We start from the raw sequence: 283,814 nt of genomic DNA on the forward strand, positions 1-283,814 counted from the left end.
CTTTCACAGAGGTCAAATTATTTTCAGCTGCTTGTGGGATTTACATTAACCCTACACTGCTCCAGTTCCTGCTCTGCACCGGTGCCTGCTCTGAGTGAGTGGAGTGGCCTCGTAAAATGCCAGTGGTGCCCTGAAACAAAAAAAAACTCTGGCACATCATTTTCCAGCCCTCACCCACGAAAACCCTCCCAATCCCAAGTTTCCGTTTGTTGTGATTGAGAGCAGGTGGGCTCGCTCGGGCCTGATCGAGAGCAGGCACTGTTTGCTGCCTTTTCCCCCCCTGTCGCAAGTGTAGGACGGGCGATTAGTGCCAGTCTGAGTGTCAAAGTGTTCACACCGTCTCTCACCAGCTCAGGATTTCACTTACACTGCAGCCTAACAGCTGTGTTGCATTAAAACTACATGCACTTTTGTTGTGATCATCTGTTTGTGCATCACTGTCATACAAATGACAACAAGCAGGTGGAAAACAACAAGCCGTCCTCATCCCCCACAAAATAAAAACACACACACACACAGTGAATCAAGGAGATCACATAGATAAATAAAGATAGTAAACCAAACACATTGGCACTGTACAAACAAAGCAGAACAAAGAAAGAAAAAAGGAGAAGAAAATAAAACAACTTGCAGTCTTGCAGCTGGTGAAACTTGGCAGGACCCAAGCAGCTGTGGTTAAAGGCTGATTACACTGTAAAACTGCAGCACATGTCCCGCGGATGAATGAATGGATGCTTTTATGAACATGAATATATGGATGTATTGCTTTCATTTTCGGCGCGCACGGTCTGTATTATGAAGCGTTGTTCGAACGTTTTTGTATTGTTCTTCCCTGTTATGTAACCTCAGGAATAGTGCCATTTGAGTAAGTGTGTATTAAATATAGACAGTTAGTTTGTCGGTTGCAACATAGCTCCCGAATTAGTCAGATCCACAGTTCTAAAACTGTGGTACGTGTACCTCCAGTTAACCTCAGAAGTACTGTTCTACTGTATATACCAGTAGAACAGTACTTCTGAGTCTGTAGAAAAGTATTTATTTACGCCACTGTATTTTTAACGTTGGTGTTATCAGTATTTTCTCAGGTGGTACTTTGTATGAAAAGTCTGAGAACCACTGAGTGAGTGAGTCAGTTTTGAAACGTTTGAATAGTTGACCTATTGAGATTTTTTGTTGTGTTTATCAGTTTTTATGTGAACATTCTATTGCTTTTATTTTGTGCGTTACCTTTTTTATTCTCTTATTTCATAACTTTTGATAGCTATCTAGCTAGCAATATCTAGTTAGATAGCTAGCTAAATAACTAGCTTGCTAAATATCTAGCTAGATAACTAGCTTGCTAAATATCTAGCTAGATAACTAGCTAAATTGATAGCTATAGGACATATACTGTCCTGCCTTGAGGACGTATTGTCCTCTGTGAGAAGAGAAGTTTAAAGGGGGGCAGGGCAAAAAAAATATATATTTAAAAAAAAAAAAAAAAGTCCCAGCAGGCTGTGCTGTCTTTTAAAGACCCGAGGAGACTATAAAAGTGGTGTCATGCCCGCAGCTCACACTCAGAGACAGAGGTAGGCAGCGCAAACACACGCACACTCACTGCTGGTTCTGTGTCCAAACTTAGGCTCTGCTTCGTTATTAGACGCAAACGCGAAGCTTCATTTAAGGTTTTTATTTTTGTACTCAGAAGTGTTTAGAAGTCGCTGTCCGTCCACAGAAGACTGTGTTTTCCAGTGCACTGTAGGATGCGTGTCTTCTCCACTGCTGTTTGACACATTTCCCTCCGTGGGCTGGCTGCTCCGCTCACCACCACCACCACCACCGCCGGGAAGTCGGGCTCACTAAAACTTTTCTGGCTGTACTGTTGTTGTTGTTGTTGATGCCACGGGAATGGGACCGCGCCAACGGGAGAGCGTGTCCACGCTGTGCGGGAAAAGTCTGCTCTGGACCGCGCTGCTTCTCTGGCTCAGCGCGCTGGTGGACGGAACCTGGAAGACGGGACTTTACAAGAGCTACTCAGGCGGGACTCACAGCGCAGCCGCTCACTCCTCAGTCTACCAGAAAAGGTAAGAAACACACACGCACACTGTCACTATTAAAATGTCACTTTACTTACACATGTCAGTGTATGTTAACCCTCACTTTACTGTATATGTCCTATTATAGACACACAGAGTCATTTACTCTGATGCATACTGTACACAAAATATGACATACAAACAGGTGAAGTGATTAACTTGTCAAATTATGCTTATATATTTTACTGCAATGGTGCCACATTTGACCCCAGTTCATACAACATACTCATATTTGTCATAATTTAAAATACAAGCTACTTTTTTGTTTTCCTTTTCCTTCTTTTTTAACTTTAAATGTGCAGTTTTATAACCCAATCATTACACAATGTATTACACAATGTAATCTAATGCACACATAATCCCCTTTTATGTGCTTATACAGACTTTACAGTCTTTACTTTACACTGTTAAAAAAAGGCATGCCTCTGCAGAGTAACTCCCATCTCCATCCATCTACCTCGTCTATTGTCTTCCTGACAGTTGGTTTCCTTTTTCCTGTGCTGGCAGCACACATTGCTCTGTTGATTCCCATTGTTGTCACAATTCTCCCCACTTTTTCTCTGTGTGGATCCTGAGAACATCTCTGCTGAGTTATTTGCAGCCGCAGCATCTGCTCCTCCATCAGTTCCCCTCAATAGTACCACTGGAGAAGACATGCTGCGTCTTACATGTGTTCCAAGTGTTAGAGAGTGAATGAAGAAGCCCCACGATCAGCCAAACCATGATGGTTGCCTCAGACTGACATGTGTTGAGAAAATAAGTTGCGATCGCACGCGCTGTGTCGACGTCAGCTGACTTACAAGCAGCGTGTATGTTCTGCACCTGCATGAGAGAACTTTATTTACCAGCAGATGGTGGAAGTCAGTGTTTTGTCATTGGAAAACAGACAAGTGGAAGATGTATTTGACAGCAGAGCTTATAAACTGTAGCATTCATGTTGTAACCCACTCATCACACAGATGGATGAACTCATGATGGGTTAGCTACTTAAAATTTAAAAAATGGAAATGTTCCTGCTGTTGTTGCTCAAGTAGTCGTTGTTATTTGCTCGATTCGTCACGTATTCTGCTTGTTTGGAGCTAAACAATCACAGGACAGCGGTGCCAATTCAGTTTCGTGTTGACCCTTACGTCACAGAAGAACAAACAGCAAACGGCCAGATGGATCACGTCCGACTCCAGTCCAACTAAGCCTATACATGCAGGAGTAATTGGACTATGACTTGCATTATCCAGGTATATTAGTCTGACTAAGACTAGCTCGATTTAGTCTGACTAACTTGTTTGCATGACATTAAGAAAACTATAATCGTTGCCCAGCTTTAAAAAAAAAAAACCCTTAACTATCCTTTTAACCAGCTCCGCTATGTCAAAGACGACAGCCTAGGCTCAGTGGTGATCAGACATTTACCATGGTCCAAATGTTTATGCTGTCTGAGTGTGAATGTGTGTGGGCTGACTGTGGCCGGAGGCTGAAACCTCTTCACCTCTGATGAGGCCCTTTTTCTTGTGGGTGCATCCAGGAGGCTTTCAGCATCGCATCACTGGCTCGTTTCAAACCTCCCCACTCAGCTCTGCTGTCACTCACAGCCAGAGGTTTGTGGACATGTTTACTAAACACAAGCAGCTGGGACACTACTGAATCTGGGCTTGTTTTTCTGCAAAGGGAGATGAGTTTACTGTGGGTTTTTGGGACTGCTGTTTGTTTGTAAGTGGCACAGGAGGAGCAACAGAGTATAGACAGAGACTAAGCTGGTTCTGCTGTTGTGAGTGAGTGAATCAGCTACAGAGTCAGAGGGGTCAGTGAGTTTGAGGCGACATGAGAGGAGCTGGAAGTCGTGGTCCACCTGCTGTGTGCGTTGATCTGTGAAAGCAGTAGTTTATGGTGTGTGGTTGTGGGCTTTCTGACAACAGAAGCCTCTCTTATTGACTGACATTCAGTGACAGAGACTCCATTTTTCACTGTGGTCCGGGGCAGTCGAGGAGAAATAAATATTATTTTATTGAAGATCCAAAAATTATTCTCTTTGCACAGTCAGGTCGAGCTAAGGTAGGTTGAGGGTAGAGCGATGCAGATCTACGTACCTTAAATACACCATTTCATTGTACCACTTTCCTTGTCCAAGTATACTAGCATTACAGATGAATTGAAGTGCCTCCCTTTGAACTTGTTCGTTTCCCAGCTGACCTTTTACAGAGCTTTTTCAAAATGTTTAATTCTTCTACAGCTGACAGATCATAAATTTGGGCTCCTCATCAGTCCAGAAACACAGCAGTCTGGGTTTCACACTGTTTTTCTTGCTGTACAGAGTCCAATCAGTCAGGAAAACAACAAAGAAGATTCTACATGGACATTTATAAACGGCTGAAAGTTTCAAAGAGTGTGTGTTGACATGCATGTTAAAAGTCTGATTTTAGTCAGACTAAGACAGTAATTCGGTTTTCTTAATGTCATTTAAACACATTAGTCTGACTAAAATCAAGCTAGTCTTAGTCTTAAACTGCAATACTGTTGCCGGAAATCTTAAGGTGGCGGCGACAACGCAATGAAATCACATCTTCAATGGTCACCATGTATGTTGAAGCCTGCACCTTGGTATTTGGCACTGCCCTCTAGAGGAAGTATTGGGTAAAAATGTCCATAGTAATGTGAAAGACGCACAGTTGTATGTAGGGTAGTGACTGAGATAGCGCTTGGGACAGATTGAAGTAAAACTGATTAAAATGTAATAAAAATGTACCTTTAAACTCCGTTGACCTGCAAGAAAAGTGAAGATGTCGTCACATTGCAGATACAGATGTAATTTAACTCCCAGTTATCTGTGTGTGACAGCCCCACTTTGAGAAATTATTTTGAGAACATTTGGTTTTATTCTTTAATACCATGTGCAAGGGCTTAATGACTGAGTGAGACTTAACTTTTCATTGTGGTTCAGGCCGTCATAGGGAAATAAATATTAATATTAGCAGACTGGGAAATGGTTCTGTCCTCCATTACTGGCCTGTCTTCACAGAGCGATCACCCAAATCAAAGGGGATTAACTTCAATTTCTCAGATGAAGCGGCTGCTCTGTGGAGGAGCTGATAAAGTATTCATTCTTTACAGCTATATATAAGCTCAGTTAGGGTTACAAAAGTAGCTGCTTTTTTTTTTACTTTTTTGTCTCGCCCACTTCTTTATCCTCTCTTAGAGAAGTTGTCATGGTCTGACAGGCAGTCTGAGCCCCCCCCCCCGGTCACCCCCCCATTCCTCACCCATCTTAACCATATCCACATTTTCTTTAAGCATGGGAAAGAAGATGACAGGGACTCCAGTCGACTGAGCCCCGAGTGGCTTAAAGCAGAATGGCTTAAGATTCAATCATTCAGATAAGTTCAGTTCATGTAGCATATGGAAACTTGTTCAGGAATCTTCAGAAGCAGTCTTTATGGTACCTGGTGGCTGTTTTCACAGAACCATAAAACCATGTAGAAGAGCAATGATTCATTGTATATAATAAAACAAAAGCATTAATCAGTTAATTTGAGTCACCAGAAATGACTAAAATTAAGTTTCTTTATTTCATTGTAAAGAGAATCTTTGTTTAATGGACTAATGACCTCCTAAAAGACCGATATTCACTGTTTTCTGATATACCATTGACCAAACTATATATATATATATAAAAAGAACAATTCTACAGTCTAACATTTTAAAGGAAATAATAAATCTTGGTCGAGCATCTTAAACATGAATTTTTGAATATTGAATTTGAACCCATTTGACGATCTTTGGGATGATCTCACCTTGACTTATACAAAACTCTATGTGTAGTTTTCTTCTTAATACATTGATATAGATTGACTATATTTAAAAAAAGGACATAGTCTTCTGGTTTTGAAAAGTGAAGCCCAGGAAGATGGATGGAAGTAGCACTTTGCCACCAGGGGGCGACTCCAGTGGTTGCAAGAGGAACTCAGTTTGAATGGAAAATTAGCCTAAACTTCTCACTTCCTAGTTTCAGATCTTCAGTAGAACATGATGAGGATTACATAAGAACATTTCACTTTGCAACCAGACGACTTGAATGAATGAATGAATGAATGAATGAATGAATACAAACAATCGGTAGATAATATGAAAATGAATGTTGTACCTATTTTCCAGCCTTATTCCAGCACCCAGTCACATTCTGTCCATTACATGTCATTTAGCAGACGCTTTCATCCAAAGCGACTTACAAGGGAATTGAGTACAACCAGCCAGGGTGGAGTTGAACTTGTGACCATGATGTCTCTACACACAGGGGTAGCGGTCTTTCACCACTGAGCTACTCCACACCCACTCCACTGCAAGTCTCCTTCATTATCAGCAGAGCAGCTATTTACATACGTCACACTCCCCCTTTTACGCGCTCTGAGTGACACACTCGTCGCTCACAGGTGTCCAGGCCTGAAAGCTCAAAACAGACAAAGACAAAGTGAGAGTTTCACTTGTTCCTCTCAGGCTGCCGTGAAGAGTCACTTTGCTCTGACCTTCAGGGACCTCACCGTGGCGCTTTCATCATCATATTCACAGCTCTCTGGATATCCTCTCATTTATTCATTATTCAAATGCAAAATGAACACAATGCCGTTCTTTAAGGCTGCTCCAGGAACATCCTATCTCTCTCTCTGTACGTTCTCGCTTTGTCTTTTGTTGTTGCGCCACATTTATCTTACGCCTCCTTTTTTTCCCCTGCGGGACCAAGACGACTTCATAATTGTCTCCCTCTCCAACCTCGCTGTTCCTCTGAGAAACTCCCTGATGTGACCTTTTGCGATAGAGTGACCTTTGTTTCCTCTGTCTGCCACATCTCTTTTGTCTTTTGTTCTGCCCGAGTGTTTTTTCCAGCCGACAAAAATCCAGATCCATATTCATTCTGCATTTCAAACATGTCGTTGACTGTTCAGCTCTCCTCCTCCTCCCACTGTACGACGTGAATGGATGGAATGGTGGAAGGAAAGGGAGTTTTTTTTTCTTTCCTCCTCCCGACACAGTCTGTCGCTGAACGTGCACCTACTCAGTATGATGACTGATGCAGACTGCGCGGTGTACAGGGCGAAATGAGGGCACACACAAAGTTCACAAGCGCTCTGTCAGCGTTTGCCTTCATTTCCTATTCAGCGCAATTCTGTTTCCCTCCTCTGTTTTACTGTCTTGGCGTCTACAGTCTGTAGTGTTGAGGAACAGATGGGCCAAAGCTGTGAGTTTCCTTTTTTCCCCCCACGTCCCTTTTTAAAATCGTGGATTTCTTTCTTAACTGTTGGCCGTGGCTGTGTGCGACTGCGAGAGATGGTTGATGATTTATTTAGTTTGGGTCCGGCATTCAACGTGTGCCATGTGTGCTTAGAGACCTGATACTCACCGAGGGCTTGCTTGGTGCTTTTGCCAGTGAAACAGCACGGTGCCGGTGGGTTTCACACTTCATCACACAAAGGCGCCTCCAGTAAGACGAAGGTGTTGACTAGGAAGCATTTTACAGAGAAAGACCCAACGTGCAACGTGCACCTGTGTTGCAGAGTAAAAACTTGACAAAACCCAACAGCCCATTGTGTGGTGGTTCCATTAACTGTTTTCCACTCACAAAGCAAATCCTGTTTTGAAGGCCTCGAGAGTTTGCGATTTGACTGGCGCCTTGGCGATAATTTTGTGCAATATGAAATTCACAGATGTCGCCGACAACCAGGCAGCTATTGGACGACGCAAACTGTAAATCACGGTGCGCTGTCCACTCACATGTGCCACGCTTTACAGGCTATTTTCCTCAAAATGGGGAAATAAATTACAAAATTGACATCACGTGCTATTGAACAAGACCTGAAACTAGCAACTGAAACCATTAACGTCTCAGGAAAATGTTGACTGACATTATAAATCAAGTGGGAAGTCGGCTCATTTTCCCATGAACCTCCATTCAAACAAGAGTTCTTTTTACAACCAGCGGACTCACCCCCAGGTGCCTAACTGCTAAAATGTGTGATTGGTGTTTCCCAAACCTAGAAACGATGACGTTCTCAAATGACTTGCTTTGGTTTAATGCTTTCTTCGTTGTATGGAGCTGAAAAATCAGAAATCTTGTTTTATTGATAATCAAAATAGTTGCTGATTAAGCAACAATGTCAGTATGTTATTGTAGGGCTCTTTAAATAAGATGCAGACTTTTAATCATCAGCCCTTCACATCTCAGAGGAGATAATGGTGTGACTTATACCCAGGTGACATAATTATCTTCACACATCAAAGGAATGTGTATATCCCTTCCCATTGCAGTGGAAAAAAGTGTTGCAAGGATTTCACTGATGTTTCTCAGGTCATTGTATCCTCTGGAGACTAATTATTTGCAGCCGAAGAAGCCGCTTGGACGAGACGAGAGTTAAAACATTTTAAAGAAAACTTTGTAAGGTTTTTCGTGAGCTGCACGGCGAAGGTGATGCCCGTATCGGTTGTCGAGCCATTTGGGAAATTGTAAACTCTGTTTATACCAACTGCTTTTGTTATTTTATTCACTGAAGCCGCAGTGGTTGGCATTTCCTCTGTGGTAATTACATAAGTGCAAAGCAAAGAGAGCGAGGGGAAGACCATAAAACTCAATCCCACCACTTCCCACCCTGTACCCCCCAGTGACGATCTTAGCTGTTCCCAGGTGAAACCTCCACCTCCTCAGCCTGGGAAAGTCAGATGTTTATCTGTTGGTTCTGGAGGATAAGTGGTGGGGAGGAGTCATTGGTTAGTCTTCCCCTCCTCCTCAGCTCTACCTGACCACAGCTGCTTCAATGTTTGAAATGTTTCACCAATGATTAGAGTCGTTCTTCTTTCTTAGTCATTCTTCTTTGTCTTATTTCTTGCACACTTCCTTTTATTCCATTTTCCCTTCCATCCAGTCAGGGTTTCACAGACCTTTTCATGACATTTCATGAATCTGTTCTGTTGGATCAATCAATCAGAGTTTTTCTGATTCAAGTTCCGAGAATGGATTGATGTTTCCAAAAACCTCAAAATGATGACGTTCTCTAATGTCTTGGGTAGTCCATAAATAACATATTTTCAGTTTCCTGTCACAGAGGAGCAAATAAGCCATATTTTACTTTTTGAATATGTTAAAACACACACAAACCAATAAGCAATTGTCATATTAGTTGGTCATAACCGATTTATTGTTCCAACACTAATGACAGCTACATCCTGTCCTCGTCCTCGTCTGTGCGCTGCTTTTCCCCACACATGACATTGACTGGTTTAAAAATAGTCTTCCTCTCGGAAAAAACAGCAGCATTTTTTTTATTCATTCATTTTCCCTCTAAGTTCAATTGTTTCCTACTCTTCTCTCCCCGATGTGCTATTTAGCTAATTTTCACTTCATGGTCAGAACCGTCCCAAAAATCTGTGAACCGAGCCACAGATCAGTCTCAGTTTCACCTTGCTGTCAGTTCTGTAACAGAAATCCTTGCTCTTGCCTTTCACTATTGTTGTTTCTTATTAGTAGTACTTAGTGAAATTAAATCAACAACTGCAAAAGAGAAAATCTGCCTCCACACACACGCCCAGTGTACCTGAACTGACATGTGATGCGCTGCACGTCTTCAGGTGTCTTTTATGGACGCAGATTACTTCTGACAATGGACAAAGACTGTTTTTGTTTAAAAATTTAAGTATAGTATGGGATGTAGCTGCAGACCACCTCTTTAGGTCAGAGCACATCTTGGTTCTTTGGTCAGAAAACGTGGCCTTGGATTTGACTCCAATCTGCTGTGATAGTTTTCCTTTTCATTTCTAACTTCTTATGGCAGGGAAACCTTTGTTAGAATCTCTGCAGTAAGTAGTGCGCAGTCATTCCTCAGAGGCTCAAGTCTGTGTGTGTGTGTGTGTGTGTGTGTGTGTGTGTGTGTGTGTGTGTGCGGCGACCACAACATATGGAGGTTGTTAACGTGAGGTGGTTCGCTGCTGCCTCGCATCCTCCGCCTTTGGCGGTTTCCCTTTACTGTAAACTGTCTCTCACACACACAAACATATGGTCTCGCATATTGACAAACAGACTTTGGTGGGAGCACCGTCCCTCTCTTACAAACACATTGGCAGCAGAACACACGGAGCAGCGCTGCGCTTCAGGCCACACAGGCCTCCTTTGAGGTTTCACATTAGGGCCTCATGTCGATACGTCTATTGATTGTGTAAACACCGGCTAAAGTAATCGCTCTTCTTGTTTCTCTCTCAGCTATCGCCATATCCATACTTTTCACTGTTATCAAAATAAAAGTCGGAGTGTTTTTTAAATATTAAAGCCCTTCAGGTTTTCACGATTTGATAAGTGTGTGTGTGTGTGTGTGTGTGTGTGTGGGGGGTGGGGATTAAATGAAAGCAGCCTCTTACGCTAAATGTTTTCCTCTAAACACATATGCGCTCCTGATAGAGGGATGTGAGGATTAAACAAACCGGTAAGCTTTCAGTCTCCTCTAATGAAACACTGTTGGCCTAATAGTTGCACAGATGTGTTTCACTGAGGAGAAAAATACTTTTTAATTTTGCTTCAAGGAGGTCGCACAGAGAGAGAGACATGCCTGCCTGATCATATCCACACAATCACGTCCTGAACTCTGATCTTTACATTAACAAGCCGGTGTCTTAACAGCCTCAAGTGAATCCTAGTAATGTCTTGCACATTACAGAGTCAGTGGACTTGTGACCCCAACATTAACCTGTGCTGAAAAACTCTAATCTCCCCGTGAGACCGTGTTTTCCTCCTCCTCACCCTCTCCGGGGAGACTTTGCCTCCTCTGAGAGACAAATGCAAACGGATGTGTATTGACAGAGGAGAGGCTGCAGTGTAAATACAGCCCACAATGCACCGTTGCAAATCTGGTGCCTGATTAAAAAAAACTGTGTAAACACCATAAAGAAGTTTCAAAACAAAAGGGCTGGGAAAGAGAGGGAAAGAATCAAAACCCAAGAGGGACACATCGGTGCATTGAATTCGACTGCACGGCTAATTTGATTTTACGAGTGTGCTATAGTGTGAGTGCACTTGTGTGAAGGTGTTTTTACAACATACACGGTTCACCTCATTTTATTTACTTTTGAAAATGGGATTTGTCTACATTGTCTAAGAATAACACGTGGACGCAGCCCTGCTGCTGTTTTATTATTTTATTCTTTGACTCTGCATTTCTGAGTTTCCCTCTTCTTCTTTTTTTTTTCCCCCCTTTCTTCAGAAACTGGTGTCCTCATACGGTCACAAAGACGGTGACGTGCCAGGTGCAGAATGGGACAGTTCTCCAGAGAGTCTACCAGACGTGTCGCTGGCCACAGGGATGCACGGGAGGGAGGTGAGCAAGCCAAGGAACATAAGCACACTCATGCTGCTGCTGCTGCTGCTGCAGCTCCTGTAACTCTGAGATATGAACACTGGAACCGGCAGAAGCCACATTAAAGGGGCATATTGAGTTTTCATGTGTAAGCAGATTAAAGGAACATGTTAAATTGATGATGCTACCAGCTGCAAACTCTGTTTATGTTTTGGTTTTGGTGTTTTGGTTTTGTTGTGCCACCCACCGTCACCCACCCACTCATGTAGCTCGCAGCATTTCAGTGTCAGAGCCGAGTTTGTCAAAGAAAGCCAGCTGCAGTGTTTTTGGGGTTGTAAATGCTGAACGTTACCAGACTTAAAAAGCCTCATCACAGCTCTCAAAAACGTCTCCACAAGAGGAGAAGACATAAACAAAGGTCTCTTCTGGACAGCTAGGCAAGCTAGCTAATGTCTCTCATACACGTTGACAGTGTATATTTAATGTATATAATGTTTTTACAGCCTCTTATTGTCACAGGATAATGGTCTTCTCTCATCGTGAGACTTTAAATGTCCACCTTTTGTTGACAAACATGATTTAACGAAATAGGTTCAGTCAGTGCATGTTAAAAGTCTGATTTTAGTCGGACTAAGACAGTAGTTCAGTTTTCTGAGCGTCATGTAAACATCGAGCTATTCTTAGTTGGACTAACATGCCTAGACAATTCGAGGACCTGGAAGTAGAAGAAGACGACATGTAATTTGCAGTTCTGTTGCTGGAAAAGGACAAACATTTACATGATGCCGTCGGCAAGAGTGAAAACTGTGGAGAAGACCCACTTTTGGACTGACGAAGAGACGACCCTCATGCTTGGGCAACTGAAGGAACTAAATATTCCGTCTCACCATTAACTGTTTGTCTGTCTCTGACATAAAAGGTCAACAGGAAACTGATTCAATAGCAGAGAGATTACAGAGAGATACAGCGGAAGTGGAGTCAGACTATATGGTCACTAAATCAAATTGTGTATCGTTTTCTCTGTGTTTTAAATGCCAAAGTTTACTGTTGCACATATTTTACATACTGTATATTCCCCTTTAAAAACACCACACAAGAAATATTCTGTGGAAGTAATTTTTTCGAACTTTTATAGTTATAATTTCATTGCAGAAACCCAAATTGATTTTCCTTGTCCTGTGGCTAACATGGTTTTCTCTGTGCTGCCTGCAGTTCGTGCCATGTTTTCATGTCATTTTGTTATTGTAGTGTATTTACAGTTACAATGAGTCAGAAAAACAAATGACCTCATCTTCTACTTCTACTGTGGGTTTGTGACCTCTTCTTTCTCTCTTTTTTTGTTGTTGCAGCTATAAGACGGTTGTTAGACCCTCCTACAAAGTGGTGTACCGCACGGTGACCTCGCTGGAGTGGAAATGCTGTCCAGGTTTCAGTGGTGCTGCCTGTGAGGAAGGTAAGTCGAGAGAGACATGGACAAATACAGCCATCTGTGACCAAGAAACCTTCTGATCACTCTCTTATATCTCTATTGTACCTCCGAGTGTGGCTACTCTCAGCTCTGTTTTGCCTTCGTAAAGCCTTAAACACACACATGTACAAGTCATACCCATAAACAGGAGTGATTTCCATTAGGGCTTACATAATAAGGCTGCTTTCTTCAGAACAAAGTTTAGAAACAAGATCCTTCAGCGTTTTTCGGGGTGACTCATAACACTACCTCCACTTTAGTAATCACTTTTATTGTGTTCACTCTCAGAGTCAATGTTAGGATTGATTCTTTTGTGTGGTTTTTGGAGTTTTATGGTCCAGTAGTTGGAACCGAGTTCTCCTCCTGTTTTTAGTGCCATGCTAGCTCTGCTGTTTCCATTTTTCATCTACAGTAGCTGCCCGCCACACACACATGCACGCACACACTCCACCAGTGTATAATGACTTCCCCTGGCACTGGCCCCTGTGTCTCAGCAGTCTGGGGAGAAGGGCGGAGCGTCTCTGTTTATGCTGGGACCCAGGACTTGACTGGGTGTAACATAAATCAATGGGCTTTGTGACACAAAGGACAATAAATATTTACAGTGGTTAAAGTGGTCACTTTTTTTTATGGTGCTGAGAGCAGTGGCTGTTTTTCCTCTCTTTTTTTATGTTCTCCCTCCCAGGTGAATTAAGAACCCTCTCACAAACCCCAGCAGAGAGAAAAAATCTAGTTATCGTGTCAGTCTGATTAAAACCAGACTTATAAAATATATGAACTGACTGAAATTTTACTGGATTATATATCTCAATGTAGGACTAATTACTGCATGCATGTGTATGTTCATTGCCCACAGGATGGTGCGCTAACACACTTCAGGCTTGTACACCGGGACAAGGACAGTAGTCAAATTTAACAGTCCAGCTGCAACTGTAGCTCGACTTTAATTATCCGTGGAAAAGTGCTGTGGTCTGCAGACCTGGAGAAACCTCACCATGTTTACACACAGAACTCATCACGACTGCATGAATATGATGCTTGTTTTAGACCTTTTGCCACGCTCAAAGTCAAGGAACACGCTCGCAGTCAGACCAACCAGACTTTAATTTACCAAAAAAACTACACACAGTTGAACCGGGGAGGAAATTATCCAATTAAGTTGTTGCTGGAGGAGACTCCCCTCTGGCTGTCATGGCGGCAGGGGGGCTGTCGAGTCGACAGGGATGCTAGGATTAGCTGCCTCTCTAAGCGCCGTTCCGGGTGGCTCAGATCACAGACGGCACTGAGTGGAAGTGACAGCTCCTATTCACATGGGCCTTTACTCTGCGGCACCATGGATGCTGTCCAGAGCCACCGGGGCTTTGTTCTGCCTCTGCCGCGTGAACAGAACCTCTTGCCAGCACAGAACCTGATATCCCGCTGCTGTCTGCCTCACTCATCACTTTAACAAGAAATAAAAGCTTGCCACATAATGCTACACTAGTCGGGATTGTACTGTTCTAGTGTTGCAAAGTGAAGCTAAAGCTGCATTCGCAGTTCAGTGGGTTGCACGTTTCAAATCCACAGGCTCACTACCTGTGTGCGTGGCTCCATTTGCAAATCTCCACACATTTGCTGTGGATTTTCAGGCTACTGTATGCACTTGTTTGACCTTTAATGAGGTCAAAGAAGTCTTAAAAAGTAAAGGAGGCCATCATCTGAGCACACTTTTAAGAAAACTGGACTTTCTTGGTTTGTCATTCTTCTATTTCCAGCCTTTTAACTTAGGATTTATTAAATACTTGCTGGTTTATCTTTTAAAAATGGCAGTAAAGATACATTTACTTTTTGCTTGTTTTTACCATAACAGGGCCAGAAAAAGTCCTGTGAGTAAGTGCTTTTGCCCATTTTTCCAGAATAACTGGTATAACTAATTGTAGTATTAACAATTTAACAAAAGGTTTTATTTAAAAAAAAGCACTGTAGTTGTACATGAACACCAGATATTGCGTGTTGAAATTTGAACAGCATAAAACATATTTAAAGTCACAGTTGTTTGAGTTTTTGTCTCAATGTCCTAAAACTATGTACACCCGTTTCTCTAAATCTCTGTGTTGTCTGCGATACGCTCGGTGTTAAAGGGTTAAAAATGTGGTCCCCATACAAAAGTTTTGGAAAAGTTTTTTCTCTGAGCAAATTGCCCTCAGACTGGCTCTGGTCATATACCTTCACTCCCGCCGTCCCTCTCCCTCTGCTCGTCTGTGTTTCACAGACTGTGGAAAATGTGTATGATCTGTTCATTAACTTATGCTGCTCGGATTTTACTTCCTCTGTTCTCTCACCAGATTACCTCAAAAACCCCTGGTCATGTCTGACTCCCAAGGCCAGTCTGTTTTACAGCAGGTCTCAATAACATCTATATCAGCACGACTCTGGGGCTCAGGCTGCGTGAAGGTGTGTGTGAGAGGAGAGGAAGTGAGTTATAATCTGTGAGCAGAGTTCCTGAAATGGTTGTGTTTTTTTCAAAACGGAGATGAGAGAGTTGTTTTCTCTCATGGTCCTTCCATTCTCACCCACACTGCCTCCCAGAAAATGGGTCAACATCCATAAATCAAGTCCAGTGAAGCTGTAGTGTGTACATTTTTGTTTTAAATGTTATTATTCGGCCTTTGTTCTGTCTTCTTTGAACAGAAACAGTAACGATGTATTCTGTGAAAACTGACCAAGTGAATACAGTAGCAGTGCAGAGGTTTTTTTTGCAGTAGAATCACACTTTTGTGTGGCTCTTCTTTGTATTTTCAGCCATAATCCAGTTTGCAGTCATCTTGCTTTACTAGAGCTTGCTTTATGTTGCTATTGCCTTCATCTATCTTGACACAAACTGAATCACTTCCTGTGTGCACTATTGCCAGGCGACGCTACACGTAAACACCACTATATTGAGAAAGTGTGTGGAGTTGATTAATCAGCGTTGAGCGAACTCATTTGACAACGGTTTGAATGTAACAGACATTTGTTTATGTTTAAAAGTCGCAGACTACAGTTTTTGAGATAATGTGTCCCAGTTTAGTTCTTGGATGATGCGTTTCTGAGGCCAAATCGGCAGAGAGCAGCTGTAAATGAGACAACATTATGGGGAGAGATCACGTTATTCTGTCATCCAGTCAGCCACACAAGCCTGTGAGGAGTTCTGGCCTCTCATCTTCCAACTGACGACTTCAAAAGCAAAACATTACATCACACCCAGGCTGATAAACAAACTCAGTCCATCGCAGTCCAAGCGAGTAAGATAACACTGCATCAGTCAGGGAGCCTTCACATTCGCTCTCATTCTGGCTGGAATTCCAGGCCAATGGTGTAATTACCATGTCCTAATTGTTTTCTATGAGGTTTGGGAGATATTGTCTTACTCCTGGACCTGGAATACAGTGGTCTTTATCTCTGATTGAGCTTAAGAAAAAATAGGCTAAGTATTTGCAGATGTAGACACTTTCATTGCCTGCCAAAAACAGGGATTTAATGTATGCTTGGTTAGCATTGGCATTCCAAGTCATAAATGCTTGTTTTCAGAGGGGATATCCCAACTTGTACACAAATATCGAAAATTATACCTCATTTTGAGGTAATTGTGGGACTTGAGGATATCAAATGTAATGGATAGGAGAATGATTATTGAATTAGAAGTGACTCTCAAGGACTTTCTTCTGTCTCCTGCATCAGCATCTAAATGCATTCATTCGTTCATAGTCTCCTGCTTAATCCTCCACATGAAGGTTGCGGGAAGATGGAGCCATTTGGTGATAGTCGCAGGACCAACTCACTGTAAGACAGTGTGACCCCATCTAAATACAGTACAGAAATAAAATTCATTAGCATTTTCCCTCCACTTTGCTAATTCGACAGCATCCTAAATGTGGGAGGATGACACTAAGATACAGTTGACCCTGATTTGCTTTGATTTGTTGAATCAAAGGCCCTGATTTGAGGAGAGAACTTAAAAGAACCATGGCTGCAGCTTATCAGGAGAGGGGTGGGGAAGAGGGGTCGCTGTGCAGCACAACACATGGAGAAACGTAGACTTGAATTAGCATGGCTGTCAAAACTCTGCTGCGGGGGTCCCCATCAAGGCGTATTTCACAGCCAAGCGGAGGCTGCGGTTTTTTGGGCTGCAATTACGATATGGCTGCAAGGCAGAGGCGCGCGCTGTCTGTAATAAGCCGCAGAAATGTAATCTGTGTTTTCACAGCTCAGCGCAGCTTATCACAGGCCTACACGCTAAACCCCACGCTTTAAACATCAGTCAGCTGCAGCTTGCCATTAGCAAGGGAAGAGTGGGAGTGTGCATGGACGTCGGCGCGCGTGTCAGTCAGACTGCCAGAATGAATCCGTAGGTGGGACAGAGAGGTGTTGAGGATTTGTACAGTGGGGGACGCAGCTGTTCACTGTGATTAGCTGCTCTATAGCGGCCGCAGGCGTGTGTGAGTGGAGGGACCCCAGCCTGAGGTGGAAGAGGACGCAGCAGAACAAAGGGAGATCACCTCAACTCCCTCTCGTTTGAGACCACACAGAGCAGAAGTGTACGAGGCCATCCACTGGAAACCTTTACAGCTGCAGTGCAAGACTTTGGTTGTCGTTTTGCCGTTATGACTCTGCCTCTGGTTGAGTTTCGTGAACTTTGTGTAAGCTGTGTCCTTCATTTGAAAACATGCTCTGTCAAGCAGTTTTATTAGATTTGACTGAGGGAGCATTTGTATGTATGGATGGGTGCAAGAAGTATCTATCACGTCAAACTGCTGAATGACTGGTATTTTTCGAGCACTAGAACTCTGTAGAACTGAGTGACAGTTGCTCAGTGGTCATGGTTGCCTTCAACTTAAAGGTTGTGGGTTCGATATCCCTCTCCGCTAGTCTACATGCCGATGTGTCCTTGGGCAAGACACTTAACCCCATGCTTCTCCTGACGGCTGTGGTCATCAAGACTTGAAAAGTGTGATATAAATACAAACCTTTTCCTTTGAAACTTCTGTGTTTTTCGATCCTGTCTCACTTTACTAGAGCAATGTTGCTGCTGCTTTCATCTGCCTTGACATAAAATGAATCACTTCCATGTCACCAGGCAACAGAAGATCCAAACTATACTGAGAAATACATAGTGATAGACTAAATGCACATATTTCAGAATAGTTTGAATGAGATGGACGTTTATTTATGTTTACGTTACGTACTACGTTACTAAATTCAGCCCGCCAATATGCCAGTTTCCCTTCCATTCTGAAAGAGCAGATTAGGTGCAGCTGCTCTCGCCCCCACAGTCTGGGTATTTATGCATTGACATGAAGCGAGCTACAGTGACACAGAGATTACATACATGCAGGGGAGGTGGGCTGCAGCCAGTGTGTGCAGAAAAAAGGCCGCTGCAGCTGATATTCATGGACAAACGCTGAGCCCAAATTGGAAGCAGCTGAAGTTCAGCAGAACTGGGTTTAGCGCCCCTGATGGGATTAGACATCGGAGCATCCAGGCCTTTAAGATTATGCTGCTCCTCTCAGGGGAACTGTCATAATAGACATTAATTAACAAACGACACCAGCACAGAAAATACAGACGAGCCCAACTACATTTGGAAGAAAGTTTTTTTTTTCTTCTTCTTCTTATGCGACTGTGTGCTGGAATGTGCTTCACGGTTTTGAAGAATCCACAAATTGGACTTCATAGAGGCCTTTAGGCATTTCAAATGGAACGTATAGTCATAATTATGATAATATTATTATGGCATTATTTTTCAAATGTTCCATGCAAACCACATGCACAGCGTGCACCCGCACACTGTGCAGGCTGTGTTCGAATAAAACATGATGGAGTATTATAATTATAACTCTCAACGCCTTCATGTTTTATATTCATCTATATTTAGAGGCCAAAGGCAAAAGACAGTCACGGCATTTGTGGAATATCGTTTCCTGCAGATCCAGTTGACTTGGATTTACATGATTATGAATTTAGTTGTATTATAAGAACAACCTGATCTGTGTGATATAACATCCATACGTGAAGAACCACACGCTTCACGCTCCATTTCTTGACCTGCATCTCTGCACTATTTAGTCAGCGCCTGAATCTGAAATAAATAACTCCAAGAGGTACTGATGCATAGTTCTTTCATACATGCTTAGCCTTGAGTTTGACTTAAGTTTTATGTCTCTGGCTCCAGGACTGGAAATGCCTCTTCTGCTTCCTGATTTATTTATTATTTCTCAAAAGCTCCCGCGGGAGTGCATTGAAAACTATTTTTCCTGCAGTCAGAAAGAAAATCAAGTGTGCCGAGTCAGCAGTGCAAAACAACTTTTAGGGGATGAAAATAGACACACACACCCACGCCGTGGCAGCCGGAGTATTCTTCCGTCCCCAATAAAGCAGAGGTATTTCCCTTCACCCAGGGGTGGACTAAGTGGACGAGTGTGCTTTGAGTGCGTGACCCACAACCAGGCAGGCGTTTTACAGCCTGACAGGCGGCGCAATCAGGAGCGGAGAGAAGACAGACGCTGGTAACAGTGCTTTTATCATGTACAGAGATAAAGAGGATCCTTTAAAGTCCTGACCTCTTTTAACTCCTCCTTGCTGGACGAGGTGCGGGCTCTATCTCAGCAGCTGATGTCATTAAAGCTGCGTTAACCCTCCTGCTCGCTGTCCTTCAACATAGTGTATCACCACCCCTTTGCTCGCAGGTATAGACAGGCATGAAAAAGCTGTGTAAGACACAGTGCTACTGTCTTTAGGGTTAGCTCTGAGAAGGTAATGACGCATATTTTGGTGTTGTGACGTTGGTGCGGAGACAATCGTAGCATTGATGGTTCATTACCTGGTTCCATCCTGCTGTGATGACTTCACTGGACCCAGTTTCTATCTGACACCCACAGGGAAGTTTGTTTATCTCTTTCACTCATATAGTTACCCATACACTTTTAGTTGACTTTAATGTTTAAGCTTTATGAAGCGGAATAGTTTTTGTTTCATATCAGGATAAATAAGTATCCATCCAGTTTAACTCCCATTGACAATTTTAATGTTGGTGATAGTGAAAAGAAGAATTTCATATCATTTTAACAAATATTTTTACTAAATATGATTGTAAGAAACATATTCAGACTAGCATGGTGGCACTGCCCAAAAGAGAAACATCTCTACTCTCTACTTCAACAGAAAAAAAATCCCTAGTAATCTATAGATTACTGTCGGCTATGTAAGATTAAATGAGATTAGATTAGACTCAATTGATCGCACACTAGGGAAATCCACTTGTTTCAAGAACTGGTTAGAGGTAGACAAGACCTTGGTTCGCAACCCAGTTGGTTTTCTCCGGTTTTCTCCCACAGTCCAAAAACATGCAGATTTGGGGATTAAGCAAAACTGGACGCTCTAAATTGACAGTAGGTGTGAGTGTGAGAGTGAATGGTTGTTTGTCTCTCTGTGTCCCTGTGATGGACGGGTCATCTGTCCATGGTGTACCCCACCTTTCACCCTATATCAGCTGGGATTGGCACCAGCGTCCCTCACAACCCTCATGTGGAGGATACAGTAGTAGAAGATGAGTGAGTGAGTGAGGTTTGGCAGGCAATAAAACAAGTTGAACAAATAAATGTACGTTAAATATGCACCAGGCTCCGTCTTGCCCCCGTTTATGTCCACATAATGAACCACATTTACAACATAATTTGACAATGAAAGCATTTGCTTTTACTGTACGTTAGATATACTTCTCTTACACTGTATCAGTCTTTGGTTCGTGTACACTCCCAGTCGTCTTGATGATTTAGCTGCTCATTTGTCTGTGTTATTAGTTCATAAACATGTGAAACGCCACATAAGAGAAGCTCAAGTGTTGTGGCGTCGTGGGTTGGGAAACCCTCCTCCACTCCCATGTACACGAAACCACAGGCAGACCACCACATCACAGAGATGTTGCTGTGGTGTGTTGTGGTGACATCATTTATGGCCTCGCATATCACAGACCCCCCCTCCTAAACATCCCCCCCGTCTGGTTCAGTTTCCCAGTCATTAAACGTTGCATCTTCTGGACGAGGTGTAGAATTTAAACGTAATCTCTCCTGTCCTGACTTTTGAGCTCCACTTTGAGCAGGATTTTGCATATATTTCCATTTGCTCATGTGGTTGATACCATGCTCAGTGGGGATGAGGGGAGTGGTGCTGGTGGTTGTGATTAGTTCTGGACTGAACGCTGAGAGTGGAGGGGTTTGGATGAACTGTGTCAGGAGTAGGTCTAATTGGAGACATGCATAGTTTGCTCTGAGAGCTCAGACCTGACAGAGGAGCAGCCATTCCCCTTAAGGAGCCCATCTCCATGACCAAAGAGAAATTACCTCACTCTCACTGGATGGAAGAAGAAAGAGTCGAGGATAATGGAACTTGCCTCTGGAGATTAAATGATATGTAAAGCTGAAGCCATACACAGCTGGCACAGTGGGACTTTGCAGTGAGCTGTATTTGTCCTGTAGGCACAGATGAGATGAGTACTGTAAAATAACCTGAGACTTTAAAAACCTTTTGTTTGTATGGAGCTTGTTTTTGAGGTAGGACAGTATTACCCTAGTGTAGTGCACTGTACTGTATGCCAACGGTTTGTGCCAAAGTTCATGCTACATTCATCATTTAGCCCCATGAATAATCTTCAATGAGCTCTAACCACAGTCTACTGTACAGGCTACTGAATACTGGATTATAACATGTAAAATGAGCACATTATAGTTTCACCAGCAATCAAAAGTTGTGCACAAATGGTCACCAATAATTATATACCGTAATTTCAGCAACATGTAATACATATTTGACAAAGTTGTTGGACAATTTAAGTCATTCAGACGATATATGACATTATGTTTTCATGCACAGTTAAACTGTGGTTTTAAATTGGACAACTGTCCCTGTCCCAGTCTATAAACACAAGCAGGGAATCGATTTACAGAATGATGCGTGTCAGACTCCACTACACTAGGTGGCGATATATCCCCTTCCAGCTTTATTATTAGGCGGTTAGCAGTTTTGCTGCAAGATAATTTTTAGCAAGTCAATTGTAATTCTAAGCAACATTTCATGGCTTTCTAACATCCATAACTTCAAAGCAGGAGATTAGGGTTAGCATCCATCTTGCCCTTCTGTTTTGAGCTTCTATTTTTGTAAAGCATATTGAGGGGCCAAGAAGGTTGCAAGTTCGAGTCCCCAACCAGGTCAAGGGCTGTGGTAGCCATTGCTCATTGTGAATTGGACAGTCTAAATTGACCCCAGTGTGTTGCGTCGGGAAGTTCAACCGTTCAATCGTAAAGCTCTCCGCCTAATCATGTGTGCGTGTCATCTGCTGTGGCGCCCCCTAGACGGGGAGGAGCTAAAGGCAAAATAAAAAATTGTATAGCATATTGAATTACTTGCATTCCCACATGTCACTATTACTCTTAAAGGTGATCTTTAGTGCTGCAGTTATTCACAGAGAGGCTGTGTCGTGAACACAAGAGTTTACATTGCACTAATTGTGCAGTATGCATCGTTAAGCACAGATGTCGTATCTTTCATGCTCTCTATCATCTCCAAACACACAGACTATTTCAACGTGGCACCACACTTATCATCTTCTCGTTCATCTGGAGACACGCGTCGTATTGACGATCACCGCTGGGGCACAGACTTTAGAGCGTGTACAGGAAGTGCAGCATGCTCCACTGGTCCAGTCTGGTCGTGGCAGCGCTGGTGAGGCAGTGTCGGGGGTTCAGAGCCAGAGAGGCCCAGCGAGGTGAGCTCATTAACAACAGGACGTACCCCTGAACCTCTAAACCCAGGCCTGCATTCCGTCCACTGCAGTGCCCCCTGGGACTCATCGGGGGTGGGGGTGTCGGTGGGGCTGGTAGGGGGGGGGGAGCTGTAACAGCCATGGTGTTGTGGTTGGACACTCGCCACAGCCAGAGCTGAGCTGTGTGTGATGACTCTCCCTCCACTTCACCCCACCCCCCCCCCGCCTAAACCGGGAGACCATAAATACAATCCAGAGAGCGAGTGTCTGTGTGTTCCTGTTTCCTCAGGTGTTTATGGCTCTCTCACTCATTCATGCTGAGCTCACAGTCAGCAAACAAACATGCCACTAAAAACACCTGCTTTCACCAGACACGAGCACATGTGACACGTTTATGTGCCCAGACAGACAATAACGCAGAAGTTCTCTCACCGAGAACGACCTGGGGTCAGACGGCAGAAAAACTGAGAGCTGCACTCGCTCTGTCGCTGTAATTAATAAACTTGATACAGGACACTCACACTCACTGTCTCTCTCTCTCTATTTCCGCACACATTCCTCCTGCATATCAGTTGCATGTGTAACTTATGACAGACGGGCTGACAGGGCAGTAAATCTCTCCTACTGTGCCATAGTTAAAGCTCTATCTGCTCCGCCTCCTGCTACCGACTCTGGGTTGAGGGACAGAGGGTGATGTCATGGACCTTTTTATTTCTGTTGGCTGTCGTCCATGTCGTCTTCCTAAAGGGCTCTGTCCTGCCTTATGGAGTTCACATGTGGCCCCATGTCTGGTCAGCTTTGTGGAGACATGACGGCCGACAACCACAACCCAAGTTTTTTTTCCTTTTTCTCCCTTTTTTTCCTTTTTTTTTTTGCCGTAGTCTACTTTGTAGACACACTCTCTGTGACGCCATGTAGTGTATCCTGAGAGATTTGTGTGCATAATTCAATTTCTTCTTCTTCATTTCTGTTTGCAAGAACAAAAAATGATGGTTTTAATTGAGTCTGGCTGTGCGTTGTCATTGTATTTGTGTGTGTGTGTGTGCATGAGTTACAGTTAAAGAGAGGTAAAAAAGTCAGGAGAAGTTCAGTGAATATCACTCATGCTGATGCAGTATAGAGGGAGTTATGGAAAGGATTCTAGGCTGCCATATTTGGAGAAAATTGAAAATGAAATAAAACAAAACAAAATCAATCTCCTACCTATATGAAAACACATAAGATACACCATACATTTATGGCAGTGTGTAACCTTTGAACATAACTTAATACAATTATGTAAATACTGATGTGCTGAAGAAGCCTCAGACGATCTGTTCAGAGTATCTGGTACTGAGAATTTGTCTCTCAGAGTCTTTTTAACCCTCTCATGTAAGATAATGAGGCTTTATATTGATTTTATGGCTGTAGTATTGTCAAAAATTGTTAAATGAGTTAGTTTTTCTGCCCTCTTTCTGCTCCTTTTTCCAAGATAACTTTTACTTTTTCGATATCTGGCAGTTATTCAACCGTTTAGGAATTACTATCCTGAGAAGCTGACGTCACAAACGTGTGACGCGCTGGTGATTGGACGGTCCTTCCTGGGGGCTTTCTGGTGTCCATCCATCCATCTTCTACCACTTTCTCCTCCACATGAGGGTCGCGCAGGTGGTGCTGTGCCAATCTTAGCTGACATAGGGTTGACCGTGTAAATTAACCTACTCGAGCAAACAGAAGCAGAGATACTAAATCTGCGAGCAGATGGATCCTGGACCCAGAGGCAAAGTGGTGACAGTTTGTGCTGAAAGTCCACACTCGGCTCTCGCCTCCTTTCATTACCTCAGGCCTCGCTCACAGGGAGGGATGTGTGGTTCTGTCAGAGATGAGTGTGTAAAACGAGAGTGGCTGCACTGGTCAAAGTGTGGCACGGCTCCAGTGGCACACGTTTCTCTTCGAGTGTTGCCCGTATAGGAAAGATAACATGAGCGAGTTTGAAAAGTTTTGTTGTCACAGGCTGACAATTGAGAAGAAATGAGATGATACTGTTGTTTTAGGGAAGACCGTGGAAATATATCATGAGGGAGGGAGAAGTGTTCTGGAAAGTAATGTTCATGTTACTGCTAAAAGGACAAAGAACACACTGAAGTAATAACGGTGATGAGCATTGTTCATACTTTCTCCGTGAACCCTAACCACAGTCTTCTTTTGAAGTCGTTTATCTTTTCGTAACGTAACGGAATGCTGGAAATAAAATGAGATTTGAGGCTCCTGTGTCTTTGTATGTTGACGCTCTCACGGTCCATGCACCGCTACCCCCTGGGTGTGGGTGGGTAGCCAGAGGGACGCCAAAAGGGTGAAAGGTCAGCGAATTGAGGGGTGCAGGGTTTGTGTATTTCAGCAGAATAATGGCACGTATTGTTCCTGAAGTGGCAGCACTGTATCACAACTATCATAGGAAATCTCTTGACATAGTCGTTTGGCGTCAGGCTTGAATTTCAGAGACACCTCAGCGCCGCATGTTGTGAGCTGGTCATGCTAAGGCAGTACAATGTGTCCCTTTTAGCGCCTGAGTATCAGTAAATCAAAAGAGGATAATTGAGTGCAAATTGTGTTACGCTGTTTTTTTTTCCTTCTTTCATTTGTGGTGTAGCTGGCTTTTGTTCGCTGGTTTTCTCTCTGTCTACACTGTTGGGCTGAAAACTGGCCAACATGGGCGTCCTGCCAGAGATGTGGAGACTCTAGAGGTCATTATGAATGGAGTCTAAGCCTTGGACTACTACTTTCACTGTATCTGTCTCTGTGTAATTGTGATGTGTGAGGCCTCACACACTCTGTGATATACGCAGAGGGACAGGAAAGGGCACACTGGGAGATGAATTACAAACACTGCTCAGGATCAATCATTCATCAGAGCAGCCCTTCTCGCCAAGCTGGAATTCCTTTTCTCCTGGCTGCACCTGACCGTGCAGAAACCTTAGCCCGAGCTACCGCCACTTCACTTTCTTGGTCCAAAAGTGCAGCTGAGTTTGCTGGAACTTTTCAGGAGGTTTCCAGTCAAAAGAGGTTTGTTACGCGTCCACTCGCTTACCTGGAAGAGCCTGACGGATCCATCAGAGAGTCTGGATTTTTCTCTTTTTCTTAAGGTAGAACTATGCAGGATTTGCACCCTAATTTAACAGCTTAGGAGTCATTGTGGCGGGTAAATGACTTGTTGCAGGGAGATTGGATTCTGTCTCCATTCCCACTACTGTTCTCAGAGTCAGGAGGTCTCGGGTCACATGGGAAACACATACTATAAGCGATAGCGTCATTTTAGACACCCATCATGGTAGAGCCAGTCAAAAAGAAGCAGAGAAAATTGTTTACGGAGGAAGCCAGGAAGAGGAAACAGCTGTCTGACCAAGCAAGGGTCAGCACACTAGTTTTTACAACAGTGAGGATAAAGAGGTAGACAATGGATGGATGGATGTTTAGGTGGTGTCGTAAAATCATTATTTACTCCGAAACTCTAGGGGGAGCTCCGTAGAGAAAAAAGGCAAGAAAGCGACCACACTTCAGTGGCAAGACCAACTGTACCAGAGAAAGAGTGAGACATGAGAAATGAGGGGTTGATTTGTTAACAAGTGTACACACATACGCACAGAAAGTCAATCAGTCAGTCAATATCTGCTTTTTTTCTCCCATAAGGAAACTTGTCCTGGACTCATGCTGTGCCTATGAATTTCCTCATAATCCAATAAAAGCAATAAAAAACAATTGCAAACACACACACGCTGTCAGTCACAATAAAATGCACATAAAAATTGTCTTTTCACAGCAATTGTTAAAAACCCCATAAAAAACCGTTGCACAATCTCTACTGCCTCACTGGCAGCATTGTTTGAAAGTCTGACAGTTGTAGGCACAAAGGGCAATTTTAAAACAGTCAAGTCTGCCTTTGAAGATGAAAACAGCTCAATGTGCGTATGTCAGATTTACACAATCATCACCCACAAAGTTAAAACTATTTATAGGTTTTTCTATAAAAGCAGATACTTGTATTTCTGTCTACACAGTTTCAAAAGGATAGTTCAGTTTCTGACTTCACAGAGCAAATGCAGTAGATGGTGTGTGCCACCGTTTCCTTCAACCAGCCTATAAAGACGTGTTCAGTACAGATAGATACGCAATTGTTTTTAGCAGTTCCATAAGGAATAGTATCAAAATGACCCCCAACCATTCCTTTCTTTGGTAAGGGTCCATTGGGGTACCAGAGTCAAATGTTACAATACAGTAAGGTAAGGGCAACCCCTACGTTAGCTGATTGGGTGACGTCACTCCCTTGCGATTGGTGACGAGGCAAACGGCCGCAGTCTTATCTTATACAAAGTTTGACATCTTGTTGAGACGGCCACAAACCGAGCAGGAAAAAAAGAGCTGCTGGATGTCCTCCTTTGTTGTCTTTTGCACTGGTAAAATGTCATGCTACATGGCCAGCAGAAGCTTGATGATTTTCTGTCACCCAATCTCTTGTGGCAAGGGAAGTGTACCAAAGAAAAGAACAGTTGGGGCCGGTTATTTTGGTACTTTTCCTAAAGGAAACCCCAAAAAATACGTACCATACTGTACCAAACTGAACCATTCCACTTGGCCTCTGTCCTAGGCCAGTTCATAGAAAGAATGGTGTGCTCGTCAAAGTTAACTTTGCATTTAAGATACAAAAAGTAATGGAACCTACAAAACAAGTTTAAAATCATCATCATTATTGATGATCCAGAGTGAAGTTTTGGATTTTCTGAGGTGACAGTTGTTCTGAGCCGTGTTTTTAATGGTGTTGAGTGTGTCAGTACCTCCATACAAAGAAACTTCAACTATCCCTTAAGTGTTTGGGCTGATTGATGTACTGTATCTGATCATATTACGTGCATGCATTATCCATCCAACAATCAAGCCAGCGTTTATCAAAGAGCTGCTTTGCTTTTGAATAGAATTTCTAATGAAATGAAAGAAGTGTCCGTGTTCACAGGGAATGAGATAATCTGGTACAGTTGGCTGTGTAGAGGGCGTGGGAAAGAAGACTTATCATTGTCCAAGGAACGCTCTGCCGTTTCATCAGAGGACCAGGTTTACGCCATGGATGGAATACTTTTTTTTTCCCTCCCTGTCATAATATGAAGTGTTCATCTGAGATGTTTTATTTGATCCTGACTGTGCAAAAAATCCGCCACGATTGGATTATTATCAGTGCGAGACCTCCCGAGGTTTTAAACGCTCATAAACTTCACAGAGGTTCAGCACTAAAAATATACTGACTTTGATTTTTCCCACTTGTGCGTTGTCTCATCATGTCACCACTCGGCTGATGTCATGTGTAATTGTGACACTTTTATAAACCTTTAAACTGAAACGCGTCCTTTTGTAGTGGTCTTGTATAGTTTTTTACACAGATGGGTGTATAATGAAATTTTAAAGGATAATTGTGATTTTTTTTTTGTTTTTACAGCTCGGATAAGTAGTTTCTCATTCCAAGGATGAAACAAAAATAGTCTCCTAATTTAGCTCAATTGCACATGAGAGGGATGAGTAAAAATGTGTAGAAACAACTGACACGAGCGGAAAAATATTATGGGAAAAACAATGAAATGTGCGGGAAGGACATTAAAAAAACAACCCCATAAGGGCTTGTGTGGCCCTGTAATGGAAGACATACTGTAGTAGTAAATTAAAACCACAAAAATACGTTAGAAGGCTGAAGAAAACATAAACTAAAGGGATATAAGTGTCTTCTTGTACTATTAATAGTGTTATGACATGATAAGTGAACCAAAAAGTAAATGATGACTTCTTAAATCACTTGTGGAATTTCTAATATTTGTTAAGGCAGTAGTTTTAACAAGTCCCACCTGAGAAAATATTATTATATAGCGCTCTTGAAGTAAACGATAAAATACAGTGGTGTAAATGTTGTTTTTTTGTTATTTGTTTCATTTTCTAAGCACTCTGGTCATAATTCCACTTGCGTACCACTAGAGGTACACACACCACCGTTTGAGAACCATGGTGTTAAGGTCAAAGTTTCCAACAAAGAGGTTTCTCTGAATCTGATGCAAAGTATTTGAAGAAAAGGTCGTTCTATAAAGCGAGGTGAAGTTTAGTAAAGAATTGTGAATATGTTGAAAAATAAAACAACATCATTTTAAAAAAAATTACACAGCAGTAATACTAAACGTCACAGCTTTTTTTTTGACAAATTAAAACACTGCTGCGGTTGCTTAATTCGCTCGTCGTGTTTCATGTGTTCATGGAAAAACCTAATCTCTCAGAAGTGACTTTTATGAATCAATTAAAAGAGAATAAACAGAGAGTGGGTTAAGAGGATTATGAGCTCATCAGAGGTGCCATTGGTGGTTTTGGTTGACGGCGGCATGTTAAAGTCCTTAATAAGCTGCCGCGCTCTGTACTTTTAACCTCTGTTTTCTACAGAGGAGGAGGAGGCGATGGGAGAGCAAGCATTTGTTTTGCTCATAAACTCTCTTTTCTCTGCTGCGTCTTTGAGCGCCGCATTTATAATATACTGTACTTCAGACAGTTTTGGGCCCCGGAGTCCGACAGTGGGACACATCCATCCGTTTTTTACTACGGCATTAAATGTCTGGAGGGATCAGGTCAGTCTCAGCCAAGACCTCCAGGCCTGTTCCAACGCACAAGCAACACTGCCAGATATCAGCAGTGAAGACGGGAGGACAGAGAGGGAGGATCCACACACACACAAGCAGGGGGAATGTGTTTAGTCAAGAAAGGCCAGATGTTTTATCTCAGTGTGTATGTGTCGGCGCGTTCCGCTCACTCTGATGGAGGAGTGTTAATATGTGGAGCTCGGCGTGTTGCCACGACTGTTGTGACAAGGAATACTTTGATAAATTACACCACACTAACTGTGTCTGTGGGTGTGTGTGTGTGTGTGTGGGGGGGGGGGTTAGACCTGAAAAGCCATAAAAGACAACTTCCTGTATCCGTCGCTCTTTGATAGTCTCTCAGTTGTGAGGCATTATGATCGGACACATGATTAGAAAACCTATCCTTCACCTTCTCTGACTCTGACACATAATGGTCTCTCCATGTGACACCATTATGTGGTCATTATACAGGCGCAAGGATTACATCATTACAAAGGTAGCAAAACTATGTCAATGTCAACATCATTGACCTGAAACTAAAGACAGTTTCATAGGAGTTATAATGGAAAGCTGTCTTTTTCACTAAACATTACATTAGAGTAATTAATAATGGTGAGACCTGTGTGGTCTTTGTGCTTTGGAAACAACCTGGTGTGATGTAAGATTATCTCCTTATTGCCATTGTTATTATTACCACAGCAGATAATATTGCCTCATAAATAAGACGGTATAACAAAGTGACTACCATGTTGTTACTCTACTCTAATGGAAAGTGTTACCACTAATATAATACAACACAGACAAGACAGGTTACGGTCAAAGGCAGCACATAAATTAATTCGGCTTTTTTAAAAGGATTTTGAATTGAATTTTCTAACGTCCGCCAATGAGGTTGTGTGTTTTTGGCCATGTTTTTCTTGTCTTTCCGTTTGCCTGTAACTCAAAAAGTAAAGGACACATTTGGATGACTTTTTCGGGAGATGTAGGTCATGGCCCGGGGAAGTTGATTCAATTATTAGATTTTGGTGATGACATGGATCCGCATGCAGGATTTATCCTTAATGTGTATTCACACTGAAGGAGACTGAGCAGCCTTGGCAGAGGTTTGCACTTCCTGATCCCTTTTCTCTAGTTTTAGTTTCATGTTTCTGCCAATTGTTCCATTTTCTGCAGTGCATTATGTTTGAAAGCAGCCATTAGCGTCCAGTGTCAGTCACTGTTATGATTCAAAAATCAGATCATCTTGAGACACAGATGAGTGAAACGCTGATCTGGACTTAGAAAGACATGAGAGCTTCTCTGGTGTTTTTCCAAGAAGTGAGTGTAACTGAAGACAGTGTTGTTGATTTCTACACTGCTAACGACTGCAACCAAACATTCTTATATTATGTGCACCAACGCATTCAAAATCTGTCCCCACTTAAGAATCATGGCAGAATTATAAGCTACAGTGAGAGGCTTAAAATGTAAAAAAAAAAAAAATTCTGCTGGGTTTGTAGCTGTCTCGACAAGACGTCAAGCTTTGTACAGGAATTGACTTTCGCCGTTGAAGAAACACCGTCCGGAGGGTACTGCCGCTTTTTTGTCACCCCCAATCAGCTGACTGTTGTGGGTCTCGCTCCACCCCATGGGAAGGGTACCGAAAAATGGAACAGTTGGGGGCGTTTTTTTTGGTATTCTTCCTAATAGACCTACCGAACTACTGAATAGCCACCAGGGATAAACTCCACCTTTTGGAAAAGGAATTGGAAAATGAGCCAACTTTTTACTTAATGGTCTCAGTTGCTACTTTCAGCTCTTCAGAACATCAACGTCAACTGTGTGAATTGTGGAAAAAATACATGATACAGCACATATGAGTGAATTCCAATGTTAATGACAGCTGTATTGTCCAATAGGAGCCTGGTTCCGAGTGTGAAAACTCAACATGGAGCTGGTCAATGTGCAAATCTCGATGCTTAAGAACAAGAGTTCAGATCCTTATGGGTGACATCACGACTGGTTGCACTCGGTACAATCAATAGTATCTGAATTTATCAATGAATTCTGTCAACTTTTAAGATACTGTCAACAACTAAATGTCATTTTAGTCTTTCTTAAGACTTTTTCTCTCAACATATGATCTGCTACGTGACCTTGAAATGTTCCTACAAAACCCAGAACCACTACAAACCTTCTATCTATTTGCTTATTTTCTTTTATTACTACTCTACTCTTATCTAATCTTCTAATCTACTGCTTGGTAAATCTGTGCTAAAGGCAAAACCATTTCTTTCCTGTGTTTCGTTTTATAGACGCAATTAGTCGCTTAATCAACCATGAAAAGTGATTATTTACAGCCTTGGCTTTTTAAAGGTATAGCTCCAGAAAACACTGATGTGACTAAAGTGTCTGCTGTAATGAAGTGCCTACTGTAGAGTTCTTGAACTTATTATTTCTTTTCTTTTTTTCCCCCGATCAGCAGTTTCTTACAGTGAGGGAGTGCAGAGGGAGTGCAGGAAACGCAGTTGTAGAAAAACTTTGTGAATGCCAGCAGGGAGGAGTTTGAAGGGGAGTCTGTGTTCCTTTGTAATGCGGCTCTGAGATTAGGGCTACATCCACCACGTCACCCCCTACTGGAGCCCCGTAGGGTCGGCCGACCCCTGTCGACCTCAAACTGTGATCACACAGTCCGTTTTATTGGCTGACAGGAGCAGCATGATTGATGGCCCGGCATTGTTAGCTTCTCGTTTTGGGCCTGTTGTTTCTCCGTGCTGTAAATGCTGTGACGGCTCCTCTGCATTTTGATCCGTTTCCACACTCCTCTGATCCTGTAATCTGCTTCCACTCCCCCTGCATGACAGCCTCTCCTCTGTGTGTGCTCGCTTTCATCCTCGTGTGAGTGTGTTCACACAGTCGACTCTTGTCTGTGGGCATGTTGTGTTGAAGTACCTTTCAGAGATAAGACCCACATTCTGCTGGGACGGCAGCGGAGCAGAGGACGAGGGAGTGAAGACACTGGGAATAGAGGCGTTGCTTCTTCCTCCTTTTCTTCCCTCGCTTATCTTTACTCCGACAGTTTTCATCATCTCCCCTCTATCATCCCCTCGATCTATCTTCAGCAGAGGCAGTAAATTGCAGTGTGCCTACAAACCGTGAGAGAGTTTTCTTGGTCTTTAGCTACAGAGAGACAGCGAAGTGTCACATTAACACTGGAGCACTTCATCACCTAAGCATCATCGCCGGCTTTGGCAGACGCGGGGAGAGAAGGAGCTGGAACGCAAAATAACTCGGCACCAGCGAGAGCTTTTCAGGGCTGAATCATCCAGCAGCCTCCACTTGTGCGTTTATAGCCAAAAAGTGAGCAAATTTGCACATCTGCTGTACAACACCAGAGCTCTCATTCTTCAGCTCATCCATGCTTGAAAAGTACATTCAAATAATGTTTACGATATCAAAGTCTACAGTGGCTGTAGAATTCTTCTATGGAGCTGAAACGCTTTTTAGGATGCATATTATTTTTGTGTGGATGTAGACTAAGCAGAAGAAAAACAGCCTCTATCTCTCGTGCTTCAGTTCCTGCTCATCTTTACGTCATCATCCCTTTGTGGATCACACATAATTATCTCCAATGGTGCAAAATACAAACAATCTGTGCCCCCCCCGTGATTTCCATCTGTTGTATGAAGCAGACATGAGACAGACCCACATGTTGGAAGTAACACTGCCCAGACCTCAGGTGTTGTCACTGGCTGTGGGTGTGGGGGCAGAGATAGAAAATGTCCACACCTGTGCAGAGGATTCACGAGATGCACAAAGGGCCTTGATGGAAAATAACCTTAGTTTCATCTGTACTCGCAGAACAAAGAGTAGGAATACAACATCAAGATAACACACGACAGCTTAAGCAGCGTACCCACACAGTCGATTTTGTTGTTGTTTGCCTGTCGTGATTATGTTTATCAGCAGGGTGCTGAAATCCTCTGAAGGTCATTTTGTTTACTTCCCAGCAAGTTTCCAAAACAATGCTCCACGTATGCGTTTGTCCTCTGGATTGAGATGGTAACGATTGCTTTGGCTTCACATAGATTAGCCTTTGAAATTCCTCCACGCTATTTTTAGTATCACCTACTGCCCGCTCCTTGTGTGTCTGTGTGTGTGTGTGCTTATTTCTCATAATTATTGGAGCATATCTGAGGATATTCTCAGTTTATTCTTTGTGATCTCACCACGTTAACCCTGCTCTTTGCCATCTCTGTGTATTTGTCTCGTTGTGAGCTCGTTTGCTAATCCTTACTCTTTACACACGTGACAATGAAGTCTTCCTCTACTACCTCTGGATTAAAGGAAACCTCCTGTTTTTCCCTTCCAGGGTAAAGGTCAGACAGTGTGTGTGTGTATGTGTCTGTAGAGGTGTCCTGAGGTCACAGCGGATCAGTCATCATGTTTGTTTTGACTGTCTTCTGTTTTGATGGATGTAGGTTGAGCTGGTGTAAAGCCCCGCTGTGCTTTTTGCGAGGGAAAAATGAAGTCCAGATTGCTGCACAGTTGCTCACATGCATGTTTCATTTAAGTCTTCCTCATGAAAGGCGTCTTATACTGTGTAAACTGTGGGCTTTGACGGAGGGGGAAAACCGTCTTCGTTTTGTAATTTGCATTTTGTGTTTTTGTAACCTCAGTGAGCTGTGGTGCGGGGTTTATGTGCATTAATGCTGGAGTTAATGCCTTTCCTCCTGCAGGCCAGCCATCAATCAGCACTGAGTCAGTCAGCGCTGGGCTGGATTAGTGCAGCTCTGACCCCGGCCAGGTGTGTGTGACCTGCATCAGTGTCTCACATCTTGCCTGAGGTGTTGTGTTCCTCCTGATACCTCCCTGCGACTTCACCTGAGTATGGGCTCACTGTTCCACATGCTGTCACCCTGAACCCCAAAAAAAAAAAAAGTCCAATCAGCTTTGATCCCACCCTGCGGCCCCTGGATGTAAGTGAGGTCTTATCCCCACAAAGCCTTAGAAAGACACAGAGGAATGCCTGGCACACAGCACACCATTCACCCGGGGATTAGACTGAAAGGAGCTCAGCTTCACACAGTCATTTACTCCACTCACTCTGTGGGAGTATATATACATGTGGCTTTGTGGTGTGTGTATGTGTGTGTGTGGGTCTCTACATGTATAAGTAGAAGACCTCAAATGAACAATTGAGACCATTGACTCCTCGGGAAAATGTTGACTGACATTGTAAATTAAGTGAGAAGAGCTTAATTTCCCCATAGACCTCCATGCAAAATTGACTTATTTTTGCTACAATGGGAGTCGCCCTCTGGTGGCTATTTAATATATGTTAAATTCCTGATTGACTTCACTGAGGAAACCGTAAGACTATAGTCTGTGATCTGGTTTTGAATGAAGTTCACCAACATCTAATCATATATCTCTTTGGCATCACCTACATACACTACCATTCAAATGTTTGGGGTCACCTATACAATGTTTTTGTTTTCCATTAAAAGTCACACTTTTATGAGAATGTGAGAGATGGTTGCTGGAAATGGGCCTCTATACACCTATGTACATATTCCATTACAAACTAGACGTTTGCAGCTAGAATAGTCGTTTACCACATTAACAATGTATAGGGTGTATTTCTGATTCATTTAATGTTATATTCATTAAAATAAACAGACATTTCTATGTGACCCCAAACTTTTGAACAGCAGTGTACCGGATTTCCCATTGAAAGCTCTAAGTGAATTATAGCACAACCCTGTAACGAATGACGACAAATATTTACAAAACAGGGACGAGGACATCGCCGAAACTTGGTTTCGTTCATGTTATGTCTTAGATTTATCCCCAGTAATTCCCCCCCCTGTAATGAAATAACGGTCTGTTAATTGGTCCATCTGGAACCTGAAGCAGTTTACTAAACATATGTAACCCCGAAATCAACAGCAGATCACCATCTGGTTTGATCACATTTTTAAAGAAAGAAAGTGAAAAACACAGTTTTTGCTGTCTTTCGTTAAAGCCTCATTTGTGTGTGAAGAAATAGTGAGTGAGAAAGTGCCGTCTGTCAGCGCACTGATGCAGCAGTATCAGGTTGGATTTGTTATTCATGTCACAGATGAACAGTAGTGTGGTCAAGTCTCTGTCACCGTACGTGTTTTAACAGGTGCACGGTTACACGGAGACGTGAAGTGATGTACAGAGTGATGATTAGGTTTTTGCATTCGGAGACAGGGAGGCAGCAGTGTCTGCAGCAGACTCATCAATCTTTACACCGTACCTGGACTCTGGAGGGAGTGATGTTAATTCTGGCACTCTGCCCCTGCTTTGAGAGTTTAGCCATACGTGACTGCCCGTATGTGACAGAGCTTCAGTCGGTTGAGCTGTCACAGAACTGTTGTTTTTTTTAAAGTTAACGCGCAGATTTGTCAAACCTTTCATGCCACTGCACAGAGCCCGACCAAGACATTAGCCAACTTTGGGCACCATGACCACCAGGGGGCCCCCTAAGGCATTTCATCATCCTATATTTTATTTCATTTTATTGTTTGTGAATGACGATAACCGTGAGTCTTGTTGTCAGACAAAAAGTCCTGAACATATTCTGTTCTTAAACCAGTTTATTATCAAGTATTCTCATAGTATATTATAATGAGGTGCTATTTTGGTGTTGTTTATAGTTTATTTTTTGTAGCTCTTTAATTGTTGCACCTTTGCAATATTTTTTTTGTATCAAAACCAGTCAAGTCATTGTCATGGTCTACTATTATTTTATTTAGTTACTTTTTTCAGTAGGCTGACACTGTATTCGCCTCTCAATATTGTGCCGTTTCACAGTCATGAAGTTCATGAAGTTCATATAAGATGCATCCCTGATGTCCTGTTGCTTGGTTACTGCTCATTTTCATAGCCATATGCAGTGTAAAGGACCTTTAATACACATATATAAAGTAAAAAAAATCCCAGCCAATATTACATAACCTGACCCAAAACATTATAAATTCCCTCGTTCTGTGATCGGCTGTTTTGACTGTGCATTATATAGCTGTGATATAGAGGGGAAAAGTCACTGAGGGCATCATGTGCTCTAAAATTGAGAAAACATTCGCAAAAGAGTGAAATAATGAAGTCAAGAATGACACAGGCTACAATTCAGAAACACATCTGGCATCTCAGATTCAGCAGCTGATACGACAAAAGCGCACTCACGTCACCACACGTGCCACACGCCAACAAACTCATCACTGAGCCTAAACAGGGATTGACAGAGCGAAAAATAAAAATCCTCTGTCTTTACAAACATTATCTATAATTATAACAAAAAAAAAAGAGGAAAATACTGGAAGGAAGAGCTATTTTCCATAAATCACTGTGCAGCAGTAATGCCAAGTGTGTGTATTATGTGTGTGTGACACGATGGTGTAACCATGGTGTTGCTACAACCGTGACGGCTCTATCAGCGAAGGATCTATTGGAAGAGATATGTCTGATTACTTTAATTTCTGTTGCTCTCTGTGTCGTGAGAATGTTCTTGTAAGTGCTCCATCTTCAGTAACACACTTTGACGATCAACAAGTGAATCAAAAACTGCCTCGTTTTATTCTGACGTCCTGTGGCAAGAAGTGTGTATTGTCTGTTTGTACAATCCTGTACCAGAAAAATGGAGATGAAACGCAACTATGGGTCGTATATATGCAGGAATTACGACCCACAGGTACGTGAAGTATGCAGACACAAAAAACTTTTAAATAAAGTAGTCAATCCAAAAAAAACAACAGCAAGGCTGGGTAAATGACAAGGTCAAAGGAAGTGGGGGGAAATAAAAAGTAGCTTTGAAAATCAAAGGAGGCAGGCTGGCCGGAGCAGGCAGGGACAAGAAGGGGCAGGTGAACCAGGAAAAAATGAAAAGCCAAATAAGTTACCATAGCTGGGCTCAAAAGCTGAGAAGACAAAAACACGTAGGTAAAGACAAAACAATCTGGTGAATACTGGTGAGCTGGTCCAGGCCTTTAAACAGGAAGAAGTGAGTGAGTCAGGGTGATCTGCAGCAGGTGAGCTGGAGGGAAACCAGGTAAAAGGGGTTTCTTCGGTCAGCCTGCAGGGACAAAAGACACGACAGACAGCCGTATAACAGGAGGGGAAAGGAGAGGAGGAAACAGGAGGAGAGACATATACTATGCAGATCCTAACAGTAGCTTTTCATTGGCAACTAGCTTAGTGGTTAAAGCAGTGTACTTTGGTGTGACTGACATGGGTTCGCCTCCCATGTTAGATTTTACCTTCTGATACCACATCATATTTTTTAAGTCATTGTCTGTAACTTACAGCCTGGCCCTGTCTTTTCTTTAGCACTAACCCTAACCTCACTAGCACTTGTACCTAGTTGAGCGGCAGATGGGGGAGTTTTCATCAACTCATGAGCACAAAGAGCTATGTGGAAAAAAGCCCTTATTGGCATTAAAATGCGTTTTCTGTGATTGCATTTGGATAGCACCTGACCACTTGTAAATACAGGTATAAATTCATCCAAGGCACATTGAGGACAGATTTTCAAATGATCTGCCAAACCACTTTGATGCATTGTGATCAGAAGTGTCTCTAGTGCGTCTCTACCTTGTCTCCGCTCCACCTACAACAACTACGTGAGTGGAAATATTGGTGGCCCCGAGCACAGCTAACATGAAAGCGGTCTCCTCTGCTTTTGTCGGGTTTTCCGCTTGTTGAAGTGAGACAAGTTCTTAATTTGGTGAGAGATTGATATGTGGCCGTGTTCAGTAACATCTGCGTCTGCTGTAATGGAACGTATAGAGAGCCAGGTCTGCAACAAAGGGCATCTTCAAACACGCGGCTGTGTGTCGGACACACAGACGCAGACTCTGTGCTTTTATCAGCCAGGCGTCCGTGTCTGCTTTGCTTTCAAGCATGAACATATCTGCTGTCGGAGAGAACCTATGCTGACTGAAGTGCAGTTACGCTTCTCTGTGTCTGCAGTGACATATTGCAAGAGCCGATGAACCCTAAACTCCTCCATATGGTTAATAAAAACTGTGTCATCTGACCACATTTGAAGGTTGGCTTTTTGTGATCAAGAGTGTTACGATGGAATATTGTTCAGATAGTTGTTCATACTTACACACAGATTCACCGAAGCCTTGAATTTGGTATTGTTTTGGAAGGATGCATGCTCTTCATAGGCAACAGATGAACCATTAGTGACACACTGAACTTATTGAACTTGATACGTGCTGCTGTTCCTTAGCCATTGTTAGCATTCATGTCTCAGAAGAGAAGTTTTTCCACTATGATTGGCGACTTGTCTTCATCAAGTGCTCCTCTGTCCTGCGGGGGTTCCTCAAGGTTCCATCCTTGGCCCTATTCTCTTTTTTTTATTGCCACCTGGTTCAACCATATCCAGACATGACTTGTCGTTTTATTGTTATGCTGATGATGTTCAGATTTATCTATCTTTGCAGCCTGACCAAAGCGCTTCACAGTCCTAAAGTCTTACTTGACTGCATATCTGACATCAAGCAGTGGCTGAGCCAACATTTTCTTAATTTAAGTGAAACGAAGACGGAGTATATTGTTTTTGGTTGATACTGGGGTGCCCTATTTTTTCTCAGGTGACTTAATGTATCGTGTGCTAAAAGGATATTATGAAATGGTCGATTTTTGCCTGCCACATTTTTATTTTTGCTGTTTTAAAGAATCTTTGTAAACAGAGTCAGCCCAAATAGTGCGTGGAGAGAAAAACATTTTAACATATTAAAGACATCTAGATGTCCTAAGGTACATTTAGATATCTAAATAGCGTTGAGCTTAAGTGTTTGGTTTTATTGTGGAGTTGCACATTTAGTGCACGTTTGCACATCTGTTCTCACTTTTTAAGACCAAAGTCATTAAACTGCTTTACTTGTTTACTTGAGCGCTTCACTTTGACTACAAAAGTGCAGATTAATACGCGGCTGGTTTTATAGCCAAGCAGAAAGGAGAACTTGGCTGTAAAGTCAAGTGCTGGGGTATTCCTGAGCAATGTACCCAAATCCCCCATTGCTCATTAATTGAATAATTGACCCCAGCCACGGGGAGGCATCCAGTGTTCTCCTTGTGCCGTTCCCAAGCCCAAATAAATGGGAGGGTTTGCGTCAGGAAGGGTAAAAATGTCTGCCAAATCATACGTGTGGACCATCCTGTGTGGCGAACCCTAGAGAGGGAGCAGCCAAAAGACAAGAAACACTTGGCCATTTTTGTGATTTCACTTCCCTCTATTTAAAAACAAACATCTGTGAGTAAATACCAACTATAATTAATGCATTTTATAGCGTTATATTGGCTACTCTGAGGTGGTGGGAGGGCGGCCCCCCAAAACAGATTCAGCTCAGGGTACCGTAAAGGCTCGGGCCGGCACTGATTGTTAGATGAAAAAAAACAAAAACTGATGAAATCTTACTTTTCCTCTCAAGCTGCTTCCAAACAAATTTCTCTTCTTTCAACAACAGTTTAAAAAGTGAATTAATGCTTCGTTCGTGGAGTCGTGACCTTGAAATTTTACTCAACAGTTTATGTTTCACAGACTGTTTATGTTGGCAGTCACGCGTATTTACAATGACAGGGGGAATATCTGATGAGAAGACGTTACAAATAAAAAATTCTTCTTACAGAAAAACTCCTCTGACTGAGCTAGTTCTCTTTAATAGAATGTGGCAAAAAACAACACTGTGCTTCTGCTATTTCAGCATGTGACATGGAACATTTTCTTCTCCCAGACGACCCTCTGAGCACGGCCGAATACCTCCACAGTAAAGTGATCCAATTAGGCTTTTGAAGGCAAAATGGAGATTAGGGTGCTATATGAGACGCCCCAAAGGATAGTGACAAATCAAAAGATTTGTTATGGTAGAGGAAATGGACAGCGCTCTCCAAGAGAAACTGAATCATAAGGAAAATTGAAACAATAGTGAAGAAAAATTTGGCCTACTTCTGACCACACATGTCTGCTGTTCTCGGTTCATTTATAGCCCTGCAGAGTGAGGCAGGTTTATGGTTTGCTATTGAAGCAAAACATTGTCCTAAGGGGAACTGGAATCTCTGCAGTTTGGCAGCCGCGTCCTGGCCCTGGACGGTCGAGTGCAGTCACTATCACACAGTCACTGTGTTGGATTTGGACCGCAGCGTTTTTTTGTTTGGTTGTTATGGATCCTGCTTCACGGTTGTCAGAGGGGACATCGATTGCTTTTTATTGTTTACATGGGTGGTTAAGGAAAAGTCCTTTCTTGAGATCTTCTTAACAAGACATAGTGTTTGACTCTGATGTGTACTTACGCACAAAATCACACCACTTGTAAGGGGAATTACATGTGGCCGACGTGGCTGCAGGCCGGAGCGTCTGGACAAAATAAAGTGTGATTGACTTGACGTGGCCTTCACACGCTGAGGGCATAGGATTGACTTACCCAGCGTGGAGGTCGGGCAGGAAATTTGGCTGAAGACTTGTGGATTGGCCTGCGCTGTGCTTGGCTAGAGTTTTGGGCAGAGAGCTGCAGCACTTGACAACCTCTGTATTGTAATGAACAGGGTCATAGTAAAGGTTCTGTTGACCAGGAATTCAGAAGCATGTTTTCATAGAGTCCAGCAGCGTGTAAAAACTCTACATCGACGTACGCTGCTCCTATTACAGTTGGCGGTTTCAACGTCTATGTATTGATTGGTTTCTGACACAGTGTTTGGATAATGTTTGATCCTCCCTGTTCTTTTTGTTACGTCTCATCTTTCACTTTATTAAATTGTGAGTCTTGTTTAGTCTGGACGCCACTGGTTGCAAAAATAACTTGTCCGATAGTCGTCCGACTTCCTTGGTCAAGTCAATCAGGAATTGAAAATATAATGAATAACCACTAGGGGGCAACTCCGCTGGTTGAAAAATGATGTCTCTTAAAATGAAAGTCTGGAAAGTCTCAACTTTGGTAAATGATGTACCCATTTAGTGCATTTAGTGAAAATCAAAGGGATTTTTAAAAGGATTTTAGGTTATTTTGGGTGACATCACTGTTTAAAACATGATGGAACGTGAGATGCCATCAATATATTTCATTATAACGAACATTTAAACTGAGTATGACAACTTAAAGATAAAAAGGTATGTAGTACTAAAGAAAAAGAGTCTTCCCTTTACAGTAGGGTTATATCAACCATTGTCAGTCATCTTCTAGAAAAGTAAGATCAGGGGTTTTTTTTACAGTTACAACACCATATGCTAGCAGACGCTGTTGTGCTACATTAAGTTTCCTAAGATCGTCAGATATTCCCAAAACTATTAAAATAGGTTCCAATATCATGGAGAAAAAAATTTAACATTTTATACCAGTAATTTTGTACTGGGAAAATTCGAATAATGTAATCTGTGTAGTTTTTAAAAAATTATATTAAGCAGTATCGAGCATTAATAGAACGTTGATGGATGTGCTCCAAGCTCTCCTCCCAAACACTAGGGAGTATTAAGGTACCAAGCTCTTTTTCCCCCATTCCACCTTAATTCTGTCCATTTTGGGAACGCAGGTGCTTCGTGGAGTCGTAACTACGCCTTTGCAGTCAAAACAAAATCATCAGTTTACACTCTTGACTCCTGACCTATTTTTTTTACTTCCTATATTTTGTTTGCTTGTTCTACAGCTGTATTTAGCTCTTGCTACTGGTTTTCACCATAGCAACGCTGCCCTGCTCTTAAAATCTCCTCAGTAGTTTGACGTCACAGAAATGTACCTAAATAAGATCTGAACTGTAATAAAGCAGAATTATCCTTAAAGGAAAACCAGCTGCACATGCTATTCGTGGTGTTTGCCCGTTTTTAGTCCCCAGTGCTTATAGAGTGCAAACTGTTAAACAGCTCAGTACATGATGTTTAAATCGTGTGTAGTCGGCGGCAATAACTTTGCTGTTAATATGTTGTCATACATGTGCGTGTGTGTGTGTGTACATGGGAATCTAATTCTGGTGCTGGTTGTTTTTTAGTGCTTTTGTTTGTCAGCCACTTGTGGCAGCGCGGTGGCTGAGGGTAGAGGGGTTCAATTCCTGCGGTGTGTGTGTGCGCGCCGCGGAGTGTTTTATAAGCAGAGGTCAAAGACAAGATGGGGACCCTCCCTGCCACACTAAAGCAGCACAGGAGGAGCGTGTGGTTTCATTCAGTAAGTCTGCTCTGTTTTTGCTCGTTGCCTTGGCGACCGCAGCGAAGACAGCGATTGAGAGGGACGGGACAAAGGTTGTACATCACAGGATAGGATGCCAGCCCAAGTTCATTGGAAGGGAGAGTGTCGCCAAGGAAAAGTTTACAAAGCAGCGTTTATTTGGGTCAGCCGGGGTCACTAGGGAGGAGCGCGGCCTCATCCGCCCTTATTGTGTCTCTCTTAATAAAAGTAAAGGGTGGGAGCTGCATCGTCAGCTTCTGCCACACACTTTTATTGGACATCTGCTGCTTTCAACTGGAGGGAATATTTAAAGAGAGAGAGAGACTGCTGGGGTTGGATTTTGTAGCACAGCCCGTCTTGACCACATACAATCTCGAATCAGCACGCTGCAATTCAACAGATGTGCCCACCACTAATTTTAGCCACTTTACACAGACCGCAGCATTGTTTGCCGCTGTCATGGCACGGAGAAAATCGTTTCCATTTTTCGGTGTAGTGAGCAGCATTTGGCGTACGACTGAAACACGCAAGAGTCGTTCCGTTAGCATAAAATGAACTCAGTAATCTTATTTTTCATTTGCTAAAGTTGATCTAAACATCATATTGTCGGTGGTTTGCTGCCTCTCCATTGCTGTGGTGGACATACATTACATTTACAGCTCTCAGTGTGAGGCGTGTTCCGGTTGATTTAATGCGTCACAGACCCAAAGAACCTCAGCTGGTGGCTAGTTGGTCTCCGTTGGTCTGTCCAAAAATACACTACTTTACAGTGTTTTTCTGCCGTTTGTCTTCTTCATCCGTGTAATAACTTCCAGGTCAAGGCTCGGGGGCGCGTGTGGTTGAATGCCGAGGCCAGTTTGCGTCCAGTTTTAATTACTACCTGCACTAGAAATTTGACTCCCAATCTCAGTATCTGGGTGGGTTAGTCCAACTTTCAATTTAGTGCAACATGTCGGGCTGAACATCCATCCATTTGCTGCCACTTTATCCTCCACATGAGGTCAGCTGAGACATAGGGCGAAAGGTGGGGTACACTCTGGACAGTTCACACCTATGGTCAATCTAGAGTGTCCAATTTACCTAATCCCCAAATCTGCATGTTTTTGGACTGTGGGAGAAAACTGGAGAATCTGGAGAAAACCCACCACATAGGAGGAGAACATGCAAACTTCATGCAGAAAGGCCCTTAATCTACTTTTTGCTGCAAAGGCAAGAGTTCTAACCACTACTCCAACCGGCTTACTGCAATTTTCAAGTCGTCAAATTACCATTTTAGATTAAATATTGTCCCGACAGACTGACGAAAACATCTTGGTTTGTCACGGAACTGCGCAAATATCGTTTTAAAAATGTGATTCAGATGAAAATGAGAATAATTATGTAAAAAGTACCATTCCCTCTCATATCGTGAATCATATCGAAATTGCAATTTCTGACAATATAATGTACAAAAAATTGTTCAGCCCTGATGTTTTTAAAGTCTGGTCTTAGTCAGAAGAACACAATTATCCATTTTTTTTCAAATGTTTGGTTCATGTTCTGAGTTTGTTGTCCACTTAAATGGCCACCAGTCATTTAATTTAAAGACAGACCACTTGACGCTCGTACAAACTCTAATTAAGTGCTTAACAAACAGCGTGGGCTCTGCTCAGTAATTAGAGGTGAAGGTGCTGAGTGAGTGTGAAGCAAAGGTCAATTTTCTTGTCATGTGCTCTGTACGAGTGCAGGTATTCTCAGGCAGTCCGGACCAGTTGTGGCTCTTTCTCTTATGAAGAAATCTTTTGTAGAGATGATAAGCAGGAGGCCTTACGGGCAAGAGGTTACGTGGAAGTTGAGCGCTGCATCCTGTGCAGAGACGTCTCCTCCACGGCTGTCTGTACCCAGTGGGTCCTGTCACAGAATGGGAGTACATACATATCTGCAGGCCAGACAAACACCCCCTGTCAGCAGACCACACTCACCCCCACCAGTGAGAGCGTTCAGCTCGGTGCTGCTCTGTAATTACACACCACCTCCTGCTGGGGAAAGGGGCAGGAGGGGGCAGCCAGACCCTGCCACTGACATCAGCATCACTACAGGCATGTGCTGTAAAAACAGAGAGTGGAAGAGATAGGGAAGCAGCGAGTGAGAGGGGAAGGTGGCGGTAAAGACGGCCCCGTCTGGGACAGGGAGGCGGGCGGGAGACCCTCCTCCTTCCTGTGAGAGATTAGAGGCCGTGTGCGTGAGCGCATCTGGAGGAGCTGAAAGGACTGATGTGAGAGTCGGCCAAGGTGAGGAAGATGAGTGACGCAACTCACACTGAACTGGCCTCTGTAGCATTTATCTGTGTGTGTGTGTGCACTGACACCATGTCTACTCATATTTAATAAGCAGTTATTAACTGCAGGAAACGGCATCTGATCTTACTGTGAGTTTCAGACAGCTCCAAGATTTATGTCCTTCCTCAAGTCAGAGTTTTTAGTATTTTTCTCCAAGTAGTTGTGTGCATGCAAAACATACAGAGTTGGGGATTAGGTAAATTGGCCATAAGTGTGAGTGTGAGTGCGAATGGTTGTTTGTCTCTGTGTCCCTGTGATGGACTGACGACCTATCCAGGGTGTACCCCGCCTTTCACCCTATGTCAACTGAGAATGGCACCAGCGACCTCCTCATGTGGAGGATAAAGCGGTAGAAGATGGGTGGATGGGTGGATGTTGAATTTCTAAAATAGCCAGATAAACCTCCCCTCACCTCCTTTGCTGCATTCTCACATGAGCTCGCCTTGACGATGGCTGGAGAATCTCCATAGCAGGTTGTGTGGACAGTTGCATTCACACATACAGGTGCAGCCCCTGTGAACAATCTCCAGATAATCCCCACAGATTAGTGCATGTCTGAAAGCATTTTACAACTACAGTGTCTCACTCCCAATGGCATAACAATAATTATCACAGAAAAAGCAGTATAACATATTAGTATTGCTTCAGTTTTGACTCAGGAACCAAAAAAAGTATTTGAAGAAATGACATTTTACATCATTTTGAAGCTGATATCTGAGAAATAGAATGCCTGAGTCCATAAGTACATAAATAATCTCTGTAGGTGCAGTAACAGATGGAGGTCTGGTTAGAGTGACGTGGAGAGTCTGTGCGACGCTACCTCAGCGTAAGTGTCTGTGCTGCTGACTGATGAGGTGAGATGTGTGTACATGAAGTGAGAACCTTTCTGACCTTCCGTGCTCTCACCTCAGAGTCCTGGCGGCCCAGAAGTGTGGGTTTCATTTGTCGCGGCTCGTTCCAACACCTCAGCGAGACTTATAAAGCAGCGCAGATGCAGACTGGCTGCACTTGTTTTTCCCACTTAAACCTGGTCTGAAGGTGAGGATTCAGTCTCTCTCTCTGGTTTCCTCTGGGATCAATTATCAGACTGATTGTTACAGCATGGCTGCACTTCCCTCTCACCTGTAATTACAGCTGAACCTGTCCAGTGGTGTGGGCCGTGCCACACTCGGGCTGAGAGGTGGGGAGGCGGAGTGGCTGCTCCGAACGGAAGGAAATGATGAAGTGTGTCCCACGCTTTGAGTCAGACACCTTGTAAAAGAAACCTGTGACCCTGGGAAAGAACAATAAACAACGGGATGCAGATGCATGTTTGCACTGGGCAAGAAATTAACAAGAAATTGCACATTACAGTAAAATTCTTTAGTTTTAGCTGACCTAATTGGAGCAGCTCCTCAAAATGAGACGTGTGTTTACATGCGTGTTAAAAGTCCAGTTTTAGTCGGACTAAGACGATAGTCTGGTTTTCTTAGAGTCACGTCAACACGTTAGTCCGAGTAATATCATATTCTTAGTTGGACTAACATACCGAGATATCTCGATTCAAAGTCTGATTACTCCAACATGTAAACGCTTAAATGGACTTAATCAGAGGAAGGTCTTTTTCTATTCCAACATGACATAACCCTAATCCAAGGACTATAAAGACATGGTTTAACTTTGAGTTTGGTGTGGAAGAACCCCATTGAGCACCTTTGGGATGAACTGGAACAGAGATTGTGAGCCAGGCCTTCTCATCAGGGAACATCTGACCTCATAAATGCTCTACAGAATGAACGGACACAAACTCCCATCGATAGAAACACTTTAAAATATTGAGGAAAGTCGTCCAAGAAGATGTGTGGAAGCTGTTATAGCAGCAAAAGGGGGGACCAACTCCATATTAAATTACTGTATATGTATTTGAATACGTCATTACAGTCCCTGTTGGTGTCATGGTCCATATAGTGCATGTGTGTTTAACACACAGTGATTAGCTGTGCACACATTTTCATTCTCTTGCTGACAATATAAAATAACAAAAACCCAAGCACCTGCGATAAACTGCTGAGCAGGGACATTTGTTGAAAAGAAACTGCTCCTTTTGCTCCCGACTACGACTTTCACTCGCTTCACTTTGTGCTATTTTGTCTCCAAGGTGATTTATTTACCAAACAGCACTTCTTTTGAATCCAAGAGTTTGAAAACTGAGTGGTCGGTGAATTACTGCTGACATCTGTACTTTATATCGATGCAGCGGTTCTGCACAATAACCTGGTTTAATAAACTTTAATTTATTACACACGGAAAGAGAGACAGGAGAGAGGAGAACAGATTGAAACAATCTCAGATTCACGTCATCTCAATTTGTCTCCGTTGGATTCGAAAGTAGACAAAAGGAGTGATTCGCTCAGCAAACATGTGCTCCGAGTTGCCACCTTGTTCGGCTTGGCTTGGTTTACTTTGAGGGGTACAGTGTGTTCTACAAATGGAAATGGTGTGCACGTGCTGAACTAAACGCAGCAGCAGCAGCAGCAGTCTTCAGTCAGTTTGAAGCAGCGCAGAGACAAACGCCTCCTCTTGTTGGCTGTCAGCACCTGGTCACTAACGATGCTGCAGCGCTGAGCTCAGCTAATTGACCAGACAGAGATGGATCACGACCTTGCGCTCTGCTGTGTCTGCTCGCCGCCGTGTGCGTGTGTGTGTGTGCGCCAGTGTGTGTTTGTGTTCACAGCTGTTGCCAGGACTCGTACTGTATTTCTCCCACATAGCTTTAAACTCTGAGATAACACAGTTAGGTCTGCGTTATGCTTTCCGTATCCCACGTCTGCTAAAGGCCACTGTGCATTTCTGCATTTGCATTCACGCCTATTCATACTAGAAAGAGGGTTGACATCAGTCTGGCTGTCCGCACATGTGTACTCCATCTCATATTCCATTCCGCTAGGGGTGATTTCTCCCTAGGTGTGCGCCCCTTTTCGTATGTCCTTGTATTCTTTGAGCAATGAATAACACGTGCCGACGCCGGCAGACTTCCTCACATAACCTCAGTCAAGCATTCTTGCTTGTCTCTTTTAACCAAAAAAAGAACATGCCACCAACTGGACTCATGTGGACTCAATGTCTACATCTCTGTGGAAATGGGGGATGATGGAATTTATGCCATGGGGAACCAAGTGGACCTCTGTTGACACATGGATGCAGAATATTACCAGCTTTATACTCTAGAAAACCATGAACCTTAGTGGATTGTGTGGTAGAATGTACATATAAGAGAAGAACAGAGGTCTGACTGGTTACACTCCTGGTGGGTCCTTAAGACCAACGTTTCTGCAGAAGCAGAGTACAAATAATCCTGACTAGGTGATGAGCTTCGAGGATCAGGCCATCAACTGCAGCTGAGGGTCTAATATGTGCTTAAGAGTTGTGGTTGGCAGAGGCCATGCTGTTTGTTTTTACTGGAGAGAATGACCTTTGTTCAAATATACAATTTGTGTGTGCGCTTGTGTTTTTAACCTCTTAAAGCCCTTTTTTTGGCATAAACACTGACCCTTGTCAGGGCCAGTAGTCCTCATGTAGTGCTGTCAGACACACACAGTTCTGGTTCTGGCTCTGGCTCCGTCCTGGAGTCTCAGAACCTTGGTGATTTCTGGCTAAACTTGCCTGCGTTCACACCAGTTTAAGAAGAACAAAAGGGGGAGTGGTTACTCTGCGTTACTCAGGTGGAATTAAACACAACACTGGCAATAATCAATATACTTTCTGCTGATGATGTCACCCTTACCCTAACCCTAACCCTGGTTCGTGAGGCAGAACCAACTATTTTTTGGTTCCAGCTGAGAAACAACGCAGTGGTCGGTTCAGATTTGGTTCAGGAAACAGAACTGGCACTGCACTGAGACCAAACCATGTCCTGATGAGGCATAATTGTGGTTAGGTTAAGGTTAGGGCTAGGCATTAACTTGTTATGGTTAAGGTTAGAGATAATGCTTTGTTTAAGCTGTCCAAATCAATGGAAATCAATGCAGAGTCCTTGTGTGTGACACGTCTTTGGCTCTCACTCTTGTCGTACCAGCAAAGACCAACAATAATAGATTTAGAATAAAGCTGCCATTATTGTAACGAGTACCAGATTCATGATGTTCTTTTGGAATCCACACTGAAAATGAGTCTCTGTTGAGTGTTTTCTGTTACATTTTCAAGGGTTTCCCTCTCCTGGACACGTCCCACTTTGGCGTGATTGTGTTTCACTCTGATTCTGATTGATTTGTCTGAATTGACAGCCACGGTCAGAGATATTCTGATCTCAGTTAGTGTGCTGGTCCGTCCATCTGTGGCATTGTTGTGATCCCAAGAAAGTCTTGAGGGGAATTCTGTAAATTTTGGCAGGAAAAGGTTTCACTTGATAAACTGGTGTGATTTCAGTGGTCGTGCATCAAAGGTCAAGGTTGCTGTGACCACAAACACGAATGCCTTGTCAACGTTTTATCCGAAGAACATCTTGAGAGAATATTTCAGCAAATTTGGCACAAGCATTGACGAAGAGTCGAGGATTAACTGTTTACATTTGCACGGCCAAAGGTCAAGGTCATGGTAGCCGCACAAATCTTGTTTTTGGCCTCTTCGACGTTAAATTCCTTCTCAGTCAACATGAGCATTTTTTCACGAGCCTGGAGAAAAAAATAGTGTGTAAACCCGAAAAGGCATTGGTCAGCAGAGGCATACAACCGCTGCACGGTAATTCTAGTGTTTCAGAGATATGGGATGTGCTGTTTTTCATTTTACAGGCCCGGTGGTCAGTTCCTCGTGTCCGTCAAGTAACACGAGGCAAAGGAAGTAAAGACGGTCCTGTCTGGGCTACGTGTGTGTGTGACTTTTGCCACCGCCTTATAGAGACTTAATGCTGTAAAAACTCAGAGAAATCCAATCCGGAGAGATGGAACGAGAGACAGAGCTGATGTCAGGACTGCCCTGACCCACTGAACTCTCTGCAGAGGTATTTCTCTAATAAAGAACTCTGACTCAGTCACTGATTAGGGCCCAGTGCAACACAGGGGGGCAAAGGGTCAAATACATTCACACATTTCTTTGACACGCCCCCCCCTTCAAACCCCCCACAATTCCCCATTGGGGCAATTAGCCCACTGAGAACAAAGAGTGGATACAGTGAACCGTGTCCATCAGGGAGCGTTCATTAACTGCGATGATGCTTTTGTTGGCCAAAAGAGCAGCAGATCACACTTCATCACAGCCGTCCTCGCTCTTCAAGTCTTACCAAACACATCGTTGATGCACACACACACACACACACACATGCACACTACAGGCAGTGTCATCAACAGACGCTGTCACATGAGAACGCAGAGTAAGACAAGCCCTGCAGGATTTGACATAATGTTGTTGCAAGACGGGGAGCGTGTAAGAGTTGTGCGTGGGAGACCGTTGTCCCTGTGCCAAAGCTGGCTTTTAATGCTTTGTACAATAGCTGGTGTGTGGGTGAGGAGATCTTGGCTCTCATTTTCTAAAAAGGGAGAAAAGGTGCTGTTAGGTGGGGAGTAACGAGGGCTCCATTTCCTCTCCAGATCCACCTTTTTTAATTGAATGCAGCCATCTAATGCAATCCAAAACCACACTGAAAATGTCCCTGGCATGTTTGTGTACATGTACACACATGCACATTTCTCTCCTCTGTCTTCACAGTCTCTCCCTGTGTGGACAGATGTGCAGTACAGACAGGTGAAGAGCAGTTCACAGTGTGTGTGTGGTTGACATTGTTATCAAAAGGTGGAAGAGTTCTACTCAACCTCAAGTGCATGCCATAACATTTCACTCTCGGGTCTTACATGGTTTAAATCCATCTACACGTGTAATCCTCCTGAGAAATACCCAGAACCCAAAACAGTGAAATCATGAGTGCAGAGGTTGAGGAGGGGAAATTATTGGAGCGCTCTCAATTTCATCTAAACTATGTCGACTGCCGGTCAAAAGTTTGGGGTCACTTAGAAATGTCCTTATTGGGTTAGGGTTAGGGTTAGCCCTAGTAGGTAGTGGTTTGCCCTAACCCTAACCTTTGACTATATTTTCTATTCATTTTGCAACTCTTTTGATGAATAAAAGTGTGACTTTTAATGGAAGACACAAAATAATTGTATTGATGACCCCTTTTGAACTTTTCCTGCTCTTCCCGCTCAAGAACATTTAGTCTTTTATCCTGACAATAAGCTCTGCTCTGTAGTGAACGGAGACGGATTATGGCATGTGATGTTCCAATAATCGCGGCTGTTGAAGAAGATTACCGTTCTCCTGCTCCACCTCAGTGCAGTGCAGGTGTTATTTCGTGGCTTCGTTGAGTCGAGCACTTGGCGCTGACCGCAGCCGCTCGCCGCTGAATGGAAAGATGTGCGTCCCGGTGGCTAATGAGGTGCTGAACCCAGACTCTTGTTTGCATCAGGAGCACCTGGGTCAACCAGAGCCAGACCAGGCCAGACAATGGAATCAGTCTAGCATTTCCCTACTAAGGTCTCTGCCCATTCAGGATATCCACAGTCCAGGGACACAAACTCCCACACTTCATAAAGTGAAGGCAAGACAGAATGTGAGCCGAGTCTGCCCATTCTCTCCGCACAAGGAAGCTATTGTTTGTCTCGACACGCCCTCTCTCCCAGGCCTTCCCATACTACCCTCTGTGAAGAAACAAGGTTCAAGGAAAGCATCTTGGAAAAGATGCAACATGTGCAACATTTATACGAGAGAGCACAATGTGCAGCTGATTTCACTCTTCACTACTTTAACTTTATGCAATCTTTTTTCCTGGTGTAATACTAAGAAGCTGTCCTGGAAAAAAACGGCGACCCACTGTCAGAAACTGTGCGGGGGCGATCTCTTGTGAAACACGTTGTATTACACTGGGGTGATGACATGATAGTAAATTTTAGGGTTCAGATCAGCCGAGGATTGTCGACACACACTTTTTCTCTCTCTGTTGTCTTTACAAACTCCTTGCCGACGTCCACTCACTCGCTGTAACCATTGCGTAATTCCTCTGATATTTTGAATGATTAATGCATTTGCATCACTGTAATATTTCCTTTTATCGTTTGTCAGCTAATGTCAGAACGAGCAATGATTCTCATGATCATATAATCATCAGAAAATTATTTCCAGAACCTGCAGGAGGTCATCAGCCTGCATGGCTCAATCTACACATTTCATGTTGAACCTTAGGGGGCTTTATATAAGATATGCAGCTAGAGTTTAAAAAGGATACTGCCGTCCAAATTAAAAAATGTTGCTAGACCTGGCCAACAGATAAATAAACAACTCCTAGGCTGATTTAAACGAGACATATTAGGCAAAATCAACTTTTTAATAATTTAAAACTTATATTTGGGACTCTGGAGGCCTTATGAGTAGGCAAAGTGTGAAAAAGATGACTCACTCATGTTTTTGTGGTCCGGTCGCAGAAGTCTGCAAAGTGTTCTATTCTTGGCTCCACAGTGCAGCACAGAGTTCTACACAAACTTCCAGCCTCAGAGGATTTACGTGTCCAGTGGATACATTTTATATATGACGGCAATGTGCCGCCTCGAGTCGGTAAATGATGGCTTTTCCAAATGCTAACTGCTGTTAGCTGCCGGAGCCTCAGTGACGCTGACGTAGTTTCCTGTGTCTCATTTGCATTTAAAGAGACAGGCACTCAAAAGCGAGCGTTCTGAACAGGGCTGTTTTGGCAGGGTGATTGAACTGCTGTGGTGCTTCAGTGTTATGGTATTTTGACCAAAGCATGTCACAGACATGTTCATTAGGACACCAGGGAACTAGGTTAACTTGGAGAAATAGGGTATAATATGTCTATTTTAAATATGAGATTCTTTCCATTTCATCCCCATCATGCAGTGTGTATGAACCGATACCGAACCTTCCAGTTCCAACTTCAAGAGAATGATTTCCCGTTGTTCTGTGCTCTTGTTTCAGACCCGGGGAACCAGCTTGTAGCTCAGGAAGCTGTAAGGAAACCATCGACACTACGACGGCCGCCCGCACGCACAGCAGAAGCAAACTCTAGTAAGAAGTGTGACACGTCTTTGACTCTTTTGCAGCACAGTGGCAGGAACACACTGAGGTCATTATTTTCCTGTCTTTTCCAGACTGTCTCAACTGCAGCCGCGTCACGGCTCTGAGTGACAGACTAAATTCACTGGAGGCAAAGGTAAGAGAGAGAGGAAAGAATATAACATGACACGTCTGCTTTCAACAGGGAATGTGCTTGTAATTGTCCAGTCGTGTGTTTTATGTCTGTTTAGGTCCAATTACTCACCGCCCCGGCCTCCACATCGCATCGCCACACTCAGGTTAAAGGAGGAACTGCACCAGAGGCCTCATTACGGACCGGGGCTGTTCCAGCGCAGGGAGCTCCTGGTGAGCAGGGACCTGCAGGTGTGTATACTATGTGCCAAATACTATGTGCCACCCCTGTTGTAAAGCAGGGGTCTCAGACTGAAATTTGGTCAGTAGGTCAGTCAAGTGAAAAAAAAGTCAAATATTTGGAGTAAAAATATCATATTTATAGTGATATTTCACGGAATTTCAAAATAAAAGTGTTTTTTTTATGTGGAAGGATAAATAATTCACAAAATAAATGTAATTATGATCCAAAATGAATCTATTAATAAAAAAAACATTCATTATAATTTCATATTTCCGCATGAAATTGATTGGGGTGCCGCATGTGGTCCGCGGGCCGTAAGTTTGAGACCTGTGTTGTCAGGATTTTGTGTTTTGATAACTGAGGGAGAAAGAAGTTGCAAGCCACTGTGACAGCACCCCCGATCTTTAGAATCGTTATCATCACAGTCTTTGATTTCTGTCTTTGAAATCTGTGTGATTTTGAATCCAGAACCCAACTGGTTGGTGATTTTGGTTCCCACTTTGTTTTGTTGAAAAATAATTATGCAGTTTATCAGTAAATGTTTTTATCTGGTTGGCAAATATATTTTATGTGTTATTTGGATGTTCCCCTTATGTTTTGATCAACATTGGTCCAAAATGGCCATCACTCTGTGTTGACAAAGACCCAAAACTAGATCCATTCCTTCTGCAGGAAAAATGTTCACTCATGTCATAAATCAAGAGATCATTTGGCTCATTTTCTCACGGAACAGACTTATTTTTGCCGCCACAGTCGTCGCCCCCTGATGGCCTTCAGGAGAATACAGGTTTCAGGCACGTTCACGTTGGCTTGAGTCTCCAGACTGCGAGACCACATCCATTTTTATATACAGTCTGTGGTTAGACGTCCGTCCTCGCAGCAGCAGCAGCAGCTCTTTTTCTGCCCTCAACCTGCTCACCTCTGCTCGGATCATTTTTCCCTCCTCTACACACACACTCACACACACAATCATTTCCTTCACTAAGGTCTCTCTCTCTCTCTCGTTTGTCTGCGCTGCTCACTTTCAGCACTCACTCTGCGGCCGTGTGGAAAGCGAACACTTCAGAGCATGAGAGTCCTCTCCTTCCCTGGCGTCCGGCCCAGCGCTGGTTGCAGCTAAAAACCCCTGCTGCAATTTCAGTTTTAAATCAAGATATAACCAATATGTGTAGGGTTTTTGGTGGGACAATCTGTCATGTTACAATTACTCTGGAAAATTAGAGTGTGCCGTGTGTGAAGAACCCTGTGCTATCTGTAGCAACGTCTGAAACCCCAGCCTCACAAAGTAATTTACTGTACAGTGAGCAGTAAAACGAGACTCCAGGCACAAAGAGAGTCACACGGCAGTCTTGTTAGAAGAAAGTGGCGTGGACACCCTACTGTTAAATTCATGTGGGCGCGATATTTATATATAATCTGACAGTCATAAAACACACAATGACATTAAAAAATAGCAAACTTTATACTTCAGAAACGCGGAGCAAAGGGGGTTTACGGCGCTCTTTTCTGTCTGCGGCCGTCTATTTTTGAAACGACCACCGAATGAAACCAAAACCCTAACATCTTCAGTTCAGCGGATCATTAATCGTGACTGACCTCGGCAGAAGACGTCTGACAAAATCTCCCACATCTGAAGAAGAAGAAAGAAATAGACAATTTAAAATGTCCCAAAATGTATTAAACACATTCATTCTACCCTCACACATCATTTCACTCGGGCTCACTTCAGGTGAGGTGGCACACAGTTCACATTCAAAAGATAAATCGTATCATAATTGAAATAAATATTATATATATATAAAATATATAATCATTAATTACCTACCAGCTTTATTCAGAATGTAAATGAGAGTTTTGATTATATTTTGAGCCTGATTTATGACCAAAGGAAGAAATAATTAGATTTTAGTGATCGATAATCTTGTAAATTTGAAGATTGTCATGACAGTGTGTGGGTAAACGGAGTGGACTTTGCGTAGATTTGTCCTTTCTTTATAACAGGGCTGTCAAACATATGGTCCACAGGTCAGTACCGGCCCACTAGAGGATCCAATCTGGCCCGCAGCAGAATGAATTTGTGAAAATTTCGCAGTATGATTACCATGTTTTTCAGTTCCAGATAGCTGTGACTAAATGTTTTGTGCCTTTTGTAGATCCACTGTGATCTGTAGGTTGTCATACACATGTGTAAAATGGTAAACTGCAGCGTAATATTGTTGAAATTGCACTTGTTTTTCGCAAGAAATGTCAAGATAAGATAAGATGTGCCTAGGGATCAAGCAGCACAAGAGTTAGAAGCAAATTGCAATCCAAGATAAAGAAGAATGCAAATTTAAAGTAAAAACAAATTAGTATATAGAATGAAAATAAAGAAAGCAACACTATACATACTGTACAGTGTGCAAACACAGTATAAGTGTGATGGTTCATGCTTTTTTAAATAAAGTACTTGTAATAATACTTCAGTGTGGTTTAATGGTTTAGTGTATTCATCATCTCCGTGGCATTTCTTTTAAATTTAAGTCACTTTTTTGTCCCTGAAATGCAGCTCGTCTGTCACACGATCCGCTCGCCTAGTTTTAATATTCCCAGGCTCACATGACATCATTTGAGGCATTAAGTAAATCTCACACGGCTCACTCTGTGGCCATTTAAGGCTTAGTTGGTGTTTTTTTCTTTTTTTTAAACATATGTAGTGTGACTTCTCAGGTACTGGAAGCAGAATGTGATGCATACAATTGGGGGGAAAATTGGAGTTCCCCCCCTTTAGCTGAGAGAGGCCATTTAACCTGTCTTCATTTCCAGGAATCCTTGTGGGCTGAGTCACATTACTTTTGTTATTTGGAACAGAGATTTAAATCACCCTTAATAAAGTTATAAACAGATGATAGTTAGTTTGGTTTTTGCTCTTTTAACCTGGACACAACTCAGAAAGTTGCACCTCATCCCTCAGTGGATTTTTGAGTTGAGCTCAGATTTTGTTCCCAGAGCTGCATCTCTCTCTCTCTCTCTCTCTCTCTCTCTCTCTCTCTCTCTCTCTCTCTCTCTCTCTCTCTCTCTCTCTCTCTCTCTCTCTCTCTCTCTCTCTCTCTCCATTAAGCCGTCTCTGTGTTTTCATTGCAGGTCCTCAGGGTGAAAAGGGGAGAGATGGGCTTCCTGGCAGAGATGGTAAATTGTAATTATAGTTGCCTTTTCAGTCAGTGTAAAACCATTTAAGATGTAAACCAGTTAAGTCTCCGTGATTACTCATGACTGTTTCCTCCTCTTAGGGAAGCCAGGCTCTCGGGGCCTGCCAGGTCCCAGTGGGCCTCGGGGGGAGGGCGGGACCAGGGGCCCGTCTGGATCCCTTGGACTGAAGGGATCGTCCGGACCAGCAGGTAAGAGACTGAAACGCACACAGATGAGTTTTCTGAATTTAAACAGTTTTTCAAACAGCACATCGGAAAGATTTATACACTACCGTTCAAAAGTTTGGGGTCACTTAGAAATGTCCTTATTTTTGAAGGAAAAGCAAATTTTTTCAATGAATATAACTAATAACTAATAACTAATATAAATTAATCACTCTATACATAATGTGGTACACGACTATTCTAGCTGCAAACGTCTGGTTTTTAATGGAATATGTACATAGGTGTATAGAGGCCCATTTCCAGCAACCATCTCTCCAGTGTTCTAATGGCACATTGTGTTTGCTAATGCTATTGAATAGAAAACCCTTGAAAACCCTTGTGCAACGATGTTAGCACAGCTGAAAACAGTCTAATCTTGTCAATGTCTTGACTATATCTCCCATTCATTTTGCAACTCTTTTGATGAATAAAAGTGTGACTTTTAATGGAAAACACAAAAAAATTGTGTAGGTGACCCCAAACGTTTGAGCAGTAGTGTATGTGCGTCACTGCAACGAGGTGGAGTTCTCGTGTATCCACTTTACGTCTCTACATTAAGACATTTTAAACGCGATACTGCTGACCAAGGGCTTGTGGAAAGCACTATCTCTCGCACAAAAGGCTGACCGCTGATGTCCTTCTCCTCGTGGGTTTTTGTCTGTTTCTCTAAACACGTTCACAGTCCGCCCACAGACGACCCTCCTGCGGTCAGATGTCGAGGCTGGTGACTTACTGGAATCTGGGCACAGTTTTGTTTGTTTGTTGGTTTTGAAAATCATATGTTTCTAAAAGCTGCTTCTTTTATTCCTGCGGGCAGCTGCAACATTTGTTTTCAGACGTATAAACACCCTCAACCAACATGTGCGCTACTGGCCGTGGTCACCGAGTCAAGGCTCACTGTGTGTATTCAGGGTTTTATATGGCAGCTTCAGAAATAATTTTCATGTTGTTTTTAAGGTTTGAAAGGCTCTTGCTTGAAACTAGAACTGAATAGTTTGGAGAAATGAAAATAGGTTGTTTTGTCCTTCGTCTGTTATCAAATTCCAACTTTGTTTGCATTTATTGTGATGTATAAATATGTAAAAATCTTGAAACATTCAAGTACTTGAATTTGACCACAAAGAAGGCGTATAAACCTTGCATGTACAATTAATAAATGAACCTGTTGAGAAAAGAGTTTAATCCACAGGAAGCAGTGATTTTTTAAGGATAATAAAGATTAGATTACATTACATCAGTGGGGGGGGGGTTCACTTGTTATAGCAGTGAAAAAAAGAATATTCAGGGTAATAGAATAAGTAAATAATTTAAAATATAAAACATAAAGAGTTGTCACATCTGCTCTGGCTGTTATTCTTCTACTGTGGGTCGTGGAGGAAAGTAGTGCCTCTTCTGTTAGACCCCCACCCTGCTGCTGCTGCTGCTGAGGCTGCTGAGGCTGCTGGGTAAAGACGCACCATGTGACTTCAATCTGAAATGAACATGAGCTATATATACACAAATCCCAGGTCCTTATGATTTCCATATGCCTGTAGTGTTATTGTTTTTTCTATCTCCATTACTTCATAAGTACATCATAAGCCAGTGCTATGTCTTGCATCCAAAGCTATGTTTTCCTTTTTAGGCTTTAAAAAAAAAAAAAAAAAAAAAAAAAAGATAAAGGCAGGATTGGACTCGGTCCAGTGTCGGACAAAATATAGACAAGTATGTTTTTGATAGTGGAGGTCATGGGAAAGATTGTGTTGTTATAAGTGACATTTGTACAATCTGATGGATCCTGATAAGTTACAGGAGAGTTTTATTACACGCTGTGATTCACTTTTTTGACGGGCTGACGCTCTAGGGAACCATTACTCTGCGGGGAAAAAAGCACAAACTGTTTTCCCAAATATGTCACGCGTATTCTACAGGGCCATTTGAGGCACTTTGCTGCAGATTCAAAGCTCCCGGAGCCTCTCCTCCTCCTCATCCTCATACGAAAGCAGCCAAAACACAGCTGGGTCGCGATGCGGTGTTTATCGAGGGCTAAGTGAAAGCGGCCCGCGGCGGTGTCGAATGAGAACTGTAATAACACGAGCTCGCAGAGCGACGATAAGCAGACATGTCATTGTCGGTTGCATCCGTGCGTAAACAGAGAGGTGGCGACGAGTGTGCGTCTGTCTGGGGGGGGGACAGCGGTGAGGTCAGGTAGATCTCCAGCGATGCTTTTTTCCGTCTCTTCTGTCTGGAGGACATTTTCAGTTAGCGAGACTTATGGGCTGTTCCCGGTTCACACACATGCACAAAAGCTAGCGGCAAGCATGTTGAGGGAATTTAATTTACCATGAACCGGTGCCAGTAACACTTTGCAGAGTGTAATGGTGTTTATATGAGTTTTCCTGTGTCCCTGAGCAAGTTCTCAGCACTGGGCCATTAAAGACCCTCCTCCTGTTAATTACAAGAAAAAATAAAAAAGTTGGCCAGTTTTTCTGTCCAGCTGCTGCTTTTTTTCCCCTCCACATGTGCACACACTATACCAGAAACTAATAGAATGAATCAATCAACACTTTTATCTAATCTATTCTTTCCCTGGTCTTTGTCACAGTTTATCTTCCTCACATCAACCGCGGTCGTTTATCACGACCACTCTGTCGACTCTGGCCTTTTTCTTCTCTCTCCTCCGGAAGAAACTGAGACCAGATTTTTGTTTTTCTATGTAGTGTTGCTGAAATGCAGTATGATCACCACAGTGATGTTTCTTTCATCTCTACTGTCAGGTCCTCACGGTCCACCGGGATTCCCCGGAGAGAGAGGTCTACCGGGCCCACCTGGGCCTCCAGGGCCTCCAGCACCAGCCAGTGCCCGCGTCCCAGGAGCAGACCAAAGTAAGAAAAGTATTTATCACAATGATCATATTAGAGCTGCTACTAATGATTTTCTTGATTAATTGATGAATGGTTTGGTCCATAAAATGTCAGAAAATGTTAAAAAATACATTGCTGGACCTGGATGTTCTCGAATGTCTTGTTTTGTCCACAAACCAATATGATTCACTTTTAATGATTTCTTTGTTATGTGGAGCAAAGAAACAAATTTAAGAGTAAATAATACGTTTTAATCATGAAAAAAGCTTCAAATCGATTATCAAAATAGTTGACGATTAATTTAGTAATCGATTAATAATCGTTTAATCGTTTCAGCTCTAGATCATATCCTATAATGTCACATAACATAACACCTCCCTCAGTGTGTACGGGGAACTATCGTGGCCTTCGCATACCAGAAAGGATTTAAACCCTTTCAAATCTCTCTCTCCAGTCTTTCACTCTCACACTTTCTCTCCCGTTCTTCTCTTTGTCACTTTATGCATCAGGTTAAAGGCGTGGAGCTGTTTTCTGTTTGCGTCTTTCATTCATAACACACACAAAAAAAAGTGCATCAGTTCAGGCTGCTGAGGAAACGTGTTGGCACAAGATGCCTCTGCAAAGCAAAGCTGTTGTGCCTAAAGTACAAATAAAAGGCTTATTCTGAGGAAAACACAACTTTGACAGCAATTATACACTTCCAACAACAAACTTATAGGTAGTCATTTTCACCATAAACCCTCCTAAGTGTTAACACTGGACACAAGTGACTGGCCTTAAGCATAGTTGAGAAGCAGAATACAGAGTTTCAGCAAATGTGTTGTTTTCAGATGGACATAAACAGTCTGTTTCTGCTTTATATTTCATTTTCTAGCATCACTTTTCTCCAGTGTTGAAAGCTGCTCGGCTGCAGCTTGTGAACACTTTGTTTTTACAGACCTGGACCTTTTCTAAAGGTCAGAAATGTAGATGGAGGATACACACCCATGTCCGACAACCACCTCACCACCGCCCCAGAGTTTTCCCAACTGGGCTAAATCAGGCAGTGGGACACCATGTCCAAATAAAATCAGCTTGCCGTGAGGCCAGCGCGAGTACATGTACACAAATTCAATCAAAACCTGCGGGGTTTCTGAGGCCGCGAGACGAAGGTTTTACAGACGTCCTCGTCTTCACACGGCCGATGTTCACGTCATGCCGAACATGGTCTCTCACGCTGTGTGCGAGCGCTTACAAGATTTAGGACTAATGCTAAGGGCGAAGAAATAAAGGGAATGAGAAACAGACAGTGTGACGGTAATCCTTTAAGTGCTACTTGTTCCGTCTGTCAGCCGAGCAGAACAGAATCAAAGAGTGTTAAATGGAGGCACAGACAGATTTGAGATTGACACAGACTCGCACATGCTGGGATGAGAACCTGTCCACCACTGATGTCACTCAACAACTTCCAGATGTAGGTCGTTCAGACAGCTGAGGGGGTGTGAGAGACAGATGGGGGTCTGCACCGGGCTCCTTCAAGGTCAACATATCTGTGGGTTTTATTTGTGGCTGCAGTGGTCAAACAGAGTATGAAGCGCATGCAAAGGTTTGAGAGCGCCGGGTTCCTGAGCTGCGTTTAGCGAGATGATTGTGAGCCATTTCTATAACATCAAAGTAACACTGGGGGAGTGTAAGTGGTCTGTGCTGAGCTTCCTTTAGAAAACACAGGCTTATTTGGCTTTTACATCTGCACCAGCAGCAGGATGGAATTCTCCTGCTGCAGAACAGAAGAGAGGCTCCTTAAACCAGCTCCAGAACACGAAGCAGTGAAGACGACCGCTCAGTTGAGAGCATGTGTGATCCCGGTGTTTCAGAGTTTTCATGTGACTTTGAGTCACAGATCCAGTGCGTGCTTTGCAGGGACTGAAGAGAGCAATAGAGAGAGTGTAGACTATAGAGCAGCTCTGGTTCTGATCTGTTAGCAGTGTGCTGCTCTCTGGCAGCAGGAGGATGTTTCTGACTCAGCCTCATCTGCAACTCAATGGGTCTCGTGCTGCGTTTGATTCTGTGTGTCCTGTCGGCACAAAATGACCCAATAAATGCACACATTTAACACCCTCTTCTTCTTCTGCTTTATTCATTGCAATCACTAATTTGTGCACTGTGTGTCTGGACAGTGTTCATACCCAGTGGTTTTATGCAATATTCATTATTTATTTAGCTATTGTGAAACTAGTGCGTTAACTCCCCTCCTGAGGTCATTAGACAATAATATATGTTAGAAAACACTGCCCTCTAGTGGTATTGTTAGTCAAAACTCCTGATTTTTTTTTAGCTTTTTTAGGTGAAAAACAGAAACATATGCTCCAGTATAAACATTTAGAAGGCTAATCAAAAAATCTCCATAACAGTGAAAAGGAAAAGCTCCAATTGAATGGACTTAAAATGCAGTAAAGTGCTTTAAAATGAATGCATTAATAATGGTTTGAATGGAAGCTCTAAGTTTGTTCCTTTTCATTGTCATCAATTTCATTCAAATCATAACATCCCTTTTAAATGAAGCAATCATAAATCCAATCAACATCCCTGTATTTAAGCTAATTAAAACCATGTGGAACCACTGAAAGTCAAAGTACAGTCAATAACAGATAGACAAATAATACACAAGCAGTACAATAATCACTGCCTAAACAGTCCTCAAGATAAAATATAAAAAAAACACACATTTATCAGCTTAGTTCCCGTTTGCAAATGCTGTTGTAAAGCAGGGGGGAGGAGCCTCTTCACGATCCCATCAATAAAAGCACACTTTCTTTTTTGAACTGCAGCTCGTGGAAAAGATCCCTTCTTCACCAACACTTTCCATGACTCACAGCGACTGCCTGTTCCAGGACCTCAGGGACCCCCCGGGCCTGTTGGTGAGTGTTTATCAGTCTGTTTACTGTGGTTAATTGTACACAGGATGTTTGTGTTAACGTGTTACACTTTTTTCCCCTGTGAACGCACACATTTTTATTATCAGAAATGTGTTTATATATCTAGAGATATATATATATAGATCTTTTTAGACGCATCCATTCAACTTTCACAATGTTATGTAGTCTTTAATTTAAGTCTGTTTTTTTCAATGTTGATTGGTTGCAAGTCCAGTTTTTATGATTTTCTCTCAAGGGTGCCAAACACAACGCATCACTTTAAGCGCCGTTTTCAGAACATTGAAGGTTCCATTTCAACGTTAAAGTCCTTTCACGCGAGTTTTCTGCCTCCTGCTTACTCGAGCCAAGCTCCACTCACCCTGAATTCTCTGGCGTTCTTCCTACTTTAGTCTCACCCAGATTATATCCTGCTAGACCTAAATCTCATTATAGGTCGACCAATATGGATTTTTCCATGGTTGATAAATTATCCTGTCTTTTCAGCTGACATAGGGAAAAAGGCGGGGTCACACCCTGGACCATCACAGGGTCACATAGACACAAACAACCAATTTACCTTCTCCCCATAATGCATGTTTTTGGACTGTGGGAGGAAGCTGGAGAACCCGGAGGAAAACCCACACACACACACACGGCGAGAACATGCAAACTCCATGCAGTAAAGTCGCGAACCCGGGTCTTCTTTCTGCAAAGGCATATATAAAAATAGCGCAATAATGTATGAACTAAATATTAAACACATGAAACAGGCAAGTTCTTGATTAAACTATGGGTATTTCTGTCTATTATGCAGGTCCTCCAGGTCCAAAAGGCCCAGTAGGTCCAACTGGCTCTGCAGGACAGAATGTAAGTCCACTCACAGCAGCAGCAGCAGCACAGTCATATACTGAGTGAATGTCGCTCTCTCTCTCAGAGCCTTTTTTGTCTTTTGTCATTTTAAATTTCCAAATCTGAATCAATATAGGGAAAACCTGGAGTTCCTGGAACACTCGGCCCTGTGGGACCAAAAGGGGAGCGTGGAGAGAGAGTGAGTGAACTCACAGCTACTTCCTCTTTAGTCGACATTTTTACTTTAATTTAACTGTAAACTTTTTTTTTTTGCTGCTTCAGGGTCCTCTAGGTTACCCAGGAGAGCGAGGCTTCAGAGGCGAGTCGGTAAGCCACCTCCACCCTGCTTACCTTGAAGATTATGGCCTGAGTGAATGGACGTATAGGGCCAAACATCAACACATGTCATAGCTGGTTATATTCCTGTAAACTATACTATCCAGCTGCACCATGAACCAACCCACACTGAAAACACTGCACAACCGCTTTGCTACAGTACGTTTATTAATGTTTTCATTCTATCTCTTCACAGGGAACACCAGGTCCTAAGGGAGAGGCAGGAGAGAAGGGCTTGCCGGTAAGAAAGTAGTTTTACAGTTTGATGTTGTTGACACTCGGCCTCAGGAGGGAAAAAAATGAAAGATTAAGATTCCTTTGTTGAGCTATAAATGTTTTCTTAGTGTCGTTCTAATCCTTACCTTTCTTTTATCTCCTTCTCATTTACAAGAGCAATCTAAATGTAAGACATTTTTATTCATGTGTATTCACTTTGCAGTAGCGACACTTACTTTCACTCTAACCACGATACACGCTGTGTATATAGCGCAGGTTGTGGTTCCTCTTTAAATCCATTCTTTCCCACCTGTCGATAGTGTCTGTTGTTGCATTGTTGTTTTGGTTTGAGTTAGACTGTGATTGTGATTGTGTCTGTGGATCTGTGTGTAAACCCTGTGGTGTGTTAATGTGTTTTTGTTCTCGTTGGTCCTCGGGGTGTGCTCTGGACTGCTGTCCCCTGTCACGACACTGTCCTCTTGACCCCCTAAAGCTGTCTGACTCCCTCTGCAAGCTGCTGTTCCCATGGCTACCTTTCACAGTCACATTTTCAGCATCTGACTTTGGCATATACACAACATATACAACGCTACCAAATTGAATATCGTAAAATCTCCTATAAACGCCTCTGATATCCAAACCAATTCGATTGAACAGACAGAATATGTGAGCTGTATATGCCAAATCCCTCCATGTGTGTCAGCGGTGGGTCCTGTTGGGCTCAGAGCTGTTGTGCTCTGATGTGAGTGGAGTGGATACAGCTATACTCATTTATCCCACAATGCAACCTTGCATGTTTGTTTGTTTATCTTTTAATCACTTCTCAATCCCTGCACCGCATAGACTGAAAATTAACTTACAGCATGGTAAAAGAAACAAGGCAAAGTCAGACGCCACTCAATTCTCAGTGCGAGTGTTTGGCAATAAACATGAAAATATATAAAGCTTATTGCTTCACAGTTTGTAGTTTGCTTCTCTTCCGTCTTCACAGTTGTCGATCTGGCTCTGTGAACGCTCTCACTGTCGGATCATTGGCAATAAACCCCCAATATCACGTTCATTGTCCTTAGAGCACACAAATGTGATGAGTGAATGTCGACACTTTGCCTTTTTTCTTTAAACATTAACTTTGCCCTTGGTTTGTCTTTGTACTCAGTCTTTCATATTGAAATCACTCACTTAGCATCAAATGCTTTTCCTCTGCATGCTTTCATGTCATGGTGAAGCTTTCACTTGTTCCCCTTCTTTGTGTTTTATATTTTTGAATGTGTGACATGTGACTCTAATGCCTTTTACTGTAACAGTAGACAAAATCAGATTCCAAAGAGACCCTTTACTACTCATTCTGTCAGATAAAGATACAGTATGTGGCTGTTATGACAATATTAAAAAGGTCCAGTGTGTAACATTTAGTGCGTTATTGACAGAAAATGAATGTACTATACTATAAATATGTTTGTATGTGTATAAAAGCTTTAAAATACAAAAAAAAAGCTTCAGGTTTTGTAGCCGTTTGTATGTATTTCATAGAGATGCACAATGTTATCGGCACAACTTCGATATTGGCAGATATTCATTCAGATATCGGCAAACACACCAAGATCTGACAATATGACTAATGACTTCAACATTAGGCTGCGACATCATCCATTATTTATTTTTGGTTAATAAAGAAAATGTGTATCTGCGTCTGCTACAATTTTACTACAGAATAACTAAATAAATAACCTCTGCAGTTGGGCACAGGGAAAAATGTGTATACATACATATATACATATACATATATATATATATATATGGTATTGTTTGGCATTCCCGATATGTCGGCATATCTAATATCAGCAAAAAGTCCAATATTATGCATCCCTAGTAAGTAGTAACCAAGGGCCTTGATTTGCAAAGGCGCTATCTTGTGCCGCCATGTTTCTACAGCAGCCCAAACTGAAACAAAAGCAGAAGCTTACTAACCATACAAAGTAAGAACAACATCATTTTTGGTATGTCAGGGCTACCATAGTTCCCTGACGCTCTTGGCAAACAGTCGTAGTCGTCCGTTTGCTGCATTCTGCAGCCTCACCATTAGGTGTCTCTAATTCCTACACACTGGACCATGAAAGAGTGAATGCGGCGTTGCTGAAACAAAATACTCACCTGGCTTAACTGCTGAACGCAGACGGCATGAACCAGTGCAGTGACAGCGTCGTCCACCTGTGTCTGCGATGTGCATGCTGACGCTGCCCAGCATGGCCAGAGAATGAGGGAACGTAGAAAGAAATATCTGACAATGATGATGATGATGATGATGTTTGAAGTGCTGTGTGTGGACTGTTTTTAACCCTCTAACTGCTGACGTGAATTGAAAATGAAATTAAAAATGCCTTGCATCTTGGCGAGCAGTCGTTTGGCTTGCGCTCCTTTCCTTGACGGCTGTATCTATCTTCACAGGGCGACGGAATACATCAGATCAGAGAGGCGCTGAAGATTTTAGCCGAGAGAGTTTTAATCCTCGAGACTATGATCGGTATTCATGGTGAGTAGGAGGCCTGAGGCAGGGTCAGCTTTAGGCAGGGGTCTCAAAAGTGAGGGGGGTGGGGTTGGGCGGACGCTCAAAACTTCCACCGTACCTCACTGAAAAAGGACAGGGAGTGGGAACAGAGTCACGAGCAGCCCCCAGGAATCAGGCTGCTGTTTGCACCCCCTCACACAGTAAACACCCCCCCCCAACCCCACCCCTGTCACTGCTCTCTGATAGGACATTAGCTTGCAGATGTTCCAAGACTTACAGGCAGACCTTGAGCTTCTGGCTCGCAGGGTGACACTGCTGGAGGCAATCATCTGGCCAGGTAACGCTGACACATCCTCACCCACTGATCTGCCGGCCTCCCCCCTCCCCAACTGACTTTTCTTTACTGAGCGTTTAGAAGCGTTGTAGTCACTGAAAAAGTAGATCTGTTTTAGAAATGTATTCATGTGTATGGACTGTTATGGTTGTGGTGATCCCTCCGTTCGATAGTCGTGCTGATTTAGTTTCTGTAAAAGTTCTATTTTTTTTTTTTTTTTACAGTCACTTACACTACCTTTCAAAAGTTTGGGGTCACCTATACAATGTTCCAAGTTTTAAAATTAAAAGTCACACTTTTATGTATCAAAATAGTTGCAAAATTATTCGAAAATATAGTCAAGACATTGACAAGACTAGAAATGATAAATGTTATTCCAACGTGGCTTTCGTCAAAGAACCAGCAAAACGGTTTTCATCTGTTCTGACATAATTACACAAGGGTTTTCAATGTTTTTCTAATCATCCAATAGTCTTCTAACGCGATTAGCAAACACAATGTACCATTAGAACACTGGAAATGGGCCTCTATACACCTATGTACATATTCCATTAAAAACCCGACGTTAGCTAGAATAGCTTGCAGCTAGAATAGTCATTAACCACATTAACAATGTATAGAGTGTATTTCTGATTCATGTAATGTTATATTCATTAAAAAAAAAAAAAGTGCTTTTCCTTCAAAAATAAGGACATTTCTAAGTGACCCCAAACTTTTGAACGGCAGTGTGGTTATTTCCGTATATGTTTCGCTTATTTCCAAGCACCAAAATGAGCTGACAGAATTATAAGTCAGTCAGATGTAAGCACGCCCACTTATTTAGCTGAGATTTTTTTACGTCTCAAATGCCCAACTCGTTAAATTTTGTCCCCTTTGCACGGCAGCCATTTTTGACATCAGGTCACAGCAGGAACGTCACGGGTGAAAAGAATCGAATGAGCGACGGCTGGGTTCCATTTAAAACCCGTTGAACGGAGCCGTGATCGGTAACACCTGGGCCTTTTCCTGCTGCACATAAATCAAAATGGCTGCTGAACAAAAGGCCAATTAGAGTTTTTTTTCTTAAACCAACATTTGAGAGGCTTTAATTTGAAGATCCAGAGTTTGATCATGTTGTGTAGGTTTCGCATGTGCCTGTGGATGTAGAAAGTTTTTTTGGCTGGACAAAGAACTCGTTCCTTGAATATTCTGATTAAGTTGATTATCAATTTCAACATGAAGACATCTACTTGTTGCATAGTGCATGGCCACATGAATCAGGTCTATAGTGCTGGATAGGGAGGCCCCGTTCCAACTACTGTCTTTCTCCACAGAGCCTGATCTAGGGTCTGGGGATGGACCGTTTGGAACAGCCTCCCCTAGTTTCTACAGAGATAAACGAGCAGGTGCGCTTCCATACCGACTCACTTCTCCTCTGTCCTCCGACACCAAGGTTCGAGGGAAGTAGGATCACAGGCTGGGTTGACTCCCCCTTCTATAGGTGGTCTCATCGACACTCGACACATTTAGACCGTATCTGATACCTTCTTTGGGCTTTACCATCACATTTAGGATGGGGGGGTGCACCTCAGGGAAAACTTCACTGATACTTCACTATGCTCCTCCTCCATCGGGAACCTGAGAACTAGTTTGACCCCCACCTGTTTGCCATAACACCTATCAATACACAATCCACCCAGCCGCACCTTCTGGGCTCTCATTTTCTTTGGCCGCGGAGCCAAAAACCTCAGATCGTGTTATGTGTGTGTGTGAAATAAAAAGAGGAAATCTGAATCTTCTGCTTGTTCTCTTGCCTCCTCGAGTGCGAGGTGTTCTGGAAAAAAAAAAAAAAAAAAAAAGAGGGTCACGGAGGTTTCAGAGTGTTTCAGAGAAGGAGAGAGAAATCACACGTGAGAAAACAGACTGGATTTGTTTGTCTTTCACTGTGTTCGACTGTAATCTGACCAGATTCCATTATTTAAGTACTATATTGAGCATGTACAGTTTGCAGGACACAATTACAAACCTCTTCTAGTATTATATTATAGTCTCATTTTTGTTATTCTTCTATCATATTGTTAAACTCTGTGTTATGTAGTGCACTAAAATATGAAGTCGTCTCTACTTTTGAGTTTTGTTGCTAACAGTGATTTGTTGTTTTCTGGTGTGTGTCACACGGATTAAGTGACTTTATATAATAGTACATATATATGTATATATATATATATACATATATATATATGTATCATGTGTGCAGAAAAACTCAAATATCTGCATTTGATTTTGGTGCTGCATATCAATGCAAACAATCATTAATAATAATAAAAAAAATCTTGACAGTCCATTTCAATATATTTCCACACACACACAAGGAAATAGCAATGGAACTTGAACATGTTTTACCGTCACTCTGTTGGTTAAATCAGACTGCTTATACTGTTCTGAAGACTTAATAATTGTTTTGTTTTTTTCATCTTATATCAAACTTATTGTGAAACTATTTAAAAAAAACAAAACGAAATATCAATTGTAGTTTATTTTGTATGCTGTTGTGTAACCATTATTTGTTTTTGTGTTACTGTGTTAAGATAATCCTGTCCAGATGATCGGTGTAATAAAATAATGTTCAATCTCTTCTTTTTTTTTAAAAAAACATGTCACGTCTTCATTTGTGTCACAACATTCAGCACCAAACACCGTGCAAAAATAAACTGCGTCCACTTCTCTCAGGACATTTTTATGTGCAGATACAGAATCTGTCCCAAATCCACTTTTTGATCAAAGTAACAAAGAAAGCCCACAGGGAAAAAATAAACAACAATCAAGCTCGGCAAAACCCAAGCATTGTTCAATGACACTTTAGAGAATAGTGTCCTTCAGGTCCTCCTGAGCGGTAGCTGACTCTTTCCCTTTGAAACCACCACGGCCTGTTCCCCAACGCTGTCGTCGATAAGCAAAGAGATGGCGCCATCTAGCTGTTTGGTGGCGGCCAACGCCACCACGGCTTTCTCTGTGGGGAAACCCATCTTCTCCAGCTGCTGGAGTCTGAGGATAAAACAAATGGGCTTTCAAACAATCTGAATTCACAAATAAACGTGTATATCTAATCTAAAAATAAGACTGTACAAACCGCAGTGAAGACACTGATGATTTGGGAACCTCGACTTTGGCGTCGGGGTCGTCCGGAGCGTCCTGTAACGAGGCAAGTATCCCTGCTTTGAGCATCTGCTCCTCCAGCATCTCCGCCTCAGACAGTGCAGCAGACTCCTCTAATATCCAGGCGGGCGACGGCTCGTTCCACGGCGGGCGATTCGTAACAGAGAAGGCGGCTGCCTGATCCACAGGCGCCACCTGAGGAGGTGCTCGAGATCTGAGACGGCAAAACAAAAGGAGGAGGAAATGATCAAAATGTGCTGTAGGTGTTCAGGGACTGTGAATGAGACAAGTCACACGCACTCACCTCTGTGAGGTAGTGAAGGTAGGCAATCTGAATCGTGCTGACGTGGGAACATAAACCCAGTCTGGGATTAAAGTGAAGACACTGGCCTCCTCCAGCTCCTGTAGGGTTACAATGAAGGGCTGGCGATCTGGAGAGTAAATATTAAGTCAAATATCCTTTTATAGACTTGAGAGAGAGTCATTACTCTGACATTTATCGTTAGAAATGTCAGGATGTTATACAATAACATACATATTTAGATTATAAATAAAGAGCAGACAAAGCAGAAATAACCAGACAGTTGTCAATCAAACAGTCCATTCACAAACCAGAGTTCCCACACCTTCGTTGACATAAAATTTAAGGACTTTCCAGGACTAATTCCCTTAAATCCAAGGACCGAATGTGCTGACTCGGCTTAAGATGGGAGGGCAACTTGTAAGAGCCGCTTCGCCCCTGATGGCGTCCACTTTTATTGATTGTCCTTGGGATCTTGGTTCAAGTCAGTCTTTGTAATTTTCTTTCATGAGCCAAAGATGTTGGAATTTGCATTTCCCAGACATTGTGTAATCTGAGCTCTCTTCCTTAACTTTACTTGCGCATTGTTCTGAATGGATTCTCACATCAACAGTGGAGAGAGACAGTGGACAGTGTCCCCACCTCGCTAGTAATCACGACTTGACACGTCTGCATAGGCCTAGTCTATGTACATCGAGCAATGCAGGTCATGAAACGATACTTCTTTCTTCCAAAAAATTCAAACACTTTCGATTCTCAAAAACCTCAAGGCCCTTGAATTTCAATGACCTGTGTGAACCCTGACAGACGCATGCTTCTCAGGGATTAAATCAACCCAAAAATAAGTGACTTTTAAAGCAAAGGATACAGTTGTGGCCGATGCATATTGCACAGAAGTGAAGCAGGGCAGGTGTTCCTGGCAGCAGCAGCAGACAGGTCAGCAGAATCACCCAGGGAAGAATCCAGACGGGCACACACCTCAGCAGCTTCCTCTGCGTCACCTGTCGACACTGCGCCGCAAACAGAGTCAGCTGGACGGCAGAGTGACCGCAGATCCGACTGGCCTCGCCGCTGCCGACGAACAGGACCAGCGCGTAGAGCAGGGGTAAAACGGCCATCGTCAGGACGGAGAGGCCGAGGAAGGCCACGGTTCCCCAGCGACGCTCCTGACACGGTCCGAGCAGCAGCAACAGAGCGACGCTGACCAGCAGAGAGGGCAGATCATCGTGACTGAGGGCAAACAGGAAGATATCTGAGGAGAGGGAGGAGAACGTGTGCTGTTTGATTTCATTTCACAGACATTAGGGGTTACTTTCCAGTTGCTTACAAGCATTGATCAATACTAAACCCACTTTTTACAAACTTTTCATACTGTTAGCACTACTACCATGGTCCAACAACCCTTCAGCTGCAACTAATGATTATTTTCTTTATTAATCGAGTATTTGTTTGGTCCATAAAATGTCAGAAAATGTTGATTGGCGTTTCCCAAACCTCGAAACGATGATGTCTTGTTTTGTCCACAAACCAAAATGTCAAATGCAGCAATGAACCACTGGTGGTGCACGTACCATAGTTTGAGAACCGTGGGGTCTATGCAATGGAGCCAATATTCCACAAGAGTTTATTTTGCTATTGCACAAGAACGTGCAAGAAATGAGTAGATTTTTGGACCAGTATTATTATTTGTACTTAAATTAATAGCACTTCTACTTCAGTAAGGATATGTTTGCACTGATTCCACCTCTGTGTACAGTCTCTTACCTGTGAGTCTGGGGAATTCTCCTCCAGGACCTACACTCAGACTCGCCTGAAAGCCTCCACAGTAGACCAGCAGCACCACTGTGATCCACCAACACGTCCCCAAACAGAATCCAGCTCGATCTGATCCAAAGCGATGCCACACTGGCCACATGTGACACAGCATTATTATTAATACTACTATTAAGTAGCTGAGATCAGCTGCAGTGTCGCCGCTCACTGGTCAAAACATCTGCTTTGACAGATGATAGTTAAACACATTAGAAAATATAAATCTCTGATCACTTCAAAAAATAGAGGTCCTCTCTGATTCCTTCTGTCCACCACATCTTCTCTGACAACGACGCTCGACTCCTAGTTTGACTTTGACTGATCTTAAATTATTAAATCCTTAAAAAACACGAGAAATGCATGTTTAACTACTGTAAATACCATGGTGTGTTTACGTCAGACGCTCACTTCCGCACGTTTGACCGGTTCGGTTCTTCTTCGTGTTCATTCACTCTCTGCTAGCAACACAGCGCATATGCGCTATACCGCCACCAACAGGACACGCTGGAGAACACATAACAGGAATACAGCAAAGGTCATTATTTTCAAAACTGAAAACTAGGAGTACTTGTTTGGTCCATAAAATGTTACATAAAACATTTTCATCTGTGTTAATGATTCAGATTTAATGATTTCTTTGTTACATGGAGCAAAGAAACCAGAACATAGTCACATTTAAGAAGCTAAAAAAATAATCAGAAAGCTTGTTTTAATGTCCACAATGAACATTTTATTTTGTTATTCTACTTTTTATAGTCTTATTGTTGTTATTTGTCTATATTGTACTTTAATGTATTTGGAAACGCATGTTTATTTGTTATTATCTTTACTGTCTTTGCTGCTGTGACAATGTACATTCCTCCACTGTGGGACTAATAAAGGATCTTATTTTACCTTGTATTAATTATTGAAAAAAACCATATTTTTATTGATTTATCGATGATCAAAATGTATAATTATTAATTTAGTAATCGATTAACCATTGCAGCCCTAGCTGGAAACAGAGTAATACTATTATTATTATTATTATAAAGCTCAGTAAAAGTAGATAGATTGAATGTAAATGTGTTTTTTGTATGATATGGTTATACTGTGACACTAACTATAACTGATGCAGCTCTGTGTAAGCTGTGTTATAGTCAGGTGGATTTAATTTAATGTTTGCATACAATAGTATGTTATAGTAAAAATGCTGCCCTCCACTGTCCAAAGTTCCAAATCACATTTTTGAAATCCATAATCACAGTTCGAAAATTCCCTTCATGATCACTCCCTTGAAGTCGTGTTCTATTATCAGATAAAAGGAATAAAGGTAAATTATCAGGGTTAAAAGGTTTAAAAAGAGAGTCAGTAAAGCAACAGCCCGGATGCCAGCTGTCCTAAAATACCAAAACAAACTAAAACAAATACAGCCCAGACGAAAAACAAAAATAATAATTTTATAATAATCCACGTAAATTGCTAAATTTGACAACAACATTATTTATCTTACAAAATGGAAGGGATCCTCCTGGCATTATCTAAGCAGGTCAAAACCACGAGCGCTCGCGAGTCTCGCGATACTTTGAGCACGCAGCCAAAAGAACAAGCCTCCCGCAGCAACAGTCTCTGTCCAGTCCTCCTGCGAACGAACGGTGAAATGGCGTCGGCTCAGGGTGAGTGGAAAAGCGAAAAGCGTTTTTATGCTTTGTTTTAACCAATTGTGCGATGTATTGTAGGATTAATGTGATTATTTTGTTTTTTGTTCGATATTTTGTGTGCTTAAACCGTCTTCTCGGTCTATATTAAATTAAACGTCGCCAAGCGTTGCTAGCCCTAGATACAAGGCCTACTCGTATTGGATCTTCCCGAAGGAGGCATTTTCTACCCGTTCATTGCTTATATATATATTAAGGTCGAAAGTCAGATACGCTTTTTTTAAATGTGTTTACTAACTGTATGTTCTGGTAGCTTACTCGTGGTTTTGAAGCGTATTTGCCAAACCTCTGGCTAGGCGGTGGCGATGAATGGCGACCGACTGCTCCCGCGCGAAGAATGCTTTGTTTTATGCTATTGCTAACCAACGTGTTCCTCCCCGTTTAAACAGATTACAGCAACTACAGCCAGACCAGCGCCCAGCAAGGGTAAGAATTCACGACTCGCATAACACACTCATTGAATAATGTGTATTTAATAATGTTGTTACGTTGTGCCGTTTCAAAAAACGTACCAACTTTTCGGATACTAACGCACTCGAACGCATTCCCAACGTTTTTGGTTCGTGACTGCTTGTTAATGCTTCAGTTTTAAGCCAACGTTTAGCCAAGTTTTAAAAAAAGAAAGAAAAAAAATACATTCATTCACGCATCTGTGAAAAATGTCTGATTTCCTTTTAATGAGTTGAGCTTTTGGAGTGAAATCAGTGGGCTTACAGTCGGTGTTTCTCAAACTTAGACTTGCGCCACAATGCATTTTAATAGTGTACACAGTTTTCTTAAATGTAACCACCATCCTGGCATTACCCAAGACAAACCAGACTGTTCCAAGAGATATGTTTGATCAACAAATAACCACATACACTTTATGCATATTGTCGTAAAAACACAAATGTTACAGGTACAAATGTGTGGGTCCCTCTCCTGATTACCTTCTATAAATCACAATAGTAACTCAACACTTTTGTAGAGACATTTTAATGGCTGAAAAACTAAAGTTTTGCTTTGTGGTCCTTTCTCTAGGTATGCGTCTTATGCTGCCCAGCCCTCACAAAGTTATGGACAGTCTGCACAGGTGAGTTTCAACACATCTAAGAATGTTTAGAGACTTAATCAATGGGCACTGCATTAGATGTTTATTGTACTTTGTGGCTTAAATATATTCTTTCTTTTCAGCAGAGCTATGGCCAGCAGAGTTATGGATCATATGGTCAACCTGCTGCTGCTGCAGCTGATGGCACGTACACCCAGACCACCCCAGCAGCTGGAACCTACCCTCAGCAGCAGCAACAGTATGGATCCTCATACGGCCAACCAGCCTCAGGTCAGTTACTAAAGTGAATACAATTGGACACAGTAAACAATGACAACATTGTTGTTATTTGCCTCAAGATTTATGATGGGGAGAAGATGAGGATCTTTTGCCAATTATGTGCATATTCTACCCCACAGCTGGTTATCCTGCTGCCCAGTCTACCACCCAAGGCTACTCACAGTCAGCCCAGGGCTATGGAGCCAGTGGCTATGAGAGTACTCCAGCTGCTGCTGCTCCAGCTGCTTCCCAGTCTTACGGCTCTCAGCCAGGTTATACGGCCCAGTCTGCTTATCCTGGTTATGGCCAACAGGCGGCTCCCACAACACCGCAGAGGTATTTACTCACCACTTGGTTAACAAAGTTCTAGCACAATTGCATATGTGTATTATAAACTCTCCTTTGCTCCACCAGTTACAATGCTAATGGACAACCAGCCACCTACAGCCAGAGTAGCTATTCCCAGCCTGCAGGATATGGACAACAGCAGCCTGGTTACCAAGCCCAGCAGGCAGGATACAGCCAACAGCAGGGCTACAGTCAGCAGACCCAGCAGCAGTCACAGGCTCCCCCAGCATACCCTCCCCAGGCTGCTGGATCCTACGGACAGTCTCCAGCCAGCTCTTATGGCCAACAAGGTGGACCACCCAGTTACAATCAGTCCAGCCATTACAGTACGTTTGTTGCTGCTGGACTGTTGTGTTTCGATTATTTTATTTGTGTTGTTCAAGATATCTTTCAGCAAGCATGCTTATTTTAATGCTTGGGATCTTATATATTATAGGTAATTACAGACAAGATGGCCAGAGTGGAGGCTCTGGTTACTCTGGCCCTGAGTCTTCAAGGTACCCAGGGGCAGGGGACGGCAGGGGCCCCGGCAGAGATGGCTTTGACCGTGGTGGAATGATGCATCGTGGGCGCGGAGGCATGGGTCGTGGCATGGGGTAAGTGTTGTTCTTTTGCCCTTAACCTCACATGTTTTGTTTTTAACTCTACAGGCACTGTGGCCAGTTGGGGCAGGGCTGAGACACTTTTCTATTAAATCAGTCGTAATGAGCCAAAGTAATGTTATCAATAAATACATCTTTTATGTTTAAAATATAATTGACATCATAATTTGTCAGCAGTCGCTGCTGGGAAATTATGCATGTCTTATCACATAGTCTATGATACCTGGAACACTTATGACAGCCAAAGTACATGCCAGCTTTGGCAGAAATGGTTGCTCTTAACCCTGCCTCATGTGGCCAAAGGTAAGATGAATGTCTGTCCCTGTTTCATAAAAGATGTCAGGGACCTGTGCTTAAAGATATAGGTTGAAAGGCGTACTTAGAATATGAATTCATTAGCTTTAGTTTAGTTGAAGTTACAAGAGATATGATTGATCAGGAAATGCAAAAGAATTGTACTTTTAGATGACATGGTTTTACGTAATTACAATGGGTTGCCCAAGGAAGGTTCAAACACTCAACAATACCTCTTAGGTTTCTCATAATGGTGCATCAATCCACACTTTCAGTTAGTGAAAGAAAAATGCTTTCAGGTGTTGCTAAAAAATCTTAAAGATTTTTTGTTTCCGTTTGAGGTGCTGAAGTCCTTTTATGGTTTTAGTTTCTTATGCGAAACGTGACAAGTTGGATGCATAGAATTTATATTTATAACGGGCACTGGCCTCATTCAGCACATCCTGACGCATGTTGTATAGCTATGCTTTCTCATCTGCGATATTTGGGTCAATGCATTTCTTCAAAGTTTTTTTGTAATTGCAAAAACACCTTTTGTGTTTTCAGTTTGTGGCTGGTTCTTGAGGCATTTTGCTAGTAATGAGTATTATGTGACAGGTCTGAGTGTATATATTGCCAACAAGGAATATTGGCAGCATTAAAAATGGCAGAATGAGATGGCCCGATAGTAGTGCAAGACATTGCATTACATGATCTAAAGAGGGCCAAAAAGTGGAAGTCGTGTCCCTTTTTTGTGTGTCACTTCATCATTGGTGTCGGAGAATGATCTCAAATCTCCATATTTTACCTTTTGAGCTAAAATAAGAATCTTTTTTAAAGGTTTTTTTTTCATTGTGTCTCAAATCCAACAAACCCCAAATATGCTTTAACTTCGCATAAGTTAAAAACGTATCGGCAGTTTTGAGGCAAACTGCACTTAAACATCCACCTCTGAAAAATATACTGGCAATGTTGTGTGGCATCACAACCCCTTTACAAATTCATGAGGGAAAGAGTTCTAGTAATGTTTAACAACATGGGGGAAAATACATTATTAATTGTTCATCTGATTGTCTTGGTTCAGTCACCTTCACTCCATATTCATGTTGTGATCCAGTTATCTTGTGGCTACAAAACTGACAGTGGTTTACACACATTTATACAACTTAAATGAATATGTATTCCACACCGTAGTGAAATACGGAACAAAACCGAGTTTGTCATGAAACATTTACTCTGGTATCCTTATTAAGATGCCAATCAAAACACAACCTGATGCAGATTTGGCATCCAAACTGTTTGAGTGTCTCCATTACTCTCCAGTAGTAGGGAAATTTAAAGCTTTCTGGTCTAACACCAAATAAGCTTGGTCAATATTCAACTTCCCAACATGAAGTTTGCCAAAGGAAAGGCCAAGGGTATTAAGGTGATCGGAATTTGAATTGTGCATTTGTGTGGTTTTTAAGTTTCTTACACATTTCCTTGTTTAGTAGCAATCTCTTATTTGGTTTTTCAAATGCCCATGGAATCTTTGATCACATACACCTCAATGATATAGGTTCTTATTTTTCACTTCACTCTGTCGTGTTTGATTTATATTTTAAGCCTTGAGATTTTGGTCGGAAGACATGAGAAGAACCAGTTCTTATTTTGGGGTGTCTTTCAAATTCTTCAAGTTTCTTTTGGTCTTGTTGAGCGGTGTGTAAACTCGTTAAAATAAGCCCTAGCTTGTTTCTTGTGGCGTTTGGTACAGTGAATAATACACACGAAAATGTAGTGTTTAGGCGTTGCAGTGGATTTTACACAACACAGGACTACCACAGCAACTCTCCAGTATTTCCAAAGTAGCTTTTAAGAATGTTTGAAAACAAACATAGGATTATACCCAAATATATTGGTAGATTCAGTTGCAGCTGCGTCGTACTTAAATTAAAATTATTTTAGTGTAATTTTAGAGTTGCACAGGATTTTTCCAGTGGGGAGGGGTGTATTATGTCTTTTTGAAATGTTTTAAACTTGTTTTGTGATTTGGAATTCAATGTTTGATCACATTCTTTGAGCACTTTTTAACATGCTTTGTCACATTTATACCGTACAGGTAACAGTGAGAGCCATTTAAAAGCATCTATTCTCTAAAAAGTATCTGTTCTCAGAACAGAGCCGCCAGCTTAAGCAGCAAGAGGGAGCTAAAACAAAGATTCGGGGTCTGCCTTTTTTCAAGAACAGAGGATGGTGGTTTTTAATAAGCATGATGGGTATATTAATTAACCAACTCTTTGTATTTAATTTTTTTTTTTTGGTAAATACTGTTCTTGTTGGTGTGTTTTATTTGTAACTTTTTAGAAATTATCTTTTTTTTTTATATGGTGAATGTTGTCACCTGACTGTGCAGTTTCAGATGCATTGTTTTATATTTTCATGTAACATTTGTTAAAACTATTGTTAAGGTATAGGTTTGTCTGGGTCCAGCTACATTTGCCTTCACTGCATTTAAAATTCTTAACATTTTTCATGTACAAATGTTTGGGTGTTACCTTTTTTCAAAGGCAGTGAAAATATGTTAGACATGAATGTTTTTGCACATGTTATCCACTTATAATTAAATGTCAGAGCTTGTACTCAGCTAACAAATAGCTAATACACTTATCCCCTCAATTAGACTTTGTATAATATTTTGGGGGAGTTTTTTTTTTAGCTGCTGTTCAACTAGTTAGAATGTTTTGATTACTCCCTCAATCAAGCCACTTTGCTCGTGCCATGGAAGTGGCTGTAAAAGGGAAACGCCTTCATATCTGCATTTATTCCCCCATAGCGGCGCTGGAGACAGAGGTGGCTTCAGTAAGCCTGGTGGTAAGTTAACGAGTATTACACTGGCTAGTCCTTTTAAAAGCCTTACACTTTTTGAGCAAATATGCTTCGAGATTTGGTGTGTCTTACATTGTGGTATTTAAAATTTATGCATATATCTGAAAAACATTGGGTAATTTTTTTTTCAGTGCCTGAGACCATTTTCTCTGGGTTACTCGGTATAATTCAGTCAGTGCTTATGGTTTGACAGAGTTTTTGAACGGTTAATGACAAATTTTCACTCAAGTGTCCATTACTGTTTTAGCAAATCTCAAGATTTAATTCCAGGTTTTCTTTTTTGGAGTTTTTTCCCCTTACTGGTCTTAAGAGACTTTTCAAATGACACACAATTATTTGCCAAAGGGTCTGAGGTGTTCTTTTTCCAATTTCAATATATCACTTGTGGGAATTTTGGTGTACCATAAGGTGCCATGTTCAACTTCCCAATCTGTCTGACTGCATCTATAAGGGAGTGTCTGGATTATATCTATTATTGAAGTGTTGTTCACCCAACTTTTGTTGCACACACTGACTTTCCACATCTTGTCCTTTCCCTCTTGACTGATGGACCACAGGACCGAACAGCGATGAGCGTGAAATGGGTGAGTGGTCTCCAACTTGACCTGATGCTCCTTTTTAAAAATGACACCAGGAAAGGCTGCCTGTTTATACATTATTTTTCTTGACTGCATTTGTTGTAGGACGCCCTGAAGAGCAGGATGACTCTGAGAACAGCACAATCTACATCACGGGGTTGACTGAGAAGGCCACTGAGGATGAAATGGCAGAGTTCTTTAAACATGTTGGTCCAATCAGGGTAAGATGAGTTCACTATTTATTAATGCTTATGCAAAGAAAGACGGTGATGAGGCTAAATAAAACATTTTCTTTTATTTGAAGACAAATCGTAGACTTGGCAAGCTGGCCATTAACATATACAGAGACCTGGAATCAGGAAAACCCAAAGGAGATGCCACTCTGTCCTATGAGGAGCCAATCTGTGCCAAAGCAGCCGTGGAGCACTTTGATGGTGCGTATTATTGACACTAGACCTACAGACTGTCGCATACATGATTGATGACATCAGTATAAAGGAAACAGTCGAGTATCAAATGGATGTTAATGTTTTTATATTTTTAATTGCAGGAAAGGAGTTCCAAGGCCGTAGGCTTAAGGTAGCCATGGCGCGCAGAAAGCCCATGATGGGTGGAATGAGAGGTGGCATGCCCATGCGCGATGGCATGATGGGTCGTGGAGGTATGTATAAACTGTTTGTGTGTGTTTAGGATTAATCAGAGGAGATTATGTAAAATATGTGCAGCTGCGACCAGGCCTGTTTAAAATGGGCACTGCAATATCAAATCAAAACATTTGAGAATGTTATTGCCAAAGAAACACAGCTGCATTTATACTCGCCATTCATGCACATGCAAATGTCCCATGGTCTGTTTTTGATTTTATAGATCTTCAAATATGACAGTTTGCCGACCTTGGCTCGAATCTTGTTGAGCTTTCCTGACTAGGAGAAAATTAACCACATTAGCACCTGTCTTTAGCTTTCTACATTTTAATGCATCTTCACTGCAAACCCTCCTTTTCTTGGAGATGCATTGAAAATCTTCAGCAGCATGCTGCCTTGCTTAATTTATTGCTTCAGTGAACAAAACTGCTTCCCCCCCATCTCATCAGGTATGATGGGCCGTGGAGGAGACCGCGGTGGGTTTGGACCACGAGGTGGACCACGTGGTATGGGCAGAGGTGGACCCACAGGAGGCAACATGCAGCAGAGAGCTGGGGACTGGGAGTGTCCAAACCCGTATGTCTTGCTTTAATAGCAAATGGTGTCTCTTTCTGTGCAAAGATAAGGTTTTAATTGAAATGGTACTTATTCTCAGGGGCTGTGGAAACCAGAACTTTGCCTGGAGGATGGAGTGTAACCAGTGCAAGGCTCCCAAACCAGACGGGATGGGCGGTGGCCCTCCATTCCCCCCTGGAGGTGACAGAGGCAGAGGTGGGATGGGAATGCGCGGAGGCAGAGGAATGGATCGTGGGGGTCCAGCCGGAGGCCCTGGCGGCCCAGGTGGCCCGGGAGGTTTCCGTGGGGGCTGGGGAGGCGACCGTGGTGGATTCAGAGGACGCGGGGGAATGGATAGGGGTGGATTTCGTGGAGCTGGCCGTGGCGGACCACCCATGGACCGAATGGGTGGCAGAGGTGGAAGAGGAATGGGCCCACCAGGAGGAAAGATGGAAATGAGGTAGCATTTGTTATTCCACGATGGCTTGCAAGAATGATTACATACAAAAAAAAAAAGCAGGCAGGTGTCACCAGAACTTTTAACTGCAAATACACAGATCTGCCATTTACTACTTTTCTTGTACTTGTTTAGGGACCATCGCCAGGAGCGCAGAGAACGACCCTACTGAAAAACACCAACATGACAGTTCCTCTTGTGGAATTTGATTTTTAAGACAGATTTTTAATTTATGATTCCATATTTCGAGGTTTATTGGACTGTTGTCAAATATCCTGTGCAGTTTCAAAATTGTCTTTCCATTTATATTTTTAAGTTTAGTTCACCCATGTTTTTGTTGCATCTTGTATTGTGCTTGTTTTTAGTTTTTTTTTTTTTGCTTCTTTTTCATGTTTTTTTTTAAAGAAATACAGTCTAGGTTTTGACATTGTATTGTAAAGTGCATTTATTTTTCATTTATATACACAGTTGCAGCCTCCCCTTTTCCCCTAACGTACAATTGTATGATTGCAAATTTGGGAAATAAAATTTTACCAGTTTGACGTCTTTGTGTGCTGTATATCGCGAAGGCCAGAATAGAAGCTTGATGCAGACCGGTTAGATCGTGGTAAAACAAAACAAAAATAACCAATAAAGTCCAAATTGTCAGTTGCATATCTGAAGTTTCTGTATTTCAGACATAAAAGAGCATATCTACAGATCAAAGTATTGCTGCAGTCAAGTTCCCTACCAGTAGGTGGTGTGGTTTTCACTGAACTAGGCACTGCAGCACTGAGATGAGTTGGATAAGGACTTTTTTTAATCTTTAGTTTCACGGCTGCTCCTGTTCTCATCAGGATGTGGCGAGTAACAATGAAGTATGCCTTAAAATCCTTTCACAATTTCACATGTTGGATTTAACTTTAATGCAAAGTGTGACATTTAAGCCATACTCTATTTTAACAATAGAAAGACGGTGTTCCCTGTAAATCTGGTGTGAACGCTGAACTTTTCTTAAAATCTTGCAAATACCTTCACAAGTTTTCTTTCGTCGCTGTTTAATTTAAGATGTGTGATATTTCCTTAAAAGGCAAGCAAGTATATGAATTAATTACAGATGTTTATTATTGTGATTTCAACATCTAGGTCACATATGGCTGCTGAGACCGTCCCACGGCTATTTGAGCCTTTTGTGTTGGGTTACGTTTAGTGAAGCCTCTGTTATTCTCAGTATATGCTAAATCCTGCGATGTTGGCTGTTTCAGTCGAACCTTTGAGCTGTAAAAATATACATTTTTAGAACAGGCTTGTGTGTTTTTACATGCGTGTGTGTGTGGGAGGGGGACTAACATAATTTCGCAGCCAATATTATTTCGCAGGCTGTGTCCATTTAATCTGAAAACTGTTTTTCACCGAGCAACGTTTTTAGACATCCCTGAAAAGAAATCCAGAATAATCCTAACTCACGTATTCCCTGATACATTATTCTAACATATGCAGTATATAATGTGTGTTTCAGTCACAGCTGTGTTGAAGTGCTCCTCAGTTGCTCATGTGGATAAATGGAGTCCTAAATTCTCTCACTCTCCTTACGGACAGAAAAGCTGATTCATCCCGGCCCAGAAAATGATCTCATCTCACATACACCCACCTTCCCCTCCTCCCCTCTCTTCCATTCTCTCCCTCTCTCTTTTTTAAACAGACACATGCCTCTTTTTTTTTTTTAAATGAAAACAAGACCTCCCTCTCTCTGCAGTGTGGGCTCTGCTTAAATTCAAACAATCACACATCAGCAGAGAACATGAGCCGGCCAATGTTATTCAAACACAGGGGGAATGAGAGGGTGGCAAACCTTTTTTTTTTTTAAAGGTGCAGTCGAGAGGTTTTTGAAAGGAGAAACTGAAGGTGCATCATGTACAATCATTCTTCCTGGCAATTTTCACAATAAAGGTAAACAAATACATAAACTTTTTAAAATGTTGGCAGTATCATAAATCTGTTGTACTTCTTGGTAATGCATAGTTTTTAATCTTGAAATACAAGGGAGTATTATTCTTACGCCAAATTAATCACATTTTTGAGGGCCTGAACATATCCCAAAAACTCACAGATTTTTGCCACCACATCAATCCTGGTGAAAATGTGCGTATTTAAAAGGTTTGGTGAAAAAGCGCGGAAAAATTGGAAGTGGGCGGGGCTGAAATCGGACGCAAAAAGTGCTAGTAGGCGATCTGCTGGCGGGTTTAAACGTACGTTAATGAAACTTGGTACACGTGTTCATTAGGTTGGGCCGTAAATAAAAGTCAATGACGAGTGTCCTGTGAATCCTACAGGAAGGCCGCCATTTTGGATTGCGCGCAAAAACTGAGGCGTTTTTGGTGAATTTGCACCAATGCTACAAAAATCTATCTTTAACGATGTACCTTTCCTCACTGTGGGACTAATAAAGGTCTATCTTATCTTAGAATGGCCTTTGACACAGCCTTGGTTTTAGGGGTGAGTAATTTTGTAAAAGAACATTCCCACAGAAGAAAACTTCTGTGGGAATGTGAAGAATTGTCTAAAAACCCTTAAGGTGTGACGCCTTTCCTTTAAGTTTTGCCATAAAAAACCCTGAAAATCAGCTTCGTTGCATCAATATTTGACCCAGGTTCGATCAAACATGAGGCAGCAAACCTTCTATCAGGAACAGTCTGTGTTCACCGTGGTCATCTGGCATTCTCAGTCTGGTCTTTGATGCTTTAAGATAAGAAACAAAGCAGGAATGCGTTAATAACACGTGTGATGATTCAGCTGTCCTCTTTATCATTCGCACAATTTCCACACACATTTCCTATCATGCATACGTTAACACTATTCTCTTCAATAGATTTTTTGTCTTTTGTGCTCTCTTTAAAGACTGGATATTGATGTCCACACGTTGTTTAACTCACTATCTGTGGACTTATAGTCGCTCTCTTGATTTGTCCAGTTTTAGACAAAGCTCTTCATCACATGTTTGAATCGTCGATCATTGATTGTGCTGAGGCTGCACGTGTTGGGAAATTCCTGTCTCATGACGACGATGATGATGGTGAGATCCAGACTTTTTAAGGACTCCATCACCTCGGGCTGTTTTTGTATAAAGAGGCCACAGTGAGCCACGGTGTCCGCTTATGTGTCCGCACCCTCAATGAAAGAATCATAAAATATATTAATGATTGTTTCCTCACAGGGGGAAAGAAAGTGTGAATACACAACGCATTCAGTCCAACACGGTCATAAACTCCTAATTAAGCCAATGAATATTAAAACACTGGTGTTTGCTGCAGGAACGACCAATGTTAATTACACATTTTTATGTGTTTCTACTTAATGGTTTATTTCCAGTTGTACTTTTTGGCATTTACGGATTAAAGCAGTTGTTACTTTTCACATAAATCCTAAAATCAGCTTCATGGTCTAAAAGGAAATAAAGGAAATAGCTTCTTTTGTAAAGGTTCCTTAGCTTTTACAATTAAAACGTCATTTATGTGAGCTGATTTATGATATCATTTACCAAACCTGGGAGAGACACCAGTGTGGTTTCAGGTGACGTCTGTGAAAGGCCAACATGGCCGCTGCTAAATCGCGAATCTCAAGGCTTCAGTTCAGATTCTCCAGGGTGACGTCTGTCCGTCATCAACCACTTGTTGTCACTTGATTTCAAACAATCCCATAATTGGATTTACCTTAACAAACTGTTTTTGATATGAATAAATGTGTAGTTAGAAGTTGTGACTTGGGACGGAATATGAGGCAGTGGGCCCCTGGGCACAGACTGGGAAAGCCCCCCCCCCCCACATCTGGCTAATAATAATAATAATGTGACTTAGGGGCCCTATCTCATAATTTAACCTATGTTATTTGACTAAAGGCTCCGTCAAGACATCAGGGCTGGATAACTTAGCCTAGGGGCCCTATAAAGACATAATAGCCGGTGTTATTTGGCTGAGGGGCCCCTTTCAGGTAAAGAGTGAATAACATAACATTTTGATATTGGTATAATAGAGCAGAGAGCTTCAGGGGCCCCTGGGTGTGTAATCCATCCTTAGTTGTGACACTGCAATGTCACCCCCCCCCCCCCCCCCCAATATGTCTGTGCACGCCTCTGGGAGACTGTGGTGTTCAGTTTAGTTTTTCCAGGCTTAAACCCAGCTGGTGAACATGGGGTTAAGTTCTCCTCCTTCCTCTGTGTCCATCCCTCTCCCTCTGTGTAATGGGATGATCCACAGAGTCTGTGCTGCTCTTAAGCTGCAGCAGCTCAAACATATTCAGCGCAAGAGGCGGCGCAACATGGGCTGAGCCTATTTGCTCAGGGAAGATGATCTGGAGCTGCTGCTGCAACAGTGTGCTCGTGATTTTTCACCGATGAGGAGCTGATCCTCCGCCTCACACACACACACACACACACACACACACACACACACAGACAGACACACGGACATGGTGACACGTGGTTCTCCGTGGGTGTGGGTGAGAGGAGCTGCCGGCCAGCGGCTGGATTGAGCTTTTCCGTCGCATGGGTGTGTTTCCACCCCACACTTGATTCTCACTCCGGGAGCCGCGGGACAATGCGCACTGTGACGGAAACTGGTTCCGCAGAGACGCCCGTGAAACGCATCCACGCGCCAGCAGCAGCAGGAGCAGGAGCCCGCATCCAGAAATGCGCGTGACAACACAAAGCTTTCCACGGAGCTGCGATCAGAAACCGCACATGCGACAGCGGCATGGGTGCGTCAACGAGGTCGTTTCGCTGCATTTGGCACGCGGCTGCGCAATGAGACGATCCGGATTCATCAAGTAAGACTTTTTATTGATAGATAATCTGACAAACATGGCTGATCAGAGCAACATCCAGTCCGCCGCCTCCAAGAGCATCCGGCCCTTCAAATCCAGTGAGGAGTACCTGTACGCCATGAAGGAGGACCTGGCGGAATGGCTGAACACACTCTACGACCTCGACATGAGCGCGGACACCTTCATGGACGCGCTGGAGAGCGGCTGCGCGCTCTGTCGACACGCCAACAACGTCAACCGCGCCGCGCAGGACTTCCAGCTGGAGTATCCGGAGGCTGCGCGCTCCATGAAGGTGCCATCCAAAGACGTTGGCTTTCAGTCGCGCAACGCCGTGCCGGGCTCGTTCCTGGCGCGCGATAACGTGTCGAACTTCATCAGCTGGTGCAGACAGGAGCTGTGGATCAAGGACGTGCTCATGTTCGAGACCAACGACCTGGTGGAGAAATGCAACGAGAAGAATTTCGTCCTGTGTCTCCTGGAGGTGGCGCGGCGCGGCGCCAAGTTCGGCATGTTGGCGCCCATGCTGATCCAGCTGGAGGAGGAGATCGAGGAGGAGATCCGGGACCAGGAGAGTCTGAGGAGCGAGGCGTCGGACAAGTCCGAGCAGAGCGTGTCCTCCTCACCCAGCAGGTGTTTCAGCCGCAAGGAGAGCAGTCAGAGTGTGGAGGATGAAGACGAACCCGAGCCAGAGCCTTTCGTCTGGCAGCAGAAGAGGGTTCTGTGTGACATGCGGAATTTGGATGAGTTGGTGAGTTTACCAGAGAGAAAAAAAAGATCTGCAGACCACTGCGTGTCTGCAGCTCCAGCTGACGCAATAAAAACACTCACTATTTTCCCATAACCTCATCATCATGATTCACATCCTACAGCAGAGTCATTGTATCACAGCTTCTCAGCCCCTTGATAAGAAATCATCTGTAGGTCTTTGTGTTTTTGGTGCATAGAGAAAAAAACAACCACTCCCTCAGTAAAACTGTGTCAAAAGTAAGGCACTGTGTGTGTGGAATGTTCATGTAGGTGCTATAAGGAGAGGCAGCAGATACCCTGTGGTGTGGGCGTGAGTGGGTGTGTGTGTGCACATGCATGAACTTTGCATAACTGTGCTGTAAAATGTCCACTTACCTTGTCCCAGGGTCAGTGAGTCAAGAGTCTGAAAAGTCAAAGGTCCTCGTCTGCGTGAGAGCTCGTCAGAAAACCTTCAAACATCCACAGTCATTTCTCAGCTCGCTGCCTCGTACATGTCCCCTCTCGTCATTTCTCCCCCCCCCCCACTGAAAAGGTTGACCTTTGACCTTTCTGACCTGTCTGACATTAGCTCAATGCAGAGATCTTGTTAGTCAAGTCATGTCTGTCAGACTGACCTGCAGGACACGTGCTCAGGGGCAGAAGTTAGTATTTTTTGTTGGTGTTTGTGAGAAGAAGAAGAAGAAGAAGATGTCAGAGAGCAGGGTCAACAGCTTCTGCTGTGACCTCTGCAGACACAGATAAGAACATATATGGAGAAGACCAGGGCTGCAACTAACAATTATTTCCATAATCAATCAGAAAATGTAGTGAGTGTGTCTCCAACCTGGAAATGATAATGTTCTCAAATATCTTACATTGTCCCTGAACCAAATTGCTATATGGAGGAAAAAAACCAGACAATATTGACATTTAAGAAGCTGAAAAATAATAAATACTTCTTTTAAGTATAAAAAAACCCCACTAAAACCATCTAATCAAGCACTTGTTTGGTCCACAAAATGTCATAAAATGTTGATCAGTGTTATATGGAGCAAAAAAAAACCTTAAAAACTTGTTTTATGAATCATAAAAACCATTTAAACTGGTTAATTTAGTAATTGTTTGGTCCATAAAAAGTTGATCAAAGTTATATGGAGCAAAAGAACAGAAAATATTCACATTTAAGAAGCTGAAAAACCTTTAAAAATGTTTTTTAATTATAATCCCCGCCAATTCAAATCGATTAAGTAATTGTTTGGTCTGTAAAATGGAAATGTTTTGTTTTGATTCAGTTTTAATAATTTATTTATTATATGGAGCAAAAAAAAAAACATTAAAGAAGTTAGAAAATAATTTGAACCTACTAATCAATTATAATATTAGTTGACTATTCATAATCAATGAATCGTTGCAGCCCTAATCCAGACTGTGCACTGGATTATACCATTTGACTACTTCTCAGGGGATAAAGTTTGAAAGCCACAGACATACAATATATATATATATATATGTCTTCTCTTGACTCTAACTCATCCCTCAGCAAACACACACACATGATCACACAGTGTACACAGTCATGTGACGGTCAGTTGCAGCTTCTCACTGATTCAGAACCTGACGTTTGTCTGTCAGAAAAGAAACAGACTTTTCTTTCATGTTCACATCAGCACAACACCAGGACTCTTAGGAAGAAACCACAGTGAAAACAAGCCACACTATTAAAATAGAACAGTATTATCAAGGGTGTATTACACTCAGTACATTTCCACGCACAGATGCAGCTATTTCATTGAATGACTGTTCTTCTCCCAGTATACAAACACTGTAATACTTAATATACTGAATACTGTATGTAGTTTAAAATGACACTTTTAGTCAGACTAACACAATCATTTGGCTTTTTCACATCTTTTTAGCTCTGTTTCCATGTTGTGCCTGAGATTGTTTGAGGCAAACTTCTGCAGATATTATGGACTGTTAAAAATTCCCCGTCTACATAGATTTGTCTGAACCAGTTTGCCATCGTGTCTTGCACTCTCTTTGCACACGTTTTGGTTATTGTGTGCACATGCAGGAGATGAACGCCGCGGGAATTGCATTTATTATTCATCAACCTGTTCATGATCTGCATGCACAGTCACACCCAGTAACATTAGAGCTGATTAAGTGGAATCAATTCACTCACGCAGAGACGTTCACAGCCGTCTCACATGGATGTTCTTCACTGGCCTTATAGGAAATGTACGGTTAAAAACTATAAAACACAGTCATTTTCGCTTTTTTTAATAGCTGTTTATGCTAATATACCCGTTTTAGATGTGAAGTCTTTTTCTGTCATGTCCTTGGCAGTTCAGCCAGACAGATCATTTGTCATATTTACAGTATGTTGTTCGTTTTAGGGCAGCCAAAGAGAGCTTGGATGGTGACCGAAGGGTTGCTGGTTCAAGCCCCCTACAGGTCAAGGGCTGAGACAGATACCCCAATGCTCATTGTTCATTGGACATTAGTCTAAATTGACCCCAGTGTACTCCTTTGGTTGGGCCCAAGCCTGGATAAATGGTAGGTTAACCTAACCCTAACCAGATACCCCAATGCTCATTGTAAGGGTTAACCTAAGCCTAACCAGATACACCAGTGCTCATTTTTGGGTTAACCTAAGCCTAACCAGATACACCAATGCTCATTTTTAGGGTTAACCTCACCCTAACCAGATACCCCAATGCTCATTGTTAGGGTTAACCAAACCCTAACCAGACACCCCAATGCTCATTGTTAGGGTTAAACTTAGCCTAACCAGATACACCAATGCTCATTTTTAGGGTTAACCTCACCCTAACCAGATACCCCAATGCTCATTGTTAGGGTTAACCAAACCCTAACCAGACACCCCAATGCTCATTGTTAGGGTTAAACTAAGCCTAACCAGATACACCAATGCTCATTGTTAGGGTTAACCAAACCCTAACCAGATACACCAATGCTCATTTTAGGGTTAACCTAACCCTAACTAGATACCCCAATGCTGCTCATTGTTAGGGTTAACCAAACCCTAACCAGACACCCCAATGCTCATTGTTAGGGTTAACCCAACCTTAACCAGATACCCCAATGCTAATTTTTAGGGTTAACCTCACCCTAACCAGATACCCCAATGCTCATTGTTAGGGTTAACCAAACCCTAACCAGATACACCAATGCTCATTTTTGGGTTAACCTAACCCTAACCAGATACCCCAATGCTCATTGTTAGGGTTATCCTAACCCTAACCCCACCAGATATGTAGCCTCTGAGGCTGACACCAGTCTATAGAGAGTCGTTAAGTTGGACATCGCAGGTCGTTCGTCCCTCCCAGTTTCAGGTTGTTGGTTTCACCTGAGACGAGGTGTGAACATGTGTCGTTGTGGTCACCTGAGTCTGCTGTTGTGTGGGTGTTGCATTTTGCTTGTTGATAGGCTGATAGTTGTTGTCTTGGCCTTGAATATAAACCTAGAATGGTCCTCGGAATCAAGCGTCTTCTAGTTCTGGTATATCCATCCATCTTCTGCCACTTGCTGAAGCCAAATCCCAGCTGACGTAGGGCAGAAGGCGGGGTTGTCTGTCACTCAGATGCAGTACACTCATGCACCTTTCCCCCCCTGAGGCAGCACCATGGTTATTGTTGAGTGCTGACAGCCTCATTCTGCATCATGTCTGTCTTTGGACAACTCCACACAAAAAGACCAGTGGTCAAACGGATTCAGTGATCACTCAGAGTACGACTTCCTCTCAGAAATATCTGGCTTTTGTCTCACAGCTTTGTTTGTTTGTTACTGGGGAAACTGCACTACGCTGAGGTCAATTGCACAATAATGAATAATATTATTATTATTCCTTAGCTTACGTAAAAACTGTTATTGACTCATTCATCCTGTCATGATGTGTCACGTCAACTACCTGCTCTTTACAATAGGTTGTTAATCTTTAACTTGATCTCGTGCTGTCGTCGCTCAGGTTCATCACACGCCCTCATGAAACATACTCACTGTGTACATACAGTATGTTCTTACTCATCTGCACCGTGGGCCGGCTTTCCACCCTAAAGTTAAGGAAGTGGCTGGCGTCTCATTTCCTCGGTCGTAGTTTGACTCAGTGACGCTTTTGTATCTCAAAGTTCCTTTTTCCCTTTTCCTGGAGTCTTGTTTTCTTAGGACAAACAGCTGACGGTTCACATCACTCTATGCTCATGTAAACATAGAAATGATCCATTTGTCCATTGGATTTTCTTTTAGTGAGGGATTATGATATGCTGTAATATGCTGCTCTCAGGTGAAGGACGATGATTATTTATCTACATAAATAAGCTTTTTCTGTGTTTCTTAGGTCTCACACTTTGGCCTTGAGCAAACTGACACACACACACACACATTCTTGTACTTGCTGCATACTGAGGACCAGCATTTCTACTTTATAAATCAACACAATTACTTGTCGACCAAAATTTGAAAAAAAATTTGACCAAAAATTTGACCCAAAATTGAAATAAAAAAATGAAAAAAATTTGACCCAAAATTTGGAAAAAATTAGACCCAAAATTTAAAAAAAAAATTTGACCCACATTTTAAAAAAAAAATTTGACCCACATTTAAAAAAAAAAATTTGACCCAAAATTTTTGGTCCAAAATTTGACAAAAACGTCAGTCTATACTATGTCGTCCAAAATGTGAAAAAAAAAAATAACCCAAAATTTGAAAAAAAAAATGTGGTCCAAAATTTGAAAAAAAAAATTGGTCCAAAATTTGAAAAAAAAAATTTGGTCCAAAATTTGATAAAAAAAAATTTGGTCCAAAATTTGAAAAAAAAAAATTGGTCCAAAATTTGAAAAAAAAAAATTATTCCAAAATTAAAAAAAAATTTTTTCGTCCAAAATTAAAAAAATGTACAAATTGAGTATAGCATGTTATAGCAACCTAAGGAAGTGATTTCAATGAAAACAAAGTGAGGACCAGCCAAAATGTCCTCACTCCATAAAAATGACCTCACTTTGTTGGTTTAAAACCCTCACTGGTCCTCAGTATGCTGCAAGTACAAGAACACACACACACACACACACACACACACACACACACACACACACACACACACACACACACACACACACCATTCCATTTTGATTACCTAATGTCACTTGTTATTTACACAAAATAAATAAATACAAAAACTTATTCCATATTACAATACAAAAAAAATCTGAATCTCTAAGGGTTTTTATAACAGTTTTGTGGACATTTTTGTCCTCAATGACTCAAGTATTAAGGTACATTTTTCCAATAGATCTATTAAAACAAATGATCATTTTAATCCAACATTTGTCATGAGAGAGACTTAATTACAAAGAAATTGTGCTAACCCTAACCCAAAAATTATCAGCTAAAGAGAGAAAAATTCACAAATGTCCATAATGACACCTTAGGGTTCAGGACACTGCGTTGACTTCCATAAACAAAGCCTTATCCATAACCTTAACCTAACCACAATTCAAACTGCCCTAAGCTAAACCAGCTCCTCAGAAATAAGGCTCAGCTTCATTAGTAACATGTGCACTACCTCAATGCACAGGAATCCACATAGAGCACAATAATCCGCCCATAGAGCTGCTGATGACAATGATAAGAGCTCCACAGCCTCTGATGACTTCCTTCAATCGCTATCTTTCCTTCTTCCTGCTCACTCGTATAAACCGGTTCACGTCTCTTGTCACCGCAGGCTTCCACATTCAGCCCTCGTTGTTTAGTTCATGTATGTGCAGACCCCTCTTTTCTCCCCATCCCCCCCCCCCCCCCCCCATCTCCGTTATGTCTCCACTGGAGATGATAAAAGCCAAGAGCACAACAATATGTCTTGTTTGTGGCATTCGAAGTGAGAGGAAATGAATAGACCGCCGCTGCTGCTGCCGTGGAGGTAATTAGAGGCTGACGTCTCGATCTCTGCGTGGAAAACACCGGCACAGCAGAGAGTGGAAAGGGTGACAAATGTGTCTCTTTTGTCCGAAACTCATCTCTCGCTAACTTATGGTCCACTTCATGCATTCAGTAAAATAGAAAAGGGGGGGAACAGAGGACGGTATCGTGTGCCTAGAGTGACTTTACTGTACACTCTGATAAACATGACTGCAGTGGATGTTGCTCTGGGAGAGAGAGAGAGAGAGAGAGAGGGGGGGGGTAGGGAAAAGTAGGTCATTATGGTTTGCACTGGGTCACACTTCCACGCTTTGCTGAGAGAGCGTGGCATTCTTCAGCGTTTTCTCTCTCTCTCTCTCTCTCCAGTGTCACATGCACTCCTACTTTTATTATTTTTACAGGTTATTTTTCCATCCTTTCATCGTTCCCCTTTGGTCCTCGCGGAAAAAACAGCTGACTCCGCGCTTTTGCATTCCCGTCCGTTTAATGCCTTTATCGTTGTGTTTTTTGTTGCCGCTAGCACGTTTTTGCTCGGCTGTCGTTTTTTTTTATTTGCGCAGACATCTGTGTGTTTGTGTCGGTCTGAGGGTTTTATTGCAGAGTCAGAACGACAGTGAGTCCTCAACCCTAACCTCGCCTGTCTGTAGGAGAGCGTTCAGTGTTGTTGTTGCCTTAAATGCCATAAACGAGGAAGACACTGGCCCCTGATATTTAACTCCTTGCACCTGATTGAATAAGTTGCTCTTTAAAAGCAGATGATGGATGGAATGATTCACCTTTCAGCGCTTGATGTGCATTCCACTCTGTGCATCCTCCCGGCCCCCTGATTGACCATTTGTCATGTGGCCAGGAGACTGCTATTGATTCTTTTTTTTCTTCTTAAAGCGGCTGATTGCGGCTGCCAACGTATGATTACATTTTCCACCCTGATCGATCATAGAACATGAATTATAGAACGCGCAGACGGCATCAAAATCATCATTGAAATACGTGTATTGCTTCCACGTGGAGGGTCACGGGTGCCAATCCCTGCTGACACAGGGACGAAAGGCGGGGTTTCACCATGCACTCTTATAAAATAAAAGTGCTAAGTAGAACCATATAAGGTCTTTTGACTTGTCCTCATAGGAGAACCCTTTTTGGCTCCAGGTTGAACCGACCCTTAGTGTTACCAAGAACCCCTTTAAAACCGTTTATTCAGGAAATGGATTTTAAAGGGTTCTCTGGTTCTTACGGGAACCATTAGTGTTACCAAGAACCCTTGAAAAACCCTTTCTTTGGGAAAGGGGTTTTTCAGAAGCAAATGGTTCCAGGTAGAACCTCAGCCCTTGTAGAAGAACACGTTTAGAACCCTTGTTTCTAAGAGTGTGGACAGGGTCGCATAGAGACGAATAACCATCCACTCTCATGGTGAATTCAGAGTGTCCAATTTGCCTACTCCCCAAAATTTGCGTGAGGGGAGGAACTTTGGGAGGAAACCCATGCAGACACACGGGGAGAACATGCAAACTCCATGAAGAAAGGTCCCAAACCTGGGTCTTCTTTATGCAAAGGCACATGGTTCCTCTAAAATGTCCAAAAATGCCTAAAATAAGTGGTAAACGGTAATAAAGTGTCTCTAGAACGCGATCAACCACAGTATATGTCGAGTTCGCTCAGAATCAGCTGTTCATCACAGATCATCTGACGCACCGTTTCATTCATGGTTCATTAAAACCAGCAGAAGCTCAGCTTCAAGCAGCGACTGCCACTGGTACTAACGCTTGTAAAGACACACTAAACCTTGTTTATACAACAACAAAAAAGGACAACTCCCTTTTTATATGTCAATATAAATAGTCTGTACGCCTTCAAGTGCTGCCTCCTAAGAAGTACTCAGAAGTCTTTGTCTTTCACAGTAACTGACACGTACACCACTCTGATCCAACTGTTTTTTTCTATCTCATATCTCCCTCACAGTTCACCCCCTCAGGCCACAGGTCTTAAAATAATAATTCAGTTATTCAGAATGTTTTTCTTTCACCCCTCAGGTTGTTTAGACAGATCATTTTTTGCTGGAGAGGAGCTTGTGTTTCATGTTTGTGCAGCAGCGACACGAGTCTCTTGACAGGAAGCTGTTTTCAGTGTGAGTTCACGAGCTGTAGGAATGCTTTACTTACCCTCAACCTCCAAAACTCTTTACTCTGCCAAACAACAGGCGCCCCCTGTGGCCTACTTTCCTCGTTCCAATGTGTGTGTGTGTGTGTGTGTGTATCTGACGGTGAGGTTGGGAAGTTGCCAATCATGATAGAAGATCTTCTGTCACGTAACCAAAGCCTGGTGATTTAACTTCTCTATAATCCTTTATTCTTCTCTGTACGAGTAAATGATCTTCTGTCATTTTCACTGAAACAGGAAACATTCCTGTGTAAATTCCTCTGTGTGTGTGTGTGTGTGACATGTTGTAATGATTTGATGAGTTTTTATTGTCGGGTTTTTGTTGTTGCAACAACTCTTTGCACAGGAATCATAAAGACCAACACGCCCATGTTTGATTAAAGCACGAGAGCGAACTGTTAAAATGACTCACTGTCTGAAAAAACCTGTATCACAAAAACCAGGAAACTAAAACCTGAACTGCATCACATTTTACGCAGCGATACCACGAATACATTAATCTGCAACACACGTGAGTGCAGAAAACGGGCGAATCAAAGCTAAACACTCTTTGGGCAAGTTCCAATTCATATCTTAACCCTCAAGCTCAACCCTTAATCTTAACTGGCCCTCAAAACCAAGTATGGGACACCCCTTAAATGCAGATACGTCTTCAGACTGTAGGGGGCAGAATAAGGCGAAAGCTGCGTCCAGTCTGTCAACTCCAAAAAAGAAGAAGAAGAAGAAGAACGCATTTACGTCACGATTATTTATTACGATCCGTTTTGTCAGTCAAGTTATTAGGTTGTCAGTTAGTTATAAGATGATTCTCATACTAATACCACAACCACGGACATATTCAGCTGACAGTTACCACACACCACAGGGTTATTGAAAAGTAAACGACGCCGGCCGGCTATTGACAAAAGATCGTAAAATAAAAATAAATGTTACGTAACAATGACGTCAGTAATCCATAATATGGGCCTAAACTAAGATAATACAATGGTTTTCATAATTTTTTATATCTCTATATAAAGAAAATGCTTAATTTGTAGCGTACTCGTTTCGCTGCTTTCGGCGCCATCTTTGTTATGTGAAAACACGCAATGCATTCTGGGTAGCCCCTGCTCCCAAGGGGTGGTCTCGGAAAATCTCAATATTGAGGGCGATGCAGCCCAAACTTAATTTTTCTGAGAATCGGGACAGCACTTGCACTAGCGGGAGCACGCATTTTTGAGATTGAGGGTTCAGATTGAGGGTTAAGCAAGGAATTGGAATTCACCCTTTATCTCTGCCACTCCCATTTCCTCCCTTCATCCCCAGGGGTTTTCGATCTCGGCCCTCCGTCTCTTTTCCGCCGATGTCCTTTAAAGATGTGTTTGTAGGTCAGGAAGCAGAAAGAATGACACCCGAGCACATGATGCGGATCCGAGCGGGAGCGTAGTTGAAGCTCTCTTCTTTGTTGCTCTTGCACAAGCATCCCTGCATTCCTGTCTTCACGGACACAGCCAGCAGATTCCCAACTCTGTGTCTTTTTCCCCTCTCACAAACATCTGCAAACGTCTCTCATGTGACCTGCATGCATCCATAATTCATCCTTCAATTTTTTCTCCCACCCTTCTCACCGTTCTAGCTCCACTTCCGCATGTTTCCTGCGTGACCTTGTCTCTCTCTCCCCTGCAGTGTGTGTGTGTGTGTGTGTGTGTGTGTTTTGGTCGACACAGTGAAGACATGGGAAGTGCACACAAGGTTTTTTCGCCGAGTAAATACGTCCAAATGCCACGGCCCTGCTATTGATTGAGCTGTTATTAAAGCGGCTCCGGGTGTGACTTTGAATCCGGATCCGTGTTTCACACGGAGCCGAGAGCTGCACCTTCCCTCCGGAGAGGAAAAACCTCTATGACCTCAGCTTGAACGGCTCCCAGGCGAGAGAAAGGCTTCAGTATGGAGAGAAAAAAAAGAAGGCAAACTGTACAGTTAAAAAGGGAAGGCTATGTGTGTGTGTGTGTGTGTGTCTGTTGCCATAGCAATCTTTCCATTAACTCACAGGCTGGGGTTTTTCCAAAACAGGGCTAGTCCACCTACTGACAGAGGGACAGAGAGAAACAGGGCAAGCAGATGTAGAAATGTAAGCAAAACACAAGAAAGAAAAAAAAATACAGACAAATTTAGATCTGGTCAGCTCGTGCACTGAGGCTAAAAATAAATGCAGCAAAAGCAGACGAGAGAGAGAGAGAGAGAGAGAAAAGACGGATGTAGGTGAGGGGGTGAACAGGTGAGACGCAGGTGAGGTTTTCCTCCCTCTTTCATTTTGCACGGCTGCTGCTATTTAGAGAAAATAACAAGGTGCCACCTTAATCTTCCCTATCCACTTTAATGAAGGTGTTGTGGGTCAAACGCACACACACACACACACACACACACACACACACACACACACACACACACACACACATTCTTGTACTTGCTGCATACTGAGGACTGGGTTGCTGACAAAGTGAGGACCAGCATTTCCACTTTATAAATCAACACAATTACAAATATCTACTTCATGAATGACATCTACAAAGAACTACTGGTTGCAGTACCATTTTTTCTTTTTCATTTTTGGTCCAAAATTTTACAAAAACGTCATACTATACTATGTCCAAAATTTGAAAAAAAATTGGACGCAAAATTTTTCGTCCAAAATTTCAAAAAGAAATTTGACAAAAAAATGTTGACCCAAAATTTGACAAAAACGTCATACTATACTATGTCATCCAGAATTTGAAAAAAAAAAATTGACCCAAAATTTTTGGTCCAACATTTGTCAAAAACGTCATACTATAATATGTTGTCCAAAATTTGAAAACAAATTTGAAAAAAAAAATGTGGTCCAAAATTTGAAAAAAAAAATTTGGTCCAAAATTTGAAAAAAAAAATGTACCCAAAATTTTTGGTCCAAAATTTGACAAAAACGTCATACTATACTATGTCATCCAGAATTTGAAAAAAAAAAATTGACCTAAAATTTTTGGTCCAAAATTTGACAAAAACGTCATACTATAATATGTTGTCCAATATTTGAAAACAAATTTGAAAAAAAAATGTGGTCCAAAATTTGAAAAAAAAAAATTGGTCCAAAATTTGAAAAAAAAAATTGGTCCAAAATTTAAAAAAAAAATTGACCCAAAATTTTTGGTCCAAAATTTGACAAAAACGTCATACTATAATATGTCGTCCAACATTTGAAAACCAATTTGAAAAAAAAATTTGGTCCAAAATTTGACAAAACAGTCACACTATACTGTCATCCAAAATTAGATTTTTTTTTTTCTTGACAAATTGAGTATAGCATGTTATAGCAACCTAAGGAACTGATTTCAATGAAAACAAAGTGAGGACCGGCCAAAATGTCCTCACTCCGAAAAAATGACCTCATTTTGTTGGTTAAAAACCCTCACTGGTCCTCAGTATGCCACAAATACAAGAACACACACACACACACACACACACACACAGATACAGATATATCCGTTATTATGATTATACATGTCAGGATACTACAGTTTTCAAACTTGATAGCCAGGGAAATACCATTTTTAACACCACAGGGGAGCAAAGGAATTAAACGAAGAAGAGGTGACTTGTCTTGTTGCTGGTCAACGTTTCTGTTTTAATCTGCAAAATTAGCATCTAATCTAAGTTAATTTATTCATTCTGCAACATTTATCCTTTGAGGGACAGGGAGGTATTGGAGTCAATCCCATCTGATCATGGAGTGAGAGGCAGCAGAAAACCCCTGGGGGACAAGTTGATAGATTACTTTCTAGTTAGGCAATTTATCATCCTGGAAAAGTTTCTTCCTCATTGGCTGAGAAACAAAAAAATTAATGAGAAGCCCTGCTTTAGACGGCCAAGGTGATGGAGCAATGTTCTGAATAAGATCAGATGAGATAAGATAAGTCTTTATTGTCTTCAGAGCGGAGAAATCCATCTTGGACAAGCATGGGTTTGGTAGCATGGTGCACATGATGAATATGAAATAGAAGTCGTCTTCTGCTTTAAAGAGTAAAGTCCACGATAATGACGGAAGTAGTAGTTACTCATTGTTAAAGGCCACAGAGGCTACTGGGAGCTAACAGCAGTTAGCATTTGGAAAAGTAATCATTTGCAGGCTCTAGCACACGTACATTGCCGTCATATATAACATTTATCCACTGGACTTGTTGACTGCAGGACTGCAGACCTGGAGGCTTCAGAATAGAACAGAATAAGACTAAGGTCTGTGGAACGAGCCTGACAAGCTCCTCAAGGACAGCGTTTTGTTGCCGTAACATCAGTTTCTCTGTTCTTCCCTCTTCTCCTCTGTCGCTCCGCCGCTCGACTTTTCGTTTCGTCGACAAGTACGTGCACGCTCTTGTCTCGCAGAGAGAGTTCCGACACAAACAAATCAGAAGTGGTCCAGAGAACCCGGACTCAGAGAGAACCCGGGGAGCCTGGGCAGCACAGGCTGGGCCTCGCTCCACCCTGCAGTCGTCTTGACTCCACTTGACTAAGAAGCACCGCCCTGACCACAGCAAGGGCTCTCGCACCGGCTCTCGATTCAAAAACGCAGCTGGCTGCCTGCTGACATCATAACCACCGCCACCAGTCTGGTTTATGAGCTCTCTCTCTCCTTCTCTCTCTCTCTCTGTCCTTTGTGATGTCACAGGCACAAACACTGTCGTGTAACAGCCAGAGTATTCATTAGCACGTCCGCGCGGCTATTTTTGTGCTTTTGTGGCAGTTTTGCGGTGACTTGAATGACCGAAATGTTCTGGAGAGATGGGAACGAGGCCGGGAGTTTAATGTGGTCACAGAGAGGGAGAGAGAGAGAGTGGGGCGGGGCTTGTTCTGTAGGTGCATGGAATAGTATGAGCGTTTGACAGGAAGATGACGCACACACACACACACACACACACACACACACTGAAACACCCTCATAAAGCTGGCAGCCGTGACGCCTCATTTCTCACACAATAACAACAAGAGTCACTGTTGAGTTGACACACAACCAGCAGCTCTTTGGTCGCTGTCACACATGTACATGTACATGTATGTGTGTGTGTGTGTGTGTTTAAAACATGGCTCCAGGAACAGGGATGGGATGGATGATACTGCACTGTGCCAAAGTCCCAGGGCTTTGTTGTTGTGTTTTTGTTTTGTTTTTATGTCAAATTCTGTGACCATTGGCATTTGGATTTAATAAACCTGGCTTCATAGACATATTTTTTTCACAGCAAATACATGTTTTTTTTTACTGTTAAAGGGGAAATAAGTAGTTTATAGTGCCATCTAGAGGAGAGGCTGAAATTTACAACAAAGACCTGCTGCTCTGCTCACCCCCTCCCTTCCCTGAGCGCTACGGTATCCGCAGCTGGTCAAATTTCGTCCTCGTCGTCTTTCTCCGTGTCAGCAGATGAGGTTCGTGAGGTGAGGGAGAGGGCGAGCTACCGCGGCCGAAGCGGAGAGAGAGGAGGCGGGACTTCCGCTACAAGTAAAGAGACGCTGGTTTTGTTCTCTCACGTTTGTCCTTACAGGCTCCGGTAGAAACATGGCGTCTCGCTGCTAACAGTGGCTATGCAACCGCGGTCCGCGATCATGTTATTTTACATGACTTTTTGAAACACTACGAAAATGAAACAAAAACTATTATACAGCGACTAGACAATGCAGGAGCACATAATATGTATAAAAAAGTGGATTTTGGGTTATATAAACCCATAAATACTACACATTGTACCTTTAAAGGCGCCATTTTTAAGAATGTGGCCAAAAACGGTTACTACACTCAAATTCAAAAATACCGAGATCTTTTAGGTTTCGTTTTCTGACGTAACTGGCAACCCGTGGTTGCTCGGTAGCTGAGACTCTACCGACTGCAATGACTGGTAGACGGCGGTAGGTGGCGCCACATGCCAAAACACGATTTCAAAACATAAACATGATTTGCAGTCTGCAAAATATTTTTTTTAATGTGAATATTTTGTCTGTACTGTTGTTGTTGGTGAGTTCAGTTTGTTATATGAACATTATTCCTGAGTCTCTGTCACATATTAGGAGGATTTTATGGCCAGTTGCTTTAGATTTATTACATAATGCACCTTTAACATTAATTATCCACTTCCACTCACTCAGGGTTGTGTTATTGTTCAAGTGGAAGTGTAGCTCACACTAAATACTTGACATTTAGACCTATTTTAAAACTGCATACATGTTTCTGGCATTTAATATTGAGAAGTCATTACACGTATAATTATAGTCATTATAGTATTCTATAGCAAATCTAATTGTGGCCTCAGGTTATTGCACAGTACTGTGTATGTGTGTGTGTATATGCTTGTATTTGTCACCTCTTTAGGATCTTTTCTGGCATAAACACTGACCTTGTCAGGACCAGTAGTCGACACACGGAGACCAAAACTTTAGGCATTAACTGGTTATGGTTAATGCTTTGTTTTGTGTATATGTGTGTGTCGTGTTTGTGAGCTCTGACTGAACTAAAATTGTCTTGTTTTCTTTTCTTCAGGTGCGTGAGATTCTGGGCCACTGCTCCTGTCCAGCTCAGTTTCCTATGGTCAAAGTGTCAGAGGGCAAATACAAAGTGGGCGACTCCAGTGCACTCATCTTCATCAGGGTGAGTTGTCATCACCAGAATGTTGTTAACTATCAGTGTGTGTTTTGTGTGTTGGTTATTTTCAGATAAAGGTATAGGGTTGTGTTATTCTCGACAGAGAAAATGTAGAATTAAAGATGTTTTGCGTCACTGACTGATTTTAAAATGTTAAACCTATGTCTTGGTTGAACATTATGAAACCTCACAGATCCACGTTAATATAAGGTGAAATCTACATGGAAGAAAAAGGCAAAAAAACACTGTACTTACTGTAGGGCCATCAAATTAAATGCCTTAACACAAGTTACTGATAAAGAATAACATCATTCATCTGCACGATCCTCAGAATAATAATAATAACTCTATTATTATAATAACAATACTCCATTTTTAATTCAAGCAAGCATAATTATCCACTCCAACATTAATAAGAGCACTAAAAATATCCCTTTAAGGCATATTTAGAACAGATAAATACATTTACAATTTTTTTTTTCACTCAAAATGATAACATATTGTACAGGAAACCTTAGGCAGAATTGTTTTTTTTTTTAAAGAAAAAGAATACAAAAGCAGAAATTAGCAATAAGAACAAAGTGTGTAGCTTCCTGTTTGCCCTGTGATGGTTGACCCTCAAAGTCATGTTGTCAGTCCGCTAATGTGTCTTTCACCCACAGACTTTGATGCAGTGTAATTACCGTGTTGCCCTAAATCACTGTATGTAATTAAAGGGATTATCATATAACCAGAAAAAAAAAGCCCAAAACGACCTAAAATTGGCTTGTTTGGCACCAAAGCGTGAAAGACACAGAGGCCTGCATTGATTCTACGGAACCATATGGTGCAGACATATGGCATCATCATAGGTTATGTACAGTAATAGCAACAGGTACATGTCTCTTGATTCTTGTTAACTGTACACTGTGCATAACAACACTGTGATTTCTCTCGCTCTCCTCTGAGTGTTTACACTCTGTCGTCATCTGGCCCACTCCCACAACGCTTCTACTTTTTCCACTGAGACCCAAATAGAGCGTTAGGTCATTTCCTGTGTTGGGTCCTTATCTTGGCTCTAACCTGTTTCTGCTGGACTGTGTGTCTCTACGTATATGAGAGCTGCTATTGTACCCACGTCAGGCCTCAGAGGACTGGGCAGGGAAGGCTGGTGCTGATACCAGGGATCGATTTGGTCTCAATTACCTAAAACGTAGCGCAAACCACAGTAATGGACTCTTTGGGGAAGCTTTCTGAGTCGGCTGCACTGACAGGATTGCGACGCCGAACTGTGTGTATTGTCGATATTTCATCAATTTGACTAGCGCCACTTCATCCAGACCGGGACACGTGATACATGGTCGCCTACCGTCATTGTCTAACACTTTATCTTCCACATGAGGGTAGCAGGGTGGGGGGTGGGGGGGCTGCAGACAATCCCTGCTGACATAGGGTGAAGGGCGGGGTACAGCCTGGACGAGTCGCCAGTCCATCGCAGGGTAACAGAGACGAAAATCACAGGAGACCACACGATACGATATGTTGAGTTACGATATGATAAGATACGATACGTTAAGTTACGATACGATAAGATATGATAACTTAAGTTACGATACGTTAAGTTACGATACGATAAGTTACGATATGATAAGATACGTTAAGTTACGATACGTTAAGTTACGATACGTTAAGTTACGATACGTTAAGTTACGATACGTTAAGTTACAATACGTTAAGTTACGATACCATAAGATACAATATGTTAGGTTACGATACAATAAGATATGATAACTTAAGTTACGATACGCTAAGTTACGATACATCAAGTTACGATACATTAAATTACGATATGATACATTAAGTTATGATACATTGCGATACATACGATACGTCAGAAAACGAAACCTAAAATACCTCTGTATTTTTTTTGAATTTGAATGTAGTAACCGTTTTTGGCCACATTCTTACATATGGCGCCTTTAATTATTAAAACAAGCAAACACTCGTCATAAAAAATGTTGGTGATTCATTTAGTAATGATCAATAATAGATCAGAGTGGTATTAAATTGAAATATGATACTAGATTTATATTTTTTTATTATAGTCACTAACACACAGTGCACTACTATGGGTGGAAATCATCTATTTCCAAAGGTCTATAATAATTGTGTAGTTTGTAGCCACTCTCTGTAAAAGATTAAATATGAATTATAAAATAGGCCAACATTAAAAAAAAAAACATGTGCATGTTTATGAGCTTTTGACTTTGTCAGATGAGCTCTCTTCATCCCCGTCTGCGATGACAGCGACTGCGTCCATGTGCCCGAGCGGCTGCGAGTGCACTCTGCACATTCTCCCTTTCACTGGTGAGGGCAGGAAGCAGACAGGCCGCTCCTTTGAAAACCAACAAACCCCTCTATTCAGCTGCCAGAGGATCGAACAACGATCTCAAGGAGCTGAATGAGGGGATGAAGTGGAGAAAAAGCAAATGGTCGAAACGTGTCCTATATACGAACAGAGGGGAGTTAATAAGACGTCTTTGTCCCCCCGGGGGACAGTTTATTTCACTCTCCCTGAAGGGAACGGATGCCTTTGCTCGTGGGCCACAACGGCAGCGTGAAATGAACCGTGAGCGTAATTTTTCAACCGGGGAAAAAAATTTCAAGGAGAAATTTGTTCAACACACCCCCGCGATGATGACAAGACGTGCCTCTGTTCGCTGTTGCCATAGAAACAGGAGTGGGTCTCTCTCTCTCTTTCTCTCTTTCCTCTGGTGTAATATACTACTATAATACTGTGTACTCGTAAATCTGGCAGCTTAGCCACAGATTCGAAGGGGGAAACGCGGTCCCAAAACAGCAGAGTCCACAGTGACACTGCAGTGTGATACAGATAATACAGAAGTGTCATTTTGTTCAATTTTCTAATCCTAAAAAAAAGAGACACAAGGATAAATTGAGTGGAATCTTTACAACGATTTGATTGTAAAACATGACCAGCAGATGAATCATCTGCTCCGAATGTGTCATTCTTTGTCACTTTTATGCATTTTCTTTTATGGAAAACCTTTTATCTCTCTCCTTTATTTGCTGTTTTTTTTTTTAGTTTTCACTGAAATATAGACACAGTCTGAACACTATGATTATTAAGATGTGGATCTGAGCTCCGACTGTGAGATTATTAAGCTGTAAACTCACTCTGAGCTCACACTGACACATGAGTTGACTCGGCTCTGATTTGGAATTTATTTATCTACACGATCGATAGTCGTGTATAAGTGAATGTTAGACTGCTCTGCAACACGAAATAAATACAATTTAGGCCCATGAAACATCGTTTAATATGAGGTTTTTGTCAGCTTTGTCAACACTGTTGCGTGTGTTTTTGTTGCATCAGTGTGTCTCATCACATCACAGGAAATCGAAAGTGTCTGCCGGGTAATGAGCTAATTGCCTGGAGATTGTGCGCTGTGCAATAACGTTTTATGGCCCTTCTATGATTCTCTTTATAGTCGATATCACACTGTTGCAATAATGATGTTTGTCTATTTGGATTCCCAGAGCCCTTCCCCCCCCCCATTATGACAGCAGCTTCTGCTCCTCACTCGTTCGTTGTCGAGCGTCTCATCCTCCACGTGAGGGTGGAAGACGGGGCCGAACACACAAAGACGAACAAACATTCACTCTCACATTTAAATGTCTGATTAACCTTTTGCATGTTCATCTCAAACAAAGAGAGAAAAATGCACAAACAAAGTCCCTCAGATTCAAACTGGTGACCTTTTTTGCTGTAAGGCAACAGTGCTAGCCACTACTCCGCCGTGTGGCCAGCTACTGCTCCTCTATAATCACAAACAACAAGAAATTAATCAGAGAAATGAGAAGCCTTGTATGTGGTATAATGCAGTCATTTCCAAACACTGGGTCTGGACCCACAGATGGGTCACAGGTGATATTTTTAGGGTCCCCAAACAAATCTGCAGAATTGTCCCAACCTTTTTGGTTGAATTTTTTTTTTTTTTGCCATGGTTTATTTTTATGTGATTTAAAAAAAATGTTTTTATTCATTTGTGATCTTATATTTTGGATATCTTTTGTGCAAATTTGAACTTATTCTGTCGAGTGTCCTTGAGTGACCTGAAAGGCGCTTTTAAATTAAATGTATTATTGTTATTATTATAATAAATGCCCTATATGTGTATATGTTTTCAATAACATGTATAGGTTGAGTTGTAAATAATTTACCAAACATCTTTTAGAAATGTACTTACTTAAAATTCAATGAGGTGCTACAGACATTAGTCGCTACATGATACATGACGATATTTTGCAATTTAGGTCAAGGTTGTTTTCCATCTTTAAAAGTAGTTCTCTGTATAGAAAATGTTGGAAAACACTTTTAAGCTCTTCCTTGGACCATAACCTACTTCTCCGGAAAATTTGATCTAAATCCATTGTTTATTTCTTGAGTTATTTTGCCCACAACAGACAAAGAGGTGAAAACACAAACTCGTGTGATGTGAGTCCGTGGTGACAGCAGATCAGTCTTGCTGTAACTCTCCAGGTTGTGACCATTTTGTCGGCTGACCTTTCTCAAATTCAAATGATGTGATTGTGGTTCGCTCCATTTGCCGCGATCCATAGAATATGATCTAAAAGTCCCTGTTTTTTTTCCCCCAGAGCTAAACCTGTCTCTGACACAAAGCTGTAGCAGCAGTGGAGAGTAAGCAGTTTATACTCTCAGGTCTGGTAAGAGATAAGCAGATCAGCTGTTTGCGATGATTTGATGTAGTCAAGGAGCGAGGTCACTGAAAAAGGACTGGTAATGGATTGCAGGGATTGTATCAGAGAGGAGAGAAAAGAAGAAGAAGAAGAAGAAGAAGAAGAAGAAGAAGAAGAAGGGGTCAGACGCTGGAGCACATGTCATGTCTGGGACTGAAAACCAGAGGCTTTGCCACGTGTGATTTGATGAAACAAATAAAACTCCAGTGCCTTTCATCAACATGTGGCTGACAGACACTGTTACATCACGCGGAGGCGAGGGGGACGCATCCGCAGTGCGAAGTGAGTGTGCTGCTTCAGTGAAGGCAGCTTTTGCCTCGCGGGATGTGTGTGTGTGTGTGTGTGGTCTCAAAGAGCAGAGGAGAGTATGAAGTGACATATCCAGCAACACCAACACTCCCCTCTGGTACGGCTACCCCGGCCTTCCTCCTCCTCCTCCTCCTCCTCCTCCTCCTCCTCTCTTCTCTTCTTGGCTCCTCTCATAACTTGACACTCGGCCGAGGAGCTTGGAGGACAGCAGGAGTGAGTTGTTGCCATGCTAATTCGCCCTGAAAAACACAGGGTAGCCAGCTGAGAGGCAGGGAGAGAGCGGGCCTTCACAGCTCTCTGGCTCTTATTATGCTACGGCGACTCTTGTTTGTGAGTTGGCATGGTAATGGACAGGGCCTCATAATGGCAGCAGCTGGGGGTGATGTGGGAGAAAGAGGACGATGGGGGGGGGGGGGGGGAGGGAACGGCAAAAGGGTACAGGCAGGGGTGCATCTATTACGTAACACTCATGGTGGCGGAGCATCAACAAGCCCCCCCCCCCCACCCCAGTGGAAGAATTTACATATCATTAACTTGTGTGCTCATGTGTTTTATTGCTTTTTGTCAACTGAAGCCTCAATTTCTCCCTTTTTTTTTTTCCGCCTCAGGTCCTCCGCACTCATGTGATGGTGCGCGTCGGAGGGGGCTGGGACACGTTAGAGCACTATTTGGACAAGCATGACCCGTGTCGCTGTGCCGCTTTCGGTGATGTTCACTCGCTGTTACCCTACGTGTTTAAGCCCTTACAAAAACCACTTAAGTGTTGTGTCTCTAATGATAAGGGATTCACGCCCCTCGTGTGCCTCTGTTGAGACTATAGGATCAGATACTTGATGGGGACTTCAAATTCAAAAACCAATACCTTTTTTTGATACCGAGTTTATGAAATCAGTTCATACCGTTCAAAAGTTTGCGGTCACCTATAAAAATTTTCCAAGTTTTTCCATTAAAGTCACACTTTTATTCATCAAAAGAGTTGCAAAATGAATAGAAAATATAGTGAAGACATTGACACGATTAGAAATAATGATTTTTATTCAAAATAATAACATTTTCTTTCGTCAAAGAAGCAGCAAAACTGTTTTCAGCTGTGCTAACATCATTGCACAAGGGTTTTCAAGGGTTTTCTAATCATCCAATAGCCTTCTAACATGATTAGCAAACACAATGTACCATTAGAACACTGGAAACGGGCCTCTATACACCTATGTACATATTCCATTAAAAACCAGACGTTTGCAGCTATAATAGTCGTTTACCACATTAACAATGTATAGAGTGTTTTTCTGATTATTTTAATGTTATATTCATTGAAAAAAAAAAGTGCTTTTCATTTCTGAGCCCAAACATTTGAGCGGTAGTGTACAATCACAGACACAAACTGATTGTCTCCATATAGCCTTGAAACACACCTGCAACAACATGCACCGTAACTTTTCTTCCCAAGGTTCCAGGTCCTAATCTATGCCTGTTATCAGCAGGTTCCCACACTCTGTTATAGCCCCCCCAGGTGTTGTTGAGGGGGCCCAAACAGTGGCTCCTTTCTCTGCACTGACAGCTTTGATGCTCGTCTTGCAAGAAGAATATCTTACGTCTTTATTGCTACATTCACCGTAGTCTCATTAAGATTAAGCCACAACAACAACATGTCAGCATAATTTATACAGTTCTAAAAAAAAAACATCTGCGTTGTTGCTATTATGTATAATATGCGGCGGTCTTGTTTGTTTTTGTCATGTCACCCAGCAACAATCGGTCTTGAATCCCCCACCGGCTTACATTTTTTTATGCCTGATAAATGTTGCTGCGAGTCACTCTGACTCTGATCCCGCATCAACACACCTGTGCACGTCTCAACACGTGCAACAGCAACCACTCATATAGTTTACCATGAGGCTGAGGAGCAGCACAGTGACACACAGCTCGTAGCTATGCAGGGGCGAGACCTTGTCCTTTTATATCCATGTCAGGACAGACAGCTGACACTAGACTAAAGCATCATCAGTGACTCAGGCCACACGTAAAACACACACACAATCTTTTTTAGACATATTTTTATTCAAACTCTTGTGTTCAATGATGAGCATATTCTCACTTATCTTATATCTGGATTGTAGCTCCCAAACAAGTCAAGGAGCTACACTGGCCTTCATTTACATGTTATTCTGCTTTGTTTGTGCAGTAAGCTTCCACTAAAGCATCAAGGGTTGCTGTTATACACTTATACAAACTTACTTATAAGCGCTATGTTTAATTTCTGCAAATAAACCCTAAAAGTTGAAGGTAAAAGTCCACTTCTACAGCTCCAGAAAGCAGCAAAAGTACTGTATCCTCTGCTGTAGATGAGGTTAAATAAGGCTGTGTACAGTTTGTCTGGACCTCACACACACAGACTTTAATCAAATGTAATTGTACAGGCTGTCTGACCATGTTGGGATAGTAGTGTGTGTGTGTCTGAACAGCTTGTCATTAATCTGTCTGCCACAGCCCACCGCTACCACCAGGCCAAAGCCAGCGGCCAAGGTCAGGGCACCCAGAGTAAGTCGTCCAGCGCCCACTCCTCTCGCTCCACCAGCCCGGGTCCGCACTGGCGCAACGACGGCATCGCACCTTACAAGCCCACGGACAGACGCAGCACGGAGCCTCCCTCGGCTCCAGGTGCCTCCTCGTCCTCCTCGTCCTCCTCGACGCGACCGGGACGATCACAGAACACTTTTGCCCATACGGAGCTCGACTCCGGAGGACCTCGTAATCTACTTCCTCGGCCGCCGCGGGACCGCTCAGAACCCAGACACTTTACTCCCCTCAGGTAAGTGTGTGTGTGTGTTGTCTCTGCAAGTGTGTGTGCATACATGTGGTGTTCAGTGATGAGAGATTAATCTCTCACAAGCTGCCTGATAGGGCCGACTTGCTCTCTCCTGCCCATAGACAGGTATGCACACACACACACACACACACACACACACACACACACACACACACACACACAAATACACACAGATGCCAGGAAGCCTCAGATTAAACCAGAGCAGATTTGACTAATCTCTTATGACATTGTCCTGTCAAATCCATCTCCCACAGACACAAACGCCCCACAGCACCCCCCAGTGGCTACAAGGACACCAGGCATGTCTCCACACTCTTAATTTAATTAATTAGACAATAAGATCTGAACTGGGATCCTCACAGAGCAGCCTTTCTCCACCTCGCTTTGGTCTCCGATGAGATTGTGAAGTGGTGATCGAGTAGTAGAAGTGGATGAGATCAGATCAGCTTAAAGCTATTCATGCTCTCACTGAAGCTAACACATGCTTCAGTTGGTCAAATATACCCTCCCTCTCAAAAATGCGATTCAAGCTCCCATTGTTTAACACAATTTACTTTGGCTCTGGGCCAATGTGTGGCTCATGTCTTAATAAAGCGACGGCCCGAGACTCGACGTCAGACGAGCAGCTAATTAGAATTAACCCCGTGTGGCTGCTGCGGCGTCGCCTTACGAGCGCGCCAGACGAGATGAAGACTAATCTCACAACCATGCGTTAGACAACTGTTCACGGCTAACTGGGGGAAGTGGGTCAACAGGTGGACGCCACGCAGACAGATTGCCTTTCCTGAATATGTACAAATGCAGTTTCTAAGGATAACTTCAGAAGTCGGGCTTAATAAACTCAGACTTAGTAAAGACGCGGTGTGGAATCTAAATGAAAATCCTCACAGATTGAAAACACAGGAGTACAGCATGCTGTCATTCCTAATCTTTAAATACATGGATTGCAATAAAAACTAAATCATTTTATTAGAAAACTATCTAATAATTAATGATTTTTTTTTTTTAGCTAAAAATAGAACTATATCTTAAAACACACCTTATATTTATCCAGAACAAATTTCATTGTCCTCATCTCATTGTGTTATTATTGGTATTGGGAGACCCCTAGTGGCAGAAATCACACATTGTGCTTTTAAGTTACTATGACATTATATGACAAGACTTTGTGTCTTTTCCCCAAATTGTAGGAACAAGGAGACAAAGCTGCCACTAACAAGACGTCTGTCTGGAGACAGTGACTCCTCTACGGCTTCCTCTAAGGGAGGAGGAGGAGGAGGGGGACGGCCGTCTCTCGGCGGCGCCTCTCGGCGCTCCGGTGAAGACGTCATCCTGCTCGTCAGTCGCAAAGACGGGAAGCACGCAATCGAGAGGCCCGGAGCAGGAAACCGGACCCAATCCCCGCGCCCCTCACAGCCCCGCGCGCGCAGTCAGTCCCGTGAACGCGCTGCGCTCGCTCCGGTGCTCAAACCCAACCCACTGGGTGGACCCTCTGACGGTACAAGGACGACCCGCATGGAGCGGGGCCGGAATGAAAGAAGGTTCCACGTCCCGCGCTCCCAAAGCCAGAGCAAGATACAGAGTCGTACTCGATCCGGTGACGCCAGCCCTGGCCCCGCTTCCTGCTACAGAGACCCTCAGCCCCCACTGTCGGACAGACGAGAGGAGCTGAGGGCCAAACAAATGCCCCCGCCCTCTCCCAGAATAGGCGTTGGCTTCTCCAAGAGACAGTCGTCCTCATGCTCTAACTCGCCTATCAAATGCATCCAGAGCAACAACAGCTCCCCCAGCAAAAAAACTATAACTACTCCCAGACCTCCCGCCCCTCGCTCTCCCTCCCTAGGGAAAGGCAGAGTGCTGCCACCGGTCACCTCAGGAGGTCGGTGCTCACCGCACTCGTCTCCCCGCAACTCTCACCACCATTCCACTCGCTCCCCCAGGCTGTCACAGGGCCCTCGCTTCGCTGGGCGTGGCCAACACAGAAACAAGCCTGGTTTAGAGCACCAGGAGTCTGAGGAGGAAGGACTGGGCTTTGGTTTCCAGACGCTTCCGACGCTGGACCCTCGGAAGGAGCAAGACTTGTATCGCAGTTTCGAGGCCGAGTTTCTGGCCAACACACAGCAAGCCAGAGTCGTGTCGAATAAACCCGCAGCAGGAGCTGGGACGCAATCAGTGCCGACGCTCGCTGAGACGAATGACTCGTCCTCTTCTAACTCCTCCACGTCTTCCCTGAACGTCGGGCCAAAGACAGGAACTCTGCCCGACCTTAGGGAGTCTAAGAGAACGAATCCTCGTCATCTTCCAGTCGAGGACCCCTTAAATTTACTGTATGGACACAATCTTAGAGGAACACCCAGCTTTGGTCAAGGGGTGCCTGAATACTGGGGGGAGCGTGGAGGGGGTCTCAAGAAGCTCCCAGCCATCTCCAGCTCCATGGAGGAAAGGGAGAAGCCAACTTCTCCAACTGGCACCGGAGCTAAAGAGCCAGACAGGTTAATGAATCAGGTCTCCACACAACCTGCTTTGCCCTGTAGGACTATGAATGGAGACCATGGAGGTGGTTCTTCTATGGGAGGGTTGACAAGTCAGCAGGGTCAGCTTGGCTGGAACACAGGGCCTGAAGGAGATGTTCCTCAGGGGAATCACCAGCCAAACTTTTCTCATGACCTGGAAAACGGTGAAGGGCGTGATGACCTCCCACCGCCAGAGGCTTGTCCATCCCCTGTGCCTCTCCCCCCCTCTGAAGACTGCTCCTTCCGGGATTCCTCGAGTGAAAGCTCTTCCATGTGCTTCAGTCTGAGTGAATCCCACTCAGAATCCCCTCAGCCATCTTCACCCCTGGCCAACGGGGACACTGACGGAGAACAGCCGCAGACTAAGAAAGGGCAGAAGAAAGCAGACGGGGCCATTCCTATGTCAAAGCACAAACTCAGATCGAGAATCAGGCCTCGCACTGACAACAGGCCAGAGAACAGCCCCTCGCGTATTCCCACCCCGGTCAGCTACAAAGACCTGCAGGCTCACAACCCTCTGTCCCCCTGTCACACCCCACCTCTGTCCCCTCAGGGCTCTCGCTCCACCGGTCATCCAGCCACGTGCAAGAGCCTGCACCAGGCCTTTGCGGACATGACGCGTTCCCCAGTCATGGGCAACAAAGGCTGCTCGTACCCGAGGCAGTCGGGGAGTCTGGATAATGAAGCTTGGATGTAGCACAAAACTGACACATGACATGAAGGCTTGTTGTTGTTGTTGTTGTTGTCATGTCATTTGACTACTGTGTAAAAAAAAAGAAAGAAAGAGACGTAAGACTGGGCTACAGACTGTTTTCACTGCATGTCAGACACTCGTTTGCTTATCGTCTCGAGCGAGATTTCCTGCAGGTGGTTCACATTTTGCTTTTAATTTGCACTCAAGCCAAAATATTTATTACCAAAAGAAAAGGTCTTTTAATGCGACTTTTACTGTAGTTTCAAAGAATGCATGGGGATGCTTTTGCCAATGTAGTTTCGTTTTTTTTTTTTCTGTGTCATGGTTGATACCAAGAGTTGGCGACGGGGAGCATAATGTGCGACTGTGTGTGGGTGAAGTGCCAGAGATTTGAAAAACTGTGTAAACACTAACTCAACCCCTCAGTTTGACTGATTAGCTCCCTCTTGTGGTTCATACATAGCATCTCTTGCTTGCCTTGACAGAGCTGATATTATTTATGACTGTGATATTCTAACATTCTCTGCACATATAATGGTCCTCACCTATGGCTCAATGTACTCATACTGACAATATACTAATATCGGTAACACAAAGGTACACTCATCATCCCTGTGACTTTATAAGCCAGACATGCACTACTTACTAATCAATACTCTATTGTCAGATATAATGTATGATGTCAGCTTAGTCGAGATATTTAAATATGATTTTCACGTTTTTTTTTTAAGATTATGTTTAATGCAGTAAAACATTTTAAGTGGATTAAGTGTAAACATTTTAAGCAGCAGTGTCAGTGTCACTGAAAGAGAGTTACTTCTCTGACCAAACAGTTCTCTGGAATACAATGATGTGCAAATGCTAAGAAGAAAGAATGTGTAAATAACGCGTTGGCGAGGCAGAGAGATTTGGGTATTTGTGTGTATATAAAATATGAAAAAAAAAATTGGATATTCAGTTAAATGTACATATTCACTGTATTGAGTTCTTTGCTGCCTTAGCTATGCAACATTGGTGTTGAAAAAATGCCTTGACAATTCCCCTTTGCCTTAAAAATTCTATTCACGTGATTCATTTTTTTGAATGTTTTAGCTCGATATCGCAAAGATCCATTGGCTAACACGTCCCGATTGGCATCCACAGCAGAAATTGGAGAGATTTTGAAAGTGAGCGACATTGCCAATTTTATTGTAAATTATACTCGGCGTTTCATTCATCACAAAGATATTTAATTTATTGCCTCTGAAACCTAACAGTTGTTTTGTTAAAAGCCTCATAACCACAGCAGATTGACTTTTAGAGACAATGTATGGGGACATCTAGTGGTTAGAGAAAGAAAGTGTTCACTTTTTCATGCTTTTTGGATTAAGACGACACACACACCGGTGCTGATCAGAGCCGACCGAGCCAGAGACGATGACACGAGGTGACGTTTGATGACTGGCTGCTGAGGGGATGATTTGGACTTTGAGTGACTGCATGTGTGCAACAGTGCATGAATAATAGATTCTGTAACTGGATATCAGTGTTGTCTCGTTGAGCTCCTGCACAGTTGTCGCTGGTTTGAGAGGCCCGGGCTCCAACTGCAGTACTTCTGTTTTTTTTAAGTATTTAACAGCACAGGCGGCGGGGACTTTTTTCAGTATATTTGAAGGTGAGGGTGTAGGAACTGTGGTGTCACTGCTCTGCAGAGATAACTAACAATACTTCACATTATTTAAAGGTGCCATATGTAAGATTGTGGCCAAAAACGGTTACTACATTCAAATTCGAAATACCTAGGTCTTTAAGGTTCTGTTTTCTGACGTAACTGGCAACCCATGGTTGCTCGGCAGCGGAGACTCTACTGACTGTAATGATTAGACGGCGGTATGTGGCGCCACATGCCAAAACATGATTTCAAAACATAAACATGATTTGCAGTCTGCAAAATATTTTTTTTAATGCAAATATTTTGGCTGCACTGTTGTTGTTGGTGAGTTCAGTTTGTTATATGAACATTATTCCTGAGTCTCTGTGACATATTAGGAGGATTTTATGGCCAGTTGCTTTAGATTTATTATATAATGCACCTTTAAACATCTACCATAGAACTTGTGGAGACAATGTGAGTAAGATTTTGCAGGGCAGTGACACTTAAAAGAGTGTGATTGTATATATCGTATGAGAATATGTATAGAGTTTGAGAAAAGAGGGGGGGGGGGTGATGTGATGTTGGTCTAATTTATTTATTTATGAAATCAAGTCTTAAAATGGACTCGTGTGACATCTGCGTCCAAAGTGCTGTATGTGTGTGTGTGTGTGGGGGGGGGGGGGGGGGGGGGATTTACTTTCTACACAGTTTACTACGAGCAAACAACAACATTTAATAGTTTGCATTATCACAGACACAGTAACTGGCTCCTTGTTGCTACAAATAATTTATGAGCTGCTTTATCCTCCACATGAGGCTTGCGGTGGCGCTGGAGCCAATCCCACACAGAAATGCCCGGGATTTGAACCTTCTTGCTGTGAGGCAATAGTGCGAGCCACTATGCCGCTGTGCAACCCCGTTTACCCTTTAAGGTAACGTTGTTTTGTTTTTTTAAATTAGACCCTACAGTATTTCAGATACAGGCCTCTACCAATCGGTTGAGATGTCTGTTCATAATAAACCTGGTTTGCATAATTCATAAAGTACAACATTCAGAACACTAATTAGAACATTAATTCAGTGTTAGTGAGTTCAGCTTTACGCATTTTTCAATGAGAAATAGTGACTTAAAGGGTTAATCTGTATTGTTAAAGCTAAATGGACCCGGTATGTTTGCATACATAGATATTTTAAAGTGTTGTGCTTTAAATTCAAATTAGATTTTTTTTTTTGGCCTATTTAAAGACATTGTCATTTGTATCAACCATATTTTCTTAAGTCTAGCAGTTCTGTAAACTGTGACTTAAACATCACATTTATAAAGGAACGATTGAAATGTATTGTGATTCAAAGATTGTCCTTCTTTTACTAATTTCTATCCCTGTCTTTCTCCCAGTCAGCAGAATCTGAATGTTAAGGGTCGGACAGTTTCCCCCCGTTTGCTCATGTTGCTTTCACTAAAACTCCAGTTAAATGTACAGGTTGCTTGACACTTTTGAATTTGTACAGTGATGTGTGTGTATGAAATAGCAATACTGCAACATTTTTCTGTTGTTTTTTTTTTTGTTTGTTTTTTTAAAATAAAATTACTGTCAAGTTGTTCTTGTAATAAACACCTTTCTCTGAGTGAATGTATTTGTGCGATTTACTCTCTTTATGCAGACTTCTCAGTCTCCAGCTTGTAAACCATAAACATTATAAAACACATCACAAATGAGTGTAATGTACTTTACAGAACAATTGCTTCTTTTCCTCCCTCTCCCCTTGTTTGTGTTCTTTCTTTGTTCCCATTCTATTTCTCATTTACATATAATTTCAGTATCATTATCACAAAAGGTGCTGCTGTCAAAGCTGTTGCTTTTACTGCTATTAATAACACCGTTGTATTATAAAATAGTATTGTTGTCATGACAACAACCAGTCTGACAGCACTTAAATGTTGTACGTATGCTCCTGCACTCTCTTTGGTAGGCAGCATAGAGATATTTGATTTATTTTGTTGTTGTTTTCTTTTCACTGTGCGTTACTCATTGTACAAACTGCTGGGTTTCTATAATATTCAAAGTCTCTGGGCCTGAAATACGTTTAAGATAAGGTTTGTTGTGATTTAGTTATATACAAATAAAGTAGATTTGATTCTGTTTAGTTTATAGTAACTGTATCAGAAAAAATGCTTTTATAGTGTAGGTGTATCGTGGGCCCACGGTTGGTGTAGTGGTTAGCACTCTTGCCTTTGCAGCAAGAAGACCCGGGTTCCTGAGTTCGAGCCCCGTTTGGAACAACTTCGGAACAAGGGCCTTTCTGCAAGGAGTTTGCATGTTCTCCCCGTGTGTGCGTGGGTTTTCTCCGGGTTCTCCGGCTTCCTCCCACAGTCCAAAAACATGCGATATGGGGATTAGGTGAATTGGTCACACTAAAATTGACCGTAGGTGTGAGTGTGTGAGTGAATGGTTGTTTGTCTCTATATGTGGCCCTGTGATGGACTGGCGAACTGTCCAGGGTGTACCCCGCCTATCGCCCAATGTCTGCTGAGATAGGCACAGCACCCCCCGTGACCCTCTGGTAGAGGAAAAGCGGTAGATAATGGATGGATGGATGGATGGTGTATCGTGATAAAATATGATCGCATACAAAACAACATCATATGATAAACTTAAATGTCATGTCAATGGCAAACTAATTTAACAGAATATTTCACACACAGAGATGGAGGCAAAGAGATAGAGTCTTGAACAGTGAGTAATATTTTAATAATATCAATATTATACCTCAATATTATGGTTATATGAATCACACTTTTAAATGTATTCAATTATGAATGTATATACATATATATGAGCATGTTTAGTGTTTTTATTACAGTTGTCCATATGTTATTATTTAATCTTTGATTAAATGTTTTTGTAATTGTAAAGTGCGTATAATTCCATATAACAAACACTTTTACTTTGAAATTCTGTTAAATATCTTCATGAATATCTTATTGCGTTAGCGTGACATGATAGGTACGGAAGAGTACTAGGGCCACATGTGAAAAAAATTTAAATAAAGAAAAATGAAATAAAGCAGCATGAATTCTGAAAATAAAGTCAGAGTTCTGACTTTATTTTCAGAATTCCGACTCTCTTACTTTAATCTTAGAATGACTGTGACTTTAATATCATAATTTGGACTTTTTTCTCATAATTCCTACATTCTGACTTTAATCTCAAAATTCTGCCTTTTTTTTCTCAGAATTCCGACTCTCTGACTTTAATCTCAGAATGACTGTGACTTTAATATCATCATTCTGACTTTTTTCTCAGAATTCCTACATTCTGACTTTAATCTCATAATTCTGACTTTTTTCTTCAGAATTTCCAACATTCTAACTCAAAATTCAGACTTTAATCTCAAAATTTTGACTTTAATCTCAAAATTCTGCCTTTTTTCTTCAGAATTTCCAACATTCTAACTCAAAATTCTGAATTTAATCTCAAAATTCTGACTTTTTTCCTCGGAATTCTGACTTTTTTCTCAGAATTCTGACTTTTCCCCTCAGAATTCCTACTTTCTAACTTTTCTCATAATTTCCCAGACTGAACACTCATTTGCCCCCAGGTTGTTTGAGTTTGAGGCCCCTGCTTTAGAGAATGGTGAAAATAGCATTAAGTTAGGGACAGTAAAGGTGATGAAACTGTGTGGACAGTCATTTCTCTGTCTGAATGAACGCTGACGCTGCTTCTCTGTTTGCAAACGTTGATATTTAGTGGAAAGACGGAAGTAAACCAAGTGGGAGGGAGCGAAGGCCATCATTGCTCCTGCTTCGCCTGTCACGGTAAGATGTTTGGACATTTCCTCTCCAGTTTCTCTGTGCGGGGAGTTCAATAGTAACTCCGGGAGGTACGCTGATTCGTTGGGTAAGGTTTAAACTGGCCTGACAGATTAAGAGCTTAGCTATCCCGGCAAAGGCTTCCATAATTCCCTGCTTAGAAGGTCATGCCTCAGCTGCGCTGTTAGCTGCACAAGTGTTCGGGCGCTAGCTGACACTGACAGCACCACACACAGCTAGCCGTTAGCCTTTAGCACCTGCTCCATTCATCACAAGCTAACTACCGCTAACATGCAGGAATGGGCGAATCATCTCTGCGTGAGTTATCGAACGATTGTCGTCGCTCACCGCGTTGACTATAGACACTAATTAGCATCACTTGACGTCACCGTTGACCTATTTTCTGTGCATCTTCGGCGGCTATGCTAGCGTTAATGTCACTGTAGCTTAGCAAGCTAGCGAGCCATTCATATGCAGTGTGGCCAGGTTAGCAAGTTTAAGTTACACTTAGCTACTCTAAATGTCTCCTTTTATGAGCTGCCAACGTATATCAGCGACGATGTTAGTCCGGTAACAGTGTGCCTTATCGTAATATAGTGGAATGGTGTGTGGTATCGCGATAATGAAGTACGCCGAAGTCAGCTTCTTTTTCGATAAGGGTAAAGTTAAGCGGAACTTTATTTACACAATTAACGATCGCTGTGGTGAAACTAGGATTAGGAAAGAGGGTAAAAAAAAGAGGAAGAAAGCTTTCACTGACAGACTCTTCTCAGTGTCGTGAAGTGTTAATAGAATATTTAATATAACATATCATGAATTTGAGTGCAACTGATTTGAAGAGACTTGTTTTAGGTGTGTAACATCGTATAATTAGTATGATTACTTTCGTAGGCCTTAACCTACATCACCACATCATTTAATGGAAATATGTATTTTACTTTTTTTTTTTTTTTAGTAAGGGTGGGTCAAAAATATCAATTCGTCATGCAAAATAATCGGTAGGCTAGGGCGTGCTGCTCAAATGAAGGAGGTAATATTGTGTGTAAGTTACCTGGCCAGCGGTGTAATGGTGCAGAAAGCCATGTTGAGAGATGCCCCATTCATGTTTAATACATATACTTTATGCACTTTTTTCCCTCTATGTTGTGAATAAATGGAGAAATCGTGAACTTTTCATTGACTTTTTTGTGTTGTATCGCTATATGATTGCCTTGCATTACATTTATTATCATTGTTGAAGGGCAGTGACATTGTGATATAGTTGGTATTGTGTATCATATCATGAGGTCCCCCGTGAATCCCACCCCTACTGTTTAGTTGTCATTCATTTTCAGTGTCACTAGTACCAATGTAGCATTTATTAATAACACACACACGCATTGGCCTTAAATGTGATGCAAAATTAACAATTAACCATCATTCAAGGATTCAAGAATCTTTCTGGTTATTTCTAAAACAAGTGATACATACAATACACTAGAAACAAAAGTAAAATTGTTCCTTTAAAGGGGGTTTAAAGGGGATTATCATATATGCTGTACATGGAATATCCCTGAAACATAGGTTATGTTATATGGTCAAGGCAAAGACTACAGTATATAGTTGAGAGAATCGGAAGTCAGTCACATGATAATTATATCGACATGCTATTAGTTCCATTCTGTACAGACAAGGTGCATAAATAATGAAAATGTTTTATTGTTCTCAAGTTGAGAGGAGCAGTTTTATAACTCTTGTACCATTTTGGATTCCAATCAAGCAAGCAAATAATATAATTTATTTACTTGTCAAACGGTTAATGATCTGTCCATTTTTTTTTTTTTTTTTGGAGAGGTGCTGATTTATGTGCGTAATCTACAGCCAGAGATGCATTGTTATGCTGCTCAGCGAAGGAGATTTGTTGACCAGGATAGAGGAGATATTAGTGTCCGGTTTCTCACCAGCAGTCATTGTTTATGTTTTGATAGATAGCTCCCATTTGCTCCGGAGACGGGAATTCCTCCAATTTCCCTGTGCTTGCAGTTCTAGAATTTCCTGTTGCTCATGCGATTGTCCCTGTCATCCTCCCAGAAAAGAGACACTACCTCAATAACTGTTTTCACCTTCTCTCTCTCTCTCTGTGTTCTGCAGGAGAATCGACAATTTGGATCCAAAATGACGGACTCCAAGTACTTCACCACCACCAAGAAAGGTCTGATCGCTCACGCTTTGTTAAAATTACAAATGGTGTAACAGTGGGTGCTGGATAGCTCAGTCGAGCAGGTGCCCATTCCAAGGACCTTTCACACTTCACTGTCCTATCCAATAAAGTCCAGATCCATACGTTGTGTTTAAACAAGTATTTAACGTTTAATTAGCAGCAGGGGAGTCGTTATTGAATAATTTGATTGTATTCCCAGCCACACTATGGTCAAGTTGATGAATGCACCTGTGTAACTTGACCATAGCTCAGACTAAATTACCGTCACCCTCCTTTGTAACAACACTGATGACCCTAACCAAACAACTGGTTGCTAAAAATTAGATTAGACTTTAACTGTCCTGCTGTGCCCCATGTTGTATTTTACTGGTACTTTCCCACGTACAGGGATTAGAAAATGCTAACAGATAATTATGAGTATGTTTGTTTAGGATTTCTTGCAACTTTACCATGCGAGAATATTTCTTTGAGTGTGTGTTTTGTGTCTGTGGGTTTGCTCAGTGATGCTGTGTTCAGTCTTTGGCAAAAATCTTGTAGGAGATTGGGAGAGATTAACAGTTCACATTGCCTGGGAAACACTTAAGCAGATAGATTTAGGTTTAAGCCCAAAATTGACAGTGTTTCTGCGGCTTGTTTTTACTCTGTAGCGCTTGCAGATAGGCACTGTAGTATCACTGCACTGGTGTATAAACCAAACAAAGATGAATCCCTTGAAGATCACCTCAAAGCAACACACAAACACAAAATAAACTTCTGTTGTTGTCACACCGTGATATACTTCAGTCAGTATCTGTACTCGTTGTCAACAATGAGGAGGAAAATGTTATATAAATACAAGTTTATAATTTCACTTTTGACTGTTTTCATAGTGTTTGCACCCCAATTGTCATTTTCAGTGTAACGGATCTATTGTGACCTTGTATTTACTTAGCTTTACCACCTGCTCATCATCGCCCACAAGTCTACCTGTGTGTGTGTGTGTGTGTTTGTGTGTGTATATCATCATTTAATACTCGTTGCCTAAAGCGCTGCTCATCTCTCGCACTTTACATATGAAATGGCACTAACTCGATGCCAAATTCTCTTTTCAAAATGAATTTAATGATCCTGTTTAATAATTGCCCGGCCCCTCCCATCGGCAGTCATGCAACTTGACTCTCGGTTGCCGTTTGATTGGAGCTGCTGCTCTGCTATTAATCATGCAAACGTGCCCTGCTGTGGTTTCATCGTAAAAGCCTCTCTCTCTATCAGTGAACCACCACAGGAGTTATAGGCTGCGGTAGTTAATGAAAGTGTCACAAAGTCTGTGATGTGTTGGTCTGATCAATCATCCACGCGTTGATCAATGACAAGAATGACCTGATTGCAGCGCGATAATCACCCGATTATGATGAGTTTTGCTCCTCCAAGAAGAAGCAAAGTTGCAAAGCCATCACTTTCCTGCACTTTGTCTTTTGCTCAGATGCCTTAACGTTTATCTACAGTTGTGTATTATGAAGAACACAAACAGATGAGTGAAACGATCCCTCTCCCTTGTGTGTTTTGCAGGTGAGATCTTTGAGCTGAAGGCTGAGCTCAACAGTGACAAGAAAGAGAAGAAGAAAGAAGCTGTAAAGAAGGTCATTGCCTCTATGACAGTTGGCAAAGATGTCAGGTGAGAGTCAAAAATATCAGTGTTAGATTAGATTTACCCACTGAAAATTCAATTTTGACTTAATATTAACTTAACCTTCTTGTCCTTCCTTCAGTGCTCTTTTCCCAGACGTTGTGAACTGCATGCAGACGGACAACCTGGAGCTGAAAAAGCTGGTCTACCTCTACCTGATGAACTATGCCAAGAGTCAGCCAGACATGGCTATCATGGCTGTGAACACCTTTGTAAAGGTAAGGTCTTTCACAGGTGTGTAGACATATACACTGATATAATCTTATTTGTGTTTAATCTTTTAACTGCAGTGATGCATGCTCTTGTTTTGCACTTGTTGGTGGATATTCAGATTGTAAATAACATGGAAATAGGGACATTGTTTCTTTCTGCTCCTTTTCAAACATTATTTCTTTGTTTTCTATACTCAAAATTAATAAATATATTAACTCGAGCCACTCGAGCATCCTGTTCTGGGCAGCTGTTTAAAGTAATTTCCCATTTGTTGCTTCTTGAATCTTAAACACTAGCGAGATAATTACCAAACGTCACGGTGTTGATCTCAGGTTTTGTAAGATGACATTTATTTTGTTCTTTTTAATTTTACTATTACATCAGTGACATCTGAATATGATAATTTTCCTAATATTAAAACAGTACTCATGCATGGATGGTAAGGAAATAAGTTAAAATGTTATGATAATCTTTCACCTCCCTGATCTAGGACTGTGAAGACCCCAACCCTCTCATCCGGGCTCTTGCTGTGCGTACAATGGGCTGCATCCGCGTGGACAAGATCACAGAGTACCTCTGTGAGCCACTGAGGAAATGTCTAAAGGACGAAGACCCGTATGTGAGGAAGACGGCTGCTGTGTGCGTGGCGAAGCTCCATGATATCAATGCTCAGCTGGTGGAGGACCAAGGTTTCCTGGACACCCTGAAAGACCTAATCTCTGACTCCAACCCAATGGTACGACACTGTCAGTTATCCTGCTTTTTCTAATTACCATGATGCCAAAACGTCATTAATTCTCATGTCTTTATTTCAAGGTTGTAGCAAATGCCGTGGCAGCGCTGTCTGAGATAGCGGAGTCTCATCCCAACAGTAATCTGATGGACCTGAACCCTCAAACCATTAACAAGTTGTTGACCGCTTTAAATGAGTGTACAGAGTGGGGACAGATATTCATTCTTGACTGCCTGGCCAATTACACACCTCGTGATGATCGCGAGTCCCAAAGGTAAAACGAAACACTGGCCTCATTATCGCTGCATATCATTTAGCGCTTATTCCCCAGAAAACTCAAATTTAATTTTCGTCTTTTCCTCCTCCTGATGTTGTTACCGTCCACCAGCATCTGTGAGCGCGTGACGCCAAGGCTCTCGCACGCCAACTCTGCCGTGGTGTTGTCGGCGGTTAAAGTTTTAATGAAGTTTATGGAGATGCTGCCCAAAGACTTGGACTACTATGGCACCCTGCTGAAGAAGCTCGCACCTCCGCTGGTCACTCTCCTCTCCGCTGAGCCCGAGTTGCAATACGTGGCTCTGAGAAACATCAATCTCATCGTTCAGAGGCGGTGAGTCTGTGAAGGTGGTCTCTTAACAGCAGACCTTAATAAAAGTTGTACTTCTGCTGTACAATCTCAAGTCACTTCTCACAAATAATAATAATACCTTTTCAGCCCAGAGATCCTGAAACATGAGATGAAGGTTTTCTTTGTCAAATATAACGACCCAATCTACGTCAAACTGGAGAAACTGGACATCATGATTCGTCTGGCATCTCAAGCCAACATCGCCCAGGTAATATACTCACAGATTTTACAGTTACATGACTATAAATGTTGCTTTTGGAATGAAATAATAATATACAGACACACTGACATGTGTCTGCCTTGCCATAGGTTCTGGCTGAGCTGAAGGAATACGCCACGGAGGTGGATGTGGACTTTGTTCGCAAAGCGGTCAGAGCCATTGGCCGCTGTGCCATCAAAGTAGAGGTAAGTGGTGGTGATGTCAGATCATGGAACACAGGACTGTTTACTTAAACCCTACAGTCATTCCTGTAGTAATGGAAAACAAAACAAGCCGTTCCAATGCAATTTCACAGATTATTTACCATATATCATAGTTTTTCTTGTATCTGTATTGTTTATTGGCCTAAAATGACATGTTATTTTTCTCCTCTCCATTCATTAGCAATCAGCAGAGCGCTGTGTCAGCACACTGTTGGACCTCATCCAGACTAAGGTCAACTATGTGGTGCAGGAGGCCATTGTGGTCATCAAGGACATCTTCCGAAAATACCCCAACAAGTAAGTTGTATTGATTTTCAGTCCTAATAATTCCACGAATTGCTGAATGTAAAGTGAGTGATTATGTTTGCAATATGTGGACACTCAAAGTGTGGTTGTTATTTAGCATCATTGTTTTCACAGAATGTAATGAGCATTTCTCATATACTTCAGCTCCATTGCGGTTTATAGGGCGGCCATTTACATTATCTCAGATATATGACATTGTACGACCTATAATTCCTTTGCATTGCTGTCTGATGTTGACATTTATGCCGCAATAGTCATTCACCCCCCCCCCTCACCTTTTCTACTCCACTGACTCTCACATATATATATATATATATTCCTCGCCGCATATATCGGCAAAGCTCCTTATAAAGTGTTTTCCAGCTTTATTCTAAAAGATGATCTGCAGAAGGAAAGTGTCCTCGGTAGCGGCAGAGTTCATCTGTAGTGCACAGCACTTCACATCCTGCCCGGATTTCACCTGGTAAAAGGTCAGGCACATATTTTGCCGGAGCGTGACTTTTGCCGAGTGGATCTTCTCCCACACGGCTCTAAAGCGTCACCCTGGTGTCGAGAGTCTCCCAAGGAAGAAGCCTTACAAATCGTTCACCGCAGCGTGGCTCGAGCCCTGATGAGTCACTGCCCAGTCAGACTTGGACTAATTGGACTCGGTTCACTCATTTTAAACCACGGAAGTTTATCAGGAAATGTCAGGTGCGTCGTACAAAGGAGAGCGACTCTAATGCGATTTTCACACTACTGTGTTTTTGTTCTTTAATGCATTACAGCCACACTACCGTTCAAAAGTTTGGGGTCGCCTATACAATTTGTTTGTGTTTTTCATCAAAGAACCAGCAAAGCTGTTTTCAGCTGAGCTAACATCATTGCACAAGGGTTTTCAAGGGTTTTCTAATCATGCAATAGTCTTCTAACGTGATTAGCAAACACAATGTACCATTAGAACACTGGAAATGGGCCTCTATACACCTATGTACATATTCCATTAAAAACCAGACGTTTGCAGCTAGAATAGTTGTTTACCACATTAACAATGTATAGAGTGTATTTCTGATTCATTTAATATTATATTCTTAAATAAGGACATTTCTAAGTGAGCCCAAATGTTTGAATGGTAGTGTACATGTTACACTTACCATTTAGATTACTTTCTGATCACTAATTTCAGTAAAAAAAACAAAAAACTTTGATGCTGCATTTTAGTCTAAATAATCAAATAAAGCCCTTAAATCGTAAAATCCATAATGCAGTTACCTGAGTTGGCTTCCTGACTGGGTCTTACTCGTCACGTCTGGACTACAAGTGGGGAATTCAAAGTGCTGTTAATACTTTTTAGTGTGAAATGACTGCTCAGTAGAAAATCTGCTTCCAGTGTATGAGAATACTCATCCATGGATGTAGCTTTAGATAAATTACATTAACGTGCACTGTTAATTGTGTTGTATTGTGTTTTGTGTGACTGCTACACAGGTATGAGAGTGTCATCGCCACTCTCTGTGAAAACCTGGACTCTTTAGACGAGCCGGAAGCCCGCGCTGCCATGATCTGGATTGTTGGAGAATATGCCGAGCGCATTGACAATGCCGACGAGCTGCTGGAGAGCTTTCTGGAGGGTTTCCACGATGAAAGCACTCAGGTGTGTTTTGAGAGAGAGAAAGCAAGGGAGGTTGTTATTTCCAAAAATGTGTTATAAGTGCATTTGTAATGACGGTAGCATCAATTATTTGAATTCAGCGCTGGCACTAAGTAGCATGCTTTTCAATAGTAACAAATAATTGAAGCCATTGATTTGCTGCTTCAAAGCACTGAAAATGAAAGAGAGAACCCATGTAAAAATACATTAACTATGTCTAATGGAAGTACACAGTGCTGTAAAATGGCCAGTGTATTGCACTGAATTAGTGCTTTTACAGACATGGATTCATTATTATTAAAAGCGTTTTATGTTGAATGTGCCCTTCAGTCATGCACATTATCAGGGCAGTTAGAGCTTCAGTATGTCGTCTATGTCAAACCTCTGACATTCAGATTAGTACACGGCCTGATTCATTTCCTGTGCCACAGCTGCCATGTTACAGTTTATACCCCAGTACAATTTATCTGTAAAGAAACCAACAGACATCAGTCTCCAGCTCCCATAAATCTGTGGGTTGTTTTGTATCAACTGCTCATTTGAGATTTCCCCAAAATGTCTCAATGACAATGAGGTCAGGACATCATGATGATGATGATGATGACCACAACAGAACCTTCTTTTTTTGTTATTTCCACTGAAGCTTTAGGGCTGATAAATTCAGTTTGTCCATTTTCTAAAAAAAAATGCTGCAATCATCATGCCATTCATTTTAGCTACATTCTCTGTGTCATTGAAAGTTCTGGATTTTGTCTCTGTGCTGTGTTTTATCGGAAATCTTTCTTAGTTGGCCTTATCAAGTCTTGTTATCAACATACCTACCTCTCTGTGTCTTAATCAGCGTTTAAATTCTACTGATTAGGAGTTTCAAATCTTTGGGCATCTTTTTCATCCAATGCTTGTTGTTCCACGACCTATGACAGTTATTTGTCTTTCCCTGTGGATCTGCATATACAGGGACTATATACACAGAGACAATAACCCCTGAGGCACACATTCAAACAGCTCAACAGCCGTTTTTAACTCGTTTGTCAACATTTTCAGACCAAACAAAAGAGTGTCCTAGCACGGTACTTTGTGGGCAAAACACACTCGGTTCATAGGCTTTTCCTTAGCAATAGATCCACATTATTGCTTTATATTAAGTGATGTTGTAGGTTTAAAAAGCATGGAATGCTCCAGTCTGCAATTGTGACTCGTAGGTGGATTGTTCACCTTTACCTATCATGGTTTAATATCTTGAGTCAACATAAAATGTATTAGCAGTAGACGCACAGGATGATCGATTGTGTTTGGGTGTGTGGTTGTAACCTACTGTCCGTGTTTACTTTGCCCTTTAGGTGCAGTTGCAGCTGCTGACGGCCATCGTCAAGTTGTTCTTGAAAAAACCTACTGAGACCCAGGAGCTGGTGCAGCAGGTGCTGAGCCTGGCCACACAGGTGAGGAAAAAGGATATGCACGCAAGCAGCCCTTGTTTAGACTAGACCAAAAGAACCAAATCTGATAGTTTTGCATATGTAGATTGGTGTTGAATGTCTGAACAGAAAAGAAAGTGCATTCAAAGCAGATTTATAACACGTCTCAGTCTGAACTGCTCAAATCCAATTTCTTTTGGGTCGTTCTTCAAAACAGTGTGTCAAGAACACAAGTACTGCACCCTGTGCTACACAGTGAAGCCAGCCGTGACTAATGTACGGAACATTGCAGTGTGTGAATACCTGTGTCCTCTGTTGGAGGGTTTCTGCCTCGATGGGGTGATTTTGCACCTTCCCCCTTTTTCCTGATTATGCGTTTGAAGACTGTAGCACACACTACTCGACTTCTCCCTTTAGGCGTCATCTGAAATCCGTGCCACAAATATCACAATGACAGAAATGTACTTGTATCTGTGCACAGATGTTCACTGGCATCATTTCACCGTCTATGACTCTGAACTCATCGCTTGTGTCTTCTTACTGGATTTCACATAGTTCTCATTAACATGACTTTAGACTAATTCCTTGGCTTTTGCTTATGTAAATTTACAACAGATTTTCCCATTTATGTGTTTTTTTTATTTTTTTTATTTGAGGTACACTGAATTTACCGTAGCAATTACGGTACCGAACCTTGCACTTGCTGAAGTAATGAACTGCAGTGGTCAGAGCTAACAGCTTACTCTGCAGTTACGCTGACTGCATTTTAATGTTTATGGTCGAAAAGAATATCAAAGGGATAATGTGGAAAACCTCTTATATTATTTCAGTCAAAGTTAAAGCTGTACTTTTCCAGAAATCTACTGTGATTCATACCAACTGGTCCAAACTGTTGAGAACATTACATTTTGAGTGCAGTTCTGCATGCAATCTAGATCTGGCTGTATCTCGGTGAAGTTTATCAACTGTGGTTTCAAAAAGACGACTTGATGTGTGTTATCAAATATTAAAATCACAAATTTAACACATAAGGGCTTATGTATGATATTCCATTCAATTGTGTAGATGTAAGCAAAGAAAAATGCAATGGACCTGAACCTGTGTTGCATAATTCAGCTCTTAAAATTAGGTTTTTTATTCATTCATTCATTCACTTAACAGCGATTTACAAAAAAAAAAAAAAATAATACATTGAGTTGACGCCTACAAACAGAAAATATACACATCCACGTTGCCTCGGACATTTTCAGACTTCTAGCTCTAAGCACACTCTGTCATATAACCAGCTAGGACAGGAAAAAAAAGTTGAACATAACCCTAACCCTAATCATTGATAAAAACATTCTCCATAAATAATAACTCCTCATCTTCACGCTTCCATCCTTTCTCTCCAGGATTCTGATAACCCAGACCTCAGGGACCGTGGCTACATCTACTGGCGTCTGCTCTCCACTGATCCTGTGGCTGCCAAGGAGGTGGTTCTGGCTGAGAAGCCCCTGATCTCTGAGGAGACGGATCTGATTGAGCCCACGTTGCTGGAGGAGCTTATCTGCCACATTGGTACTCTGGCCTCTGTCTACCACAAGCCTCCGAGTGCCTTTGTCGAGGGCAGCCGTGGCGTTCAGCACAAGAGACTCCCCGGCAGTTCTGGATCGTGAGTCATGCACCGTTATTAATTTTTTATTTTTTTTCACCTCAACACTGCAGGCAAAAAGTGTTTGTTTACTTTAGTTGACCTAGCTTCTTTTGACTCTGCGGTCATGTTTACCTTCAGATCTGCTGAGTAACAACCTTTTCATCAGCGTCAGGCTGTGCAGCCTCCTGCCTACAGCTCATTACTTTTACTTCCTGTTGTTCTCCGTTGACTGGATGGATTTATTGCGACAGTTTAACGAGAAATTGCGGTTAAAGTGTTTGGCAAGCCAAAGATAATTGTCAATTTTCATTTTCTAACAGTTGCCAATTACAGTTAAAAGCCACTTTATTAGGTACACGGGGCTGCTATTACAGCTGCTTGAGCTGCCCACCTGCCTCGAGGCTTGATGCGTGTTCAGAAATAGCCGTCTTATTTGAGTTACTGTTGTCTGTCTATCATTTAAAATCAGTTTGACAATTCTCCTCTGCCTTCTGGAATCATCAATCGGCATGTTCACCCAGCGAGATGCTGCTCACTGGATTTTTATTTGTTATAAAACACTTTGTCAAATTTAATGTTGCTATCCCCCCCCCCCGTCTTGTTTTATACCTTCTAGTGGGGAGAGTGAGAGCCCAGATGCTGGTTCTGCTGGTGGAGTTTCTGAAGCCCCCCCTGCTGTCATCCCATCCCAGGGAGATCTGCTGGGTGATCTTCTTAATCTGGATCTGACACCTCCTACCGCCACTGGACCGCCACCGCCCTCATCTGGCATGCAGATGGGTGCCATGGACCTTCTTGGAGGAGGACTAGACAGCCTGGTAGGTTTTCAAACTCCCCACTATTTACGTGAAACTCTTGGGTTCCAAACAAAACCTTAGTATAAAACAGCCAGGACCTTTTTCTATCTTTTCGTTCTCTTTCGTTCTCTTTCTGTTTTCTCTTGACCCTTGTGTGTGTTTTCCTTTCTTTGTTCTATGCTGCACCTCCAGATGGGGGATGAGTCTGAGCCGGTAACTACATGGAGGGGAGAGGGCAAAACATTTGTAAATCATCTCAGACCATTTTTTTTTTAAAGAGGATTCACTCACCCACTACTGTTTTACTGTCATCCTCACATAACACTTTGACGTTTTCATGCATCCTTTGTCATGGGTATTTTGGTGATATGTTGAGTAAGCATGCCGTTTAATCCTCGAGTACTTGTCTCTCTTTATTTTGTGCTCACGCCGTTGTGTTGGGGTCGTCCACAATCAGCCGCACATTCCCCCGCGGATGGACACTCCTCAGTCACCTCAGCTCTCACATCAGTCCCCATCGCCCCCAGATTACAGCCCCACTGAGGTTGGTCCAGGAGACCACGCTGGACCAATAAAGGCCAGCACCAGTCTAGATCCCGCACTTTGCCCCCTGGTGTCCCTGCGTAGTCCTTTCTCTATGAGTGTAGAATGAGTGTAGTGCTGGGCACTTTAACGGTGTCAATGCTAATGCATGACGTGTTTCCATGACGACTGACCGGAAAAAAAATGACGCGTGACATCATGTTTTGCTAACGGCGCTAATGGAGCTAACGGCGCAAACGGAGCTAACTGGTAAACGGTGCCTGGACTCTGTTGCCCACGGCATGTTAACATGACATGACGCGCGTCTTTTTCCGGTCAGTCGTCATGGAAACGCATCATGCGTTGATGTCATCAACACGCCCAGCACTCCATGTTGTTTTCCATACTCATTAGTAAAGCCATGACCCTGTCCACTGTAGACAAATGTTGTGAGTAGCATTTGAGCAAAATGTATCCTAAAAAAGTTTTATAGAGAGTATACCCCTGTAGGTGTTGTTTATCACTGACCAAAATGTTAGCCCCCCACTCCCTTCCATCCATCTTCCTCAAATCCTCCAGGATTATTGTTGCAACAACAGAACAACCTTATTTATTTTATGACCTTTTTCCCCCCTCCTACCCAGCTCGGTGGAGATCTTGGAGGAAGTCCAGCTGTAAGTGATTTCATCTCGTAAATGTCTTCTTGTACTTCTTCTCAGTGCACAGTAACGTGGAAAGTAACACGGGTGTTTTGTGACCCACAGATGGGGTCAGCTTTCGGCGGTCCTCCCGCTGCAATGCCGGCATCTTTCAGTGCCCCGGTTAGCGGTGGTCTGGATGACCTGTTTGATCTCGGCGGTGGAGTTGGTCTGCCTATGGGGGCTTACAGCCCTGCTAAAACTGTGAGTTTTTGATTAGCTGGGAAGAGACGTCACAGAACGATGTAACACCAGTAGTGGGAATATAAAATCTTGTTTCTCTCTTTAAGATTTGGCTTCCTGCCATGAAGGCAAAGGGTCTGGAGATATCGGGCACATTTGCCCGCCGTGCCGGGGTCATCCAAATGGAGATGACGCTCACCAATAAAGCGATGAGTGTTATGAGTGATTTTGCAATCCAGTTCAACAGAAACAGGTCAGCTCTCAAATAAAGTGATGGATACTGAGATGTCTATATATACACTACTGTTCAAAAGTTTGGGGTCACTTAGAAATGTCCTTATTTTTGAAGGAAATACACTTTTTTCAGTGAATATAACATTCAGAAATACAAATGCAACTATTTTGATGAATAAAAGTGTGGCTTTTAATGGAAAGCTTGCAACGGTAGTGTATGATTCTGCAGTCTGTGACGCGTTTCTTTCACTTTATTCCTCTCTAGCTTTGGTCTCGCTCCAGCCGGTCCACTTCAGGTTCTTACTCCTCTGAGCCCAAACCAGAGTATCGAAGTGGCTCTGCCCCTCAGTACTGTGGGACCCGTCATGAAGATGGAGCCTTTAAATAACCTGCAGGTAACACGATGTTCATTCCCCATTAAATGTGTGCAACTTTTGCTGTTCGCTGAATGTTGATGTTCAACTGAAACTGAATGTTATGCAAGTGCCCTTACTGTTGGATTATTGTCAGGTGTGACAAGAAACACGATTACATTTAAATAATTACTTTATAGAAGGACAGAGACATCTCACAGCCAAGAGCCTTGAAAAACATGTCAACACTCTACTGTAGATGTACTGAGTTGGCAGACATAGTTGTGTGTCATGTTTTTACTAATTAAATAAAAGCATTAGTCACTTAGTCATGTGTCTGCGGCTATATCCTAAATGTATTAAAATTGTGAGATTAAAACATTGTTTGGTCGTGTAAATATGAGACTATTTCTCCACTATTCACCTTTATTGCTGAATTTTCATGCCACACATTAAAAAGGAATTTAAAAGGAGGAACTGCCATCAGAGCCGTTTGGATAAGGCGGAAATAAAAAGCAGCAGGGGGGAGAGGCTTGCGTTTGATCTGGGTGGTTCTTTTAACTGGACAGAAGGGTGGAAGGATGCCGTGTGCAGCTGGAGAGAAAAGATAAGAGTACTGAGGGGGTGATGGAGGTGGGCGGCGGTCATTAGTGGTCTTTGCAGCACATGACTCTTTTGTTTTCCACTGGCCTCAGCAGTCCTTGCTCACCTTTTATGCTCTGCCGTCCCTTGGCCTTGCTTTGATTGGTTCCGCTGTTAGTTTTGACATTTTTGAGAAGCTTCATGTTATTTTGGCTTGATGGGAGATGATATCGCAGGATAACACCGTTTGTGCTGTTTTAACTTGTGATGGCAAAGTCAGTTCTGTGATGTTTTTACAGCACAAGCGTTGATGTGATTTCAATCATCAAAGTGGTCATTATCTGGTTTGCCAACACATGGCAGCGCAAGAGAGTTGTTTATATCAAAGACTATATAATATATTAAGTGCTTGGCACGCTAACGGCGTCAACATAAACGCACATTAACTCATGACATTTTTCCATGACGACTGAGCAGAAAAAGACGTGCGTGCTCCTTTAGCGCCATAAGTGCGCCTACAGTCGAACTGGAGCAGTCTGTTTATTAAACGAAAACAGCAGCGCTACCAATGACCAGCGTACCTCTGTACTGAGTATGTGTGCCTCTGTTTTTAAAGTTTAGCGTTACTTTAGAGACTAATTTTAACAATCGCGAGTCGCGTAAAAAACATGGCGTCACGCGCGTCAGTCGTCATGGAAATGTGTCATGCGTTAATGTGCCCAGCACTAAACATATATATATTTTTTTATTACCACTAATGTTGTTTGACTTCTTCATCCAACCCTGTCTAATGCAGCTGTTTGTTTATGTTTACCAATATTCACAGTGAAGCTTAATGTAGTTTGTGTAGTCCCGCATTGCACCCAGGAATAAGATCCACTAATGAATTATTCACAAATCACTTGCTTTTCTCTGGTTGAACTCCCCGTCCTTCTCTCAGCACTTCTTTGTTGAGCAGCCTGATCAATATCACTGTGTGCGCCACTCGCCCACCCCATGTGCTTTTGTAAATGCCACACTTGTTTCACTGCCTTGCACTTGAGTTTTTCCTTTTTTCTTCTACTTGTCATTCATTTATGCATCATCATTTGTTTGATGTCTCTTTTTTTTGTTTTTTTTTTTTAACCAGGCTGGTGTTTTTATCTCTCTTTTTTCATTTTTCCTGTAAAGAATGTTCTAAGGGCCATGTATAGGTAGTCTTATGAAGTAATCAAAATATTGTAAATCATTTTTCCCACCTCGAGATAAACATATGTTAAGAAAATGGACAGCAATGTTGACATATAGATGGTGCTTGTTAAAGATGCCCAAAGCACTGTAGCCCTCTTGTTAAGCTAACAAACCGCTGTGAACCAGCAGTGTCCGTCATTGAATGGCACTTGAAACGTAATTACTCATGTATTGCTCCTTGTTTCTCCTCCTGTCTCATACTCGCCGGTGCAGGTGGCTGTTAAGAACAACATTGACGTATTCTACTTCAGCTGCCAGTACCCCATCAGCATGCTGTTTGTAGAGGACGGGACAATGGGTGAGTGCATCGCGACTAAATCTCTTTGTTCTCAAGGCTCAAAGCCTTAAATCTCTGGTGACGCGAACGGCGCAGCACTTGCGTCTTTCAACGAGGGCACAAGAGGTGTGACGTAGTATATGTGTGAGTGATTGTCGACCTGCCGTGTTTTGCATGTTAGGGCTGCACAGTATGTACATAACTAATGTCAGTGTAAGGCCTTTTTACACTTTCTACACGTTTTTTTTTACACGTTCACTAACTTAAGTTTAAGTCAAGCAAATATTTTTTTGAAGAAAAATCCTCCCAAAAATCATATCTATACCGTTAGCTGAACTGTTCTAAATAGCAAAACCCGTATTTGTCGACCTCTAGGCCTTTTTCCATACTTTATTTTTATGTTGCTCTTTGATTGATTTTGTGTAAAAACATTTTGTATTTGATCCCGTGGAGCTTTGACTCTGCAGGCTAACACCACAGTGTGTACATTCATCTAAATCCCAGGAACTTGATCGATGCTGCTAAGTGGTCCGAAACTTACATTTATCGCCAAAAGTTCAATCGACAAAGTAATTCATTCAGATTTTTGAATGAAAATGTATGTGAACACTGCAGTGAAGACGCAGAATGCAGATTGGATCGAGACACTCGTAGTGTTTTGTCAACTAAATGTTTAAGTTGAGCAGATATGTGCATAATTTGTCCTATTAAATGGTTATTATTTATCAGATGTGAGAAAAAAATCATAGATCTGCCGTTTGCTGAACTGATTTCTAAATAGAAAATAGAAAAACCCATATTTGTCGACCTCTAGGCCTTTTTCCATTATTTATTTTTATGTTGCTCTTTGATTGATTTTGTGTAAAACCATTTTGTATTTGATCCCGTGGAGGTTTGACTCTCTGCAGGCTAACACCACAGTGTGTACATTCATCTGAAGCACAAAGCCTGTTTTCATCCTCAACTGCTGCATGTGCTACTTCACCTTCGCTGTGTCTTCACCTACAGATCGGCAGGTGTTCCTCGCCACGTGGAAAGACATTCCGAATGACAATGAGGCCCAGTTTCAGATCAAAGACTGCCACCTCAACTCAGGTGAGGATCAGAGCCGGAGCAGAGAGCAGGAGAACGCAGCACAGGCACATGAACGCTGTATCCTGACGTCTATTTAAATGCACCGATCGACCAGAGGAGCGGTGGCAATCACAAATTCAGACCCTCAATCACCATGCAAATTGCTTCTAATGAGAACTCCTCAGCTGTACTCGCCGTTTTTGTACCATAATTTCGCCTTACACGAGCTCGAGTGCAGCTGAGCTGGGGATGAATTCTTAATGACTGCTTAATGGAGATTTCCCCACACAGATTAAAATTTCTCCTTCGTGAACAAAGAGAGAGAGTTTCATGTCCCGCTGGAGTGCAGCAGCAGCAGCAGCAGCAGCAGCAGCAGCAGCAGCAGCAGCAGCAGCAGGCGGCAGAGGACAAGAGTTTATTCCAGATTAGTCACTGTACCTTTACTGAACAGATGCTCTGCAGTTAAATATTGGGGCATGATGGGTGAATAACAAATCTCCCCTCTGGTCTATCATGGTGCTCGAAAGGAAAATTGTTATTTAGGATGACGCGAGTATTAAATGAGAACCAGTCTGTCCAAATAAACAGTACATCATTTCGCTTCAGATAAAAAGAGGAAATTGCTTTATAATCATGTTCTTTCAACAGATGCGGCTTCTAACAAACTACAGGGTAGTCACATCTTCACCATAGCCAAGCGCACAGTGGACGGTCAGGACATGCTCTATCAATCCATAAAACTCACCAATGGCATCTGGGTGCTGGCTGAGCTGAAGGTGCAGGCGGGAAACCCCAACTTCATGGTGAGTATTTAACTGTTTTTTGAGTTGAATTCACAAGTGTAAGCTTCAGCACTGTTGTTGTGGTCGTGGTGCTGGAGTAAAGGTGTGATGCACGTCGGGGAGCGATGGTGGCCTTTGCATATTAGAAAGGATGTAAACGCTCTCTTACAATCTCTTCTTCATTGGTTTATGCCTCGATAGAGCTGCGACTAACGATTATCTTCATAACCTATTGGTCTGTTGATTAACCGAGTGCTTCTTTGGTCCAGAAAATGTTGATCAGTGTTTCCCAAACCTTGAAATGATGATGTTCTCAAATGTCTTGTTTGGTCCACAAACCAAAATGACTTGTTCTATGGAGCAAAGAAACCAGAAAATATTCACATTTTATGAGCTGAAAAATCAGAAAAACATTCAAATCGATTACCAAAATAGTTGATGATTCATATAGTATTACATTAATGATCATTTAATCAAATAATCATTGCAGCTCTATGCATTGGCATGATGTTATAGCCTTTATTCATTTACTTAATTTGCTTCATAAGCTTACACTTAAACATGCACATTCTTTTGGGCTACTGTAGAACATTAGTGCAGCCTCTGTAAAGCAAGGCCCTTGTCTGAAGTACATTGAAAAGTTTCAGGGGGTGGGAATCGGAATCGGTCACTATTGGTATCGGTCCAATACACGTCAAAATCAATACAAAATACAAAAATCCTATATATCTTGTGTTGTGCTATGCACAGACTGTAAAAATATAAATGTCATGTTGGGCTGTTTTTTCTTTTTTTGGGGAGAACAATCTTTGTGACACACAAATGACTCGGCACAAATGTGTTGTGTTTATGGGACTAATATCAGTATAGGTAGATACTCAAGGTATTGGTATCGGGCATTAAAAAAGTGGTATTGTTCCATCCCTGGCAATTATTCACTTATACAGACACACAAATGAGTAGTTGTCTCAATTTCTTCCAGTAAAAACCCTCCTAAATGTTACACACTGGATCTTTAACTTCTTTAAGAGACGATGACAACCTGTAGGTTTATTACATGAGACCAAATGCAGTGATATTAAGCAAATGGTTTCCTTTGCTAAAGACTCCGTCAAGGTCGAAGTGAATTAACTTTGCTCACTGATGAAGAGAAATTTAATGGGACATGTTTTGTGATTTAAAATAGATAAAAAAGTTGAAATGGATAATAAGCCAGTTTTTGACAGCATTCTATATTGAACATTTAGATTTTTACAACTTGAAACACTGTTTGTTCTACTTTTAGAACACATTTTCTGTTGTATTTTAGCACCGATTTCGGTTTTAATCAAAAGCTCTTCTTTTACGACGTTGATTTGAAAGGGCACGAAGCACCTACACATCATTTTTTATGACGCTCTCGAAGGCCACTATATACTCAGTCGCTGTGCTGTCGTCACTGCCCGTCATAAGGATGCGTGACACAGCACTAGCAGGTTAGATCAGGCGGAGACATGACAGTGATTGCTCCGATGTTCTGAGTGGTTAGTGCGTGGAAAAGGGTGCAGACGGGTTCATTTTGCTGTGATTGGAGTGCGTGCGTCTCTAAGATTTGGTACTTGACTGCGTCTGCGTGTGTGCGTATGAAGGAGGTGGAAAAAGACTGTGTTTGTGTGTGTATTTGTCCGTGTCCTTCATGGTTTTTGTCGCACGTCTCTCTCTCCTTTGTCACGGATTGCGTGAGGTGTCGAGATTGTGAGCGACTCGTCCGGGGCGGTGACCTTGGTGCGACTCGGGCTCTGCTTTCCTGAACATGTTTTTATTTATAAGCCGTGTCATGAACCGTCATCTTTTTGTTTTCTTCCATTTAGACTCTCCGGTTTGTCAGTCAGCCTCAGCCTCAGACTCATTAAAGTAGAATTTTAAATGAGTCCGCTTCGTACCTTTTGCCAGTTTATTCACTTCACTTATTACATAGAGTGCACTCGCGCAAGAGAATTAATAAACGCGGCTCTGGGAGAAGGGAAGGCTTGATTTTTACCTAATGGATATTATACATTTTATTTATTTATTTCACCGGTGTTTACCTTTTTTCTGTTCTTACTCCTTATTTGCAGAAATGTTTACATTTGTGATGCATTCAGGGAGGTTGTTCTCGTCCACTTTAAGCTATTTCTGTTATTCAAACACAGGGTTACTATGGGTCCTTGATTGCCCTAAATATTAGAGCTGCATATTAGAGCCGTTTGTTTGATGAAATGTCATAAAATGTTGATCAGTATTTGTCAAACCTGGAAATGACCACAAACCAAACTGATTGACTTTGAATGATTTCTTGAGGAGCAAAGAAACGAAAGATAATATTCACATTTAAGAAGCTAAAACGATCACAAATCTTGTTTTAATCATGAAAAAAAAAGCTTCAAATCGATTATAATAGTTGACGATGAATTGTTTCAGCTCTACTTCATCCACATGGGTCATTGAAAGTGCTTGAAAGTCGTGCAAGAAATGATTGAATTGGTTTGTTACGACGCCGCCTACTGTTTCATGAGCCCTGCGTTGCTTGATGTGTGTACATAGACCTACAGAACAAACATAATTACTAGCGGCGTTGTGGACACTGTCCACTGTGTTGACACGAGATTTCATGCAGATCGATGAGCGAATAACGTCACGCGAGAGTCCCTGAAAAGTCCTTGAATTGTCCACCAAGGTGTCGGAACCCTACACTTTCTCATTGTGACTGAAAAGACTTAAAATAGTGGCTGCATTCTATTTCGCCGTGCAGTTTGTGCAGAGTGTGCTCGTCTCTGAGCTGCTGCATGCTCCCCGCGCTCTCTTGGCACGCCACATTAAAGCCGCGCTGCCAAAGCCTTTTGTTGGCGTGCGGCTATTTTTAGACTAAGACGCCGAAGCCCTTTGCCACCGCCTGTTTTCTGTGTTAAATGCAGGAACACAGACGTGCATTAAATGGTAATCGCCGTGAAATGGAGAAACTTTACTTCCCACCATGTTATGTCCCGTTTTAAAATGAGATTTTTTTTTGTCTTGATATCTAACCACTCATTACTTAAAATCAGAGAAGTGGAGCTTTGCCCACACTTTCATCTGCGTTAGCCTTAGATTTTTTTGTGTGCGCACGTCTCAGTGACTTGACTTTTGACGGTGGGCTTAATTCTGGATTTCACAGTAATTCAACAGAGGTGAGAGGAGTTCTTTGAAAAACTGACGCAATGTAAGAGAAGGTGTGATCTCTGTATGTGGATGTGGATCCTAAGCTACTTTTCCAGGTCGTCATCCAATCAACTTTTAAAATAGATCTATGTTATTTAAATTCCTTAAGCTTCTAACGTCTGACAGAAATAACCTTTGAGCCCTTTAGTGTGAAGTCATTCCTAATATTCATTAATCATATTAAACAGTCTAATATTGTCTAACCTACAAAACTCTTGGTTGCCAAGGCAACATCCAGACATCTGTATGATGTCTATAGTAAAGTTTAGGTTTGCAGTGCTTACCTTTAAAGCCACAAATATACACTGAGAGAGAGGATTTAAGTGGCAGGTTTGAAAGATGGAAAACGTAAATCTATTTGAAGGTGCTATAAAAACTCCTGTGAAGCTTTTTTAGATTAAAAAGCTTTAAGGGACCCTTTCATATTATGTTTTGACACATCTTGATGATGAAAATATTGGTGATCTGCTCAGGGTTTGTTTAAAATGTTTGAAAGTGACAGAAATGTGATTTGCCTGCACTTCTGTGACGGTTATTCTATCAGAACATTGGGACATTGGTTATCTTTTTTTTTTTAATATGTGGCAGAGAGTCCTCAGCTGCCATCTCCTGTCCCCATGGCAACCATGTGACCAGCTGATATCTTTTTTTCTTTTTCTTCCCCACTGCTTGTGCTTGGTAATGTGGAGGTTATTATTTTTTTTTCCATTAAAGCAGAATTTGAGAATTATCACACACATAATTACAACAAGTTTTCAGTGAGACCGAGAAGTGATAATAAGGAGTGGTTTAAAGAAGTTTGGTGAGGAAGTTATTTTAGGGTTGTGTGTTGAATTAATTAAATTACTCAAAGGGGAAAAAAAATTGTCGGTTTATTTTAAAATCATAGAATGTTTATTCATTTATTTCCCACATCATGGTAATGTCTTTTATAAAGACACATACCTGTGTAGTTACAGCAAATGCAAAGGTCTAATCGTGACTAAAGCACTCTGTAATTCTGCTATTTTGATAATCGATTCCGATTCCTAGGGTCACGATTCGATTCAAAATCGAAATGTATGCAATGCACAGTGTGTTCAGGCAAATTATGGCATCAAAACAATACAGTTTGTATAAGATAATGTGATCACACAAAGGCAAACTTAAGACAAAAGTTAACTTTTATTCATTCAAAACGAATAAAAACTTACTTACTGTACAAAAAAATAACTTGCATAAATAAAAGCTTAGGCTAGCTGCCTTTTTCTCCCAGAAGTTACAAAAATAAACTGTACACAAATAACACAAACTGGTGTTTTGTGTGGTTTTTCAAAATAGAAACTTGAAAAAAATGTATATATATATATTTTTTATTTTTTTTTCAAAAATCGATTATTGAAGTTTATGAATCGATTCAGAATTGTGGACAAAATTGTGAATCGATTTTTCCCCCCCACCCCTAATGTCTTTGTCTATTTACAGCGCGGTCTACGTTTTAAAGATGCAACGGTCCAGTCCTGACGAAGGCACTCGTAAACGTAAACACATCAATTTTCAAGTGTGTCGTCGTACGTCAGTGTGTCATCTCTCTCTCTCTCTCTCTCTCTCTCTCTCTCTCTCTCTCTCTCTCTCTCTCTCTCTCTCTCTCTCTCTCTCTCTCTCTCTCTCTCTCTCTCTCTCTCTCTCTCTCTCTCTCTCTCTCTCTCTCTCTCTATCTCTTGCGATGCTGCATCTTGATCAAAGAGCTGCAGCGGCGTCAGGTCACAGTCTGTCTGTGAATTCACAATTCTCTTTATTTACTTGCGACGTGAGCGGCCCGTCGCTCACTTTTAATTGCCTCACGCGTACACAAGGACACGGTCACGTCTGTAAAGTCCCGTGTTCTTTGGAGAGAAAACTTTGATTGTAGAGTTTTGTCTTTTTCATCCATCGATGCCACACAAGCTCATTTCTCCCCTTCTCTAGTTTCTTAATCGCACATCTGCTGAAGCAGCAGCAGCAGCCGCATTTCCGGGCTGGAGCCTCTGCATTTCCTCACATCTTTTGCCCCCCCCACCCCCCCCTGCTGACAGGACCACGGCTGTCTGGATGTTTTTCCATCAGCAGCAGCATGCATTAGTAAAGAGCCCTGAGAGTACAGAGGCAACACTTTCAGAGCCGTGTGTGTGCGATTCATATTAGCGCAAAACACTCCTTCACCCTTCCATCCTTGTTTGTTCTTGGTTTCCACCGAGTGGATACACGTTAGAGCCTGGTGGGAAATCAGCGACTTATTAAATGTCAGCTGAATAACTTCACTAAAATCATTAAAAGCGCAGGTATTAGCATTTTCTGTGACAAAACTAAAGACACCCCCAGAGGCTTAAAGGAGAATTTAATGGTGTAAAATGCAGAGAAAGTAAAAGAAAATGAGGAAGAAACCTTTTTCCTTCTCTCTTCTCGTTTTCTCCGAGAGCGAAGGAAATGAAACTTCAGTTGCTCAAATCACAGAACAGATGTGTCAAAGTCTGCGTTTGAGGATTTAGCGTCTCGCTGCGTTTTATGTATTCATCTGTTTTTTTTAAAAAAGCGCTCACGGAGGATCAGCTCATGTTATTAACGAGTCCGTTGGTCACAGCAGAGAGAGCACAGAAATTCATTAGCAAAAATATATTTTTTTTTTTTGGGAGAAATGTTGAATTGCTGCTCGTCTTTTTGTGTTTTTGCTAATAAGTCTTTACCGCGACATGTGACATTGAGCGTGATGAGTGACTCTGTGAAGGCGAAACCTTCACAGAGTGAAGATGGCTGCCTTTTTGTTTTTGTCACCTGGATCAATGTGTCTGTGTCTGATAAGACTGAAATAATAAACCCCTGTTTTTTTTTTCCTCTGACTAAAAATAATGAGTTTTCTCCTGGAAAAGACAGAGGTTCTTCTTCTTCTTATTGTTTCCTGTGATATAAATCACAGAGCTGGAGGAATTAGAAATGTCCCTGATCTCTGTCTCATGTATTGAATTGTTGCAGCTCATCAGAGATCAGCAGTCACTTACGCCCCGTGTCATTTATTTTATATTTCCTGTTTTTGACGTACGTAATTTTGATCCGCTCTTATCCTCTCAGACACGGTGAATAAATGTCACTGTAACTTGAGTTTATGACACAAAAACCTCAGTATTTTTGCTCTCAGTTTAACGAATCTCTTCCCTTTTTTTGCAGCAACAGAACAGGAAAGACGACAGAAGTCTGTCTTTCTTTTTCTTCTTTCTCTCTAAACTTCAGTCAGGCATATATTTATTTCACTGACATTAAACCATTAAAAACATGTCTGTTATCTAAGCAAATGTCAAGTAGTGGATCAGGAATAGTAAATTAATTGGATCTACGGCTGCAACGATTACTCGATTGATGGACTGCTCAAGTCTTTCAAGTTTTCTGACTTTTCAGCTTTTTAAATGTGAATATTTTCTGGTTTATTTGCTCCAAATAACACAGAAAATCATTGGAACTGGATATTTTTTGGTTTGAGGACAAAACAAGACATTCGAGAACATCATCATCAATATTTTTCAACATTTTATCAAGCAAACTTACGGAAGTACTTAAAATAATCGACAGATTAATCAATAACGAAGACTCTCATTAGTTTAATTGGATTAATATAATAATTATTAATTATTAATTATAATAATAATTAATTTGGATTATTTTCCCAAATTCCTGAACTTAAAGGTGCATTATGTAATAAATCCAAAGCAACTGGCCATAAAATCCTCCTAATATGTCACAGAGACTCGGGAATAATGTTCATATAACAAACTGAACTCACCAACAACAGTACAGACAAAATATTTGCATTTAAAAAATATTTTGCAGACTGCTAATCATGTTTGTTTTGAAATCATGTTTTGGCATGTGGCGCCACCTACCAATCATTGCAGTCAGTAGAGTCTCAGCTGCCGAGCAACAACGGGTTGCCAGTTACGTCAGAAAACGAAACCTAAAAGACCTCTGTGTTTTGAATTTGAATGTAGTAACTGTTTTTGGCCACATTCTTACATATGGCACCTTTAAGTTCCCTATCTCATGGAAGGTTTCTGGAAAAACCAGAAATTCCCATTGCAAATAAATTGTGACATCACTACAGGAACTAAGTGTCCGATGAAGCTTTTATGAGTGGAAACATTGCATTTTGGGACTTTTAAATGGTAGAACTGTGAAAATAAAGTCACTAAATCGACTTGACTTGCAATTCTGTAACGTGGCTCATTGAAATTCACCATATCAGCAGGCGTCTCATGAGTCCAATGTTATTCACTTCTTCTTCTTCTTCTTCTTCTTCTTCTTCTTCTTCTGTCGCTGCAGGTTTCTCTCAAGTGCAGAGCTCCGGAGGTTTCCCAGTGTGTGTTCCAGAGCTACGAGGCCGTGCTGAAGAACTGAAACAAAAAAAAACACACGTACACAAACGCACAAGGACCTGACTGCCTCCCCCTGCCCTCACACCTCCCCCTGCTCCGTCACCTCCCCTCTCACTCGAGCCACTTCCTGCCACTCTGTATGTCATCCAGCTATTTATTTAGGATGGTTAATGAGTGGACGGCCTTGTTTATCCACATGAATTCTCTGAATAAACTCTTCCTCCTCTCCTGTCTGAGCCGTCCTGTAACGACCTTCAGCCTTTTTTAGAGGACAGACTCGTGTTTTCTCACGAGTGTTTCCTCTGCATGAGGCTCTTTAAATCATTATCCAGCTCCACCTTTCGGCAAATCGGAGGCTACTTATAGTGTCTGCAATCAGCAGGTTGAATCGTCTCTGTAGGCATATTTATTTTGGAAGTGGGGGGGGGGGGGGGGGGGGTTTAATTGACAAATGCGGCGTAGGGAGGCTTTAACGTGTCCTTGTCCCTCTGTGGAAATGTCTGTTTAAATGAGACGGCGGACGAATACTTTCCAACTGCGTTATAACTGTTGTCTTTGTCCTTTTCTAGTTTTCTTTAGCGTCTGTGGTTTAGCGGTGAGCTTTGCCCCCCCCAGAAGCAGAAACGACTGATGTGCTGTGTGCATGGAAACAGTTGAGGTGTGTGTGTGTGTGTGTGTTTTTTTTGTGTCATTATGTAGACATTATATATCGACGAGCAGCAGTCGTCAAACCCACTGCTGTCTATATTTAGTCATTCCATGGTTTTTAATTTGCGTTTCGTACTTATAGCGTCTTGTCGTGTTCATCGTCTTTGTTAGAGGTCACGGGGGTCATGGGTGTCGTCCATTATTTACTTTCTTCACTGTTCTCTTTTCCCAGTACCACAGCCGCCTGAGGTGAAGACTCAGGTGTGCGCGACGCTGAACATTATTATTATTGTTGTTGTGAGTCACACAAGCGTCTCTACATGTAAGGTAGCACACACTGTCTTAGCGGAAGCGAGGCTCAGAACGACATCCGCCGATTTCCCCCCGGTGTAACTCGCGGACTCTAAAGATTAATTATATTCAGTTCTCTGACTCATTTACACTCGAGCTCGCTCTGTTGTCGCCGACGTCGCCGGATGCGTGCGTGTGCACCTACGTTGTCTCCTCCGTACATACATGTGACAATGGACTGAGGTGGCTGTGTGTTCTGAGTGTGTGTGAGTGTGTGTGTGACGGCTGAGTCATAAAAACGCTGTTTAAATAATAACAGTTTAATCATGAATTTCTTTTTTTTTTTTTTGGGTTGATGATGGTGATTTTGTTCCTTGTGTGTTTACGTCATTTGAAAACCGACTATTAAAAAAAAAAAAGAAGAAAAAAAAAAGGTCTTGATAATTTCACATGTTGAGTTTTTATTGCGTGTTTGGACAAAAGGTCAGGGTTACGTTTGTTTGATTTGTTCTTTGGGTTAGAAAACAGTGAATAGATGAGTGGATTTGAAAGGTTTTTGGTTGTTTTTCTTGCGTCTTTCATCTGAAAAACGTGTCAATCGGTTTCCATCAAACTGTACTGAGGCTGTGTGTGTGTGTGTGTGTAGAGCTGCTCTACAGGGTGCTGAGTGAGCGCATGAAGAATTTATCCCGTCAAACTGCTGAACAAGCAGGGCTTTTATTGAACATCACTTTTTTCTTTTCTTTTTTTTTCTATCCCTGTCCGACTCGATTGTGTTTTCCACCGTTTCACTTTACCCCAGCGCACCGTGTTATTGTTTACTCCTTATGTCTCGACATAAAACAAATCACTTTGTGAGATGAGGTCTAAACACAGCTGTACAGTGAGAGAGAGAGAGGGAGGGAGTCGTGTAGAGATGATCGGCTTCATCAGCCTTGTGTGAACTCATTTCGACGACGGAGGCTTGTTTACGTTTAAACGTTACGCTCTTCGGTCACGCTCGACACCTAAGCCTCAAAATGTCCTGCTTATTTTAACCATTAAAGTGCCAGACGAGTGTCGTTTTCCAAAACAACATTGAATATCTGGCAGTAATTTGCAATTAACTGCGTGTTAAAATAGTGTATTAACACTTTAAAATGAAGAAAAACATTGATTAAAGATTAAAATCACTGCAGTTGTACACGAACACCAGATTTTTTCATGTTGAATTTGAATTTTGAACGGTATACAACAATTACATTTTTTAAGAATTCTCTCCTCTGTTGACAGACGCTTATTCTCCAGCTTCCTGGAACAGCGAGAAGAGTCAAATTACCGTAATCAGCACTTGTTGACTTTTTCGTGCAACTTTTCAGCTTTGGTGTTAAAAGGTTAAACTCAAAACCTAAACTTACAAAAATAGTTGGCTGTTAACTAATGGAGTCATCGTTTCCCTCTAAAGTCAAATTCCTACTTTGTTTTTGCACATTTTCTCCTCAAACCAAAGTCCCAGAGTCGCCTCATACAAAGTTATCTAGGTTTTTTATTTGCTGGTCAAACTCCACAGGCTTCATGACCTCGGATGACCTCAGATGTTCTCTCGTGGGTCACATGAGTGCTGCCGAGGTTTTTTAAGTCTAAATCTAATCAGGATTTAATTTGCATGTTCCAGTGAGGGAGCGTTTGTCCACCTGTGAACCACAAAGGTCAGAGATGTCGTTAAAGATGCGGCGGCCGTGAGTCAGTGGAGCAAAGCTGTGCCAAAGTCTTCAAAACTCTTCTATTGACTTTTCTTCTAAAAAATAATCGTTAAGCGATGAATGCGTTCCAACAGGGGGCGCCACCATGTTGCAATAGTAAAGTAAGAACACTCGAGAGGACTAGGAATCATTTAGGCGAATGAGATTTAACGATTTATTCATCTGTTGGCCTTTAAATGAGTGAATTTACAATGACATTTGATTTACTGTAATAAAGCACAGTTGCAATAGAATATCAGCCATGCCTGTAATCTTCCTACAGGCATAAACATGACCTCAGTGAGTGTTCTGACCCCGAACATCTACATTATGACCTTCTGAATATCTGCTGTTCATCTACAGAACACGATGCACCCGGCCTTTAAAGAAGAAACCTAAGCACAGACGAAGCTGAGTTTATTTATAGAAAACCACATCCATGTTACATGAAGATGCGTAGTATATTCCAGCATTGCATGAAAACGGTAATGAATCACGTTTTTTTTTAATGCTTCTCCAACAAGATATTCTTTGTACCATGTATAAAAAAAACAATGATTAAAAGTCTTATTAATCATTCACAGCATGTTTTCATGATCAGTGTAAAAAACCCTTGATTAACACTTGACTAAATCCTGCCCCACACTCGAGGCTTTTAATCTCACACAACAGACTTTAACTGAATGTTAATGTTTTAATCCTGGAAATGATTTGTTTTATGTCGAGACAGATGGAGGCAGCAGAACATTGCGCGAGCAAAGCAACAATGACTCGCAACGGGTTGGAGTTTGTATGAAAACACACAATGAAGAAGCAGCCGTGGAAAGTTCCAGAAGTGAATTCTCCCGCTTGTTCAGCAGTCTGATGGAATAAATCCCCCCCACCTGCCCCTGCACTGCTGGTGTATACACACAAACGCTCCCTCTCTGTCTGCTCTGACAGTTTTACTGATAGCTTCAACGATGACTCTGTTCAGTTTATGTAGGTCAGGACAAGAGGAAATGTCTGAAACTGAGGAAGCTAAATGGAAATGGCCGCTGTGCCACATTATATCAACCAAAAAAAGTTACACACTACAGCTTTAAAAAGAACAAAATAGTTAAGAGTAAAACAAAATAAACATTTTAAAGTAAAAAAAAAAGAAAAAGGTAAATGACTAGGCTAGAATATACTTTAATTGAAAATTTACATTTAAAAAAATTATTCATTCAAACTAAAGTTTTTCTTCAGATAATTTAAATTAACTTCATTAATTTCTTTCCTTTTTTTCCAGTAAAGACAAAGACGTCTCATTCACTACAGGTTTCTCTTATTTTATAACAATGAGGACAAAACAGAAGAAAAGAGTGACTCAGTCCTATTTTAATTGAATTCACGTAAAGATCAAATACAGCAGCCTCCTGCTTTGCCTAATTACCTGATTATAATCCAACCAAAAGCCCTTTTTTTAAAAAAATTTAAAACAAACTTAATCCTTAAAATATAATATTATTAATAAAGCTGCACGCAGCAGTGTGTGGACCCTCACAGCTGCCGCCCTGCCAGCAGGTGGCGCTATGCAACTTGACTCATGGCGTTGAAAGTGGTCGAAAAATTGGCCAAAATGTCTATGGTTTGATAATTTTTCACCTCTGATGTGTCCAGCACAAATTGACACGTGATTATTTTGGTTATACGAGTTTGTTGAATTACGAAAATCGCAGAGACGGACGCCAAGTTCAAAATGGCAGACTTCCTGTTGAATTGAGGTCATCGCCTCAATGGACTTTTTTGTTCGTCTTGTGCTGTGACATGTTTTCAGCAAGTCTTGTGAAATTTGGTGCAACCTTGCTCTGGTTTTGTCCTACCGGGTTTCACCTGTAGGGGCGCTACTGAGCCATGTTGCACCATTTTTCCACCAGTTCAGATTTCCTTTTCCAATTTTGGTCACTTTTCACCAATATTTCCTTTTTTTTTCCCTTTTTTTTTTTAACAGGAATAATAATATGTCCTCGCACCAGTAACTGTGTAAGTGCTCAGACCATAATAATGCATTATAATTAAGCTATAAATATGATGAATTAATAATGTGTTTAAATGTCCCTGCTTTAACGAGCTGATGTGCAGATGTTTGTTCCACACACTTTGTCACTGCAGGATTTGTGGATTTGTTGTTGTTGTTGTTGTTGTTGTTGTTTTCTTCATCCAGACCATAATGATTGATGGCACGCGTCGCCCTTGACCTGCCCGGGGCCTCCATCCAATAATAAGTCATTCTCCTCCTCCTCCTCCTCCTCTTCAAGGATGTTGTGTTCAGTCATACACAGCCGCTCCACGAGCCTCACACTGAGATGAGACGATGATGATGATGATGTGTGTGTGGCGCGTGGTCTGTTCCTGCGTGACATTTATTTGCTGTGGCAGAGATTATACGCAATCCTATTGGATGACAGGGAAAGAGAGAGAGAGACACAGAGAGACATTAAGAGAGAGAGAGAGAGAGCGGTCCAGAGACGCACAGATGCCTTTACTCTCCTCTCTCAACAATCACACGCTGGTGTAAACTCACATTTCTGCCTTCGGGGAAAAAAAACAACAACAAAAAAAACATTATGAGATTGTATCAAATTTCGCAACACGTGGAAAGCTTATTTGCGAGGCTGGTGGCTGTGCGCGCGCCCCCCACCTCCACCTCCTCCTCCTCCTCCGTGTGATGGAGGAGCGCCTCGGCGCTGCTGCATCAGTGGAATGTGTGAGGAGAGGCGCAGAGGAGACACAGTCGATGAGGAGGAGGAGATGAAGGTCAGAGTCTAAGCCTCCAGGTGAGAGCATGTCCATGTGGGGACACCACCAAGCGCGGACTTTTACGCTCCCTGCCGGGGAGGACGAGGTCACCCGGGGATGATGATGATGCCGCCGTCCCCCCCGCTGAAAACCAGGAGTTTCTCTCTGCGCGCTGGATTGCACCAAGAGCACCGTCAACCCCTCTCCGTCTGCGCGATCATGGCTGAGCTGCGAGTCTGAGACAAACAACCCTCCATCCACGCTGCGTGGCCAGGATTTTACCCCACACCTTTCAGCCTGGAGATAAAGTTTCTTCTTCCTCCGTCTCCTGCTCCGCGCTCGGCGGCTGCGTGATTTAAAATTCAGCCACAGACTTGTTTTTTTAATTGCGCACAGTTGAAGGCAGTTAAGGTGAGTGGAGAGGCTGCAGCGGCGGAGTGTGGCGGATTCCTTCAGGGAAACGGCAGCAGCAGGAGGAGGAGGACAGTAGTAGTAAGAGGACAGGAGCAGCAGAGGAGGACAGCATTAAGAGGAGGACAGTAGCGAGAGGAGGACAGCAGTGAGAGGAGGACAGCAGTAAGAGGAGGACAGCAGTGGACAGCTGTGTCCCGTGGACGCTCACATCTGCCGGCTCCTCCTCGCCGTCGCTGTCCATGGTGCTGAACCCGTGCTCCAGGAATGGTGGAGACGCTGAGTATCGCAGTCATCGGTGCTCCCGGAGTGGGGAAAACTTCTATAATCCGCCAGTTCATCTACAACGACTTCTCCGAGGTTTACACGCCGACCAGGAGCCGATACGTGTACAGACCGTCCGTCATCCTCAACGGGAACATGTACGAGCTGAAGGTTCTGGACGTCCCGCCAATCTCCTCCTTCCCGTCGAGCTCCAGTCAGGTACATGTTTCTGTGTTTGTGTCTCACTTTTATCACACACTTCTTCTTCTGATCATTATTATCATGACTATTATAATGTATCCCAAAACTCCACATTTTGATATTACAATAATTTGTCTCAGTGACATTCCTCAAAGACAAAGCCATCACTTGTATTTATTTTTTTATATCACTATCAAGTGTCCCTAGCCTACTTGTTGCTATGGAGACCTGACTGATTTAAAGCTTCACAGAGCCTCACTGTGGTGTTGTAAACTCTCTCTCTCTCTCACATTGTTTTTAAAACACAACAACATTTCTTCTGCGGTTTTTCAAATTAAGAGCAGCATTAACTACACACTAATTGGCCTCTTTATTAGGTACACCAGACACTAACAGTTCGACGTGTCCTGTGTTCACAGATGCTCCTCTCTAAACCTTGTCTGTTTCCCCCTGGCATTTCTTCTTCTTCCTAATTGGATATATTTTCTCTTGCGTGAATTATTCTCTGTAAACACTAGAGATGTTTGTGTGTGTTTGTGTTATAAAATCCCAGGAGATCATCAGCCGTGCCACTTAAAAAGTCACTCGAATCACCTTTCTTTCGTCTGTCTTCTCAGTGAGTGTTTAGTCACTCTGGACGCGGAGTGCTGATTTATGCTGCAGGGCTTTGGCACAGGTTAAAATCCAGATTTTAAAAATAGAACAGACTGCCCTTTCATTCATGGCCACAGATCACAAGCCACAGCTCATTAGTCGGAGGTGAGTCTGATCCTTAGATCGATGCAAAAAAAGAAGGAGAAGCTCTCTAGTGCTGCAAAGATGACTCGATTATTAGTTGTTTACTAAATGAATCGTCAACTGTGTGTCTTTAAATATTTAAAACATAGCTTTTGGATTTTTTTTTTTGGCTGGTTTCTTTGCTCCATATAAACAAAGACATCATTTAAACTGAATTAGTTTTGAAAAAACTAGACATTTGAGAAACGCTTTCTAGATTTGGTAAACACTGATCAAGATTTTATGAGATGTTTATGCCCACAGTTTGTTGTTGCTGCAGGCATTAAAGATTTATCTCAGAATTGTTTTATCCTTTATTTCATTTCTGTAAAGAATAAACTCAAACATACTGAAAAGCTCACTCTATAAAGAAACTTTTATCACATGCTGTAGTTGTTGCTCACAGTTCTGTCTAACTTTCAAAGTTCAGCCAACGCCGGTGTTTAAATCTCATTTTGCACTTATTTAAATTTAAACTCCTGAAAAGTCAGAGCAAAGTCACTTTGTCATTTTCGCCTCACTGTTTTACAAACCACCTTAGCCAATGTGAAGGATTAAAAATGTCACAGAGTTTGGAATAAATTGGTTTCGAATCATGTTTAAATTTCAGCAACCTCTGATAATCTGGGGGTGTGTCTACTGGAGGAGACTAAACCACACCCACATACAGGGAGGGCTCCGCCTCTGTAAAGTGTTGTGTAACATGGATACCACTGAGGTAAAATGCTGGTTGGTAGGTAGGGTTAGGATTAGGGTCGGTAGACAGAACCAGGGTAGGCAGGTAGGGAGGGCTAGGGTAGAGGCAGGTAGGTAAGGCTTAGGGTAGGTAGGTAGGTGGGTAGTTAGGTCGGTGGGTAGGTAGCTAAGTAGGTAGGCAGGCAGGCAGGGCTAGGGTAGTTAGGTAGGCAGGGCTAGCGTAGGTAGGTAGGTAGTTAGGAAGGGTGTTGGTAGTTAGGGCTAGGGTAGGTAGGTAGGTAGGTAGGCAAGTAAGTTGGTAGGTAGTAAGGGTGTAGGTAGGTAGGTAGATAGGTAGGCAAGTAGGTAGGTAGAAAGGGTGTAGGTATGTAAGTAGGTAGGTAGGTAGGTAGGTAGGTAGGTAGGTAGGTAGGTAGGTAGGTAGGTAGGTAGGTAGGTAGGTAGGCAGGTAGGGAGGGTGTAGGTAGGTAGGTAGACAGGGCTAAGGTAGGTAGGTAGGTAGGTAGGTTGGTAGTTAGGTAGGTAGGCAGGGCTAATGTGGATAGGTAGGCAGGTAGATCCGTAGGAAGGATGTTGGTAGTTAGGTAGGTAGGTAGGTAGGTGGCTGCCTCTGTAAATTGTTGTGTAACATGGATACTACTGAGGGTAAAGTGCTGATAAATTGGTAGATAAGTAGGTAGGTTTAGGGTAGTTGGGTCAATAGGTGGTATGGGTAAGTAGGAAGATAGGTGGGGTTAAGGTAGTTAGGTAGGTAGGGTTAAGGTAATTGAGTAGGTAGCTTGGTAGGTTGGTACTTAAAGGCACCTATACAAATATAACACATATAAAAATAATGGTATCAAATATAAAGTGAGTTATGTCAACTATAGACTGCATGTGAAATTTTCAACATCTAAATCTCCACAAGGTCATCTTTGTGACCTGACTCCTCCTCCTGCTGCTGCTGGACATTTCTGTCCTTCTCTGTTCTGTCAGTGTCACACACACACACACACTGTCCTTTCCAAGATCTCCAAACCGCGCTTATCTTTCCAGACAAGGTGCCATCGAGTAGAGAAAAAAAGGGCGATAAGGCCAAGCCTGAGAATAAACAGCAGTCGGGCGGTGGAGAAAAACGCTGGTGTTAATATGAAACACATCTGACAGACGAGCTGAGAGGCCAGAGCCGTCATTCTGTCAGGACTCCTGCAGAACCACACGCAGAGATCCCAGCCACAGATGTAAGAATCTGTTTCATGGCGTTGAAACGTCTGCAGAGCGTTTTTCATTGTTTCCTCCGACAAAGAGAAACCTCCTCCCTCTGCTAAATGGTGCTTCACCCCCACTAAGTGAGAGAGAAGCTGGTGTAGGTGTCAGCAGAAAACAAGAAGAAGAAAAAAGGCAGGAAGAGTCTCATGAGTTAATGAGTTAATGTGTGGAGGAGTGTGAGTGAGTAAGTGAGTGAGTGAGTGCGTGTCCGTGTCATGTTTCACCACGGGTTTTCTGCTCTTTTTAAGGAGGTAGAAGTGTGAGCAGGCAGCACCTGTTTAACTCATGTGTGATGGAAAAACTGCTGCTGCTGCTGCTGCTGCTGCTGCACACACATATGCACGTGTGAGTGAATGAGCGAAATGGTGTAGCTTTAAGTTATCACAGACAAGAAAAGCACAGAGCGTTGAGACGTGGAGACAGACGGAGGAATTGTTTGCCGTTTGCCGCCGCAACATTTCCATCAGACAGATTTATGGTCCGTGGTGCGTCTGAAGGATGAGCCTGTGCCAGAGCTGCTGTTACTGCTCTCCCTCTCTCCTCTCTCCTCTCCTGTCATGTCCTGCTTGTTCTAAAGCTCTCACTTTGTCTGTACTCACAGAGATACATCGTGCTCTCTCTTTCTCTGTGTGTGTGTGTGTGTGAACAAGCACTTCCGCACAAACGGAACAGAACGGAAGAATAATAACTCAATAGATGCATCTCTTTTTTGGCTTCTCCCTCTCTAGGGGTCGCCGCACAGTCGATGATCTGCATATTCCAGATTTGGCAGAGATTTTTTTTGCAAACCTCGCATTTATTTTCCGGCTCGAGACGAGGAGTAACAGTAGATGTGACCTTTTCTGCGGCCGAGGTCAACGCGGAGCGTCCAATTAACGATGAGTGTCTGTAAACGTCTGTAAATCCCGAATGAAAGTCGACCCTGGACCGCGACGCGTGCCGTAAAAAACAAAGTCTATTTAAGTTTGAGATAAGGGAAAATAATCACTGACAAACTGTAACACAGGGGTGTCAAACTCATTTTCACTGAGGGCCACATCAGCATAATGGGCTGAATATATAAATAATAAAGAATAAATCTAACTAAATGTAACCAAATATAATGTAAAATAAAGGTAACTACTCCCCATAACATATTGCTAAATAACTTTCTGTATTTATTACTTATTCAATTTCACTCGTCGCATGATGCATATACAATGATACGCTGCGATCTAGTGGGGGGATGCGATGCATTGTGGGAAATGTAGTTTATGGGTCAACGCACGCCTTAAAGCAGCATAGACCTATTTTAACACAGATTTTTAAGACCAATTAATCACTCGCGGGCCACATCTGAACAGATGAAAATGAGTATCGTGATACAAAATACTAAGATCTAAATTCTCTTTCTGTGGTTTTGGTATGGGCTGCCCCAACTAAATAGATGTATAATAAATTAAAAAGACACACGAAATGTATGTAAATGAATCTATATATAGGTAAGTGGTTAAATAAATGAGTAAATAACCGATAACTGGCTCCTAGAACTTGTTAACCTGTTAAAAATGTAGACGAAAAAGGCAAACTAACTTAAAAAGCTGCACAAAGACAGAATCCTCAGTGTCCAAAAATCAAAGGACTAAAAATAGTTTTGTCTTTACTTTAAAAGACACAAGTTTTCGTAGGGTTAGCGTGTAAAGTGTCTCGTGTGCAGTGGAGGAGAGAAAAAGAATCTACTGGTGCAGAACCTGAAGCAGAGAGGTCAAAGTTCACTGATGCAGATTTTTTTTTACTCACAGGAGGCAGGAAACAAACGATGGATTCAGTTTCATTAGGTACTTTGTGACCAACGATCAAAAACATAAAATATCATATACAAATATGAACTTCAATATTTAAAATCCAGGGCAGATTAATAATCTATTTATTTCGTATCTTTATTGATTACTACGGCTGGACTCGGTGTCATATTTGAAAGATTTAGCTTCACAACAGTGTGAGTAATTATCCGTCAACACAAATAACGATTTATGAATTAAAATGGACAAGTTAATATTGAATGCAAACTTTGAAATATGAGGCCTGTGTGCTGACACTGGATACTTACACTTAAATGTCACTTTATTGCTATTTTATATATATATATGTATTATCTGCTATGCCAGGTCATAATTTAAACACCATAGATTTGTTTTATTCCTTTTAAGTACTCTATTCTACACATTTTATTATTGCAAAACAGAAAAAGAGACGTTAAAGACACAGTGAGTGCAGAGCTGTGTCAGCACAAAAAGACAAACCTACTTTCTAAAGTTGCAGCGCAGCAGATTTTTGGAATTAGATATTAAAAACAAAAACACTGACAGAGGAGACGGTGGGATTTAGCTGCAGTCAATTAGTTTTAATTAAAAAGTCAATGTGAGATTTTGTGGTGATGGAGTGAGTCAGCGAGGCCTTTTCCCAACAGTTCAGATTATATATAAAAAAAAAATAGGAACAGCTGCATATTCGTGACCCTGTTATTAAAAACACATACTGTTCACAGACAGTTAATCTGTCGTCTTCTTTTCCAGTACGAGGCAGGATTATATAAAGGTGTAAAGACTGTGTGTGTGCTCTTGTACTTGTGGCATACTGAGGACCAGTGAGGGTTTTTAACCAACAAAGTGAGGTCCTTTTTACGAAGTGAGGACATTTTGGCCGGTCCTCACTTTGTTTTCATTGAAATCACTTCCCAAGGTTATAAACATGTTATTCTCTTTTTTTAAACAGAAAATACAAAAACCTGTTTTCCAGCACTGGTGTTTCCCACACTTTTTGCTCTGGGCCTCCACCTGCAGACATTCTATGGTACTGCACCCAGTAGTTCTTTATAGATGACGTTCATGAAGTAGATATTTGTAATTGTGTTGATTCATAAAGTGGAAATGCTGGTCCTCACTTTGTCATCACTTTTACCCAGTCGTCAGTATGCAGAAGTACAAGAATGTGTGTGTGTGTGTGTGTGTGTGTGTGTGTTCTTGTACTTGTGGCATACTGAGGACCAGTGAGAGTTTTTAACCAACAAAGTGAGGTAATTTTTACGGAGTGAGGTCATTTTGGCCGGTCCTCACTTTGTTTTCATTGGAATTACTTCCTTAGATTACTATAACATGCTATACTCAATTTGTCAAAAAAAAAAAAAATTATAATTTTGGACGACATAGTATAGTATGATGTTTTTGTCAAATTTTGGGTCAAATTTTTTTTTTTAAATTTTGGACAACATAGTATAGTATGATGTTTTTGTAAAATTTTGGGTCAAAAATTTTGCGTCAATTTTTTTGTTTTTTTGGTCGACAGTATAGTATGATCTTTTTGTCAAATTTCGGGTTCAAAATTTTGGGTCAAATTTTTTTTTCAAATTTTGGACGAAAGTATAGTATGACGTTTTTGTCAAATTTTGGGTCAAACATTTTTGGGTAAATTTTTTTTTTCAAATTTTGGACGACAGTAGTATGATGTTTTTGTCAAATTTTGGGTCAACAATTTTGGGTCACATTTTTTTTTTCAAATTTTGGACAACATAGTATAGTATGATGTTTTTGTAAAATTTTGGGTCAAAAATTTTGCGTCAATTTTTTTATCTTTTTTTGGTCGACAGTATAGTATGATCTTTTTGTCAAATTTCGGGTTCAAAATTTTGGGTCAAATTTTTTTTTCAAATTTTGGACGAAAGTATAGTATGACGTTTTTGTCATATTTTGGGTCAAACATTTTGGGTAAAAATTTTTTTTCAAATTTTGGACGACAGTAGTATGATGTTTTTGTCAAATTTTGGGTCAAACATTTTGGGTACATTTTTTTTTTCAAATTTTGGACGACATAGTATAGTATGACGTTTTTGTCAAATTTTGAGTCAAATTTTTTTTTCAAATTTTGGACAACATAATATAGTATGACGTTTGTGTCAAATTTTGGACCAAAGATTTTGTGTCAAAATTTTTTTTTACTTTTGTCGACATGGTATAAGTATGATGTTTTTGTAAAATTTTGGGTCAAACATTTTGGGTACATTTTTTTTTTCAAATTTTGGACGACATAGTATAGTATGACGTTTTTGTCAAATTTTGAGTCAAATTTTTTTTTCAAATTTTGGACAACATAATATAGTATGACGTTTGTGTCAAATTTTGGACCAAAGATTTTGTGTCAAAATTTTTTTTTTACTTTTGTCGACATGGTATAAGTATGATGTTTTTGTAAAATTTTGGACCAAAAAAAAAAATCGAACAAGTTTTCCAGCCCTTTTTGCTCTGAGGCTCCACCTGCAGACATTTTATGGTACTGCAACCAGTAGTTCTTTGTAGATGTCATTCATGAAGTAGATATTTGTAATTGTGTTGATTTATAAAGTGGAAATGCTGGTCCTCACTTTGTCAGCAACCCAGTCCTCAGTATGCAGCAAGTACAAGAATGTGTGTGTGTGTGTGTGTGCGCGCTGCTGAAAGTGTTGCACTAAGACGAGCCTCAGTGACAGCGCGTGATAAATAAAATGTGATGACTGATGATTTTACTTCTTCTTCTTCTGCTTCTCTTTTCCTGTTGCTGCAACAGCTTATGTATATATATATATATATATATATATATCTCCTCCCACACAGACAGTGTCCTTTATCTTCTCTGTCTTCCGCTCTCCGGACATTTTTCCTCACCTCATCTCTGTCTCGATACAGTCTGCGATAACGCGCTGCAAAGGATTGCTTTTCTCGTCGCATAGGTCGTAGTGAAGGATTCTCAAGTTTTTAAAATTGTGTGCAAAGCACAAGCACATATGAGCAGACTCTCGGGCAGGTTAAGTGGAGTATTTGCTTTAAATCAAGTTGAGTTGTATTAATAAAAAAGATGAAGATGTTTCCCCAGACATATTCCACATTTAACTATGCTTCTGCATGATGATTGGAGGAGCTGTGTGAAAGGCGAGGAACCAGTTTTTGATTTGCATGAACGTAACACGACAGCGAGGCCTTTTCTCTGGCCTATTTTGTGAGCGACGTTTGTAGACAAATAGCTGCTCGTTGTGTGTTATTTGCTCGCTGGTATAGTCCATTTACATTTGTACACGTTCACTGTAAATAAAAAACACTATTATAGCATTTCAGATTTACAAAATTATCGTGTTTTATTGGTCTACTTGTTCTTAGCTGTGAGTCCCAAAATGACAGTTTGTTTTGCAGCCATTTCTTTTTTCACAGCCTGTCACAGATTACTGGCCACTGCTGCCTCTTGCATCAGATCTGTGACACTGATCGTTGCAGTCTACGTTAACTCCTGTTTTTATAAATCAACAGTTCGTGCCGACGATTCCCCAACTTACTTCACCTCTTTTATAAGTGACATAGTGTGTGTTTATCACTGAATAATGTCTGTTCCTCCCTCAAGGCATGTGTCCTGTGTCCTTTTTTCACCTGCTTCCATCCTGTGTGGCTCCATCACATCGCCTCCTCCTCCTCCTCCACCTCCTCCTATCTCACTCATGTCAGCACACATGACGGCTTTTGGTCGTCGCCGTGTTCCAAACTGACCGCCTGAGCCTGCCGTTGTCAGGGAAACGTGTCCTGTTTGGCTCTTGTTGGACGAGGAGATGCTCTTTTTTTTTTTTTTTTTTTTTTATGTGTGTGTGTGTGTGAGAGTGTCGTCGTGTTAAGACGACCGGCTGGAGGATAGCGACAGTGGAAGCACACTTCACATTCACGCTCCCATGAGCACACACACACACACACACACACACATATAAACATGCCCACACATGCATTTAATTTGTGTGTGTGTGTGTGTGTGTACAGAGAAGCAGCAGCAGTGTTGCTTTTTTCTGGCACCTCCTCCATATTTAAAAAAGACAGGACTTGGATGACAGGGATATGGGACGAGAGCACAAGTTGCTATTTTTAGCTCCACGGATGGGATGTATGTGAGTGAGCGAGCGAGCGAAGCCACCGTGTGCATTTCACATCACCACTGTGCCACCATTATCAGAGAAGAATGACTTGTCTCGATGCGCTCTCGCTGTTGTGACAGGAGACAGGAGAGTGTCTTCTTCTTCCTCTTCTTCTTGTCTTTTTGAATTTAAATGTGTATTGGACACTTGGGAACGACAAAGGCAGCAGATGAAATAGCAGAAAGAAATCACATCATCTGTGACATATTTCTTTTTTATCTCTCGCTCTCCCTTGTCTCTAAAAATTGATTCACCCTGAGATAGAGGCGGGGAAGAAAAAAAATCACATTTTATACCAGGTTTTACACACACACCTGCTGCCTCTTTCCCTTTTCACAGCAACAATCTTTGCTCCTCACGTTTGCATCTGTGCCTCATTATCCCGCTGTGTGTGTGTGTGTGTGTGTGTGATGTGTGAGGCCGTTTTCTTTCTTCTTCCTCACACAAACCACACACACCGATGCCCTTTTCCAAACCGCTGCGATAGCAACATCGTCGTCGTTGTCGTCGTTATCAGAAATTACACTGATCATTTCCTGCGCCCCGTATGAGCTTTGATTTATGTGGATTTTGAAAAAGTACACTTTCTCCTCGAGGAGGAATGTGTTGTGAATGATTTTCACACTCGTCCGAGCGAGTAGACAAATAATGTCAAATCACGAGAGTGTAAGAGTGTGCAGTAAAGAGGATTTTGACCTGAGTTCTTAAAGCACCAAATTCCAAAGGGGCCAAATAATCTGCTCCTGGGAACAGATTATTCAACAGATTATTAAATTTAACAGGTGAAGGTCATGTGGACAGAGTCAAGATGACTGTTTTGTTCAATAAGTTTTGGAGATTAGGTAAATTGGACACTAAATTGACTGTAGGTGTGAGAGTGTGAGTGGATAATTGTTTGTCTCTATGTGTCCCTGTGATGGACTCGTAATCTGTCCAGGTTGTGACCCCCCCACCTTTCGCCCTGTGTCATCTGAGATTGGCACCAGCGACCCTCACGTGGAGGACAAAGCGGTAGAAAATGAACGGATGGATGGAAAACGTGAACTTGGACTTCTGAACTCCCGTCGTGAAGCCTCGAGATTCACAACCCGTCTATTAATCTCATCTAATTTATCTTAATTAAGCTAAAATAACCCAGATGATGGCTCCAGATTTATCAGCGTAGAACGCTATCGATCTTCTTGTCCGAGTCGGGGGCAACAGAACAGAACTACCCATCTATCCTAATCTATCCTAATATATCCTAATCTATCTGTTGCACAGCCATCGACCTGTGATTTAGTCCAAACTGCAAAATGTCCCACTCCCTTTTCACCATTAAAGGTCTAGTGGAAGTTTTTGTTGAAATCATACCCATAGAATAATCCTCTTATATAATTAACATCAGGACCAGCTCTATGTAGGCCATCATTCTGGACCTTTTACTTTTAATCTTGATGCTAAATGAAATGATTATAACATGCAAAACGCAACTTCACCAATAAATGTTGTTAAATGTCTGTCTGTCTGTCTATCTGTCTATCTATCTATCTATCTATCTATCTATCTATCTATCTATCTATCTATCTATCTATCTATCTATCTATCTATCTATCTATCTATCTATCTATCTATCTATCTATCTATCTATCTATCTATCTATCTATCTATCTATCTATCTATCTATCTATCTATCTATCTATCTATCTATCTATCAACTTTAAGTTAGCTAAAAGAAGGCGTTGATAGCTAAGAGAAGACATTGCTATCTATCTATCTATCTATCTATCTATCTATCTATCTATCTATCTATCTATCTATCTATCTATCTATCTATCTATCTATCTATCTATCTATCTATCTATCTATCTATCTATCTATCTATCTATCTATCTATCTATTAGCTTTAAGTTAACTAAAAGAAGACGTTGATAGCTAAGAGAAGACATTGCTATCTATCTATCTATCTATCTATCTATCTATCTATCTATCTATCTATCTATCTATCTATCTATCTATCTATCTATCTATCTATCTATCTATCTATCTATCTATCTATCTATCTATCAACTTTAAGTTAGCTAAAAGAAGGCGTTGATAGCTAAGAGAAGACATTGCTATCTATCTATCTATCTATCTATCTATCTATCTATCTATCTATCTATCTATCTATCTATCTATCTATCTATCTATCTATCTATCTATCTATCTATCTATCTATCTATCTATCTATCTATCTATCTATTAGCTTTAAGTTAACTAAAAGAAGACGTTGATAGCTAAGAGAAGACATTGCTATCTATCTATCTATCTATCTATCTATCTATCTATCTATCTATCTATCTATCTATCTATCTATCTATCTATCTATCTATCTATCTATCTATCTATCTATCTATCTATCTATCTATCTATCTATCTATCTATCTATCTATCTATCTATCTATCAACTTTAAGTTAGCTAAAAGAAGGCGTTGATAGCTAAGAGAAGACATTGCTATCTATCTATCTATCTATCTATCTATCTATCTATCTATCTATCTATCTATCTATCTATCTATCTATCTATCTATCTATCTATCTATCTATCTATCTATCTATCTATCTATCTATCTATCTATCTATCTATCTATCTATCTATCTATCTATCTATCTGTCATAAACTGGTAGCGTTGCTGCAGCAGCTGCTGATGCAGATCTCTCTTAAAGACAGAACATTAAACAGAACAATGGGTCACTGTGTTTCTATTGAGGCGACTGTCTCACAGCACGGTGCAGATTTACTCATCTCTTCTCGTCCCTCATGGGCTTCACTGATCCACTCTGTTACATTCAGGAGCAATTGAATATACTGTCCAAGTGTACAGTCACTTATATAGAAGCCTTTTATATGTATTTCTTAGCCAAGGGACCTGTCTTTATGGAGGCCACAGTGTGGAATTTCGTATTTTTTTTGCCACAGACTTGTTCGGAGAGGTTTGGGCTTAAGTGCGTTTAAAACTGTAGTACGCAACTTTCGAATGTCTTTTGAATTCAAACCATGTTTGTTCTACACTCTCTGTGTGTTTGTGAAGTTGTGTGTAAATCTTGCACATGGGAAGTGATTTGCTTTGTGTCAGGACAGACGGAGACAACAGCGAGAGTATACAGAGTATGACTGAGCAAAAAAACTCAGCTTTTTGATGGGATATACTCTTATTCGCCATCTCCCTGCACTGCTGCTGCTGCTGCTACAGTATATGTAATACTCCCTGTGTCAGGTCTGATAGTTGTGCTTGACAGAGCCTGTATTCATATATGATATAATATATCATATATGAATACAGGCATTGACATTGTTTCTGTTCACAAACACCAAACAGAAGCAGAATAATAACTTCAACAAGCCAGGAATCAAGAGTTACCTCAAGGTTTTCAGATGATATTCATGTTGAGGTCAAATGAGTAAGAGTCTAGGAGAGAATTTGATTTAACAATTATGACTAAGTAGATGGGACAGTATTAAGTGACTCAATAAACCTTGTGTTAATGAAGGTTGATTGGCTGTGTTGTCACCGAGTAGTTTTTAAAACCAACCAAAAGACCATTTGGAATAAATTGCCATCAAACTGCATGAGCTGAGCTCCATCAGGGACTGTGTATTCCATCGTTTTTTTCCCTCTCTCCTCGCGACTGAAAGCCGACTGTTTATCTCCTTCAGGATACGTTGTAACCTCGGTGTCGGTGCATGAACGCGTGCAGCTGTGAGCTGCTCTCTGTCCTGCTGTGTTTTATGACTCTGTTCCTCGGCTCTGAGACCTGGAGCCTCGGCAGCTCCGGGACATCGTTGACTCTGCACTTGTTCACCGTGGATGAGCAGCAGCAGCAGCAGCAGGCAGGGAAACTATGACACAGTGCCAGCGTACGCGCTGCAACAGTACACGCTGTTCGGCCGATACTGCGTTATGTAATTATGCGTTATACACTTTATATTAATCCAGCTCAGTGATATTCATCTGCATGCTCATAATAAGGCAATAAACATTTACTTGGTCACTGAGGGAGAAAAAAATGTCTGCACTATATGTTGAGGCACGTGTTAGTGTTGTGTTATTCTACACTTAAAAATAACTATAAGAATAAGAAGGTCATTTCATAGTTGTCCGTGTTCATAGGGATTTATTTTTTATATAATTCACTATCCCAGTTTATCTATTTCCTTTTAAAATAAATAGGCTGAAATTCTTCCCTTCTACACAGCTATTACAGAGCCAAAACCTTTGCCACTCCCAAACTCATGAAATACTGCATAACACTGCAAAATCTAATCCCTAGAGTATTTGGGCCAAATGTTAAAAAAAAAAAAGTTGAAAAGAAGAAAAATCAGCATGAATTCTGAGGAGATTAAAGACTCAGAATCTCAGAATTCCTCAGAATTCCAACTTTAATCTCAGAATTCATGCTGTTTTTTCTTCCTTTCAACATTTTTTTTTACACATAGCCCCAGTACCCTAGAGATTAGATTTTGCATTGTTATGCAGTATTTCATGAGTTTTGGAGTGGCAAAGATTTTGGGCTGTAATAGCTGTGACACTGACTGTCTCAGAATTCGAACTTTAATCCCAGAATTTGGACTTTAATTTCAGAATCCTGACTTTTTCCTCAGAATTCAGATTATTTTCCCCCTCAAAAGTCTGACTTTATTTTCAGAATCCTGACTTTTTTTTCCTCAGAATTCAGACTTTAATCCCAGAATTCAGATTTTAATTTCAGAATCCTGACTTTTTCCCTCAGAATTCACACTTAAAAATCTCAGAATTCTGACTTTTCTCTTAGAATACAGGCTGTTTTATTGTAACATGTTTTTTTTGCATGTTGCCCTAATACTCTTCTTTAAAAATCAAGTAAAGTTAAGTTAACTTTATTTATTTATTTATAAAGCCCAACAGCACAAACACAATTTGCCTCGAAGAGCTTTACTGTCAGCATGGAGTGAGAAAAAAACTCCACAAAAACCCTTAAATCACAGATACATAAGAATGAGTGACATTTTCCAGTAAAAAAAAACCAGCTATGTTGACATTGAGAATATGTAAACATTGTGTCACATTGTGCTGAATGTGAACATAGAGCCAGCACACACAGTTTGCCCTAAAAACATGTTTTTATTCTTCCAACAAAGCCTTTTTTTTATTTTTTATTTAGTGTTTCATAAAAGTGAATTAAATCATCAAACAAACCGTCTAAGACCATTATCAAGAATAGAGAATGAGAGAGTGAATCATCTTATTGGGAATCAATCTGCCTCCTGTGAGTTTAGAGCTCAATATCTTTTCTTAGATGTTACTTGGTATAAAATCCACTGCTCTAAAGAAACGTATATCATGTAGGAAGAAAAAAAAAAAAACTGCAGTTCTAATAATAATATCCAGCTGTTTTCTCTTCTTCTGTGTCCGTCCTCCAGGAGTGGCTGGACCTGCGGTGCAGAGGAGTTCGCAATGCCAACGCCTACATCCTGGTGTACGACATCTGCTGCGTGGAGAGCTTCGAGTACGTCAAGATGATCAGGCAGCAGATCGTGGAACACAGGTACAGGACTGTGTCTCCCTCGCCCGCTCACACCACCCGCCTTTGCCGCCACGACACGTCTGTGACAGTGTGACAGTGACGGATCCGTCTGTGTGTGTGTGTGTGTGTGGGGTGACATTTTTTAATTTAGCATCCTGACAGTGAAGCGGTGACATGTAATTGTGGCGTTGTTGTGAGAGAATGTCAACTAAGACATCACCAGTAATTTATAGATCTTTTTTTTTATTATTATTATTTATGGTTTTATTGGACAGAGTTCAAGTTTTACAGTGAATATCTCAATTTGCTTCAGGCAAATAACACATAAACACTCTGTCATGTTTTTGCATTATTATTGTTATTGTCATAGTCGATTAGTCTGTAGATTATTATGTTGTTATTATTTTTGTTTTATGGAGCAAAGAAACCAGGAAGTATTCACATTTAAGAAGCTCTTAAGCTGCTTACTTGTTTAAAACTCACCCAATTAATTGATCATCAATTAATTAATGAAGTAATTGTTTCAGCCCTCGTTTTCTTCAAGAAAAAGATAACTTTGTGAACTGGTAAATAACATAGAAACAGCACAAAAAATGTAAAAATCAAAATCAATAGCTCAAATCCATGAAGTGAAATTATTAAATTATTAAATTATACAGTTTAGTACAACGATCCATCCGTCTACATTGGCTTGAAATCTGGGGAAATGCATGTAAAACATTAAGAAATTCAGTCTATATTTTACAAAAAAAAGAGCAATAGGAATATGTGACAGACGTCGATACAGAGCTGCATCAGTTTAAGTTATGAAAATTGGATCATTTGGTTGATTGCAGTGTTCTGCAAAATCCAATTCCAAGGCTCATAAGAAGAACTTCTAACATAGGATTTTTAATCTTTTTTTTTTTTTTTTTAAGAATGTCATCATAACTTTAAAAAATATATTTTTTTTTAATGTGCATTATGTAATAAATCTAAAGCAACTGGCCATAAAATCCTCCGAATATGTCACAGAGACTCAGGAATAATGTTCATATCACAAACTGAACTCACCAACAACAACAGTACAGACAAAATATTTGCTTTAAAACATTTTTTTTTGCAGACTGCAAATCATGTTTATGTTTTGAAATCATGTTTTGGCATGTGGCGCAACCTACCGCCGTCTACCAATCATTGCAGTCAGTAGAGTCTCCGCTGCCGAGCAACCACGGGTTGCCAGTTACGTCAGAAAACGAAACCTAAAAGACCTCGGTATTTTGAATTTGCATGTAGTAACCGTTTTTGGCCACATTCTTACATATGACACCTTTAAAAAAACAACACCTAGAACCACATTTATGGAACGCCATGTAAGCTTCAATCTATGGAATATCTTCAGGTGAATAATGAAACGTATGTGTAGGTGTAGGTAGGTTGTGTGTTTGTATGTATATGTGTATATACTGTATTTAAATGTGGACATAATTAATCACAGATCACATTTCATGACAAAGTCCTAAAGGGTTCTCGTACATCTTTCTTGCCACAGTAGTAAAAGACTCCCAAACACAGCAAAAGAGTGGAAAAACAAGTCTATAAAAACAAGTCTATAATCTTTTCTGTTACACCTACACATATTTACACATAGAGAGGCTACAACGACGCATGGCCTCATTTGTTCTGCTGTCGCCTACGTGGACAAACTGCCAGCCGCGCACAGTTTCGGTCCCACCTTCCTGGAGCTGGAAAAGTGTTTCTGCAAACGTTTATGGCGCATGACAGAAAACCATTATCACCAGCAGCAGCAGCAGCAGCAGCCGGGGACGAGCCAGTGATTACGATCACCCTTCCAGTAGGAATTTGTAATACGAGGACAGAGATCTGGAGATCCATAAAGAAAAAAAAGGAGGGGACAGTGAAAGGACAGATGCACGAAGTGAAAGCATGAATAATGGAGTCAGTTGAAGCACAGTGTGACTGTGGTGTAAATGTCATCTGTGAGGAATTCATCTGCTTATTTCAGTTCGGAGAAGAATGAACGAGAGCTGCATTTCTTCACGTTTATTCCTCCTCTTCTTCTTCTTCTTTTCTTCTTCTTCTTCCTCCTCCTCCTCCTCCCCAGCCCTTAACAACAGAAACATTCTCTCACACATAGAATACAGCACATCCTGTTCTGCTGAAGCAGCCAAGCGTCAACAGTTTTGCTGCGGGGATATTTTTAAGTTTGTTATGTGAGCACAACCTGCGGAAAGAAGAGGAGTCGTCCGATTGTGGGTTTTTTCCCCTCCGTCTTTAAGAACTGTGGCTGCTGCGGTGGTTCGGGAATCGCACTGTACATGTTCTGTGTGTGTTTGTTCTTGTATGTGTTGCTTTGTGAGGACCAAAATACCTATAAACCTCACATCTTTAAAGGGCTTTTTTTGACCTTAAGACTTCATTATAGGGTTAGGGTTAGAATTAGGGTTCAGATTAGGGTTTGGTTAAGGGTTAGGATTAGGCTTTTGGTTGTGATGGTTAAGGATAGGGTAAGGGGTCTGCAACCTGCGGCTCTAGAGCCAGATGTGGCTCTTCAGCCTCTCTGCATTGGCTCCTTGTAGCTTTAGAGATCAAGGCGACAAATAAAAGTGTTATCTTGTGCATCACATCCAACGTCGACGTAAAAATGCAAAATTCAGTACATGTTTGGATGTGCTCTGTCCATCTTTGGATCCACATAGCGTTTTCTAACATACAATCCAAATATTTGCTTCATTTATTTCAAAGTGGGTTCATTTTAATTTCTTTAATTTGCCACAAACAATGAAACAATGGAGGAACCAGGTCTACGAGGTCCAGAGGTTGGGTATAAACTGAACATGCTGTAGTTCTTAAATGTCATAAATGAAAGAGACTATTACTATTGTATATAGTTTGTCTGTATAAAAACCTTTATACATGTTATTATCTTCATCTTGTGTGTGTGTTTTTGCGGCTCCAAATTAATTTTATTTGGGTGGAGAGACGACAAAAATGGCTCTTTTCATCCTAAAGGTTGCAGACCCCTGGGCTAGGTAATGCATTATATCAATGAGGTGCTCTCACAAACATGGAAGCGAGGACGTTGTAGCAGATCCTCACAACCTTTAAGGGCCTTTTTTGACCTGAATTTAAGGTTAGGATTACAACTTTGTACATATCAGCATTTGGTTAAGTGTTAGACATTCAGTTGTGATGGTTTAAGTTAGAGTAAAAGGCCATGGTGTGAGTCTAACAGTGTCCTCTTAAGAATATTTACTGTCTCTTTAGGACCTTTTCTGGCTTAAATACTGACCATGTAGTCCTCGTGATGTCATCATTCTGAGGAACTGGTTAAGATATGAATTTGCGGTTATGTTAAAGTAAGGCTAAGGGATTACTCCACGCTTTGAAAGCATTGTGTGTCTTTGTGAGGACCAATTGGCGTGAAAACCACCAAACTTCGCGTGGACATTTTGTCTGAGCCCCACAACTTTAAATGGCTTTTTCAAGGTTAAGACCTGGTTTTAGGGTTAGGGTTAGAATAGGGTTTAGCTAAGGGTTAGGTAAAGGGTAACGGTCAGGAACTTGTGGTGTTTTTTTCCACTATACGGTACTGGCACGGGACTTGCACCACGGCACGGTACTTGCACCACGGCACGGTACTTGCACCATGGCACGGTACTTGCACGGCACGGCACGGCACGGCACGGCACGGCACGGCTCTGTGCTTACGCTAAATACACCAGACTCCTCTGTTAAATATTGAGATTTTAGTCATTTCCGTGCTAAATGTTGGAGATTAACGCAAGTTTTTTTCTTTCAAAAGGATTTTTAAGTCTTTTTTAAATGATCTACAGTTCGGCATTGTGCCATTTTATTCTCGCGCCGTGCTGGCACTGTGTGTTGGAAAAGTTGTGATGGTTAAGGTTAAGCAAAGGTTCAGGGGAATGCATTATATTAATGATGCATCCTCACTAAGACATAAAAACACTTGTTTGTGTGTGAGAAAAATGTGTGTGTCCTTGTCAGAGCATGAGGTTGAGTGCACCTTCATTCCTTCTAAGTGTTAACACAGCAGCTCAGCAATTCACACGGCAGCTAACGCTGAGCTCAGCAAGTGCTCACATGCATCACGGCTCCTTCGGGTGTCATAATGCACGTTTGCTCGTCCTCGGGGGCATTGTTTCAATAATTTATGTTCCCGAAGCCGCTAAATTTTTACTTCCAGCTAAATACAAAGCTCTCTGTGTTCAGAACAAAGCGTTCTCGCCCTAATTTCAAACTGACGTTGTGATTTGATTTCGAAAACGACCTCCAACCGCGCGTTTCCAGCTGGAAATGGGCTTAACGACACCGCCGCGGACGTAGGTGTTTTTCATTAGCGCTGGCAGAACAACGCGGGTCTTTAGCTTCTAATTTATGCCAACCTCTGGCATTGCTATACATTTTCCACTCTGCACACACAGTAGTGTTGTTAGAGCAGCTCCTGCAGAGTGTGGTGGGAGGCCCCTCGAGCCTGTGAGCTGTAATCCTTCAGTCCACCCACACACACCTCAGAAGGAAGGGGAAGCTGCACACAGTCACATGGATCTGTGGATCTGTGGATCTGTACACACCCTGCAAAACCTGCCATGACAAACAGTTACTTCACTAATGATTTAATTTGTTCTTTTGTGCGAAATATGAGAGTTCAGATTAACCACATGCTTAATCTCAATAGTCTCATGCAGTAGAAAGGCCATGAATTTTCATCTTACATTATATTAAACGACACAAAGTCTTCTTTTTTTTATTATTATAACATGATATTCCATTGTGATACTGTAATAACAATATTCATTATGATATTTCACAGAAACATATAGTAAATAGGAGGTATATTTCACAATAAAACACTATTTATGGCTAAATGAATCTATAAATAACAAGAACAGAATCAAAAATTAATAACATATGGAAAACTGTAATTAAAACACAAAATAAGCACATATACATGCATAATACAACCAAAAGCATTTGAAAATATTTAGTATGCTCTCTATATTACCTCTGTTATGTTTAGGTGGTTGCCTAGGGCGCCATCTACAGGAACTTACCTGTAGAACAAGGAAGTTCAGACGTGTCATGTTTCAATAATCTGTAACGTATAACATTGTTTTGTTCATTTACCGTTTTCTACATTTCAGTTCCACTGTGTTGTGTGTGTGTTTGTGTGTGTGACAGCAGAGGGGGGCACCAAATCCCAATCTTGCCTAGAGGGCACCAAAATGCCTAGGGCCGGCCCTGGCTACGGTCCATGTTTTCATTATAATATGATATTAAATGACAGCTGCATGTAGTTTTCATATATTATCCCCTATCCCCTATGTTTTGCATGTGTGAAAAACAAGAAATAAATTTAAATCTTTTTCATGTTCCACCTGTCACCTCACTCCTCCTGCAGGGAAGGCAGTAGCAGTGAGGTGCCGATCCTGGTGGTGGGCAACAAGAGGGACCAGCAGCGGCAGCGCTTCATGCCTCGACGAGCCGTTTCCGTCCTGGTGAAGAAAACCTGGAAGTGCGGCTACGTGGAGTGCTCCGCCAAGTTCAACTGGCACGTGGTGCTGCTCTTCAAAGAGCTGCTGGGCATCGCTGTGTCTCGGGGCATGCGCCAGAACCACACCTCCATCCGACTGCAGGGGGCGCTACAGAGGAATCGCTGCACCATCATGTGACCCCCGCCCCCCCTCCCCCCCGAGAGCTAGCTGCCTCCACCTTCCCCCCACACCTCACCTCAGGCAGTGGAGAAAATACTTTTTTTTATCTAAATGGCTGGAAAAATACCCCGTGGCCTCCTGCTTGACTGAGCTGATTTTTCATAATGAGGTTTATTATCTTGCGCTGTAACAAATAAAAGGATATTAAAATTTTCACTCACACACACACACACAGTCATCATCCAGCCACTTCCTGGTCAAAAATCTGCCAAATGCATAAGGAGTTTTGTGAGGAAAGCAGCATAATTATTAACACAGTGCAGTTATTTTTCCTCGCACCTTCGCAGAGTTCCAGCTCCAGCAGCCTGCGGGTCACTCTCTGAGGATCGTCCTCTGACTGTAGCCGGGCCTGAAATCAAGCTGTGGTTCTGTGAGACCTCGACATGGAGAAGCAGCAATATCGTCCAGTCTTCCTTTGAATTTCAACTGCAGATGCTCCTCGCCTCACATGACATGTTTGGATTTCATTTACTCGGTGGAACGCACAGAGAGCAGAGTGGAGTTTCTTGAAAAATTAGGACGTGAGAAGGAGGTAGCCAGTTTTTCCTTTTCTTTTCCTTTCCTTTTCTTTTCTCCCCCCCCCCCGTCCTCGTTTCAAACTTGGCCGTAGGGTAGAATCTGTTTGTTCAGACAAAGGGTGTTTTAAGGTTGTCCTGCAGCAGAGAATACTGCAGTCCCTTATCATGATGTAGTGTAGGGCTCTAATGTGCTCTCTCAGTGTCTGCTTCTGATGAATGCATCAAATCTAGAGTGAGTGAGGGTCTGCAGGAGGCTGGAAAACACTTAAGGCTGCAACCCGTAATGTGGCATTATATGTGTGTGATGTGTGTGTGTGTGTGTGTGTGTGTGTGTGTGTGTGTGTGTGTGTGTGTGTGTGTGTGTGTGTGTGTGTGTGTACGTTTTTGTGACCTTTTAGTGACCTTTTCTGGTAGTCCTACTGGAGGACCTCATTTTCTGAGGCTGTGGTTAAAGGTTAGTGAATAGTGATTAGGTTAAGGTTAAAGTTAGGGATAAGGCTTTGGGATAATGGAAGTCAATGTGTCCCTAACAAGAATAGCTGTGAATAGCTGTCCTGTGTCCAGGGGTGGAAAGAATAACTGAACTATTCTACTCAAGTAAAAGTACTGCTCGTTTGATGAAAATGTACTTAAGTACAAGTAAAAGTACTACTCTAAAAATGTACTCAAGTTAAAGTAAAAAAAAAAAAGTGGCTTGTTTAAAATTGAACAAGGTTCTTTATTGTGCTGTTTTTAACTCACATGACTTGTTGTTATTTAAAGGTGCATTATGTAATAAATCTAAATCCACTGGCCATAAAATCCTCCTAATATGTCACAGAGACTCAGGATAATGTTCATATAACAAACTGAACTCACCAACAACAACAGTACAGACAAAAAATTTGCATTAAAAAAAAATATTTTGCAGACTGCAAATCATGTTTATGTTTTGAAATCATGTTTTGGCATGTGGCGCCACCTACCGCCGTCTACCAATCATTGCAGTCAGTAGAGTCTCCGCTGCAGAGCAACCACGGGTTGCTAAAACATGTAACCACATAATGTATCAGTCACAATGGGTCAAAGGTCACAAACGCTTTAACTTCCTCCTTGATTAGATCCTAATTTAAGTTTCCCATGCGTATATGCAGTTTTTTTTTTTGTAACATTTTTTAATTCAACGGATGTGATTTAAAAACGTAGCAATGAATACTATGTCCAAAAAAAACATACTTAAGTCAAATAAATTTAAAGTACACAAAAAAAAAACTCAATTACAGAGCAACGTGAGTAAATGTAAGTCATTACTTTCCACCTCTGTGTGTGTCTGTGTTTGTTAGTTTGGTGCATAAGTGAAAAAATTGACATTCACTGTCCCTTACCTTGCAGACTCTGCAAGATAAGGGACAGGTGTTTAATGTGTGGATTAGGAAGGAGCAATAAAACCCCCACAGAGATGCCCTGAATACATTACGTGTACCTCTATATTATATTTAAAAATGCCCCCAAACCCAGTGGATATAACCCCGCACAAACTCAGATATTCTGCAGGAAGAAGGAATAACAATTCCTCAACAAACCCCACGAGTGCATCCCAGACACACAGGGAAACCTTCCTTAAGCTTTCATTTCACTATCTTTATAGTATCTAATTGGAAATGTTGTGAGATTAACTGTAGCTGTTTGATTTGATTAGGCCTCGCTGGACACTTTGTGAATATACGGCTGCACTTAAGAGCGAGCAGACCCATTATTGTACATAAGAGTGGTTCGTAGAGTGATTTGCATGCTTTTGTTGGTGGAAAAAAAGAAAAGAAAAAGCCAACAGGTCAGGGTTTAATTGCACTGATGTGGAAATGTGATATTGTATTTCATTTATATATTTTTTTTTAATTTCCTAGTACGTGTTTTTTTTTCTTTCTTTTCTTCAGAGGCTGTAATAAGCAGCCGTCGAGAGTGAATGTGATCGTTTTTCACTGGCATGTGAGAGCACAAGCTCATGATTCTCTCCCCAAGATGTGATGTTGAGTCTTTCAGTCAGGGCAGATGACCGTGTGTTAGGTTTTCTTGTTTAAAAAAAGAAGAAAAAAAAAAAACAGGAAGTCAAATGTAGCAGAGATACAACAGAAAGCAACTGTGTGTAGCATGAGTTCTCATTGGTTTTCTTTGTGTGCGCGTTTCCAAATAAAAAGGGCTACAGTTTTTTATCAGAGACATGACTTTATGTATTTATTTTTTACATGTGTTAGTTACTGTGACTGTTTGATTTTGATTTTTTTGGAAACATGCCAAGTTATTAAAATGCATTTGAGAACAACAACAACAACTTTGTTCTTTTCTTAATTAAGAAATTAAGAAATTGGATCATGTTTGACAACATTGCCCCCTGGTGGTAGGACAACGTTATCAGGAGCCACATCAGAGATGGACATTGATCGAAAAAGATATATTCTAGTAAGTGTTTTTGCCTTGAGTTGATACTTCATTGTATGCAACCGTATGTGATGAAAGAACTGCCTGTATTTGACTGATGTTTATTTAATGATTTTTGATCCTGACAATTTTTTGGATCACTTTCTTGATTTATTTCCTAATCACAGCATGGGATCTCTTCTGCAAAGAAAAAGCCTCAAGATCAACTCAGCTTGTACCGAAAATTAATTAAGAAGGCAACGGCCAAAGGGGACACGTGGGTCCCCAGAGGTACAGGGGGGGCCCTTCTTAATAATCCAGCCCCGTGGCTCATGCAGAAATTAATGATCACATGAATAAGTCAAAATGTCCCCCCCCCCCCACCACATCTGGTTTTCCTACACTTAATTATAAGGCTGATACGTTTTTCACAATTAAAAGGGAGCCAGAAGCTTATCGGGATCATGGCCTGTTGTAAATGTGTGTAATGTTATAGTTCGAAAATTCGCTGTGTTAATAAATTTAAAGCCTATTAAAAAAGGATTAGCACATGAAACAACATATGTTAAACATATTTTTTTTTAAATAAAACAAATGCTGCAACTGCTTTAAAGCTGTAGTATGTAACCTTTGAATACCAACAAATGTCAGTTACGTTCAAGCTTTCAAGTCAAATGAGTTCACACAATGAGGTCCACGTGCAAATTACTCTCAATGGGGTTTCTCTGTGTAGGTGTGTTTTGTTTTTGTGTCTGTGGAGACACAGAGTGATTGGGACTGTAGAAGGAGTGTTTACACCAGTAAAGTAAAAAAAAAAAAAAAAATGCAATATAGTATTCCCAGTTCTCTGAAACATGAGTAAGGTTAGACCAATGTTGAATATGAACATGAAGAATGTTTGAATATGGACCTCGATATGGACCTTTATAAAATTGCGACTCTGGGGAATAAATGAGGCAGAACCTCATTTCTGAGGCTCTGGTTGAAGTTAGATGTGATTAGATTAAGATTAAAATTAGGCATTAAGTGGTGCTTAAAGTTATGGTAATGGATAAAGTTTTGTTTATCTGTCCTCATTTTACACTCTTAGAAATAAGGGTTCCAAAAGGGTCCTTCTACAAGGGCTGAGGTTCTACCTGGAACCATTTGCTTTCCAGAAAAAAGGGTTTTTCAAGGGTTCTTGGTAACACTAATGGTTCCAGTAAGAACCATTTTGATCCAGAGAACCCTTTAAAACTCCTTTCCTGAATAAAGGGCTTTAAAATGGTTCCATAAAGGTTCTACCTGGAGCCAAAAAGGGTTCTCCTATGAGGACAAGCCGAAGAACCTTATATGGTTCTACTTAGCACTTTTATTTCTAAGAGTGTATCAAGAGTCAAACCAACCCGCATGTCAGATGTTGAGGAATGTTGTAATAACAACATCACGTGGTTCTGGGTCTGAATCATAGACATAAGCTACTAGAGCTGTAATTCACAGTCATACATATAAACCACAACTTATGCTAACTCCTTTAAAGTTACAGCCCAACACTGTTTGGGCTCTGTCGTCATGGAAACCACTGTTGGTTCACTGACAGCCCTATCGGGGTGTGTTATAGAAGCCATGTGAGGGCTCTCCTGTCTATCCAGTGCAGCTCTGTGCTGACTGAGAATCCTCTGCAGTCTGCATCTGCTCACAGTCATGGCATCACTCTTGCTCCTCTGTCCATCCGTGCCGGCGTCATGTGAGAGGGGACCGCGGTGGTTTCTCTCGCCGTAGACCGGACCCTCCTCCGTCCACGGCGCTCATTCGTCAGAGCTGACGTCCTCGCAGCGGTTCTGCCCCGCGGTGGGGTAGTGTCTCTGTTCCCCCCCCCCACCCCCCGCTGTCCGCTGCCCGCTGCCCGCCCGTCGATCCTGCACCGGCGGAGGATGAGCGAGCAAGGCAAGGGCTCGGCATCCGCCTCTGCCGCCTCGGCCCCGGCGGCGCCAGGGTCTGACACCTACAAAGGCTGGCTCTTCAAATGGACCAACTACTTGAAAGGCTACCAGCGGCGGTGGTTTGTCCTCAGCAATGGCCTGCTCTCCTATTACAGGTAAATTAACTCCGCAGACACTAAAGTGCGACGTTTTTTTTTATCTAAAACCAAAAACCAACCGAGTCACGCGCATCACCACAGCTGCTTCGGCTCAGCTGGTTAGCAGCGGGCTAAAGCCCGTATGTCCACGTCCATGTCTCCCCTTAGACAGGAGGACGTGTCCGCGGTAGTTTGAACTGGGTGTGTGGGTTAGAGAACAAGGCACCAGCTCAGACAGAGGCGTCTGTGGAGCAGCCACAGCAGCGAGGTTTCAGCCGCAAGTGTCAGCAAGTGCCGACGTTTACATTTAAATTGCTAGCAAACTAAGCTAGCAGGCTAGCTGGTGACAAGTGAAGCTCCAGCTGTGACAACCAGAGATAGCAGGACTTGCCTCAATCCCTTATTCCCTAATCCTAGTTTATTACCAAGGATTGACTTTAAGGAAAATTCTCTCTCGTTACATTTACCTGAAAATCTCATCTTCTGACCACTCAATACTTTCAATATCTGCCCTTTTAACATTATAGTCTTTAATTTAAATGTAACCCTTGTGTGTTGTTCATTCTGTAACACAGCCAGTGTCCATGGGTCTCCTGGACCCAGTGTATTATTAGACAACAACACTAATAACAATTTATGTAAAAATACTTTTTGGCCATTTGGACCATATTTATGAATATCAGTACTTGTGTTGGAAATGCCGGTAAACTGTGTTTTCGTGTCCATAAATATTTATATTCACTCTCTCAAACTCCCTCCTGCTTGGTTGCTGTTTTTTGTGCAGGGTAGTGTAAAGTGTGCAGTTATTTTCCTTTTTTTATGTTCATCACAGAAAAAATAATCCAAGGCCAATGATCCTGAGGCTGAAAAAAATAATAAATAGTGTAATCTTTCTTTGGGCAAATGTTGAAAATGGGTCCCACCGACCTGAACGCCACACAAAGGTTCAAACCTATTACGATTAGGGCAAAAGCATAAAGGTTTAATATGCTGTATTGATGTGCTGCATACTTATGAGACATGAGTAGTTTTTCTAGATTCTGCGTTAGCTGACTTTACTGATCTGCGGTTCAGAGTGATCGCTGTCACGACATCATGTTTCCAGATAAGGTCGCTGTCGTTATCAGTCTTGTCTTTAGTCTGCACACACACAGTTCAGCTGTGAGCTGTGTGACAGAATGACACCTGTGGCTCAGGTGCCTCTTTGTGAGGGTGTCGTGTTTCCACAGGTGTGGGGAGCACAGGTACAGCGGCACAACACAGAGACTTTAAAACTATTATGTTAAGACTAGAATATTTAGTCCTCAACACAATCAAATCGATAGTGTCCCGCGTAGTGAGACGGTTTGTTTTTTCTTTGTGTTCCATGGAAGTTGGCATCAACAATTTTGAAAGTTAATGCGTTAGTTCTTGTACTAGGTCATAATGTTGGATCATAACCTGAGTTCAACGTGTAATCAGAAAGAATTAAGAATTAATGATCATACGATCATAGCACGTCAATTTAACTGTCACATGGAGGTCGAGAAGTGACCTTGGGAACAGTATATGTGGCAAAATAACCTCAACTTATGGGTCAGCTTTTCCAGTTTACTATTCACTAATGAAGATGCTGAGATGCAGAGCCAGAAGTGATCCTTCTGCGTTGCGATTATTTTATTGCACACAAGGTTGTGTTGTGTTGATCTTGCATGTTTAACCTGGCTTTTAAGCCTTGCGCTGCTCCTGCTCGAGTGCCTTTGTCAACAGTCAAATACCCTCCTGTGCCGATACCTTCTAGGTCAAGCTGTCCTTGGCGCACGGTTATATTGATCGGTTCCTGTAACGTTAACTTCCAATGTGTCTCTGCGAAAAAAAAACTATTAATGAGTACACTCAACATTTCGACCTTTGGAACGGGCATTAAACAATTAATGATGCAATCACCAGGAAGCCCTGAACCGTGTATGTGTGTGCGCGCGCTTGTGTTCCTGACCACATGAACACTTGTTCACCCTGACTGACCCACTTTTTAAAATGGTTCACAGCAGAATGAAGTCTCTTTTCCTCTCCTTACATTACTAGTAGTCAAAGCTAGGGGGGAAAAAAATGAAATGCCCTACAGCATGATTTTGAATCCATAAAAGCTTCCAGTAATGAACGTAATCAATGTGAAACTGAGCTTATCCCTCCGTGACAATTGCCTTTTTAAATGTTGTCCTCAATAGCGAGGTTAGAGAGCAGAATTAGCTTTGACGCAGGATGGGATGCTGTGCCGTGTTAAAAGCATTTTCTGGAGAATTCCTAATTCCGTGTGAGTGTTTGACTGGGTCCTCTCACTGCAATGTGCAAACTAGACTCATTATCATTTTCCTGCAGTCAAATTCAACCTTAAACTAAACCTAAACTCAAAGGAGATAAAGAGAATTCTTTACAGAAAAGGGTGCTCAAAACCACCCAACTCATCCCTTCGTTCTCAAGCAGCTTGTCAACAATACGTTATTCGACACAGAGATAATGGTAGCCAAGGCCTCTGATCCTGCCTGGACTAATGGTGAAAGGAAAGATGCCTGTTGCCCCTACCTTCTATTAATAGTCCATGATGTTGTAATGTGACTGCTCTCCCTGAGGTGAATGTAACCTGTCGACATCTGAGCGCACAGACAGCGAAGTGTACAGTGGACTTATGTCTTCCACTGACGTCTGTTGTCACGTGTCCGACTTCAAGCCTTTATGATTGTGAGCCTTCTCTGGCTCACCGTATGCACTCCTATTGTTGGGCAAAGTCAAAGGGAAGCTGAATTAATGTATCTTAATTGTATGATAAATGTATTGCGGATAGTGGATAGTTTTGAAAAGCCTATAAAATGTGATATTTTAAAGCATGAATAGGCCATTATTCGGCCGTTAGCCCTTTAACTCCCTATCCCCCTAAGAGAGACAATGTCTGAAATGCAAAATTGTCAATGTGCAATAACAATATTCATGACAATATCAAAATAAAACAAAGCCTAAATATATAAAAAATATAAAAACTAATACTCAATTAGTAGTACATCTTTTGCGTGTTTGTAAAGTAATTTTTGGGTTTTTCAATTTTTGTGGGGTCATTGAATGCAACTCGAAGCCACTCTTAAATCCAAACGCTGTTTTAAACTCCTTAGCTGGAGTTTGTGTTTGTTTATTGGATCATAGAATTGACCATAGCAGTGGGCAGGAGAAAATCATGTTGTAGACATACATTCGACCCCCCGAGTTTGAAGATAATGTCACAATGCATCAGTCAGTTTGTTTTGCAGTATTCAATATTTATTGGCCCCCTTTTTTCAACAGGCCAGTTTTTATTGCTGATAAACTATTTGTGACTGTGTGTTAATTACAAGTCTAGCCTATAACCCAATGGATTACTTTCGTTCCCACGACCCACTGCTGTCAAAGCAAAGGCCCAGAGCTCTAACTTGTAGCTGAGAAGCCAAAGGGTAGTGGAGGACAGCAATCAATGTTCTGACTCCCTGGTCTGACTCACACCGTCAGCACCGTTGCTTGTTAAATTCTAATGAGTTTTATAGAGAGTCAACATTGGGCTCGTTATTGATTACTTTTTTTGCTCTGACAATGCAAGGCTGACTATCTTCTCCGCCCTGTGCGTCTTCTTTTTTTTTTAGTTTGAATCATCCAAAGAGCTTTATTGACTTTTCTCACCAGCACCATCATGTGATAACATCATTTCCGCCCTCTGTCAGTGAGCTTCTCTCACGTTTAATTTCCTAAATGACTTTTCCTCCCAGTTTTAATACTCTTAGCACTACTTGCTCACCTCTTTAGAGCATATCCAGCTTATTGCTGCCAGGACGATTACGGCGCATTAAAGCTTGGAGCGGAGCTGCCATATCAGTGAATCCGACCTTGTCTTTCATAGTCGAGTAGATCGGGCCACGTTTCCCTTTGCAGCTGCAGGAGAGCAACTCCTGCAGATACAATCGATGTAAGCGCTCAGTGGGGGTTCGGCTCGGTTTGTGTCGCTTAAGAGAGTCGGGTCATGGTGTTAGTGCTGGCAGTCTTGACTCCTGTGTGTAGCGTGGTGAGGAGCCAAACCTGGGCCAAACCAGCTGCATGTTAAAGCAGAACCTGAACCCTTCTTACTGTGCCTGGCACATCAGCAGAGTGACCGGGGCAATAGATGTTGATGCTGTGATCTAATCTTCTTAATGGGCACTTAGTTTTCCTGAGTGTGTATGTGTGACCCAACCGATAATTGAATGGCTTTATAACAGGGGTGGGTCATGATTATCGAGTAACCGATTAGTCGTTTTATTTTTAAAAGTACATTAGTGTGCGCGACTATTATGCTGACGTATAAAAGGAGCAACTGTATTGTATTCGGCATCAGATCAGACAATAATGGTCTGTCTGCAAGATGCAAGACGGAGAATTCAGGTGAATTGTTACTCTTCTACATCCTTACTCCTGTGTTTTCGTAGGAAAGTCAAAGCAGCTGTGTCACATTTTAGGAAGCAGTTATTTTGGCTTCCTCCTACTTCTTTTCAGACATCTTAAGTGTTCAGCATTTGCTCTACAAAGAGAAAAAAACTGTGTTTATATGTATGAATGTGTGTTTTTGAATGGGTGATCGGCAAAAACTGCAATGTAAGGCATCTTTGAGTGGTCTAGACTAGAAAAGCGCTATATAAATGCAGACTATTTACCATTTCGTATAGTGTGCATGTACCGTTTATGTATTCATATTCTTTATTAGCATGTTCAAAGTAACAACCAACCAACCAATCTCTTTACCACGTTGCCACAATCCTAATGCAGGTCATATCATACTGTTCAATATTGCCTCCTTGCCCTGGTTTACTTCTCATATGTTTTCTTTCCGTCTTAGGCTAAGTTATATTTTCTCTCTGGCTCACTCTCGCCGTGTGTCGTGATATTGTAGCTCCTTGTCACAACAAAATCCCGTCTACACTCTCAGCCGTGTGTACCCACAGTATTACCTCTGTCTGTCAGTGTATATCTCGTCATGCTTATGGCTGTCTGTTTTCTTATTCACTGGTTTGTTGTTCTGTCATTACATGCTTCAGATCGGTGGATTTGTGTTTTTTGCGGATGTGTTCACAGGGAACTGAAAGGTAAAAAGCACTGCACTTCTTTCCAGGTTCAGCGCAACATGCAGAATACTCTCTCATGCCCTCAGCTGCACCCACTCTCCCTTGTTCCTCCCCCTCCCCCTCCCCCCAACTATAGACCCTGAAGGCCCGTTTAGTCCTTATCTCTCTTTTCCAGCTTTTGTTGATTTTTCTTGACTGTTTAATTTCATGGCCTTTGCATGGCCTCATCTTCCTTACAGAGCAGACGCGATCCGCATGGATCTCATCTGTGTGCATTTAGTTCGTTGACCCTCTTATAACGGGAAAAACTATGCTTGGTGAAGCTGTAAAGCGGGGGGGGGGGGTTCAGGATTCTGACCCCCTGCTTCACGGCTTTGCATGGCCCCCGGTGCAGCCATCGTCTGCACGACCGATGTGTTTCCGAGCAGCAGCAGACGGTGCACTGCCTGAACTGGATTGGCATGATAACAAGACTTCTCTTCAGCCCACACAGGCAGTGTGAGGGAGGTCACTGTTTTGGCAAAACAGGGAATGTCCACTACTAAAAAGGGACATCGCCCTCCCTGTCAGTGTCAAATGAGCCTGGAGCTGGTGAAGTGCTGCTAAGAGACAGCTGCATGTGACAGTGAGGGCTCGCCGAGGATGGATGTTAGCACCCACATGATTGCATGGCTGCATGCTTCAAAGTGGTCGATTCTAAGGGTCTGGACAGGAAATTGTGACATGGAGGACTGAGGACATGTTTGTCCTGCAACCACCAAAATAAAGTTGGTGTTTTTTTTTTGCTGACAAGTTGCTTCCCTGTGGTTTTGAAGATTTAAATCAGCAAAATCAGCTGTCTGTGTGTGGCTGAGCTCTCGGGTGGGCATGAGGGTTCATCCCTGCCCCGCAGCTTAGCTTTTTCTAACTGTGACAGAAATGTCGCACAGCAGGTTTTTCCACCACAGAACTGTAAATAAAACATTTCTGATGAATTTGACAAAGTCAATTAAATGCGTCGGGGTTCTAATAAGAATCTTATTAATACACATGCAATGTCTCATTTCATAATTGTTACTTCATACACTTACTGGCCACTTTATTAGGTACTCAAAACACCTAATAAATTGTCACGAGTGTCACTATTGGCAGAGATGGTCATTTGCAGAGTGGTGTTTTGAATTCATTTTGTCTTTTGTATCATTTCGAACCAGTTTCTTCTCTGAACTGAGGCATCAATATGGCATGTTCTTCTCTGTAAGTCCTAGAGATGGATCTGAAGTACACCAACAACACAACCATGCTGTGTTCAAAGTCATTTCAATCACCTATCTTTCCCATTCTGATGCTCGGTTTCAGCTTCACTGGGTCACCTTAAATGCACACATGAGTTGCTCCCATTAGATTGGTGTACCTAATAAAGTGGATAGCGACTTTTTTCAGATTTTTATTTCGGAAACATTTTGCATTTATGCAGAGCATAAAATTGTCTGGGATGTACGTGGTGCATATGTGCACAAACCCATCCAGAGTTCAGTTCCATTCCTCTTTGTTCTCATCTCTTATCCTGCTGCTATCACTCTCTCTCTCTCTCTCTCTCTCTCTTTTTCACTCTGTTCCCTCTTTGTTACGGCTGTTATTCATTGTTTGGTTGTGTCCACTACACAGGCCAAGAATGACACAATGGCCTTGTTATCGAGGCCTGTGCGGCCCACTGAATGTGCTACAGTTGGTCTTAGTGGAGGCTAAACAGAATACCCACAATTCTGCTCACCCACATCCGGGCAGGCAGGTCATCCATCCTGAATGAATTACGAGTTCAGTCTTTTCCATTTGTTTTGCTTTAGCTTTAACTGGGCTTGATGAATGAATGTGTGTATTCAGACTAATAAACAGTTACAGAACTTCTGAGTGAGTGCATGACTCACTGTGAAACCTCTGTGGAAATCCTCTGTACTTCCTCACATCCCCTGCTGCTCGTGCTTATCTTCTAGAGCAGCCATTCCCAAACTTAAGAGTGCCGGGGGCCCACTTTGAAATCCGACAATTCTCTGAGGTTCAAAGCCAAACCTCAAGTCAAGTCAAGACTAGGATCAATAATTCCACTTTATTTCTGAACTTCCAAATCTTTCAACACATGAATGTTGTTATTACAGCTGGGCTCTATGTCCTCTTTGAAAGATTTAGCTTCACAATAAAGAGCGTAAATATTATCCATCAACATATGAACAAAATACATACATATTAGGCCTTTACTTACATGTAAAATGTCACAATATTATTATATATAATTACCTGCTATACTAGGTCAGATAAAATAAAAATAAAACATAATTTCAACCCCATGTATATGTTTTATTTATTTAAGTATTTCTTCAAATACCGCCACAACCCACACTTTGGGAATCACTGTACTAGCAGATGGCAGTTCAGCCGTGCAGTATTGATAACAGTTTGCAATGTTATACTCTATTTATGAATATAAAGTTTAGTTATTCACGGGATATAATCACTGGATCTGATATTGGAAAAAAGAAAACTGTGAAATCCAATATCATCCAAAACAAAGCCTCAATATCACATCATAAATGCTTATTTAAAAGCACAAAGTCAAAAAACGAATGAAAAGCAGCAGCAGTCATTCTGTAGGCCGTTTATTTCTTCCTTTTATCGGAGCAGCAGATTACTTGTTACACAGTTGGAGTGCCAGGTTTTTGAAAAGGCTGGTGGTAAATGCATCAGCACAAAATAATGTGTTGTTCACGGCGTCATAGTTTAAAACCCTTTAACACAGAAAGTATTGCTGGCGACATGCACGATTTATATTACTATAATTATGCGACGGTTTATGCCATCAGAAATGGTTTCTGAAAGCTGAGAAGTTTCATTTGTTGGATATTACGATAATTTCACTGGCACTATTGAGAGGAGAGAGTTGGGGGAAAAAATGCCTGTGCATGGTTTCCATTTTCTTGGCCTGTTTTTGCACATTGAGAGACAATGTAGTTCCATGTATTTGTTTTATGCTGTTGAAATTTCAAATTTAACATGCAAAATCTAATTTTAAGCTGTTATTACACTTAATTTTTACTGTTAATAAAGTAAAAAATTGGCAAGGGATATTTTAAGTCTGAGGTGTTAAAGGGTTAAAAGGTATAAAACAACTGTATCGGTGCTCTGAAGATTCAGATATTGCTATTGAGCCATCCCTAACAAATAGTTTCTGTGCATTTCTCTCTCTGTTATTTTTTCCGTGCAGGACGCAGGCGGAGATGGCCCACACATGTCGCGGAACGATAAACCTGGCCACGGCTCACATCGACACAGAGGACGCCTGCAACATTGTCCTGAGCAGCGGCGGCCGCACCTACCACCTGAAGGCGAGCACCGAAGTGGAGCGGCAGAGATGGGTCACGGCGCTGGAGTTAGCCAAAGCCAAAGCCATCCGCATGATGAACGATCAGTCGGGTAAGAGCGGATGATGATGATGCTCGGGAAATAAGATGGAATGTAGTTTCTGCCGCTCAGTGATCATGGGAATTGTTGCCTTATTGTGTCGTGTGGTTTCCCTGCTTGTGTTTGTACTTTGACTGCAGAATGTGCAGCAAATGTCCGTTTTCTTGATCCATTAGTGGAAAAATAAGACAACCTGCTGGCTCTCTAGAAGTACTGAATGTTTCCTCCTCAAGGGGTTTGCCCCAGAACTTACTGTATAGAACATTATGGGTATAGTGGATGATTTATTTTTTTGTACTGTATTAATCCCCGTAGGGAAATTCCTTCTCTGCATTTAACCCATTCTGTGCTAAAAGCCTTCCTAGAATTAGAAGCAGTGGGAAGCCACTGAGCAGCAGTGCCCTGGGAGCAATGGAGGTTGAGTACTCTTTGACCTGTAACCCGTCTGGTTACAAGCCAAGTTCCCATTCCACTCATATTTTAATGCAGAAATATGACATATTCTGTATGCTTAAGCTACATGACATCCCTTTTATTGTGGAAGCTCAAGCTGCAAAAATATAAGCACTCACTGCAAGATGTTAATAATCAGAATTAAGTTCAAATAATGACCTGGTTGATGGAGTCTGGGTAAACTTACGTAAGTGATGAGTGTATTTATCCTCCGCACTAAACTGTGAGTTTAGCTGGTGAAAGGTGATCCATGCACAGCAGCGTTCTCAGACCCCGGCCTCGTATTTGTATATATTTGATTTTCCTCCAGCCGCTGCTCTCCAGTATCCACCTGGCATTTGATATTCAGCTCAGCTGCTCGTCTCAGCTCACGCCCTCCTCCTCCTCCTCCACCTCCTTTAATCTTATTCAGATTCCTGCCTGAGCCAGGAGAGGGCAGCGCTGTGTGTGCCCAGTCCGGTCGGAAAAGAGTATGTAAATGAGGTACCGTGAGAACTGAGCTTCCATTCATCCTCCTCTTGACAACAGAACGCTCTCCTTTCCAAGAGGACTTAGTCTTGTGTGCTTGCGCTAGGTGATGCTGGTCAAAGGCTGTGGGAAAAGCCGGGGAGGACTGTTTCACGTTTTTGAATCTGGCTTCCTCCCAGAAGCTTTTCTGCCCCAGTCTTTTACAGACAGAGTCTGCAGAGGCTGAGACAGGCTATATATCTCTCTGGCCTCCATTTGAAAGTCAGATCACTAAATTTAGACCGAGAGAGAGAGAGTGTGAGTGCTTTGTAGCTCGCCATTTCCAGTACACCTGTATATTTTTATATCTGTAAAAGGATAGGGAGAGTAAATGAAGTGTGGGTGAGTGTGTGTGCATAATTTGTGCATACTTTCAGCAGCATGGTCTGATGTCAGGTTCAGCTGTACTCATTTTTCACTACAATTAGATTAGTTCTGTGTTATATAACATCACTCACATAATATCTATGGCTTTCCTTGTGTATATAACAAGTAGGAGGAATATACTGACAACTAAAGATGTATATTTTCTATTTTGGTTCCCATCTCGGTCCATGACAGGATCTGTGTCGTCAATTTAATGATGAAAGCTTAAGCAGACAGTCTGTTTAAGAAACAACAGTTTGTGACTCCTCAATCAAATTAACAGGGTTTTTTAAAAATATGTTTTCTGATGTGTTTGTTTGTAAATGATAGATTTTAATTAAAACAATTATATGGGGCTGTAGGAGTGCACACTGTAATTTAGATTTAGCTGACTGAAGCTATTTACTGTATTGACTCAAACATTCAGTAGGTGGCAGTGTTTCCCCTCACTTCAATATGACCTCTCCAGTGAGGGTTTGTCTGCTCTGTTTTTTTTTTCTCCAGTGCTTGTAAAAGTGGGGTGGGACCGTAGTCACAGCCTATTATTGCATTTCTTTTTTCTATCAGTGGCTTGAATTTGCAAGTCGGACATGTACTTGGTTTTGAATTTAACATGAGTGATATTTTACTTGTGTATTTTCGTGGAAAACCTATGTGCTGGAACCATTTTGTCCAGTAAGAAGTTTATCTGGGTGTAGCCCGAGTCCAGACTCAGTTAATAGTATGATTCACTTCACCTTTTCATCAGTAAGTAAATATGACAATCCATTGTTTAGCTTTTACTTAAACTGCCTGTGGTCATTTGTGTTCGCTAACTAATAGTCACGTCACATCATTACTTTACTGGTTTTTTTTGTTTTTTTTTGATATTTTTAATTAATTTGCTTTAGTGGACTATGGATTTTTTCGGTCTTTTATCGATAATTTCTTTGTAGCTTAATCTCCCATTGCAGTAAAAGGTAGAACACTGTCCATGGTCCTGAAACAGAGGATGACGTGAAGACAGATTAGGATTGCCTCTTCTTTCCACCCCTCCCTCCCTCTCCCTCTCTCACTATCTCTTGGTCCTGGCTTTCTCCCTGTCCCCTCCCGATGTTCACTCCCTCTTCCACTCTCTACCTCTCTCGATCTCCCTCTTTCTTCCGAGCTTCCTCTGCACGCTCTGTCTGGTCTTCTTGCTCCCTCCCTCCCTCCCTCTTTCTCCCTCTCTCGCTCTCTGTAAATCGTGTTTCTCTTGCTTTTTCTTCCAGCAGGGCTTTAGTTCTGAACGTAACAACACCCTGCTTTGTCCCCGCTTTCCTCATTTCTCTTCTTTCTTTTTTTTTTTTGCTTTAAACATTGTTATTGACCTGCAAAGTCTGTGGAAAAAAAAATAAAGAATAGAAGCCGGATTAGGCAGCGTCTCCTGGTAAGTACAGGGCTTTTGTTGTGCTCAGGAATGGGAGTGTTTCTGCTTGAATGTATACATTGTGTATCTGCATAACATTGTAATTCTCAGTCATTTCTATTGTGTATCATGTAAGCTTATTTTGGCAGGTTTTCAGTGACTGAATAATTGTTGTGTACACAGTGAACTAAGTACAGTAGACGTTTGAAACTGTTGGAGCAAAGTGAGAAGGAAATGTGCAAAAATCTGCAGAAAATATGAAACATTAAGTGCTGTGTGTGTGTTTATGCTCTATGGTGTGTGAGTGCATGATTGTATCTTTGTGGGCAGGACTGGAAGTGATGACGTGTGTGTTCCATATCCTGCATGTTTTGCTATGGCAATGAATGTCGGTACAGTTTGCACAGTAAATATATCAATTAATTCTTAACTCACAAACTATTCGGCCAGAGCACTCTTGCAAAAAAATTATGTTTATAGGTTCCATAAAGTCCGTAACACACTCTTGTAATAACAGTTCAGCCCAAAAACTGCATTTTAAATGATTGAAACAAACGTAGATATGTAATACAATACGCTTTAATGTAGTTTGACTCCATTTGCAGCTGCTGCGTTTTGAAAAGGCCTCATTTAGAGTGACATCCTGTCTGAAATCATGATGGTTTGGAATAACAGATGGCTTGTTGTTTATCACACTCATCCATTAGTAGATCTGCTACTGGCTGGGAATCTACAATCACTTGTCCTTGTTGTGTCTGTCGATGTAGAAGAGTTTGCAGGCAGAGGTCGATCAGCTCAGTCCTCAGTTCTGTGAACTGTACGTCCCTGTGGATCATGTTACTCACGCATAGATGTCGTCGTCACATGCCACCACCCTCTTCCCCTTATACTACTGTCTTTGGATCTCCATTATGGTTGTGTTGTTAGTTTTTGTTATAAACTTGTCCATCTAGCTATGTCCACAGGGCTGGTTTGTTTTCACACTTACAGTAAAGCTGCCTGGTATTTTCACACCCACAGTCAACCTCCCCCTCGTCTTGTCATTGACATATTGACTTATTTTAAATCCAGTGTCAGTTAAGCTGAGGCACACACACACACACACACACACACACACACACACACACACACACACACACTGAATGGTCTTTAAAACATCCCATCAGTAGGTTACCTGCTGACTGGACATTCTCATGATGGCTCCTCCTCTCGCTCATGCTGACACAGTAAAGAGACGCTGTGTTCTCTCATGTCAGAGCAGCCTGCTGTTCTGCTGCTGTAGAGGTTTGTGAGTGATGGCTATAGAGATTTTGATCATCACTGTGAATTTTGTCATCTGTGTGTGAGTTTTCAGATGTGTTTCCTGTTTACTGTTTATACGAGATAGTTCAGGAATGTTGGTTGGATATATGTTAGCTGTGTTTTCAGTGTATATAATTGTTTGTATATCTTTGTGAGGACCAAAGGACATTTGGGCTGGTCCTCACAACTCTAAAGGGCCTTTTGAGGGTTAAGACTTGGTTTTAGGTTAGGGTAAGGTTAGGGTAAGGTTAGGGTAAGGGGCTAGTGAATGCATTACTTCTTTGAATTGGCTTAGGCAATATATCAATATTACTGTATATCTACATATATCGTGACATAAGACAAGTTTTAAAGGCTGTTGTATTGATAATCAACATGTTTATTGTATTATATTGAATACATTTGTGAGCACAATATAACTATTTAATATAGAATATTGTGATGATGATAATGAACGTATAAATTAATTTTTTTAAAAAGGAATGCATAATTTCCATTCTAACAACTGTGTTGCACATTAAAATGTTCCATGTTTTATGCTCTTCTCAAAATTTACTTCACGAATAGCTGAAATAAATGACTTCTTTTTTTCATTTCTCTGACCATCACTTCATTGGGGTGTCAGGGTGTTGTGTTGCAGTACAATGAAGGCTTTAATTAGAGAAGTGTGTGCTGGGTTTGCCATATTGAGAGAAAACAAAAACCTTGTGTGGCACTGGAACAAAGTCGGTGCCACAGAGGGCTTTTCTCCACGGGTATATCATTGGCCACAAATAAAAAAAGCACAAGGAAATATCTTCATTTATCATGGTTTTAGTCGTTGTTTTCTATCTTTTGTGACAAGTATATTCTGTTATTTTGATTAGGGTCATTGTGGTTAAGGAATTTCCACAGCGGTTGTTGGTTGTTGCTGAACAGTGCGATTTACAGTGTTCGATGCTGTGGCGGCGGTTTTCATCGTCTTTAATTGTCTCGTTGCTACCGCTATCGTCTTTCATTTGTGTCAATACGGCTCGAGTCTGAGGTAGATAATGAGGTTTGTATTCATCTCTTTTGGGTGTTTTTGTATTAGTCTGTTGGTATAAGTCTCATGAGTCTATAAATGATGTAAATCATGACTCCATATTGTGTAATAACTGTATTGTTGCAGCACATTACGTTACTACCAGGATTCATCAGCTTCGACGTGTCTCTCTGTGTGAGTATAATAACCGGCTAAATGCTGTTCCAGATTCATTATGAAGCTCACATTGTGCTCTCTCTCTCTGACACACACACACACACACACAAACACATTTTCTGCTTTTCTCAGCACTGAGGAGAAGTTGAGAAATTGCGAATGCTGATAGAGGCAGCTCATTAAAATATAAATTAATTGAACACTGTACAAAGCGGCTGTCGAGCATAATAGTGGTTCTGTGCCCAGGTTCACTGTTTTCCATGTTGCTCATTTTTCATCCGCTTAGTGGATTTCTGTATTATGACACCTCTTTTTTTCCTCTCGTCAGGTAAAGTGGTTCATGTCGACGTTTTCTCCTCAGTCACAGAGAAGTGTTTTTCTTTCAGAAATACAATCTCGCACAGCTGCTTTGATATTGTTTTGGTGTTCTTTGAAGGCCACCCACTGTTGGGAACCTCATTGTTGTTGAACTTGCCACGGGGGCTGTGAGAAACGAGAACAAACCAAACGTCATATATATTTTTAATGAGCCGTTTCCTTCAGCCTTTTTTTAGTTTAGTGCGGTGAACATGATTACACAACTGTGAGACTGAACAGCTTCATTTGTCTGCTCGGTAGTTTAAAACTGGAAAGTAATTCTCAGAGTATCAGAGAAGAGAGCCTTATTATTATTATAATAATAATAATTATTGGTGTTGTCTTGACTGATTTAATTTGCTTTACTTTGCATCAGTGATAATTGCAGTCTGTACACTTTCTGGCGTCTATGGCTGCTGTTATCTGGCATTTTGTGGGTTTCATCTGAGAACCACCATCAAATATGTTTTTGTCATGGTGTCTATTCATACAGTAGACTGAAACTGAAGTCTAGGAAGTTGGACGGCATTACCACTTAGCCACCAGGTGGCGAATCTGCTGGTTGCAATAAGAGAAAATGAGCCTATTTGAGTTTATTTGTAACTTACATGTACACTATGGTCTTGGGGGCTGTTGTAATTTAATTGCCCTTTGGGACAAATAAAGTCTGATCTGAGTACTTACATGGTTTATCAATCACTTGTCTAATCTAATCTAAAGATGAATAAAGCATGGTGGACAGCTGTTATTCTCTGATAATTTGTGAACTTCTGGTTTTTCAGAAACTGAAATGGCGCTGATCAAATCATGCAATAGAGCCTTCATAATAGGAGTTATAGAACGTGAAGACTACATCCATTTTTAATATACGTATATGTCTGTTTGTGTGAAATAGACACAATGTTTGGCAAGATTTGTTTTCTGTGAAGTTAATTGTCAGTTCAAGCACATTATCAGCATTTTCATTGGAGTTTTGATATCATTTTAAACTTATTTAATTACATAAACTCACATTTTCTAACCTACACTGTTATTTACTAAGACTTCACTAGATTATCTAAGATTTTCTGTTTGAACATCAGGAAGCTTGTCGAGGGGCCGAGGACACAACACTTTTTCAAAACTTATTCTCTCCACTTCTTTATCCTCTTCAAAGTAAACTATGAGAAACTAATGACTAAAATTGAGAGTAAGATGAAAATTGTATCTATTATTTTGTGCCATTACAGCAGATTTAGTCTTTTGAAATGTGTTGATTGAAGTGGAAGATGTATAATCTCAGGAAATAGAGCTGCTTTTGTGGTTGCTTTCATCAACCATCATACCAGTGCATTAGCTGGTAGCCAGTTATTTGTGTGCTGGTGTATCTTAATTATCTATCCTCTGGTTTGGGAGAAAACTCCATATTCAGAGCAGTCTGATACCTAAGCTTTTGTCTCTTTCAAAGTCATCAGTCAGGCAGGATTGCAAGAAAAACAGTTGATTTCATCTCCATGTAATCAAAAAAACAAGACATTTTGTGATTGCTGTTTGCTGCCCTGAGCTCCTCTCATCAGCTCTGACAGACACTTGTTTCATTCTCGAGTCACGACAGATGACCCAAAGCAATCTCTCCATCTCTGAAACTATCTGCTGATGTTGACATGATGTTTATTGTATTTTTTTTTGGTCCTACTTTCTTCACAACTCTGCAGCATATTAAGTTTTTGTTGTTGTACATAACTATAAGCCAGTTCAGGCTGGAAATGGTACGTTCTGTAGCTTATATTTGTGGTGAATCAAAGCTCTTCCATGTGCTTTGGATAAGTACGTTATTATCTCCACAGGCGGAGTCCATTAGATGACCTCGGTTTTTAGTTTGTATGTCAGCGCATTCGATTTTTTTTTAGTCCATGAGTGATCTTCTGTGTCTCTCATAATGTGTTTTTTTTTTACATGGATCGATAACATTTATGTGGTTTCTGCTGCAGGAAATTACACAGGCTGCTAATGTTTGATATCGCCTGTTATTTACAATGTGAGAGCACCAACCATATGACACAAGAACAAGCTGTTGCCAATTAAGTAAATATGTCTTTACACACGTCCATATTTGAATGATTTTAATGAGCTCAGGCAATTGGGTTTTCTTCCAGTTCCTGGTTCTTAACGCAGTAATTTGCAGTCTGAGTCAGTGAACGTTTCCTATTGTCTTTATTTTGTCTTTTTAGATGGTTCCTCTGTCTCTCTGTTGTTTAAAAAACATGATTTTTGTCGGGTAGGTTTGACGAATCTCACAAAGGAAGAATGGTTGTTTGTTTGTCTAAACCAGGGTTTTGAATCCTGGTCTTGGGGACCCTCTGACCTGCATGTTTTAGGTGTTTCCCTGCTCCAACACACCTGCTCCAGGGACAGTGGATCTCCAAGACCAGGATTGAGAAACCCTGGTCGTAAAAACTTACAAATGCATCCAAAAGGTGATGTACAGTAAACTCCTGTGCAGAGGCCTTAAAGCTCCCATAGCGTGGTCCTATCGCACATATATGTGAGTTATGGAGGTCTACTTGCATACATAAACTTGTTTTTATGGTCAAAAACCTCCTAGTTGCTGTAAATGAGCCGATAGAAATCTCTCCTCACTGAAGCGCTCGTCAGCCGATCTATTTCAGACTGAAATCTCACCCCCAGAAGACAGACTGTGTTGTGATTGGCCAGCCAACGACAGCTTTCCCAACTGTCTTGTGATTGGCCAATACCTGGAAGTGACGTAATTAGCACACCAGCTCTCAGAAGCGTAGCTCCCACTCTGGAACGGTGGATGCACTGCTACTCATTATCAAAACATTGTTTTAATATGGCTTTTTCACGATGCCCCGCCGCAGTCCCTTTTACGCCTTTGACCCGGAGTCGGACCCAGAGTCAGAAGACACTGGCGCAAGTGAAACACCTCCATAACAGACATTCTTCTTCTTCTGCGGTTCAATGTACGCAACCGGATGTGCCCGGACTAGTGCCCGGACCAGGAGGATCCGCTGTTCAGGAGAACCGCTGTTTACGTAACTGGACCGGGTTTTTTCAGAGATCTCACTGAGCCCGAGATTACAATAAAACACAGCGTTCTCAGCAGTGGCTGAACTGTTGGTTTCGAACCTTCCGGGCTGCATAAAGGAGGTAATGGTGCAGATATACACCAAAAAAACAGCATTAGTTGGTACTTCCGTTCTATGGGAGCTTTAAAGCACACCAGCTTTGTTGTTTTTATGTCAAATTGTGTGATTATTGGCATTTGGATTGGAATGATGTGACTGAAAGTTGGTTTCATCGAGTTTGGTCCTATGTCTATGAATTGACTTGGTGTAAAATATAAAAGATATGTCGGACCAACACAAGTTTTACCAATAACATGAATTAGGGTTCCACTATAGGGTTTCAATAAAGTGAAATAATTAATAATAAATACTGTACGGTCATTATAGCGTTGCTAACAAATCCAATACACCATATAACATGACTGCTGTCATATTTGATCTCTCTGTGTGTCTTAAGAAAAGAATGAAGGTCAATTATGAAATTAATTGAAAGTTTAATGCTTCATTGCCCCCTTGAACATGTCCCGGGGGCATTTTAGGCGGTGTTATTTATTAAAGGGCCGATAATCTGTCGCTGTCAGCACTTCTTCTTTACATCACTTACAGCCCTTACTTCCCTGTTCATTTCACTTCAACACAATAGACTTGCTTCATATGATGTTTCAGTCATTAAGGACCTCAGTGTGTTGTTGTTCTACTTTGCACAGCTGAGTTTGTGAATTTTGTCCACGCTGCACCCAAGAAATCACTGCTGCATTACAAAAAAGAAAAAGGGTCACAGGCTTTGCTTTTATTGAAGCCATAATTCAGATAAATGCATAACTATAATACACTCATTATTAACAATTATACTCTCATGGCAGTGACCCTCACATTAAAACCTAAGCATTAAACAAATGAGGCCGTTGTAAAACTTTCAATAAGTGGTGAGGTGATTAAAACACAAAATAAGACCCTGTGATAATGCTTAGAACCCTCACTCATGAATATTTAATCACATTTAACAGCCGATGCTTCGGTGTGTCCTAATTGGCAATTAAAAGACGGCAAAATAAGTTACTTTATGAACTTGATTTTGACATTTATTTAAGCGCAATAGCTTGATATGTCTCATCAAAAATAGATTTTTTTCTTCACTGCTTGCTCTGAATCATTCCTCAAGATAAAACAAACGTATGAAATAATGACAGGACGCAGTCGTACGACACGAATAGGACTGTTCCACTTTTACCTTGATGCTGTGTCGTCATCATCATCATCATCCTCTACGGAGCAGGCGGGGCATGGCTCCAGGTTGCCAAGGTGACCTTGAGTTATAGAACAGTGTGGCAGTAATGTTGAAGTATATATATATATATATATATATATATACATATATAACAGTATAGCTCAGGGCAAACTACAGCATAAACGGTGTGGTACACTGACCCTGAATATGTGTTTTTTTATGGGAGGTCAGATTTGAAGTGATGTGTCAGCGTGTGGTGATCACCACAACAGAGCGATAAATCAGTAGGAAATAATACAATATTTGACCTTTTGTTGTGGAACCACTCTGCGTTAGTATGTCTTAACTAAATCTGACATATTTTCATCAGGAAACGCAGTTTTACCTCCAGTATTTGAACGACAAAAGCGTTGTATTGGTAGATAACAGCGACAGAGGAGCAATGCAGTGTGGGCTCAGTTATGTGGATGACCGCTGGATGGTCGCTGAGCCCTTTTCTCCTCTCTGCTGCTGCACTCACTCACCCACTGATTTCCTCCCTCTCCAATCTGCACTGCACTGAGAGAACCATGTGGAGGAGAATTGTAAATGTGCCGAGCTTTGTCAATGTGTGTGTGTGTGTGTGTGTGTGGTTAACTGGAAGAAAGGGAAGCAATGCAGGAGAGGAGAGGAATTATAAGAAGGAGAGCGGCTGCATTGCTCCCCCACGTCTTTGTATGTATGTCCTTTAAGTTTGTGTGCGAGTATGTACGTCTGTGTGTGTGTGTGTGTGTGTGTGTGTGTGGACGCTGCAATGCTGAATAGAGAAAGTCGCTGCCTCAGCCAACCCATTGCTGGGATTATGTAGCGGCCCATGCAGGGCAGGAGCGGCGTCTCAGAGAGTGTGGAGTGGAGTGGGATCAGGCCCGCAGAGAGTGGGCATGAAGGGCCGGAGCTGCTGGGAATCGGGGACGAAGCGCTCCCTCTGCAACTCGGGCTGCCTGAGTAAACTCAGCCATGGTCAGTAACAGCTATGGTGGATGCTATAGCGCGGAGCTGTCACACTCCTGTCCATCCGTCCCAACGACAAAAAAAACCCCCCCTCCTCATCGCCGTGCCATCTATCCGCCTCCTTATCATGTGCCTGAGAAGTAGCTGTCATTCCTTCATCCATCTTTCTCCCTGTAGCATCTGTCATCTGTCACCACGGATGCTCACATTTCTGCAGCAGCCTTCTTTAACAATGCAGTGCCAGTGTCTGTCCTCTCTCTCTCCTGTCGTCCTCACTGCAGGCAAGGCTCCTTCTCTTTTTTCCCCTCTCCACTTTCTCCCATGCCGCTCTCACTCAGACTGATTTCCCCTCTCTCTCCTGTGCGCCTGCTCTTACCTCACATTTGCATATGGATGAGTTGGAGCCTGTCAGGCCTACGTATTATTTTAGCATCTGTGTGTATACGCTTATTATGTGTTGGGTGGCGGTTTATTGCTGGACTCTAAATCGTAAAAGTATCGTAGTAGTAGTAAGTGTGAAGCATTTTCATTATTAAAACAAGATTTCTGATTATTTTAGCTTCTTAAATGTGAATATTTCCTTCGTTTCTTTGCCCCTTTAACAAAGAAATCATTAAAACTGAATCATTTTGGTTTGTGGACAAAACGAGACATTCAAGAACATCGTCATTTCCAGGTTTGACGAACACCGATCAACGTTTTTTTTTTTTACCTTTTAGAAAAGGACATAAAACGATTGATCGATTACAGTGTAATCTTTAGTTGCAGCTCTAATACTGAATTGTTTTATAATATTTGTTTTATAATATTTTAATGGAGTTAAAAGTGTCGCCCCCTGGTGGCTAACTGCCACTTCTATCATATTTTATTTTATGGACCAAATGATTAATCGAGAAAATAAACGACAGATTAATCGATTGCGAAAACTAGAAGCACTCGTAGAGTGCATACCTCTGCCAGGGCATCTCAGATCGCCACAAAACAGTGATAAAAATAGTGAAAGAGTCTATGGATCTCGCACAAAATGTAATCACTTGTTCCTGGTCCCATTGCGGACATTTCCTGAAAAATTCATCTGTTCGCGACTTTTCGAGTTATGTTGCTGACAGACAGACAGACAAACTCCAGTGAAAACATATACCTCAGGTAGAGGTCAATAATCGTTGCGGCTCTAATTCTTAGGGAAGACAAGGTAAATTTTCACAAACAACGAAGTGGACAGGACAATAAAAAAAGGACTTCAGATTAATGGGATTTTTTTAAGATTGTCTCCTTCACTCACAAAGAACACACAACATGTTGTCCAGACGATGAAAAGATTTTGCACAGGAAAAAAAAAAGAAATCTATATTCCATTACTGCTTGTGGCAGGTTAATAGCATCCTATATAGTGCACTCCCATGTTGTCTGTATATTATTATTATGCCACCAGGAAGGAAGAACAATGAAATTCATACTTTAGTTTCAGCCTCTTTTATCTGTCCTGTTTCTCCCACCTCTCTCACTTCATCTATCATTTTATTGCCCGTGGCAGAGTTGGACAGCGCTGAGTTTTGAACAGCTGTGGGTCTCTTCAGCTCTGAGCTCCCTCGTCCCGTCCTCCTCACTTTGCCTGTGTGGCCAGCTTTGGCAAAAGACTCATGGGTGGGTAGAATCATGGGCTGCGTTGTTTTTAAAGATTTTTCACATCCAGGCTCCTGCACAGACTCCTCATTATAAACGTTGGCATGTTTTAAAAGCTGCAGTGTGGAACTTCAAAGGCAGTGAAGATATTTCTCTGATAGTTTTGATCTAAAGCAAGAGATAAAAGCAGATATGAAGTGAGCTTCTGCAGTGAGTGACGGAGATGCTGCTTTGAGGAAATTGTATATTATTCATATTCCAACCGTTCGCTGTTGTCTTGTCGCCTTTGCTTTACTAGTGCAGCTTTTTCTCCCTAAGTTGTGACATAAAATGCACTTACTGCTAACAAACAAAATATTTTGTGACTTCTGTGTGTAAGAATTAGTCGAATCTAATGGTGAGACTGCAGACAGAAGGCTCCTACGCTTTCTGGCCTTCATCTACCAGAAGGGATGTAAACACACGTTCACAACTACCTCCACTTTCCCACTGGTTTATGTGGATGTAGCTGTTCTTCAGTGAAGCTTTTTATCCATTCAGACTGCTGTATAAGCCAGGCAGCGTAGTAGCCTCAGTAAAACAAGGCTCTTGCCTGAATTACACATGAAAGGCTTGACCTAATGCCACAAAAACCAAACAAGTTGTATTTTAAAAGCATTTGTACACCTTCAGAAATCATACTTATGGATCGTAAATCCGTAAGAAAGGCTGGATCTTTATTGATCCAGTTGTGAAAGTCCAATTTTGAGTAGAACCAAGAAGTCATTAGCTAGGTTATATCCCAATTTTGGACAGGATTTTCAAAGATTTGGTTAAAGAAAAAGCAGTAGGTGGCACAAAATGATAATACAGAACGATAATATAGCACAACTCAATGACGTAAATAAAGAGCGACAACATATCTGGTCATGATTTGTTGCTGCTGCAATCAAATATTGTCGTTATGTTTGCTTTTTGCACCAAGCGCAGCAATGGTAAAGTTTCCACATCTGTTTCTGACATTTTTTTCAGTGCACGGGAGGGACATTTGAATTGAGTCGTGTGATTTTCTAAAAATCTTTTACTCGCTATAACTGTCTCATTGCACACACTCACATCTACCTTTTATCAATATGACTTCTCCTCCTCCCTTAAGCAGTAAAACTTGAATGCAATGCAACTTGAATTGTCTGTTTCCGCTTTACGTAGTAGTAGAAATCTCTGGGTGTACTCTTTTGGTTTTGTTGGAATGTAAAGCCTGGAGCTTGATCCGGATACAAAGACTGAAACCCGTCACACAGATAAATTTTTTATCTTTCTTCAGCGATAAATTCTCACTTTCTGTGCACAAAAGTACTGTAAACGTCTTTAAAGATGGGGGTCAGAGTGCAGGGCAGGCCTCCTCCGAAGCTGCTCCTGTGAGCATTGTGTTTAAATATTCAAATATTTATGCACATAATTTAAGAGCACTTTATAGACACCTTTGGTGCTCAGAGGCTTCAGCCACCTCGGCCCTGGTTTTATGGTCTTCACGGCTCATTATCTTGCAAATCTGGCACCTGGACAATTAGCTGAAGAGGTGTCAGTCTAACTGTATACTGAGGACATACTGATTTTTTGTGGGTGCTTGAGCTTTCGGTGTTATGAGCATCAAACTCAAACATGGTGTATCATATTTTGTGTGTGTCACTTAAAACTGCAATACTCAAAGAGAATTACTGAAGATGGGATGATAATATTTTACATACACAGATACACGCTAGTCCCGTTCTACATGAAGCGGGCAGGAACTATGTCGACAGACCCTCTCCTCTTCCCAGCCTGAGCCAGATGTTGCGTTGCATGTAAATGAAAAATTTATGCACGTGAGCATGACGTTACTTAATGTACCAGTTAATGTTACCAGGCTCCTATGCATGTGTGGCTTATTTCATTTCATAAAAGAATGGACAGAGCTGCACACACACACACATCAGTCAGTGGAAAGGTCACGACAGTGTGGTAAACACCGGCGCCTCACTTTGTCGAGATCCACTGCGTCTTTAAAGCAACACACATTTTTTATTATCTCTAAACTAATGTCATGGGCTTGTTGTTTTTAGTGAGCTCAGTTTGTATTCTGAGGTTGTCGCATGATTTGATGACCTCAGCCTCCAGACTGAAGGAATTATGCGGTTTGATGCATCAGCTGTGAATTTATAAAAAACAAGTGTCCAGCTTGGACCAGAATATAAATCTATGGCGTGTGTGCCAGCTCATTATTAAATGTTGCTGAATTAAAAGCTCAAATGTTTTAGCCGTTACAGGTTTATATCCATCTTCTCTTTCCTCATTTGCCTGCTCACTGGGAGAGTGTTTCGATCGGATGCTGCTGCAGAGCTTTGGGGACAGTGATGAGTTGCACTGCACAGTTTCCTCGTTTAGTTGTGTAGAGCCAGTGTTACAGGGTTTAACCTGCCGTCTCCTGTGATTGTCTCCTTGTGATGAATCTCCGAGGAGGGAAGGAGCCAGTTAGCATCAGGCCAGGATTACACTCCCATCCCCCCCGGGGGGAGGAACATATCCAACATGTTTCCACTTCTCTTTTCACATTAACATATTCTCTTTCTTTAAGCCTCTGTAATGATCTTCAAATTACACATGCATTAAGGCTGGATCATTTTAATCAATATTGTATAATCATGATGATTAATTCATGAGTGCATGCAGCATGCACACGTGTGTCTTAGCTATGTAGATTGTGGTTGATGGCATACGATAGAGTGTAGAGCTTTTTCGTGATTAAAACAAGATTTCGGATTGCTTTAGCTTCTTAAATGTGAATAATGTCTTCGTTTCTTTGCTCACATAACAAAGAAATCATGAAAGACTCAATCATTTTGGTTTGTGGACAAAACAAGACATTTGAGAACATCGTAATTTCCAGGTTTGACAAACACCGATCAATGTTTTTTTTAACCTTTTCTGACATTTTATGGACCAAGCGATTAATCGATTAACAAATTAATCTTTAGTTGCAGCTCTAATAAAGTGTGTGCATTGTTTTATAATATTTTAATGGAGTTTGAATAAGGCCCCACGGTTGGTGTAGTGGTTAGCACTCTATTTTGAGCAAGAAGACCTGGGTTCCTGGGTTGGAGCCCCGGTTGGAACAAGGGCCTTTCTGCAAGGAGTTTGCATGTTCTCCCCTGGCGAACAGGGTGTGTACCCCGCCTATCGCCCTATGTCAGCTGAGATAGGCACAGCACCCCCTCCGGTGGAGGATAAAGTGGTAGATAATTGATGGATGGATGGATGGAGTTTGAATAATATACATGAATAATAAACATAACTGCCACTTCTATCCTATTTCCTACATCCATTTAATTCTATACAGTCTATGGTTGTATGATCTGCCCAAACAGCCCTATGTTGACCTGTAAAATGAACAGTATAAAAATGAGTACCTCATGTACTGTATGTTTACATCTTTACTACTTTAATCCAGAGGGACAGTACATGCAGTATACATTCATCCATCGTGTGTGGCTGCTGGGCATGTGCGTAAGTCTCTCTACCACAGGGTGACGTCCTGTCAGCCAGGAGCCCGGCTCCACTGATCTGACAGCATGTCCTCGGGGACAGAGAGCAGAGAGACGAGCCCTGACAGTGGGATAGCAATTTTCTTTCCTGCTGCCTCCTCGTCTCCTTGCATCGTTCTTTTGGACACACACACAAAAACGAGAAGGAGCTCAGAAGCACTTTGCACATGCTGAGTTTAAATGTTGACTCAGACACTTATTATTATTTGCTGAAATCGTATCATCCCCGGAGGAGAGTTCAGGAGAGACGCGGTGGGCGCGCTGAAAACACCCTCGCATTTGTGACGTCCATGCAGATTTCTCTTCGTAGTGGTGGACTGTAAAGGAAGGAGGGAGGGGAGGAGAGGGAGGTAATCCGTCCTTGAGGCATGACTGGGGTGGTAATGGGCTTCTGGCCTTGCCTCGTGGTGTCGACTTTGCTACGAAGGGCCATTCATCCACATCTGCGCCTGTGAGAGAAAGGGTGGGAGATGTGAGGCGGAGAGCAAAGGCAGAAAAAATGTTATTTAATGATATAGGTTTGGTGTAAAACGGCAGCTTTAGTCATCTTTTTTTGTTCCACATCTGAATGATAAAGTGCTGCTGGAGTGTGTCAGATGCTGTGAAGGGTTTTTACCTTCTTGTCAGGTAGTGCTTGACATTTTGTTGAAGCATGCACAGACTTGGCTCAGAAAAAACTAAAGGGCAATGCAAGAGGGACATTTGTAATAGACTTTCTTCACTTGAGAGTGAAGTCTGGTATTTTCCAGTTTATAAATGTGTCGTGTAAATGAACAGCGCATACAGCAACGTTTGGAATCGGCCCAATTGCCGACAAAGTGGCAATAGCCAGTCGTAACTGCGACACTTCACTACACCCACAGGAACAACACCAGTTCCACTGCCTCTCATTCTTGTTTCCACCTTCCTTCTGCAGCAGTGTGAGACCTCTCACTGAGTCAACCTTTTGTTGAACATTTCAAGGTTGGTTCCAGTTGCCCATAGTTCTCACGACATGGGGGCAGGAAAAGCCACCATGCAAAAATGGACAGTGTCGGTGCCATTTCCAAGTTTTCAAAGTTCACTGCGCACTTTATATTCATGTAGATCAAGCTATTTATGGCAGAATTTGACACACAGAGTGGACATTATTCCAGACTACGGTTGCAAAATTCTGGGAATTTTAAAAATTGGATACTTTCCATGAAAAAAACTACGAAGTTTTTAAAATTTGAAGTTTGAGAACTTACTTCTAAGTTGGTAAATAATATATTCTAGCATAATCTTGGTGTAAACAATCCGAATGCACTGTGCATTCCCCCATCACATGCACAGATGATTTTTTTAGAAACCTGAACGATTGAAGCTACACATCATTTTACATTTTAAGCTATCCCAAATTTCTAGTTAATTCTCATAAAGTTTCCATGGAAAGTTTCCCCTTTGCAACTGTATCCCAACATTTTCATCTCTCTGATGAACTTTTCTGAGAAACATTTTCCTCTTCCTGCTCCAGAGAACACTTGCTAATTAAAGCATGCAAAAATAAACACGATGTGAACGCTTAAGTAAGCGTTGGGTTGCCCAACATCTATCCACCTACCTTCACTTTTTTATGAATACAGCACGTCTGAAACGTCTCACCACCAGCACCAGTGTCCCTTTCACACTAAACTACGTGTTATCCTAATATTATCCAGACCCTGCTCTGTAATTTCACCCTCACATGAGAATGCCACACATAGTTCCACATGGGGGGGGGTAAGTTTACTGTATCTCAGTCAGTGGTGACTTTGCCATTTAGTAACCTTGGTGTTTGGTCAGAACAAAAGTCTGATGTGTGATGTCCCTGAAGGGGGTTACTATGGGTCTGTGTTCGGTTTAGTCTGTATTTGAATGAGTCAATGAGTTCACACGATGCTAATGAAGTCCACGTTTCTCAGTATAGCTTTTGTTAGATCCCCGCGCTGAAAACACAAAGAAGCAGCCTCAATAAGTATAATTAGGCACTTCCTGCCCGTGTATACACACAAATGTTCCCATGGTCAGGTCTGATAATATCGCTAAATAATAACCCCCACAACAACAAACAGGTCAAAAGATCACACTTTGTGGTTCCTTACACTCTCAAAACAAACATACATTGGTCCATAGAGCCACTCAAGGCCTATTATTGTATAGATCTTTGCAAGGAGAACTTACTTGTGACTTGCTGTAAAGTTAAAACTACACCAACTTGCCGTCAAACGGATGTGTCATGCTTTACTAATTTGAAGCTGATTTCATTATCCAGCTCTTTCTGTGTGTCTCTCTCTCTCCTCACACTTCTTTCACTCTCCAGCAATCACAGTCCAGTCAATTTTCCTCCATTTTACCTTCCTTTCTCTCCGCTGACCTATTTGAAAACGTAGTGTGTTGTGATTCGTGCTTTAATACGAAGGCTTTTGTTTGCACGCTTGTTGTGAGGCTGCTGGGTTCACCTCTGTTTTTTTTCTTTTTTTTGTCTTCTCTCATGGCGGGACAGTTTAGTGTCTGTGATGGACTTATTTAACATGTTCACACAGTGCCACAGAGGCTAGAGCTCAGTTTGCTCCCTCCTTCCTTCCTGGCTGAACTTTGGTTACCTCTGTGTGAGAAAAAAAATGAATGCCCCGCGAATGGAAGTATGGTGAGAGATTACCCTCTTTTTTCTAATCCTTTCCTCGCTCCCTCTCTTCCTTAATCTAACAGCTAACTTTATGCACACTAACTTAGTCATGCTTTTAGTCATTTTAGGTCATATAATCTTGATCTATTGGTTTTAATCTACCCGATACATAAAAATATGTCATGTTATTTCCATGTCAGCTAATAGATACATCAGTGTATGCATCAACAGTGCTGTTGCTATGTACCAAACATATTTTCTCAGTAGCTGTGCATGAACATTGAAATGAAGCCATAATCTGTTCAATATAATCAACATTATGTCTATACATTGCACAAACACATCGTTTGAAGCATAGAATATATGTACAAAGCTCAGGTTTGTCATTTGTCATTTTGTGCTCTGCGTGGCTTATCTTTGTGTGGCTCTCACATGGAGCCGGACATTCTCCTGGACAATAGCTGCCGTCACATTTGACTCCAGTACAGTGCTGTTACATGATGTAGTCCAAGTACGACCAGCGTCCCTCGCGCACAAACACCCCTGCTTTTATGATGTAAATAGGGATTGACAGAGGTGATGGTCTCTCTCACTGCAAGGTCTCAGCTCGCTGCCGCGCTCTGAAAGTGTTGCTGTGGCGGCGCCGCTGCCTCCATGACAATGTGAAAGGGTATTCTATCAGCTACATAGCACACCTTTTTTCTGTGTTGTATTCATGCTCTGCACGCCGTAGAGAGGAAAACAGCAAAATGGCTCCTTGTAGACGGAGCATTAGGAGGACAACGGGGCTAAATTTAAATGGGAGAGAAGCTTCCTTTATACCGTTAGCCTCACTGTCGGAGAAATGTTCTGTCTGTAAACATTGGCGTACACCACTGGTTTTAATGTTTAAAGCTGTATAATTAGATTTATGCATGACTTGACTCAAATTTCCTCAGGATGATACAGATTTCTAGATACAGATCCAAATTCAGGCCTTAGAATAAGCACAAACGATTAACCAGTAGTGGATAAGTTTTTAAAAAAAGAGAGTTGAATGAATGAACTTAGTTTCAGTGTCTGTTGCACATGATTCCAGTCATATGCAGCAGAAAACTGAAATGATGAGCGACCAAATGTAGGCTGTGGGGATGAGTAAGTTAATAGGGCTGCTGGAACAAAGAGCACGGCTGATGCTATGGATATTGAGTGTATGATTGGATAGGGTAACTGGGTGGTCTTGGCAAGGTTTGGTGCTTTCCAAGAACTTTGAAACAGATTTAAAAACAATCCAACGTGCTGGTTCCCTGGTGTTTTAATATAAAAGAGAATAGAGTCACATTTATCCAGAAAGATTGTCCACTTAAGTTAAGAAAATAAGATCTGTAGATCTGCTTTACTTTGGGGCTGCAACCATTTATGTACCTGGGTCTTACCCATGGTTTATTTCTGTCTGTGTGTGTGTGTGTGTGTGTGTGTGTGTGTGTGGGTGCATGTAATAGAGCTGACACTGCAACACTGTTCTCGTATGTTCTGTTAAACTTGAGTAACCTCTTTTAAGAAATGTGGCTCTCACATGGGTCGGGTGTGATTGGGGGACATTTGTCATTATTGAGCATTATTGATGTCATACCATAAGTAAACTGCTATGGCAAAGGCTCATGGGTATGGACGGGTTGTCTGTATTCAAATGTATTAGCTAGTTTACATTTCATTAGCTTTATGAGACATATACAGTCGATTTATGATTCTGTAACACTAGTTTCGTCAGTGGACTAAATCACTGTGAAATAGTTGGTGACTATGTGGTTATCATTAAAAGTTTAAAGTCTCAAGACAGTTTGTGTGACCTTTGACCTCTTGCTTGCAGACGACTCAGGCGACGAGGAGCCCACATCCCAGTCCGACCGCAGCGAGATTCAGGGAACCCTGAAGATACTCGTCAGCAAGCTCGACGACCTCAGCACGTGCAACGACCTCATCGCCAAGCACGGCGCGGCCCTGCAGCGCTCGCTGAGCGAACTCGAGGGTCTGAAAATCCCCGTGGAGGGAGGGGAGAAGTTCAAGGCAGTCAATGAGCGAGCCACACTCTTCCGAATCACTTCCAATGCTATGATCAATGTGAGTATGAGAGACAGACCAGGATAAAGACCAGTGAGCTACGCTTGAAGGTGGTGCCGGAGGTAGCCATCAGAGGTTAGCAGAGTCGTCTGTCATTGCTAACTATATAGCAAGAGGTGCTAATGTTGGGGCTTTGATGTCCACTGTGTCTGAGAAGATAAAACATCAGCCACCTTGTCTGAGAGCTCTGTTTGAACTAAATGCAGAAGCGTGATTTGATTTGAGTTTTTGCATAATGGAATTGTATTTGATATTCCATTCAGATTTAAGGTTATGTTTCACTTGAGACCTCTGTGTGAATTGCTTCATCCACCCAACTTGAAGCAGGTTGTGACATCACCAATAAGAATCTGAACTCCCATTTTGAAGCCTCTAGAATTGTGATGTTGACATTTTGCGACCAGAAGTTCAGAGGCGTCGTCGCCTGCAACCAGGCTCCTATTGGATGATACCAGCACTTAAACTTTATCGTCTATTTTCCTCTACATGGGAAAATAATTTACAAAAGTGAAATCATGTTCAATTAAATTAGGAAGACCTGAAGCGTGAAAATGTTTACTGGTGTTTTAAATCAAGCGAGAAGTAGGCAAATTTTCCCACTTTTATCAGAATTATTATCGCATCTATTCGCCCCCTTGTGGCTATTCAGCATATTCAAACTTCCTGACTGACTTCAGCAAGCTAACCTTTTTTATGTACCGTCTATGGTTACACAACACCACCTCCTGTTAAATGCCACAATCTCCAATTCCATGTTCAGAATTGCTGGTCTGCGAGTGACTACGCCTTGTTTTCTACTTTTAAGTGAACACGACAACATTTTCAGTTACCACCGTGTGTCCGACATGTTTAGCTCTTAGCGCTAGCATCATAACATAACGAGAAGTCCTCTACTGTATCGGGCGCCGTTCCATTCACCTCAGTGGCGAATACCATGGACTGTGCAGAATGTCAGTAGTGGATGAGAGTTCACAGAGGGTTGAGGTCTTGGGGGAGTGATACTAGATATGATAGTGGGTGTGGGGGACAGATTTAGTCGCTGCTCTCCCTCCCCTCAAACCCTGACCCTCCCTGCTCGGTGAGGAATGTCAGAGCCTTCTGGACTAACAGTTAGACATAGAGACAGACCTGCTCCGATTAAAGCAGGACAATCGTGCAAGGTTTGTCTTTCCTCCTGCTTCTCTCTCGCTTTGGGTGACTTTGAATTGTCAGTAGTTTTGTCAGCTTTTATTTGCAGTGCATGTCTGACTGCCTGTTCTGTCGCTTGTGTTATTGATAGGTGTAAAGAGAGCAGCACTGTATATGGGCAACCACTATAAAAAACCTGTGTTTTTTTTGTGAGGCAATAGACATAAGAAGGCTAGTAGAGATTTTAAAGGCAGGAAACCACTGCATTCACTCAAGAGATTTGACCCTGGCCCATGGAGAAGGTTGCACTTTAGTGGCCAAGTAACGTCTCACATAAATCAAAGCTCTTAACAGGTGGTGGCTGCAAACACATTTATTTTATTGGTTGCCATGTTGCTTAATCTTTTAATTTGATGCCGATATCTGGAGCCCATTAACCTTTTTCTTGCCCCACCGGACGTCACATGCAGTCTGTGAACGTGCTGTGGAGAGTCAGCATAAAAAAAAGTGGAACCATCGTACTTTTTTTCAAGTGGGTGTTGAGTTTCATATCATGATTATCTCTGAGGAAGTGGACCGCAAACGTCACATGCACATCTAACATTTAAACCAGTGCACCACGAGTGTGAACTTTAGACACCTGATGAAAGACAGATGAAGGTAAGAGACTGGAGAGAGCGGAGGCTGGGTCTGAAACGACATTATTTTTTGTTTTTGCTCTTGTGTTTTGTCTTTTGTAGCAAAATTGACTTTCAGTCAACGGATTAATGATCTAAAGCAATTGAAATGTAACCTTTCTCAAGAATACGGATGAATAACATTTCAGCTTTATCAGCTTAGAATAAATGGACTCGCATATGATTTTAAATACACAGTTATAGTCATGATCTGTACAGCTCATTTACTCATTGAAAAAGGTTGTATTTGCTTAAATTCTGCAGTCTAAACTCTTATTTATTATTATTATTATTATTATTTATTATTTCACATAATTATTTCCTTGAGTTACATAGTAAGATTAAATATTTTTGACATATTTTAGATTACCTATTACATTATGCTGTTAATACCATCCCAACTGACACTGGACAGGAGACGAGGCAAAGGCTGGAGTGTACTCTGCACTCTTAGAAATAAATTGCTAAGTAGAAACATATAAGGTTCTTATGAGAACCCGTTTTGGCTCCAGGTAGAACCGTTTTATAAAGGTTCCACTTGGAACCCTTTTAAAATCCTTTATTCAGGAAAGGGGTTTTAAAGTGTTCTCTGGATCAAAATGGTTCTTAATGGAACCTTTAGTGTTACCAAGAACCCTTGAAAAACCCTTTCTTCGGGAAAGGGTTTTTCAGAAGCAAACGGTTCCAGGTAGAACCTCAGCCCTTGTAGAAGGACCCTTTTGGAATCCGTATTTCTAAGAGTGTGTGTATGTGTGTGACAGGAACATTAGTAAATCATGTTTGCTGCAGGTGTTGTCGCACTGTGTGTGTGTACCATGTGTGTTCGAGTACATCCCTTCTCTGAGAGCAGAGATTATTTGAGCCGTGTGACAGATTCATCCGTCCAGCTCGCTGCCTGCAGCCACAGCTTTCTCTTAGTGGCTCAGGCTCACTCCCTAACAGCCCCTCTGGCCCCCTCTGTCCTGCAGAGTGCACTCTATGTATTTATGCGCCGTTCCGCCCATGACACAAAAACAATATCTGACTCTCCACAGTGTGAGAGTAACGTTAGAGTTTTTTAAGAGAAGGCAAATCAAACCCTGGAGGCTGATTTGTTGACAGCTCTACCGTGACATTTCCATCATACATGTAGTCATGTGTGTGTGAGGTGTTATTTAGGTTCGCTGACCTTTGTGCTCACTGTGAGCCACAAGCTGACAGATGATCCCCACCCACGTCTGTGTTTGATCTGAAGTAACCTCTTTGTCTGAGCAGCAACAATGATGATGCCCCTCTTGAACCCTTGTATCATCTGCCGTGCAATCAGCTCATCGCTCACACTGAACGTCGTCTGTGGTTTCTCTGAGTTTTCTCGGAGGCACATTTGACACAGCAGGAAGACTGAGTCAATGTTCCACAGACACCTGATTAACATACTGATGATAGTAGTGATTAATACAGCTTGATTACAGTGATTAATGGAGATTGACACCTTTTTTGGGTTCTGTTGTCTCTTTTTCTCATAATGTCAACTGTGTGGAAATGTTGCATTTGCTTCCAAAAAAAAAATTTGTTGACATAATTAATCAAGATTTTTGTGATTTTATTGTAAAGAAGGCATTGTTTTCAACTGAACATGGTTCAAAAGTTTGGGGTCACTTAGAAATGTCCTTATTTGTGAAGGAAAAGCTCTTTTTCCAATGAAAATAACATTAAATGAATCGTAAATACACACTATACATTGTTAATGTGGTAAATGACAATTCTAGCTGCAAACGTCTGTTTTTTAATTGAATATGTACTTAGGTGTATAGAGGCCCATTTCCAGCAACCATCTCTCCAGTGTTCTAATGGTACATTGTGTTTGCTAATCACGTTAGAAGGCTATTTTATATCAGATTTATATTTTATATACTATATTTTATATACATTTTGCCACTATTTTGATGAATAATAGTGTGTGTTTTAATGGAAAACACAAAAAATTGTATATGTGACCCCAAACCTTTGAACAGTAGTGTAAATCAAAAATAAAATTGTGATATTTTATGCAAAAAAAAAAATACAAAAAATAACATTCCGCGCTCATGTGTTTCCCCCCACAGGCGTGCCGAGACTTCTTGGACTTAGCAGAGACTCACAGTAGGAGGTGGCAGCGGGCGCTGCAGTATGAGCGGGAGCAGCGCGCTCACCTAGAAGAAACCATTGAGCAACTAGCCAAGCAGCATAACAGCCTGGAGCGAGCGTGGAGAGCAGCGCCCACGCTTGTGTCCAGCACACCCAGTGCCCCGACCACCAACAAGGGTGAGAGAAGGACTGTGTGTGTGTGTGTGTGTGTGGTGTGTGTGTGTGTGTGTGTGTGTATGTGTGTGTGTGAGTGAGCCTCACTTTATTGGCTAAAAGTCATGTGTTATTGATTCTGGATCGATACCGTATGCAGGCCTCGCGCAGTGGAAGTCTTAAGTCGTGTCAGATGGATTAAATTGAATTATGCTTAAATTAAAGAAGATAATTACTTTCACTGCAAACTGTAGATCATGTGAACTCTTATGTCAGTTTGTTAATGCATTTGCCCGCTTGGTTGTTTACCTATAGCTGAGAATTCAACCCCAAGTCTGACATCCGTAGGAATGGGCTTGTTGATTGTGGTACCTCTACACAAACATATATGTTTCACCTTACCTTTAATAAAAGACAACAAAAATAACCACAACAATGAATTAATGCCAAAATAAGAGGTATTTTGAGAGTAAACCACATACAGTGTTTGATTTTAAACAGGGAGAATTGATTAATGATGAAGGTAAGGATGCACCGTATCAATATTAGCCACTATTGACCAAAACATATATTATTGTATGTTGTTAGACACTCCAAGATCCCCCAATATGATGATGACAGCAGTCATATATGTAGACTGAATAGGCTGCTCCCTCATTGACATTTATTTTTCATGTTTTTGCACAATTAATAAAATGTAGATCTACACCTGCTATGACACGAGTATGCAAAATATTATATATTTTACTACAGAGGATAAAAAAGATAACTCTAGAGTTTGGAGCAGGGACAATTGTATGGATATTGGTATTGTTTATTGGCCTCAAAATATTGGATATGGATGAAAAAGTCCAATATTGTGCATCCCTAGATGAATGTTGTGACTCACCAGAGATATGTTTTCCTCTTTAAAACATATTTTTTCCCCTCTCAATTCTGTTTTATCAGTCATTTTTGCCTCTATCTGAACACATCACTGAATATACAGAATATCTTGAATATGCTTGAATATGGGAAGCACACACTGACAGGGAACTAGCTAACCAGTAGAAGCATTGCCAATTTCACTAAGCTGATTACTCCCTAATTAATCACCATGGGAGTGTGATTAGGCGACGCTCTCTCTCGGTGAACTCTGTAGAATACACAGTTACCAACATGTGATGGTTGTGCTGATGCTGCGGTGCCGTCTGTATGTACTCACACATGCATATGTGCCCGAATGCAGGAAGCGAGAGGCCGCTTAAAGAAGAGGCGAGTGATGAAGATGAGGATACTGAGTTTTTTGATGCCATGGAGGACTCCCCTGCGTTTATCACAGTGACGACCACTGAGAATATACAGCACAGGTCAGTCTGTTTTTCAGCTATCAAAAGAATTAAAGCCTTTCCTCTTTTTCTGTGTTGTAACTCTGCTGCCTTTGCCACATATTTGTTTATTGCGCTGGAGTCGATCTCTTTCTGACAACTCCACTTATTTCTGCAGAGATTCAGTCACTTCTTTATCTCCAGTGGCTAAAAGTAATAGAAAGAACACACCGTTCATCTTTAATACCCTGTAATCTCTTTGCTCCTTGGTGTGCATTGTGTTAGTACCGTGTGTGTGTGTGTGTGTGTGTGTGTGTGTGTGTGTGTGTGTGTGTGTGTGTGTGTGTGTGTGTGTGTGTGTGTGTGTGTGTGTGTGTGTGTGTGTGTGTGTGTGTGTGTGTGTGTGTGTGTGTGTGTGTGTTCTTGTACTTGCGGCATACTGAGGACCAGTGAGGGTTTTTAACCAACAAAGTGAGGTCATTTTTGACGGTCCTCACTTTGTTTTCATTGAAATCACTGCCTTAGGTTGCTATAACATGCTATACTCAATATGTATGTAGTATGACTTTTTTTTCAAATTTTGGACCAAAATTTCTTTTTCTATTTTTTTTTCAAATTTTGGACGACAAAGTTTAGTATGATGTTTTTGTCAAATTTTGGACCAAAGATTTTGGGTCATTTTTTTTTTTTTTTTAATTTTCGAACATTTTTTTTTTCAAATTTTAGACCAACATTTTTTTTCAAATTTTCGACCAAATTTTTTCTTTCAAATTTTAGACAAAAATTTTTCTTTCAAATTTTAGACAAAAAATTTTTCTTCAAATTTTAGACAAAAAATTTTTCTTCAAATTTTAGACAAAAATTTTTTCTTCAAATTTTAGACAAAAAATTGTTCTTCAAATTTTAGACAAAATTTGTTTTTTTCAAATTTCCGAAACAATTTTTTTTTCTAATTTTAGACCAATTTTTTTTTTTCAAATTTTAGACCAAAATTGTATTTTCAAATTTTAGACCAAAATTGTATTTTCAAATTTTAGACCAAAATTGTATTTTCAAATTTTAGACCAAAATTGTATTTTCAAATTTTAGACCAACATGTTTTTTTCAAATTTGTATTTCGACTTTTGGACCAAAAATTTTGGGTCAGTTTTTTTTTCAAATTTTGGATCAAATTTTTTTTTTTGCAAATTTTGGACCAACATTTTTTTTACAACATTTTGTTCGACTTTTGAATGACATAGTATAGTATGATGTTTTTGTCAAATGTTGGACCAAAAATTTCTTGTCAAATATTTTGTCAAATTTTGGACCAAAAAAAACCATGAAGTGTCATTCATGAAGTAGATATTAGTAATTGTGTTGATTTATAAAGTGGAAATGCTGGTCCTCACTTTGTCAGCACCCCAGTCCTCAGTATGCAGCAAGTACAAGAGTGTGTGTGTGGGGGTGTGTGTGTGTGATAACGGATGAGAAATTGACAATGATTCTGTGTTCCTGGACACATCCACTTCCCCTCAGAGAAAACATTTTCATTCTGTTCCAGGCGTTCTCAGAGCAATTTGAGCGGAGCAAGTTCAGGTCACCCCAACGATTGGAACCAGGACGACCATGTAAGTGTCTCCTAACGTGTCTAACTAATAGGATTTGACATTTGTGAACAGTGCTGACTTCTTTGATCTCTCGCTCTCTATATATATATATAAATACAGTATGTCTCATTTAATATTGATTTATTTATATAACCAACCTCAATTGCTGTTCTCACAGTCCCTCTTTCCTACCCTACATTTATCCAATGCACACACAGACACGTAGCCTTTGTCTGGGTCTCGTTCTCATCCCCGTGGTGCTAAAGATACACGGCTGCGTCGTTCGTTTAAATCTTAATTACCAGTTAAACATCTGCTCCTCTTAACTCCCCCCTCTGCTGCTTCTTATCCTCCGTTCCCTGTGTTCCTGCCTTCTTCTCTTTTCCCCGTGTTTTATGGCATGTCGACATCCGTAATGTTGCATTTCAGCCTCTTTTCACTTCAACTTCTGTTGCTTCGCTGCTGTTTAATGGCACGTTTGCCTTTCTCTCAAGCTCCTTTCACTTGCTCTTTCACTGTGACTTGTCATCCTCTGCCAAGCTGCCAATAAGTTTTAAAGTATTTATTTCAACCCTTTATCCATTGTTACCCATTCACTCCGGTACAGGAGTCCTTCGTAATGGAATGATCTGAATCGTCTCATCTGAATTCACCTTGAAAACAGCCTTTAAGACTGAGGCTGAGGCCCCATACTCATTGCTTCCTAAATCCTTCCCCCTCTGTCTTTTCACTAGCAACCTCACTGGCCTGCTTGTGGGAATACTAATAAACCTACTTCTTTTAAATCCAGCTTCTTTCTAGAATATAGCAGTGAAAAACAGTGTTTAGCTGCAAGCACGCTCTTGCTGCTAGAGAAATGTTAATTACCTGGGTCTAGAGACAACTGTAATGAACCTTCATTTATGAGCCTGGCAGTCACACACAGTCTGCAGTACTACATCATTGAGAAGAGGCTATCGGCACTTTAAACCAAAACCCTTTTGAATAAAATAAAATATGACGCAATAAAACGAAGGGATCTTCACTTTAAATGCAGATAATGTGCTTTATGCAGTAAATGCATAGGGTAACGGCAATAAGTGATGATAAATCAGCAAGAGTGAATGTTAAAGTGCACAAGCCTGAGGTTCTTTATCCTCCTGTTACTGCCTCACTCTCTCCAAACTCATGGGGACATTTCCAGGTAAACCAGGTGATTACCTGAGTTCTTCTTAGTTTCCATTCCCTTCTTTTTAGGACTCATTCTACAACCTTCTTAGGTGGAGTGTGTCCTCTTCTGCATGGCCTTTAAATGCAGGAATGATCAACTGTTGACAATATCAGATATTCTTTTAATATAAAGTTATAATCCCACTTTATTATTGTCTCCTTTCTGTCTCATCACAGATGTCTCCAGGCTGTAACGACGTGTCAGGGAAGGAGCTGCAGCCTCGCAGACAGAGGCGGATTCATATCCCAGCCAAGCCCAACTACTCCCTCAATTTATGGAGCATCATGAAGAACTGCATTGGCAAGGAGCTTTCGAAAATCCCCATGCCTGTAAGTGTTAAAGACGTGTTCCTCCTCTTTAACAACATGTGAATCCAAATCAAGTGCATGAGTTTCGCTCCTTTATCTCCCATCCAGGTCAACTTCAATGAGCCCCTGTCGATGCTGCAGCGTCTCACTGAGGACCTCGAATATCACGAGCTTCTGGACAAGGCAGCACGCTGCGACTCCTCCCTGGAGCAGATGTGCCTAGTTGCCGCCTTCTCCGTCTCTTCCTACTCCACCACGGTTCATCGGACGGCCAAGCCCTTCAACCCCCTCCTGGGCGAGACCTACGAGCTCGATCGCCTGGAAGAGTTCGGCTACCGCTCTTTGTGTGAGCAGGTAATGGCGATATCATTTTATACACACTCACTAATGTGCGTACAAGCCCGTCTAATAAACTGGTAGACCTTTCACACCAGTACTGCTCCTGCAATGTTCTGGATTACAGAAGCTCAATGCCATGTTCTCCCTGGCCTTGAAGCCAAAGCCTCTGCGCTACTATCTCGATATCTTTTCTACTACGATATACATCCCAATATTTTAACGGGGCCCTGGAGCCAAATAACACTGGTTATGTTAACTGATATTATGTCTTATAGGACCTCTCTATCTAACAAAAAAGCACATTTATCTAGTGGGAGGAGAATCTGTGGTGTTCCTGCCTCCATCCATAATCCATCCCAGCACGTTGCCACTGTCATGTCCACTTCTGCTCACGCTGTGCGTTCACATTCACACTGTGTATGTTTCACTTAAACACAGGCTGGTTTTCCAAAAACAGAACTGGAGCGCCGAAACAGGAATCATGCTGGTGTGAAAGTGCTCAGTGTGTTCACCTTGCTGCTTATATTATCTCTTTTTTTGTGTTCTGCTTGTCTCTGCACCCTCTAAGGTAAGCCATCACCCCCCTGCTGCTGCACATCATGTGATTTCCCAACAAGGCTGGACCCTGTGGCAGGAAATTACCATTGCCAGCAAGTTCCGTGGCAAATACCTCTCCATTATGCCTCTGGGTAAGACAATGCACATTCAGCAGGGAATATGGGTAAATAAAAGTTCCATATGAACTGAACAGCATCGGATTTCCATTTCCCCAGTGATTGTGGGAGACCACTGATTTGCCTCCCACACTGTGTGAAGACAGAGGCATGGCGAGAATGAATCAGGAAGGTTTTATGACCTCTATGACATGTACATAAAATATGAGTATAAAGGGAATTCTCTGGGACAGTGGAGAGAGAGAGAGAGCAGGGGTCTGTAGGCTCAGATAAATTAGAGATTTGATAGATTGAGGAACCACAAAAGGGATCTAGCGTTCCCCTCAATTTTTCTTACATGCCCCCGTGGAGGTGACGTTTGCTAATAATTTAAAGGGCCTATATTTAAGACATATATTCTACCAAGTCATAAAACGATCATGATGTGTCATCAGAGATTAAAGAACAGTGTTAAATTGAGCTTCTGCTTTCACTGATAACAAAGGTGCAGCCAGTTCATTCCCATTTTACATTTTCTTTTGTGGGCTGCTGCAAACTCTATTTATGTTTTGGTTTAGTGTTATGGTCTGATGTGCCCACCCACTACGAATCACCCAATAACACAGCTTGTAGTACTTTGACACCCAGGTTACCAACAGAGTTACTCAAAACACAGCAACTATGGGTCAGTAATGCGGTGACCAAACCTAAAAAGCCCCAGAAATGCTCTCAAAAACATCTAGAAAATACAGTTAACAGCTGCTGCTACTCGAACCAGACACATTTTCACTTTCAATTTCTGCCTGTTTGCTGATACAAACACAATAGATAAAAATAGAACCGAGGCTGGGACACTTATTTGTGTGTATGTGCATGAAAAGAGTGAAACACCAGGTATAAGTGCAGCTCCATGTATCTGTGTTTTGGAAATTTTGGCAACCACACTTTACAGTGGTTTGAACTGAAAATGCAGTCACCATTTTAAACAGGTTAAGTCATATTGGCAATACACTGTTCAGTGTTATCTGTGATAAATATAAATAGACACATAAATGTGTTAGAAGATGGGTTTTCCAGCTGCTGCAGGTCAAATTGACTGTGTTCACAAACCTGCAATCCACCACGTTCATTTTAGGTCTGCAGTCACCGCTCTGACATTATGTCCTTGTCCCTCCCCAGGTACCATTCACCTGCATTTCCACTCCAGTGGGAACCACTACGTATGGAGAAAGGTCACCTCCACGGTTCACAACATCATCGTGGGCAAGCTGTGGATTGACCAGGTCTGTTTTCTAGCGTTTCTCACTGGTAGATATTATTCACCCATATTCAATCTGTGTGGCAAAATTAGTTGTACTGTCCTGACTCCGGGAGAGCTTTTGACTTCCCCTTCAAACAGAACAAAGAATCAGAATCAGAAGAAAGTCTTAGAAGCTCACGAATGAGGATCTGCACAATCTCGAGGGATTTATCTCCAGCTTTGATCTCTAATAACATCCCAAAATAACGGCTTCTTCGTTCCGTGCGTGATGGCAGTTATGCAGAGTGACGGACGGGCTTCACATCTGCCTGTCTCTGCAGAGCCTCACCTTATTTCTGCTGTGTTTCTATGCAGCTACAGTGATGACAGGCATGTCCACAGGCGTTCTGCTGTATACATTTCCCAGATTATCCATCAGTCTTTCCTCTTTTTTTTTGCTCTATCTCTCTGTCATTGTGTCGTGAGTTTGATGTATGTGAAATGCCTGCAGGGAATTTCATTACATCTGGCACAAACATCCACTTTGATGCGTTGAATTCACACGTGAAATATTAAATAGATTCGTTGAACTTTGAGATATTCATGCTCATTTATTGTTTTCCTTGTTAAAGGAGTTTTTGGGGAGTTGTTCCTCAGTGGAACCAAGAGTCCAAGGACGGATGATGTCACTTCATTAACAGACTGTAAAGACCTCTAAAGCACTGAACTCTCTCTCACTCTCTCTGTGTGTTTGTCCAGTCGGGGGACATTGAGATTGTGAATCACAGGACAAAGGAGACCTGCCAACTCAAGTTTTCTCCCTACAGCTATTTCTCCAGGGACGTTCCACGTAAGGTAAATTATTATTATTTTCCCCCCACTTTGCTGATACCTGACCTTGGCATAAAGTCATCTGTGTTATTTTGTGTAATGCTGCCTCCTGCTGGACAGCACCAACACATGTACAGTAGTTCTTAACAGCCTCTGATTTCACGTTTGCTGCGTCCAGGTGACAGGTGTGGTGGCAGACAGTGATGGTCAGGCTCACTACATCCTCTCCGGTACGTGGGATGACAAGATGGAGAGCGCCAAGATCGTTCAGAGCAGCCGAGGCGGCAGCGGATCCGAGGGCAAGCAGAAGACCGTCTATCAGACGTTGTCCCCCAAACTCCTCTGGAAGAAATACCCTCTCCCGTAAGCACTTACCTCATCGGCCTCACGAGGAGTACATGAGTCATTGTTGTTGTATAACAGCTGCAGTGTGCAGTCGATATTATTGATCACAGGCACACACACACACACACACCACAGAATGTACCTGAACCTCTCTCGCTGTTGCAGGGACAACGCCGAGAACATGTACTTCTTCTCTGCCCTGGCGTTGACCCTGAACGAGTTGGACGACGGAGTGGCGCTGACAGACAGCCGCCTGAGACCAGACCAGAGGCTGATGGAGGACGGTCGATGGGACGAGGCGAACTCGGAGAAACAGAGGCTGGAGGAGAAGCAGAGAGCAGTGAGGAGGAGGAGGGAAGCGGAGGCCTCGGACGCCATGGATGATGGTATGAAATGTTGAAGATACTGTGAAGTGTGATGTGTGATGAGTCAAGGGAGTAAAAAAGGAGACAAGCAGGGACAACGGAGGAGAAAGTTTGAGGACCTATTTTGGGCATAAAATTCCTGTACAGTTCAGGCTTTGTTATTATCAATTTAAAAGATAATGAACAGACAGCATGTGTTTGTGTAAACTTAAGATTAAGACCTCACCTAGAAACCTTTTTTATTGGCAACAGCTAATCTGGCTAATCTATTTACCAAACTGACAGAAGCAAACACAGAGTTATCCATCATGATAATCATTAATCGTTAAAACAGATGAGCAATTTGAAGGAGGAAGGATTCAGACACTATGATCAAGGTATGAAGTGGGACAAATACTTTTACGTGTGAGTAAAGAGATGCTTATTTAAGGACATTGAAGAAGAAAGTGAGTCAAAAAGCTTGTACTTACAAAGTTTGAGGACTTATTTTGGGCATAAACATCCAATTCAATTTAGTATCTTTTCAATGTGGTTCAATATTATCATCGGTTTAAAGATACACAGTATATTTGATTTAAGACTCTGTACAGAAACATTAGGATCGTAATGACCTGTGAACCAAACAGCACAACTGTTGTTGCATAGAAACTAAATGTTATTACAGACCTTATCATAGTTTGTGTAGATTTTAATCAGTTTGGTTTCATATTCCAAGACAATTTGTTGAGTAAATGAAAACATTTTCCCCAACGAAACATGTTTTTCTTATCGGCAGCAGCTTTAGCTCAGCTAGTGTCCATACCATCACTTACAGAAAAAAACAAATTGCAATTATTAAAACCTAGGACAGTACAAATCATTGTGATATGTAATTTAATTATCTCGCACACTCGTATGTTTCAGTGCTAAAGGACATTGACAATATCATAAAAACAGAACAACGGCCTCTCCAGCACCAGCTGGCACTCGTACAGTCTAATGCACAGTTTACAGCTGTGTGTGTGTGTGTGTGTCGGGACAGTTATTATTACTGAGACAAACAACGAACGCAGACCTCAAACCAAAGAATTACATAACGGGATTGGTTTGGAGCAGCTGTTCAGTCATGAAAATGATTTCTTACATAATTATGGACCACATCTTCGTATAGTCTTCTGATCTTGATGATCTTATACCAATATAACACTCTTTCTTTACAACACATTACCTGTGCTTATCGAAGCTCGTACGACGTAATCACGGTCGAGGGGTCGTATCAGATTTGAACATTTTCATTTTCTCATATCTGAGCCAATGATTTAGCCTGGATCAGATCAATACTGGCACTCAATATCATATCAGTTCATCTTTGATTAATTTAAAAAAGAAGAAGCCTGATGTTATAGACGCTAGACTGAAATCTCTCAGTGTGTTTGTTTGTGTGTGTGCGCATTTGTTACTTTTTTAGGATGTTTTCTGGCATAAACACAGCCCTTGTCAGGCATTAACTATTTATGGTTAAGTTTAAGATGATGCTGTTTTAAATAAATGGAAATCAATGCGGTGTCTTTAAAAGGATAGCTGTGTGAATCTGTGTGTGTGTGTGTGTGTGTGTGTGTGTGTGTGTGTGTGTGTGTGTGTTGTTCATAGACGAGAATGTATTCTCTGTACCCATGACTTGTCTTTCTTTTCCTCCCTCTATTGATGGTCAGAGTGTGAATATGACTCTGGTGAGTGGTGGGGGTTACTCTACGTCCCTCTGTTGTGCATCGCTCCCACATACACACACATGTACACACACACACACACACACACTACACTCCATCCTGTGTGTGTCCTCTGTGTGGTCTGCCTCTGTGTGGGAACTGCATGATGCCCCCTCTCATGTCAACTTCTCCAGAAAATGGAGGATAAGGAAAAAAGTTTTTCCTGTGCACATGTGACATTTTCATTTAGTTCTGATAATATGTTTACATGTAATAACGGATAAGTTATAAAAAATAACTTCTGCAGAAGCTCTTGGTGTGTCGTGGTGAAGCCACATCAGCAGGTGTTTGACTGTTTGTGACCTCTGTTATTGTTGGGTCTGCAATTTGATTTGCAAGGGTAAAAATAAAACACACACACTGGGACAGTTGCCGTGTTCATGCACATACTCTTCCACATAGATACTGCAACTGTCCCAGTATTTGTTTTATTTTTATAAACACTGAACTTGCAGTTAACAAGGCGAGAATAACGGACGATAAAAACATTATATGTGTCAAATATCCACCAACAAAGTGAAAAGAGAGAGTGTTAGTTAATCTGAGCTGAAGAGCTCTGTTTTTCTTCTCCTCTGGTTGAGACATTTTGAGAGTGGTACAGAGGCTTTTGAGGTTCATTATAGACTGCAATTTAATGTACAGTTAATATAAAGCCCAGTGTTGAATATTCACTAGGATTTTCTTAAACAAGATGCAGTATTCCCTCAAGGAATACGTATGAATTTCAGATATTCGGCTTGTTGTTCGATCCTTAAAAAAAAGTCCATCAGCTAATGCACCTATTGTTAAATTTGGCCAAACAGACTACAAATTAGCATCGCATAACCTAAAATACAACTAAAAATCAGCCCTATTTAAACTCAAATGTACAATGTGCTTGTATAAAGACATATAACATAGAATGTTTCCATTCATTTATTGATGTGAGTTTTAATATCTTGGTTTACTAGCTAACTATCTAAATATAGTGGTCAGTAAGTGATTGTTTCTCCTTTACATACATACTATACGTATGTGTGCGTGTGTGTTTTGATGCCGGTGAATCAGTTGCTCATAAAGTTCCCTGCAAATGTGGCTTCTCCACTCGAGCGTGACTAAAGTGCCGAGGACAGAGTAACACCTGAGCTTTTTGTCCCACACAGGGAGAGAATACGAAGGCTACCAGCCGCTGTGGTTTCACCAGAGGAGGAACTCCCTCACCGGAGAGACCACCTTTGTGTATAAGGGAGGTTACTGGGAGGCCAAGGAGAGACAGGACTGGAACATGTGTCCTGACATCTTCTAACCCAGGAACTGAGCCACCGAACCTCATCAGACAGGGAACTGGCTCAGCCTCACAGAGTGGGGGGGGGGGGGGGGGGAGCGAAGCTGGCTTATGAGCACTATATGGACCTTTTGTGAGCAAGTGAACATGTATGTTTCACACACTCGTCGGATTACACTGTACCTCCAAATGTAAAACCCTCACTCTGTTTTCACTGCAGGGACAAAGAGAGGCGTCCTCTGAATTGTCCTCTTTGACGCTGTAGTGAAACAGCAGCGAGGGATAAAGTGTGAATGTGACCTCACACGACAAAGGCACCCGTGCACTCCCCGACAAACACCAGGTGCTCTGTAAATGCTACCCACAAATGCACTTTTCTGTGATCACACACGATGATGACACAGTTTTACCAATTGGATAGAAGCCCATATCACAGCAAGTGTGTAGACTCAGTAACGGATACAAAAATCATAGAAACACAACAGTATTTTTGGTGATTTTGATGAAACTCATCCTTTGTTTTATTATGCTAGGCCTCCTTTATACATTTTAAATTTTAATTTCCTCTATCTCTACACAGGAAATGCACATTTAAAGCCTATTGGTGACTTTAAAAAGGAGGTTGACACCTGGATATGGAGTATGAAAAATGCTTGCTTGTTAAATTGGAAATTATGGAAACCCAAAATGTTGAAAATCAAACAAGATATTTTTATGATATAATAAAGTTTGTTATGAACAGAACAATAAAAGGTGATTTTCAAAGAAATAATTAATAAAAACTGCGAGACAGAACTTCCACCGTCTGCAGTGAACATTTTTAATTGTTAAAATGCTCTCTCTTTTAAATATACTTGATTATTTCACAATTTATTTAATGTTAAATTATGTATTTGTTTGATTTTCGACAGTCTGGTTTTCCATAATCAACAGCAACTCTATTGAAACAATCTCTTTGATTTTATCTGAAATTATAAAAATATGCAGCAGCGCACAAACGTGTTGTATCTAGTTGTCGTCAGTTCACTAGTGGATTAGACCTGCAGTGAGTCCATGTCGTGATAATAACACAACAGTAGCTGCTGATCCGTTTCATACGTTTCGAATATGAAAATGCGTCAGTCGTTCGGACATCTTTTCCGCCACACAACAAAAGTCCATGGATGGTAACACAGTACAGTTGCAGTAACACAAAACTTCCAAACATTCATATCACGGTGAAGGAATCTCCATCAAAGACCTGGATCTGCTTCTGTTTCACTGTGACTGACCTTAGATCAGTGCATTATGTTTGTGTTGACGTGTGTGTGTGTTCTTTACCTCGTCCTCTGGTGCTCTCCCGTGGCAACACGTTTGATGAGCGACAGACATAGTCACGTCACGTCGGGAAAGTATTAAGTCTGCGCCAAATAGGGCTGGGTATTAGACTTATTAAAACTGATTTAACAAACAAAATGACACATTACCATAATCCAATGCTGATAAAGAGAGAGAGGGTGGAGGACTGCTGCTGCTAAACTAGCTGTGTTTATGTGCAATATGTCGTTAAAACACCACCAAAATGGTGAAAATATCGAGGACTCCAGAATAGTGTGTGAATGTCATTTAAAACCTCATTTTTAAACACTTTTTTAGTCACTCAAATTTGGTATGGTGGTTACTGACACATTTTCCTGTGGGATGACAAAGTAAGAAGTGATATTTTTTAAAGTGTCAGCCTCTCAAAACACAACATAGAAAGACGGATACACACTTCCTCTTCTCCTTTGGGGAATGAGCTCCATCTCTGCGTGTTACTTCCTGGAGACAGACAATTACAATTAGAACACGTACCAATTAGCGACGGTGAACTTGTCCTCTGTATTTAACCCATCCTTATTACACGCCGGGGGAGCGAAGGGGAGATCGACGGCCTTGTTCACAGGCATCCCAGTCTCGGGATTGAACCAGCAACCTGATTATAATTGACAACCTACTTTCTATATTAGATGATACAGAGGACAAAGCCCACACCACATAAGTATAGAAGTTTGATGCCCAGCCCTAGCGCCAAATGACAAACGATAGTGAGTAGTTGCCACCGAGTACATGCTGTCAACTCCCACAGCCTCCTCTCAGTCTCCTAATGTGTAGTTTCCAGTAGAATCGTCTCTACTTGAGAGTGGAGTGGCTTCTCCGGAGTCCAGAGTGGCTTCAGCTGACGATATATACAGGAGGTCAGGGCTGGTTCCTGTGCCACACCTACAGTATGTGCGGTCAGCTTTAGCGACAGAGGATTCCCTCAGCTGCTGCTCCAGGCTCACCACAGCTTACATGTGCAGCCTTTTTCCTTCAGTGTTTGTGGACACGCTGATCTGGGATCAGCTCACTAGGGTACCCTCAGTCTTTTGCCTTAAATCGACTGAAGAAGGGGAAACAGTCCTCCCACCTGTGCACTACATGTCTTTGTTGACAACTAGAGTTTTGAAAAACTAGTTAGTATTTTTTGTAATTATTGTTAGGAATGTAGAATTTCAGGCTGGAGCAATTGTAACTATTGTTTGTCTATTTCTGTGAATAGTTTGTGATAAAAACGAATGATATTGTAAATTTAAGAATAACTCCACTAATCTGAGTGTTAACTTACCTGTACAGCATAGTTTAAGTCTGAAACTGAATGAACCCACGACGATTTTCTGCAATTTTGATTTGAAAAAAAAAAAAAAAAACCTGATCAATTCTGTGACGACGGAAGTTAATCTGCAAAGATTGACCTTTTAATCTGCAGATTAAAATTTTTGTATTTCCATAAACTGTCCTAACACACTGAAAATGATTTTATAGAGTCCCTGATACAAGCACATCAGTGTCGATAATCCACCGTGTCCTCTGATGTGCAGGCCATTATGATGTGAACATGTATTAGAAAATAAATGGATCCATAAAAGAATAAATAATAATATATGTACTCATGAAGTGAAGGAGATTTTCATTATCATAATATGAGCTCTTTAAATGTTCATCACTGTTAATGATTTGATAATGAATCATGTATTTTTAACCAATTCACATTAACGGTTTTGATGCGTTTTTAATTTGTTGCTTGCTAAAAATTAATAATTTAGCCTTTTTTTGTTTTAATGTTTGTTTTTTGGGGGGAGGAAAAGCTTAATAGCTCTCTCCTTTCTTGGGCTTCAGCCTGTAACTTGTTAGCATAGCTTAGCTTAAAGAGTGGAAGCAGGGCTAACTCGCTAGTTAGGCTCTTTGTCATTTTAAACTTGTGTTTTACCCAAATAAATAAAAAATATTAGATATTTAATCAGTCAGTAAGTTTGAACTGCATGTAGCTAGATCTTATTTTGAACTGTTGGACAGAAACAGACAAGCATTTCCTCTTATTTCCTCTTGCTAAGCTAACTAGCTGCTGTCTTTAACCTGTATGTTAAACAGTTAAGAGGTCAGGCTTTGCTAACAGCTAGCTAGGATCTGTGTCATCTCAAACGTGTGATTTACACAAATGAAACAAATTAGATATTATTTAATCAGTCAATAAGTTTGAACTGCATGTAGCTAGATCTTATTTTTTAACTTTTGGACAGAAAACGACAAGTGTTGTCCACTTACTTCCACTTGCTAAGCTAAGCTAACTAGCTACTGTCTTTATGTTCAACAGTTAAGAGAACTGTGCTGTCAGGCTGTGCTAACAGCTAGCTCGGCTCTTCGTCATTTCATTGCTAAGCTAAGCTAACTAGCTGCTGTCTTGGTGTTTAATGTTTAACAACAAAACAAAATGACCATATTTCCCAAATTGTCAAACTATTTATTTTACTTTTATCTTTTCAACTTATTATCTTCTTGTTTATCAGACAGGCTTTAATTTGCCCTGCTGCTGAGGTCGCATATCAAGAGTGTCGCATTTAAGGACTTTTGCGATCATTGTTGTGCAGTAAAATTTGTATCATCATCATCATCATCATCGCCACGATGAACTGAACACGTGGAAAGTTTCCGAGAAGTTTGTGATTTCCTTTATCGATGTTCAAACTTCACCAGAGATTACTTTAATATATTGTGTGTTTGAGATGATTTTATACTTGAGAAATGACATATTATATTTTGAATGATATTGAAGAGCTCATCGTGTGTGTGGTAGTAAGTCGGTATATTTTCAGATAACTTGACCTCGGTACCAGACGGTGACTCGTCTGTACACAAGTATCGGACAGCTGTAGCAATAACGCAGTGAGGTGTAGGTTTTGTTCGTTCATGGCTGTCGTCGCTTCAAACTGTTGTCGAGGAAAAAAAACAACCAAAGTGTAAATGGAGAGTTCACTGTAGATTTAAAATAATGAAATAAAAAAATAACCTGCCTTCTTTGTTTCAGAGGGATCTTCTCTCTTTACACTTTACCCAACCCTTAACTCACTGTGGCGTGATTTTTCTTTCTCAGCTTTGAGTTTTAATCTTCTCATGGGTGCCATTATTCTCATTTGAGTGTTTTCATACTGTTTTTATGCATAATGAGCTTGACTTGTGTCCTCAGTTTAGAGGCAGGGGTGCATTAATGAAGACGGGATGGTGGATTTTTCTTGCCTTGTCTAAACTGAACCTTGCTTCCACACGCACTGCAATTCACAGCTTTGGTTAAGAATCTGTATGAGGGTTAGAATTATGACAACAACACATCACAACAGCAGCCTGGTACATGAGGCCAAAGGTCATTATTGACCTGCCTTGATTTACACGTACTCCCCAAATACACGTGATATTGTGAAACTGCAGATTCAACTGAGGTTTTGCTCCTTCTTCTTTTTTTAAATTGTGTATTTTCTCCGTTAATTTATACTTGTAACATTGTCTTTAAACAACAAAGACACAGTAATGGAAAAGAAGATAATAAAGTTATTGTTGACACGGAATGTCTGTCTGCTTTATTTTGAGTGGTGGTTGAAGGATGGAATGGATTTAATTGGCAAATTTAAGAACATTTGTGGAGTGTCTGTCAGAGATAAACAGGAGAAATTATCTTCTTGCTGTTTGATTATTTGATGTTTTTTATGCCTGTCTTGGTCAGGACACACATGAAAAAGAGGTTTTCTACCACTAGGAGGAAGGAAAACCCCACCCACTACATTTACAGAAGCACAAGTTGTATGCTTACTTTTCCTACGAATTTCATACTATCAAATATTATTTATATTTGCTTTATATGGAAAAACAAAATATAAATGAGTCTACACCTTTATTAGTCTATAATATCTCACCTTTAATGACTGGAACAGGGTATCCGCGGGGTCTTAAAAAGTCTTAAATCCAATCATTTGAATTTAAGGCCTTAAATGTCCTAAAATCTCATAAAAGGTACATCATAAAAAAATACAAATTTGAAAGGTCTAAAAAATCTATTAGCGTAACTTTTATTTAAAACATGCATAAACGTCAGTCTCGCTTTGAAATGTTTCTATTTTTGAGGATGCGATAACAACAACTACAACACGGAACTAAAGTAGGCCACCTGTGCTGCCCGGTGAGAATTAATCGAGCACCACTAGCTAGTGTGCTGTGCGCGCGCGCCGCGGTGTGTTACAGCTTAGCATAGCAGCGGAGAAAACTTAATAAAAGCTCACAGCTAAGCCGAATTGCAGCTTCAACGATTTTTGTCACATTGAAAACCACTCACTCCTCAAACCAAAGCCCATAGAAAAAATCTGCGATTTTTACATCATGGCACACATGGTGTTGTTGATCCACTGCTGCTTCCATCACCAAGTTAAAATGGCTTATAAGGTGAATTCGGCGGCATACAATCTTCAGTTTGAAGTCAGAAAAGGTTTTCTAACGGTAAAACAGAAGAAGAAGCGAGTGAGAGTCTTCTTGATACAGGTGGCCTGCAGGGGGCGCACACAGCCCAGATAGCTCCAGGTGTAAACGTGTAAAAACCTGTACTTTCCCTTTAATGCAGACAGTGATGTTTGGGCGCTTTCCTCTGGCGCTAAACTTGTTGCTCAACTATGCGCGCAGCAATGCACATCCAAGCGGGCGTCGCGAGCTGTTTGACCGTTACCAAGACAACCGGTGGTGGTGACGCGCCTGTCAATCAAGGCTCAAGCAGCTGCACATCACCTCGGAAGGAAGAAGAGTGAAGAAGAAGAAGAAGAAGAGCAACAGACTCACAGTAAGTCCTCCTAACGGATCCCAGATACATGAAGGGTTTTTGTTGTCCTTACAGTTTTATTATTACAGTCAAAGTTTCCAGGATGTAATAAACACACCCAGTGGATTTAACCTCCTCAGCTCCTGGGCTTGATTTTCCTCTTGGGGCGAGAGTGGAAGAAACCAAACAGCTCAGGAATTTATGGCGTCGTCTGTGAAAAGAAGTCAGTTTGTCCGGCTAACAAGCTAAATTGTCCTGGTTTCCTGGACGACTGAGCAACATAAACCCCCCACTCACCCACTGCTGCCCAGTCAGCCGTCCACACTAAGAGACACTGTGAGACACTGTTGTGTCTGCACTTTTGTCCTCAGCAGAGGGACATGGACACGAGCAGGAGCCATGATGGAGCAGACACTGATGAGCTTCTTTACTCTGGTCTGAGGATTTATCTCTAACACATATTTAACTCTCACACACATCTGCTCTTTTTTTATTATTGACTATTATGTTTTGACTTTACAGATTTAAATGTCAGCAGGAGCGACTTTGACCCCGAGCCTCTCAGACCGGACCACTGCGACCTCCTCCTGGACGCCATCGACGCTCAGCTCGGTCAACTACAGGTCTGTGATAATCACTGTGTGTCTGTCCTTCATTCATTCATTCATTCACCACTGATGCTGGACATTAAGCACCACTTTTTGTTTGTCAAAATCAGTGTGCCACTGATGATTATCACCCATAGCGGGAACATTTTTGAGCACAGCCATGCATTAAATAAGGATTAATGTGTTTAATATGATGTGTTTAATGCAGGTCCAGACCCAGAAACATCAGGACATTTTCATGAAGCCCGTCTGCAGAGATGCTGGTAATTTAAGTCAGAACGTATACCTTTTATTTAAAACATTTTATTTATTTATTTATTTACTTTTCTTATAAGCTTATGTGTGTGTTTTTTATTGTTTTCTTTCTAGCTGCTCTTCAGTGGAGTCCGTCTCCAAGCAAAGACACAGGCCTCGGAAGCACAATGCAAACAAACGACACGCCCATGTCTCGTCTGGATTTGATACACACTCCTGTGACGGAGCAGAGATTAGGTAATATTTTACTACTGTTGCAGGAAAAACTGTTGTTTCTATCAGTTCTTGAGCCAAATTCTTGCCTTAAAATAACTTTTGAGTAAATAGACCATTACAAAAAGTGAAAATAATTCTAATAAACAAAGAGGCAAAAAGGCTTTAAGTCTGCTAAAGTTGCTAAATCTTCCAAGAAGGTGTTGTAATAATAAGTTCCCTTGGTAAATTGCCACAGGAATAATACACTACTCCTTATATGGACATCCTGGGTGTGTGTGTTTATAGGTCACATATTCAAGCTTTACAAGATGCATTTTGTGTTATGATTGATTGTATATCGGGAGTAGCGATAATTGTGAAGAAGTCACAAAACCGTTTTTCTTTTATTTTTGTTCATAAAAACGAGCCAAGTGAACATTGAAATGTGACGTATTTGCCATATATTTCACAAATTCAATTTAAAAAATTTGAAATGTTGTACTTTTTGCTCAGGTGTGTTTATATAGTTGGCGAAAATGAAAAAAAACTAACATAATTTCATCAGATTTCCAATAGATTGTTCTCAAAAAAAGGATATAAGCCGCTCTATATTGCACATTCTTATAGCCTCTGTATATACTGTAAGTTTGAACATAGTAATGGGGGGAAAAGCAGTGAAATGTCTGTGTTCTAAAGGTTAAATATGTTTTCTTTATTTAAATATGCACCAATTAGGGTTTCGATTTAGTATGAAGCACATTTGTTTATCTAATGATCTAATTTGAAGTACATTCATTAATTTTTTTCATAATTCATGTCACATCAAAGTCTGCACAACCAGGTATGATTGTAAGAATGAGTTGGTGAAGAAAAGTGTATTTCATCGGTTTGTATCCAGTATTAATTGTCAACCAGCTTCTGTTTTACACAAAAACATCCCATTTTTTCCCTCTGCAGACTGTCGGTGTGGTCCTGACTCTCAGGAGGAGACTGAAGTCACGTCAGACATAAGGACAAGAAACAAAGAGGACGTGGAGTCTCACAGAGAGGAGGTCATGTGGAGACTGCAGAGGCTCCTTGGAGACACCTGTAAGGAGAACACGCTCACAGAGACACGGCCTCCGTCAGACAGCATCTGCACAGAGGACTTTGTCTGGCGCTTCAGAGAAGAGATGGTGGAAGTAGTTCTGCCGCGCAGTGATGTCCACCAGCTGGACAAAGAGGAGGACATGGAGAGGATTTTGGACAGGGACACTCACCAGAGGGAACAAAAAGGACAAAGTGTTTGTGCTGCTGACAGATTATCATCAACCCCTATAGAGAAAAGCACTAAAGAGACAGCGAGTGTCTACTATTCTCTGTCAAAGAAGACGAGTCAGAGAAGACAGGAGCTGGACGAGTGTCCTCCAGGAAACTTCCTCAGAGTGAATGTATCAAATAGAAAAGAGGAGACACCGAATGGACATGAGGGCAGACGTGAGTACAAGCTTTCATTTCACTGGGAAACAAAAACCAAATTTAAAAAAAACCCAGGTCTGAATGTGTTTGTAAGTTAGAGCTGCAGTACGTAACCTTTGGGGTTTGTTGGTGATGATGGTTAAAGCTGCAATGATTCATCAATTATTAATCCACTAGTAAATGAATCGTCAACTATGAATCAGTTTGATTAAAACAGGTTTTCTGGTTTTTCAGCTTCTTAAATTTGCTCCATTTAACAAAGAAATCAACATCATAATTTCATAAGGTTTGGTAAAAACTTTTTTAAAAACCAAACAAATACTTGATTAATCGAGAAAAATTACGTATTAATCGAGTATGGAAATAATAATAATTATTATTGTTGTTATTATTATTATTACGCTTCTGTTTGTTCTTCTTGAACGGAAATTACAAGCAATACTATCAGACCTGACCAAGGGAGCGTTTGTGTGTATACACCAGCAGCACAAGAAGTGTTAACCAATGCTTTCAGTCACAGTCTCTTATCGTACTTGCTTTGCAATGTTTCACTTCAGTTAACTCCATCTGTGTTGACATAAAACACATCACTTCCTGTGTACAGCACGAGAACACACACACACACACATATATATATATATATATATATATCTATAAATGACCAATAAATGAAGTTGAATTGCTGTTCCTGCAGGATGGCGCTCTCTGATCCAGTCTATCACAGGTTTGGACGATGACTCCACAAACCAGAGTGACTGTGACACTCACACACAAGAAGAAAGTGAACCTCAGTGGACATCAGGTGAAGCTGAATTTGTGACATAATAACACATATTTTCTTTATACACACACACACACACATATGTACATTATTTTTTTATTTAAAGAATTTCCCTTTTCTTTCTTTGCAAAGTCCTCAGCTCCTCGTTTGGAGACGGACAGAAAAGAAGTCCCTCCGTTCGAAAGGCTCTGCATAAAAAGAGACAAACTCACAGGTAACATTTGTTACACCTGTTTGTGTCCTCTATGTTGTCTTTTCATATCATATTCAAGGATAATATTATATTTTCTGTCTGACAGACTCGTGTGTTCTCTGGGAGACGAGGACAAGGACACGGACGAGGAGACGAGCCGCTGTACGTCAGGGACGAACATGATAGAGCGGCTTAATCATCTCAGACGAGTATGAAAATATGATGTCATTTACCGTGTTCATTCAATATGAGCTGCTGTTGAATCTCTATGTGCATGTTTGACACATTTTGTGTGTGTGTGAGGTCATTTTTACGGAGTGAGGACATTTTGGCCGGTCCTCACTTTGTTTTCATTGAAATAACTTCCTTAGGTTGCTATAACATGCTATACTCAATTTGTCAAAAAAAACAAAAAAAAACCCCATGGTATAGTATGACTTTTTTGTGAAATTTTGAACCAAAAATTTTTGGTCAATTTTTTTTTTACATTTTGGATTGACATAGTATAGTATGACGTTTTTGTCAAATTCTGGACCAAAATTTTGTTGTCAAAGATTTTTTTAAATTTTGATCAACATAGTATAGAATTACGTTTTTGTAAAAAAATTTGACCAAAAATTACAAAAAAAAAAAAAAGACATTAAAAAAGTTTTCCAGCCCTTTTTGCTCTGGGGCTCCACCTGCAGACATTTTATGGTACTGCAATCAGTAGTTCTGTGTAGATGTCATTCATGAAGTAGATATTTGTAATTGTGTTGATTTATAAAGTGGAAATGCTGGTCCTCACTTTGTCAGCAACCCAGCCCTCAGTATGCAGCAAGTACAAGAATGTGTGTGTGTGTGTGTCTGTGTGTGTCTGTGTGTGTGTGTGTGTTAGAAATGTGAGAGAGAGGAGGAGACTCTAAAGATGAAGAGGACTCAGTTAAGAGACGTCGAGCTCTGTCTCTCTGAACTCCGACAGAGAAGAAAGGTAACATGAAACTCCTATAACTGATTCATGTGTCCGTCATTTTATTCTTGTTTGATCTGTAAAATGTCCAGAAAATGTTGTTTTGCCCAAAACCCAAAAATTATTCATTTTTTGCTATAATGAGCAAAGAAACCAGAAAATATTCCCACTGAAAACTCATTTTAATTATTGAAAAAGCACTCAATCAATTTTTTTAAATTGTTTCATAATGGAATAATCATTGCAGCCCTACTTGCAACTGCGTCTTCAAAGGAAAAACTGTGTATAAAAGTGTCACACTCATGGTTTATGGTTTGATATCCCAGCATGCCCTGCAGGAACTGGAGCGACTGTCTGCAGAGACGACTCAGAAGGAGACAGAGACGCAGAAAGTGGAGTGTGTTCTGAGCGACAGGAGGAGAGAGTGTGACTCTGTCAGGTAACAGAACATAAACCATACCATAGCATAATGGTTACCCTCAAAGGGCCAAATGTAACTGTCTATAGAGAATAAATGGAACTAAATGGAACCAAATATAATGTAAAACAACAAGCTCAGTTACGAAACTTGCGAAAATGCGCCCAAATCCAAGATGGCTGACTTCCTGTTGAGCTGAGTTCATGGTGTCAAGAGGATTTTTTGTCCGTCTCAGGCCGGGCAATATACCCACCGAATTTCAAGAAATTTGGCGCAACTAAATTTCGGCCCGCTCCATAGGGGCCTGACCTGTGGGGGCGCTACTGAGCTATTTTGTGTTGGTTTTTCACGCACGTTTAGGGCGTCAAATTCAAGTTTCCGTGGAGAGAGAAATAATAATAATCTGAGCAATTTCAACAGGTCCTCGCACCGTTGTGCGCGAGGTCCCTAATAAAGCTAACTACTCCGTAACATATTGCTAAATAACTTTCTGTATTTCTTACTTATTCAAGTTACAAATATGATGCATTATAGATGTAACCCGGTCCACGATGGCGATGCCGTCACTTTGCGGGTAACGCAATCGCCATGCATTGTGGGAAATGTAGTTTATGGTCAACGCATGCCTTAAAGCAGCATAAACGTATTTTAACACAGATTTTTATGACCAATTAATTACTCGCGGGCCACATAAAATGACGTGGCGGGCCACATCTGGCCCCCGGGCCTTGAGTTTGACACGTGAATTATAGGATGTCATTCTTCTTTATTTGCATGTCGTTAGATTCTGCTTTAATATGTGAAATGCACTGGCAATAGCTGACATTTGTCCATTCAGGCTACCGTACAAACATATCAGCACAAGATGACGACCTCGGTAAAGCAAGGCTCTTTCCTAAAGTACATTTAAAAGCTATTATACTACACACCTTTACAAACATGATATTGTTATTCTTTGTATTATTTATTGAAAAAAACAATACACACATTTAATTTGGCAGAGATTTTTATTTATTTTTTTTACTCCGCATGCTTTTCCTGACACAACCCTCCCATTTATCTTTGGCTTGGGACAAACACAAGGAGTAACACTAAATGTGGTCCCCCCTTTGGCTGGGGTCAATTTAGAGTGTCCCATTAAAAATGAGCAATAAACCAATAAACCTCCCACAATGTTACACACTGGACCTTTAAAGAGAAAGACGACTACGAATGTGTTGCAGTTGCCAAGTGGAAGAGTTGCAGATGCAAAGAGAGTCTTTCCTCAGTGACATCAGAGCCATGGAAGAGGAACTTGCAACTCAACGTAAGAAGAGTCAAAGGGATGGATCCTTCAAGGAGAAGGTGATAAAACCCCTGACTGAAGCACATGTTATTACAATATGTCAGTTTTTAATTATTTTTGCTGATTTGTTGTCGTCACCATAAACAGAGCAGCGTCATCGTCACGTCAGTGCTGGAGAGAGAGGAGCTGGAACGACAGCTGGACAATTCAAAAACTGCTCTGTTCGCCGAACAACGGCGAGCGAGAGAGAAGCTGGAATCCGTGCAAGAGGTACAGAGGTGTTTATAATCGGTCTCGCCATGGCAACTGCTCAGTGTGAGTGACCTGAAGTCCTGGCTGCTCTTCATTGGCTTCCTGTTCATTTATAGAATTGATTTTATGTGGTTCTGAGCCCAAGAAATTTCATATCTACTATATCAAACCATAACTTTATGAAGTAATTACAGCCACATTTGCACTCAAAAAGACCATAAAGATAAAAACAAACAATTATTATTGATTTGATGTTATCTCTTATTAAATTTTTAAACTTTAAGTCACTATATCTCATTGAAGCTGAACTCACTCATCAAATGAATGTGACTTGTTCTGAATGTTGTACTTTATGAATTATGTAAACCAGGTTTATTATGAACAGAGGCCTTTATCTGAAATACTGTAGGTTCTAATTTAAAAAAGGGTAATTGTTATTATAATTAATTAAAATAAAATAATAAAAAATGCAAATAAATAATTTTTCCTTTGCTTTTTTCTTGGTGCGTTCCTTAAAGGCTTAATAGCCTGTTTCTCAGAAGATCGTTGTGTCCGTGTGATTTTAATGCCAGAAGATATTTGTTCAAGTTGTGATTTCAAAGATCGTCCTCAAACGTGTGTTTGTTTGTGATGTTGGAGCAGAGTTTAGAGCAAACACACGAGGATCTGCAGCGAGTCACAGAGTCAGAGAGCTCGCTGAGGAGCAGCTGTGCTCGTCTGCACGAGAAACAGACGCAGAAGAAGGAGAAGATCCAGGTTCAAGACTCTTTCTATCCTTCAACTCATTTTATTTTTTAAAGGAATAACCTGCCAATGAAATGGCAAAGTAATGTGTTACGTTGTTATTTCAGGCTCTGGAGGCTCGTGTTAGTGAGCTGCAGGCTGAACGTGGAGAGCGTCAGCTCAGGGTTGTCACTCTGGAGAAGACGACGGCACAGAAGGAGCTGCAGCTGCTCGACTGTCAGGAGCAAAGCGGCGCTTTACAGGCCGAAAGGGACGAACTGAAGGGGGCGCTACGACACCTGAAAAGCCAGCTCTGCGCTGCACAGAGGGAAGCTCGAGAGCACGGATATCAAATTATGGCAAGTGCTGGGAGTGGGTTTTGGAATAATATTCATATAACAAACTGAACTCACCAACAACAACAGTACAGACAAAATATTTGCATTAAAATAAATATTTCGCAGACTGCAAATCATGTTTATGTTTTGAAATCATGTTTTGGCATGTGGCGCCACCTACCGCCGTCTACCAATCACTGCAGTCAGTCGAGTCTCAGCTGCAGAGCAACCACGGGTTGCCAGTTACAGTTACGTCTGAGCTACAATGGCGGAGAAAACGAAACCTAAAAGACCTCGGTATTTTGAATTTGAGTGTAGTAACCGTTTTTGGCCACATTCTTACATATGGCGCCTTTAATAAGGAGGTTATTATGTTATTATTTCACATAATTTCAAAATAAAGGCAGGTGTTTTGATGCATAATAATATGATTCACAATAAAAAAAAATCCCATAGTTATCATGCAAAATAACCTATAAGTATATATATCGTATGAAATCGTTTGAAGGGTCGCGAGTTTGAGACCTCTGGTGTAAATGCCTTCACATTAAAATGTTTGGGAATCATATAAAATAGGCAATTACCATATTATATAATGTTAAAATGCATTAATTCATTGTAATGACCAGGCTATTACTCCATCTTATTTAACCTTTATTTTATATGAATCCACATATTTGACATGTTAGATTGTAGAGTATATGAAGTTTAGATGCCTCTAGAGTCCGTTGAAACCTTTATTTCTTGGTACACTCCCCAGAGTTACGTCTCCATGTGATCTTTGGTTCTTGCAGCTCAAAGAAGACGAAGTTAAGAAGCTCCAGATGTCTGTGCAGCAGCAGACGGAGCAGGCGAAGAGCCGCGAAGAGGAGCTGCACAAAGACGCCTCTGAAAAGGTTTTTTTTTTTTTCTCATCGTATTTACTCTCTATGTCGCTTCAAAAATGCGATTGCGTGATTTTCACAGCGCGCGTTTCTTCTCGTTCAGGTGCACAAAGCAGTGGAGGAGGAGAGGAGGAGGTGGGAGGCGGAACAAGAGGAAGCCGCTCTGGTTCACTGTGAGAGGCTGGAGGAGGAGAACAGGAGGAGTGTGGAGAGAGTGAAGAGTGAGCTGCAGCAGGAGAGGAGGAAAACACTCGCTCTGCAACACAAAGTGATGGAACTGAAAAAGGTGAGTATACTTTTCAGTGTTTTTAATACTTGTATCCTGTTGTTTACTCTATTTCTATTCAGCATTTGTGTTTATATACTTTATATTTGTCAGATTTTGTTGCTTATTTTATCTCATACACCATTCATTCCTTAAGTGAAGAGTGTCAGGGCCCACTTTTTGAAATCTGAATATCCTCTGAGGTCCAAACCAGAACCAGATCAAGGATTAATAATTGACAAATATATATTTTTTTTATATATATATTTATAATCAGCCCAATTTGCTTTATTTTGGAACTTGTGTATCTTTCAACACATTACAGCTGGACTCCAAAAATATTTAATATATAATAAAGTCATATTTGAAATTATCCATCAATTAAAATAAAAATTAAATACTTATATTGAGTGCAAATACTGAAATGTCTTAAGCACAAAACATTGAAGTGCTTTATATTTAATTAATATTAATATTTATATTCTTAAAAATAATATTTTTTAAGTAAATATAAAATGTCACAATATTGCTATATACATATATATATATAAGCTGCTATAATGTGTCAGATAAAGGAAAAATTAAACACAATTTTACACCAGTTTACAATTTAATTACAAAACTGAAAATTGAAAATATTTATTTCTGACCTCTCATTGCCCACTTGCAGTACCACTTTATCCCACTAGAGGGCAGTGGTCCACACTCCTATTCTATTACACTTGGTGGTGTTTGTTAACTGTTTATTTCTGAGTCTAAACAAATCAGAAGATATTTGAACTCTGTGTTTGTGTGATTTTCCTCTGGTGCATCAGAGGACGCAGGAGTTGGAGCGTGACAGCTGTGCTCAGCAGAGAGAGCAGGAGTCTCTGCTCACTGTGATCTGCAAGTCCCTGAAAGAGGAGCACCAGGCGGAGCTGCACAGGCTGAAGAAACAGATGGCTCAGGTCCAGGAAGAAGCACAGAAAGTAATCATTTTTATAAACACACATAAAAAAAAAGAGACAAATGCTGTTGTAGAGAAGCTGACATGGTGTGTTGTGTGTGTGGTCACAGGAGAGACAGAGGACAGAGGTGCGTCTAAATCAGGCTGTTCATCTGGCAGAGACAGAGGCTGGAAAGCTCCGGGTGATGCTTGAAGACAGAGAGAGCAGTTGTAACCGGATCACAGCGGAGCTGGAGCAGCAGCACAGGCTCTGGGCCCAGGAGCTGAGAGCAGAGTGCCAGCATCTGCATCTCCTACTGGAACAGAGCGGAGCCAAACTGAGTCCTGTGCCACTGCCCGTCAGGTATAATGGTCCTTTTTCTACAGCCAGATATAGACGTAAGAAGTGGATCATTTTGTATTCAACGCGGTGCTTGTGATTGTGATGCTGTTCAGTCCCACAGAAGCTCTGAAAGCACTGAGAGAGCAGGTGGAGCACGTCATTACACATCTGCACCAGGAGCTTCATTCACAACAACTCAATACTGAGCAGCTCAGGAAACACAAGGTATAGTTTTTTATAGAACTGCAAAGAACATGGTGTTTTTTTTGCAAATGCAGCATGTTATTTCTTTTTCAGGAGCGAGAATTGAGCATGCAGAGGGAACAGCTTACACTGGAAAACGATCAAGCCAGGGATTGTCTTAAGGAACGACTCATTCAGGTAAAAAAGTAATAAAGAATAATAATCATTTTCAAACAATAACGTCAACGAAATCTCTCCTCTCACACAGAGAACGAGGAGGCGCTTTCAGTGAGTTACTTGTCGTAAATTTGACTTTCACTTAGCGTCACGTGTCCTGACTGCATCTCAGGCAACTTGGAGCTGCGCGGTGAAGGAAACAGCAGCAGCTGTTCGGACACATGTCAGGCAACTGTTCACAGAGAGTTTGAATTAACTGAAGCCTGGGAACATTATGTTATGTTATGTTAGGTTATGGTTGCTAAATTTGATGTGGATGATCTGGGTTGCAGCTAATTCTCTTCCAGTGGCCACTCGTGGTACTGCAACAAAAAAGTTTATTTTTTGTAAAACCTTCCAAAAATTAACAACATATTTCTATGTATATATGACACGGTTTCTTTAAATGATCCAACATGTCCAGTTAATTCTCAATAAATACCACAATTCCCATAGAATAAAAAAAAACCTAGATGAGAGTGAACCGAACAGGTTTAATAAAATATCACGTTACACATTTTTAAACAAACGGTGTCTTCTTGTCTGTGCTCGGTGCAGGAGCACATTGAGGAGTTGAGCAGCCTGACCAGGTCTCATGTGAGTGATGGAGGAGGAGAAGGAGGAGGAGGAGTCGCAGCGTCTCTCCGTAAGCAGCTGAAGGCCAAAGACGTGGAGCTCAGGCAGCTTCAGAGGAGCATGAGTGAGTGGAAGGAGCAGACCACGACTCGTCTGGCGTGCAAGTTTGAAGAGGAGTTAACCGCTGAACTGGAAAGGTGAAAACTACCAATCCTCAAAAAAAATGTGAAAATTGAAAAATAATAATTTCTTTTACACAATAAAACTCAAGCCTCGTTGTCGCTTCTGTTGAGTTTTGCTCTAAACTTCCCACAGGTGCAAGACAAAGTTATTAAAGGGAAGGTAACTGGTTTGTGTGAAACATAGATGACGTACTCACTAACCGGCTGTCTGTCCTCGCATTAGCATGATCTAACCATAAAACCATAACCCAAACCATCTCATTCAATGATTTCTTTAAGGCTAAGCATCTTTTTAACATGAAGGATTACTTGTTTTATAGAAAAACAAAGATCCACGGAAGGGAAAGGAATTCTGAAAAGGCTGAAGGAGGCACAGAGATGGCAGCGAAGGTACATTTTTTAACTCTTCCTGTGTGTGCGTTAACGTCAAACATCCCCTAATGTTCCTTCTCTGCTGGTGTTCCTCTCAGAATCCCGCTTTCTCTCCCTCCGTCCACGTTGCTGTGGACTCTACTGCTTCTTCTTCTTCTTCAGACGTGGCCTCATTTAAGCTCCTGCGTCTCCTCCAGACCAGAGTGAAGCAGCTCCGCCTCGAAAACCAAACTTATCACTGGAATCCATCTCCTCCACACAGAGTCGCCGTAGACTTGTCAGGATCCTATCTTTCCACAGTGAGTTCTTTCCTCTCATAGCACGGGCGCATCTTTTATTTTTGTCTTTGCGGTTTATGCTACATCAGGTAATAATGGCGTCTCCTTCACAGATTGCTCAAGGCCAAGACCGGGACCTTCTCAAATAAAGGAAGTGAAATGTTGCTTAATATACAAGAACAACGTCCAAGAAAGTCAAAGTAATACTTTCAGACTCGCAGAGATGAATCATTTACTGTCTTGTGATGCTTCAGCAGGTCACGGTGACAAATGACACAAAGTGAAGATCCAGTCATGAAGTTCACATTCCCCCGTGTTAAGGCGGTCAAATTTTACACCGCGAGGTCACAGTGAGCTGTAAAATGTGCGATCAGCTGACATTTCACTAGAGAGAGACTCTCAGTTCATGTGAGTTATGTCGAATAACCTCATAAAGCTGAGGGTTCTTTGTCAGAAGTCGCTCGTATAATGATAAAGGTTACATGGTGTTTGACTGTGCAACACATACTTTCTGTTTCTGGGAAGCATAAAAACGACTTAATACGACTTCATCACACATACAGTATTTGTTTTCAGTCATCGTTCTTCAAAAAATATATACTGTATGAATACTATTTTATCAGGTTTAGCGGTCACATGGTGTTCCACAGGGATTAATACTGGGACCATTATTACACTGTTATTATGCAAGTCAAGCAAAATTCTGTTCAATAAAAAAGTCACACACAACCTTTTTATTGGCCATTTAAGAGTTTATTTATAAACAGATATAAAGTAGTAAACTTAATGGCTGATTGAGATTATGATAACATGTATGAAAATACAATCAAATCATAAAAAGGTGCCTTTGCGGGAATTTGCGAAACAGAAGAAAATAATTTTTGTACCACGTAAGTAACAACTGCAAGTCCTGTGGTGAGCAAAATGTGAGCACAGCACACGGAAAAAACATTTTAAGCTGAACTTGAAACTTGTAAACTGTACATCGTCATCATGTGCTGCACGCTGATGTTTCACAAAGTACAGAAATGAGATTGACAACACATCAGTGTGCTTTTGGACAAGCTTTGGCAAAATTCTGTACAAATTAGCTTATTTTTTGGAGGGGGCAAAAATGTAATTGTGTACATTTAATGAAATTGGTGACGCATTGGCGGCTGACACTGTGTCAATCTCTTGAAACCATGGCTGTTACTTTTGAGATTTAAATTAATAAAAGTGCTTCATAAAAAAGTATGCGTTACTGTCCTATGTCACATATCACATTGTTATAGGATTATTGTCAGAAAACAGCAAAGCAAAAATACTGCATGTGTTGCACACGCTGTCAAAAGCTGAATATTGATATAAAGCCAACATCATCTCACCAGCGTAAGGTGGTTCTTGGATCTCGATAGTCTTTTGAGTCACAACACTGTAAGTGTACAGTCGTGTCCTTTGGCATTACTTGGTCAATCCTTTAAGCACGGTTACATTTCCATGTCCTCTTCTCCGGAGCCGTGAGCCACAGGAAAACTGTCGTACAGGAGAGAAGAGGAGGCGTCTGTGGGTGAACTGGATGAGCTCGCTGAACTGTGAGGGACGGGAGACGGACACGGTGTTGGGGGTTGCTGCTGCTGCTGCCGCGGCGGCAACGTCTGTTGTTTGCGCTGTTTTTGTAGCGAGCTCTTTAGCCTTGGACCGAAGTGGTCGTCGGGAGGCCGCCACAACACCAGCTCCATGCAGGAATGGCTCCTAAGTGTGAGGAGAACGCAGGTGAAAGGTAAAAGGTTTAATTTTGCAAAGAGAGCACAAGTAGGGCTGGGTATTGATTAATTTAACTTCACATTCAAATCTTCAAATACAACTTACACAGACTGGGCCACTTTGTGTGGCAGGATGTCGCTGATGCTCCGCTGCAGACCCTCTTTCAGACTGTCAGACATCACCAGCACCGGTCGTCTCGGAGCGGGCTCGACATCCAGATTCTCCTCGTCGTCGTCATCCTCCAGCGTTATTCTGGACACACATCAATCAACACTTAAACAGGTACAGAGGGAGAGGGTACAGGGTTTGTTGATGTATGTGCTAGTCCGAGTGTTTGAGAAACTGATCTACTGAAATGCAGGCACAACCATCTCTAGGGTTTACAGAGAACGGTCAGAATAAGAGAAAATGCCACAGGTCAAAGGAGAATAGTCAGATTTAGAACTAAGCTATGCAGAAGACCATGGTTGAATGCACAACACATCAAACCTTGATGCTACAGCAGCAGAAAAACACAGCAGGTGCCACTATATTAAGTTTCCTTTCTCAAAGTGGCTGGTGAGTGTAAAACTGGGCTGAATTCATTCTGTATTAAACACTGGTGTTTGAGACTCACTGGCTTCCACAGAAACGTAACATTCCATTTGTGTAAATGTCAGATAATTGAAGTAAATCGTCAAATTATTTTACAATGGAACTTGTTTTAAACATTCTGATGCATCAAAATGCATGAAAAATCCTCTTATAATCAAATGTGTGCCCTCAAAGCCGTCAAGAATCAATTTGAGAGGAAGACTGCTGCCCTATTTGATATAATACCATAAAGCCGTAATGTGTTCCTGACATAATAAATGTGTCTGAGTGATCATGTCGACTTGTGATGCCACATTCATTGCCATAAAGAAGCAACTTTTATTTCCACATATTTCTTTTCTCACTAGAAATGGGTTTTTTGGAAGCTTTAACACATCCAGCAAATCACACACCTGTCTTCAATCTCCTGAAGTCTCCGCTGAGCCGCCTCGATCTCCATGCTGGAGTTGTCGTTCTCACATCGAGACACAGCAGGGGAAGGATGTGACAAAGGCAGTGGCTGAGGCTCTGAGGAGGGCTGCTGCTGCTGCTGCTGCTGCTGCTGCGGCGGCGGCGCAGTGCTGACATGCTGCGCAGACAGGGAATGGCAGCTGCTGGCTGCAGCCCAGGCCGGGTGAGTGCTGCAGTGCGAGTCCCCTGAAACGTCTACTTCAGCCTCCACCATTAACCTCCGCCTTTTGGCACTGCATCCCCTGTGAAAACACACTCATTTGTGAGTAATTAACACTCTGGAATTTGTAAACTAAGGCAGCGCTGACACTTACTCATCATCAACTCTCCTTCTGTTCTTTCTGAGGCAGCGTGCCTCCCAGCTGCTGTGGGGGAAAATAGATGTGCCATAACAGAAAATACACGTCAGTAACCTAAAATTGGCAGTGTATCGCTAACAAATGTATGCATGGAATCTACAACTTATCATCTGCTTACTTGTTAGAAGCTTTTGGTCTCCGTCGGTGGCCAGATGTGCTTGGAGATCCGAGGTCAAAGATTTGAGGAAGGCTTGTGGGGCCGGAAAATGAATACATGGCTGGCAGAAACTCCAGCTCACTGCTCACTGAGGGACCAGAGCGATGCATATTGATCCAGTTGGTGAGACGATTTGAGGAGAACCACAGGTGGACAACTACGAATGGAAATGAAAGATTAACATTGATCATCCGATAAGCTGATGAAGGTATTCCCTGTTAGTCCAGTGATGTAGTCAAGTCAAGCGCTGGGACTAGAGTCCAGAGACTCGATTTCTGACACAAAGGGTTTGATTCAAACAGTGGAGACGCAGGACAAGCATATCACTTGCCTGCATTCATAAGACATGGTCAATTCGACCTGCTGAAGTCCAAACGGAACAGAAGAAAAATCATTTAAAGGTGCATAATGTAATAAATCTAAAGCAACTGACCATAAAATCCTCCTAATATGTCGCATAGACTCAGGAATAATGTTCATATAACAAACTGAACTCACCAACAACAGTACAGACAAACTATTTGCATTAAAAAATTTTTTTGCAGAATGCAAATCATCTTTATGTTTTGAAATCATGTTTTGCCATGTGGTGCCACCTACCGCCGTCTACCAATCATTGCAGTCAGTAGACTTTCAGCTGCAGAGCAACCACAGGTTGCCAGTTACGTCAGAAAACAAAAAAACATAAAAGACCTGAATTTGAATGTAGTAACAGTTTTTGGCCACATTCTTACATATGGCACCTTTAAGTGACTTTAAATGTAGCATGGTTGCTGAAGTTGCCAAAGGAGGCTGGTCTAAATATGTCAGTAACAGCTGCTCTGGTGAAGTTTTTATTCACAAACGCCTCTATGGTTCACAGAGAATGGTCCAAAAAACTGATAAAACAAGGCAACAGTTACCTTTAATTACCACTTTGTTAAAAACCAATGTACACAGAAAACCATATGTGAACGCACAACACGTCAAACCTTGAAGCTGATGTGATACAGCGGCTAAAAACACACACCTGGTGTCACACCTGATTAAATGACCTATGAAGTTCACGCAGAGTGTAAATGACATATTCACACGGAGCTAGCTAGCTGCTTATGTCGCTATAACGCCATGCACTTTAATACAACACTCCTACAATGGCAGCTTGGGTCCTGTGATAAATAACTTTGCATAAGTTGACCACACAGACGCGAAGTGAACGTACACACACTGACCCGTGGAGCTGCCCTGCCCCTTTTTAGTGTCTGTGTTGTTGTTGTGTTGCTAGCTCTCCTCCGCTCGGCTAACATTCACCTCCTCTCACCGTAATCTCATTTGACGAACGGCACCACAGTTTGTTTGTTTTTTTTGCTCAAATGCGGTGAACGTTGATAATAATAACCCCACCTGTGAAGCAGCGATATCCCGCAGACTGACGGCGCTGAAGACGTGAACGGCCTCAGAGGCTACATGGTGACGTTGACGAGCTATTCCAAAAAATGAGTCGCGCTAGAAGATACGCAAGCTGCGCATATGTTCGTCGAGGTGAATTGTGGGGACTGTAGTTCGAGTCTGCAAAGGACTTTCTACTCACTCGCGTTTGTGTCAAAACGCTGGGTTGTATGGTAAAGTAAAACAAAACAAAAAACTACATAAGCTAAGTTAGTTCACACGTGCTGTCAGTATATTAAAGATATCTGGCGATGAAAATGCAAGCTAGACACATATCCACATTTCCTGCATCGTTTTCTTTCCAAAGACTATAAACAGCCGACAAGATACTTATCTCCAACTGTTTGTGAATGTGCTGACGAACAGTCGGTTTTAAAGGGAGCCTCGCGTTTTTTTCCCACTGTGTTGTCATCTCAAATAGCGAGTCATGTGACAGTGAAATAGTAGAAGTTGTTGTCTCTGCCTGCTTCATTACTCAGCTCTGATTCTTCCCGCTGGACGCTCTCTGAGGAGACAACAGCAGGTAATATCCATTAAGCTAAACTACAAACTAGCTAAACATTGTTATGGTAACCTCACCAGGTTGATTAGCTTTATGTTATGTAACAAATCAAAAACATGCTAACACTTTGAGATGTACTGTTTAACATCTTTGTACCTCACTTCTAATACGTGAAAAGTGTCATACTACTATAAGTTTTTTGGGTTTTTTAATAATTTATCTGTACTGTTACTGTATCTTTTTTTTGAGCAAACATTGATTTATTTCCACTGTATGTGTTATCCACCAGGTTATCCACAATGCTCTCTTGGGTCGTTATAACAAGTCTACTGGCGTTTGCCTCAAGCAAACCATGTGGTATGTAACTTTTTATAAAAATACAAATAAACTTATAAACTTTTAACTCTGATTATTAAAATACTCACTGCTCTTACTAAATCTTTGAAACCCCCAGTTTGCAAAATACACTGACTCACTGATCTGGACATTTACACATTTTGCAATGACCGATTTCGTGTTGTTTGTTTAGTGACAAAAGTTAGGCAATTGTTAAATTACAGAGAGTGGTGTTCAGTACTGGAGATTAATGTTTATCACAGCAGTGAAAATTCTATAAATTATTAAGTCTTCACATGTGTCTTTCCGCTTTTCCGCTTGCTGTGACTGCTGATGCTGCAGTTGTGGTTTTGCAATGCTTCAAAAGTTCAAGTCGGTGTCAGCAATTCAACTTTCCTTTGAATGATGTTATCCAGAAAACGAGGAGGCGAACAATGAGCTGCTCCTGTCGCTCAATAAGAATCTGCTCCGCTCTTTGGAGACACAAGCAGGGCTCCCTAATCCCAGTGTGCACTTGGCTTTGAGGATTTCTGATTACCACAACCACGCCAAGGAGAGCGAGCACCTGAGTAGGCTGACATCGAGCTTGCACAATGACTTGGAAAAGTAATTCTCTATTTACACGTATACAATGTTTTTCTCTTTCTTCCTTGACATCCTCATGTAAATCTTGGTTCCCTGTGTCTTTGTCAGCTCTCTCACCAACAGACAGGCGGTGTCCGGCCACTTGGCGCTGTACGCTCTGGCTCTGAAGTCCTCCTGCTTCGACCTCCACACAGTTTCCTTCAGCATCGGGGAGACGAGCGAGTCGCTGCTCACGCACCTGAAGAAGCAGATGGAACAGGAAAAAGAGCACATTGTCTGTAAGTGTCCTTTTGACTTTTTGGTAGGCCAAAGATTTAGATAAATAGTGATTGCCAAATATTATTTATAAGTGCCACATTTTCCATTTCTTGGAAAATGGAATCATCATTGAGGCAATTCATTAATTTATACTAAGACTAATTACTAGAGCAACTACCATTTACTAAAGTGGCACTCATGAACATAATTTGGAAGTTGCATTTTAATATATTTCTATATTTTTTTACATTTAATATTTTCTTGACACAGTCAGCAGCCGCCCTTTGACCAACTATTACCAGTACTCTCTGGGCGTGCTCGCTCTTTGCACGAGCGGCGTCAGGGTCAACAACCATGTCACCAACAAGCTCATCAAGGCAGTGGAAGATCTTCACTTTACACATGGAGACGTTGACAGCATTGGTGAGTCAAAGTGAAACAGAAATGATTATATAAAATGTGACTTGGTTAGTTTTTTTTTCCAGTTTATGCACTCATTATGGACACAGGACTGTAAATAAGGTGGAGCGAGATAATGGTGTCAATTGTTGCTCTGTCTGATACTGAACTTTACATTTTACTGTACATTTTATGCGGCTTTCCCTCACCAGACACATATGCCATGGCTGGGATGGCTCTCCAGTGTGTGAAAAACGGTGGTTTTCACGTGCACCACGCTGCTGAGCTGGACGCAGCCCTCACCAAGATCAAGCAGAAGCTTTTGTCCGCTCGCAGAACTGACGGTCACATTGGCAACGAGTTCAGCACGGGACTTGCTGTTCAGGTAAGGATCTTGTTGGTTCACCTCCCTTTGTTTGCTTCCACGATGAATTCCTGTACAATAAAAATAATTTTTTGTAGCCTGAAAGTATTTATGTGTTGCGTTCAAGGCCTTATTGGCAATGGGCAGCCCGGTGGCAGACTGTGCTCCATCAATGGAGGCAATGAGGACAGACGCAAGAAGAAACATATACCACAACCCCATGGGCATATCTCAGATCCTTCCAGCTCTGCAGCAGAAATCCTACCTGACCGTTAAAAACAAGGAGTGTCTCAATGAGGACAGTACGTTCAGCTTAATTCCCGTCCTCTTTTTGTTGCCATTTTTGTGTACGTAAATTGTAAATAACATGCTCCTCCAAATAGATACTCTGGTACTGGAGCCCATAGATCCTGTGGTGGTTTTACCAAGTGACACCAAAGTGAAGGTGACGGTGGAAGTGCTAAAGTCTGTTGGATCAGCTGCAGAGTTCACTGTTGATGTTCCTAAAGGCAGCTCTCTGTTCGAGGCTCTTGAACTTCTCCAGGGGAAAAGGGATGGCTTCACGTGAGTTCTTACAATACACCTTTTATGGATTAAAACGTGTGTAGCTAGAGTTATATGATTGCATACATCATACATACTGTTTGACAGGTTTGAACATGAGTCCAGCCTGTGGGGGCCTTTCCTGAGCGTGGTGAATGGTGAGCAGGCTCGGCAGAGCGACCGCACATACTGGCATCTCTCCTCTGACGGCACAACACTCACTGAAGGTGACAAAACACACACATTCCTTACAATATGACTCACTAATAGAGCATTAGTTTCTGTTCCTTTTCATCTAACGCCGGTTTGTTCCTTCAGGTGTCAGTGATTTCAAGATTCAGAAGGACCAGAAGATCACCATCAAGAACACAACCTACTGAGAAGTGGTCACTTTAATGACGTAGTTGTGGAAGTCGGAAGAAAATCAAAAGCAATTCACCCTTTGTTTTGTTTTTTTAATCCTTTGTTATGTTGATTGTGATAACACTTACACAGCCAGAAAGGTTTTGCATTTCAAGTAGGTTTGAGGTTTGAAGCTTGAATATAATTGTACAGTGATTTGAAACTGAGCTGTGAATATTACAAGTAATTTGTATTTTTTTATGATTATGCTTTTTTCTCCTTTTTTTAAGTGTATGTGGCCTTTTAAATAAAGATTTATAATGAGGTGTGTGTTGTTGTTTTTTTGTTACAACCAAAATAACTTATCCTCCACCACATATTTGATTTAATTGTTATTATTATTATATTTCACTTCTTCTTCTTTGGCGGACCTTAAAGCACTTCCGGGTTGTCAAATACTTATGCGTCATCACCTCAAATTACGGATATAGACAACAAATGGAAAAAATATAAACGCACAGTGAACGTATACTATTTCACAGCTAAATGTTAATCACCAATAAACCGCGTTTTAAAACGGACGAGATAAGTTTTGTCAGACGACATTTATTATGAAAGAACGTGAACCGGAAATGATACGTTGCTAATGTTTGTAGCACCGGGTTACATCCGTGTGAGCGTCACCTTTTTAGTTAACCCGAAAACTTGAACTCCACAGGGACTTTTAAAATTATAAATGTAAATGTAGATATTTATTTGTATAATGAGTATTCACCCGGGACGTTTCTGTTACACCAGAGAGCCGATAAGCTAAGCCGCTATGAATTTAACTCAATGCTAATTTTATTTTCCTCTTCTGCTCACTAAAATGACATTTTTATAAAACCTGTAGTACCTGTCGTGATGGTTGGACCGTACAGGTACGTCATGTTCAGCCAAGTGTTTAAACTTAGCAAACAACCAGGTCTGACACAGGTGAAGAGATACTTTTGCACTGTGTTTGCTGTCCAGTTGAGCAGACCTCGCAGCTTTTTGCTAGCTAAAAACAACACACCCATAACACAGACAACAACTAACCCGTGCACGATGGCAAGTCGGGCAAAGAAGTCTTGTTCTAGGAGTGTGTCTAGTAAAGCTTCATCTCAAGATGGGGAAGCTCGAGTAAAAAGAGTTTCCATTGAAGGCAACATTGGTAAGATTATGAATATTGTAAACTTTTACTTTCAAGCTAACTATAATCACACATTGTGTTGCTGGTAAATGCTAACATCTTTGTTTTATGTGACCTCTAATATTAAGCTGTTGGAAAGTCAACCTTTGCCAGGCTCTTGCAGTCAGCCTGTCCAGACTGGGAGGTGATGGCAGAACCTGTCAGCAAGTGGCAGAACATTGACAGTGGGACCTCGAAGGTATGCACACTTCCTGACCAGGGAATCTTGGAGGAAGAAGAAGGAAGCAAAGGCCACAATAATGACCCTTTCTGTTTTTTTTGTGTTGACAGGTGGCTGATGAATCCCCCCAGAAGACAGTCAGCAACCTGCTGCAGATGATGTACCAGGACCCCCAGCGCTGGTCGTACACATTTCAGACGTATTCGTGCATGAGCCGGTTGAGAACGCAGCTGCAGCCTCCTCCTGCTCACCTGCTCCGCTCAGAGGGAACACCTGTCCAGGTGTATGAGCGTTCAGTCTACAGCGACAGGTGAGTGATACATGAGTGTTTTCAGAAAGAAATAAGAACTACAATGAGATGGATGTGTGTGTGTATGTACAGTATATTTCATGCTCTTTTTATTTATTGACCAAATGCGTTCTTTTTGTACTCTGGACCGTTCAGGTACATCTTTGCTTTGAACATGTTTGAGCTGGGTTGTATCAACACAACAGAGTGGGCAGTTTACCAGGACTGGCACACCTTCCTGGTGGAGCAGTTTGGACACCAGGTGGAGCTGGAGGGCATCATTTACCTCACAGCACAGCCAGAGGTAAAAATGTTTAAGTGCATGTAAAACCATAAACATGTCACATCCTACAAGAAAATGTGACACTAAACAGTTGCTGTCAGTGTTAAACAGTTGTTGCTGTAAATTCAGCCTCTGCTCTGAACGTCTGAGGGCGTGTCCACACTGTAGGAGCTGGACACACACACACACACATTCACACTTTAACTGAGGCAAAAGCATGTGATAGTCGCTGCTCTTTCATCTTTGTACAGCAAACACTTTCAATCAAACCAATTTTTCAACAAACATTTCAAAGACCACAGGTTCAGTTGCAATCCTGCTCTCTCTCCCACTCCCTTCTCTGTGTTCATGTCTCAATGTACAGTGGCTGTAAATTATTGACAAAAATTATCGCTTTTCCAGAAATGCATGGAGCGCCTGGGGCAGCGGGGAAGGTCAGAGGAGCAGGGAGTGAAACTGGAATATCTGGAGAAGCTACATGAACAACATGAGAATTGGCTTGTGGAGAAGAGCACTGTGTGAGTAATAATAATGATCACATGGGTGTTGTTTGTCCTCCTCAAACTCTTCCTTTCTCACATTTTTACTCATTTTAGTGGGGGATGAAATTTATGACCATCTCTTGTCTGTGAGCTGGAGCAGCAACAATGTTTTCATACGACATTCTGAGGATATGAAAATACAAATACAGTGCTTAACACATTTATTAGACCACCACCCAATATAAGGTTTATGCTACAACTGCCCTCAAATAACAGCATTTTCAAAATCGTTTTTTTATGTTTCTGTAATGGTTAATACATATAAGTATATTGTAGAAGCTCTTTAACCAAAATAATATTGAAATGTCTAATTTACCATTTTACAAAAAAATATTATTTTATTTTTTTATTATATATAAATACATTATTTCTTGATTAAGATGTCAAATTATAGTTATTTACTTGCATTCCTAAACAGAAACGTTGGTTTTAGAGCTTTAATATTAAGCTTGATTAATTTCTGACTTTTTAAAAATATTTGTAAATGTTTTCTATTTTTTGTCAGGTTTACATTTGTTAAGCTCTTTATATTTCAACTAAAGTGTCTTGTCAAGTCAAGTTTTTTGGGACTGTAGATGCGCCTGAATCACCTGAGCATAATTCATGATGTGTGAAATGTAAAGTTACTCTTTTTTTGACCAGTTATAAAGGATAATTAATTCCACTGTGATATTGTATTTTATTATATTGTATAATATGATATAAAAACATTAAAACACATTTTAAAACTGAAATCAATGACGCCAGAGGATGCTCTAATTTGATTTAGTTATATTCCTTGCAGACATGTGTCTGACACAGTTTGTGTCTTTTTTTTTTTTTCCAGAACACATTTCGAGAAGTTAAAACAGATCCCTGTGTTACAACTCGATACCAGTGCGGAGTTTCAGAGTGACCCTGAGATGCAGGAGCAGTTTATTACAAAGGTACAGTTCTGTATTATCATTGTTTGATCATTGTAGCTGCTGTGCACCGTGTTAACCACATGGGGTCGCTGTATATGATTGAAGCTTGTATCCCTACAGTCATTGCTTTGATTTAAAGAGAGCTCAGTACTCTGACATGTTATAGTTTGATGTGTTAAGTGTGTCTGATCCACTGTGATCTTAACGACACCTTTTTGAACACAGGTGAAGAGTTTCTTCGATGCTCTGTGAGAGGATCGGTCGTCAGCTATAAGACCAACACTGGGAAACAGAAGATCATTATGACCTCATTTAGTCGAGTGTGTTAATGGACCTTTGAAAAGAACAATAGACTTTTACAATGAAGGGGAATATGAAGTAATCCATGAGTTTTTCTCTGTTATACAAACAGAAACTTTTACACTGTTACATTTATCAACTTGTTGTTCAGTAAGTTTTTTTTACTGTCCGTTCATCTTTAAATTGTTAAAACTTATTTATTATAGTAAATAACTATAAATTAAAGCCGTGCGATTCACTACCGTGACCACATGGCTAACACAGTTTACAGAACATCACACAGTTGTTTGTGTGTGATGCCGTTTTAAACATTCCTGACTGTTCGGAACAAGGAAATAAAGACGGGTGTTGTATTTGTTCTTTATAGATAAATAAATAATCATTTTGTAAAAAACAAATTGCAATGCATTTTTCATTTTATTACCAAAGTCATGTGAAACTGTGTCACTTGTGCCACTGTTAGGAAACAGAGAGGTGCTAATGGCTGTACAAGAGTTACGTGTTAATGTTTTTCTCTAAAGGATCAGGCTCCTGCATGAATATAAAAAGGGTCAGGCACTTTGACAGGACAATGACCTTGGCTAAATGTTTTCTCCTCTCTGCCCCTGTGATGTGCTCTGATGATCAGAGGAGCTGCTGGGATGTCTGGAATGGTCAGGGGTCATCAAAGGGCAGCTGTCCACTATAAAGGGGGCCTGTCTGCAACTGTGACTGCACACAGCAGCCTGAGACCAGCTGGAGGAAGGAAGGCAGCAAGCAAGGAAGGAAGGAAGGAAGGAGCTCTTAGTTTGACTTTTTTGGCTAAAAATGGAAACCAGAACACTGACCGTTCTCTGCACGCTCCTGCTCAGCTCTTGGGGGGTAGTTTTCTCCACCCAGGGCCGCAGATATCGATCGGGCCTCGAGAAGCGCCTGTCGTCGAGTCATCGCAGCAGCAGATATCCTCTGTACATGATGCAGCTGTACCGCTCCTTCAGGACCGCCGACACCTCAGCGCCCGTAGCCGTCGACGCCGTCCCTTCGCATGGGGACAAAGCGTCGGCGCACAGCTCTGATTCTGTCCTCAGTCTAATGGCCAGAGGTGAGTGAACACTTTGGTTTTGTGGTAAAAATAAGAGCATGTTTACAGTGTTTGTTTCTGCTGTGTGTACTGAACAGCTCTCTGTTATCAGACCCTCCTTTTTTCTTTTCTTTTTTTTTTACAACACAGCAAGTGTCAGAATGCTTATTCTGCTTTAAAGGCTTTCTCTGTTTTATGTGACAGGGTGTGTATATTAGCCCTCAGACGTCCCTGCACAGGGGGGTTCAATACACATCCTGCTGTTCTGTTCGCCCTGCTGCTCCACTGTTTTGACATTTGTCCGGAGGATCTGGTTTACCCAGAGTCTTCCCCAAAGTGCTGAATGTGAATTCTCATATACGTCTCTCCCATTTTTTTTATTTTTTTTTATTTAAGGTTGTCATCAAGTGGGTGAAAGATGGACCGTGACGTTTGACATGTCAACCGTGTCCGCCAGTGAGCTTGTTCAGATGGCAGAGCTGAGGATCGGACTGCCGGCTTTCTCCGCGTCGAATCGAGCCACTGTGGATTTGTATCACTCCGGGAAGCAGAGCTGCGACCCGGGTAGCCCATCCTGCCACGATGAGCCCCTTTTCCTGGGGAGTTTTAACACTTCAGCAGGCAGCAGAAAGTCTTCCTGGAAGGTTTTTGATGTGACTGCGCTGTTAAAGTACAGACTCTTCCAAGGAGATGGCGTCTCAAACCAGGAGGCCTCAGGAGATTCTGAGGCAGAGCGTGGGAGCGGCGCCGGGGAGGACGGGGACAAGACGAGAAAAATACATCATCCAATCATGAACAGAGTCATGATGGTCGTCTTCTCCAAGCACAACCTGCCTCAGGAAGGCCACGCGGCGTACAGCATCATCCACACGGTCGAGAACTCAAAGCACGTGACCACGGACAGAGACGGCGGCGAAAGTCAAAGTCGGCGCCACAAGAGGAACAAGATGGAGAGGGTGAGAGCGGCGGCCGCGGGAACCGCCCCGACGGCTGAGCCGCAGGTCCAGAGGCCGCTGTGTCGCAAAGTGGACATGTGGGTGGACTTTGATCACATCGGCTGGGACGAGTGGATCGTGCATCCCAAGCGGTACAACGCGTATCGCTGCGAGGGGGAGTGTCCGACACCGCTGGACGACTCCTTCCATCCCAGCAACCACGCGTACATGCAGGTAAGATAAGGCAACTTTTAATCACATTCACAACAGCGTACTCATTTTCTTTCATGTTTCCAAATATTAATGTGAGTTCTTTGTGTGTGTGTGTGTGTGTTGTTTTTTTCCCCCCCAGAGCCTCTTGCGACATCACCACCCAGAACGAGTGACCTGTCCGTCGTGCGTGCCGACGCGCCTCAGTCCGCTGTCCATGCTTTACATCGAGAACGACGATCTGACCCTGAGGCATCACGAGGACATGATCGTAGAAGAGTGCGGTTGTCACTAAAGACTCGTTTAAACTTTAATGTCCATTTATGAAAGCGAGACTTCATCCTATAACGGTGGAGTGAGCTCCACTGTCCAAGCATTTGATCTATTTATACATTGTGTATATTTTGTACATATAATATTTTTTAAATATATGAAGACGGTTTATTTTGACAAAAAAATGTGGTTGTTTTTTATTTCATTTCTTGAATATTGGATTAACTTAATTTGAAGTTGAATGAATTTCTATACCCTTTATACTGTAATATAACCAAATAAAAATCAATGATAACATTTTTTGGAAGTTTACGTTTTTTTATTCATTTTTCCAAATATAAATAATTGGGATTCTCTTTCACCTTTAATTAGCATGGTTGAGTGTCTTCTAATGTTCTAGTGTATTTAGGCCCCCGACAAACCAGTTTGTCGTGGTTTTCTATTCTATTCTTATGCTAATAATAAAAGTACTATATATATATGTGTATATAATATATATATCACATTTCAGGTCTACCAATTGCTAAAAATCCTCGAAAAATGTCATTTATTGAAACCAAAATTTCAGTTTTTGCTGAACAAACCCTTCAAGTTTTTCACTGATCTTCATTTAAAGTGTAAAACAGACCACATTAAAGCAGGTGATTAGGAAACTGATTTTGATAAAGTCCAATTTAAGCCTCAATGCATATTTAAAAGTATACATTTGCTCATAAGATGAACAGTGACACACCTTGTGATACAGAATCCCTCACAGCTTCAACCTGTTTGAAGATATTCTTCCAAATCCCACTTGTCTTCTCTCACAGTTCACCAGCAAAGCGTTTAGTGTATTTGTCTTCCTCCTCGCCTCCAATCCACATCTCTGTGCACACACACACACACACACACACCATCATCATCATCATCAGAGGTCATTAGCTGCTCTCTGTCACAGGCTTCTTTTGTTGATTGTGATCAAACAGGCGCAGAGAGTGGAACAACGTGGATGGACGACGGTGTTCCAGGGCACGGAGAGAAAGCAGTAGCACTTGTTTGTTTTTTAGGAGGGGCGGGGACAGAGGGGGTGTCAGGAAGCAGAGGTGACGAGCAGGACCCCCAAACAAACAGAGGGAGAGGAGAGTCAACGTCTGGACGCCGACGCTACTGTGGAGGAAGAACAGGGAGGACTGGAAGTGATCTGCTGAAACTGTGCAATCCACACTGGACCGAGGCCAGACCCAGACCAGGGCGCAGACCAAGACCAGACAAGACCAGACGGAATTCTTTCAGGTGACTTTTCTTCCAGAAATGACCACGTTGACATTGACGCCTTTCAGGTTTTACCACTTCACACAAATGGTTTCTAACCCTTAATCAAATTGTACAGTTCCACAGTCTGGCTCATAAGATTACCGATACTGGCTCTGTTTTTATATCTCTAAGGCTAGATGGAAAATCATTAATGCATTCAGGGTTTATTCAGTTAATTAGAATTGTGTGGGATAATGACCGTGTTCAACAGGAGGTCATTTTGGACATGAAAACAAAGCCACAGGAGCTTGACCTTGGTGTCGTCACCTCCTGGTCTTTCCTGAACAAATGTGACCTTGTAAAAAAACAGGATTTTTAACACCATCTCACACAAATGATCACTTGTGTTTCTCTTGGTTTATCACATGTTAAGACTCAGAGAACCAAGCCAAATTGTAGTGTCCAATCCGCCCCAACTTTGGGGATAGTGGAGACACACAGAGGAACTTAAATATCATTAATTACAAGCTTTTAATAGTGATCATTTAAAATGGGAAAACCCAAGTCAATCCACGTCACACAGTTCACAGCGAGCTTGGGGGGGATAAGAGGTACAATAAATCATCAACATGCCATGGAAGAGTTGAATGGAAAAGAGGGAGTTTCTCCCAGCTATGTAAGGTTGTATATTGACCTCTCTTTACACACTTCACTGACTTGAGGTTATCAGCAAGTTCCTGGAGGAATTCCTGATTCCTCACATGTGCTGAATCAGCATGTGTTACAGTCTGTGAAGCCAGTCATCAGTTTTTGCTCAGCTTTAACCCGTTTTTTTTTTTTTCTTTCAATACAAATAATTTGTGCTTATTTCTCTTTTTACACTCACTGATATAATAATACCTGTATTGTATTCTCTCAGGTGGCACTGTGTGAGAGGACTGTGTATTACATTTTTTTATTAATACACAACCATGACCCTCAATCAACATATATTGAATAAAACATGACACAGTTTTTTTAAAATGGCGTTTGCTTTATTTACTTATTATAACGGTGAGAAAATTTGCTTTAAAATTTAATTGACAAAACTCTCGTCTTACAATCTCTGCACGACAATTGAGACGATGATCCAAAAAAAATATTTAACAGAAACTTCATACTATACTGTCGTTCCAAAATTTGACAATTATTTTGAACAAAAGATTTTTGCATAGTCATACTATACTATGTAGTATGTTAAACTACACAATGTCGTCCAAAATCTGACAATTTTTTTGAAAAACATTTTATTGGGCCAAAACTTGACAAAAACGTCATAGTATAATATGTAGTACGTTATACTACACTATTGTCGTCCAAAATGTGATACATTTTTGAAAAAAAGAATTTTGTCCAAAATTTGACAAAAACAACATACTATACTATGTCGTCCAAAATCTGACAATTTTTTTGGAAAAAAATGTTTTGATCCAAAACTTGACAAAAACGTCATACTATACTAGGTAGTACGTCATACTACACTATGTCGTCCAAAATGTGATCAATTTTTGAAAAAAAAATTTGGCCCAAGATTTGACAGAAACGTCATACTATACTATGTCGTCCAAAATCTGATAATTTTTGAAAAAAAAATTTTTTTGGGCCAAAACTTGACAAAAACGTCATACTATGCTATGTAGTACGTTATACTACACAATGTCGTCCACAATGTGATCAGTTTTTGAAAAAAAAATTGGTCCAAAATTTGACAAAAACGTCATACTATACTATGTCGTCCAAAATCTGACAATTTTTGAAAAAAACATTTTTTTGGGCCAAAATTGGACAAAAACATCATAGTATACTATGTAGTACGTCATACTACACAATGTCGTCCAAAATGTGATCAATTTTTGAAAAAAAATGTTGTCCAAAATTTGACAAAAACGACATACTATACTATGTCGTCCAAAATCGGACAATTTTTGACAAAAAAAAGATTTTGGGGCCAGAACTTGACAAAAACGTCATACTATGCTATGTAGTACGTAATACTACACTATGTCGTCCAAAATGTGATCAATTTTTGAAAGAAAAGATTTTGTCCCAAACTTGACAAAAACGACATACTATACTATGTCGTCCAAAATCTGACAATTTTTTTGAAAAACAGTTTTTTTGGTCCAAAACTTGACAAAAACGTCATACTATACTATGTAGTACGTCATACTACACAATGTCGTCCAAAATCTGACAATTTTTGAAAAAAACATTTTTTTGGGCCAAAACTTGACAAAAACGTCATACTATGCTATGTAGTACGTTATACTACACAATGTCGTCCAAAATGTGATCAATTTCTGAAAAGAAATTTGGTCCAAAATTTGACAAAAACGTCATACTATACTATGTCGTCCAAGATCTGACAATTTTTGAAAAAAAAAAATGTTGGGGCCAAAACTTGACAAAAACTTCATACTATGCTATGTAGTACGTCATACTACACAATGTCGTCCAAAATGTGATCAATTTTTGAAAAAAACAATTTTTTTCAAAAATTTGACAAAATTTGACAAAAACGTCATACTATTCTATGTCGTCCAAAATCTGACAATTTTTTTGAAAAACATTTTTTTGGGCCAAAACTTGACAAAAATGTCATAGTATAATATGTAGTACGTTATACTACACTATTGTCGTCCAAAATGTGATACATTATTGAAAAAATTTTTTTGTCAAAAATTTGACAAAAACGACATACTATACTATGTCGTCCAAAATCTGACAAGTTTTTTGAAAAACATTTTTTTGGGCCAAAACTTGACAAAAATGTCATAGTATAATATGTAGTACGTTATACTACACTATTGTCGTCCAAAATGTGATACATTATTGAAAAAAAATTTTTGTCCAAAATTTGACAAAAACGACATACTACACTATGTTGTCCAAAATGTGATCAATTTTTGAAAGAAAAGATTTTGTCCCAAACGTGACAAAATTGACATACTATACTATGTCGTCCAAAATCTGACAATTTTTTTGAAAAACAGTTTTTTTGGTCCAAAACTTGACAAAAACGTCATACTATACTATGTAGTACGTCATACTACACAATGTCGTCCAAAATCTGACAATTTTTGAAAAAAAAATTTTTTGGGCCAAAACTTGACAAAAACGTCATACTATGCTATGTAGTACGTTATACTACACAATGTCGTCCAAAATGTGATCAATTTCTGAAAAGAAATTTGGTCCAAAATTTGACAAAAACGTCATACGATACTATGTCGTCCAAGATCTGACAATTTTTGAAAAAAAAAAAATGTTGGGGCCAAAACTTGACAAAAACTTCATACTATGCTATGTAGTACGTCATACTACACAATGTCGTCCAAAATGTGATCAATTTTTGAAAAAAACAGTTTTTTTCAAAAATTTGACAAAATTTGACAAAAACGTCATACTATACTATGTCGTCCAAAATCTGACAATTTTTTTGAAAAACATTTTTTTGGGCCAAAACTTGACAAAAATGTCATAGTATAATATGTAGTACGTTATACTACACTATTGTCGTCCAAAATGTGATACATTATTGAAAAAAATTTTTTGTCCAAAACTTGACAAAAACGTCATACTATACTATGTAGTACGTCCTACTATACTATGTAGTCCATAATGTGACCATTTTTGGAAAAATAAAAATTGGTCCAAAATTTGACAAAAACGACATACTATACTATGTCGTCCAAAATCTGACCATATTTTTGAAAAACGTTTTTTGGTCCAAAACATGTCAAAAACGTCATACTATACTATGTAGTACGTCCTACTATACTATGTCGTCCATAATGTGACCATTTTTAGAAAAAAAAAATTTGACCAAATTTTGACAAAAACGACATACTATACTATGTCGTCCAAAATCTGACCATATTTTTGAAAAACGTTTTTTGGTCCAAAACTTGTCAAAAACGTCATACTATACTATGTAGTACGTCCTACTATACTATGTCGTCCATAATGTGACCAGTTTTAGAAAAAAAAAATTTGACCAAATTTTGACAAAAACGACATACTATACTATGTCGTCCAAAATCTGACCATATTTTTGAAAAACTTTTTTTGGTGCAAAACTTGACAAAAACGTCATACTATACTATGTCGTCCAAGATCTGACAATTTTTGAAAAAAAAAAAATGTTGGGGCCAAAACTTGACAAAAACTTCATACTATGCTATGTAGTACATTATTGAAAAAAAAATTTTGTCCAAAATTTGACATAAACGACATACTACACTATGTCGTCCAAAATGTGATCAATTTTTGAAAGAAAAGATTTTGTCCCAAACTTGACAAAAACGACATACTATACTATGTCGTCCAAAATCTGACAATTTTTTTGAAAAACTGTTTTTTTGGTCCAAAACTTGACAAAAACGTCATACTATACTATGTAGTACGTCATACTACACAATGTCGTCCAAAATCTGACAATTTTTGAAAAAAACATTTTTTTGGGCCAAAACTTGACAAAAACGTCATACTATGCTATGTAGTACGTTGTACTACACAATGTCGTCCAAAATGTGATCAATTTCTGAAAAGAGATTTGGTCCAAAATTTGACAAAAACGTCATACGATTCTATGTCGTCCAAGATCTGACAATTTTTGAAAAAAAAAAAATGTTGGGGCCAAAACTTGACAAAAACTTCATACTATGCTATGTAGTACGTCATACTACACAATGTCGTCCAAAATGTGATCAATTTTTGAAAAAAACAATTTTTTTCAAAAATTTGACAAAATTTGACAAAAACGTCATACTATACTATGTCGTCCAAAATCTGACAATTTTTTTGAAAAACATTTTTTTGGGCCAAAACTTGACAAAAATGTCATAGTATAATATGTAGTACGTTATACTACACTATTGTCGTCCAAAATGTGATACATTATTGAAAAAAAAATTTTGTCCAAAATTTGACAAAAACGACATACTACACTATGTCGTCCAAAATGTGATCAATTTCTGAAAAAAAATTTGCTCCAAAATTTGACAAAAACGACATACTATACTATGTCGTCCAAAATCGGACAATTTTTTTGAAAAACATTTTTTTGGTCCAAAACTTGACAAAAACGTCATACTATACTATGTAGTACGTCATACTACACAATGTCGTCCAAAATCTGACAATTTTTGAAAAAAAAAATTTTTTGGGGCCAAAACTTGACAAAAACGTCATACTATGCTATGTAGTACGTTATACTACACAATGTCGTCCAAAATGTGATCAATTTCTGAAAAGAAATTGGGCCCAAAATTTGACAAAAACATCATACGATACTATGTCGTCCAAAATCTGACAATTTTTGAAAAAAAAAACATTTTGGGGCCAAAACTTGACAAAAACGTCATACTATGCTATGTAGTACGTCATACTACACAATGTCGTCCAAAATGTGATAAATTTTTGAAAAAAACATTTTTTTTCAAAAATTTGACAAAATTTGACAAAAACGACATACTATACTATGTCGTCCAAAATCTGACCATTTTTTTGAAAAACATTTTTTTGGGCCAGAACTTGACAAAAATGTCATAGTATAATATGTAGTACGTTATACTACACTATTGTCATCCAAAATGTGATACATTATTGAAAAAAAAAAATTGTCCAAAATTTGACAAAAACGACATACTATACTATGTCGTCCAAAATCTGACAATTTTTTTGGAAAAAAATGTTTTGGTCCAAAACTTGACAAAAACGTCATACTATACTAGGTAGTACGTCATACTACACTATGTCGTCCAAAATGTGATCAATTTTTGGAAAAAAGAATTGGGTCCAAAATTTGACAAAAACGTCATACTATACTATGTCGTCCAAAATCTGGCAATTTTTGAAAAAAACATTTTTTTGGTCCAAAACTTGACAAAAACGTCATACTATACTATGTCGTCCAAAATCTGACATTTTTTTGGAAAAAAATGTTTTGGTCCAAAACTTGACAAAAACGTCATACTATACTAGGTAGTACGTCATACTACACTATGTCGTCCAAAATGTGATCAATTTTTGAAAAAAAGAATTGGGTCCAAAATTTGACAAAAACGTCATACTATACTATGTTGTCCAAAATCTGGCAATTTTTGAAAAAAACATTTTTTTGGGCCAAAACTTGACAAAAATATCATAGTATACTATGTAGTACGTTATACTACACAATGTCGTCCAAAATGTGATCAATTTTTGAAAAAAAATGTTGTCCAAAATTTGACAAAAACGACATACTATACGATGTCGTCCAAAATCTGACAATTTTTTTGAAAAACGTCTTTTTGGGCCAAAACTTGACAAAAACGTCTTCGTATACTATGTAGTACGTTATACCACACAATGTCGTCCAAAATGTGATACATTTTTGAAAAAAAACCATTTGGTCCAAAATTTGACAAAAACGACATACTATACTATGTTGTCCAAAATCTGACCATTTTTTTGAAAAACGTTTTTTGGTCCAAAACTTGACAAAAACGTCATACTATACCATGTAGTACGTCCTACTATACTATGTAGTCCATAATGTGACCATTTTTGGAAAAATAAAGAATTGGTCCAAAATTTTACAAAAACGACATACTATACTATGTCGTCCAAAATCTGACCATTTTTTTGAAAAACGTTTTTTGGTCCAAAACTTGACAAAAACGTCATACTATACTATGTAGTACGTCCTACTATACTATGTAGTCCATAATGTGACCATTTTTGGAAAAAAAAGAAAAGGGTCCAAAATTTGACAAAAACGACATACTATACTATGTCGTCCAAAATCTGACCATTTTTTTGAAAAACGTTTTTTGGTCCAAAACTTGACAAAAACGTCATACTATACTATGTAGTACGTCCTACTATACTATGTCGTCCATAATGTGACCAGTTTTAGAAAAAAAAAATTGGACCAAATTTTGACAAAAACGACATACTATACTATGTCGTCCAAAATCTGACCATATTTTTGAAAAACTTTTTTTGGTGCAAAACTTGACAAAAACGTCATACTATACTATGTAGTACGTCCTACTATACTATGTAGTCCATAATGTGACCATTTTTGGAAAAAAAAGAAAATGGTCCAAAATTTGACAAAAACAACATACTATACTGTGCCGTCCACAATGTAAGAAATAGGCAACACCACTGATGTTAAGGAATCACAGTGGCTCAACTGGGAAAAAGCTTGCACTCAAAGCCTAAGGTCATGGGTTCATTTCCCCGCCTTGTCAATTCTATGTGTAATGTAAAAAAAAAGACATAATATGCTTCTTTAAACAACATGAACATCTTTGACCAAGCAAGGATTTTGAACCCACTACCTATACCTGCAAAATTTGTCAAAAACGACATACTATACTATGTCGTCCAAAATCTGACCATATTTTTGGAAAACGTTTTTTTGGTCCAAAACTATACAAAAACGTCATACTATACTATGTAGTACGTCCTACTATATTATGTCGTCCATAATGTGACCATTTTTAGAAAAAAAATAATTTGACCAAATTTTGACAAAAACGACATACTATACTATGTCGTCCAAAATCTGACCATATTTTTGAAAAACGTTTTTTGGTCCAAAACTTGTCAAAAACGTCATACTATACTATGTAGTACGTCCTACTATACTATGTCGTCCATAATGTGACCATTTTTAGAAAAAAAAAATTTGACCAAATTTTGACAAAAACGACATACTATACTATGTCGTCCAAAATCTGACCATATTTTTGAAAAACGTTTTTTGGTCCAAAACTTGTCAAAAACGTCATACTATACTATGTAGTACGTCCTACTATACTATGTCGTCCATAATGTGACCAGTTTTAGAAAAAAAAAATTTGACCAAATTTTGACAAAAACGACATACTATACTATGTCGTCCAAAATCTGACCATATTTTTGAAAAACTTTTTTTGGTGCAAAACTTGACAAAAACGTCATACTATACTATGTAGTACGTCCTACTATACTATGTCGTCCATAATGTGACCATTTTTAGAAAAAAAAAATTTGACCAAATTTTGACAAAAACGACATACTATACTATGTCGTCCAATATCTGAACATTTTTTTGAAAAACGTTTTTTTGGTGCAAAACTTGACAAAAACGTCATACTATACTATATAGTACGTTCTACTATACTATGTAGTCCATAATGTGACCATTTTTGGAAAAAAAAAAGTTTGACCAAATTTTGACAAAAACGACATACGTCCAAATGTCTGACCATATTTTTGAAAAACTTTTTTTGGTGCAAAACTTGACAAAAACGTCATACTATACTATGTAGTACGTCCTACTATACTATGTAGTCCATAATGTGACCATTTTTGGAAAAATAAAAATTGGTCCAAAATTTGACAAAAACGACATACTATACTATGTCGTCCAAAATCTGACCATTTTTTTGAAAAACGTTTTTTGGTCCAAAACTTGACAAAAACGTCATACTATACTATGTAGTACGTCCTACTATACTATGTCGTCCATAATGTGACCATTTTTGGAAAAATAAAAATTGGTCCAAAATTTGACAAAAACGACATACTATACTATGTCGTCCAAAATCTGACCATTTTTTTGAAACACGTTTTTTGGTCCAAAACTTGACAAAAACGTCATACTATACTATGTAGTACGTCCTACTATACTATGTAGTCCATAATGTGACCATTTTTGGAAAAATAAAAATTGGTCCAAAATTTGACAAAAACGACATACTATACTATGTCGTCCAAAATCAGACCATTTTTTTAAAAACTTTTTTTGGTCCAAAACTAGACAAAAACGTCATACTATACTATGTAGTACGTCCTACTATACTATGTAGTCCATAATGTGACCATTTTTGGAAAAATAAAAATTGGTCCAAAATTTGACAAAAACGACATACTATACTATGTCGTCCAAAATCTGACCATTTTTTTGAAAAACGTTTTTTGGTCCAAAACTTGTCAAAAACGTCATACTATACTATGTAGTACGTCCTACTATACTATGTAGTCCATAATGTGACCATTTTTGGAAAAAAAATAATTTGTCCAAAATTTGACAAAAACGACATACTATACTATGTCGTCCAAAATCAGACCATTTTTTTGAAAAACGTTTTTTGGTCCAAAACTTGTCAAAAACGTCATACTATACTATGTAGTACGTCCTACTATACTATGTAGTCCATAATATGACAATTTTTGGAAAAAAAAAAATTGGTCCAAAATTTGACAAAAACGACATACTATACTATGTCGTCCAAAATCTGACCATATTTTTGGAAAACGTTTTTTTGGTGCAAAACTTGACAAAAACGTCATACTATACTATGTAGTACGTCCTACTATACTATGTCGTCCATAATGTGACCAGTTTTAGAAAAAAAATAATTTGACCAAATTTTGACAAAAACGACATACTATACTATGTCGTCCAAAATCTGACCATATTTTTGAAAAACGTTTTTTGGTCCAAAACATGACAAAAACGTCATACTATACTATATAGTACGTCCTACTATACTATGTAGTCCATAATGTGACCATTTTTGGAAAAAAAACTATTTGTCCAAAATTTGACAAAACAGACATACTATACTATGTCGTCCAAAATCAGACCATTTTTTGAAAAACTTTTTTTGGTCCAAAACTAGACAAAAACGTCATACTATACTATGTAGTACGTCCTACTATACTATGTCGTCCACAATGTGACCAGTTTTAGAAAAAAAATAATTTGACCAAATTTTGACAAAAACGACATACTATACTATGTCGTCCAAAATCTGACCATTTTTTTGAAAAACGTTTTTTGGTCCAAAACTTGACAAAAACGTCATACTATACCATGCAGTACGTCCTACTATACTATGTCGTCCATAATGTGACCAGTTTTAGAAAAAAAATAATTTGACCAAATTTTGACAAAAACAACATACTATACTATGTCGTCCAAAATCTGACCATTTTTTTGAAAAACGTTTTTTGGTCCAAAACTTGTCAAAAACGTCATACTATACTATGTAGTACGTCCTACTATACTATGTAGTCCATAATGTGACCATTTTTGGAAAAAAAATAATTTGTCCAAAATTTGACAAAAACGACATACTATACTATGTCGTCCAAAATCAGACCATTTTTTTGAAAAACGTTTTTTGGTCCAAAACTTGTCAAAAACGTCATACTATACTATGTAGTACGTCCTACTATACTATGTAGTCCATAATATGACAATTTTTGGAAAAAAAAAAATTGGTCCAAAATTTGACAAAAACGACATACTATACTATGTCGTCCAAAATCTGACCATATTTTTGGAAAACGTTTTTTTGGTGCAAAACTTGACAAAAACGTCATACTATACTATGTAGTACGTCCTACTATACTATGTCGTCCATAATGTGACCAGTTTTAGAAAAAAAATAATTTGACCAAATTTTGACAAAAACGACATACTATACTATGTCGTCCAAAATCTGACCATATTTTTGAAAAACGTTTTTTGGTCCAAAACATGACAAAAACGTCATACTATACTATATAGTACGTCCTACTATACTATGTAGTCCATAATGTGACCATTTTTGGAAAAAAAACTATTTGTCCAAAATTTGACAAAACAGACATACTATACTATGTCGTCCAAAATCAGACCATTTTTTGAAAAACTTTTTTTGGTCCAAAACTTGACAAAAACGTCATACTATACTATGTAGTACGTCCTACTATACTATGTCGTCCATAATGTGACCAGTTTTAGAAAAAAAATAATTTGACCAAATTTTGACAAAAACGACATACTATACTATGTCGTCCAAAATCTGACCATTTTTTTGAAAAACGTTTTTTGGTCCAAAACTAGACAAAAACGTCATACTATACTATGTAGTACGTCCTACTATACTATGTAGTCCATAATGTGACCATTTTTGGAAAAATAAAAATTGGTCCAAAATTTGACAAAAACGACATACTATACTATGTCGTCCAAAATCTGACCATTTTTTTGAAAAACGTTTTTTGGTCCAAAACTTGTCAAAAACGTCATACTATACTATGTAGTACGTCCTACTATACTATGTAGTCCATAATGTGACCATTTTTGGAAAAAAAATAATTTGTCCAAAATTTGACAAAAACGACATACTATATACTATGTCGTCCAAAATCAGACCATTTTTTTGAAAAACGTTTTTTGGTCCAAAACTTGTCAAAAACGTCATACTATACTATGTAGTACGTCCTACTATACTATGTAGTCCATAATATGACAATTTTTGGAAAAAAAAAAATTGGTCCAAAATTTGACAAAAACGACATACTATACTATGTCGTCCAAAATCTGACCATATTTTTGGAAAACGTTTTTTTGGTGCAAAACTTGACAAAAACGTCATACTATGCTATGTAGTACGTCCTACTATACTATGTCGTCCATAATGTGACCAGTTTTAGAAAAAAAATAATTTGACCAAATTTTGACAAAAACGACATACTATACTATGTCGTCCAAAATCTGACCATATTTTTGAAAAACGTTTTTTGGTCCAAAACATGACAAAAACGTCATACTATACTATATAGTACGTCCTACTATACTATGTAGTCCATAATGTGACCATTTTTGGAAAAAAAACTATTTGTCCAAAATTTGACAAAACAGACATACTATACTATGTCGTCCAAAATCAGACCATTTTTTGAAAAACTTTTTTTGGTCCAAAACTAGACAAAAACGTCATACTATACTATGTAGTACGTCCTACTATACTATGTCGTCCATAATGTGACCAGTTTTAGAAAAAAAATAATTTGACCAAATTTTGACAAAAACGACATACTATACTATGTCGTCCAAAATCTGACCATTTTTTTGAAAAACGTTTTTTGGTCCAAAACTTGACAAAAACGTCATACTATACCATGCAGTACGTCCTACTATACTATGTCGTCCATAATGTGACCAGTTTTAGAAAAAAAATAATTTGACCAAATTTTGACAAAAACAACATACTATATACTATGTCGTCCAAAATCTGACCATATTTTTGAAAAACTTTTTGTTGGTGCAAAACTTGACAAAAACGTCATACTATACTATGTAGTACGTCCTACTATACTACGTCGTCCATAATGTGACCATTTTTGGAAAAAAAACTATTTGTCCAAAATTTGACAAAAACGACATACTATACTATGTCGTCCAAAATCAGACCATTTTTTGAAAAACTTTTTTTGGTCCAAAACTAGACAAAAACGTCATACTATACTATGTAGTACGTCCTACTATACTATGTCGTCCATAATGTGACCAGTTTTAGAAAACAATTAATTTGACCAAATTTTGACAAAAACGACATACTATACTATGTCGTCCAAAATCTGACCATATTTTTGAAAAACTTTTTTTGGTGCAAAACTTGACAAAAACGTCATACTATACTATGTAGTACGTCCTACTATACTATGTCGTCCATAATGTGACCATTTTTAGAAAAAAAAAATTTGACCAAATTTTGACAAAAACGACATACTATACTATGTCGTCCAATATCTGAACATTTTTTTGAAAAAAAATTTTTGGTGCAAAACTTGACAAAAACGTCATACTATACTATATAGTACGTTCTACTATACTATGTAGTCCATAATGTGACCATTTTTGGAAAAATAAAAATTGGTCCAAAATTTGACAAAAACGACATACTATACTATGTCGTCCAAAATCTGACCATATTTTTGAAAAACGTTTTTTGGTCCAAAACTTGTCAAAAACGTCATACTATACTATGTAGTACGTCCTACTATACTATGTCATCCATAATGTGACCATTTTTGGAAAAATAAAAATTGGTCCAAAATTTGACAAAAACGACATACTATACTATGTCGTCCAAAATCTGACAATTTTTTTGAAAAACGTTTTATGGTCCAAAACTTGACAAAAACGTCATACTATACTATGTAGTACGTCCTACTATACTATGTCGTCCATAATGTGACCATTTATGGAAAAATAAAAATTGGTCCAAAATTTGACAAAAACGACATACTATACTATGTCGTCCAAAATCTGACAATTTTTTTGAAACACGTTTTTTGGTCCAAAACTTGACAAAAACGTCATACTATACTATGTAGTACGTCCTACTATACTATGTAGTCCATAATGTGACCATTTTTGGAAAAATAAAAATTGGTTCAAAATTTGACAAAAACGACATACTATACTATGTTGTCCAAAATCAGACCATTTTTTGGAAAACTTTTTTTGGTCCAAAATTAGACAAAAACGTCATACTATACTATGTAGTACGTCCTACTATACTATGTAGTCCATAATGTGACCATTTTTGGAAAAATAAAAATTGGTCCAAAATTTGACAAAAACGACATACTATACTATGTCGTCCAAAATCAGACCATTTTTTGGAAAACTTTTTTTGGTCCAAAATTAGACAAAAACGTCATACTATACTATGTAGTACGTCCTACTATACTATGTAGTCCATAATGTGACCATTTTTGGAAAAATAAAAATTGGTCCAAAATTTGACAAAAACGACATACTATACTATGTCGTCCAAAATCTGACCATTTTTTTGAAAAACGTTTTTTGGTCCAAAACTTGACAAAAACGTCATACTATACTATGTAGTACGTACTACTGTACTATGTAGTCCATAATGTGACCATTTTTGGAAAAAAAAGAAAATGGTCCAAAATTTGACCAAAACAACATACTATACTATGCAGTCCACAATGTAAGAAATAGGCAACACCACTGAGGTTAAGTAATTACAGTGGCTCAACTGGGAAAATGCTTGCACTCGAAGCCTAAGGTCGTGGGTTCAATTCCCCGCCTTGTCAATTCTGTGTGATGTTAAAAAAAAAGACATAATATGCTTCTTTAAACAACATGAAAAACTTTGAAAAAGCAAGGATTTTGAACCCACTACCTATACCTGCAAAATTTGTCAAAAACGACATACTATACTATGTAGTACGTCCTACTATACTATGTCGTCCATAATGTGACCAGTTTTAGAAAAAAAATAATTTGACCAAATCTTGACAAAAACGACATACTATACTATGTCGTCCAAAATCTGACCATATTTTTGAAAAACTTTTTTTGGTGCAAAACTTGACAAAAACGTCATACTATACTATGTAGTACGTCCTACTATACTATGTCGTCCATAATGTGACCAGTTTTAGAAAAAAAATAATTTGACCAAATCTTGACAAAAACGACATACTATACTATGTCGTCCAAAATCTGACCATATTTTTGAAAAACGTTTTTTGGTCCAAAACATGACAAAAACGTCATACTATACTATATAGTATGTCCTACTATACTATGTAGTCCATAATGTGACCATTTTTGGAAAAAAAAACTATTTGTCCAAAATTTGACAAAAACGACATACTATACTATGTCGTCCAAAATCAGACCATTTTTTGAAAAACTTTTTTTGGTCCAAAACTAGACAAAAACATCATACTATACTATGTAGTACGTCCAACTATACTATGTCGTCCATAATGTGACCAGTTTTAGAAAAAAAATAATTTGACCAAATTTTGACAAAAACGACATACTATACTATGTCGTCCAAAATCTGACCATATTTTTGAAAAACTTTTTTTGGTGCAAAACTTGACAAAAACGTCATACTATACTATGTAGTACGTCCTACTATACTATGTCGTCCATAATGTGACCATTTTTGGAAAAATAAAAATTGGTCCAAAATTTGACAAAAACGACATACTATATACTATGTCGTCCAAAATCTGACCATTTTTTTGAAAAACGTTTTTTGGTCCAAAACTTGACAAAAACGTCATACTATACCATGTAGTACGTCCTACTATACTATGTCGTCCATAATGTGACCAGTTTTAGAAAAAAAATAATTTGACCAAATTTTGACAAAAACGACATACTATACTATGTCGTCCAAAATCTGACCATATTTTTGAAAAACGTTTTTTGGTGCAAAACATGACAAAAACGTCATACTATACTATATAGTACGTCCTACTATACTATGTAGTCCATAATGTTACCATTTTTGGAAAAAAAACTATTTGTCCAAAATTTGACAAAACAGACATACTATACTATGTCGTCCAAAATCAGACCATTTTTTGAAAAACTTTTTTTGGTCCAAAACTAGACAAAAACGTCATACTATACTATGTAGTACGTCCTACTATACTATGTCGTCCATAATGTGACCAGTTTTAGAAAACAATTAATTTGACCAAATTTTGACAAAAACGACATACTATACTATGTCGTCCAAAATCTGACCATATTTTTGAAAAACTTTTTTTGGTGCAAAACTTGACAAAAACGTCATACTATACTATGTAGTACGTCCTACTATACTATGTCGTCCATAATGTGACCATTTTTAGAAAAAAAATAATTTGACCAAATTTTGACAAAAACGACATACTATACTATGTCGTCCAAAATCTGACCATATTTTTGAAAAACTTTTTGTTGGTGCAAAACTTGACAAAAACGTCATACTATACTATGTAGTACGTCCTACTATACTATGTCGTCCATAATGTGACCATTTTTAGGAAAAAAAAATTTGACCAAATTTTGACAAAAACAACATACTATACTATGTCGTCCAAAATCTGACCATATTTTTGAAAAACGTTTTTTGGTCCAAAACTTGTCAAAAACGTCATACTATACTATGTAGTACGTCCTACTATACTATGTCGTCCATAATGTGACCAGTTTTAGAAAAAAAAAATTTGACCAAATTTTGACAAAAACGACATACTATACTATGTCGTCCAAAATCTGACCATATTTTTGAAAAACGTTTTTTGGTGCAAAACATGACAAAAACGTCATACTATACTATATAGTACGTCCTACTATACTATGTAGTCCATAATGTTACCATTTTTGGAAAAAAAACTATTTGTCCAAAATTTGACAAAACAGACATACTATACTATGTCGTCCAAAATCAGACCATTTTTTGAAAAACTTTTTTTGGTCCAAAACTAGACAAAAACGTCATACTATACTATGTAGTACGTCCTACTATACTATGTCGTCCATAATGTGACCAGTTTTAGAAAACAATTAATTTGACCAAATTTTGACAAAAACGACATACTATACTATGTCGTCCAAAATCTGACCATATTTTTGAAAAACTTTTTTTGGTGCAAAACTTGACAAAAACGTCATACTATACTATGTAGTACGTCCTACTATACTATGTCGTCCATAATGTGACCATTTTTAGAAAAAAAATAATTTGACCAAATTTTGACAAAAACGACATACTATACTATGTCGTCCAAAATCTGACCATATTTTTGAAAAACTTTTTGTTGGTGCAAAACTTGACAAAAACGTCATACTATACTATGTAGTACGTCCTACTATACTATGTTGTCCATAATGTGACCATTTTTAGGAAAAAAAAATTTGACCAAATTTTGACAAAAACAACATACTATACTATGTCGTCCAAAATCTGACCATATTTTTGAAAAACGTTTTTTGGTCCAAAACTTGTCAAAAACGTCATACTATACTATGTAGTACGTCCTACTATACTATGTCATCCATAATGTGACCAGTTTTAGAAAAAAAAAATTTGACCAAATTTTGACAAAAACGACATACTATACTATGTCGTCCAAAATCTGACCATATTTTTGAAAAACTTTTTTTGGTGCAAAACTTGACAAAAACGTCATACTATACTATGTAGTACGTCCTACTATACTATGTCGTCCATAATGTGACCATTTTTAGAAAAAAAAAATTTGACCAAATTTTGACAAAAACGACATACTATACTATGTCGTCCAATATCTGAACATTTTTTTGAAAAACGTTTTTTTGGTGCAAAACTTGACAAAAACGTCATACTATACTATATAGTACGTTCTACTATACTATGTAGTCCATAATGTGACCATTTTTGGAAAAAAAAAAGTTTGACCAAATTTTGACAAAAACGACATACGTCCAAATGTCTGACCATATTTTTGAAAAACTTTTTTTGGTGCAAAACTTGACAAAAACGTCATACTATACTATGTAGTACGTCCTACTATACTATGTCGTCCATAATGTGACCAGTTTTAGAAAAAAAATAATTTGAGCAAATCTTGACAAAAACAACATACTATACTATGTCGTCCAAAATCTGACCATATTTTTGAAAAACTTTTTTTGGTGCAAAACTTGACAAAAACGTCATACTATACTATGTAGTACGTCCTACTATACTATGCCGTCCATAATGTGACCATTTTTGGAAAAATAAAAATTGGTCCAAAATTTGACAAAAACGACATACTATACTATGTCGTCCAAAATCTGACCATTTTTTTGAAACACGTTTTTTGGTCCAAAACTTGACAAAAACGTCATACTATACTATGTAGTACGTCCTACTATACTATGTAGTCCATAATGTGACCATTTTTGGAAAAATAAAAATTTGTCCAAAATTTGACAAAAACGACATACTATACTATGTCGTCCAAAATCAGACCATTTTTTTGAAAAACGTTTTTTGGTCCAAAACTTGTCAAAAACGTCATACTATACTATGTAGTACGTCCTACTATACTATGTAGTCCATAATATGACAATTTTTGGAAAAAAAAAAATTGGTCCAAAATTTGACAAAAACGACATACTATACTATGTCGTCCAAAATCTGACCATTTTTTTGAAAAACGTCTTTTGGTCCAAAACTTGACAAAAACGTCATACTATACTATGTAGTACGTACTACTGTACTATGTAGTCCATAATGTGACCATTTTTGGAAAAAAAAGAAAATGGTCCAAAATTTGACCAAAACAACATACTATACTATGCAGTCCACAATGTAAGAAATAGGCAACACCACTGATGTTAAGGAATCACAGTGGCTCAACTGGGAAAGTGCTTGCACTCAAAGCCTAAGGTCGTGTGTTCAATTCCCCGCCTTGTCAATTCTGTGTGATGTTAAAAAAAAAGACATAATATGCTTCTTTAAACAACATGAAAAGCTTTGAAAAAGCAAGGATTTTGAACCCACTACCTATACCTGCAAAATTTGTCAAAAACGACATACTATACTATGTCGTCCAAAATCTGACCATATTTTTGGAAAACGTTTTTTTGGTGCAAAACTTGACAAAAACGTCATACTATACTATGTAGTACGTCCTACTATACTATGTTGTCCATAATGTGACCATTTTTAGGAAAAAAAAATTTGACCAAATTTTGACAAAAACAACATACTATACTATGTCGTCCAAAATCTGACCATATTTTTGAAAAACGTTTTTTGGTCCAAAACTTGTCAAAAACGTCATACTATACTATGTAGTACGTCCTACTATACTATGTCATCCATAATGTGACCAGTTTTAGAAAAAAAAAATTTGACCAAATTTTGACAAAAACGACATACTATACTATGTCGTCCAAAATCTGACCATATTTTTGAAAAACTTTTTTTGGTGCAAAACTTGACAAAAACGTCATACTATACTATGTAGTACGTCCTACTATACTATGTCGTCCATAATGTGACCATTTTTAGAAAAAAAAAATTTGACCAAATTTTGACAAAAACGACATACTATACTATGTCGTCCAATATCTGAACATTTTTTTGAAAAACGTTTTTTTGGTGCAAAACTTGACAAAAACGTCATACTATACTATATAGTACGTTCTACTATACTATGTAGTCCATAATGTGACCATTTTTGGAAAAAAAAAAGTTTGACCAAATTTTGACAAAAACGACATACGTCCAAATGTCTGACCATATTTTTGAAAAACTTTTTTTGGTGCAAAACTTGACAAAAACGTCATACTATACTATGTAGTACGTCCTACTATACTATGTCGTCCATAATGTGACCAGTTTTAGAAAAAAAATAATTTGAGCAAATCTTGACAAAAACGACATACTATACTATGTCGTCCAAAATCTGACCATATTTTTGAAAAACTTTTTTTGGTGCAAAACTTGACAAAAACGTCATACTATACTATGTAGTACGTCCTACTATACTATGCCGTCCATAATGTGACCATTTTTGGAAAAATAAAAATTGGTCCAAAATTTGACAAAAACGACATACTATACTATGTCGTCCAAAATCTGACCATTTTTTTGAAACACGTTTTTTGGTCCAAAACTTGACAAAAACGTCATACTATACTATGTAGTACGTCCTACTATACTATGTAGTCCATAATGTGACCATTTTTGGAAAAATAAAAATTTGTCCAAAATTTGACAAAAACGACATACTATACTATGTCGTCCAAAATCAGACCATTTTTTTGAAAAACGTTTTTTGGTCCAAAACTTGTCAAAAACGTCATACTATACTATGTAGTACGTCCTACTATACTATGTAGTCCATAATATGACAATTTTTGGAAAAAAAAAAATTGGTCCAAAATTTGACAAAAACGACATACTATACTATGTCGTCCAAAATCTGACCATTTTTTTGAAAAACGTCTTTTGGTCCAAAACTTGACAAAAACGTCATACTATACTATGTAGTACGTACTACTGTACTATGTAGTCCATAATGTGACCATTTTTGGAAAAAAAAGAAAATGGTCCAAAATTTGACCAAAACAACATACTATACTATGCAGTCCACAATGTAAGAAATAGGCAACACCACTGATGTTAAGGAATCACAGTGGCTCAACTGGGAAAGTGCTTGCACTCAAAGCCTAAGGTCGTGTGTTCAATTCCCCGCCTTGTCAATTCTGTGTGATGTTAAAAAAAAAGACATAATATGCTTCTTTAAACAACATGAAAAGCTTTGAAAAAGCAAGGATTTTGAACCCACTACCTATACCTGCAAAATTTGTCAAAAACGACATACTATACTATGTCGTCCAAAATCTGACCATATTTTTGGAAAACGTTTTTTTGGTGCAAAACTTGACAAAAACGTCATACTATACTATGTAGTACGTCCTACTATACTATGTCGTCCATAATGTGACCAGTTTTAGAAAAAAAATAATTTGACCAAATCTTGACAAAAACGACATACTATACTATGTCGTCCAAAATCTGACCATATTTTTGAAAAACTTTTTTTGGTGCAAAACTTGACAAAAACGTCATACTATACTATGTAGTACGTCCTACTATACTATGTCGTCCATAATGTGACCATTTTTGGGAAAAAATTTTTTTTACCAAATTTTGACAAAAACGACATACTATATACTATGTCGTCCAAAATCTGACCATATTTTTGAAAAACGTTTTTTGGTCCAAAACATGACAAAAACGTCATACTATACTATATAGTACGTCCTACTATACTATGTAGTCCATAATGTGACCATTTTTGGAAAAAAAACTATTTGTCCAAAATTTGACAAAACAGACATACTATACTATGTCGTCCAAAATCAGACCATTTTTTGAAAAACTTTTTTTGGTCCAAAACTAGACAAAAACGTCATACTATACTATGTAGTACGTCCTACTATACTATGTCGTCCATAATGTGACCAGTTTTAGAAAAAAAATAATTTGACCAAATTTTGACAAAAACGACATACTATACTATGTCGTCCAAAATCTGACCATTTTTTTGAAAAACGTTTTTTGGTCCAAAACTTGACAAAAACGTCATACTATACCATGCAGTACGTCCTACTATACTATGTCGTCCATAATGTGACCAGTTTTAGAAAAAAAATAATTTGACCAAATTTTGACAAAAACAACATACTATATACTATGTCGTCCAAAATCTGACCATATTTTTGAAAAACTTTTTGTTGGTGCAAAACTTGACAAAAACGTCATACTATACTATGTAGTACGTCCTACTATACTATGTCGTCCATAATGTGACCATTTTTAGAAAAAAAAAATTTGACCAAATTTTGACAAAAACGACATACTATACTATGTCGTCCAAAATCTGACCATATTTTTGAAAAACGTTTTTTGGTCCAAAACATGACAAAAACGTCATACTATACTATATAGTAGGTCCTATTATACTATGTAGTCCATAATGTGACCATTTTTGGAAAAAAAACTATTTGTCCAAAATTTGACAAAAATGACATACTATACTATGTCGTCCAAAATCAGACCATTTTTTGAAAAACTTTTTTTGGTCCAAAACTAGACAAAAACGTCATACTATACTATGTAGTACGTCCTACTATACTATGTCGTCCATAATGTGACCAGTTTTAGAAAAAAAATAATTTGACCAAATCTTGACAAAAACGACATACTATACTATGTCATCCAAAATCTGACCATATTTTTGAAAAACTTTTTTTGGTGCAAAACTTGACAAAAACGTCATACTATACTATGTAGTACGTCCTACTATACTATGTCGTCCATAATGTGACCATTTTTGGGAAAAAATTTTTTTTACCAAATTTTGACAAAAACGACATACTATATACTATGTCGTCCAAAATCTGACCATATTTTTGAAAAACGTTTTTTGGTCCAAACATGACAAAAACGTCATACTATACTATATAGTACGTCCTACTATACTATGTAGTCCATAATGTGACCATTTTTGGAAAAAAAACTATTTGTCCAAAATTTGACAAAAACGACATACTATACTATGTCGTCCAAAATCAGACCATTTTTTGAAAAACTTTTTTTGGTCCAAAACTAGACAAAAACATCATACTATACTATGTAATACGTCCAACTATACTATGTCGTCCATAATGTGACCAGTTTTAGAAAAAAAATAATTTGACCAAATTTTGACAAAAACGACATACTATACTATGTCGTCCAAAATCTGACCATATTTTTGAAAAACTTTTTTTGGTGCAAAACTTGACAAAAACGTCATACTATACTATGTAGTACGTCCTACTATACTATGTCGTCCATAATGTGACCATTTTTGGAAAAATAAAAATTGGTCCAAAATTTGACAAAAACGACATACTATACTATGTCGTCCAAAATCTGACCATATTTTTGAAAAACTTTTTTTGGTGCAAAACTTGACAAAAACGTCATACTATACTATGTAGTACGTCCTACTATACTATGTCGTCCATAATGTGACCATTTTTAGAAAAAAAAAATTTGACCAAATTTTGACAAAAACGACATACTATACTATGTCGTCCAATATCTGAACATTTTTTTTTGGTGCAAAACTTGACAAAAACGTCAAACTATACTATATAGTACGTTCTACTATACTATGTAGTCCATAATGTGACCATTTTTGGAAAAAAAAAAGTTTGACCAAATTTTGACAAAAACGACATACGTCCAAATGTCTGACCATATTTTTGAAAAACTTTTTTTGGTGCAAAACTTGACAAAAACGTCATACTATACTATGTAGTACGTCCTACTATACTATGTAGTCCATAATGTGACCATTTTTGGAAAAATAAAAATTGGTCCAAAATTTGACAAAAACGACATACTATATACTATGTCGTCCAAAATCTGACCATATTTTTGAAAAACGTTTTTTGGTCCAAAACTTGTCAAAAACGTCATACTATACTATGTAGTACGTCCTACTATACTATGTCGTCCATAATGTGACCATTTTTGGAAAAATAAAAATTGGTCCAAAATTTGACAAAAACGACATACTATACTATGTCGTCCAAAATCTGACAATTTTTTTGAAAAACGTTTTTTGGTCCAAAACTTGACAAAAACGTCATACTATACTATGTAGTACGTCCTACTATACTATGTCGTCCATAATGTGACCATTTTTGGAAAAATAAAAATTGGTCCAAAATTTGACAAAAACGACATACTATACTATGTCGTCCAAAATCTGACCATTTTTTTGAAAAACGTTTTTTGGTCCAAAACTTGACAAAAACGTCATACTATACCATGTAGTACGTCCTACTATACTATGTCGTCCATAATGTGACCATTTTTAGAAAAAAAAAGATTTGACCAAATTTTGACAAAAACGACATACTATACTATGTCGTCCAAAATCTGACCATATTTTTGAAAAACGTTTTTTGGTCCAAAACATGACAAAAACGTCACACTATACTATATAGTAGGTCCTACTATACTATGTAGTCCATAATGTGACCATTTTTGGAAAAAAAACTATTTGTCCAAAATTTGACAAAAACGACATACTATACTATGTCGTCCAAAATCAGACCATTTTTTGAAAAACTTTTTTTGGTCCAAAACTAGACAAAAACGTCATACTATACTATGTAGTACGTCCTACTATACTATGTCGTCCATAATGTGACCAGTTTTAAAAAAATAATAATTTGACCAAATTTTGACAAAAACGACATACTATACTATGTCGTCCAAAATCTGACCATATTTTTGAAAAACTTTTTTTGGTGCAAAACTTGACAAAAACGTCATACTATACCATATAGTACGTTCTACTATACTATGTAGTCCATAATGTGACCATTTTTGGAAAAAAAAAATTTGACCAAATTTTGACAAAAACGACATACTATACTATGTCGTCCAAAATCTGACCATATTTTTGAAAAACTTTTTTTGGTGGAAAACTTGACAAAAACGTCATACTATACTATGTAGTACGTCCTACTATACTATGTCATCCATAATGTGACCATTTTTGGAAAAATAAAAATTGGTCCAAAATTTGACAAAAACGACATACTATACTATGTCGTCCAAAATCTGACCATTTTTTTGAACAAACGTTTTTTGGTCCAAAACTTGACAAAAACGTCATACTATACAATGTAGTACGTCCTACTATACTATGTCGTCCATAATGTGACCAGTTTTAGAAAAAAAATAATTTGACCAAATTTTGACAAAAACGACATACTATACTATGTCGTCCAAAATCTGACCATATTTTTGAAAAACTTTTTTTGGTCCAAAACTAGACAAAAACGTCATACTATACTATGTAGTACGTCCTACTATACTATGTCGTCCATAATGTGACCAGTTTTAAAAAAATAATAATTTGACCAAATTTTGACAAAAACGACATACTATACTATGTCGTCCAAAATCAGACCATTTTTTGAAAAACTTTTTTTGGTCCAAAACTAGACAAAAACGTCATACTATACTATGTAGTACGTCCTACTATACTATGTCGTCCATAATGTGACCAGTTTTAGAAAAAAAATAATTTGACCAAATCTTGACAAAAACGACATACTATACTATGTCATCCAAAATCTGACCATATTTTTGAAAAACTTTTTTTGGTGCAAAACTTGACAAAAACGTCATACTATACTATGTAGTACGTCCTACTATACTATGTCGTCCATAATGTGACCATTTTTGGGAAAAAATTTTTTTTACCAAATTTTGACAAAAACGACATACTATATACTATGTCGTCCAAAATCTGACCATATTTTTGAAAAACGTTTTTTGGTCCAAACATGACAAAAACGTCATACTATACTATATAGTACGTCCTACTATACTATGTAGTCCATAATGTGACCATTTTTGGAAAAAAAACTATTTGTCCAAAATTTGACAAAAACGACATACTATACTATGTCGTCCAAAATCAGACCATTTTTTGAAAAACTTTTTTTGGTCCAAAACTAGACAAAAACATCATACTATACTATGTAATACGTCCAACTATACTATGTCGTCCATAATGTGACCAGTTTTAGAAAAAAAATAATTTGACCAAATTTTGACAAAAACGACATACTATACTATGTCGTCCAAAATCTGACCATATTTTTGAAAAACTTTTTTTGGTGCAAAACTTGACAAAAACGTCATACTATACTATGTAGTACGTCCTACTATACTATGTCGTCCATAATGTGACCATTTTTGGAAAAATAAAAATTGGTCCAAAATTTGACAAAAACGACATACTATACTATGTCGTCCAAAATCTGACCATATTTTTGAAAAACTTTTTTTGGTGCAAAACTTGACAAAAACGTCATACTATACTATGTAGTACGTCCTACTATACTATGTCGTCCATAATGTGACCATTTTTAGAAAAAAAAAATTTGACCAAATTTTGACAAAAACGACATACTATACTATGTCGTCCAATATCTGAACATTTTTTTTTGGTGCAAAACTTGACAAAAACGTCAAACTATACTATATAGTACGTTCTACTATACTATGTAGTCCATAATGTGACCATTTTTGGAAAAAAAAAAGTTTGACCAAATTTTGACAAAAACGACATACGTCCAAATGTCTGACCATATTTTTGAAAAACTTTTTTTGGTGCAAAACTTGACAAAAACGTCATACTATACTATGTAGTACGTCCTACTATACTATGTAGTCCATAATGTGACCATTTTTGGAAAAATAAAAATTGGTCCAAAATTTGACAAAAACGACATACTATATACTATGTCGTCCAAAATCTGACCATATTTTTGAAAAACGTTTTTTGGTCCAAAACTTGTCAAAAACGTCATACTATACTATGTAGTACGTCCTACTATACTATGTCGTCCATAATGTGACCATTTTTGGAAAAATAAAAATTGGTCCAAAATTTGACAAAAACGACATACTATACTATGTCGTCCAAAATCTGACAATTTTTTTGAAAAACGTTTTTTGGTCCAAAACTTGACAAAAACGTCATACTATACTATGTAGTACGTCCTACTATACTATGTCGTCCATAATGTGACCATTTTTGGAAAAATAAAAATTGGTCCAAAATTTGACAAAAACGACATACTATACTATGTCGTCCAAAATCTGACCATTTTTTTGAAAAACGTTTTTTGGTCCAAAACTTGACAAAAACGTCATACTATACCATGTAGTACGTCCTACTATACTATGTCGTCCATAATGTGACCATTTTTAGAAAAAAAAAGATTTGACCAAATTTTGACAAAAACGACATACTATACTATGTCGTCCAAAATCTGACCATATTTTTGAAAAACGTTTTTTGGTCCAAAACATGACAAAAACGTCACACTATACTATATAGTAGGTCCTACTATACTATGTAGTCCATAATGTGACCATTTTTGGAAAAAAAACTATTTGTCCAAAATTTGACAAAAACGACATACTATACTATGTCGTCCAAAATCAGACCATTTTTTGAAAAACTTTTTTTGGTCCAAAACTAGACAAAAACGTCATACTATACTATGTAGTACGTCCTACTATACTATGTCGTCCATAATGTGACCAGTTTTAAAAAAATAATAATTTGACCAAATTTTGACAAAAACGACATACTATACTATGTCGTCCAAAATCTGACCATATTTTTGAAAAACTTTTTTTGGTGCAAAACTTGACAAAAACGTCATACTATACCATATAGTACGTTCTACTATACTATGTAGTCCATAATGTGACCATTTTTGGAAAAAAAAAATTTGACCAAATTTTGACAAAAACGACATACTATACTATGTCGTCCAAAATCTGACCATATTTTTGAAAAACTTTTTTTGGTGGAAAACTTGACAAAAACGTCATACTATACTATGTAGTACGTCCTACTATACTATGTCATCCATAATGTGACCATTTTTGGAAAAATAAAAATTGGTCCAAAATTTGACAAAAACGACATACTATACTATGTCGTCCAAAATCTGACCATTTTTTTGAACAAACGTTTTTTGGTCCAAAACTTGACAAAAACGTCATACTATACAATGTAGTACGTCCTACTATACTATGTCGTCCATAATGTGACCAGTTTTAGAAAAAAAATAATTTGACCAAATTTTGACAAAAACGACATACTATACTATGTCGTCCAAAATCTGACCATATTTTTGAAAAACTTTTTTTGGTCCAAAACTAGACAAAAACGTCATACTATACTATGTAGTACGTCCTACTATACTATGTCGTCCATAATGTGACCAGTTTTAAAAAAATAATAATTTGACCAAATTTTGACAAAAACGACATACTATACTATGTCGTCCAAAATCTGACCATATTTTTGAAAAACTTTTTTTGGTGCAAAACTTGACAAAAACGTCATACTATACCATATAGTACGTTCTACTATACTATGTAGTCCATAATGTGACCATTTTTGGAAAAAAAAAATTTGACCAAATTTTGACAAAAACGACATACTATACTATGTCGTCCAAAATCTGACCATATTTTTGAAAAACTTTTTTTGGTGGAAAACTTGACAAAAACGTCATACTATACTATGTAGTACGTCCTACTATACTATGTCATCCATAATGTGACCATTTTTGGAAAAATAAAAATTGGTCCAAAATTTGACAAAAACGACATACTATACTATGTCGTCCAAAATCTGACCATTTTTTTGAACAAACGTTTTTTGGTCCAAAACTTGACAAAAACGTCATACTATACAATGTAGTACGTCCTACTATACTATGTCGTCCATAATGTGACCAGTTTTAGAAAAAAAATAATTTGACCAAATTTTGACAAAAACGACATACTATACTATGTCGTCCAAAATCTGACCATATTTTTGAAAAACTTTTTTTGGTGCAAAACATGACAAAACGTCATACTATACTATGTAGTACATCCTACTATACTATGTCGTCCATAATGTGACCATTTTTAGAAAATAAATAATTTGACCAAATTTTGACAAAAACGACATACTATACTATGTCGTCCAAAATCTGACCATATTTTTGAAAAACTTTTTTTGGTGCAAAACTTGACAAAAACGTCATACTATACTATGTAGTACGTCCTACTATACTATGTCGTCCATAATGTGACCATTTTTGGAAAAAAAAAAATTGGTCCAAAACTTGACAAAAACGTCATACTATACTATGTAGTACGTCCTACTATACTATGTCGTCCAAAATCTGACCATTTTTTTGGAAAACGTTTTTTGGTCCAAAACTTGACAAAAACGTCATACTATACTATGTATTACGTCCTACTATACTATGTAGTCCATAATGTGACCATTTTTGGAAAAAAAACTATTTGTCCAAAATTTGACAAAAACGACATACTATACTATGTCGTCCAAAATCAGACCATTTTTTGAAAAACTTTTTTTGGTCCAAAACTAGACAAAAACGTCATACTATACTATGTAGTACGTCCTACTATACTATGTCGTCCATAATGTGACCATTTTTAGAAAAAAAATTATTTGACCAAATTTTGACAAAAACGACATACTATATACTATGTCGTCCAAAATCTGACCATATTTTTGAAAAACTTTTTTTGGTGCAAAACTTGACAAAAACGTCATACTATACTATATAGTACGTTCTACTATACTATGTAGTCCATAATGTGACCATTTTTGGAAAAATCAAAATTGGTCCAAAATTTGACAAAAACGACATACTATACTATGTCGTCCAAAATCTGACCATTTTTTTGAAAAACGTTTTTTTGGTGCAAAACTTGACAAAAACGTCATACTATACTATGTAGTACGTCCTACTATACTATGTCGTCCATAATGTGACTAGTTTTAGAAAAAAAAAAATTTGACCAAATTTTGACAAAAACGACATACTATACTATGTCGTCCAAAATCTGACCATATTTTTGAAAAACTTTTTTTGGTGGAAAACTTGACAAAAACGTCATACTATACTATGTAGTACGTCCTACTATACTATGTCGTCCATAATGTGACCATTTTTGGAAAAATAAAAATTGGTCCAAAATTTGACAAAAACGACATACTATACTATGTCGTCCAAAATCTGACCATTTTTTTGAAAAACGTTTTTTGGTCCAAAACTTGACAAAAACGTCATACTATACCATGTAGTACGTCCTACTATACTATGTCGTCCATAATGTGACCAGTTTTAGAAAAAAAATAATTTGACCAAATTTTGACAAAAACGACATACTATATACTATGTCGTCCAAAATCTGACCATATTTTTGAAAAACTTTTTGTTGGTGCAAAACTTGACAAAAACGTCATACTATACTATGTAGTACGTCCTACTATACTATGTCGTCCATAATGTGACCATTTTTAGAAAAAAAAAATTTGACCAAATTTTGACAAAAACGACATACTATACTATGTCGTCCAAAATCTGACCATATTTTTGAAAAACGTTTTTTGGTCCAAAACATGACAAAAACGTCATACTATACTATATAGTAGGTCCTACTATACTATGTAGTCCATAATGTGACCATTTTTGGAAAAAAAACTATTTGTCCAAAATTTGACAAAAACGACATACTATACTATGTCGTCCAAAATCAGACCATTTTTTGAAAAACTTTTTTTGGTCCAAAACTAGACAAAAACGTCATACTATACTATGTAGTACGTCCTACTATACTATGTCGTCCATAATGTGACCAGTTTTAAAAAAAAATAATTTGACCAAATTTTGACAAAAACGACATACTATACTATGTCGTCCAAAATCTGACCATATTTTTGAAAAACTTTTTTTGGTGCAAAACTTGACAAAAACGTCATACTATACCATATAGTACGTTCTACTATACTATGTAGTCCATAATGTGACCATTTTTGGAAAAAAAAAATTTGACCAAATTTTGACAAAAACGACATACTATACTATGTCGTCCAAAATCTGACCATATTTTTGAAAAACTTTTTTTGGTGGAAAACTTGACAAAAACGTCATACTATACTATGTAGTACGTCCTACTATACTATGTCGTCCATAATGTGACCATTTTTGGAAAAATAAAAATTGGTCCAAAATTTGACAAAAACGACATACTATACTATGTCGTCCAAAATCTGACCATTTTTTTGAAAAACGTTTTTTGGTCCAAAACTTGACAAAAACGTCATACTATACCATGTAGTACGTCCTACTATACTATGTCGTCCATAATGTGACCAGTTTTAGAAAAAAAATAATTTGACCAAATTTTGACAAAAACGACATACTATACTATGTCGTCCAAAATCTGACCATATTTTTGAAAAACTTTTTGTTGGTGCAAAACTTGACAAAAACGTCATACTATACTATGTAGTACGTCCTACTATACTATGTCGTCCATAATGTGACCATTTTTAGAAAAAAAAAATTTGACCAAATTTTGACAAAAACGACATACTATACTATGTCGTCCAAAATCTGACCATATTTTTGAAAAACTTTTTTTGGTGCAATACTTGACAAAAACGTCATACTATACTATGTAGTACGTCCTACTATACTATGTCGTCCATAATGTGACCATTTTTAGAAAAAAAAAATTTGACCAAATTTTGACAAAAACGACACTATACTATGTCGTCCAAAATCTGACCATATTTTTGAAAAACTTTTTTTGGTGCAAAACATGACAAAAACGTCATACTATACTATGTAGTACATCCTACTATACTATGTCGTCCATAATGTGACCATTTTTAGAAAAAAAATTATTTGACCAAATTTTGACAAAAACGACATACTATACTATGTCGTCCAAAATCTGACCATATTTTTGAAAAACTTTTTTTGGTGCAAAACTTGACAAAAACGTCATACTATACTATATAGTACATTCTACTATACTATGTAGTCCATAATGTGACCATTTTTGGAAAAAAAAAATTTGACCAAATTTTGACAAAAACGACATACTATACTATGTCGTCCAAAATCTGACCATATTTTTGAAAAACTTTTATTGGTGCAAAACTTGACAAAAACGTCATACTATACTATGTAGTACGTCCTACTATACTATGTCGTCCATAATGTGACCATTTTTGGAAAAATAAAAATTGGTCCAAAATTTGACAAAAACGACATACTATACTATGTCGTCCAAAATCTGACCATTTTTTTGAAAAACGTTTTTTTGGTGCAAAACTTGACAAAAACGTCATACTATACCATATAGTACGTTCTACTATACTATGTAGTCCATAATGTGACCATTTTTGGAAAAAAAAAATTTGACCAAATTTTGACAAAAACGACATACTATACTATGTCGTCCAAAATCTGACCATATTTTTGAAAAACTTTTTTTGGTGGAAAACTAGACAAAAACGTCATACTATACCATATAGTACGTTCTACTATACTATGTAGTCCATAATGTGACCATTTTTGGAAAAATAAAAATTGGTCCAAAATTTGACAAAAACGACATACTACACTATGTCGTCCAAAATCTGACCATTTTTTTGAAAATTTTAGTTCCAAAATTTGACAAATAATGTCATACTATACTATGTCGTTCCAAAATGTGCATTTTTTTGAAAAAACATTTTTGGTCCAAAATTTGACAAAAACGCCATACAATACTATATTGTCCAAAATTTGCCAAAAACGTCATACTATACTATGTCGTTCCAAAATGTGCATTTTTTTGAAAAAACATTTTTGGTCCAAAATTTGACAAAAACGCCATACAATACTATATTGTCCAAAATTTGCCAAAAACGTCATACTATACTATGTCGTTCCAAAATTAGAATTTATTTTTGAAAAAAAAACATGGTGTCCAAAATTTGACAAAAATGTCATTCAATACTATGTCGTCCAAAATTTGACAATTTTTTTGGAAGTTTTTTTTTGGCCCAAAATTTGACTAAAAGGTCATACTATACTGGCACTGTGTAAGAGAACTGTGTATT

General features: G+C 40.3%; 11 protein-coding genes across 14 annotated transcripts; 9 read left to right on the forward strand and 2 right to left on the reverse strand.

The window, feature by feature from the left end:
- Positions 1–1,887: 1,887 nt before the first annotated feature.
- Positions 1,888–68,027, forward strand: emid1 (EMI domain containing 1; the record flags this gene model as incomplete). Its single annotated transcript, XM_083904451.1, has 16 exons — positions 1,888–2,063; positions 11,303–11,416; positions 12,745–12,848; positions 52,711–52,800; positions 52,884–52,945; positions 53,040–53,172; positions 56,288–56,332; positions 56,434–56,541; positions 59,313–59,420; positions 62,207–62,296; positions 63,108–63,160; positions 63,279–63,341; positions 63,425–63,469; positions 63,675–63,719; positions 66,447–66,537; positions 67,848–68,027. 16 exons carry the CDS (start codon positions 1,888–1,890, stop codon positions 67,979–67,981), a joined length of 1,461 nt encoding a protein of 486 aa, XP_083760577.1. The 3' UTR covers positions 67,982–68,027.
- Positions 68,028–69,389: 1,362 nt separating this feature from the next.
- rhbdd3 (rhomboid domain containing 3) lies at positions 69,390–71,897 on the reverse strand (the record flags this gene model as incomplete). Its single annotated transcript, XM_083904876.1, has 5 exons — positions 69,390–69,558; positions 69,644–69,883; positions 69,974–70,100; positions 70,839–71,222; positions 71,735–71,897. 5 exons carry the CDS (start codon positions 71,895–71,897, stop codon positions 69,390–69,392), a joined length of 1,083 nt encoding a protein of 360 aa, XP_083761002.1.
- Positions 71,898–73,371: 1,474 nt separating this feature from the next.
- ewsr1b (EWS RNA-binding protein 1b) lies at positions 73,372–81,649 on the forward strand. 2 transcript variants are annotated; one of them, XM_083904725.1, is made up of 15 exons: positions 73,372–73,437; positions 73,869–73,905; positions 74,500–74,551; positions 74,653–74,800; positions 74,929–75,124; positions 75,203–75,462; positions 75,573–75,732; positions 78,824–78,861; positions 79,434–79,460; positions 79,560–79,675; positions 79,759–79,888; positions 80,005–80,115; positions 80,548–80,674; positions 80,754–81,113; positions 81,246–81,649. In XM_083904725.1, the coding sequence occupies exons 1-15, from the start codon at positions 73,422–73,424 to the stop codon at positions 81,280–81,282; spliced, it is 1,815 nt and encodes a 604-aa protein (XP_083760851.1). In that variant the 5' UTR covers positions 73,372–73,421; the 3' UTR covers positions 81,283–81,649. The 2 variants fall into 2 exon arrangements, with proteins under 2 accessions (XP_083760851.1, XP_083760852.1); XM_083904726.1 differs by having other exon boundaries at positions 74,656–74,800.
- Positions 81,650–85,944: 4,295 nt separating this feature from the next.
- gas2l1 (growth arrest-specific 2 like 1) lies at positions 85,945–112,471 on the forward strand (the record flags this gene model as incomplete). The annotated part of the gene is made up of 5 exons (XM_083905468.1): positions 85,945–86,655; positions 101,263–101,370; positions 107,043–107,139; positions 108,922–109,243; positions 110,452–112,471. The coding sequence occupies 5 exons, from the start codon at positions 85,945–85,947 to the stop codon at positions 112,469–112,471; spliced, it is 3,258 nt and encodes a 1,085-aa protein (XP_083761594.1).
- A 5,412-nt stretch (positions 112,472–117,883) lies between these two features.
- Positions 117,884–143,478, forward strand: ap1b1 (adaptor related protein complex 1 subunit beta 1). 2 transcript variants are annotated; one of them, XM_083904486.1, is made up of 22 exons: positions 117,884–117,918; positions 120,043–120,103; positions 121,661–121,766; positions 121,861–121,996; positions 122,482–122,727; positions 122,808–122,998; positions 123,113–123,334; positions 123,440–123,560; positions 123,662–123,757; positions 123,957–124,072; positions 125,549–125,714; positions 127,052–127,150; positions 128,521–128,780; positions 129,379–129,580; positions 130,726–130,755; positions 130,846–130,983; positions 131,070–131,215; positions 131,462–131,591; positions 133,575–133,659; positions 134,647–134,733; positions 135,361–135,515; positions 143,037–143,478. In XM_083904486.1, exons 2-22 carry the CDS (start codon positions 120,067–120,069, stop codon positions 143,109–143,111), a joined length of 2,844 nt encoding a protein of 947 aa, XP_083760612.1. In that variant the 5' UTR covers positions 117,884–117,918; positions 120,043–120,066; the 3' UTR covers positions 143,112–143,478. The 2 variants fall into 2 exon arrangements, with proteins under 2 accessions (XP_083760612.1, XP_083760613.1); XM_083904487.1 differs by having other exon boundaries at positions 117,910–118,000.
- Positions 143,479–149,190: 5,712 nt separating this feature from the next.
- Positions 149,191–169,287, forward strand: rasl10a (RAS-like, family 10, member A; the record flags this gene model as incomplete). The annotated part of the gene is made up of 3 exons (XM_083904464.1): positions 149,191–149,406; positions 163,491–163,615; positions 169,017–169,287. 3 exons carry the CDS (start codon positions 149,191–149,193, stop codon positions 169,285–169,287), a joined length of 612 nt encoding a protein of 203 aa, XP_083760590.1.
- A 4,867-nt stretch (positions 169,288–174,154) lies between these two features.
- osbp2b (oxysterol binding protein 2b) lies at positions 174,155–223,722 on the forward strand (the record flags this gene model as incomplete). The annotated part of the gene is made up of 15 exons (XM_083904737.1): positions 174,155–174,318; positions 182,632–182,840; positions 203,325–203,575; positions 207,465–207,663; positions 208,868–208,988; positions 210,490–210,556; positions 211,922–212,074; positions 212,162–212,407; positions 212,961–213,081; positions 214,225–214,328; positions 215,045–215,140; positions 215,295–215,479; positions 215,627–215,847; positions 217,518–217,535; positions 218,714–223,722. 15 exons carry the CDS (start codon positions 174,155–174,157, stop codon positions 218,854–218,856), a joined length of 2,298 nt encoding a protein of 765 aa, XP_083760863.1. The 3' UTR covers positions 218,857–223,722.
- A 13,674-nt stretch (positions 223,723–237,396) lies between these two features.
- On the reverse strand, positions 237,397–241,417 carry ccdc117 (coiled-coil domain containing 117). 2 transcript variants are annotated; one of them, XM_083904534.1, is made up of 6 exons: positions 241,337–241,417; positions 239,915–240,110; positions 239,752–239,799; positions 239,380–239,679; positions 238,499–238,645; positions 237,397–238,381 (listed from the first exon to the last, which is right to left on the reverse strand). In XM_083904534.1, the coding sequence occupies exons 2-6, from the start codon at positions 240,061–240,063 to the stop codon at positions 238,117–238,119; spliced, it is 909 nt and encodes a 302-aa protein (XP_083760660.1). In that variant the 5' UTR covers positions 240,064–240,110; positions 241,337–241,417; the 3' UTR covers positions 237,397–238,116. The 2 variants fall into 2 exon arrangements, with proteins under 2 accessions (XP_083760660.1, XP_083760659.1); XM_083904533.1 differs by having other exon boundaries at positions 239,752–239,802.
- A 398-nt stretch (positions 241,418–241,815) lies between these two features.
- On the forward strand, positions 241,816–245,034 carry tcn2 (transcobalamin II). Its single transcript, XM_083904888.1, has 10 exons — positions 241,816–241,904; positions 242,173–242,240; positions 242,636–242,825; positions 242,913–243,082; positions 243,333–243,485; positions 243,674–243,846; positions 243,953–244,127; positions 244,209–244,389; positions 244,477–244,595; positions 244,687–245,034. Exons 2-10 carry the CDS (start codon positions 242,183–242,185, stop codon positions 244,746–244,748), a joined length of 1,281 nt encoding a protein of 426 aa, XP_083761014.1. The 5' UTR covers positions 241,816–241,904; positions 242,173–242,182; the 3' UTR covers positions 244,749–245,034.
- Positions 245,035–245,796: 762 nt separating this feature from the next.
- On the forward strand, positions 245,797–248,441 carry dguok (deoxyguanosine kinase; the record flags this gene model as incomplete). The annotated part of the gene is made up of 7 exons (XM_083905136.1): positions 245,797–245,902; positions 246,010–246,119; positions 246,212–246,411; positions 246,547–246,694; positions 247,076–247,191; positions 248,042–248,141; positions 248,346–248,441. 7 exons carry the CDS (start codon positions 245,797–245,799, stop codon positions 248,370–248,372), a joined length of 807 nt encoding a protein of 268 aa, XP_083761262.1. The 3' UTR covers positions 248,373–248,441.
- A 786-nt stretch (positions 248,442–249,227) lies between these two features.
- Positions 249,228–250,920, forward strand: LOC310940402 (nodal homolog; the record flags this gene model as incomplete). Its single annotated transcript, XM_083905357.1, has 3 exons — positions 249,228–249,501; positions 249,877–250,649; positions 250,768–250,920. The coding sequence occupies 3 exons, from the start codon at positions 249,228–249,230 to the stop codon at positions 250,918–250,920; spliced, it is 1,200 nt and encodes a 399-aa protein (XP_083761483.1).
- Positions 250,921–283,814: the final 32,894 nt, after the last annotated feature.

The sequence above is a fragment of the Microchirus variegatus genome, assembly GCF_963457635.1.
Source record: "Microchirus variegatus genome assembly, chromosome: 18".
In the NCBI taxonomy this organism is placed as follows: Eukaryota; Metazoa; Chordata; class Actinopteri; order Pleuronectiformes; family Soleidae; genus Microchirus; species Microchirus variegatus.

Excerpts from the sequence above, each read along its gene's own strand:
- ewsr1b (XM_083904725.1), top strand. Across the intron at positions 74,552-74,652 it reads GTTATGGACAGTCTGCACAG|CAGAGCTATGGCCAGCAGAG; the intron begins GTGAGTTTCAAC and ends CTTTCTTTTCAG. Across the intron at positions 75,125-75,202 it reads GCTCCCACAACACCGCAGAG|TTACAATGCTAATGGACAAC; the intron begins GTATTTACTCAC and ends TTGCTCCACCAG.
- ap1b1 (XM_083904486.1), top strand. The coding sequence starts at position 120,067 with ATGACGGACTCCAAGTACTTCACCACCACCAAGAAAG. Across the intron at positions 128,781-129,378 it reads CTCCCCGGCAGTTCTGGATC|TGGGGAGAGTGAGAGCCCAG; the intron begins GTGAGTCATGCA and ends TATACCTTCTAG. Across the intron at positions 131,216-131,461 it reads ATCCAGTTCAACAGAAACAG|CTTTGGTCTCGCTCCAGCCG; the intron begins GTCAGCTCTCAA and ends ATTCCTCTCTAG.
- ccdc117 (XM_083904533.1), bottom strand. The coding sequence starts at position 240,063 with ATGCATCGCTCTGGTCCCTCAGTGAGCAGTGAGCTGGAGTTTCTGCCA. Across the intron at positions 239,680-239,751 it reads AGAAGGAGAGTTGATGATGA|GGGATGCAGTGCCAAAAGGC; the intron begins GTAAGTGTCAGC and ends GTGTTTTCACAG. Across the intron at positions 238,382-238,498 it reads CACAAAGTGGCCCAGTCTGT|GAGCCATTCCTGCATGGAGC; the intron begins GTAAGTTGTATT and ends CCTCACACTTAG.
- tcn2 (XM_083904888.1), top strand. The coding sequence starts at position 242,183 with ATGCTCTCTTGGGTCGTTATAACAAGTCTACTGGCGTTTGCCTCAAGC. Across the intron at positions 242,241-242,635 it reads TGCCTCAAGCAAACCATGTG|AAAACGAGGAGGCGAACAAT; the intron begins GTATGTAACTTT and ends GATGTTATCCAG. Across the intron at positions 244,128-244,208 it reads GGAGTGTCTCAATGAGGACA|ATACTCTGGTACTGGAGCCC; the intron begins GTACGTTCAGCT and ends TCCTCCAAATAG.